This window comes from Lutjanus erythropterus, chromosome 5 (assembly GCF_056507025.1).
Source record: "Lutjanus erythropterus isolate fLutEry1 chromosome 5, fLutEry1.hap2, whole genome shotgun sequence".
NCBI classification, from domain to species: domain Eukaryota; kingdom Metazoa; phylum Chordata; class Actinopteri; order Lutjaniformes; family Lutjanidae; genus Lutjanus; species Lutjanus erythropterus.
The window spans coordinates 12,614,987-12,903,344 of record NC_139321.1 but is presented as its reverse complement, the minus strand read 5'-3'; the positions used below and the strand labels follow the sequence as shown (position 1 = coordinate 12,903,344).

The following is a 288,358-nucleotide window of genomic DNA, read 5'->3' as shown; positions in this document are numbered from 1 at the left end:
ATAAATGGAAATTATGAGCTGTTTATGCGCTAGATGAAAAGTGATCAAGACACATCATCTGGGGCCCTTATCTGTAACAAATTTCACAGCAATCCAGCCATATTTGTGAAGACATCTCACAGTTTGATAGTAATTACTGAGCGTACCTAAATAGGCCCTTAATTTGAGATTAGTCATACAATTTAATGAGCCAAGGCAAACGTAAATTAGAGGAACTGATTATCAGCTTTGAAAAAAGTCACAAAGTTTAAAAAACAAAAATGATGTAAATATCAGGTTTATTGGTTTGATCTGCATGGAAGCGTGGGAAAAGTAGTTCTTACATTGTAACCCTCATGCTGATTTCTATTGAAGCCATGTAAACAAGGGTATTAAAATCTTGTTTAATATTGTACCCCTAAATAATTTATATTATAATTTAATAAAAGACAAAAGATGCTCATCAGAGGAACTTATTTTATGCATGCTTGAATAATTTGAGGAGCATTTCAGCAACATTAGGTGTGCTTGACTTGTCCGGCTAGACATTCAAAGAGTGAGGAGCTTAAAAATCAGAAAGAAGATGTCTGTTTTTTTTGTTTTTTTTGTAAGCTTCTGGATAAAAGCAAGAGTAGCTGAAATGTCAGTGCAAAGTGGAAGAGCAGAACAACGGGGACAAAATGGAGGAGGAAAAAAAAGTCAAGGCTGGAGACTTTAGGACAAATGGGAAGGAAGGACGACAAAAACACTGGAAGAGTTTGAAAGATTTTGATGCAGACGAGGAAGAGCAGTGAATTCAGGTACTATGAAGAGGGCAACTAAAGGTGAAGGGCAGAATGGGGAGAAAGGACAGTATAGATAGATAGATAGATAGATAGATAGATAGATAGATAGATAGATAGATAGATAGATAGATAGATAGATAGATAGATAGATTGCACGATATCAGGAAATACAGGAAAGAATAAAGCTGACTGAGGTTCTGCTGGATACCAAGCTGTTATTGGAGAAAAAGGGGCGGGTGAATTAAGTTCCCTAAATACATCTGTGTTTATTAAAAAATAAATGCATGTGTGCAATGCACTGTATACATCATACATTTTGCAGTGGCAGTGCCTGACTCTAGCTAACTCCCTGATAAATCCAAAAATGAGCAAAGAGGTGGAGCATGGGTAGAGCTGAGTGGGCTGAATGAAGCAGTTACCTAGCAGCTAGCGACCTGTGGCGGCACCCACCTGTCACTAAAAGGGGCCATGCCCTTAATTATGCAGAACTTTAAGCCTGAATAACTTAAACAGGTGAGTTATAGAAAGGTTCACCCCCTCTGCAGTTGTCACTAAAGGGAAAATTAGTTATAGAGACCAAAACCATTTTTTGTACTAGGCTGTTAACATTTTTATTTCTGCTGTAAAAACTGAGCATTTTAATTTTCTTTTTTGGCACGTCTGCTTTGGCTTTATTTTTCAACCTCAGAGGTTACAGCTCGATATAAATATATGTGTCTTTTTCCACACACACAAACCCAATCTTGGTTTGTTATGCTTTGATTGTTTTCCATTTCAGCACGAAATCTCAAATTCATACTAATAGAAATTACCCTGAATTTCAGAGCTGCTGCTTTTCTCCTCAGTATCATAAGTGCTGCATTACAATTTGCTTTAGAAGGCGTGTGTTGCATGTGTGATGAAAACATGTCTATACATCATACAAACTTTATTTAAATCTTTTCTACTGCACTACCAGCACATCTTCATCCCTAAACCACAGAATAGGTTGATTTCCAAAATTACATATTACCAGTGCAGAGTATGGTCAGACTTACCGGACCTTAACTACATTAAGTTAGACATGTGACATAACAGGTTTATGTTGTAAAACAGTCACAGTTTGGTTAGATTTGTACAATAAAACCACCTGGTTAGGGTTAGGAAAAGATCTTGGTATGGGTTAGCACTATGTCATGTAATGGAATTGGTGTCATTCACACATTCACACTCATACTTACTACATCCAGTAGAGGACGCTGCCTAAAAATAAACACGCATATCAGTCTGAATAAGCTGCTTGCACTTGCAACCAGCACAGGCACTTTTCTGGCAAGGACAGGCTGGCAATACTGCAGTTCTTCTATGATGCACTGCATTTCCTATTCAACATGCAAACGTACTGCACTGTGATACAGTGAGTGCTTGTTCCTTTCATTCCATGTAAAAATGTTGACTTGAAAATATCGAATCATCAAGAGGAGAGGAGCAACTGAAGCACGAGACGAGTGAAGGCTTTGAAGAGCACCTGATTAAATAATCCTTTCATCATTCTCAATGTGCGGTGGGGATGAACATTAGTTAAGGAGACATATGACAGCATCAACAGAGAAAACACTGAGCTGCTGGCAAATTACTCAGGTTGCTGTTGTGTGACTTGCTGCTTGGATAAAATGTCCATTTTGTTCTGCTCAAATACTGATACTGACACACAACAGACATTCAGCTCACAAACACTTTATTAAACACTTTATTTTTCTCTGTGCTTCTCTAATGGGTGCTGCTTTGTGACACAAAGAAAAAGATTCCTTTTATGTTTCTGGTTTGTTCAAAATAAGAAAAACAGGGTCGATAGCATCATGGCTGAACAAAAGAAGATAATGATCACAATAAAATGACTAAATCTGAAAATATTAAGCATCCACATCAGTGTTTTTTTATAATTCCAAATGTCTCGGTCTTTGCTGAAACTTCAAAACAGTTCAGTAGCATCTTCCTCCTCCTCTTTGACACGAACTGTGGATGAAAGCCATCATCTGGAAATAAGTGGGACAGAAACAGCTCAGTTACTTGTCTCAGTTCTCACCTCTGTTGTGTCCCCTTCTGCTGTCCATCATAGTTTCCATAATATTATTCACATGTCAGCCTGGTTTCGTTAATCTATGTACAAAAAACATGACTTTACCATGTTGACTTTTTGTTTTACACTGGACAAAAAACCCTGATGGAATTCCTGTTTTTGTTTGACCCATCAATCCATCCATCCATCCATCCATCCATCCATAACACAGAGTCCATCTCCATGTGTGGGCTTTTTGGCTCTTAATACTAAGTTACCTGACAATTGAAAGGATTGGTGTATGCACTGCACAGAATTTCAAAGTCTGAAGTTGTGTTATTTGTATGCAGATTGAAGAGAATGGGCTGAAAAGGGCATTTTTACGCTTTTAGAAGAGAATCTGACAGTAGAGAGATGAGAGGAAATGAGGTGATAGAGAGGGGGAATGACATGCAACAAAGGTCCACAAAGTTCAGCGTCTTCACACCTAAGCCTCAAAAATGCCTCTCACTTGAATATTTTTGTTTCTGTTAAATGAATATAAAAATAGTGATTTAATTGCAACAAAACAATTTTTTGAAACTCAACCTCATTTGTATGTTCAAAGTGCTTTTACATTTTGCCTCTCACACACACTGCTGGCAGCAAGTTACCATGCAAGACACTGGCTTAATCAGCAAGAGAAAACTTGTAAATTGTAAGCACTTTCCATCGAACATTGGTTACGTTGACAATGAATGAATCAATTAAAATAATCGTTCCGAAGTCTGGAGGTTGATATATAGGTCTTTTATTATAAAAAAATGTTCTGGAAACAAGCAATCTTCCATGTTAAATGTGTTGAACATGATGTCAACAACGTGTGGTACGATCGATCAGATGTGTAGTTACATCTTAGAAGCAAAACCTCAGAAAAATCCAGCTTGGTCTGAAAAATAAAAGCTGCAGTATCGCTCCGTGAAATCCTGTCATTTATGTGAAAGCTTGCATTAGCTGGGTATAGATTAGAGAAATATTAAAATGCAAATAAATCATACAAAAAACATATGGTGAGCAAAGGTGTTAACTGGGAGCAACTGAGATTCAGTGTTAACATGAGTATCCAAGGATCAAACCAGTTACCTCACAGTTAATGGATAAACTCTATGCGCAGATCCACAGCCATCATGCTGCTGCTGCATGTGAGCATCCCTTATTCATTAACCTTACTGCCACACAGCATCAACCAAGTCTGAGGTGGCATGCATTATCACTTTTGCAAAACTCTTCCCTCCCACATTTAAACAGGTTGACATTCTCTGATTTATCAGCTCTCTAAACCATTGTAGGCTCACTTTAGTACAAGCAGAGCAACACCTGCAGAAACTCCTGTAGGAAGAGAAAGACACTGCTGGACGTGCTGTTTGATTGACAGGTGACTTCTGGAAAGCACAAAAACAATAAAGCAACCAGTGCTAAGCACCAAAGACGAAACAGGATGTCACATAGAGCTCCATGGGTTAGCCTACTGTAGAGACTCATCTTTATTCTAATGTTTTCAATGCCTGGACCTTTGCTTTTTCCCTCCACGTCTCTTGTTTCTTCTCCATCTCTCATCCATCGCTTTCTTTGTATCTTATTTCACAGGCTGCGGTTGCCAAGGTAACTGACATTAATTCATACGGCCATCAACTCAGTGCTCTACTTATTACTACTTAGCTCTGCAAGCCTCACTGTGTTTGTGTGTCAAAAGATTATCTATGTGTGTTTTTAACCTGTGTCAACCTGCATTAAGAGGTACTACAGGCTAAAACATGTTTTTGAGCAAGAAACTAAAATATATCATTGTGAATACATCAATGCTGGTGTTAATATTAACATTTCTTGCATTTTACTGGCTCAAAACAGCCAGTGCTGACATCCAGGTTGACAGTTTTGGACTGCTCATGAGATTCGTATTAAAAAAAGCCAATGCAGAGGTAACTTAAACCTGCATTCCTTCATGTAAGTCATATGAGAAAATGACCCTTCGTCTCACTTGATTTATGACCTCAGTAAACAGTTTCGCACCGCCTTATTATTTGCATTTTACATGTTGTTAGCATGTACTGTGGGCACTTGACTGGAGCTTCTGAGGTAGACCCTTGAACTTTATAGTCATTGTTTTACAAGCTGCTGTTTGGAGCCATGATTGCAGTGCTTTTGAAGCATTCTCATTCACAGTTTGGCTCCTAAGTACAAGTTACCATGGATGACATATGTGCACGCTACTTGCATGATCATGACCGGGTAGCAGGGTGATTCCAAAAAGAGAAAACTTACTTTAAATGACATTTCAGTTTCCTCATTTCCTTCCAAGTGGATCAGTGAGCCAACAGTGGCCAGACACTGATTACACTGAATTACCAGGTAGCATTACGCTAAGTGTTATCTGTAAATAAGAAAACCTGTTAACAGACAACTTTTGATCTACGCTAAACTGAGATTTAGTCAGACAATAGTCTGCTGTACTGTAACGTCATGACTGAACTCCAGCAGCTTCCTGTTCAAGCTAAGATTATCAGTAGTAACTGTCACCAGCATCATTTAGCTATTTTATGCCCGGACAGTGAATATTCATGTATCTTATGTGCCTCAAATCACAGTGTGAAAGCCATTAAGATGGTTACTGTCATCAAAAATGAATTAATACTGCTGTCAAAATTTTAAAAATGACTGTTCTCTGGAGACTCACATATACTCATTGCTCTTCTTTTGGGATCCTCTCCAGGAAACAGAGAACCAGAGATCATGATAGATTTGTATGTTTATTTGTTTTAGAATCTGCTACACAGCAGCTTTTCAGTGTGTTTCTGTCCCTCCCTTTGTATGAAACCGGGATCCTTCCCCCTAGGGTGCTCGATTACATATTGCCGCACTGATGTATAGTGACGAGGCCACGCCCCCTTCAGCAGTTCTCCTGTCCCTCCCCCCTCCTCAACAGCCCACTTTTTAGCATTTTTCAAAGTGATGCAGTGGGTGGAGTTAGGCACAGACCTGGAGGTGCAGTTATACTTTAGTGTCTGGAGTTGGGATTTTTCCCTCTAGTTTTTCTATGCAGACGTTCAAAGCCAGTGTAGGTGCTATAACTGTTCAACTTGTGTGTGTGTGTGTGTGTGTGTGTGTGCGTGCATGCAGGTGTGTGTGTGTGTCCGTTTGAGATCTAGAAGTTTCATTGTTTCTGCAGACAAAAAAGAAAGTGGGAGAAAGTGAGAGATGAAAAGAGGAATAGAGTAGGACACACACAAGACTCAGCACCAGGCAGTCACAAACACACACACACGTGCATGCGCACACACAAGCCACAGCACTTCACTGCACAATGTACATACTGTATGTAGAGCGATATGATACAGCACACACACATATGTGCAGAGTGAAGTCCCCTCATTTGCTCACCTCTCCTCCACACACAAGCACACACACACACACACACACCTGACTTCATTATCTGCTCTGTGCGATCAGGATGTCAGCAGCAGCAACCATGGTAACAAGTGGAGAGAGGGAGAGTGTTGAGATTCGCAGCCACTTCACACCAACGCATCATTAATGTCATTTAACTCGCCCCTCTGTGACACTTTCTATCTCTCCGTCTGTTTTCCTCTTTCGCTCCCCGTCTCTCCCACTTTCTTCTCACCCCTCCCCTCCTTCCACCCCACTCCTCCTCCTCGTCCTCCTCCCATGCTTCGCTTTTCTCTCACCCATCTGTCTCTCTCTTGGTCAGGTTTTTATACGGCGCTTTGCGGATGACTCACAATACCTGGTTACTTTCCAATTTGTGCATGTGTGTGTGTATGTGTGTGCCATCTTGCTGCCTCGCTGCATTGCAACACAGCTGCAGTGTGCAGCTGGAGTGGAGTCACTGAGAGGGCTCATCACTGACATTTATACATTTATTTGACTTTGTGCATGGATTGTCCAGTGCAACACCTTCGCTGCAACACACTGGTGTTGGAAATTTGGAGCAGGAGAAGATCCCCTTGTTAGAAATAAATGAGCTCCCAGTGCTGTACGTGGAATCTCTGATTCACATATTTTATGTACCCAACCACATTCCTGCTGAGCTTCTGCACTTCTCTGAGTGAATAATTTCTTAATTCTTCAAACATCGATTTCTGCAATATGATATTTCATTAATGGATGAGATGGGAGAGGGGTGAGATCCAAAGTGTGAGAGTGTAATTAATGCATTAGAATATTAATGATGGCCTATACAAGAAATCTGACCAAACTAAGGATTTTTTGGCTTAAATCATGGGTTTAATATCAGCCATTTTAAATTAAAAACATCCATTTTTACAGGATAAATTATTGACTGCCATTAAGGGTTTTGAAAATTCCATCAGTTTGAGGGTTTACCAACATAATAAGGCCAGTAGACACATGTTTCTATAGAATACTACAGAAGTGTGTCCTGTGGGAGAGGAAGAGAACACAGAAAAGCAGAAAAGAGCTGATAGACTGAGGTGATAAATGGTGTTACAGTGCCATCTGCTGTTAAAATGTACTACAGTAGAAGGTACCCACTGTAGCAGAAATTTAGTTCTGAGGAGAATATCACTAACGCCATGTTTGTGTGCTATATGAGAGGTGCACAGTGAAACAAGTATACTGCTCTTAATACAGCAGGATACATGCCAGGTGTAGTTCTAAAAAAGGATTTAAACCATCCGACATATATTAATCAGGTCCTATAACAAAGGAGTTCAATTTGTGCCTGCTCCATTTCTGTTTCCTTCAGATCTCCAACTAACAATCAGCTCCAACTGACCAATTAATGGCACCTCCTTTCCAAAGCAGTGTATGGCTCGGCTCAATTTGACACATTTGGGACCGTTCTTCTTTGGTTTTCCATAGGCAAAAGCTGTGAATAGCACCTGTACCAGTATCAGCTTGCCCGAGGTTCCAAGTGAGCTGAGCCAATACGAAAAGGTGAAGTGAGAAGACTGCAGACAAGTGATTGGTCAGAAAGAATAGACACGTGTGACGGGGCAGCCAGTGTCATCTTGTCGTCGGCCCTCTGAGTAGAGTATTCCAGATTTTCATGTTTTTTTTCATTGTCTTTTGTCTTGCTACCTTCAGCCTTTTTGGTCCCTTTGCTTTGATAAACAGAACCATGTCAAGAAGGGAACTATAGACTCACGAAAGATCTCGCAAGAATGATCATTTTAACCCAAACCATGATCTTTCCCTCGCCCTAAACCAGGTGTTCTTTGTCCCTTAAAGGTACCCAGATCTTAACCACAACATTGCCGCATCATAAATATAATTAGCTTGTACAACATGCACAATGAAGAGACAACACATACATGAAGATGATGTCACCTGGTACCTGTACCTGCACCTGGTACCAAAAGTGAGTTGAGTCGAGCAGTCATACTGTGCAGTGGAAAAAAAGGCTTTTGAAAGGCCGTTCTTTCAACACTATTCTACGTATTTACTGAGTGCTGTGGACATGTTGCATTGGCATTCATTTTCCAAACAACCCCTAAGCTTGACAAAGTATCATGATCTTTCCCTAAACCTAACAAAGTGTTTTTGTGCCAAAACCAAACCAAACCTCAACCAGATCATCGTCATGTCGTAAGACTGATTTATTTTCTTAACAGTGACTTGTTTTTGAAAGGCACAGAAAATGACGGGGCATTCATTCAGAAATGATTTACACAGTATGTGGCTTAATAAAGGGCAGATGCAAACAAAATATTGCTCATTAATGTTGAGGACGAGCTGGTATTGGAGTGGAGCAGTGGGGTCAATTATTTGTACATGGGTGCCAAATAATAATTTACTTCATCCATGACTACTCTGTATGTCATAAAGCAATAAAAAATCTATTCAGTTTTCATTTATCCAATCAACTAAGTTTTGCTCTGCAGTATTCACATACGTTTGGAAACTACTTGGTCTGCAGCTCTGAACCTGGAGAGGAAGCACAGAGCACTTTTTGCTAAGGTCAAAATGTGTTTAACTTCCAGCAGGAGCTCTGAATGCCCCGGTGTTTCTTTAAAAAGAGGTACACAGTCTAAGGCCAGCCAGGTCCCTGTTGGACATAAAACTGAAAGGGTTTGCGCCACTTAATTCTGAAGTCTCTACAAAGCTATTTTTCTGCTAGAAATCCAAAACCATAAGAGGCTTTCTCTATTATACAACAACATATCAGAGCAGCACCGAAATGCATTGTACCTGTGATTCAAGGAAAGGAACCTGGTGTTATTTATTACTTGCAGGGGAATCATGCAGTTCCATGGACAAATCTGGACCCTAAGGAAACAGAATAAAGGAGATTATTTGACTCTTAAATGCATAATACAATCCCCTGTTGCACGTCCATATAAATCTGTACCTCTCCATTACCACTTTATAGAACAGAAAGGGAAATCAGCCTGTGGAAGTTGACTGTTGTCCTGAAAACAGTGACACAAAAGTTTTCAATATATAGTGACACATACAATATGATCTTTATTTTATGTCAGCATATTTATTAGATATAGAGGACTCATGACAAATCTCAGGCTGTTAGGTAGATTGAAGTAATAATGTCTTTCCTCGACTCAACTCATCCAACCTAAAGTCACCTCTCCTGCTGTATCTCCCACTAAACTTGTCTAACTCCTACTCCTTCCCCTCTCCCTCACCTCTTCTTCTGCTTCATTTGGCACAATATCCGAGCAGACACTCATCTAAGCAGCTGAACATATCACCTCATTTTTTTCCAGGTTGAGTTGAGCCTGTAAAAAGAGCTAGAGGACAGAAAGGACACATTAAAACACACATTTAGCCTAACATGGTGGCAAACAAACAGGAGACTAAAATAAATGAATGAATGTACTATTATATAGCACATTATACAGCTCAAAGTGCTTAACCATTCATTAGCGAATAAAAACACAACTAAAAACAATCACAAAACATTTTGCATTCAAGTACACACATAAGGAGGAGTAAACATCTAGTCTATAGCTGAGTTTTTTGTTCTAACCAATCAACAGCACACCTGATTCGACTCATCAGCTGTTTGAAGACTGAAATCAGTTGATTAATTGAGTCAAGCTTTGGCTGCTCTGGCTTGGTAGGAATGAAACCTGCAGCCAAATGGCCCTTGAATGAAATGGTTGGGGAATACCTGGTCTACTGAGTCAGGAAACCTAATGTTTAAAGGCAGAGTGCTCCAAATTTTGGAGGCATGATGTCTAAAAGCAGCATCAGCAAAGGTTTTAGTGGTAACCCTGGGGGTAGCTGATGGTTAATGCTGTTATAAGTGAAAACATCTCAGCATGTATGTGTGTATCAACCTGTGACTCCTATTACATCAAATACAGCAGCTTGGTCAGTGCCCCTGTGCTTCTGGTGTCATAGGGACACCCCTTTAGCATTATCTTTTGATGTGCCATCAAAGTCAGGTGATGTACAAAAAGTGAAGTCTTTGTATGGAGGAGCAACTCAAGATCTACTGTAACATCACCGACACGTATTCCTATGCAATGACAGACAGTAATGTGGAAGCGAGGAGAAGGAGGAGGGAAAGAAGTGAGAAGGAAAGTCAGCATCCAGACACAGCATGATTTCCTTGTCTCTTGTGTATTGTTGTTGCAACTCCTTCCTCTGAAGTCTTGTATTCCCCTGGAGGCCTGGGATCAAATCTCCCTCAAGCCTTTAGCTATTCTATCTTCATATCTGTGCTCTCAGTAATAAATAAAACACAATCTGAATTCATGTTGTTCCTGCAAGCTTAGGAACATCGATTTTGATTTGTCATATAAGACTGCTGTATATTTAGAAACATAGGAAAGCATGAGGAGTTTTTTGGTTTTATTTTGTTTTTGTTCAGAGGAGTGTAGTGGTATCCCAGCAACAAAGGCATTTTCTACTGCTAAAGTTTGTGTAAAGCAATGATAAATGTGTGGTCTGAGTTTGTCACACCACAGAAACACCCTGCCAAATTTGAATAATTAAAAAAGTATATACAATTAGGTCTCAAAATTATGAAAAAATAGGCAGTTCACTCTGCTCCAAAACACTGGGGGCATGTCTGCTCTGCTGTCTCAGCGTCAAACACCACCGCAACCTGAAGACGACCTGAAACATGGACGCTCTGTCTAGCAGCTTTATTGGAAATGTCCAGACATGTTAGCCACCAAAGCCAGAGGACGGTGATAGGATGTTTTTTTTTTCTTCTGTGTCAGGTTGTTGGAACAACAACAAATATAACCTGCTTAGAAAACTGAAAGTGGACAGAACTAAATGCAAGTACACAATTAAAGCTGCAGTAGATAGAAAGACTAAAAATAATTGACTCTTGAGTCACATCTGAGTTAGGTTTCACACACACACACGAACGCAGTATCATAACAATCTCTTGTTCCAGGAGGAGAAAGGAGGCTCGACACGGTTTGGCCGCAGTCAGCGTGATGCGACTGCAGCCTGCTTGGAGGTGAATTGGGCTCACTTTGTCACCACTCCAGAGTGTGTCTATCTTGGTCACAGCGCCGCTTAGCGCAATAAAAGCAGTTATGGAAATGCAAATCAGCCTCGGCGCAGCCAAAAATGTCAGAAACACCATGTGTGTATTTGTATGTCAGACCAGACTACTCACCAATCAAAGAAGTTGATTCTTTCCTTTAATGTTACATGCCTCCTCTCTTTACTCTCACTCCATGACATTCAAATACATTTTTACACCAGTCAGCAGTGAACATGGACAGACAGACTAATTATCTTACTGTAAACATTGCGGTCGACTCCTCCGTGGTCCCTGCTGCATGCAGGTTTACAGGCAAACATGAAGACTTTTAATCTCAAAAGTTGCAAAAAAAAAAAAAGCTGAGCCCGCGGCTTTGCGATTTGGAACATACATTTTCATGCAGGAGTTTCAGCCATTGATTCAGGGTCTCACTGGGTGCACGTGCACGTGCAGCTGCACTAGTAGAACAGCCAATGGTAACGCCTGGCTGAGAGGACATGTAATTAGTTTGAGTCTACCATCATGGGCCAGATTCTCTGAATGCTGAAAACATTTGGAGAATCTGGCCTGAAGGAGACCAAAAAAGCACGTATATGGGTGCATCCTATTCTGCAAAAGCATGCACAAGGAATTTCATCAGCTCATCCAGGAGTCCACAGAGGACAAAGACAGATTCCAGACATACTTTTGGCTGAAGCTTTCTCAGTTCAGCCACTCACTCCATCTAATTGCTCCCCATCTCCATGGATCAATATATCAAACCATTTAATCTACAGTAGATCAGAATGATCCAAATTTTGTTGCTTCTTTTTTGCTATCCTAGATGAAATGGATCTTGTAGGTTTTGTCACAGTTTTTCAAGCGATTTTCAGATAGGATCATTCTGATCCAGATACCACAAGATCAGAATTATTTAACCTCATCCAGATCATTCTGATCTTGATTAAGTTCAGTCAATCAATTTCAGGAAACCATCTTTCTTAGGTAACCTATTCATGTTTCAGATCATACCTCTGACTGTTACTGAGTAGGCTAAAGGTCAACCAGCTGCAGAAAGACCTATTACATAAAAAACTACATATAGTGATTATGTAGGTCAACACAGTTTTGTGGAAGTTACAGGATATCCACTATAATACATACATGGTCAACACAATCGATATATAAACTTTGTGAAACATGAAACGTCTGTCTTCTTTTATTTCTTACATTGTTAAGTCCCCTCGAAATATTAACCTTAAAAGCTCATTAAGTATTTAAAACATAATTCATGGGCCTTAATTACAACATCCATTAATTTCATTCATCCATCTATTTTTATCACTAATTTCTCCCCCCAAAAAAGATATATTTTGCATATTGTGGTCAGAAAACAATGGTTAAAATCATTAAAGTTATTTCTGTATGCTGAGAATGCTGTAAACCTGTTACTAAACCCTTGTGTAAAATAAACTGATGCTCAAAACTCTTACCTTAATGTATGAACCACGTACATCCAGCAGGGGGCTCTCTGTCCCCAGCCATGTCACAGCTGTATGGTTGCTCGGTCAAGATGCTGCTCAGTTCCACAGTGGATTTCACAGCTCTGTAAGTAGGACATACGTACATTTGACATACTAAAGGTTTCCTGCTCGTCACTCATTCTGGGACATTTGCATCACATTAGGGAAATGGCAAATAATATAAATGCCAGGATTTTGTTTTCCGTTTGTTTGTTTTGTTGTACTGTAAACTGTTTATATGTTGAAAAAAAGTTCAGTTCAGCCTTTCAAAAAGGTCAACACAAAGATGTGTTATTTTGACACAAAACATATTTCAATGGATTATAATGTGCAATTACAAGTTTATGGTTTAAAACGTGCGTAAAATTTGTGGTAGACATTTGTGGAAACAAGACAGAAACATGTACATCCGATAATGTAAATTTATTACATTTACATTTCCACTTTCACGATTCATGTTATTTAGGGATGTTAACGGTTACTGAGTTAACAGTTTAACAAAACAAACAACAAAACAGGTTAAATCATAAAACTGTGAACTCCAGTGTTTTCTTACACAGTGCAGCTAAACACAAGGCTAAAAAAAATACAGACGTTCAGGTGTGGTCGACTATTCCATTGAAATTAATTGACACAATAGAGGGAGCAAAGGTGAGTTCATGTCTTTACTTGTTTAGCTGCTATTCAACAATGAAGACCACATTTGGAACTACTTGTGTTTATTTAATGAATACACCCAGCTTTATGCATTATAGCAGCACAACACCAACACATTAGTGAGGATTAAACTTTGCTGTCCAACAGGTAGATCCTGCTGCTGGAGCACAGAGGCTGTCAGAGCGCACTGCTTCTCCCTCATGCACAGTGATGAGAAGATTTAAATGAAATAAACACAAATATTTCCAAATGTGCTCTTTATTGGTGAGTGTTTATATAGGGAAAATATTTACACACAACACATTTAGGGGGCAATTCAATTTAGCATATCTATTCTGAAATACTCATATCCAGACAGAACAGAATCAAAAACATAAAATTGAACGTAAAACTGCAGCTATACAATTTCGCACCTGGGGTTCAAATTCAACGTGTTATGTCATTGCTTGACCTAATACCTAAAGGTATCAGAAGTATAAGCCAATGAACTCATTTACTGCCTGTGGCAACACATGGATGACTTAACCAAACAAAAGCTTTTCTCTTTGGTCTGTTCTCAGTGGCAGTATATAATCAGTCTGGCACATCAAAATAAATATGAGACACTAATATGATACTAGTCAAAGAAAGATCAGTTTCATGGCTGAACATCCCAGCAATACAATTTTGTACCTTGGGTTCAAATACAGCTCACTGATGTCGTGTGTGGGGCAATGTGGGGCATTGCAGACCTCTGCCAGCACAAAGTTCCAGAGGGTGGGGGCTGCACACTGTCTGAAAAAAGCAGGTGGAGGGGACCATGGAGGACTTGTAGGCGATGAGGAGGATTTTGTTTGTTTGTTTGTTGTTTGAAGTGGGTGAAAACCCTGGCAGCTGAGTTCTGCACATACTGGAGCCTGACCAGGGCCTTGCCGTGTACCCCAGACAGGATGCAGTAATCCAGACAGGAAGTGATCAAGGTATGAATAAGGGTCTTGCCGTGTACCCCAGACAGGATGCAGTAATCCAGACAGGAAGTGATCAAGGTATGAACCAGGGCCTTCCGTGTACCCCAGACAGGATGCAGTAATCCAAACAGGAAGTGATGAAGGTATGAATGAGGGTCGCTGCGAGTCAGAGAGTGAAGACCGGAGTCTGGAAATGTACTCTATATATTTTTTTGGTTTTTTGAACAGCATAGGCATAAAAAATGGTCATGAAAGTACTTGGCTTTTAGGACCTTCCCAAACACAAGAGTGAACTCATTCTCTTCTCTATGGCCTGTTCTCAATGGCAGAAGAGAACCAGTTCTGTAAGTCTGGCTATACACATCAACACGGTGAGACTCAAAAATGCTATTAGCTACAGGCGTTGGTTACAGATTACCACAGTGATTACAGAGTTACATTTGTCCTGAATCTCATGTTGGCAAACTTGCCAAGGAAGTCAAAGACCTTTAGTTGCACAGCTGAGAACAGGAATCCTTCCTCTGAACATTGAAGCTTGCAGACTTAAAAACATCCAGGGAGACGACTTGTTATGTGAATTGCATGATTTAGGAGAAGTTGAGAATAAATCACATTTTATTTTATATTGTCTGTCTTATGATTTACCAGCGTGTCTTCTAGATCCAGAAATGTTCTGGTGGTGTGATGATGACAGAAAGGAATGTTTTTCTAACTTTAATGTTTATAAGTTGGCTAACTTTGTTTCTAAAGCTTGGAAAAAGCATCAGGATGGTTTATGTGTTTAACATTAATTGTAAATTTATGATGCTACTCTGGTTTTGGGTCTGTTTTCTACATGATGGTGTCTTGTTAGTCTGTTTGGGCTGGAAAATTTATTCCAATAAACATAATTGGCGATCTAGATGAAAGTTCTCCATGAAAGTTTTCCTCTGGTAAGCTTACACCTAATACTGCTAATGTTCTTTATGTCTCTCTGTCACATAACGCTTAGTTTTTATGCAGTAACTCTCTAAGCACATGGTCTGTTTACATTTGTCTGTACAGGTACATGTGTGAGAGGTGACCTGCAGAACCCACTGAAGTAGAACGTTATGTTGTGTGGAGCTAACTACAGAGCTAACATGGTAGCATGTAGATTTAGCACAGTGATGTAAACAGTTAATCGCCAACGTTACTGTAACTGCCGGGACATGCTAATGAAAAGTATTATGTAAAACACTCAACAAGCAAGCATTTATTTCTGGTAAAATAACAAATAAACCTGCTAAAGCAATCAATAGTATATTAAGTACATTAGCCGCTAACGGGTCATCATGTCTCCATATTAGTTTCATCAGACCAGTGACACCATAATGAGGCAGAAACCTGTGTGGAACAGACTTTACACTGTAAGTTACCATCTCAGCATATTGAATTTATAAAACAACTTGTTACTGAAAAGCTGTATGATGCATTATAACATGTTTGTCAATACTGCTGATTATATGTGTGATAAAACATTTTTTTAAATGCTGAAGAGAATATTGTATAACTTGCATTGTAATCTGTCAACACTAATAAAGTTTGACTGTGAAACAGAAATGCTGCCTGCTATGAGGAAGTCACAACTTAATGAGCAGTGAGGCTCAACAGCGAGGCTTCACAACAGCTAATGTTAGTATAAGAGACCTTTCAGGATGAAAATGTCAGTCTTGGTTTCTGACAGTGTTCTGTCTTGATTTAAGAAAAACCCCTTTCTCTTCCTCATTATGAGTCATCTCATAGAGTAAGTTGGCTAAACTAGGAGCGTCATGTTATAACCTTGATTCTGTTTTACAGCAGAGGTAGTATACTGTGTATTGCGTATCCAGCTTTATCACACTTTACCGGCTAAATAATTTAATCACGGATAACACAGTGAAAAGGTTCCAACCTCTACCATCGAAAACCTAATACCGAAGGCCGGAAATGGGAATGGCACCAGCAGATGGCTGTCCTTGACCTGTTCCCCTAGGTGTCAAAGGGGTTTCCAAAATCTAAACACAGAACCACTGTAGCCTGCTTCCATAGACCAAAATCCAGCTTAGTTTAAAACACCAAGTGTCATTTTATCACATATTTCGGCCTCCCTGATCGCGTGGGTGCAATAGGTGTTGGCAGACTGCCTTTACTCCTTTATGACCCTTTGGGGACAGTATCTGGAGGCCAACTGTGGCAGTTCTTTTATCAATCCACCCATGTTGACTTCCAGATATGATAAAAACATATAATAAAACATTTTCATTGTATAGCTTGTGAGCAAATTAGCTAGAATTGTATTTTTGTATGTTTACTCTTCAAACAGAACATCTCATAAAAAAAAAAAAAAAATCTTTCTGCCAAGGAAGTCAAGGAACAAGGAAGTCACAGGTGGCAGACACAGACAGCATCTATAGTTTATAGTTTTTGGTCTCAGATAACCCAGCATGTGCAGAGTAACAGACGACAAAAGGTCATTTCCCCATCGCTGCGGTGAAGAGCAGGTGGCTGCTAATCTGGAAGAACTCATACAGCTGGGGTTGATGTCTGACCTCTTCTTCTTCTTCTTCTTGTAGTTTTAATGGCAGGCTATAAACCAATATTAAAGGTGCATGTCGCCACATACTGCATCAGGGTGTGTAACTTTACAATGAATTCATCTCATGGATTAAAGAAAAAAAATAAAACGTCTTTGCTTGGGCACGATGGCAGAAACCAACGTTAAATAAACACATCTTATTCTTATTTGTATCAAAACCTGTTCCTCTACCGTTAATACATTACATTATTCCTAGTGTCTATCATTGTCTGTCTATCATGATGGCTTCCCCATAAACCTTTGTGTGGTCAAATCACCAGAACAAACTTCTCTGTGAATTTCCTCACTCATTACTTCCTTAAACACTGCTGCAGTTAGAGTATAGCAGGTGCGACTGTTGTTATACAAATGTGACAACATCCAAATGTGTTTTTGATGAAAATTTCAAATACTTTTAAATACAAATATTTTTGTGAATCTACATTACATATATTTTAAACAAGAAATATCTGTGTGCATATCAGAAATACATTTGTGAACCAAATTTTATTTATATGTGGATTTTTTGTCTACATTTATCTCGAACAACAAATATCTTTGTGTGCATGATGAGACTGATCTGACTCCATACATGTGCTAGCCTTTTAAACAGATTTTGCTTGGTTTCAAATGCCATGCTCCAAAGTTTAGACAGAGGACCAAACAGTGAGATTTGTGTTACACAGCTGTGTGCAAAGAGTATAGTGCTCTATTATGAGCTCTTTTAGAATAGAGCAAGCCCACTTGTGATAACTAGTGCAAACATGACACTGCACATTTCCCTCAGTAAAATCAAGAGGAAATGTTGACTTTTCTTTCTACAAAACTTCCTGATAAAAAGGACAAGAACAGTAAAAGACACCACATTTGAGATGCTGCCTGTTTCACTGCACTTTTACTGGACCTCAAGATTTTTATGGCACTCTGATACATGGAAATACTAAAGCTTATTCAGGCAAGAGTCCTCTTTCATGCCTGTTTTGTTTGGTTCCTTTAAACTGACATGGTGCTGGTAGTTGTCTGTGGTGCTCAATGGACATTATTTGACAATTATTCGAAGATCCACCCCACCACATGTACAACCACAGACTGAGATACCCCATTTACGACACATTTACATACAGCAGCAACACAAACACATACACATCACATACATGCCGTAGCCAAGGGCCACACCGGCTTCTTTACATAAACAAAACTAAGTGCTACCGCAGCTCGTACTGCAGTGTAAACCTCGTCAAAAACCAACATGAAAAACCTGCTGCATCATCTGACCACATACTCGCGTTATTTAATTTATTTCAAATGAGGCTAAACATTCACACAGTATCTCTTAACTGTTGCTAAATTTTACTCAATTAGTCCAACAACACAAAGCACAAGAAAACTTACAGCTTTCCACTTTAAGGTCAGGTCACAACAGCTTGTATTTATCCATCACTGCGCTTGAACTGACAGCGGAAGCCACTTGTCAGGTGGAGTAAAATTCACGCTCATGTTGTCTTCAAAATTAAACTTTTTGTCCACTCAGCTCTCAATTTGAACATGAACTATTTGATTTTTTGTTTTTTTAAATTTAATGACTAATAACATTTAAACAATCATGACCCGTCCCTACGCAACTCAGCTTCATCTTTATTATTTGTAAACTGTGCATCTGTTTTGTCGATTATGTAAAAAGAATTTATTTGCAGAAAAACTTTCAAGGGACACACAAAGTGAAGTGAAGGCTCTATACCATACAGCTGATGGCTGTTTGACCTTTTAACTCCACAGTGAACCAGCATGCACAATGGCAGTACCTCCTCTAAGTGGAATGCAGCAATCATTAATACACTTGTGAGTTTATTGTTACGACATGTAAAATGTATGCCGTGCAACTAGTCCATTAAACATTTTTCCTTTCAGCCAGCTCACTATGTCACGATGAATGTTCCAATAAAAAACTCTGCACTGTCAGCCAGTCCACGCCACTCAATGACGGTTTGTTCTTGTGCCACACATCATGCTCTGAACATAGTTTATCGGGCCAGTCTATTTACTTTGCCAGCTTATTTGTCCACCTGTATGTCATTAAACAGACAGGTGGTCAGTTTACAAAGAGTCCTTTTTCTGTGTTGCATTTGAATAGGCCTATATCAAATGCCCATTTACAATTTATGTAAAGAGAAATGAGTCTTATGGTCATAGTTAATAATTAAACTTAAGATAACTGACGGGTGTCTTCATAGTGTTTCTCCAATTGGAGCATTTTTACAAACAATTTGACGACTGATGGATTTTAAATCAGCAAAATATGCTGGATGGGTGATAAACAGGTGTAACAGGTTACCATGTACTGTGTGCAACTACAGTGCAGCAGACAAATAAAACATAACGTTAACAGCAGCAGAACAACATGTCGTGGTTTTACGAGTAGTAGAGTAGAAAACACTGAAAGCTTCAGTTTAGTTTATATTAAGGGTGGGAGAAAAAAACAATTCTCTTGAGTATCATGATTCTGTTTTTTAAGATTTCTGAAACATATAATGGGAATTTTCTATTGATGTGCTAATAGAAATTAGCAGTGTGGTAATGTTATCTCAACAAATGGATCCATTTTACTTCACATGCTTAACAGAAGGCTCAAAACTCAAACTCATATTTTCAGAGTTCAATTTCATGTGAGAATGATGCTAATTTAAAGGCTCTTTGTGTCATGTGCAGTTTTTAAACTGCATCTTGGCCCAAAATCTTGTTTTATTTATTATTTTTATCACATTAGCTTAATGAGCAGGAGAAAATAAAGTTTACTTCAAAAAATATTGTATTTACTACTTTCATATGCAGTATAACAATGATGCCTGTGAAATAAAACTCAGAAAGACTGACGTGATATGATAATCAGTACAATACTCATGCTGAATGTCAGAGAACATGACTTAGTCATCCTGAGGAGGAGAAAAAAGCTGTACGGGATGCTATTGGTGTACAGACTTGAATACTCGCTGATAACAATACCAGCAGTATTGGTGGCTGAGATACCGATACTTGTATCAGTATCGGAACAACCCTATTCTTAGTTGTATGCATACTGCACGCAACAGCGGAGCTGGAACTTCAGCCACAGCTAATCTTGCATATTGGACCCATCAGCCTAAAAGCCTTTAATGGATTCACGACTTAAAAAAAGAACTTTTATAAAACCCATATATAACCCCTGCTGATTGCTGACTTCTCACTTCTCTTCCAGCTGCAATTCATCAATAACCGCCAGGCTAAAACAAGGCTTACCTAGTACCAGTGTTGGGCAGTAGAAAGTTATGTGTAATTAAAGTACAAACTATGTTTAATTTGAATCCATTACAGTTACTGAGAATCAAATGTAATTAAATTCAAGCTATTAATCAAAATGTTTGTGATTTCAAAGGGACATCATCTGAATATGCGGGTCACCGGGCAGAGGTCTGCACTCTACTGACTGCACTCTTATAGGTTTTTTTGTTTGTTTGAATGTTTTTTGTTTTAAGCCAATATAACGATTAAGGGAAAACAATTCAACTTTTTGAGTGCATTGCTTTTCCACTTATATGACTAAATTTGTTGTGCTTTCCCATGTCAACCTTGTTCCCATTCTTGTGTTGGTTTCATGTCATTTATTTCCCTTGAAAAGCTTTCATTAAATAAATAATTAAATTAATTGATCAAATTATTGATTAAATTTAACTTAGTTAAACACTTTACTACTTGCAATGAAGCAATAATTAAGAAGTGTGAGAAATAGTCTTTTCTGAGAAGAAAAAGAACCATACGGGTTCTTGACTATTTACATATTATCATATGTGTATTATTATTAAAGGAGGACTATGGAGCAATTGCACATCCAAAAACGAGTACTGCAGTTATGGTAGAGTCAAGGTGTGTCACATAAATACATCATATAATACTGTCACATGGTATCAGATGGCATAGTCGTGGTTCTTTTTGTGTACACATGAACGTTCTGTGACTTTAAGCAGTTGTTAATGCCAACACAGGCTGTGATGCAGTGTGTTCTTAAGAACAGCAAAACAATGACGCATCATTAGGGTTTCTTAGAACCAGCCATAGAACAAAGCATCTGGGTTGAATCAAGGAAACACTCACATACACACACACTGTCAAGACTTTATTAAAGGAGATTCACACCTATATTTGTCAGCTCTTTATTTGTCAAATACCCTGCTTCTCTTATGCACCAAGTTCTCTGCCTCATCTCTGCATCGGCTCTCAGTCGCCACAACACCTAATAGTGAGTTGGAGCCATACGCAATATATTAAATAAGTTAAATCCCTATTTAAAGTACGACCAACAGCTGAAGTGAGTTGTGACCCCCCTGACACTCTGGAGGTGGAGTTCAGTGATTATTAGATTATTAAAAGATTATTAATGATTTCTTGTGACTCATTAACAGATGCTGACTCATTTGGCAAACATTGTGCATTAACTGAACTCTAATTAATGTGAAATGGAGGACACCACAGCTGTTTCCTTAATCTCAGAGGGCATATCATGGTCATTTATGACTTATTAAAGTAAAGATACAGAAAGTAATATCAATATTTAATTTTAAAACATCACACTTTTCATCAGTACTGTTGCGTTTAAATATTAATTCTGATTTTTTTTCGATGGAATATTTTTGACATTTCTTGAGATTACAGAATCTGTGTGTGAAACAGGCAAGAATACCCTCAAGAATGTTGTGAAGAATGAGTGTTCATGTGTTTTTAAAGAGGTGTGGCGACCGTGAGTGACAAGAAAATCCCAGAAAACCAGATGAGCCACCCCACCCGACCTGGGTGTCAATAAAAATACCAAACTAGTTGAAATATCCCAGATCAAGTGAAAACTGGAAGGGGTGAAGAGGAGTTTTTTATATACTTATACATTATATTAACTGAAAAACAATAATAATTATAATGTCCTGATGCAATACACACCAGATAAGAGGGCAGTTGTGGAGTTTCAGGGTAAAAAGTCAGCCCTCTTTAGGGTCTATTTGTGCCAGTTTATAGTCGTGCCTTAGCTCATGTTTAAAGCCCAAACCAGTAACACCTGTTGTTACAACCCAAAAGTTGTCTAGGGAATGGGGAAGTAACAATGAATAGTAAAAGCAGGAAAAAAGTAATGGAAACAAGTGACTGCAGCAATCAAAGTATTTATTTAACAAAATAAAGTTAAAGTTGAATGGCTAAAACTAACTAAAGTAAAAAGTGGGCTTACTGAAACTATGGATACATTGAATGAAGCTACTATAGAAACTTAAACAAGTTATGTATAAACTAATAAATAAACACCCTCCCCTTGCGAAGAGTAAGAATGCAGCTCGAGATGTCGACATACACAGCGAAAACTGACAAACAGCCCACTGGATCCACTATACAGCCCCCTACAGATCAGAGCAGTCACATGTCACATCCCTTAACAACACTGCATTTTGGTTGAAAGCATGCACTGTAAAAGCAGCCAGTCAGTATGTGTGTCTGTGGCAAACTCTTCATCACAGGTTAGTTAATGGTGATATAATAATGTTTAGTTAGTGAGTAAATTACTGTACATGTGCTGCTGATTGTGTCTATAGATCAAAGTGAATAGTGAGTACCAAAACAGCAAAATAAAGTGTGTTGAAAAAATAAAAAGTGACATGAAACACATGACCTGAAGGTAGTTGTATGTCAGGTTTGTCCACTTTGAAGGAGGCAGACTGGAAGGACCCCTATGTCTTTCATTTTTTTCTATGTAATGACGCTGATCGTTGATCCGCAAAAGCACAACAGAACTGCTCACCTGACAAGCCAGACGATCGGGGCTCCTAAAAGCTAAACATCAGTACAGTTTATTTCATGCGTTTAATCTGTCAAGGACCTCAGAATTTAATCGGTCAAATTCGGCTGTTTTCACCCAAAAAGGGGCAGGGGCATGACGCAGGAGTGAAGTACCCGGATGGGTTGCTCTCATCCATATGTTCCAGCCTGACTGCAAAGTGAGTTCAGCCCCCCGCAGGAGAGGGAGGAGAGTATCACCTTGAAGAAGACACACAGATACAGAGGACAGGATCATCTTACAAGCATGTAAATACCTGTATTCAGAACCTTTCTATTCATACGGATGTTTTGTTATTACTGATGTGATGAAGTGACCTACATTTTTCCAGATTGTATCTTCCCTCATTGTTAATGATAAACTTAAGATAGTAATGCAGCAGCCCACTGGACAAAGTTCAAACCATTAAAGGCATTCTTGCAAGCAAATTAATGGAGGGTGACCAGATTTGTGTGGGACAATATGGAACACATTACCAATGCTGAGAGCTGGTCTAAAAATTTTTGTTATTCTAAAATAAACATTTCTATCATGTCCCTATGCTGGAAACATCGCTGTACTCGCACAGTTGATTTGTATAGCATCTTTCACAGATACAAAATCACCAAAGTGCTTTACATGAGTAAGAACCTATTATAAACTATTACGCAATAGCATAGTGGGACAGGGTTGAAAACAGACAACCGAGAACAGAGACACAAAAGCAAATACCAACCACAGATGAGGGAAAACTCCCATAGAAGCAACTCATTAGACAAAAGACTATTTAAGGCGTATGCCAAAAACTCAGGCAGGGTTCCCATTGCAGGTGGGGGAAAAAAATAAAGCGTTGCCACCACCAAATGAAAAATGCTCAAAGGTTGGCCGACAACCTTTGGAGAAGCTCTATGAGTCCTATGTGTCCTGAACAATGAATACACGCTGTACAATCTAATCAGTTGGGTGTGCTCAAAAAATTAAACAAACTCACTACCTCAAAAAAATTAAGTAAACTCATTTTGAAATGAGTCCAGAGTATTTAGACTAACTTGTTTACTTTGAGTCCACAGTACTTAAACTAATTTGTTTGTTGTGAGTGTATACAAGTTAGACTAACTTGTTTACTTGAGTTTGCAAAAGTAATATCAACACTTTATGTATCTATAAACACACTGGACTCTTTGTTGGTGGTGCTGGCTAGATAACTAGCTACATAAGGTAATACTGTGAACTGAACACCCTTCATCACCAACCATAACACTATTGCCTATATATAGGCCTACTTAAAAATGAAATTTTCCAATGAAATGTGGTGTAGCAGGCTACTAGTAGACATTGACAAACAGATCATAGGTTACTCGTGTAAAATGCCTCTAAATTGTGGGAGTAATGTACTTAGTTACATTTCACCACTGAAAAAATCATAACATCTAAGTACGTAATTTGTTTAAGTGAACCCAACTCAGCTACAGTGAGTTTGGCAGCTTTTTCAACCCCAGAGTACAAGTAACTTATTTAAAAGTGAGTGTTAATAACAAGTTGATAACAACTGAGTTAGGTGACTTCAGTATTTGTAGTTAAACTTGATGTTAGTGTTTACAGTGCAGATTGTTACCATCCAACCAGAGATAAGGTCAGTCTGAAAAACTCTTTTGTGCATCAGTCAATCCTAAAAGTAAATATGTTCAATCCCAGATCCGGTGTATGTCAAAAGGCCTTGAATGTCATCTTCTGTTAAATGTAGTTGGTCAGAGTCCGACCCAGTAATAATGATTTTGCCATTAATGACCGACTTTTATCTAAAACTTGTGCTCAACAGCATTCGACAAGTGTAAATTAAAATTTAAAATTTCCACATGAAATGCTTTAAATACACATTAAAACAAATGCACCATATATTTAAAAAGAAACTTTTAAACTACATTCAGACTGGTTTTAGAATTTTAAAGTGGTTTCAGCTCTATCAGAATCACTCAGAAATGTTCATATCGTCTCCAACACAATGTAATAACTATAATAGGAGTGTTCGGTCAGTGTGATTAGTCACAATATGACAAATGATTGATCACTGATCAGTGACTTATACAGATTAAACAATGATTACTACAGCAACGTGCAGTTAAAGTTTCTGTGCAGGGGTACTGGTTGACAGCCTGACAGCTGCCTTCATGTCCACACAGTCACGGTGTTATAAATCTATAGATTTTATTCTGAGCTGAGGATGAATCCACAACATCACAGATCCTTATATTGATGACTGATTGATCAAAAAAGTCTTCATGTTCAAGTCGTGGCGTAACAAGCCAACATCTAACCGGGATTTAATGTTTTCAAAAACTTAACCTTCTGCATAATTAATAAATTCCAATATGCATTTTGATATACTGAAATGTTTTAATGTGACTCAGAGTTTGTTGGAGAAACCCTGCGAGTGAGTGGGTTAGCTTTACAGAGTCAGTTACTGTAGTAACTTACCCAGAGTTCGAGTTTTTTCTCTTTCTGAAATGGAAAATCCAGGATTTATTTTTGTTTTTATGTTTTGTTCTTCTGTCTTCTCCTGTAGTTGCTTGTTTAGGGCTGATCAGTACATGGTCATTTGTGATTATATGCAGTTACTTCATTGGTGATCTATCAACTTGTAACCCAAACTTGTAATTATCCTTAAATACCAATGATAAAAAAAAAAATCACAAAAAGATGAGTGAGGTTTTTTAGTACATTTCAGAGCCTGTGTTTTTTCACTTTTACTTGATTAAAGAAATTGAACCTGTACTTTTACCAGAGCATTTTTACACAAGTATCTGTACTTCTGCTTAAGTAAAGAACGTGTATACTTTTGCTTAATAGACATGGACCTGCATCCGTGCCTTGGGACACTGTTTGAGAGCTGCCGCATTGGACAATAGATCCCAGTATTTGCTGTGGTTGTATTTCCTGTTCTTTGTGGTAGTTTCAGGGTAAACACCTGAGCCACGTGTGTGTGTGGTTTGACTTACACCTGACGTGACATTGATGACAGCATTCCCTGTTTTCCTCACTGCCACTGGATGAAAGCCAAATTTTAGAAAAGCGACTGCTCTTTAGTGGTTTGGCTCTTGAAAAGAAACACTCAAAATGCTGGGCACAGTCTCGTCATCTGGGACAAAGGATAAAAATACTGTGTACCTGGTAAGGAAAAAAACTCTCAAGGAAATGTTAGTAGATGTGGCAGGTACCTGTTCCAGGTAACTCCCAAGACAAAGGTTGATGGGTGTTGCTCATGTCCACTCCTCCCTCTAACTTCACAGTGAGTGTTGTCAACTAGCAAGAGACACAAAGTGTTTCAGGTAGCAGATTTCAAAATAAACTGCCCAGCTGCAAACATGTTGGCAGGTGTACTATAGTGTACCAAACTATGATTAGTATTTGACTATTTATCAGTAGCCTATTACGCAGCAGTCTAATCACTGCTAGGTGAGTGTTTATTTTTCATCGTTGTGCCACACATGCTTTTACTTTGAAGGCGCAGGTAGGTGTGATCCTATCTTTTTATGGCATCTTCAGTCTGTCTTCATGAAGCTGTGTGGTGACAGCTTGCTCTGTATGAAGAGGGCGTGAGATATCACTGCTCACTTTGTGCTGCTTCGTGTGGACTTAATGGAGGACTAGCTGGAGCCGAGGTCAAAGGTCAGGACGAAAACACTCCACGACAAGGACCGACAGGAAACCGTCTTGAAACTTTCAGATCATTGAGAGTCTTCGGGTCATGATGGGATTTTTCATGGGATGAGAGCCGCCACGGCCTGAAGGCACTGGGGATATCCATAGTGCTGGAAGTCCACACCCACTCTGTGACAGGTGGACGGGCTCACGGACGGTTCATCCCGTCCTGATGATAAAGCCGGTGACCCGACTGTTGGATAACTCATTAGGAGGTTTTTACATATAGCCAAGATGGTAATAACTTTCATCCTCTCGAAGAAACTGCGGCACAACAACATAGTTGTTCTGCTTGGACTGGTTATGCTGGTTGGACTTGTGGTCGTCCTGTATGAGATGGATGCTGTAAAAACATGGAGCAGAGATTACAGTAAGTTTATGATTTCTGTTCTGTTCTGTTGTGGCAGGTCTTGCCCAACAAATGTCCGGTTAAATATTTATTAAAGAAATCTATCAGTTAGAATGCACAACCTGTGACTGATACAACAGCCTGATGATGGAAAGGGAGAAAAAACAAGAAATAAATTACAAGTAGGAGCTACAGTGAAATCTAAGGTGACAAGCAACTATACTTGACTGTTGAATCTTCTGAGGCTGCACTGTTCTATTTGGTTTGCATAGGACCGTGTTATCTTGTGTTCTGTCTGCTTCGTTTATCAATAAGGAGCAATGCAAACATCTTACAATAAAACGTAGTCCATTGCCACACAAGAAAGTGCAGCTTCAGCATGCTTTAAAGGTGGAGTATGAGATTCTGGAGAGAGAGTGAAGCTTGATTGTTCAGTTTTGCAGCCACGTTGTTAATTACAGACACTTGATTTGGAATCACAGTCTGTCTCCATGCCCAAAAATATTATTTATTGGAGGAATGTTGTATTGGATTATTATCTACAAGGGTTTACTATTGTTCTGTTCACTTATTGAATAAAATAGAATTTAAAAAAAAGCAGAATATAAGAATGTCTTTATTGTCCTAGGAGGTAAAAGAAAGAAGAAGTAATAAACAGAGGTACATGGTGATAAAGTAATAAAAGGGATGTTATTGCATGTTGTTTGCAGTTTTAAACATCCATGGTCCGGTTTTAGACACTTACTGTACGGTAGTAGACAGTTTTATTGGCTGTCTGTTTTAACTGTACTCTTGTGCAAGTTCATACGTCAGAAGAACAGGATCAAAGTTCAGATTAAAATGAAACTATGTGACAATTTACAGTTTTGAGCTACACTCACATTTCTACAGCACGTAATGGAAATTCATCCTCCTCATCCCCGCCCCTGACTGCCCACATTGTTCTTGTTCTGGTTTAAAGTCAAAACATACAAATGACCGGCGATGGTGAACTGAACTGTCAGGTTAGACCCGACGGTGTTGATGGTGGTATGCAAATGTGTGTGTAGAAGTGGCCAAGGAGACATTTCAACAACATGATGTATCTGAAACTGTTTCACTAGTTTATACTGGTTTTGTTTTGCTGTTGAAAGTCTTTAAAATCAGTAGCCTAAACACTTGAGTTTTATAATATCAGTTTTGACTCAGTCTGCTATTGCACAGCATAGCAAAATTATTAAAAAATAAACATAATGCAGTGAAAGTAAAGACAAAAGAAATGTATTTCTTTGCCAAGGCAATGTAACATGGAGAATAACTGTCCCTGAGAGGAAAGACTCCAGAAACGTACAATAAAAACACAGAGAGGAATGACGCATATCTAAAATCAACAAAGAAACAGATGGAGTTATAAAGCAGGGCAGGGAAAAACATGCTGTGTTTGTGAGATAGTTCACCCCACATCAATATCAAAAGACTGACAAAAAAACAAGTTTGTCAACAGAGAAATATGTAATATGTTTACTGTGTTAAATCATAAAATTACCATGATATGTCATTATAGATTAAGGAAACATGTTATGTCGAAATACTGCTTTCTATGACAACAACACTACAGCCGTCCTACTTTGAAATGTCTATTCCTCTCCATAACTTGTGTTTTTGTATGTTCATTAAACATTAATTAGAGTTCAAATTCATACAGAATGAGTTTCTGTTTATGAGTCGATACAAATACTTAATAATATTTCAGTAGAACTTGATGTTCAGAATTGTTAAACGGAGCAATTTGGTGATGGAGTCTGGCAGGCAGTAAGGCAGGAATTCACCGCACCCCAACTCACAATACTGCCTGTCGGAGCTTTCTTGACCCTGAGGAGGAGGGGGCAGGGAAAACAACTCGCTACAACCATATATATATATATATATATATATATATATATATATATATATATATATATATATATATATATATATATATGTATATATATTAAATACACCTATTAAACCTATTTTATGAACAGTCTTTGGCTGCTGTACTCATTTTTGGACACACAATTATCACAGAGGCCTACTGCACCTTTAATTGATTCACTACTTTAATGTATGATATATGAAACCTTTTTATGTCTATGTAAATGTAGTGGGGGGTTTTTTTGTGGCGTTCACAGTAGATTGTTCCAGGACACTGGTTTGGTGATTAGACAAAATCAGACTTGTGAATACAATGACTGAATTATTATCTCATTTCCTGAAGACGACATCCCATGTGGTTCAAAGGTGTGACATTAGTTTGGTATGTCAGACGTACTCTGCTTCGCAATAGTCTTACCGCAATTTGTACCACACCTTTAGCATATTGAAAACATAAAAAGGACGTCTGTCTATCACTTCAAACAGACTCCAGTGTCAACTAAGGTGTCCACACTGATAAACCAAAGAACTGCAAAGTAAACATCAGGCTTCACGACTATATTCATGTCTATAAAAGACATCAGTTTGACACTTCTGTCCATATTCACACACTCTCTCTCTCACATGCCACATGAGCTCTCTCTGTTAATTCAGTTCAATTCAATTCAGGTTTTATTGGCATGACATTTCACGTGTTGCCAAAGCAGAATTACATTGACAAAGACAATTAACAATAACAAGGAAAAAAGCAACAGTTCATAAAATAAAATAGCTGTCCTGTCCAATAAAGGCAAAAGCCACAAAATAACCCCCAAATAATAATAATAATGATAACACAAAGGATAATACTGTACATTACAATAATGAAGTATCCCAGTAAGCACCAATCGGGATTTCAACGTCGATTTCACGTTGAAAACAGGCTAAAAGTTACATCAGTGTGTCACAAAGCACTAAATTGTTGAATCATTCTGATCTTTTGTTCAGCTGTATGTTGAAAGAGAGTTGATACTGACTGGAGTGAAGGCATTTCTCCAAAGTCCTATTTCACTGGTTGGCAAAATGTGGCATACACCAAGATACAATGTCAACGCATGCAACATTTCATATAAAATGTCATAAATATGACTGCTTAGCTGATTTATATGGTCTGCTCCTCCATCTCTGCACACCCTCCCGGCTCACTCTGTGGGTTAACTGATTTTCATATTCCACCAAAGAAGCAGATCAGGCCAAACAATATTTTGGGATTGGAATATATTTTGTTTGGATGCAAAGTCAGTACAACAAAAGCGACATTTTCCACCTCTAAGCAAATTTCTGACACAGAGAACAAGCATGGAAACTATACAATGGACTAGTTGCACAGCAGACATTTTGATATGTCATCTCAGAGGACTTACAGGTGTAGTGATGATTGTTGCATTCCATTCAGGGGAAGTCCTTCTATCGTGCATGCTGGTTCATTGCCATTGTTATTGGGACACGTAGTGGAACTGAGCCATAATTTCTGTCCACCTGTGTTTTTCCTGCTCTGACAAGTCTGAATGTCTGCTGGGCAACCAGTCCCTTGTTTAGGGCCAAAACCCTTGCAGGGGGCCACATGATCACGCACAGGTCAGATTCCATTCTGATGAAAAGCATCTCAGCTAAAATTTATCATACTTTTTAGACAGAATTAATTCAAAATCAAAACACAACTTTAATGTTGCAGGAAAATATTGGTGGGTAACACAGCAAACAAGCAAAGTGTGTGTGTGTGTTAATTCAGTTATGAACAGTGTATGCGATTTGTTGGTTGCATTGGAAATGTTCTGGGGTCACAAACAGAATCCTGTTATAGTCCCTGCACTGTCCTATAGTCCTATAACCCTGCACTGCTCTGATTGTTTTCACCTGCTTCCTCAGGTATGATTCCTGACGCTGACATCAGAAGCTGGTGGAGATCTATTTTCAATGAAATGGTAAGGACGGTGCATGAAAAATCAAGTGGCAAAAGAAAATACGGTGTCGTGTGAGGGGTGTGTGTTTGCACGGGTGGAGGAAAACAAGCTGAATTAGTGATGTGTGTTTTCCAGGAGAAGAGGAGTGCACCAGCAGTCTTGGAGGAGGATTCGGGTACTTGGAACTCCAGTAACGTTCCCTTCAGTCCACAAACCTGGAAACCAGAGGTGTGTGTGTGTGTGTGTGTGTGTGTGTGTGTGTGTGTGTGTGTGTGTGTGTGTGTGTGTGTGTGTACAATACTCATCAGTTGGTTTACACACTCACATTGTGGGGACTTGCCTTCCTTCAGTTTTGGGGTGAAAACGTCTATTTCATGGTAACACTGAATGTACTTGGTATTAGTATTTCATTCATTTATTTACCCAGAAACACGTATTTCCATCTGGTCATTTCATCCATGAAAACTATTTTTTTTTTTTTCAATTTAATTTCCAGAAAAGTTACCAAATCAAAATGTTCTCAGTCCCAACTTGTGAACATTCAGGGAGACGTTCAACATAAAAGCACAAAAGCTCCCTCGTTAGGTTTAAGAAAAGATTGTGGTTTGGGTTCAAATAAGTTCCTTTACATAACTTTGTGTACATTACATTACCTTATGTTACCTTATGTTACCTTACATTACCTTACGTTATGTTGTATCTTTATACTATGTCATGTCACACTATGTCACTATGTCCCAGTGTGTCAAGTATGGCTACTGTCCAAGCACACTGGGAGTGAGAAGGGAGCTGATCAAATCAAGTTTTTAGGGCTGCATTATTTTCATTTTTGATTCTTTGGCTAAAATTTTCTCATTTCATTGATCAATTTTGTGGTCTAAATAATAATAAAAAAAATAAAAATAAAAACTGAGGTAAAATTATAGCACAATCAAAAGACACAATAACATAGAAGAAATAAAACAAAACAATAAAAGAGACAAGAAATATTTTTTTTAAAAAATTGTCAAAAAGTAGTGAAAAATACCCTTCACAGTTTACTAAAGTCTTCAAATTCTTGTTTTGTCCAAATTGCTCCCAACTGTAAAGCTCTTACTTGGAGATCAAACTTGCCAAAAACAAAAGTTTATCAAGATCAAAAAAGTTGCCTCTTGATTTCAACTGACTAACTGTTATAGCTCTACAAGATTTAGATCAATATTATAATGAAGAATTACTAATATTATAGTAATTATCCATATTGGCCACTTCAAAAAATGAATAATTTGTTTGTGAGTTACGATTGTAAATGCTGTAGTCAGTTCCGGTTGTTTTATGAGGTGCAATAAATTAACTTTTTTTTTTTTTTTTAAGCCCATAAAATGTCACAGCTATCACAGAATTAGCACTCTACTGACTGGAAGGTAAAGAAAAAAGTGCAGCAGAGACATGACTCAAATAAAGTGTGATACTGAAAAACATAGGAAGAGATGCTGATAAAAAAAAACAGTCTTTGATTATTATTGTCATGGTACTGCCTTTGTCTGAACCTCAGAATGGGCCATGCTAATATTTAACTGGCTTTACTGGTAAGTGTTTAGCTTGGCTACTAATAAAATAGTTGAACAACTGCAACTGTGCCCTTGTGGTGCAATCAGCACACAGATGAGATAAGGCAGCCTGTTTGGCAGGTCACACAAGTCACATGGGTGTTTAAAGGACATTAAGGGCTCTGCTGAAACTCAACTGCTTCCTCTTTGTGTGTAAAATATACTTTAAGGATCAACAAAATAACATCCAGCCATCCAGTTGTTGTAGTTCCAATTGACAGAGATACCTGACTTATGCCTCCACCCTAATTCAGCAGTGGTGAATAGAATTTTATTTGTGAAGATAAAGTTACATTAAAACTTTTCAGTAACACCTTCTTTAAGAAAAAGTGCCCTGGCTACTCCCAGTATTCCTCATAATTCACTGTCAACAGTTAAAGGGGTTCAAAATGAAAAATTTCTCAGAGGAGTATGGGTTTCTGTAAAAAAAAAAAAAAAAAAAAAAAAAAAAAAAAGTTGTTTTTTAATGTAATTTTTCAGTGTTTGAACACCACATACAAAATTCCACTGAATGCTTCATGTAAAAAGATAATGCATTATAAGCTGTGCCAGTGGTATGAACTGGTAGACACTTCCTGTCTCAGGGTCATGGGCAGAAGTGTTGGAGGTGCTGTAAACATTGTGTGGATAGATGACAGTAGATACAAAATACTAAATACAGTACAAATTTAACGTTTGCACCCAGTGGCACACTCAGACTGTCTGAAGGGAAGGGGCAAAAAAAATAAAAAAGGGCACCAGCTGTATGTGATGGGGCATCACTGTGAGGAAAGCGATGCATGTATGGTGAAACAGTTCAAATCCCTGGTTTAGTTTCAAATTGTTTGATTATCTGAAGTAAAACTACGGAACCTCTGTAATAAAAACACACAGAGAACTATTAACTATCAGACCATTTACAAGCACATATAGAGGCCAACATATTTTCTAGCATGTACAGCAGCCAAAATGGCACTGGATTTCATTTTATCCACTCTAAGGGCACTCTGGAGGGCATTTTACCACGTTTTATCCAATAGAAGGCCACCCTATAGAGCACTGTGCCACATTTTGTCTTCCGAAGGGCCATCAAGAGGACATTTTATCATGTTTTATCCACTGGAGGGGCAGTCGACAGGGCAATTTGCCACGTTTTTTGTCCACTGGAAGTGTACTCTAGAGCATTGGTTCCCAAACTGGGGTCAGGGCGCCGCTAAAGGGGGCAGCAAAGGTCACAGGTGGGCCCCCAGGGCTTTGTCTGCTCTCAGGTAGCCAAAATTAGATTTTCACATGCATTTCAAAATCTGAATGTTTTTTGTTCTCACTCAAAAATAGTCCGCTACTAATTACAACTCTGTTACATCTTAAACTCTGTGATAATGAATAATAGAAATGAGATTCACCAACGGAAAGGAATGGAAAGTTATCATTAATTTATTCATTTATTTATTTGTTTGTTTTTACAATAAAACTGGAATTAATCACTTATTCTTTCTGTGTCTAGCGTTGTGTGAGCGCTCGGGGCTTTTCTTAGATAAAAGGCTGCATTTTGTCGCGTTTTATCCCCTGGAAGGGTACCCTATAGGTCACGTTATGTCCACTGCAGGAGCATCCTAGAGGGCACTTTATCATGTTTAACTACTTTAGGGGCAACAAAGAGGACACTTTTGTGGCATCTTATTGAACACAGAGTCACTGTAGGGGGCAATCAAGCTTAATACAATTGATATTATTGTTATAGCCCATATCTTTGTTGCCAGGTCTTGCAAGTGTGTGTTGCTGAGACAGACACAGGTCTTGAACAAAGTCCATTTCCTCCTGATTGGTCGGTCTGATAAATGCTATTTTAGTGTCAGTGTTCGGAAGATATGTGGCTTGTGAGAAATGGATTCAATACTTACTTTGGTGACTAGAGGGCAAAAAAAAAAAAGGTCATAATCTGTGCTCTGACTCACTTCTCTCATTGGTTTGAATAGACTGAGGGCCTGTTGCTAGACTCCTAAAGAGGCAGTGCAGTGGAGAGCCCCATGTGACACAGATACAGGAAGTGACTCTAACATAGTAAAGTCTCTGTCCTTATTTAAGGCCAGCGTTTGATTTGGTGTTGTAAGCACTTAGGTCAGGTGGTTGATTGTTCCCTCTGCTGACTAACTGCACCACAAACACCAGTGTGTTCTTATTATCATCCTCACTTGTCTTTTCTTCCTGCAGTATATGGGGAAGGCCAATATGCACGTGTTCGAGGACTGGTGTGGCAGTTCTACAGCTGCCCTCTGGAAGAACGAACACTACCCACTGTATCCTCATGTGAGTCAAACCCTTGTCTTCTGAGCTTGTTCACAGTTTTAGCCATGCTCACAATATGTCTCAAATGGGATGACATTGTCAATCAGTCCATGGGACCTGGCCAAAGGATGAAACCCACTGATTGTTCACCCAAAAATGAAAATTCAGCCATTATCTTGCATGCATGTAACTTATGGGTCAGTATATAGAAACAGAGGATAACATCCAAGAACAACATTATCAAGGCTACGCTATCACATACAGTTGTCATTCATCCCCACCGAGATAATGCTGTAACTGCTCGGCTGATGAAGACGCAACTGTGTGTCTGCACACACTGTGAAACAAGCATAGGCAAACACACATACACACACACACACACACACCCTAGATTAAAGATACAGTGTCACTTTGACTAATTCTCTGTTTCCCTTTTTTCACTCTTTCAGTCTAGGACTACAGTGAAGAAGCTGGCCATCTCTCCTCAGTTTACCAACTACGGGCTGAGGATATTTGGCTATCTACATCCATACACTGATGGTACAATATAATACCCATCTCACTCCTGTCTGTTACCACACTGAGTGCATGTGTGCAATACACCTCCGTCTATTTCTCCCTCAATCTATGTCTCTATCTCTTGTTTTCTCACTGTCTTGCAGGTGAGTTTGTGTTTGCTTTGAGCTCTGAGGACAACTCCGAGTTTTGGCTCAGCACAGATGACTCTCCCTTCAACGTACAGTTACTGGCTTACGTTGGAAAGGTATTCAAACCTTTTATTTCCTCAAAAGGCGGAGGACTGTTTGCTCATATTACCTGTACTATTCATCATCATATCATATGATAACATTATGTTTGTTTGCACGAACTGTTTAAAACATATATAGACTGGCGCAGAGTGGACAGCCCCGGGCGAGTTTGACAAGTATGCCAGTCAAACCTCCAAAACGCTTCAGTGAGTCGACGCAACACAACATTTTACTATCAAATGAACACCCAACAATGTGGCTAGATGAATGCACAGGCTGAGTTGCACCAACAAGGAATAATTGCTAAACATGATTAAATCATATTTTAACATTACATTACGTTGTCCCAGTCATTTAAACTAGTTTTAAATGAAGAAAGATTAAATTTAAACCTTTCTTTAAACCTCTTTAAGTGCTTTAAAGGAGAAATGAGAGCTTCTCTGCCAGGTTATCATGAGCAGGCTTTTTAACTAACTAACTTTCTAACAAGCTAACAAAATATGCAGCTTGAAAGAACAGAGAGCTGCTGAAAGTTAACAGTTTGCCCGACTTTTATGCTTATTCAGGCCTAACAGCATTTGAACTATTTCTTTTTTTTTATTTCAATAAGCAATCATCTCCATATTGATTAAACCTTGGTTTACATCACTAAACTTGCATTTTCTAAATTGAGATTGAGTTTTTAATTGTGCAGCAGAACTCTGCTTAATTTTAAATCTGGACTTATTTGCTTTATACCTAGTTTTGCTAAACTCTGATTAGAAATAATCTTAGACTAAATTAATCTTTATTGCTGCAACCCAGCACAACAATACAATTGGCATGTGTTTGTAAAACTGTATATATCCTATTGGAAATGCAACACAGAATTGTTAATAAAAGTTAACATTACTGTGATGACGTAAGTGATGGAAAAAGTTTGATCCACCTTTCAAACTGCAACTGTATTTCCTTGTATTGAGGCTGGAAGGTGTGTCACAATGTGTGGGTTTAGTTTATTGGATCTTGGCAGGATATCTTGCGTGTTAAACAATGAGACAAACCAGTGTAACCACCAACAGCAGAAAATATAAATATTAGCATTTTAAATCAATACTGAGTTTATGTACATGCTCACTGGCCTTATTATTTATATTTTAAAAAGTGTGTTTGAGTAGCAAGATGTATTTCTAGAGAAACACCGAGAGGCAAGTGAGGAAAGAAATTCTGCTGATCCATTTTATAAGTCTGATTTAAATTAAATCTTTGCAAGTTTCACCTGTGATAATAGGTGGGAAAAAAAGTTTAGGCAGGTGAAAAAAATGGTCTGTATTGTATTGTGTATTTCTAATGCAAACAGAAGATTAGCGCTGGTTAAAATAACCTACATTTCTATCCAAAAGAAAGACATGACAGTAATCTTACATAAGTTAACACACAATATATAGTAGTGATAGATGGACTGCATTTACAACTTCGACCACTGTTAATTTACTGATCTGGCAGACCACGTCATAAAAATTAACATTCTGATTAATAGTGATTGGGAAATAGGTTGCGTATCCCTGTTTCAGGGAGCTATCAGAGAGACGCTGTGTGTGCATTTACGCATGAGGCACAGCAGTGCAACTTCACTGATTATTTAATTCTGTTTTCTCATGAGAGTTTCATCTGTCCTGTCAAGTTTAGAACTTCAGCTTTTAGTTTTGCTGCTTAACTGCCCCCAGTCAACTGTTAGAGAAACACTCAAACATCGGTACAAGACAAAATAAAGAAATCACCTGGGAAGCGTGCACTGCTTTAACTAATTAGGCAATGTAGCCTTCAGTACAGTGTCTCAACGGGAGTGGCACCACTTCTCAGGGCTGGCAAGTGTTTTTGTGGAGCAATTCTGGCGAGATGACTTGAAACTTGAAACTGTGCCTACATGGTGGTCTGCAACACTCAAAAATCTGTCAGTTTACTGGAATGTTCAAAGTTTAAAGGGACAGTACACCCAAAAATCAGTCATTATCTACCCATCTTTATGCCGCTTAAAGGTTGGTAACTGAATAGTGACCATTTTTCAAATGGAAAAAAACAACCAAAATAACAAGAAAACATAAAATGCCTTCATACTGTTCAACTGGTGTAATCCAAGTCAGTTGGTAAACTTTTATACTCACATTTTCATGTAGTAAGTAATGGTGCTTTTACGTGATCCCAGCTTTTGGCTACTCTACCCAACTCTGAATTGGATAGCCTACATATCATTTTGCTGTAAGAGACAGATAATGGATAGGGAGGCGCAGGCGCAAATAGATGTTGAGAACCACTGGTCTACAGGGACGGGTAGAGGGACAGGTCTCTACGTCAGAGAAGGTAACATGTTAGGGTTGGTGGCAGGTGGATGATTTATGCGTGCATGCAGAACTTAGATCCTGTCCGCACATAATTTATACACAGGTGTGTACCTCGGGTTTAGAGTGCATGGAGTCTTTAGTCACGAGCGCAGGAGAGAAAACTATTTAGATCAGACTTTGAAACTGGATCATGTGTTACACAAGAAAATGTTAATTCAAAGTGACTGCTTTGGGATTCTTAATGTGGACAAACCTGTAAGACCTATTTTGAAGTTATTACATTTTTTTTCTCTGTGATGCTAAAATCCCCTGAAACTGGTAAAGGGACTGACACACACACACACACACACATGTGTAGGGAAATCAGACAAATGCATTGAGGAAACAAAAGGAACCTAAAATAATTCAAATCAGGTGGCACTGAGATGAGCCAACATTTGCAGGAAAATATGATACAGAAATATAGAAAACAAAGAGTGCAGTGGATTGTTTCTGAATTTGTGCAGCAAAAATTATAATAAAATTAACTTGATTAATAGAGAAAAAGTGTACATAAGTTTGATTAGATTCAAGAAAGTCAGAGGATAGAGAATAATACACAGAATTTTATTTGCTTTTCTTTATCTTCATTAGACCAGCAAGGCCAGCCAAAACCTAAAGTATTTCTTTGAAGATCAGTTTAGTGGTTTAGTGTCTGATTTCAGCATAATGTCGAATTTAAAATGAACTTTTATTGTCTAACAGGCTGTCTGCTCAGAAGAAGTACTTTTTTGAACTCATACACAAGCAAGATGACAAAGGGACTGACCATGTGGAGGTGGCAGTAAGTAGTTGCACTCATAAGTCATAGAAAATGTCCTCTCCGCCTTTCTCTGTCTCACTTCTGTGGTTTCAACTCTCACGTCAGGTCTGTGTTCATTTTCATTTCACGTTGCGTTGTGAGTAATAAAGTAGAGGAGACATGCCGTTCTTTGTGTTTGTTTTCACAGTGGCAGCTCCTGGACAAAGTCTCTAAGTTAATGGTCATTGAATCCAATCACATCTCACTCTATGTTGGTAAGTACACAAAACAAAAGAGGGAGAGTAATTATAGGCACATTATGTCATAGCAAGGTTATCAGAAACCAGGTCAAAGACAAAAAAAGGTGTGCTTCATTCACTCAATTTAAATTTACATAGGTATACCACATCAGCCACCTAATAACAAGTAAATCTTTGAGAATAAGAGGCATAACAGCTTTTTCCACAAGAAATGTGATCTATCTCATCAAATACCAGTGGTGGGAAATAACTAAGTATAAATATTTGGTTCTTGTGCTTAAGTAGATTTTTGAGGTATTTGTAATTTACTTGAGCATTTCTTTTTTTGAAAACTTTTTAGTTTTACTGCCTACATTTGAATACAAATATCTTTAATTTCAATTCATTTGAGTGGAATTTTTTACTTTTTTTTAATTTGTATCACTGCACACCATGTTCCTGATATCAAAAATGATTTAATCCAAGGTGGAAGTGACAATAACACATAGAAAAGATGATTTGTCGGTGTATCCATGAGTGCATATATCAATTAGACAGATGTAACAAGATGAAAAAGATGTAACAAGGTGAAAAATAATGCACCTTATGTGATTTGAGGGGTTAACCACACATATTTACTGTAATAGATTAGGTCAGCATGTTTTCCATTTTTCAGTTATTCAGACCCAGTGAAGATCCAAGTAGGATCAACATGTCATTTTTGTGGTGTGGAGTAAAGGTGCAAGAGTGCAAGTACACAAAAAGGCGTCACAGTGTCTCATAATCCTGCCTGCCTTAATTATTCTGCACAGAAGCTCAGACCTGCAAATCATCTTGGTGGTTCTGTTGTACAGTGATGTCTTCTTCCTACAGATGAGTCCAACATATTACTGGGTGATGTTGCCCACGTACCACAGACGACTGCAAGCCACCAACGCATCCTCACAAAGCTGCACGGTCCCGCAGCAGACATGCTGCGGGAAGATCTGCGTGACAGTTTGTACGAAGGTGAGAGACGTCTCTCTTTCTCTGCCATGCAGCAGATCATTCACTCCTCTTCCACCATCACAGAAGCCGCTATTGTTCTGTTTATTTCCTCATACTTAAGTGAGCTTGTCTTGTCTCTTGTTTGCCTGCAGTGCCCTTGGTAAACAGCACACTCCTAGAAGGGGTTCTGCCTGACTGCACATACCAACCCAGCTACACAATCAAAGGCCACCATGTGGGCCGCTACCAAGGACTGAACTATGTATGTATTTATATACAAATACAGTGTTTGAATTAACAGACAATGTTAAAGGTCAAGTGTGTAAGATTTGTAGAGATTTATTAGCAGAATATGGCAGAAATTGAATATGATAACCATGAGGATGTTTTCATTAGTGTATAATCACCTTACTTTGGCTTAGAATGAGCCGTTTATACATACAGAGGGCTCTTCCACAGAGGCCACCATGTTGCAACATGTTTCTACAGTAACCTTGAACAGACACAGAAAACACAGGCTCTAGATATGACCTTTCACCTTTTGCCCAAGTTGTCCAAGCACCAAAGGTTCTCCTACACCCATGGAAGGGGAGAGTGAGGCGAGGTGTTTCCAATGTGTAAGCTTACCATTAGATGCCACTAAATCCTACACACTGGTCCTTTAATTGATCTGTGTAATGGCAGAAAATTGTCTTTTTTTTTAAAGCATTCAAGTCATTTTCTTTTAAGTAGAAATGCCAAATGTGTAATGCTTCAGTTTCTTAAATGCATCTCCTTTTAATAGTTTAATTTATTTTCAAAAATTTTTAATTTTGGACTATAGTGTGTGGGACAGTGTGAAGTTTGTTTTATGCCAAATATTCACAAAGACACAGCTGGATTATCCTGTTCTATATCCAACTTAAAACTAACTTCACCGCAGTGCCCGTTACAGCCTGTCGTTTCATCTCACCTCCTCAGATCTACATGTCCTACGTCTACCCCAATGACTACACTCGACTCACACACTTGGAGGGCCTTGACAGCTGCTTCTACCCTAACAAGATGTGAGACCTAACATTTTATACTAAATGAAAAACATACAGTGGGACAGAGAAGGATTAAAGGAAGGTTTACAGTGTCACCTTCTTCTGAATCTTTGCATAATTGTGTTTTGTTCTCTTGTCTTCAGGGATACATACATGACCATAGATGCAGGTAAAAAATGAATACAAAATAAAAAAAATGAGGTGACTTGTTGTGTCAGTCCGTTACACTCTCCTGTTCTGTCCCTTCTTCTGGTGAATGATTCATCAGATTCAGGAGGACAAGGCGATGTCAAATGGAGCCAGACTTTCCAGTTCAACCACCTAGATCTTCAGTCACAGCGATCAGACAAGGCCAACCTGCACTGCACCGTCTTAGGCAACATGCTGCTCCCTCCCAGCGATGCGCTGCTCATAGTCAAGGCTTTCATGGACCAACTCAACGAAAAGCACCCCGGGTGAATAGAACAGTGATTGCATCTGCACCCGTGCCTGTGGATCAGCAAGAAAGCAAGAAAATCCCATGTGAATTAGCCAAGAAATCATTTCAATCAAGTTTTTTTTTTTTTCATTATAAGAGATCCCATATGGGTAAAAAGTAGACCCACCCATTAAAATTAAGTTATATCTATATGTACCCACAACCTGTCTAAGAGGTTGCATATATCCAGAGCTACAATGATAAATCAATTTTACCATTAAATTTTCAGAAAATTAAAGGGCAACTTTGTGAATAATCAACTCATTCAAGTTTTTTTATACTTCTGTGATAATAAACTGAATACTGACTTTGACATCACCATGGATGGACATCGATAGATTAATCATCAGCTGAGATAATCGTCATGAACTGGCCAGTGAAAAACAAATATAAAAAGTGCATTAGCTGGTTATGGTGGCGCAACAAAAATTATATCAGCATTACTACAGTATGGAATGAAGATTTGAAAAATTATGGACAGATGGAGAAAATTTGGAGCAAGATTTTTCTAATATCGCATAACTGTAATCACCAACTGAAACAATGTGAAATGATACACAGATATAATCATGCAACTGAGAGACATTGTCAATATGCTCTCTATGCTCATTGTTTAACCAGGAGACTATTGGTGGCTATGTACACATTTTATTGTGCTTTGGAGCCAAGTGATTGACATCTCACTGTGATTCAGGTGCCGTGCCTGACAGACACGACATCTATTAAACCATCTGAGAGTAGTTCTTTTCGCCGGCTTAATGGCAGCCAAAAACATCCTTATCACACGGTGGAACCCCCCTATTCCTACCATAATGTATTAGTCTTAGAATTGTCAATTACATGCAAATATAGTACTGAAGCAGGAAACTTTTTGAATGAACATGTCACATCTTGCAGTCAGCCACACTTCCATTATAAATATATAACAAGTACGATCATGTGCAGACGCTGCATAATTGTTTTGCAGCTCATTTCAACCTGTTTTATTGTTTCTCTCTGTTCTTGCAGACACTTCACATTGGTCCGTGTGATTAACGTAGTGAAGCGTGTGGACAAGGCCCAGGGCAGCCGCTACCTCCTGGAGCTGGAGGTGAAAAATGAGAAGGACCAGCTGCTGCGCCTGTCGCACTACATCTTCAATCAGCTTCACAGCAGAGAGCCAGAAAACAAGAACTCCACTTCCCATAAGCTACCGCTCTGTAACCCGGTGGGCTTCCGCTGGAATCCTGATGCTACCGTCCACTTCATAATACCAGGTACGCTCACCTTTATCCGTGCTCGCTTCTTCCTTGTCCTTGGCTGTGCCTCTCTTTGTGTGTTGGCTTCTGTTTCAACTTTTTCCATTCACAAAAGCGTTCATCATCAAGGTACTCAGGTGGATACAGTCAGACACATGACAATTCTAGTCAAGGTTACTGGATGTTGCAGTGATAAAAGCCATTTTTTAAAATACATAAACACCAGCTTGATTGGTATTCCCTCAAAGGCACCCAAAAAACAGTCCTGATAATAACCAGCAAATGGCTATTATTTCCAGGATATTAGCCCTTTAAATGCCAGTTTGTGATGCAGAAGGGTGCATTAATATGCATGTCCCAACCACAGAATCCTTAAGGCCTCTATTATGTGATTTTGTCCTTTTATTTAGCCTTTAACCCCAGATTCAAAGCTGTGCAAAGACTTAGATCTGAGTGGACCTTTTGAAAAGAGTGATTGATCCATTGCAGACAGTATGAAACATGCACAGGAATAAGAACAGTTTCCTTAGGATGAGATCTTAAAGGTAAAATGTTAAAAATAAAGGCCTACTGGTTGGCTTCCTGAAGAGTACATCTGATGGCACAACTGTTGAATTCAAGCTAATAGGCTGTAGTTATTTTCAGCACACATGCCTCATTATACCATTCATCTATCTATGCATTACATGCATTTTGATCATTTGTCTGTCTCTCTGTCAGTCAAAAATCAGGCTCGATGGGTGCATATGCTGATCGCTGACATGGAACAGCTGTTCACAGAAACTCAAGACACCAACTTCAATCTCATCATCATTGACTACGACAGCACCGACATGGACATAAGGACGGCTCTACAGAAGTCCTCACTCCACAGGTATGTTTGTGTTTCACTTTTCACACTAAATCTTAACTTGTCAAGTGGATACGCACGTACTATAACGACACTTCTGGGACTGATCAGGTACGACTACATCAAGCAGACTGGAAACTTTCAGCGCTCTGCTGGTCTGCAGGCAGGGATTGACCTTATAAAAGTGAGTATCACGACACCGCTCAGCAATAAAGCATAAAGATGAAGTGATAGATGTATGAACGGGGAATCTCTTTCCCTCCCAATTCTCCCTCAGGATGACCACAGCATTGCATTTCTTTGTGACCTCCACATCCGCTTCCCTTCCTCCATCGTCGATTCTATCAGGAAGCACTGCGTGGAGGGATACATGACCTTTGCTCCAATAGTCATGAGACTGGACTGTGGGGCTACTCGATTAGATGCCAGAGGTAGATACATCATCTTTATTTTATTTTCATGTCACCATACCTCCTTGTGATTAGTGACTAAAAAATATGATGTTAAGAAAAACTTGCTCAAACCAATTGGAAAAACTGCCATGGATTTGTGCTTAGTTCAGCTAATACTGTAAGTGCTGTATAGGATATTATAAAACCCCACTGTGGACATTAATGGGGAAAAAGAATATGTTAAATCAGTGAGAGGTTCTTGAATGTTTTTCTTCAAACAAGTGTAGGCCACTTGTTGTTCAACAAAGATGGACACAGACAGTTAAGACAACAGGGGAGACGACGATGCTGAGATTTAGTCTGTAAAATGTGATTGGTTTGGTACAACCAGTTTAGTCAGCGGTTTAAGCCTCTTCATTCCTTTTCACCTTCCCACGCTGGCATATGTGCACTTACTTAGCAAACTACTACCCGTTTTCTCCTTTTGAGAAAGTCTATACTGTCCAGTTGATTCGCAGATCAGCGTTAGACTAGCAGGTGTGTGACTCCAGAGATGAAGGGAAATCTTCACAGCAACCTCCTGGCGCATGTCTTCTGATTGTCAACTGTTAATCTTGCATTGACATCTTGGATAGACAGGTTGTTTCCTACAGGTGCACACACGCTTACATACAAGCTCTTCTGGCTGTACCTGTTCTCATGAACCTTGGCATCCATTCAGTCTATTCATGAGACACGTCAGACTGTATATGTCATGGTGCCCGAGGGGAAATTCCTTTCCACTGTGCGGTGGCCTGCACATCGAATAATAACTGCAGACAGTAATAACATGTAATGACAGATAAAACCAGAGCTGCCACCTCTCGTGCATGAAACTGACATATCTCACACTCTAACCCCACACACGCCTTTCCTCGTGCCAACTATTTGTCTTTGCTATAACAACAGCAGCATTTTGCTGTTGGGGGTTGAGGTGGATCTTCTCTTAACGTCTTAACGTCTTACAATATGGCAGATTTGTTCCAGCCTAGGGGTGGGACCCTCTTTGACGGCTCACTAGACAAATCTGAGCGATTGTGAGATGATTAAGGGGAGAGGAAACAAGTAAAAGAAAGTTCAGCTCCACAAATCTGTTTTCATTTGGACTTCTCTCTAATCTTTCTGTCTTTTTGTGAAATATTGGATAATTTGATCTCTTTCACTAGAAAGAATTATTGAACTGAAACCATGTGAAAATTTTAGAGGGGAAATGTCTTTTTGATGGAAGTGACATGTGAAACATGACAAATGGCCTCAACTGATAGTAAACAGGGATGCAACGATTACTGGTTTCATGATAAATAAATCAATAAAAAAACAATGAAAAACAATAAAATGTGATATGGTTAGTAGGCTATTATTTTAATTTTAAATTGCTAGAACTGTGTTTGATCGCCCTCCATACTGTCCAGCATCAGTCAAAGTCAGCAACGTCAATGAAAACATGGACATAATAATAACAACAGATAGTGACAACTGTAATAATTTTGGTCACTATAAATTGTTTCATGTCTAATGAGAAGTCAAAAGCCAAAAATGTTGAGACCACTGGTTTAATCTTTTTTTTATTAGCTTACCAGATGTTTTTGTTGTTGTTGTTAATAATGACTACTGCTGTTAAACAAATAAAAAGTACAATAATATTTTTTTTTTACATTGATAAAAAATCTATAAACAAAGGCAGTGGTCGTGGTAAAACATGCATTGTATGACCCGGTCACTCTGTTAGGAAAGAATGAGTAACATATAGAGATGCAGAACAAAACTAGTAAAAACAAGAGGAGGTCACTCAGTAGAGTGCAGATCCTCGCCAGGCAATAGATGGTGAAGCACCTACTGCAATGTCACCACAACTATCAGATGCAACCAGCAGAGATTTGCAAAGTTCCGCCAACATTAGCGTGACCTCCACAAACGCTGTCCCGTGCTGAAACAAGATTTCAAACTTAAGTTAAAGAAGAGTGAGAAATTTCCTGTTTCAGTATCCACCAACCAGTCAAGTTACAGTTTACACCCATGACTCATTTAAGGTGTGTTGTGAAGACTCTAAAGGACTTGACTTTAAATGGAATTTACCACTATATTGACCTGTAACTTTCATGGAATTTAATGAAAGGTATTAAGTGTATTCAATGTATTTTATAAATGGAAGTTCTTACTATACATGTGTGATTCCAGTGAATAATTTCCAGTGAGAGACGTGCTGTCTTCACTTCGAGACTATTCTTACAGAAAAAGAGAGAGGACTGATAGAGAGCTGAACATTATGATGTCACAGTGAAGATAACCTTTGACCTTTTGGATATAGAATGGCATCATTTCATCCTATTGGACATTGCTTTTTAATAATGACAACACTGTGACCACCTGTGTTGCAGGTTTCTGGGAGGTCAATGGCTTTGGTCTGCTGGGAATCTATAAGTCAGATATGAAGAAAGTGGGAGGAATGAACACCTGGGAATTCAAAGACCGCTGGGGAGGAGAAGACTGGGAGCTCCTGGACAGGTGCGTCCCTCACACAAAGTCACAAAATGTCACTTAAACTCTGCTGCCAGCCCTCTTGTTTTTGCCTCTTTTGTTCTTTTTCTTTCACCTCTTCTTCCTCTTCTTGCTATAAGTCCTGACGGTGACACTGCAGCTGTGCATGCTCTCACTTTGCAGCTTTCACAGAAATGTTGGCCCAGTGAGCAGAAATCACGAAATCTTCAGACTGTCCTCCACAAATGATCCAGCCAGAATATTGAATGATTGAAAAGCTTCATAGAGCTTTGAAGAGTTTGCACAGCTGCAGTGTCACCACTGAAGAGCTTCATAACTGAATTCTTAGATTCTATTTTTTTTAAATTGTGCCTTTACATACTCGGGTGATCGTTAAAGTCAACATTTGCAAGAATTGTTGCTCAATTCTGATTTATTGTTCAGCTCAGGTTTTTTTGTTTTGGTCGAGTGAAAATCCTGTTTCTGGGGTGGGGTTGTGGGCGGGGAGTATTTGCATGTTCATGAATCATTGGATACTAAATGAAGGCAAGGTGTAGAGCAATATGTAAACCTTTTTCAACAAGGCTTTTGAATTTATTTTGAAAAAAAACATATCAGACAATTAATCATTTCTTGCAGAGTTTTTTTGTATTGTTTAAAACATGAGTGGTCTTCAAACTATTTATTAAAATGCATGAATGAGTGATGTAACTGATATAACTGTTCACACACTGCCAAAAACTCTGACCTGTTTCTGATTTAGGGCCACACATGGATCAGAATTGAAAAGATCAGATTCCATGTGTGACCCTTGATGCGATTTGTGTCGTTCACACTACGGTCTCAAAGTAGTGTCACACTGGTGTATAGTTTCTCACTGGCTGGCAGCTCAACAGCATCATGACTTGCCCTCTGTTTTTTTTTGTTTTTTTTTTTCAGTTTGAGCAATGGATTATGCAGAATGGAAAATCTGACATGTAATTATAGGGCAAACATTCAAGTCAAACAAAAGTCAGGTTGCTGCCATTGTAAATGTTGGCTCTGCTACACAACACGGAACCGGACCTTAATTAGTATCATTGGTCACACCTGTGTTTATCCTACTATTTCGTGCGTAAAATGTCTAGAAACATGCTGATGCCTAAGTTTTAAATAATTATGTTCGAGGCAGTTGTGCTGATGGACCTTCATGCACAGTATTTATCATTTGTCTTCCTTGTCTTCCCTTTATCCTCTTCCTCGTTTTCCTCCTTCTTCTTCATCTTCTTCCTCCTCAAAATGCCCACCCTGACTCACTGCTACACAGCAACTATAATTTAGTGTTTAACTCCGTCTATTTGCAATTTTTGTTTTTATTACTTTCTTTCTTTTCTTTCTACTTAACTTTATATGGGAAAAAAGTTTTTTAAATTTTTGTTTTTCAAACTTTAGTTGGAAATGTTTTGCATCTACCAAAAAACAAGGATGCACCAGCAGTAGCAGATACATTCTGAAAGAAAAGGTTTAACTTAAGTGGGGAAAACCTCATTCATGCATGTTTCTTAATAGAGCTGTTTAAGATAATGCAGGGAAGAGTGGGTGAAGCAGATGAAGATGAAGAAGTCGAGACATTACAAAATAACTGCTTAAAGGCATTGAAAATGGCAGCCTGATGATACATTAACAATGTGAGAGTATAGTTGAGCTGTTTTAACTTACCAGGGACAGGAGGATGACGCTGTGTGATTTATTTTACACAAGAAGACTGGCAATTTTGGTATAGTTATTCTTAATGGCTGCCACCAGGTCAGATTCACCATTAAATCACATAAATCGAGCCTGAGTTTACATTTTCCCAGACAAAGATACAGTGACGTAGTATGTTAGCCAGCTAAAATGAAGCAGGAGGAGATTTTTATTTAGAATATTTTATTTTTGATGTTATATTTTCTGGCTACGGTGGTTGAAACATCACTGTTTTTGTCCACAGGAGGATCTAAAATCAACAAAATATGGTTCAGTTCATTGTAGCATTGTACATTTAATGAAGTAGCATACGTATGTTTTGTTTATTGACCTTTTCCACAGCAGCTATATTGATAAGAAATAGTAGGGCAAACACAGGTGATACCGATTAAGGTCCCATTCCATTTAGTGTAGCAGAGTCTTTACAGGCTTTAGTACCATTGATAAAACCTGTGCTTATCTCACTATTTCATGTCAAAAAGGTCTGTGAAAAAGGTCCAGTTTATGTTCACAACATCAAAGAATATTTAACGTTACATCAACACTGTGGTTTGAAAAGTTTGGCCACTGCTGTCTTAAAGGCTGACATAATGAAAAGTAAGTAAACAAACCACTCCTTTCCTCTGTTCCTCTGATCTAGGATCCTCAAGGCAGGACTAGAAGTGGACAGGATCCATTTGAGGAACTTTTACCACCACTTTCACTCCAAACGTGGCATGTGGACCCGAGGATGAAGCCCAGCCACAGGTGACAAAGTCACCGGCTGCTGCACCATGATCACAGTGGTGTGTAGACTTCACAAGACTTAAAAAAAAAAACTTTATATTTATAAATTAGTTTTATACGGTTTATAGAGAAGATCTCCAAAAGGAATGTGAATATATCAGGGACAGGAATGTATCTTCGGTGACTGGCGGTGACGAGTTGCCTGGCAGTGGATGCTGTCTGTGTCAGAGGGCCTCAGAAATTGACACACCTGGAGTGGCATCACTGTCGAGTGGAGCGTCTGCCTGCCTGACTGACTGTCTGTGCCACCTCTCCACTTCTTTCTTATGTTCTCAGGTCTTCTTGTGATACCACCTCCAGTTGTCATCATGGAAGCTCTTGCTTGGACAATGCGTCATTTGGCATCCATTTTCATGTCAAACACTTTTCCCTCTGCTGACATGGCATTTACAGCATCGCAAATGTGCCACTGCAGGGTTGTTGATTTTTCTGTTAGACCAGTGATGACACTCTGGAAAATCATGATTATGTAACAGTACATCAGTACCATTGTCCTGGAGACAATTAAAAAAAATCTGGGACAGCAAAGGAATTTTACCATCACAAAGGGAATGAGTATGTTTATGTGTCATGGAATATATATCATTTTAATTGTTAGGTTTTCACAATGAAAAACTGTGAGGTAGCAACTCTATAACATGTTATACGTGCATTTGCACATTGTCATAATGTTTAAAATAAAATGAAGTGTTTACTATGGGGTATGTTAAAATGTGTGTATGTGTGTGTACCAATCACAAACAGCACCTGCCCTTATGTGGTGTTTAGCAGGTGTTACCTAAGCTGATGACGAGAGAGTTGACTTCTCTTATTTTTTTTTTTCTAAACAGAAAATTAAGAGAAAATTTAAGAGAATGTTGTTCTGTGAGGCCAGTCTGTCATATGCAGAAAGTGAAAAAAGATGTGTAGCAAAGCCTGCTGGGTGCTGTAAACCACAGTGCATGAGCACTGTTCACTCAGGAGTGAACAACATGAGCACGCTCTTTTAGCGCATTCATGCACAGCACTGGTCGCTAGGGATGTCACAAGAACCGATGCCAAAGTTCTGAAAAGGTGAGAGTACTTGTTTTTTTGCACTAATATAGGCAGCTGGGATACAATTCGTGGAGACATGATGTCAGCATATAGGTGTATAAGTGTTTTAGTCTGCCATTAAATGTTAAAGGAGGAACAAGAATATATTGTAGACTTGTCAAAAAGGAAAACGGAACAAAAATCCGTTTCCATTCTCCAATATAATGTCTGTTGTAAAAAAAATATTTCCAGACTAATAATCTCCCACAATGTCAGTAAATTTAAACTACTGTTGCACTCCAAGTTCAACTTCTACTCAAAGTTCAGCAGCAGAAATCGCTGTCGCACTCCTTCACTCATCACTTTCCAGACATGGCAACATGCTCCCCTGGCAGTGATTTGGCTCAGACTTCGTAAATGTCACTCTTTTGTCCGAGAACCTTTGAAAGGGTTTAATTTAAAAAAAAAAAAAAAAAAAAAAAAGATTGAATTTTAGTACTGTTTTTGTTTCATACAATGGTATTGAACTGGGTACACAGGTACAGAGAATTGCAGAATTTCTTTGGTATTGGGACGACTATTAAATTTCTGGCATTGTGACATCCCTACTGGTCGCCATGGTTACAGCCACGACAACCAGCGCACTTTAAGACCAGAGTGTGATTCTGCCTGTTCTCCCTACACTGATGTTTTCTTACTAAAGATAATATTTCTTTCTAACTTTTCTCCTGTGCAGAAAAGTCAAAAAGCAGGGTATGCTTTTCAGCATGAAGGCTAGTAAAAATGTTTAGATAGCATTAATAATAAAGAAGAGTAATTTTAGCCAGTAACTAGTTTTACTGTAATTTGTTCATGTTCTTTGTATTGTGTTGTCTGATGAATTTGATACTTAATTTTCAAAGGAATAATTGCTTTGATGAACTACAAAAGCATTTTTTTTTTTTTTGGCTCAGTGTAAGAAACTTCCCATTGTCCCACTGGGCTTGATTGGTGATTTTGGTTCTGGATCTGTTACTTTGTCATTTTTAGACATATTTAGTCCCTCTGTTTGTGCTCGGAGTTAACCTCATTGTACGGCTCTGGAGTTTATGTCCATGTTACATCGCCTTTACAAATCTGAGGAATAAATTTACTGTGTCTACATTTTCATTGCATCATGTGTACTTTTTAATAGTTGTGCTATGCAAATAGTGGCTTGAGACAAAGTTCACACTTCTGACTGATATTACAAAACTGAAGTACTCTGGCTTTTGGGGACTTTTAAGGGACAGTTCACCCAAAAATCAAAAATACATATTTTTCCCCTGGCTGTGGTGCTGTTAATCCATCTTTTTTTTTTTGGTGTGAGTTGCACCAGGAGCTACTTTCTGCAGTAGACTCTACCATGAAACTGGTCACAACACGGTCTGCGGATTATCTTGAATAACCAGAAATGTGTGGAGGTGGGTGTCATTAACAGTCAGCTGCAGGACAGAGAGAGGTGCAGGGCTGATAATGTCAGGTGATTTGACTATCACAGCTGCTGCTGGTTTCCTAATTACACTCTCCCCTTAGTGTGCTGGCCTTCAGATGACTTCTGCTCCCACAATAACAGGAACTCTGCCAGGGTTTTTGGTTATGTTCGAGGTGACTAGAGGACACGTGCTGCAGGAGTCAAAAAATAAAGTATACTGAGAGCTGGATCTGTGTGTATGTGCCGTTTTGTCCCATTATAGTGGAGAGAAGGCTGACATCTCTACGGCCAATATCTCCAAAACTCTGCAGCTCACACCAAAAAAATCTAGCTGGACAAGCAAGTGTTTTTTTATTTTGGAGTGAACTGTCCCCTTAAATAACAAAATAAAAACTTGTAGTGGTTATCACAATATGTGAAGTAAGTTTTTCCAGATGCGTCATGCTGTTGAAATGCCTCCTTGTTGCTGCTTCTCATATCACCATTGTTGGGTTTAAAAGCTCATTATGCAGCATTTTCCTTCAAAAAAAAAATGTATGTTTATTTTTGTTCTCTTTTTCACTGAAAACTAAGGGAAAAAAACCCACAGATTTTATTTGGGTCTACTTGTGACCAGGGTTGGGTGGGTAACTTTAAAAATGTAATCCAATACAGGTACTTATTACTTGTTTTTTCTTTTTTTTGTGTGTTTGTTTGTTTGTTTGTTTGTTTGCTTGTTTTTTAAAAAAGTAATCAGTATTCTAATCTAAGTATTGCAATATTAAAATAATGTAATGTTACTATTCAGATTTAATAATCTGAAATCAGATTTTTTTTCACAAAAAATGGCTCAAAATTATTAATTGATTGTCAAAATAGATGTGTTTATTACTGTTTATTTTCATTGTTAGGTTTATTAGTTTGTGAATCATGTTTGTTCCTAAAATTAATTAAAGTACATCCCAATATTAACTATATTACTATTCTGTGAAGAACATAAAAATATTTTGGATCAAATAATTTTTGCATGTTAAAATTCCTGCTGGTAGATATTATATATATTAGATAAGTAGATATATTGTTTGCAAAATATGTTAAGTATTATTGATATGTGAAAAATTAAATTAGTAGGAGACAAAGCTCAAGAAAACTGACAAATGCATGCTTTTATTTTGAAGGTGTGATGAAAATGCTGGCACCTGTCTTCCTGACTGACTGTCCTCTCGTCTCCTCTCGTCTCCACAGAGGCCCTGTTCTCACAACATGGGTGTCTTAAGGATTCATCCACGGCTAACAAACATATGACCAGAGTTTATTCAGGGATCAAGCTCTCTTTCTGTCTCACAGGGGCAGCATGCATGGTTGGAAATGTCATAATCCAGGGATTTGAAATCTCGACAAAAAGATGTTTAGTAATGGCTCTATAGTGACATCTAGTGTCCTCGTTTCATGAAACCTTCAAAAAAAATGTTTATGTTCTCCTAAAAATTCTGATTCACTTCAATTTGGTCCTAATTCCAGTGCAACACACCACAGTTGAAAAGTGCTCAGTTCACTTCAGTGTTTTGGTAAAACAGCTTTAATGGAACATCAGACTAAATATTAATGAGAAATCTGAACACACTGCAAGTCTCAGTCCAAATGCATTTATTAAACATGGGAAAAAATGCCTTGAGGACAATGACTTTGTTATTCAGTTGAATGTATGCTTTGTCTCTGTGTTGAACGGACTAAATAATAAACAAAATTTCTATTGAAGATTTCTGGAGCGATGCCATTCAGTTCTTTTAGGAATTTAAAGGGTCAGTTCTGTAGTTCTACTTATCCATCCAGATTTTTTGTGTGAGTTGCAGAGTTTTGGAGATATTGGCCAGAGAGATGTCTGCCTTCTGTCCAATATAACAGGAAAGAAAGAAAGATGTAAGATGAAAGATGTATTTCCAAAAATCATGACTCGGGTACGTCAAGATAATTCACAGACGTTGTCAGCAGTTTCATGTAGGAGCTACTTTCTTTCTGCAGTTAAGTTTATTGGTACTACTTCACTTTTTATCCTTTACACTTTTTTCTAACCCCCTTTTTTAGCGTAGTCTTTTAGCACAGCCTTAGAAGCATGCAACATTGTATTTACTGCACATTTTACTTTTGCATGTGACAGAGGAACATTTGAAATGTTATGATTAGACTTCAGCAACGTCAAAGAACCAAGAGACTGAAGACTGAAACCAAACTAAATGTTTCAAACAAAATATTAAATAATTTCAAACAGTATCTAACAATATTCATATTTAAAATTCTTACTTCTATGTACTCATTGCACCTTATTTTATATTTAAAACTATTTTTCTGCTGCCTCTAGACTAGTATTTTTAAAATATTTCTTACTTCTTCTGCAAAAGTAAGCATAGTAATACAACTGAAAGTTCCATATCAGGATCATTGTAAGCAAGACAAATTAATAATATCCTAATTCAGACGGAAGTTGTGACAATACCCCTGTAAACTTTTTTTTTTTTTTTTTTTTTTTTTTACCCCTGCATACTTAATCTATATGTTTTGGTCACGCCCTGCTGTGGCAGCATACGGGTCTGTAATCTTTAAAACGCCATCTGATGCACTTAATATTGATTTCCAACCCACTGCAGCAGCAGCAGACAAATGAACCAAATAAGTGGCTGCGTGGGGCCCCACAGCCACCAGGGGGCCCCCAAAGCCCATGCATCATGCATACCAATATTTGTCTTGTTTCACAACAGAGCCCTCTTATGCATTAATTATTGATTAATCAGTGTTTGATAAATTGTTAAAAAATTGATCAAGTAAAACTGAATCAATCTATTAAATAAATATCTTATCTAATTATTTTCAAGAGTGCATCTTATCTAATATTTAAGTATAATGTGTTTAATATGTAGGCCTTTATGTTTTTATGTTTCATATGGCAATATGTTGCCACTATGTTGCTGTTAAAATAAAAGTTTGATTTATGGGGAAAAACACACTTGGTATTGTTTAGTATTAGCAAAACATTCATCTTAATCTGTAACATATTTACTGTAATAAATAATACAACGACCACAATGTGCCATCAAAGAAACATGTTGAAATATTTGTTTCACTTGACTGCTACAGATGCAGTGTCCCTCTTTGAAATTTCCATTCCTGAGTTGTATGTCAGTTTCAAATTAATCAAAGTTCAAATGAAACCCAATTTGTTGCTGAATGAAGCTGTAAGAAATCATTAAAAATCTTGTACAGGGCGCAGATGTTTATAACCGTTAAACTGAGCAAAATGTTTATGGAGTTTGGCAGGAAGTGAGACAGGCAGCCAACTCGCTTCGACCATAGATTATATATTAAACAGGATTATAACCTATTTAATACATGGTTTATGGTTCCAACTTGCTATCTGGACTGCTGCACTCATTTTTGCACACACAGTATCAACATGTTGCTCCTTTAAGGGCCTTCTCCATTTAGTGCAGCAGAGGCTTTCCAGTCAACCAATATGCAGCACCCTGACTCTGTCTGACCTGATTGCAACAGGACCTTAATTAGTATCACTGGAAACACCTGTGTTTAATTAACCTACTATTTCATGTCAAAATGTCTGCTGTGAAAAAGGTCTATTTGCAAAAAACTATACAGTAGGTGCCACATTCATCAGAGAAATAAAAGTTTTACTTTTAAACACTAGATGGCATAAGTGGGACATCACTGCAGAGCTCTGCCTGGTAAGTTTACCTTCATGTTTTTGGCTCAATATAAACCTTTATCTCTTTCATGAATGTAGACTGTCAAAATTTGAACCATGATTATTATTATAAAAACAATTAAAACTAAGTTTGCCTTTTCGTGATATATTTTTGTTAAGATGGTGTGTGTTCTTTCCTGAAACTGACAGCAGTTGATTCACTTTCACATTGTCAAATGAGGAATGCCTGTGGACATTTTTAAAGTAGCTATTTCTTTTGTTTCCTCCTAAATTCGAAGAACTCATGTTAGAGGAAATGGAAAGTTGAGTCGGGACTTTTCGAGATTACTCTCACAGTTAGTGGTCTAGATGATTTAAGGGACAGTTCTACTACTTACCCTGTTTTACTCCCACTATGTTAGAGAGAAGACAAACACCTCTACAGCCAAAATATCTCCAGAACTCTGCAACTTGCGCCAAAAATAAAATATGCATGTTTGCTTTAATGGACAGGTCACTGTAAAATCAGAGTCATTAAGGGAGGACAAGGAAAGCTCATCAAAGAGAGCAGAATATAGCAGATATACCATATTGAAAGACAGACTGTTTACTATGACTAATGGCATGTGGTTAACAGTCGTCAAGGCAACTGGCCAGCCATGTAGTGAGGCCTCACAAACAAACAGGAAGTAGAGTGAGAACTGAGAACAGCAACTGAAACTGAAACAGCAGTTAGCGCTCTGGTTTAACTGAATGAGCCGTGTGTGCGAACAAGGACATCTGCTCTGACAAAAAGCTAAAACCACATGCACGAAAAAGTATTTTCCACTCTGCAAAATCGAAGCCCTTGATATTGTCGTGCAGCCACTACATGTACTAACCAAACCTTTCTTTCTTATCAGGCCTGAGCTCTAACCTCGTCCTCAGCACAGAGGACTTTGTTGCTGTTAAAAAGAAAAAAACAGTACACTAAAATAGATACAGAAGTTCACAGTCTTTCATAACTCATAAAACTGGACTTTGAGCTACACAAGATAAAGTGTCAGCAACACCAATTCCCTGTCATAAAGCACATTAAACACCTCAAACCACACCACACCATTAAATACAAAAACAGGTCTTTATTCAGATTTACATGTTGATTCACATGTAGTTTTCATAATGTACAGAGAATAAACAGTTGTGACAAGTTGCAGTGAAAACCTCTTTGCTGCAGTGCGAGTTGCGAAGCAATTACCTCTTTTTTTTTCTTCTTTTAAACTCCATAGCAATATTGTCCTTTATGGTATGTGCTGAGCCACTCTGAGACACACCTCAAATTTAACTGAACAGTGGTTCTGTGGAGTCACAACATAATAAACATTTGACAACTTTCACCATTGAATTCTGGCTGCAATGACGTCCCTTTTACACACATATCAAAGCAGACATGGACTTGTTATAATAACATGGACAGGTTTGGAACCTGGTGATTTCAGGTAAACCCACGAGTTAACGTTGAAAAAACATCAACCTTTATTTAATTCAATATAATTGCAGTGGTGTAAAGGCCTAATACTGTTTGCATGACAGGCAACACTTTAAGTAATTAGGCACGATTAAGATTCACAAACAATAGCTCTTTTTAACGGCTGTCATTCTACATGAAATAGTATGGTAATGACGTGTTGCCAAGTATATTAAGGGTCCATTATGTAATTAGTATCATTAGTAACACCTGTGTTTACTCTGCTATTTCATGTCAAAATGGCTGCTGTGAAAAAGGTCTATTAACACCATCTGATCTGATCATTAGAAGTACAGAGTTGTGCAAATCCCAAGTGGCAATGCACAGTGGTATAGCCTGCAATTAAATTTGTGCTGATATGACAGGCAGACAAGAGGACGCTTATAATGCGTACATTACACAAGTACGTCTGCAGTGTGGGGTTTTCTTTTTCAGTGTTTGAAACAGATAGCAAAGCTGCTATTTGCAATGATTCCTCAGCCAAATCGCATTCTTTCAACACTTCTAATTAATTGCCCATTTTAAGAGCTGTCATCCCAATTGTTACCACAAATTTGCAAAGAACAAAGAGAAGCAGGCGTTAGCATTTGGCCACGTGAACATGTACATTTTGAAAAGCACTGTAACTGTCACGTTAAGATTAGGTATGATGGTATGGAGCTGCAACAATTGATCAATTAGTCGTCAACTATTAAATTAATTGATGATAGGTTTTCATTTTAATATTTTAACCAAAAACAAATAAAGAAGTCCTCTGTTTTCAGCTCCTTAACTGTGAACACTCTCTGGTTTCTTTATTCTTTTATTCAACTCCACTCAGTTCTTTTTAGGTTTTGCAGGAAAACAAGACATTTGAGGATGACATCTTGGGCTTTGGGAAACTCATCAATTAATTAAAAAAATAATGGATAGATCAGCTGATAATGAAAATAATCATTAATTGCAATGCTATAATAGTAATATATTAATAAAGTTGATGTTCACTCCAATTAGCTGGAAGAAAAATACATGGATAAGTCGGTATCAGCAATATCATGCATCCTTACCCAGCTGTTCTTTTTCAATATCAGAGAGGATGTGACCTTTATGACACTGCTGAAGAAAATAAGGCTCATAAGAACAAATGCATGGTTAAGAAAGGCAGGTGTTTGTGACGGCTGTCAAAAATTAATAGCACACACTGCTTTAAATATAGCCTGTGAATTGCAGCCCATTGAGAACTACTGTGAAGTGTAACCACCACACAGAAATAGAAGCAGTCTTTCAGTAAGCAATGCAATAAAAGGCACGTGGAGAGAGAAACATTTGTTAAAGCGATGCCAAGTCCTCGTCCAAACCGACTTTGATTAGATGAGAATCTTAAATAAATTCACCATGATAGTAATGTGCATCCAGTGTAAAATCTCTCTAGTGCTTTGGTTCACAAAATCATGGCAGTTTCCTATCTGTCCTTTTGTTTTCCTACAGGAACTTTTTTTAGAGCTGTTCCCTCTGGAGTTTGCTGAGGGCAGGCTGGGACTTTAGCCTGTGCTTTAGCCTGCTCACTGCTAACACAAGTAGCTTTCTGATACACTCATCATGATTTATAACTGAAGAGCTGTGACTTTCAGGGGACCTAATACGCACATGACATATTGTTTTACTTTTAAGGCAAGGCTGAATGATTAAAAAACAAAAAAGAAGTTCATTGCAATTACATCGGCAGACATTGCAATTGCGATAAATTAATTCAAAAACATATTAAAATGAATATGATCTGCAGGCCAGGACATCTTTGCAGCATGCCAATATTTAATTTAAAATGATATTTTGACACTAATTTTGCCTTTAACAAATACTGCACCTCCATCAGTTTGAAAATTGCAGTTACCCTTATTGCAATTTCAATAAAATTTTGATTAATTATTCAGCCCTGTTTTAAGATAAGTTATATTATGCAAAATAATATCGAAAGCAATGAGCTTGCTCCAATAATGGCTTGTCAAACAGAAAACAAGACATTTGGTGCCATTCTGTGCATATATTTTTCTTTAACAAAGTCAAAAGAATGACTTTATATTTAAGACATCAGGATTAATGCTAGTGGCTATTAAGCTAGGAGGAATGGAGAGTAAAACAGAGTAAAGACTTCGACATGTGTGCACTCAAGTCAACTGGGAAATGGGAAGTTTTGAGCTCAGAGACTAGACTGTAAAAAACAAGTGTGAGTTAAAAACAACAGAGCTCAGCCTCTGCTGATAATGTCACAGTCCACTGGGATGTATCTCATGCAGCCCGGACTTCCCTATTCAACGTTATCATAGCAATATATTCCCTTGAAGGGGTAGTTCAGATTATTTGAAGTGGGGTTATTTGAGGTACTTCTCCATAGTCGGTGCATTACCTACATTCGAAGTCAGTCTACATGCCCTGAGTGTGTAGAAGCAAAGATCAAACCAGCACAGAAGCTAAGCAATGTCCGGCTGTGGACAGTGTCAACAGCAAAAGGTATTTTAATTACTTAAAAAAATAATAATAATATCACTTTAAGTATATACTATATTTAGAATATTTTCACTCTGATGACAGCCTTTTCCAATGGGAAACTGCTGTTACATAAGCCAAACATCGCTCTCTCTCGCCCAACCAGACTCCTTTTGCAAAATCAGTAATTTTACCTCGCAGAACACGGGAGCAGTTAGTCTACTGCTGCCTCGACCTATTAGTTTGTTTGAGTTATTGGTGAATCCAAACTTAACTTTTAAAACACAGAAGTCACACAGCAACACAATCAAACTAACAGATTGAGGCAACAGCAGCCCAGTTCCTGTCAAACGCCATCCACTGTAGGTAAATACACCGACTATGATTAAGTAGTCCATACAAGCCCACCTCAAAAAAAATCAGCACTATCCTTTTAAATGTGCAGCATTGACTGCAGATTGCACTCACTTCTAACTGCGAAAGTTAACCAGGTCAAGACTCTCTGTGCATAGAAATAAAACCACTTCTTCATTCCTCCACACTCCCCCACTAAACACTGTCTGCTGTCTCAGTCCACACGGGACCAAACACAATTCCTGAAAGCTACGTGCATGTGTCACTGGCAGACTAAAGCACAGATAGTTTGAATCCAGCCGCACTCTGTCAAAGGCACACATCTTCAATAAGGCTTTTTCTCTCCCTCTCTCACACATTCACACACACACATTCACACCAGTGCTGTCTGTAAGGTGCAGAAGCGGCTTGCAGGCACACATACATAAAAGCTGTATGTACATTATTAACACCAGGAGAGAGGAGAAGACATGAATACATTGTTCACAGTCTGTCAGTCTGTCTGTCAGTGAGTCTGTCGTTCTGTTCTGTCTGCGTGTTGGCGGGTCCTGAGGTCTCCAGACAGAAAGACAGATACGCACATGCCTGCTTTCCACTGCAGGGCAAATCAGGGCTTCATAAAGATTGTCACTCTTTATCTTGATAAAAAGACAAGCCTTTGATTCTTTTCGCAACTTGCAAGCTAGTAGCTAGTTTGCATACAGAGATTTCATTTTCCATAAAACTGTCAAAAGCCATGTGTTCCTGCATTCGGTGCGATGCTTCATGCTAACACTTGAGCTCACACAAGCACATAATTGGTTTTAGTACTTAATAGTGAATAATCTTAAATGACCTGTGGCCAACTCTGGCAATTTTATGACAGAGTTTTGAAAAATGTGTATGAAATTCAAGGTTTCAAGCTAAGGTTTAAGGTGATTTGAGACAGCATACGGCTTAAAAAATGCAGTGGATGATCATGAGGATGTAGTTTCAAACATAAAGCTAAGCAATACATTTAAAAAAGATATTCATCTATAGGTTGTGCAATAAAAAAATGGTGAGGAATTTCCACAACTAAAAGCAACATTTTCTTTCTTTAGATAAAAGTGGTAAATGTCTTTCATTTGTCATAGTGTATGCTAAAGTGTTAGCACAAAGCAGCAGAGAAGTGGACCTACCAGTGACACATGGATGATTATGGTATCTAAAAGGCCAGATTCAGTCCAAAACGGACACGGACCATGGATGGTCCACAAACAGCCATACAGATGCCAAAATAATGAACTGGGCTGAAGTGTTTACCAATTAGTAGACAAGTCATGCCAAGTTCTCCAAACAAAAGAAAAGTGAGAGAATTTGTGGCCCAGACAGAAGCTGCAATAAAATCAAAGGTTCTTTAGGCTACACGCAGCCCTGATGGAGAAAACAATCAATCACTCCTATGCCCTGGAAGCAGTGTCGATACTCCCTCATCTGGGGTCAGAGGTCAGGAGGAAGTGACATCAGAAGTTTTCATAATGACACTTGCGCGCACCTCGTGGGTGTGGCTCGTCGTCGGGGATGTGACAGAGTTCTGGCTGTAGGCTGGCGTCCAGCCGTCAGTGTGGTAGCTGATGAGTGGGGCTGGGTCCCGTGTGCTGGTCACCCTAAAGTTGGGCTTGTTTGCAGTGACAAAGGTGGCCATGCCGGGGAGAGAACACGTGGGAAGCCTGAGAACTGATGTGCTGCTCTCCCGTCTCCAGCCTGTGCCGGCACCCTGTCAGTTAAAACAATGAAAAAGGAGAAGCAGAGGAAGGTGACATATCTGCATTTACGCAAAAATACAGTCAGAATTCTTGACGTACGTTGTGGTTAAATTGTGGAGAAAGCATGCATTTGCATGCTTTGCCACCACCTTACAGTTGTGGTAAATGAGAAATTTCTATACATAATGAAAATGATTCGATCTTTTTCATCTCTTTATCACATAAAGTCAGAGGTTATTGTGCTATAAACAACCAAACTTGTGTCATGATAGAATTCTACAGAAGGGTGACAAATTAAAGGAAAACACAACAAAGTTTCACGTTTGAAAACTGTCACCTGTCTGTGGGTAAACTCAACATCTTATATAACCTGACGGAATAACAAAAAATGATCACCCAAACAATTACCAGACAATAATTTCAATTTCAGTAACTCCTTTTGTTCAATGTTTCGTTTTCAAGCACACGCTCATTAAAAACAGCAACCTCTCAGCATGCTGTTGTCTGTTAACCTCCCACTCACTGTTCCATCAGAGGACACACATCAACAAAGACCGACGATCACACCAACAGTAGCCACACGTGCAGAGTGGCAGTCGTCTTTCTTTTGTGTGAAAGGTAAAAGCAGTTGTACATGACATATTTTATTTCTTTTCTTTAAAAAAACCCAACTATTCAGAGAGCTACTTATTACGAAAGCAATGCAATTACAATTTCAAGCACTTTCAATACCTTCATCCAAATTCCAAGCACTTTTTAAAACTTGAAAACTTAAAAAAAACTTTAAAATTCAAGTGTTTACAAGGATTTCTAACCTCCGCAAGAACCCTGTACACCGTAAATCAAACACCAAAAACACCACAGTGAAAATGATCAAAGAGATGAACGTCTCTGTGATTAAGTCTTAATATTTATACATTAGTGCAACAATTAGTTGATTAATCAATCAAGAAAATTACTTGCCAACTGTTTTGATAATTGAGTAATTGTTACAGTCATTTTTCAAGCATAAATTTCAACCCTTTCCATCTTCTTAAATCTAAGGATTTACTGCTTTTTTGGTATATTGGCACAGTAAATGAAAAGTCCCTGAGTTGAGGACTGTTGAACAACAGAAGCACTCTGAAGACGTCACTTTGGAGTCTGGGAAATTTGTGACGAGTATTTTGCACAGTCTGTGACATTTAAAAGACTAAACCCAGAGGTTTTCAAAGTGGGAGGCGAGTGAGGGGGGGTTGGGGTTCAGAGAATGTGAAAAAATATTGTAAACATTATTTACTACATTAGTCATCGAAAGGATCTCACAGAACAGCCTAAACGTGTGATTTGGTGACATAGTTCAGAGATGCAGTCTTTTGGGGGAATTATACTGTTTTTCCCACTTTCCCAGAAACTAATAAATGCTTTTAGACAGAGCTTTTTAATGTATTTGGTGTAGTCTGAAGTTCCGCAAACAGCAATATCAGGCTAGTTTGGTTTAGCTGGTGACTGTTTACTAGATCAAATAACTTAATCATGATCCTACTGGCATTCAGGAATTGAGCAAAACAAAGCAAGTAAACCAAGCGAGCGGGGTTAGGGAACCTTTTTCCAAGCTCTGTCTGAGAGGAGACTTTGAAAACCCCCTGGACTAAACAAGTAATTAATTCATCACAAAAATGATCTGCAGATTAGTTAATAATGAAAATAATTAAATTGCAGCCCTACTGTGCATTACATGTGTCACGGGATGCTGCTTAGAAATAAATTGCATGTAAAAGATGCCTGTGTTGCTGTGTCCAATGCTGGCCAAAAAACTGTTTTCTTATTGACTATTATAAAAACATTTTCTATGTTCAACATAGTTAGGAATGCTGCACTCCTACCACTGATAAGGGGTAGTGTGTGTGTGTGTGTGTGTGTGTGTGTGTGTGTGTGTGTGTACACACGTGTTGACTGTGGGTACAATGTACTACAAAGGACAACCTCAGATGAAACTGTTAATGTTTGACAGCCACAGTTCCTGACAAGGTCCTCCCCTTTCTCACTCTCTCGCAACATTACAGGAAGGAAAAACACACACGCACGCACGCACGCACACACACACACACACACACACACACACACACACACACACACACACACACACACACACACACACACACACACACACACACACACACACACACACACACACACACACACCCTGTTTCAGCAGTAAGGCTGAAGCAGGTAAAAACCTGTTTATCTGAGGATCAGAGCGGTTAATAATTCATTCATTCATCTGTGTATAAGTGTTTATTATAGGAGACTCACCTCTTTGGTGTCTTCTGTGTCACTCTCTGTGTCGCTGCCTGCAGAAATAAAGACACACACAGACAGTTAATGAATTAGTATTCAGGAAATGGACATTTTGTAATAAGTCATCCTTAGATCACATACATCAGGAAGGAAGAAAGCTGACAGAGAGATACATGGAATAAAGAGGAAGAGTTCAATCAAATCTTGCTTTTAACCATAAAAACAATTTGGCAAGGCTCACGTCCAACAGAAGCAAACAGAGCAAACATCTGCACACAACAGCACATTTAAAATTACACGTTAAAGAAGGGATACATGTTAAGGTCATGGTAGAAACTAAGAAAGATGAAAACAATGCACAGAGAAGAAGAAAGAGAGATTGGATGATTGCAGCTGTAAACTGGTAGAGCCAACCCTGCCTGAATGACTGGTTGGGAGAGAAAGAAGATGGATTCACAAAGAAGCGAGATAAACTCAGGGTGGAAGCACCAGACTGCACTTGGCATTGATCCTGCATGAATCCTTTTTTCCAGAAGAACACGTTTTATATTCTTTACTTGCAAGCTTTTATCTTACATCTAATTCTAGCAAAAGTTGTTTTGCTATTCCAACTACAACCTCAAAAACAGTCTGGAAAAGTTGAATTAAATCACAGAGGAGCTGCAACAATTAATCAAATAAGAGATTACTAAATACATTGCTTACTATTTTGATAATCAATCAATCATTTGAGTAATTTCCTATGAAGAAAAGTCAAAATTCTCTGATTTCAGCTTTGTAAATAAATTGATTTGTGAATATTTTCTTTATACCTCTCTGGCAGTAAACATTATGTCTTTGGGTTGTGAGCAAAATGAGACATTTGAGGACCTCACCTTGAGTTACGGGAAACAGTCATCAACATTTTTTCACTATTTTCTGACTTTTTATAGACCAAACAACGATTAATCAAGAAAACAATTGACTATGAAAATAATCATTGCAGCCTTAGGTCACAGTCATGATCGTGATGGCGTTTTACGCTTCTTTCATCTACTGTTGGCTGCTCTCAACGTGCAGCTGCTTTGCCCATGTTGTTCCCCACTAAAGATAAGATCTAGGCACTGTAATACAGAAGATGCAGAGGCAGAGGCGGATGATGTAATAGTGACAGATATGAGCAGTTCATGGGGTCACAGTCTGAACCAGTTTTCGTACTTGCTGGCTACTTAAAATGAACGGCAATTAATCCAAACCAAATTAACAAGAACTGATGTGACAGCCAGATGAAGCCCTGTTTGAACACAGTAACCATGCCCTACAAAGTTGCTTCTTTGTGTGTGTGTGTGTGTGTGTGTGTGTGTTGTCTTTGTAATTGTGGTCAAATCTGTGGTTCTGAATAACTTCGACAGTTACTGCTTATACGGGCCTGGTCCCAAGTTACTAATCTATTTACTCCACTTTTTACCACATTTTGTTACAAGCAGTGTGTGTGTGTGTGTGTGTGTGTGTGTGTGTGTGTGTGTGTGTGTGTGTGTGTGTGTGTGTGTGTGTGTGTACGTGTGTGCGTGTGTGCGTGTGTGTGTGTCTGTGGACATGTGTTGTGGGGACATAAATCTGTTTGCACACTCACACTGTGGGGACTCCCCTTCATTATGGGGACAAAATACAAGAACTCACGATACAAATCATTATATTTTAGGGTGAAGACTTGGGTTAGGTTTTAGGCGAGCAGTTGTAACAGGCAGGATAAGGTTTAGTCATGTAAGTCAATGTAATGTCCTCTGCTGGAAATGCTACTGTGAGTGTGTGTGTGTTTGTGTGTGTGTGTGTGTGTGTGCGTGATCTCACCGCAGCACGAAGACACAGGAGAGATTTGGAGCGGGTACGAGTGGGAGGAGCTGACAGTCTGCTCTTCGTTCTCAGTGGTCACTTCGATTGTCTGACAGACGAATGGCAGCTGCTCGCTGGTGATCACATGGTCTTCTACTGAACTATGAATGGCTGTGAAAGGGCAGACAGGACATGTCACGATGAATTCACTGCAATGCAGTAAATGATTTATTGATCAAGATATATTCAATGTGTGGTAAAATCTAGTTATACATCAAACCACTTTTGCAAGATTACAAGTCATGTTTTAATCTTCCATCAGATATTTGTACACCTCAAAAATCCAAGTGTAGTAATTCATTATTTATGAACGTAAACTGATTGCATGGCAAAGCATTAAACTAAACTAATTATTTTTAAATGGTGGAAATCATAGCTCTTACTAGCATAGGCGCCCGAGCAAACGATGCAGCTGCATCCCAACTATCAGATTTGGCAGAGCACATACATGCTTTTGTATCCATACTTTTTGGTCATACAATGTTACTACTTTTAAACATTAGAGCCACAGAAAAAAATTTAAAAAATAAAAAATCACAAAACAAAGCATTCTGCAATGAATCATCTTTATCTGACTTGTCTTAAATCAGTCTTTTCTTGTCTTGTCTTGTCTTGTTTACCATCTGAAGACAGGTGTGCTCTACCTTAAAAACAAACTAGTTTCCTTGATGATGGCCAAAAAACTCTCCTCAAATACCATCACACACACGATGATGAGAGTCAGTTACTGGTGTTATGAGTCTGTGTTTAAATCGGCATATACCTGATCCACCAGCTCTTATTTTAGTGAGAAATCTTTATCAGTGAAATCTAATTTCACAGGTCACCTCTAGTTCACACGGCTTCCTCATATTAAAACAGTGCAGCTAACCAGCACAGGCTGTTGAGGGGGTCGAGGTGACAAAATCCTAATTAAATTTGATTCCATTTAATTGAAAAAGTTTGTGGAAAAAAAAGTTTGCATTTGGCATTATGGATTATATTGATGCTGAACTAACAGGAAGACTGTTGACATATTGAGCCTTTTATCTTGTATTTCTTGAGGTATGCGTTTTCACGGACGTGAGGAATTGTCGTAATTCTTAAAAGCAGTCCGGCCTAATATTTTCTCCAAAGAGCACAGAAAGCTTTAGTTTAATTCAAACTGAAAATACTGCATGTACATGTTTCCAGTGTTTTGCCACACAGACAGAAACACTACATAGCTGCTAAAGTATGATAAAGTTGTACGTATTGGTTGGATCAATGTATTGATCACTTATGGTTGCTGATCAGACTAATAACTGGATTATATTGAGTTTCTAACAGCAGTATGCAGTCAATGATTGCCCTGTGTCTATTTATCTGTCACTTACTGCTGAAAGTACAGAACACAATGAAAAACAATTACTTTTATTTAACAGTGCAATATAAACTGAGCTTTATAGTGAAAGTGCAGCTTTATTGATCATGACAGAAGCCTTTATATCACAGGAAATGGCACTTTCGGGTATTTTTAAATGAGAGTTTCCTTCCATTCTAATCTTGCACGCACACTTTTCAATATAATTACGTGGCCATGCTTACTGTTATAGGAAACCAGTCAACAACAAGAAATGGAAAAATGTAACTAGCAATATTTCTGGGATTACAATGAACCCTTTCACACTGACAACACATCCAAGCAGAAATATGAGCACACGTAGGACCAGTAATAGCCACAAACAATTAATAAATAAGAGGTGCGGTACCTGAGGCACTGTCCGTTACTGTAAATTCTACTGTTTCCTGCTTGATCATATCCTGCTTGGTCATTTCCTGTTTGGTGTAGTCAAGAGGTCCAACATGAGCATCAGGAGAAGCTACCTGATGGGAAAAACAGAAAGAAAAATGATGAAAATGAAAATGAAATGAAAAAGAAAAAAAAAGATATATTCAGCTGTGCATGCAGTGTTTGTGTGTGACGATGACTCTTATTTGCAGAAGTTCTGTTGTTGTATTTTCATCACACCGTGGTCAACAAATATTAGCAGAACAAGTAGTACAGAAAACATTGCATCCAATCTTCTAAAGCACAGAAGTCCATTTACACCAGTTATATGCACACCAATACTCTCATGCCCTTTTAAACACAGTATCCTTATTAAAATTGTTTCATTACATTCAAAATGTGTTCATAAGAAACTCTAAATTCAGTGGGGATGTGGTGACTCAGTGCAGAGACTTCCTTTGGTATTTATAAAAATCTACTTGTAACTGTAAACAACTTATTCCAACTAAGACGTAACCAGGATACAAAGCTGATATCTGGAGTTCACTCGTGTAAACACACAAATCAAACTGAGCAAAATATACTAAACTAACCTGCCAAATATTAAACAAGCACTCAACAACTTTAATGTCTTCTTATTTATTTATAGCCTGTTTAGCAGACAGAACAGTCTCAGTGTTGTTGGGATTTTAGCATTTCTGACTCCTACTACTTTTAATCCTTCATTATGTCATTAATTAAGTACTTTAGGAAAGTTAAGTCAAAATGAATGTTTAAAAAGGAAAACACAGAATAAGGGAGTACATTTATTTAGACTGTATTTATAATTAGTGACTCAATTTTTTAAGGAGTAATTGGTAACATTTTCAATGAAAAGTATGTCTGTAGTGCACTGTAAGCACATTCATAAGACATAACGCATTCATAGAACTTTAATATCTTTATATATGTTTATAATCGTGCATAACAACTTATAACAAGGTTGGTGAAGCATTATAAGTGGTGGACATAGTGCTTTACACCCCACTGCCAAAAAGACAAAGAATCCGAGTCCTGGGCTACGAAGCACATTATAACTACCATGACTTTAGCCAGTTATAAAGACACATAGAGATCTGCTCTAACATATCATAACAGATGATAAATTCTAAGTTTATGACATGGAATAATGTCTTATAAACAGCAATAAGATATACAATGACTTTGTGAGCTTTATGTAAAGTGACAGCACTCTATAATATTAGCAACTGTCTGGTGTTTATAAGACATTATTCCATTTCAGATACTGAATTTGTGAATATTCTTATAATGTATTACAGATGTTACTTTTAGAGAAAATGAATTTTTTTTTCTTCAGATTTGACTTCACGCTCAAATTTATATTTAAATACAGATTTGAGGATGGTCTGGAAAAGTTAAAAATCAGTGAATGTTTATTCTTTTCACATGTTTATTCATTTATTTACAACGGCAGCTACTGGTTTTATTTGTGCGTTGCTTAAAGAGACAGAGCCAAATTGGGGAAGAAGGCTTGGTTACTGCACCTACTCTGGCAAACATTTGTGTCATGTGGGAGCCGGTGCCTGAGTTGATTGCTCACATCAGATACTCTGCAGATTTGCCAACTCAGGAATGAGTAAGACTTCCAGAAATTGTTTGCTCTACTTTGGCACGATATTTCTCTGCAAATACTTCTGGGTTGCCTCACATGGAACCAAACTAGCCAGGAGGACAATTAATTACAAGGCTTGAGTGAGAAATAAGAAACACGCTCTTCTTTTGTGGTGTTATTATTTCCCATCATCTCCCAGTAAAATGTTGAATGTATTTAGCAGAGTTAAGTCACATGTGAACGGCCTCTTTAAGAAATGTTTGTGTTAGGTGACCACAAAAACCACCAGGCTTTCGTGGAAATGCTGTGGATTTCAGGTGTAAAAAGACTTTTACACGTTTATGTACCTCTTTATTTCCCTTGGGCCTCCCCTCCTTGTCTGTCTTCTTCTTTCCTAAATGGACACACACACAGAAACAAACATTTCCAGACACTGATTTAAAAGCCACAGTGCAACAGATCTGAAACAGTGAATGTGGGATTATAAATCCACAGACCAAACAGAGAAAAGTGACTGAGTTGTTAACCACACTGAGCTGAGGATCAGCACTCACCTTTCTTCAGGCTTCTCTCTGAGGAGGAGAGCATCTTATATACTCTGAAGGCATTTGTTCCCTTTTTGATGCTTTTATCCTTCACCTCCTCGATGTCCGGCAGGCTGTTCATTGCACAGCGGAAATTAGCCTTCCACGTCTTGGGATCTGGACGGTCAACGCCTGGCTGGTATTTACCTACAGATACAGAAAATCACAGAAGACAAAGACAAAGTAGTTATTTATTGCTGCAGATGACTGTAGTATGTAGTATGACACATCATGCAACAGTTACAACGAACAAACTATGACAAAAGACTTGAACCTATTTAAAAATGTTTAAAGACTTTTTTACCTTCTGTATAGCAGTTTTAAATTGACAGGTTCAATACAAAGATATTATTTAGTTTGATAGTTTGAAACCATTCACTTTTTTAGTCCAGATATGTTTAGTACAGTTGTGTATTGCTGCCAAGCAAGAAAAATAGACTGATCATTATTATGTTATAACACAAAATGTTTATTATTAGAAAGAAAATGTTTTTCTCATTATAAAAATATATTTTCACATTATTACGACATACAAAGTTATCATGTTAAAACAAGAAACTTCCCTTGTTATAACAATATACTATCGTCTTACATCAGGAAACTTTTCACACTATAATAAGATAAACAGTATGCTGTTATAACAAGAACAGTTTCTAGGTATAGTTATAACATGATATTGACCCAATTTTCTTTTTCTGGCATGGCAGTAATACGTTTTCAGTCACTCACAATGAAAAATAAGCCATAAATACACATGATACTGCAAAAAATGTTCATTTATTGGTCACTGAACTAGGTCATGGTTTCGAGTGGTGATATGTCTGTCAGTTGACTTCTGCGTATTTCAGACACCTAAAGTGTAGAACTGAAAATAAAGCAGTACTTCCTGCTGACAATATAAGCATAAAAATTAATTTTAAGTATTAGAGGTGTACAAGCCATTTCATTTTTGGAATGTTTTTCTGACCGTGGGGACATCCTCCTGACAAGAAGAATCTACCTGGTTTGTGAAACATTTTCCTCTTAAATGATGCAGCAGAATTACGGGATTTCCTGCTCTTACAGAACGACTGTTTGCTTCTTTACAAGGGCAGGTGGGAATGGGACACTCCAACACCTCAATTGTTTTGATTTCTTACCTAAAAATACTACGCAAATTGAAAGTGTCTTTGATTTTAGACAGAGAACTGCTGCAGGGTCTGGTAGGCATGAAAATGAAAACCACCGAAAAGGAGAAGCAGTGAGTTTATTGTCTGCTTGGATCTGTGCATTGTTACCAGTGTGTATGGCCCATCTCATGAAGAGCGGAGCATCTTTCTCCAGATCCCAGCCATGACGTGCAGCATGCATCCACGGGATTTGGAAGATCCTCTTTTCCTACACACAGAAACATTTTGTCAGCAGTTGAACTATAATATTAGTGTGTGCAGCATGCATGTATGTGTGCAGCCACTAGTGTGGACTTACTTTGTTAACCCATTTGAGCCCTGGTATCTGACAGGAGTTAATCTGCTCCTCCAGCCAGGGCCGCATCCTCATTCTTTCTACTGGCATTGTGTCCTGTGTGCACACAAACACACACAGTCATGTATATAATATTACAGATAGCAACATCAGTATGTATGATGATTGATTACATTTCAATTTAAAGAATTTTCTCCAAATGGATCCGCATTACAGTCATCTTCAAAAGAGTTGTAATTAGTACAGGCAACAATACAAACATCAAAACATAACAGCACGTGATCTACTCTGCCAACCAATGTGAGAGGAAGCAACTATTTAAGTTTATTCTCCCATGATCCTTTGTGAGCAAAACGAAGGAGACCGTGTAATCCATTTTGTCTGCAGTCGTAAAGATAAACCTCCTGCCCAAGTCCACTGTTTAATTTGTGTTGTAAAGAACAGGAGTCATAAAAATACTGTTCACAAATAAAACTGGTCCTGACCTTCTTTGTCTAACTAAAATCAACTTTAAAAAAAAAATATTTCTGCATAAATGACAAGTGGGAGGACAACAGAAACATCTAAAAGAAAACAGCATGTAATTTATTTATTTAAAGCGAGGGCAATCTTCTGCCACCCCACCCTGCCACATTTGATTTCTGAGCAGGGGTATGGTCCCTGACATGATCAAAGTCCGGTGGGCATGATCAGCCAGCAGGCAGCCTGACACTCCCTGTGCACGCTATAGTGAGCCAACGCACTGCCTCCTGTCCTGACATGAGAACGAGCTCCCTAACAGGTCAAACAGGGTGACATGGCACAGCATCAAATACAAAATATTGTCCCTTATGAGCCACAGCGTTGAAACTTCCAGCTGCATCCGGGTTTACTGCTCAGTGAAACACTGTATACAGTAAATACAGGTCAACTGCAGCACAATATCATAAGCTTTATATTACAGAAACAAAAAGTTTAAAAAGGTGTAAGTAAATAGTATATTGTGCAGTAGTTAAATCCTAGATATATAGAGCATACATTTTTTTTATGACTGAATTAGTGAAAAATTTGTCTTTTTTAGGGTTAAAGTACAAAAAAGGTAGAAACCTTATGTGGGTAAGTCTAAACACTGGTGGTTTTAATACTATGTGGCAATGTGTTTTTGTTTCTGATTGCACAATGAGGGACTTTTACTATCCCTGATTTTTAAAAAACAAATAAAGTGCACCAGTATCCAGGCTGTATGAATGAATAATATCAATAACGAATAATACTTACATTGTCTGCATGATAGCTAAAGCCAATCATTATAATTATAACTGACATGGTCAAAGTGTAATGGGAGGCTATATTTGTCTATATTTCAAGCAGAGCCAGACAAATATAATGGGCCTACATTGGCCTCTCGCATCTATTTCAGTATTGGCATACATGTTGTCTGATGAACATTTTTAACACTTTTTAAAAATACATTTTAAAGACTTAGAGATGTATAGATTAATCATGGAAATAATCATAGCAGTTAGCTGCAGCCCTAGCTGCTACTAAAACTTTTTGCTGATAGAACATAATGCAGATTGTTTTTATTTTTTTAGTTTTATGGGCAGCATTTAAGATACATTTGATGCTTTTTCCATTCCAGTGAAGATACACTGTTTCAGACACCTGATGTAATTTTGGACAATAAAGTTTTTTGTGACACAAGAAACAAGGGGAAAAAAATCCTCTCACAAGTGTTTGATAAGCACATTTCAGGGGGCATTGTGATATCTGCCTATATTTTGATATCAGAATTGTTTTACTTCCTAATATGGTTATAGACATAAGCCCCCAAATTCAAGTATCATTTTAAGTAAGATTCTGAAAACGGTTTTGACATGACTTGTCCTGCTTACTGGCAGCCACCCAAAAAAATGCATACAGATGTGTATTACATTTCTTAAATGTCTAAAAAAAAAAACACATTTTAAGCTAACAGGGCAACCTACCTATGATGCAGTTCAAATAACATAATTATAAGAAAACTCTGATTTACTAACATATTCACGAAGGCCTGAACACAACATGAACACTTCATAAGTCTGTCACAGTAGCACCTACATTATATTTAAAACTTTACTCACTTAACGTCAGTTTAAACTAATAACAGCCCCCCTTACATGCTGCTACATGTTATGAAATGTTATCAGACATCAAGTTCTTACCATCTTACACTGACTTTAGTGAAATGTTCGTAACAGGTCTATTTGGGATTAAAGTTTGATTTAGCCATAGAGGTCAGATGAAGTTAACCGCGTTCTGTTTGTCAGCTGTCTGCCAGCGTGCTGACCCAAAAACAATCGAGCCAAAAGTGAAAATAAATGCCACAGCTCGTCAACAAACACAGAGAAAAACTACTTTCACTTACAGAGCAGCAGCGAGCTCTGGATCCGTCATGTCGTCCTGTAGGAAGTCTGAGAGCTGTAAGTCAGCAGCGTTAATATGCGGAAATAACATGTTACCTGTTCAGTTTGGACGGCCTGGAGCTTCACAGTCCCGCTGTAGGAATCAACAAAATCAGCTGAAGTTGGACAAGTTGCTGTATTTGTGATTTAAACTGGAAAAGGAAGAGGTTGTCCGTCGTTTATTTCTGTTTCTGTGTCCAGACCGAAAGCAAAACAACAGGCAGCTCGGGAAGTGGGGGCTCGCGCTGGAAATCCCCCTCCTGCTCTCGTGCTCTCGCTTCGGGTCGGTCTCGAGCGTCGCGGAAGTCGCTTTGGCCGCGTGCGCGCTCCCAAGGAAAAATCAGTCACGAAGAGGTCTCACTCTGATCTGATTTCTGGCTACCACGTAAAAAAGTTACGTCAAAACAGTCAGTGTGAAAGAGCTTTGACGTTTTTAAGCAAATTTTCTGTTTCATCACATTTTTAGGAATTTCTCAGTTCTTATTTTATTATATATCTTTTCCTGTGAATGTTTGCTGCTTGTATCATGCGCGACCAGTCGCTGTATCTCTTTGGAGTATTATTTTTTTTTTTTTTCTCCTAGCATAATGCTACACATCATGTCTTTATTACAATTATCCTACAATACGATTATCCTACACTATTTTTCATATATATTCATAAATCTGAAAGGTGTATGTAGTTTGTGTGTATAGTTTGTATGTGTTAGTATGTGTTTCTTCATGTCTTATATTTTTATCTTATTTCTAGTTTATTTTATTTTATGTGATTTGTGTTTTTTTGTCTTTCCTGTTGTTTTTTCATCGTTCTGACTCTTTTGTGTGATGTTGCGGATGTTGTCTTTTGCCACTGCCCCATGTATTGACAGTCTGAAATAAAAGAAGAAAAAATCTCAGTACCACAAAGGTTAAATAACCAGAGTCATCTATAGTTTTGTTTTTTCATTAATTTTTTTTTCCAATTCAGTTTCATTTTGATTAGTTTAGTGCTTGTTTCAGTTTAGTTTTTAGTTTTACAGAAATACATCAAATGGGGGTGTTTGTCAGGGGCGAGAATTGAGAAGTGCAGAATAGGTATTAGGCCACGGTACAAACAACACTCAGTCATACTGATATGAATTGAGTATGATAATACAGTTAACTAAAATGTCTTCTCACACCTAGATGTAGTTTTTAGTTTAATTTTAATTTACCATAATGACCTTGTTTAGCACACTAATAAACATATATGTCAATGTAAATGCACCAGTGTTCAGTAGTCCCTGGACAGATGTAACACTGTCACCCTAAAAACATATCAAACAAAATTAAATTACCCAGTGTACCTGTATGTGTAAATATACAATATATACATAGTTAGAGATTTTAAATATTATTTCAGTTACATTTCTTATGTAGCTTTTGGAGTGTTGTTTGTTTTGTGATTGTATGTGGCTGAATGGCTTTAATGACACAGATTTCCATCATGATTAATCAATTACCTCATAACCTGAATGTGGATAAAGATAAAGGGTGGTTTCCCTCTCTTTCTGTCTTCCCCCTTCACTGGCAGACTCTATCTACAGCAGTTGGAAAAAAAAAGTTGTTGTTTCACCTACCCACAACTAAAATACCATGGCTAAAATACTGCAAATACTAAAAAATCACAGTGGTGTAAATTAACTAGTACATTTATTCAAGTACCTTACTTCAGCTCAGATTCAGCACTTGTACTATATTTGAGTATTTCCATTTTCTGTACTTCCAACTTATACATATACTTAACTATATTTAGAGGCTAATATTGTACTCTTTATTCCACTACATTCAGTTGATAACTTTAGTTACAATTTACTTTGCAGACTGAGATTAAGAAACAAGTAGCATGATGTTGTACTATTATATAAAAAACTAAAATGTAAAATAAAATTGTAGATTAAGATAAAACTGGGGAAGTTCATGAGCTATACCCAGCAGATAATAAATATAAAATAGCCAAGTTGAAAGTAGTTCCACTTTTACCAGCGACGACACTGAAGTACACATTAATGCAAATTATGCATAATAAGAGCATCTCTGCTAAATAGCTACCATTAAAAAGTAAGACAAAAAAAAAAAAAAAAAAAAAAAGTCCCGAATCGTTGTATTGAAAACGCATAGACGATCTTTGAGCTGGATTTCATTTTCACTTCCTCTATCACCTCCTCCCCTCCTCCTCTACAGTCCACGGTTTATTGAGCGGTTAATGCTGGAAACGAAACCAGAAACTTAAAGCAAGTGTATGTGTGTAAGTGTAACATAGCACCTGCAGTAATTTCGAAAATGTAACTAAATTTTCACTTTATTTGCCTAAAGTTCAAGTCGTCCTAAAAATCTGACCAAAGTGCATTATACAACATACTCAACACAGATGTTAATTAAATTTTTATAGGCTCCCCTATAATTGCACTGTTTCGGTTTCTGATGAAAATGTATAGTTAATTAAAATGGAGCTGTATCTTAATAGTAAATTATCACGTGGCTTTGTTAAATAAGTTAATTCTGATTGGTCAATTACAACATGCTACGGGCAAACCGTTGCTACGTTTAAAGGCTGTTGCTATGAAGAGCAAGCTGTTGCTATGGATGCTGTCCTAATCAACCATGTAATAAGCAGGATAATGTACAGTGAGCAGGTCAATATTGTGAAATAAACCCCCTCAGGGTGATTCAAGACCCCCTTCGCTTTGGGATCCTGTATCAACCTGTCAGGGTTTATTTTGCAATAATAACCTGGTCACTGTACTTTATGATATTGGTACTATACTACTAATAATGTGATTGCATTCATTGTGGTATTCTCATGTTGTTAAAGCCAAAGTTATATTAGATTTGTATTTATTTGTATTTACACATTCATAATGTATATACTGACTAATTTTTGAATTATTTTCACATCAGTTCATTTGTGTCTGCTTTATGTTAAATAGAAATACATACCAGTTAATTACCATCTATAAAAGTTTTAAAGGTCGAATCACATTTTGGTTTGATAAAGCGTCCCAAGCACTGCAAAATATTGAGGGGGGATAATGTTTCCATGAGTATATACGTTGTTTTTACAGAAAATGTTGTGTATCATACCTTTAAGATACATGCTACGTACATTTTCAGGTGTAGATACAGTTTGATCATGAAATGTGTGTACTTTCTGCTGCCGTTTGCCCTCTACATTGCCCTTTCTCTTTACACCAAAGTGAAAATAGCTTTTGCAAAATACAGGAACAGAAAGTGGGATGTTTGAAAAGAACTGATGCTTACTACCAACAAACAAGAGACACAAACTGTGTCAGGAGACAGTTTTGAACAGTCATAGGTCTGGGTTATCTCTTTCTGACACACTGCAGCTAACACTGGGGAGGGGCCTGATAAACTAATCAAGAAATATGGAATTTAACAGCAAGACAGATGGTCCAAAAACAAATGCAGACATATAAACAGAAGGAAAAAGGACAAAATCATGTTCTGCATCACACATACAGTACAGTGTGTACTATAGCCTACATATAGGGTGTTTTTTTAACCCAAGCATTATTCAGATCATTGAGATACAAAAAAAGAAGTGTCAGCTGGAATCAAACAACCAAACTCTATTTATCAGTATTTTAACAGTTATTGGTCTGATCTGTGCATCAAGGGTTAAATTAAGCTTAAATTCAGTTCCTGGTCGAGTGTTTACTTGAAAGACTGCTGATTCATTAAAGGCCTAAACAGCAACACTAAATGTTTCTCTGGCCTCCTCTAGTGGCGGCATGTTCGCATGGCTCCACTAAAAGCAACCCTAATAAGCTGTTAAAGTGTTTTCCAAAGAAATGCACATAACAGCCTCAATAATGGCATTCATCAGTCCTGATCAGAACAAAAACTCTCGAGTAACTCTAGAACAGAGATGATAGTTCAGTCCTGATCTCAGAATTAAACAATCTCATTTTCTTCTTTAAAAGGAGACTGGGTCAAAAGTAGGACATGTCAAATATTTTACGCACGCTATCAACTATTTTAATAACTTTTTGCTGAATACTGAAATTTCTCTGAGTTGGCTGGGGGGTTATTCAGACTGACTGGGACTTATTGTGTAGGTAGGAACTGAATAACGGGCCTTCACTTTTCAGGACACTGACAAGCAAGATTACCAATCAATCACTGCACTAAAAAGCAAACAGTAGAGCTAACAGAAGAGTTTTATATCTCAGATAATTTTATTTATTTATCATCAATGTTACCATACATAAATATCAAGGACAACATTATAAATATTACTCAATAATAGTAAAAAAAAAATAGTCAGCATATTAGATAATAATCTGTAAATCTGCAAAGGCACTGTATATTTTGTAAATTAATCAAATCACATTTATTAATAAGTAACATACATTTCAATAGAATAAGTTTTGTGATGACGTCGGTTTTTGTTTCGTTTCATTCAGTATTTTATTTCAATGGTGTAACACTTCCACAGTTGCAGCAAAAGGTGTCCAGGTGCTTTACGTCAACAGGTGAACGACTGGAGGGATGATGTCTGCGTGTGTGACCCTGCAGGGTGCAGCCTTATTTATATGAAAAAGTAGAGTAAAAACAGGTGTTACTAATGATAGTAATTAAGGTCTTGCTCCTCCAGAGATTTTCCAGTGTGCCAACATGTACAATAGCAGCACCTTGACTCTGTTTTGCCTGAATGGAATTAGTATCAGTGGTGGGTTGGTGAAGCTTGCTCTCTAATTAGTATCGTTTAACACCTGCGTTTACCTGATCGTTTCAGGTATGTTGAGAGCGGTTTGGTGTGTTCCCCTCTTAGCCAGTCAGGGTGTGATGTCACCCTTTCTCTTAAGACAGATGAGGAATTGCTCCGCCGGGGGACTTCCCTTAACTCTTTTGAGTCTTCTTTGTTGTTTTGTTTCCTGATTGAGGATTCTGAAACCTAGTTTGAGCGAGTATTCAGAAACACTTTTTCACAATGTTACCTGCATCAGGGTGGATCTTACAATAATAATATGTAGTAAAGTATGTGATGACAGGGTGACAAGAAGCAATACCATTTTTATTGTTGTTTTTTTAGCAGACCTCATTGCCATCAGTTTCATGTAGGAACTACTTCTTTCTAGTAGAAAAAAAGTAGTTCTGGTGGTTTCTACTGCAGAAAGAAAGCAGTTCCTTCATGAAACTGCTCAAAACAAAGTGTGTGGATTATCTTAAGTAACAGGGGCAAGACTGGTTTTAAATTTTTCAAATGTATTGTTTTGGTGCTTTGAGCAGGCTTTGAGAAGGCTGACATCTCCAAAACTCTGCAACTAACACCAGAAAACATTTAGATGGATAAACAGCACTAGAGGCCAGAGAAAACACATGTATTTCTGATTTTGGAACGAAGTGTCCCTAATAATCTGAAAGGACACAGTCACAGTCACTATTTGTGATTGTACATTTTTATTTCATTCACAATTTAAAAAACAGACAATGTGTATGTGGTAAAGTGTTTATCTCACAGATATATAATGTTATGGTGTATATAGTTAAGTCCAGTTTCACATTGTTGCTAATGTAGAGTTGTGTAATCCCTGAAACAGAAAAAACATCCCCGAAAATTGTACCATCACCATTTTGTACATTTTCTGTAATGCATTATGATTAAGAACAAACATAAAAATTCTTTAGGTTTTCCTAAAAAGACCCAACAATAAAATCCTATCATTAAAAAATCATCAGGCTCAACATAAACCTCACTGATCTGATACTGACCCTGTGTTTTGGTCCTTATCTTTCAGATGAACTATGTAATGATGCCAATTTCCACCAATTTTAAGAAAAAAAAATCTTCTAAGTCTAAACTTTCTAAAAATAATATCTTCATACCTTAACATAATGACTTAAAATCTCAAAATAATGACATAGTATAATGAGAAACTCTCAAACAGCTTCACTTTGAGACATTCAGTCATCATTAAGTTTGTGATTATTTTGAGATATTGAACCATATTTTGAGAAAGTTTCTCAATATTTTGAGATACTAAGTAGTTATTTTTAATTCTGAGATATTACATCATTATTTTGAGATCTCACAATGACTTAAGGGATCTATTTTTTTCATCAAATTGGCACAAACGGGCTTCCATAACTGTGCAACGCACCACAAGACTTTAGTGTTTGGCCAAAGAGAGCAGAAATCAGGCAAATACCTTTGGAGGTAAAATGGAGAGCTATGAAATGACAGCAGAGTCACTTTTGAAGGTTGGTTCTTGCAGGTAAAAATGTTAATCTATGAAGGAAAGTAGAAGTCTTTGGTCAACATTGAGACGATGCAGGGGATCTGCTTCTTGCCACTAAATCCAGGCAGGTTGGAAGCAGACTCGAACTCTAGCGCCACCTTGCGGTTGACTCGGGTCATGATCTGCATCAGCTCCAGCTCTCCGCGGTAGCGTTCCAACATCTCGCACAACGACTGCATGAACCAGGAGCCGTTGGATGTGTTTCTCCACGAGTAGTAGCCTGCCGGACAATGCACTGCGTTAATGCTCCAACAAAACAGTGGACACACTGACACAGTGTATGGACATAAATAATGCATGTCAAATTTATAGCCAGTTATCTGTGTCATTTAATGAACATAATGCAGTTTTGTGAAATATTAACAAGATATGAAGTCTTTTCTACCACTGTTGTTTACCTGGAGCAGTGGAATAAGCATAGAGGAAATCTGCCTCCACAGGGATCCTCTCTGCTGTTTGATCCTCTACACTGTCTGTCTCGATTCCACTGTCCAGGGCTGAACCACGACACGCCTAAAGAGGACAGGAAATCAAGGAGTATGTACGTTAACTGTGATATAAAATATACAGAAGACACTTATTCTTGAGAATTGGGACAAACACGTTTTTTAAAGGATTTTCGATTTCTTGCTCTTCAATTATGCTGAAACAATATATTTTAAAAGATCAAACTCTTGGCTATTAAAACTTGTAATGGCCAAACTGTTGATTAATTTTTTTTTTTTATTAAATGTAGACTCATATGACAAAATGCCACTTAATTTCATTTCACAGCATTTTTTAAAACTTTTAAAAGACTTCTCTTAATGTTAATCAAAATAGACATTTTTAAAGCATGATTCTCATTTATCTTTGATTTACAAAGGCTACGCAGTTGACTTGTTATGGCTGAGACACATATGCTAGCAATATTAAAAACAGAAAGTTTATCAGCACTTGAGCAGTATTCCCATCTTTTTTTTAAAACAGGAAGTGAGATGGGGTCCTTAGGGTATAGTTAACCCTGATTAAATTATGTTTTTGTAAAAAAATAAATAAATAAATAAATGTGACTGATAATCTTATTATGAAAACTTGTTTTTTCTACATGAAGGTCCAGCTGTTTCAAACCCCTCTTCTAAAAAAAAAAAAAAAGAAGAAGGTGCTGGCCCAAATTGAAATATATTCAGTAAAACTGAAATAAGTCTATAAAATACCTGTCATGTGTCAGTTTTCAGTTGTATAATATAAACTCCTTGCAGGCTGCTCAACACTAAGCATCCCAAGACACACACTGCAAGTGATTTCACAAGAGGAACAGGTTTCCGTCCACTGACACAAGTATGTGTGTGTGTGTGTGTGATAATGTAATGTGGCTATATTAGACTAACCTGTATGAAGAAGAGTTTCGGTTTCCCCACCAGACTCGTGCAGCTATTTCCTTTGAAGTATTTTGTCAGGTTTTCAAACTTTTCTGCTCCGTCGGTTCCATATATCAACCCCTCGTCTCCATGACTTAGCAACACACACGCAAATGAGGCACTTTTACTGTGGTCCTCCCGGGATACTACAAACACAAGAATAGGCAGAAAGACAGAATTACATGAGCAGACGAGGCACATTTTCCTCCCTCATTTTAATCACTGGGTGACACAGCATGTTGAGGACAGTGCTGATTATTACACTATGAGCATCAACCAGTTTTATTTTCACAATGCAAGAACCTACAAGTCCAGAATGGAAGAAATAAAACTCATTTAAAAATTTGAGTGTGAATTAAAGAGACACTCAGACGCTGCCATCTAGTGGTTGCTGCGTGATCATGTGGTGATGCAGTTTGTGGCTGAATCCAAATGTCCACCCTCTGGACATGCAGACGTCAGTCGTACGCACTGTGACATGTTCACCGTCAATAAATCAAGTCTGTGAACTGTCCCTTAAAACACTACCTGACTGTGAAGATATTTACTGCATTATTACATGGTTAATTATTTTATTAAAGGACTGATAGTAACTGTTGCTTTCTTTGTCTTGCAATTATACATACACAATTCAAACTTTAACTGCCAATGACAATACATGTCTCTTTCTTTTGCACATGCTTAAGTAATGTTTGGCTACTTTTATATTTGAAAATATCATATTGTGGAATTTGTATGGTGGTACTGGTATTGTTACACCCCTACCTTCTTTTGTTGTTTTTCGGACAGTTTTCCTAGCTTTTATAGCTTTTGTAGGCTACCATAACTAAATGGTCAGTTCCCAAAATCAAAAATCCATATTTTACCCCTGGCCTGTAGTGCTACTTGTCTGTCTAGATTTATTTTGTGTGAGAGAAGAGAAGAGAAGAGAAGAGAAGAGAAGAGAAGAGAAGAGAAGAGAAGAGAAGAGAAGAGAAGAGAAGAGAAGAGAAGAGAAAATGGCACTCACCCTGTGGTGCTCAAAGCACCAAAAAAAAAAAAGACACATTTAAAAAATTAAAAATCAGTGTCTCTTTCCAAAAACCATGACCTGGTTACTAAAGATAATCCACAAACTTTGTTGTGAGAAGATGTAGGAACTAATTTCTCTCAAGAAGAAAAGACAGTAGTTCCAGTAGATTCTACTGCAAAAAATAAGTACGTAAGTGTATTTTTGTATTTTGGGGTAAACTGTGCCTTTTAAGGACTACAATAAAATGTATTATGATTATCTCTATAGGCTATATTTCTACATATTTCTATAAGTTAAATTTTAATAAATCTTTTTGTATTTAGTAAAAAATTAGAAAAACAGTGTTACATCCGTATTGCAAAGAATTGTGGGTAACTAAATCAGTAGTGGGGCGACGTCTGTGCCCCAAGCAGACTCTCTGGAAGTCTGCAGAGAGTCTGCTTGAGGCCCCTTGTGCACTGGCTGAATCGTGCATTTGGACAGACCTCAGCACTTGCAGACTTCGGGGGGAATGCGCTCGCAAAGTCCGCCAGTCTGCAAGACCGCTTACGTCCGGACATTTGGATTCAGCCTTTCTAACTGCAGCAAATGTCACATGATAACTGATTACCAGCACTGGACCATTTTAATAAAGTGTTAATAAAAGTGAATGAATGAAAAACTGTAGTTCGCATTACCACTTAACATCAGGTCGTTGATCTGTCTCACTGTCTGATCATTGAAAAATTTAATCTTATAACCCAGTTCAGAGAAGAGCTTCACTGCAGCGTTAGCATCAACATCCGTCCCATTACGAGCATTCATCCCTAGAGAGACACACAAACACACAAGTGCATTAGACAGCATCTACGGTCAGCATATACAATTTAGTCCAAAGATGAGTGATGTGATTCTAAAATTCATGCAACAACAAACTGAACTTACACTTCCTGATTATGAAACTTTGGACAGCCAATGTTGGAGCTTTATTTTGTAGACTAGGCTAAAGGGCCATCCACACCATGAACCATAACTATAATGATAATGATATGAGCTTCCACAGTGATAAATGATACCATTCTATAGGTAAACAGCAGCGCTGAGCATCCGCTGAATGCTCCACTTGTGTTGGCGGCTTAGGAAAATGGATATTGATCGCCGATTAAAAAGGAATCCAGACAGATATGGTTTCATGAAATTCTTCAAAGATGAGAGGAGTTAAGAGAATCCAACAATCTGTCATGACTCATACTGTCATATGTGTCGGCACGGTATTGAACTGGTTAGCACTTTGGCCATCATAAACATGTACGCAGAGTCATTTGTCCAGACCAACGTGCTGGCTTACAACTGGATTCAGGCCCTGGGTGCTGTACAGCGGCTACTCACTGCTCCTCATAACGGGATGGCTTAAATGCAGAGATTGAATTGAATTTTACTCTGTATGTATGATTTTTATGAGTCAACCTTAACTCAATGGTGCATGTATCACAAAATCAAAATATAGTGTTTTGAAAGTCATTACAGTATCACAAAATATAATATTGCGATACTCAATATTTTCATTATTTTTTTTTGCACCCCTACTTCAGAGACCCTATCACCTCCAAAGACAGCATCTCTCAGATATAATTGCAAATTATTTTATAGAAATGTTTAAGAAGTTGTAGGCTATACCTTAAAATCTGATGCATTTTGATTGGCTGTGTTTCTATCATTCAACAAATCACTCAGAAAGTCATCCCAACAATCTCAAGCTACTTTTATTGTCATTATAACTGAGGTGTAGACTCTGTTATCCACTTAAGTTAGAATGATTTTTAAAAAAGACATTTATAGTTATTGTTATAGTTCTTGGTGTGGATGGCCTTTAATTGTCCATAAACAGAGGAGACAGAGGTGGCATGGCTGATGCTTTAATAATTAATGCTTTAATGCTTTAGTTTGCGCACTTCTTTACTTACACTTCCTGTTATCAGTGCATGAGTGCATTAACTCTGACATTTACGGCAAAATGAAGTGCACTGCAAGTACCTGGCTATTGTACTCAAAAAGGCCAAAAAGTTAAGTGTGGAATGCTGGAAACTTCTTGTCCTCGACAGTCACCATTTTGTCTACGTAGTGGAAGAGGTGGGGCTTCCAGACTTGTGAACATGGCGACGGACGAAGTAGCCGCAGTGACTACAGTGGCTGCGGTTTTACAGATATAAGTCATGCTGTACCACTATACTGTTGTCAGATTGAAGCCACCGATACATTTATTTGGTTAAGTTTGTAAAGATCTGGTACGACAAATCAAATATAAATCAACATATTGGTGCATTTTCAGCCAGTAGTAGGAGGGAAGGCAAACAAAAGCAGATGAAATCAAAAGGATGTTCATGCTGAATGAAGTAAAACTGAACACAGCTGAATAAACATGCTGATAGATGTTTTGGTGGGTGGCAGTAAAGCTCTGCTCGGCCTCAGTTCGCCCACAAAGAAGAGGAAGCTGCAGTCAGCATTTCCGGTTAACGGCCATCCTCCATTTGAGACAGCACCACCTGTCGAAATCTGTGCACTACACAAGTGATTACATAGTGTGCAAAATGCACTAGATAACAGTGTACTAACGGAAGTACCCGAACTGAGACACAGCATATATCTACCAGAGAGGCCTTTTCTTAGCTTAACATTTTGACCTGTTGGAGAAGGAAAAGCACAGGTGTTCCTAATAACATTAATGTGTGTGTTCCATTCAAATGTCCCCGTGAGGCAGCCTGCACAATACCAAGAGTCTGAGACTGAAGCAGCTAAATGGAATCAGAACATGATTTAAGTCACAATCTTCTATGTAAGCATACAGCCTCTCCACTGGTTCGACTTAACTCTAACCATACAAATGGTGGAAGCAGGAATGTAAGAAATGTGTGTTTTTCATTGAGTGGGTGTATTTACCTGTTCCAGGGTGGAAGTTCTTATTGTTGATGATCAGACAGGTTCCGAGGCTGGGGTAGTCCATCTTGTACCGGAAAGGGTCAGAATCTGCTGCTTTTCTGCTGCTGATGGGCTGAGAGTCCGTTTCCTCAGACGTTTTACGTTTGGGTTCTGCATCCTGCCTGAATTAGCACACACGCATGTGAAGACACTTGTAAATGATTTGAAATCAGTTAAATTAATATAAACTTGTTTGGCACCGCAACACTTAAACAGATTTTTTTTTTTCATGTTTTGACACCTCAGTATCTAAACTTGAGTGGCATGTTTAACCAGTCTGTACCATCTGATTGAAAACATGTCACCCAGAAGTCATAATGATTTTTGGATGATGTTATTGAAAGATTAGAACTGAATCAAACTGTGTGGTGGATTCTTTCTTTCCTTTGACAATTTCCTTTTGTGGGCAATTATAAGAGGATTAACATGATTATTTACTTAATGAATTGCAGTTTTTCACAATTGCTAAAATACATTTCTTAATACATTCCATCTTTTTCTCAAAACTGTAAAAACAAAACCAAATCTTCAAACTAAATTCACAAAAACCTCTGACTCTTCTGCCGAAATCAAACTAACTTTCATTTTATTTTAAAATCAAACAGTGCTTTGAGATCATACACAAAGTCAGTCAGTATACGAACATAAATAAATAAACAGACAAACAAATAAATAAGTAAGTAAATATACTGGACAACATATATACTGATACCAATATAGACAAATATCTGCCGACTGATGTATCTGATGGACTAATTTAAGAGATTATATAAAAATGATACACATAACAACTCCAAAGGCTTTGTAAACCTGCACAGCTGATTTAATCTAATTTGTGTGGGTGTATGCAGACTTTCTGATTGACATCTTCCTCACTCTCCCATGTGCTTCGTTGTACCTGTCCAGGAATAAGGACCTACACTTTATCTTTCTTATTGGTGCAGAGTCCAGTGATCTGATGTAATGCCCAGCAAAGCTCTGAGCATACAGGTCTTATCAGCCAGGTAAGTGAAAACACCTTTGAAGTGAGCAACTGCTACCTGTATGAAAATAATGACCCTATTTTTTCAGAACATACAGGTTTAGGTACATAACATCTAGGCAGACAGACAGTCATCAGTGGACAATAATTACCTCTTTGTGAACAATTTGAAGGCGTCCACTGTGTCCCCTCCACTCTGCACGTCTCCATTATCGTGACGCTCGGCCATCTTCCTACTGACACGGACGCACAAGAGGCCATGTAGTGGACAGAAAACAACACATGTGAGTTTATCATTTTTCTCCATTTCGTGGTATTCAGTACCTTTACTTTCTGTCAAAGCATCTGCAGGGGTCGTCAGATTGCTTTCAATTCCTCATCCAGTTTAATATGAACACTTTGTTCACTCTGTACGAATAAAACTCTTTATATCTTTGAAGGGAATAACAATGAAAACTGTGCAAGCATGACCATTACTGGGTTTCTGAGACTGATACAGATAACATCTTTGTGTAAGGTGAGGCTGCTTTAAAACATGGTGCTATGTTTATTACCTTGTTACGTTTATTGGGACTCCTTGAACAATTTGTTCACTTAACCACTGAAACATTTTTTCCACTTACCACTACTGGTATTTTAGCCCAAACCGTCACTGTCATCAGATTTCCTCCCACACAGGGACTATTTCTTTGATAGAAGGACAGTATTTCCAATGAAATCTTTTGACAGTTGGGTAGGTGGTTTATCCAGAATGAGTTGTTTCATTTTCAGTTTTTTGAGCAGCTGAAACCAAATCTCATTCACCCCCAAGGGGCAGCGGGAGGCCCAAGGACACGCTATCCTGAGAAATGTTTAATTTTTGGTGTGATATTTGAAAACATGTGAATTTATCACCTAATTCTAATTCCTTATTGGAAAGCAGACACTCTGACTCAATAAGTTAGGGGATTTTTTCTCAAGATTTGATAAAGGTAATCTGACATAACGAAACCGTTGTGTGTCGCACAAAAACAGTTTTGGTATGACACAGGATCCTTACTCACACAGCCGTTGTACGCGGAACCACAAAACCACAATGGTTTCAAACTGACCACACAAACCAGACCAGTTTCCTCCTGGCAGCTGGTTGCGTTATGTTAAGTAAAGTTAACATCATGACTGGATTAACAAAGCTGTTATTGGATGTATCCCATACATCATAATGATACTGGCCTATTTAAATCATTATTATAAATCTTGTAATAAAAAGAGCGAGGCAAATCTGTATTCATTTAGCAGTGGTGCATCAACCCAACAAGAACATTGCTGCCACTGTTAACACATTTATAAACACTGTAATTTAGCCTTAACATTACAAGAGGACTATTCAACTGGTGGCCCATGGGCCGGATCTGGCCCTTTAATGGCCTCAATCTTGGCCCTAAAGTTTATAAGTGTTGATACTGTTCTTTAGAAGATCATAATTTTATTAGTAGGCTTGGCCCTTTTAGTGGTTATGTTTATTGTTACACACAGAGGCAATTATTTCATTAAAAAGTTTGAACTATGTCTGTTTAAGCAGAGGGAATTTAGGAGAGTCAAACCACATGAAAAAAAACCAGCTGCAACTAATGATTATTTTCATGGTCATAATTGGTCAGTTATTTTTTTCAATTAATAGATTAAACGTTTTTTGTTTTAAAATGGTGTAAAATGTTGACCAGTGTTTCCCAAAACCTAATATGGCGTCTTCAAATGTCTTGTTTTATGCACAACCCAAAAATATTCAGTCAAAGAGGAGAGAAACGGGAAAATATTCACATTTAAGAAGCTAAGATATGAGAGTTTAGACTTTTTTCTTAAAATATTATTCACACTGATTAATCAATTATCAGAATAGTTGGCGAGTAATTTAATAATCACTTAATAATTGATTAATCTTTACAGATCTAAACAAAGATGTATTTTTCTACATAATATTTCTTTCCAACTGTCAAAACTAATAATTTGAGAAAAAAAAAAGGGTGCGCATATTTAAATTCCTAACCTTACAGGTCAGACAGGAAAACTGTTGGAAAATGTAATTTTTTTTCAAATCTGTCCCTTCTAAAAAAAAATAACTGGCCTGCTTTAGAAATAATGATTATATAATAATTAAAAAATATATATTTTTAACATTAGAAGCTCAACTTTAGACCCAAACAGCAACAGAAATGAGAGTAAACTAGATTACTCAAAACACCACAGCTGTATTAAAATGGCAACAGCCAACACTGTTTTAACCGCACGCTGAGAAAAGTCCATTAAAAAACAGGAAATTACTTCCCGCTACTTTGATCGGCAACAGTGAGGTCAGTGAAAAGCGAAAACGATTCCTGTTTTCTAGATAATCATAAGCCACTGTTCATAACCATGTTATTAACCCAAACCAGGGAATAACGTTAACAAATCACTCTTAACAGAGAAAAGAAAAAATGGGACTATTTGTTCACAGCTTGGTGTAATGCATTTTATTATTATTATTAACACGTCTGTCATCGCGCTTCCATCCATTCAATACTGTGTGAAACTGTCTCCCTCAGAAAGCAGCGTCACGTCACGTTACAACAGGAATACGTTACGAGCTAACGTTAACTTACCCCAAAAATGTCATAAAATACTAGGTAACACACTTTGGCAACCTTCAATAAGTTTTAAACACCGATGGAGTTCACAACTGTCTCCACCTTACTATCTAAAACCGCGTTTGTCGGGTGCTAAAAAGCCGCTTTAAAGTTAATTAGCAATGCTAGAAAAACATCGACTAATATAACAACCGGTTTAACCAGTCCTGTTACCTTCTTAAACTGACAACTGACAGAAACTCATGCTTCGTCCAACTCCTGCGTAAATGTTAATGATAAATAAATAAATAAATAATAATAATAACTGCAAAATAAACGTACCTTTTCGTAACACAGCCGTGTGTCTGTATTGACGGGCGGCAGTCAAGTTTTTCAATACACGGAAATGTCAAGTTGTTCAAAGTGCAGGCCTGAAACCTTCAGCCAATCAGGAGCGCCGCTCTCCGTGGGCGGAGCAAAGCGCAGAAAGTCGGGCGCACCTTGGATCAACAGAAGCAGCTGATTGGCTTTAAAAAAAACAAAAAAAAACGTCCTAGATCGACATGACCAATTCTTCGGCGTGTCAGGACATGTTACGAGAATTCGGTATTTCAAATACATGGCATGCATATTTAATTCAGCTGTCAGTGAAAATGATTTATTATTACATCAGAATTCATACCAGGCAAACAAATCTAATTGCAAGCTTTCAACATCATCTCAAAATACAACTTCTTACTGATACCCTGGGACACCTTACCCATGAATTATGTTTCCAATCTTAGGTTTATTTTGACTTTTATTTATTTAGTATGTACACATTTATTTTATCTTCATATTTTTTTTAATTTACTTTGAGAATTCCTCCTTTCCTTTCTAAATACTGTCCTTATGCATTCATATAAACTTATTCTCATGCAGGAAAATGAAAATTGATACAATATACGGCATGTATAATTTTCTTTGGCTCAAAAACTATTTTAAACTGAAGTAGACCTCTTCATATTTTTATCTAAAGAAATACACACAAAGAGAAGACACTTTTTATTATAATTTATTATAATTACAGTACTGCATTTATCACGCAGTGATCTAGGATGGTCAGGATTTGTGCAGTATAAAACAATGAAACCTGCTTCTTTCTGTATTAACACCTTACAAATTTTCCAGCAGCCTCAGTATTGGTCATATTATTTACTCTGAGAATATTTAACCTCTGTGTATGGCATAATGTATTATTTCCCGTTCTCCTTCAGTCTTTCCTCCAGTCGGTTATTGATTCCTCTCAGCTGATGTTCTGCTGTCCGAATATTCTTGGCCTCCAATAGCAGAGCTGGCAAGCTGGACGCCCCATACTGGACAGGAGGAGGAGAGGAAAAGGAGAGAGTATGTCATCATGAGTACTCTTGAAACTCTTGTAAAGATCAGCTGTGCATTAGAACTCCAGCAAGATAAAAGTAAAAAGTCTTTTTTGCTTAAAATGGACATATGTCCAAGAAACACAACTAACCAGACAGTATTCAGGTCATCATTTTTACTATTTCAGTCAGTATCAACATCAGCTGCATGTTTATACCGTCTCTTTCTCGCTGGGGTGTTTGTGCCGGTAGTCCAGGTATTGTCTGTTGAGCTCTCTGATGTTATTCAGGAAGGTCTGTCCTCGTCTCAGATCTGCAAGTCTGAGTTCAAGCTCTGCTTTATTCTTCTGCAGCAGCCACACCTGCCTCTCTGCCCTGACCAAACAAACAAGAACACACACACACAAGCAGTATAAAGGTCATTGTGAGTACATGTGTGTAAACATAAAACATTTATAGGAAGTTCGAAAGTTATCAGAAGTAATACTAATGTTTTTAAACAATGAAAAGACATTTTTGTGCATTAATTATGCTTCTACCTGCAAAGGCCATGGATGCTATATGGACTAAATATTTAAAAAATACTTGTAGTTTATAGCCAGTCAAACTTTAGGTGAGAATGGGGTAATATGAGCCAGTGGGTAAAATGAGCCACGCCTCATAGACTGCCTAAGCCATGCTTCTTCTGGTTTGCCCCATGGGAACTAAATTGGCAGTCACAGTGTTTCACTTGTATTGCTAATCCTGAATTATCCTGTGTAAGTTGTTCGTTGTCTGTTCGTTGAGTGAACCATTCATCAGAATTTCCACTACAGTAACAACTATTTTTAAACAAACATACTTTTATTTTGCAGTAAAAGTGAATGTTACCCCATTCTCCCCCACACCAACCCTACTTTGTGGAAATCAAAAAACTGCATGTTTGTGTCTCTGACCTGCTTCTCACCTCATCAGCTCATGTTTGGCATCCAACATTCTCCGTCTCTTTTTATGGATCAAAGAACCCACCTGACAGACACAAACAGGACAGACGGCGCAGTAAATACACATAACCATTAATACATTTTTATCCACAACAAGAGTCTACGGCCATGCCACCATCTCTGTGAGGGTCATTAGCAATATAGCACGCTAGCATTTGCTGGTATAAAAATAAAGTATTGGACAAATTTTGACCTGATGATGGCACTAAATGAAAAGTCAGAGGTTCACCAAAGTCATGATGATTGATCCTGAGGAAGATAAAAATGTCTGCACCAAATTTTAGGGCAATACATCCACAGCTGTTGAGACATTTCACTCTAAACATTAACTGTTGACCTCATGGTGATGTTAGAAGAAAAGTCAGGGATCTCTAAAATCAGGAGGCTTCATGCTCTGGGAATTGTGAACAACCTGTCAAAATTTAATCACAATTTGTCTAACATTTAAAAATCACAAAAAAAATCCAAGGCACTCTCTTTTAAAACAATTAAAATGCCTTTATTGTCATGGGATGGTCATGTTAGGCTTTGAAACACAAATTCTGACGTGTTTTGGCATCAAGCCTTCATCAGGAAGTAAAGGTCCTTTTTATAGCAGTCTTCCACAAACAGGAATCTTCCACTTGGAGTTGTGACCTGGAGAGGTTGTGGGTTTGTTTTAAGGTCTAACATAACCAAACTGTGACAATAAAGGCATTTTAATTGTTTTAAAAGAGAGTGCCTTGGAGTTTTTTGTGATTTTTGTGTCCCTATCCAAAGAGCATCTTAAACAAACGAGACCAGGAAGCGCTCCTATGCAAACATTTTTTTTTTGTCTAACAGATGTTGAGATATTTTAGCCTGGACCAAGCGGTAGACTAACCAACTGACATTGCCTTCCCATGACCCATGTGGCTAAAACCTGGTTGTCATAGTTACCTTGGCGTTTTCTCTTTTTAGAGCCTTGAGCTCCTTGTAAGAAGAGATCTGGAAGACAAAATACACCAGAAAATATACATGATCACATTTGTAGATGAATTGATTTATACAACTTTGGTGTCTAGAGGCTTTATTTTTTTTTAGGAAAAACACTTAACAACCATAATTTCAGTGTCACATTATCCAGTATAGTCAAACCCTGATTGGCACTTTAGATCAAAAACACAATGATGGCATGGTTGTAACTATGTCTTAGAATAGACCACTATCTTATGAGTCTAAACTTCTAAATGTCAACCGAAAACTTCAGTTTCTGGTTCCTTTTTTTGTCAAGTCTCCTGTAATTTGTAAAGTCTGACCTTTTCCAAGAGTTGCTCTTTCACATTGGAGGAGAAAGAATCAATGGACTGTTTAACTGCTTTAGACTCCACAGACTCTCTGAAAAACAAAAACACGTACACAAAAAGTATTTAACCACCTTCAACAGCAACGTTTGCAATAAAAATGACTTGAAGATGTGAATGTAAGTAGTTACTGTGTGGTGACATGAATGAAAGGGTTAGATTACAGGCTACAGACATCAGCTAGAGGTCTTTGTAAACAGTGATTGTTTAAACGTCTTTCATTAGGATATAAGACTAGATATCGTGATAGCTTTTGGATATCGTTATATCGTGAAATACCTTTTCCTGTTTTTAAAGGCTGCATTACAATAAAGTGATGGAATTTTCTAAACTTAACAGACTCTTCTATCTGTTCTATTATTTGCTTTTACCCACTTAAGTCATCATTATTGCAAAACTGCAAAACTTATGTAACTATCAGGGTGTATTGCTGCCACACAGAAAGAAGAAAAACAAAACAGTATCATGTTATAACAAACTTGTCACATTATATTCTAATACTGAACTTTTTTTTCCCTGTGTGGCAGCAAAATGCTACTGTATGTAGCTGTGTTTATCTTTTCATGTTCATTATGCTAATATTTGCATGTGATTACCAGTTTGATTAAAAAATAGCGAAATAGAGAACAGGTAATGTTCTGCTGTCAGAAAGTAAATACATGGGTCTGAAATAAAGATTTATGTAACTGGAGTCCCATTTACTTGATTGCAGGTGATTTAATTATGAACTGACATTTTTAACTGATCTATTATTATGATTAGGTCGGTACTTGACGATATGATGTGTAGTCGTATTCTACAGAGTAGGAGTAGACGCGTTTTGCTGGAGCTCTGTGTTGTCTCCTCCACTTTATTAATGACCTACTGCCCTACAGTGTTACCGTCTTGGTTTACCTGTACTGCTCACAGAAGTCAAGGAAGGCATCCAGAACCACATCGAACTCTGTTGCTCCCTGACCGCCGTGTCTCTTCCTCCTCTGTTTATCTCTGCTGGCCTGTTCTGCTTCTGTAGATGCACTGCCTTCAGGTGGAAGAATCAGATTTTCATGGTTCAACATTCAAGAAGAACAGCAGAACGAGAACTTCTGAACAACATTTCACAGTTCAGATGGAGAAAAGACTATTAACCCATTACAAGATTTTCAAGAGTTCCAAAACAACAGTATTTTGTACTGTATAATGAAGCAGTAAAGATAAAACAATCTCACTGGTTCAGGAGGTAGAGCCAGGAGATGGTTTGCTTAGCTTAACAGAAAGTCTTCGACCTACACGCCCTGTAAAACAACAACACTTTTATATGGATGAAATAAATGAGATATAGTCAGTAAATTAGCTTTAGAGGTGTTGTAGCAGATTTTTTTTCCCCCAGTCTTTATGCTAAGCTAAGCTAACTGTCTCCTGGTTTCATACTGAATGCATAGACATGAGAGTGGTACACTGCTGCCCTAACTCTCCACAAGAAAGTGAATAAGCATATTGGATTTTTAAGTATAAAGTGATGTTTAATTTTGCAGCTTCGCTAGAAATGTTGACTGATGCTAACCTCTTGTCCTCTCTTCTCTTACCTGATGAAGACGTTCTAGATTGAGACCTACTGGACAAAGACTTTCTGGTTCTGCCCAAACTGTTCAGTCTGGCTGTCTTTGGACTCGGGTTCTGAATAAATGACATAAAGAGAAAGAAATAAGTGAAAAGTCACAATCTGGGCCTCATTCTTGTGGATGTTGGGCTCCTGGCTACAACTGTCTGCTGAAGTCAACCCCTACCCAACTCGTGTCCTCGTCCACCACCTCCTCATCAGATGACAGGACTCTTTTACGTCTCTGCTTGGTTGTGTCGGTGTCAGATTTGTCCTGCACAAAAAAAAGGTAGCATAAAGTTGTTGTAACACTGCTTTTATTATGATCCTATTATCACAATTGTGGTAAACTACCCTTCTTACTGAAGACATCATCATTCACTTTCTCACCTGTGACTGAGGGTCACTGGAGTTCCCACTTCCTAATTCACTCTCCCTTTTCTTGCCTTTCTTCATTGGCTGATTTTTCATTGGCCTTGTTGACAGAGACAGAGAAATTATGTGATAGAAGACAGAAAGATCAATATCGGATACCGGACATGGATGCATTTCATCACAAGTCTTATAGCAGAAGCTGTATTACATTATTTAGTATCTGATAGAGAACACTCCTGTTGATGGATTACAGTGCAACTGTTTTCTTCAAAACTTTTCATATGACTCCCAAAATGTACAAAATGAAGAAATTGACTCTACAAGACTCAATGGAGATATTAAAGACTTAAGTGAGATAAGGTGTAACATTTTCAGCAGTATCATCAGTAGGTCTTTTTATGGCATCATGTCTTCATAGAGAAAATGCATAATGAACTCAGTGAATGGTATATCATCTCAGACTGCACAATAAGCTCTCTATGTGACCTCACCTCCCTGCAGATGTCTGTCCAGCCCTCCTAGCCTTGGCGGGCCTCTTCCCAACCAACTTTTTGAGCTTGTTGGTTGTTGGGGTCGGCTGGTTGGCGCTTGGGTCTGACTCTGTCCTCTTCACATCCAACTCTGCTCTTTCCCCCTGACGTGCGCCCTTCTTTTTCTTCGTTTGTCCTTCGTTCTCAGGCCTGTTCAATGCACACAGAGCAGTTTGAGACCAACTTTCCTTCAGCTGCAATAAGCTGCGTTCACATCATATTACTCTGACCGTACCTGGCTTTGACCTTCCCTCCACTACTTTTCCTACTCCTCTTCTTTTTCTCCTCATCCTCTTCTTCCCTCTGATTCTCTTCATCCCTCACTGCCTCCTTCCTCTTCACAGCAGCTCCATGCTGTCTACCAGTAGTCTTCAGCATCTGAGGAATTTCCCCTCTCCGAGCTTTTCCTTTGTTCACCTGTCCATCCTCTAAGACGTTTAAATCTTCCTCCACGGCAGTGCTGTGCAGGGGGTTACCTAGGCAACACAGGAGTTCTCTAGTCAGCACAAGATTGGTGGTTTGACATTATAAAAGACTCAGAAACAAGGTGGGCTAAATAAACAATAAAAAGGACAAAATGTAGGAAGATGGAAAGGCAAACATGAGGAGTTCTGTTTACAATACATTACTGACACACTTGTAATAGTATCACAGTACTTCACTGATTGAGTTATATGAAGAACAGCTCTACCCTTCATTTACAATATGAACAAATAACCATATTGGATATTGTGATTGGAATCATCTGGTGCTTGGGATAATTCACAAAGGGATAGAGATGTAGCAGTACAGTGTAATGACTCACCATAATTTGCCTGCAGTCCCTCCAGGAAGCTAGCTCTCTCTATAGCAGACAGGTCTGGAGAATCCACATTTTCTAAAGATGAACCTTTCTGGATTTGAACACAATAGACAGTAATGAAATTACAATTCCATAAGTCATAAACACACATACAGCTAGCTTTACATTAACACAAATACAGACATAATGCTAGCCATCAAAATGTTGCATGAAAATTCCCTCCCTCTTGTGTTTTCCTGAGAGAAAAAAAAATCATCAGGAGGTAGTGCCAAAAAAATCATACAGTTCATAGTTCATACAGTTGACAAGGGCACAATCCACTGTTAATCACTTTTAAAAATAAATTATTAGTACTGATTTTGATATTCATCAAATTATGAATGGATCTACCTATAAATGTTAATTCATGGTGTTTTTTAAAGTCTTTACTTTCTGTTTTATGCTGGTACAATTCAAAGGGTGTCTTTTTATACAATTCATACTGTTTGTGCTTATAAAGGTGTACAAAAGTGTCCAAATTCCCTGATTTCAGCTTTTCAAATGTGCATATTTTGTGGTTTCTTCAGAGTAAACTGAATATATTTGGGTTGTGGGTAAAACAAGACATTTCAGGATGTCATCTTGGGCTTTGGGAAACACGTCCACATTTTTCAGCATTTTCTTACATTTTATGGACCAAACAACTAATCGATTAATTGAGAAAATGATCGACAGATGATTTAATTGCAGCCCTAAGGACATGCCTAAGAATTTCAATGAGTCTGTACTGTCTTGTACCTGTGCAAATGCCAATAAATCTCTTGCATCATCAATCGTAGTGCAAATACTTAAGTGACCATAGAGCAACTCACTTGAGCCTCATCTTGCAGCTTTTTGGCTCCTCTGCGCTTTTTGGCACTGCAGAAACAGAGAAGACAGGAAGCACTTCACGTCAATCAGTCTCGATATTTGTGCCACCGTCAAGTGACAGAGAGCTCCTGGGTCGTTTTTTGGGCAGCCTCCCTGCTGAAGAGACCCTGAGCCCTACCTTTATCCCCATGTAGCACATTAATATGTTTACTGCAACGCTACCTGTCTCACACAAATGTGACCGATTTTTGAATTGTTAATAGCATTTCGACTTTTGGGTGTGCTTATATCACCAACAAACGACACTTAAAACAAACAGCCCTTATCTTTCAGCTAGTTTGACCACTTTTCCTCACACATATTCATATTACAATAACGTTAGTCAGTCAGCCAGTAGACAAGCAGAGTAATGTTAGCTTGTAGCATCCGATTCTTTTAATGAATTATGTGATTTCACCAACATAAGACGGAGCGGTGTATGTAGAATAAATACTGCTTCGGGCGTTGGCCAAATTATAATTCATAATTGATATTTCTCACCTCATTTGGAACAACAGTTGCTCGTAGCGTTTAATTTGTTTTGTTAACACTCTGTACTTCGAGCTAAAACAATTTCCCGCAAAACGCTTTGTTTTGAATTGTCGGGCTGCACCATTCCTGACACGGAGGGGTGGGACGTGATACGTATTCACAAAAAAAAAAAGGTTACCGCTCAAAGTGAGACTTTTCATGTGTAAAATTACAACACTTTAGGCTTAATTTTACGGTGATATGGCATGGATACGGTTTACCTATACTTAACAAATGTATTGGATATTTGTAAAAGATATTTACCCTGAATGGTTTCACTTAAATCGCTCCTACGGGAAGCGAAAGGGTTCAATACTCGCAATGATGCGTTTGACAGTGAAAGAAAGTATACAAAATAGTGTGAATGCTTAGCAGAGCAGTGAAATAAACAAGTTAAAAATACATAAACACAAAAAACATTTTTTTTTTTTTGTTTTAGTCCTGTGTATATAAACAATAATATACAAGTTTGATTTAGCGATTTAACTGGGTTGTACAATGAGATGCCATTTGTAGTTCCCTTTATGCTACTCAACAACAAAAAATAAATAAATCAATAAATAGGTGAATAAATAAGATAAGTAAAATTAAAACAAAATTTCAGTGGAATGCTGAGGATGAAAGTAGTCTAACAGCCTGACAAAAGAATATACTAAAATAACTTTAGGATAAAAAATTGTCTTTACCTCATGAATATGAAATAAACACTCCCTTGGAATAAAGATGATATAATTCCGTTTTCATGTACACACAGCCTCAATGAAGCAAAAGACATGAAAACACATGGCTCTTTTGATGATTTTTAATTAAAATTTGTACAAAACAAATCTGAGATGACAGTAAAAACAATTATGGCAAGATCATAGTCAAAAGTACTTCCATGAAATTAAAACCATAAACATTCAAGATGATTTAATTCTGGCTGTATTGCCTCATCTTACTATGCTATAATAATTTAATAAAACTGATTTGAACAAATCTCTTCCCTTCCTGCTAGCATCATAAATAAATTAAAAGACTAACACAGTCCTGATTGGTCTTCGGTACCTGCATTCCCTGTGTACAGCTAGCTTTGTTTAGAGTACATTTCATATGGCTCAATCTGTTGGACCCAAGCTTATTTATGAAAAGATTTAAGAATCCAACAGAAACAATCCTTTTTTCCATGGTGGATTAAACGTTATACAGAACAAACTCAAAAACAAAGTAAAATAAAACATGACAACTGCCCAAAAAAAAAAAAAAAAAACAATCATCAAAGACAGTGAAATGTTGAGGTTGTGGTGTGTGAAGCTGTGTGGGGTCATCAATATGGCTCCTGATCCAAATATAGCTCTCAGTGAACCTGTTTCAGCAGCATGACTCTTCCCTCTTTGTCCTTAAAAGTTAAAAAAGTGTGTCCCTTTAAAATGCCCTTCATTAAGCTAATATCACAAAAATAGCTGATTAGAATCATTACATGATCGCTGAATTTGTACTGCACATAACATAGGTAAAACCCCATCAACAGACATATTGATTTTGAATAGAAATCTACTCTGAAAGCTCAGAGGTCTTGTTCTAAATGCTCTTAATCAAGTTCCATTAAAAGCATGATTGTTTCTAGTGTTACGGTTCACGAGGACTAAACAGGTTGATGACCTTTTTCATTTGCTTCCCTTTGTTTGCTTTAGCTTGCGCCTCCTCCTCTGCCTCTTCCTTTCATCTTCATCTAAAAACTCCTTTGGTAGAGCTTTTGTGTCTTTCCTTCCATTTTGCTCTCCCCCTACATTTTGATCCCGGCGTACAGCTCGTCTATCTGGGACCTGAAGTGTTGCCGCATCTCGTTCCTCTTGGCCTTCAGCGTCGGAGTGAGCAGGCCGTTCTCGATTGAGAACAGCTCGGTGTGGATGCAGATGGCCTTCACCTGAAGGACACACACATGTTGGCAGGTTGTGTTAACAGAGGATAACAGCATCTCATGCCTGAACAGTTTGTAAGAACACTACAAAGACTACAGAGCCACCTAGTGGTACACAGAAAAAAAAACTTCAAATCTCTTTATGAACTATGAGCGAGTTTTGGACCTGTTCAAAGGACTTGAGGCCTCCTTCCTTGCCCAGTCGCACCATGTCTTCGAAGATGGCTGCCTTGACTTCCTGTACAGACAGAAAAAAGGGAGATACCTCAGAATACTGATGTCACAGGCGGTGCATCTGCTATGGTTTTACAAAGCAATGTTAAACGGGTGTTTGGCTCAACTTCTAGTCTAACGTCTAGTTCTATGACTCTTTGCATTATGAACTTTGGATCCGTGGAGTTTTTATATTTGTGAAAATTTCTTTCTACTTGTTGCCAGGGTCCTATGTTCCCCAGCTCTCTATGGCAGAGGTTCTAATTTTTTTCTCAGACAAGGATCACTTACAACATAGAAAATATACTGGGGACACACTCATGTATGTCCCTTAGAATAGTATGACATAGCCTTTATTTCCCCACCTCTACTTATCTGTGTGAAAGAACAACATAAGAGAAATGTATTAGAAAGAGATTAATATTAGAAAGGTATTAAAAAGATTGGCACCATGTCAACACAGAATACCCATGTAGAGAGAGCTGGATTACACCATTAATGGGTGATGTGTGGGTGAAACATGCATGACTAGTGGGAGGAAGATTTATATTTATTAAGAGTTATAGTTTGATGTTTTAGAACAAAATCTATGGACTATTTTAGATTTACAGATTTATTTGTTAAACTATGAAGCCTCTGTAAAATAAAAAAAAAACATTCTTTATATCATGATAATTTAAATGAATGAATCTGACACTTTTCACGGACCGGACCCTCTTACAGAATAGCAGCTCTATATAATACATCACAGGTTAGCATAAGACATAGGATGCTGTAAACATAGATATGCTCCTGTTTCTATTAGTCATCAGCACCACCTGTCATGTTCCAAATATGTTCTTTTGAATTAATTTTTTTAATGGATGCTATTTAACTATATTCATTACATAATTAAATGTTAGTTACAACAATTTCTCTCACAAAAGTCTAGTTACTTTTTATTTTATCCTGCATCAAGCCAATATGTGAAACAGAAAGAAATAGATGAAGATCATTTCTGACATCATCAGTTTTATTCCTGGTATTAAAGGGAACGAAACTGACTGTTGGCATGGGAAACAGTACCTATGCAGTCTGAAATCATTACATACTGTAATTAAACTCTGAAAAGTATTACTTCTCTGCCACATAGTTCCTGGTAGCTGCCATCCAGTCCCAGTGTCCTCTTGGTCCAGCCAGACAGGAAGTCAGGGTCGGGAACCACAACTGCTACCAGACATGCCTTGCGATCAACACGGTACAAACAATAATGTCAGTGAAGATTCATCAAAGGGAACCGAGTCAGAGGAATTGTGAACAGGAAACAGTTTTCTTACACCTACCTGCAGACTGTCTCCATGCACATAGATTTGTGCCACTGCATCACTCCTCACGTAGACATTCTCTATCTTTTCAGGAGCGATGTACTCGCCCTGTGCCAGCTTAAAGATGTGCTTCTTCCTGTCCACGATCTTCAGCGTGCCATTCTGTGAACGCACATCCACACAAAATACATTTTTTTGTTCACATATTGATGAAACGTCTCCAGACTGACAGATGCAGAATTGAACTAACTGTCATGAACTTTGGGATGTAATGTAACATAACCTACCGGAAGCCATTTTCCAATGTCTCCGGTGTGAAGCCATCCATCTGCGTCAATAGCCTCCTCAGTCTTCTCCGGGTCCTTCAGATAACCCTGAAACACGTTAGGGCCCTTCACACACACCTAGAAACCAAAACACGTACAAAGTTATTACTGAAATACATGATCATAAATACAAAACATGACGTCTGTTTGTCTTCGTGTTTCACCTCTCCCTCGCCGTTTGCAGCCAGGTAGTTCATCTCAGGCACGTCCACCAGTTTAACTGAGTTACAGGGGAGAGGAGCTCCAACGTGACCTGATGACATCAAGTCCAGTTTAGTTCAGTCAGTCCATCACTTAAACAAGACTGCATGTCTCATAAATTACAACTCAAGTCAAGCAGATTTGGTAATTATTACCTGCAGTCCAGTCCCCAGGCACGGTCAAGGTGCATCCAGCAGTACACTCTGTTTGTCCATAACCTTCATAGAACTGAGACAGAGGAAATGATTATCATCATTATCATCAATATTACAAACACGATTACGCAAAGAGCAGTGAAGGAATGTGGATGATTATCCACTGCAGTGCACTGCAGAATTACAGTTAAAGGTGGCCGAAAAGAAACAGGGCTGAATTCAGCTCGAGTGCGTTTGTGTTACCTGACAGCCGATTGCAGCTCTGAGGAAGGTGAGAACAGTAGGAGAGATGGGAGCAGCTCCCGTTATCATGAGACGCACACGACCTCCGAGACTGGCCTGTAGAGGGCAGCACACTACATTAATACTTGACAGTTCTGTCAGTTGAACCTCCAACAAATTATGTAATATGTATAATATGTAATGATGTAAAAAACAGAAAAAAAATCATCCACTTGCTGCTAAAACCCTCGTATTCACTTCCAATATGATAATAATCTATATCTTTTACTGTTAGATAGGAACCCTGTGTGAGTTAAGCCTGTAACTATAAGAGTTCCCAACTTTTGGAGGTATCAACCATAGATGTCTGCCTTCAAATATAACAGAAATAAGTGGCACTCAGCTTGTGTTGCTCAAAGCACAAAAAATCCATTTTAAAAATTCAACAGCAGAAAAAAAAAAAATAAATAAAAAAAAAATAGAAAAAAATAAATGACAGCAGAAACATGTAATTGGCTTTTATGTTTTGTAAATCTCAAATGGGCCGTTGCTCTCTCAACTTTCATCTCAGATGGCCCAAAATCACACATGACACAGAGCCTTTAGTAGACAACACACATACACTTTAGAAATCAGTTTCAGCGCATATGGAACAGAAACAGCCGCACACCAATTCATCTGCTCCTGCTGTTTGTGCTTCTTGATAAAAAAATATCAGCCCGATATCTGCTGGCAGCCGCTAACTGCTTAACTCAGCTGCCCAGCTGGTAGAGACAGATTGAATAGCACTTCACCTCTCTACCACAGATGATACCTTGTCAACAAATGGAGATTACAGATTAGTGTGTGTCTTTATTCAGATTCTGGTGCATGGAGACACCACAAATGGCCTTTGTGTGCAATATAATAACATAAAGCGTAATAACTAAATTCTGACAATGAAGACATTTTACACATCATGCAAAAACAGATAAATCTGACATATTGCCCAGCCCTAGTAAACAACAATCCTGGACAAATAGCACTCAGCTGTACAGTGACATAACAGGAGTTGTAACTGTGCTGGCTCTGTGTACCTGGACCTTCCGGAAGATGAGTCGATCCCAGATGCTGTCTCTCCTCACGATGCCTTTCATCATCTCTGCCTCCTTCCTCCTGTACGCAAATTGCAGCAGCCATCGCTTCAGAGAGCTGTTGGCCTGCCCAAAGATCTACAAACACACACACACACACATCAAGGCTCACCATAAGTATTACAAACAGCATCATCTGTAATGTTTATGCTGCATTCATGAAAAATGAAAGCTGTCTTGAACATGACACAGCTTGAAATGACACTGGTTTACAATGTTCATATGAGCAGGGTCAGACATTCAGAAGCACGCACAGACACCTGTCGACACGAACCCAGTTTGGAGAAGCAGTTGGAGTACTGGTGTAGATTTTTTTAAGCAGCCAAAATACATTTTGCTGCTGATCCCGCCCACAGCAGTTCACTGCTTAGCTTGCGTACTGATAGTCCTCTCTGCTTCTCCACACTGGGGGCATGTTGACTGCCACCTGCTGTAGGAAATACAAGTATCTCCTACAGCCGCTTCAAATAATCCTTCCAACTCTGAGCCAACACTTTTGTTTATAAGGCTATCATTCTTGTACCCTCCTACCTTATCATACATTCTGTTCAGGAGTCTGGGAACCACAGGGAACACAGTTGGTTTCAACGTGTTTAGGTCATCTGACAGCCAACGAATATCTCCCTGGAAAAAGCCAATCCTGGCGCCTTGCACTAACATCACTCCCTGTCAGAAGGGAAAAATTAACAGGTCATCAAAACTGCTCAGTATGTAATGAAGAGAGGTCGAGACACAGGGTTTGTAGGAATATCAATCTATCTTTAACAAAGGGTAACTATGGGAGCTAAGGGAACACATACTACCTGTACTACTCTCTCAAACATATGAGCCAAGGGCAGGAAGGAAATATGGACGTCGTTGGGACCCAATGGACAGCAAACCTAAAACACGTGTGCACACAGACAGGAATGCAAACACGCAGACAGGGACACATTGACACACGCAGATGGACACAAACACAGGAACATGCACATACACCACAGACAGGGAGGGAAAGCTGTCAGTATTAACGTCTGTACCTCCACCACCCTCTCAAACATGTGGGCCAGAGGCAGAAAAGACAGCATGACATCTTCTGGGGTGGTCTGAGCGCAAGACTAGAGAGACAAGGAAAGTCCGTGAAAGTCTATTACTGTGTCTCACTCCTCAGACAAAGTTTTATTATTAGTTCTTCCTCTTAATATATGATGGCACTTATTGATCCTGAATCAGTGGAGGGTCTGAAGTGTCAATACAACAGACTACACACACCTTCCTCATTTTCTTCTCTTTGGTCCATCATCCATAAAAAAAAAACCAAAGCTAAATCACTGTCAAGTTACTCAAACCCCAATATTATCTACCCTCTTCCTGTAATATGTTCAAATATATTTAATTCAATCACATGTGAATGTGGGTGACCAGCTAACTTCACACATCATGTAAAACCACACTTTATGGTTAGCTTGTGGGTTGTAGCAGCTAGCAGAGCTGCATCATAGCACAAGTAGTTTTTTTTTTTATTATTTCCACAAGAATGTGACTGAGGTTCATTTATTATTTGTTCCCTTGATCTACACCACCTGATCTACTATCAGAAGTGATGAAGCAGGAGAAAGGAAGAGGAGGAAGAGGGAAGAAGGAGAAGGTAGAAATACTTTAAAACTTTGCAATTTTTACGTTTTTTTTTTTAGTTGCATAATGAATGTTTTCTTGTGAAATTTTAGCTGCTGAACTATGTAAAGATTTGTAAAATATAGTAGAGGAGGAAAAGAGGAGGTTAAGAAGCAGAGCTAAAGATGCTCTGACTGACTTTAACAGCTCAAGCATCAGAACCACACCTCTGTCACTTTGATGAAGGCTGAGCAGTTGGACACAATATTCCCATGAGTCAACATAGCACCCTTTGGGTTTCCTGAAAGTACAAACACACACACATGTACACATCTTTAGAGTTAACGTATATATGTAGTATATACTTCAAATACAGATGAAACTATATGGGGTGCAGTTTACTGTGTGTGTGTCTGTGTCTCTGTGTGTGTGTGTGTGTGTGTGTGTGTGTGTGTGTGTGTGTGTGTGTGTGTGTGTGTGTGTGTGTGTGTGTGTGTTACCTGTTGTGCCGCTGGTGAAGCAGACGACAGCCATGTCCTCAGGTCGTGGAGGCTGGAGGGATCAGAGTGAAGCAACGGTCAAACAGTGCCGCAAAACACAAAAAAACATTGTCAGTTTACAACCCTCGATCCCAAACAAGTTGAGACACAGAGTAAAATGTAAATGAAAGCAGAATGCATTCCTTTACAAATGAGCTGTGCTTACTAAAAACAGTTTAACAAAATGTTCCCGATCAAATGTTGCACTATCCTTTATCTTACCTTTGTTACATCTTATACACAGCATCCCAACTTTTTAGGAATAAGCTCAGCCTACAGTTTTGCAGTCAATTTAATGGCCTACTGTAACATTTCTATATTAAATAAAATTACAAGCACTTACTAACTTTTTTCAAAAACTTAAGTATTTACTAATGAGAGGTAATTTAACAAGAGTGATTACTCACCACTGGTTCGTGATGATGGGCCTTACCGATTGCCTGTGAGAAGAAAAGTACATTACTAAAGTCATCAAAGAAACAGCAATTAAGGCAATCTAGATGAGACATCTGGAATGAAGAATGAGAATGAATGATAAAAAATAAGCTAGGGAGAAATAAAGCTAACAAGAAAGAGAGAGCCATGTAAAAATGAAGGTTAGAAGATTGAAACAAAAATAGCTGAACGTACAAAAAAAGGAAGAGAAGTGATGAAGGAATAAAAGGAAAACAGCGATGTGGACTAAAGCTGCTTGCTGACCTCCATCTCCTCCAGGCCGAGGATGTCGATTCCAGCCTGCCGCCCCCTACTGACCAGCTCGGCACTGGGGGCCTCCATCAGCACGATCCTTTTCACCGTGTGCTTCTTGTCCTTGACACAGTCCAGTACCAGGTCGACTTTATCTACGACGTCGCACACTACGGTCGAGATGGAAGCTACAGGAACAACATACAAACACGTGCAGACAGATCAGGTCAACAACTCAAACATGGGCACTGAGGTGTGTGGGTGTGTGGGTGTGTGTGTGTATTCATGTTGGTGCTGCTGTTCTTTACCTTTGTCTATGATGTAGCCAATGGCTTCTGTTCCCAGTGTGTCGTACAGAGGGACTGACACCAGAGAATATGTGTAACATGCCAGCTCAGTGATGGTCCACTACACAAAGACACACAAACACACACACATTAATAAGCATTGCATGATTATCCCTTTACAGATATATATAAAAAGCATTGTTAACATTATACATAAAGTGAATATGCACTCTTGTGGTGACCAGATTAATGTCAGTGTCATTTTTGACCACATATAGTGGTAAATATAGGTATAAATAATCTACAGCAGTGGTTCCCACCCTTTTATCGTTGGAGCACCTTACACGTATCTACAAAAAGCTGAGCCCTTCCAGCCCCACACACATTCATTACAAAGCTTTGTTGTAAAAAATGAACGACAATTATAATTGTAATTATAATCTTAGAACCTTTTACTTTGGTTAATGTTTTTTTTCTAGTATAAGCTTAACATTCTTTCTTTTAACAACCCAACGGAGCAGCTTATACACACTCATCCTTACCAAAAAAATAATAATTCATTATTACAGAACTTGAGAGGTCACAGAGGTGTTCTTCTCAGCAGCCAACTACTAATGAGTTAGCACAAAGAAAGGAAAGGGCCCAAATATGAAGACAAAAAATGGCTAAGAATACACATTAACAGTAAAAATGGTTTTAAAAAAATCCATATATCAAAGCTAAAAATTGTCTAGAACCTCATTATCAATGCTAAAAATGTTTCAGAACCTAGGTATCAATGCTGAAAGTTGTCTTTTTTATATAGAATTTATACAGACTTTTGTATAAATTGTCATTTTTGTTAATGTGCAAATCTAATTTTGGTAGCCTCAGAGTACACAAAGTCTTGGGGACCCTCTATGATTTAGGATGTTTATTTGCACTCAGCAGGGAACTGGCACAGGGTACCTCAGGTCTGTTCTGTGAGAAGATGCCAATGTGGGAGTCGGTGGACTTTGAGTGTCCCTTGTGAAGAAACGCTGAACCCAGGTTCTCTGTTCGCTCCATCACCTAAACACACAAAAACACAGGCATGGGTAGAAAGTAGAAAGTTCTTAAAGAAATATAACAGGAATATTACACAGAGCTTAAAACGATAAACTAAGTGAGCATCTGGCCCAGATTAAATACACGTTAACAGCATTTTCCACTAGTATGCTTGACTGTAGCACACAAACCGAATCAGCAGATAATAAGTTCATTAAGTAGCCTCTAGTTTGTTTGTTCAGAAACTTCTTGTTTACATCAAAACAATTGAGATATGGTGATTAAGGCTACATGTTTCTGACAATGGAGTAAAATACTACTTTTCATGCAGTCCTGTTGTGTTACAGAATGCATCCTCTGCATGGCCCAAACACCGGTACCACGTCTATGTGTCAACAGCTGTTTTCGTTGCTCTGCTGCTGTTAAATTGGAGGCCATATTGTTTTTATGAGGTGAGTTGCTCGTGGTGACTCTCACCTCTCTGTAAGACATCCATTCATAGGCCTGTTTTGGTTTCCTGGAGCCCAGACAAGGACCATTATCTTGAGGATGAAAGGAGAGAGACAGAGGGGGGAGGGGAGACAGAATAAAAGAGAAATAGAAAGAAAAGCAAAACTTTAGGTAAACTAATTAATATCTAAACGCACATTTTCATGACACATGCACCTTCCTACCCTCTTCATTCTGCTGCCATGGGATTTTGTGACAACTCTACATTAGAATTGCAATAAACAACTAAAAAGTTCTGACTGGAATTTTAATTTACTATAACATTATTTCATATGCACAAACAGTTACCGGATGCTAAGAATTATTTAAGCGTGACACATCAAAGGTCCTGACAGATTGACACCTTATGTTTTAGGTTGGTTACAGAGGCTATTTTACATGAACATGAACATACGTGTGCCTTGAGATTTTGGCTTGTCCTTTGGTGAAATGGTCAGAGAAAGTATTAAAATCGCTAGTCTAAACAGTGTTTACAGTGTTCAGTAACATACGATGTAAAAGCATACGGCCCTGTAATTTAAGCAAATGTAAATGATATTAAGTAAAGAGGATCTACCTCAGTGAAAGTATAAAAAATTCTACAACTGAAATATATAACACTCAAAATAAATGCAGTAGTTGCAACTTACTGGAGACTCGGGCCCCTCTGAGGAAGAACTCGTACATTGTTCTGGCGTCATCATAAAAATGTGTCAAGTGAGCCTCTCCATTCAGCAGAACTGAACGGCGCGCAAACTCTCCGCCCTGATAAAAGAAACAAATGTGGGTCATGAAAAGGCTATGATTGATCCTCCTGTATGTCCAGCATCAGTTTCAGTTTCTTGATTCTTTAATATTTCATTCACATACAGTTACAGTTTGGCTGATTGTGGGGCAAGCTGTCCTCTTGTGATCTTGGGGGATCCGATCACAGGGGGACAATTGTAAGTACTGAATGCACCAAAGACGTGTGGTGCGGAGGTGGAACACACTGTCTTATTTGTGTGTATGCACTGTGTCCTGGGCCAGACTGAAAGACCGTCTGCTTTGTGAAACAGTTACAGCAAGTTCCAATCCTTTATACTTTTTGTAAATTCAGCACTAAATGCAATGCATTCAGCTGCGTGTGTATTTGCATTTAGAGCCAGGAAGTGAGATCCAATATACATAAAGACACATTGTAATACCAGGTGTAAACAGTCTATTAGATACTTGACTCCGACAGACAGACTTTGCCCTTAAACTTACCGGAATCTCAACTGACTGCATGTGGAGGTCGCAGGCAGGTGGAAGGGCCTTGGGTCGTGTTGCCAGGTAGTAGGTAGTCGCAGCGGCCACTGCCCCCACGCTGACTAACATGGGGGTGGAGATGCTCCTGATGTACTGGCTGACATCATCCATGTCTGGCAACCCCAGCTTCTGCAGGAATTCCTGGCTCAGCATGGTGCTGCTGGTGAGGTAAAAGACGAGTGTGGGTTTGTGGGAAGTGAACCGGTTTGTGCGTGTGGGCGGAGTGGTAAATTTAAGTGAGTGTGAGTGTCAGATGAAAGTCGCGTTGGAATGGTGGCAGTAGGGTGTGTCTGATAATACTGAGTGCTCTCTGCTGGCCCTGAGGTGAGGTTAAGAGTGTGTGTGCGCGTTGTGGGGAGGAGTGTGTGGAGGGATGCTGGCCAGGAGGGGACCTGGAAAGAGCAAGAGAAGACAGTGTATTCATTAGTTGACTTTTCTATTAAGTATTGTTAATCTGTAACTTTTAGAACTTTGTTACATTTAACTGCCAAGCACTCACATCCCAGATTTTGTGTTTGTCTCTACTGTAATTATTACCTCGGGTTATAAAGCATACTGTGTAGATACTGGACACTCACGTCTTCAGTATCCAGACATGAGCAGAGCTTTACCTTGACACTTTGTTTTATAGTATTTCCAAATAAAAATGGAACATCTCCATCATTTTTGGCTAGAGATGTTCTGATAAATTTTTCTTTCCTAATACCAGATAACAAGAACCAATCCGATACCAGTGCATTCTTTTTTTTTTTTTTTTAAATCATTGTTGTGTGTCCTGGCTTGGTTTAAAAAAAACAGCTGGTGTACTGGACGCTGCTGGGAAGTAGCAGGGCCCAATTTCATGGTTAATACATTTCGTGGTATGAGTTGGTGTGCAGCTTCTGATGCCATGCCTCCAAGATGGAAATGTCAAAACTGGAGGTCAACTGAGTTCATTGCTCACTCAAGCCTTGTCTGAGGCAAAATACATCTGAATGTTTAGTACAGAAACTTTAGGCTGCTGCTGCAGCAGCACAACAACACTTGTTCAGCTGTGGTTCATATTGCAGTATAATTAGATCATATATCCTATATTTAACAGATTCTCTCTGGGCTAGTATAGAAGTGAGCCAGGTTCCCATGGTATGTGTGTGTGTTTGTGTTTAATAGGTGGGGTCAGGTTCTCAGTGTTGTAATGAGAAAACACACACACACACACACACACACACACACACACACAGACGAGGAGACAGAATCAAAGAGCTGTTTTAGCGTAAACAGATTATAAACTCTTCAGGTGAGAACACAGGGACAGGTTTACCTCCATGTGAACCCTGAGGATAAAGACAATGATCTTAGGCACAGAAGTAAACAAAACTGATTGAGGCTTACACTTATACCAAGACAAAGCTGTCTTGATTTAACACAAATTGCATCAGATAAAATCAATCAATCATGGCATTAGCCTGTATTAGCATCATTCCCTGCTTTGTTGAAATGAATAGTCATTGATCATGAATGTTTAGAGGGAAAAAGCATGGAGGGACCAGTTAGGCTTAGGGTTGGCCAATATGCCTTAAAAATAATATCTTAATATTTTTAGGCTCTGCTTCAATATACGATATATCCACACATTGTCTCTAAAATAACACAATGTAAATTGGGGCTGGGCAATATGGACAAAATTCATCAACTTCTTCACCAAATACCTTATTAATATTAATAATGCAACCCTACTTCCTATTTTCTAACTCCTGAGGTGTGGGAAGTGCTGCCACTCCTCTTTTAAATTTGCACATAAAAAAACACAAACCTTACATACAACTCATAGGTGCTGCACTCCAGACATCGCAGTACATTTTGTGACCTCCACAAAAGAGCCTAGATCAACTACGATTCAAGGGCGAATGTCACAAAAAAAACTGCAAGTCTACCATAAAGATGCTTTAATAGTTACTCACAAAGACCAGCGCCAACCTCCACAGATGACAAGACTCCACCCTCTATAAGCACGATGCAGAGCTTCTTCTATAAGCCGGTGTACTTTTCTATTCCTATTGAATTTCTGCCCCACTCACCTGCCAACAGAAAGCAGTCAGGTGGGACCGCGGCTTTCCCTTTTCCAGCTCAACATCCAATGACAGCGACCCCGCTGTTGTTACTGCTGCTACAGCAACCGCCACACAGGAGGACGCGCTGATGTACTACCAGCACAAAACACTCGCACAAATTCTGTTACAAGGTGATATGTAACCACAGCTAATCTACCAATCAAAGGTCAGACTGGCTCCAGGGAGGGCTCTGATTGGTTGGTTGTGGTAAGACAGTCAGTCTGATTTACTCAAAGACTTGATGTAAACAATCAATGAATTTATCCATGGACAAGATTAATGAGATAGTAAAGGCTGGGGGACCAAATTGTCGTTATACCGGGGTTTTTCTAGCTGCTGTTTCAAACTGCAATCAAATATAGCATCTTTAAAATCACAAAGCTGTACTGTGCATCAAAACACCCTGATTGTTTAACGCATCCGTATCACCTGATTTACTTAAAATTCGACGTAACACAAAGAGATGTGGCTTCACAGACTCAGTGCCTTGCAATCTACAACAGGTCCAGGCAGTTGCTCCGTCTTTTCACCTTTCACCCAGTGACCTGTCACACTGTGGTGGTCAGCAGAGATGATCAGACAGAGTGAGATAAAAGTTGATGAAATAAAAAACTACAGAATAGAGAACAAGCTGTCCTGCTGACTCACTGAGTTACTGAGTTACAAGAGTCTAGAGCTGCAACAATGAATCGAATAATCAATTATTAATTTACAATTGAATTTATTGCCAAATATTTTGAGTAATGTTTTAAGAAAAAGTCCAAAGACTCTGATTTCAGTTTCTTAAATGTGAATATTTTCTGGTTTCTTTACTCTTCTACGCAAATACACTGAATATCTTTAGGCTCTGGACAAAACAAGGCATTTGAAGACATGAATGGGAAAGACTGATAGACATTTTTCACCATTTTCTGACAAACAACTTAAAACAAACAACTATTAATCAATTAATTGAAAAAATAATCCACCGATTAATCAAATATAATTATTAGTTGCAGCCCTGCAAGGGTCCATCAATTACTTGGTTAATCCACAACATGTCCCAAATGCCCATTACAGTTCAGTTTATTGATGCAGAAAAAAAAAACCTTAGAGAAAATTCTCATGATTTAGAAGCTGGAACTAGGTAATATTCCAGAAAGATATAGAAAGATCAGTGATACTGCTACTATTGATACTATACATAATTTTTAAAGTACATTTTGCTGATAACACTTCTGAATGGAGCTGCAACAATTAATCAATTATTAGTAGATTATTAAACTAATCACCAACTACTCTGATAATTGACTAATCGGTTTGAGTACATTTTTAAGAATAAAAGTCCAACTTCTATAATAATCAACCGATAAATCGACTATGAAAATAAGTGTTAGTTGCAGCCCTATTTCTAGACTTTTACTTAAGTATTTTACATTAGTATATTGGTACTTTAAATAAAGGACTTTTCATCTGTGAAACTAAATGAGAACAAGCATATACCAGTATTCATATAACAGCATTCTGGTCAAAGTTGTTCACACAATTGTACTTGGATAACTCGTGTGTAAAAATCTTGAACTCAAGTAAACTATTGCCAAGCTACAGCAAAATTGATGTTTACAGGTATGTTTTATTAGTAGATGCATGACTTTCTTTTGTGCATGGCTGTTGTTGTTGTAAACCACGTGATCCACTATAACTCTACTGGGAACTCCCCTACGCTGGTAAAGTCTGAGCGCCACCATAAAGAGACGGGGCAGTGTGTATAGTTGGGGGGTGGGCTGCATACCAAGGAACCAATGAAAGTAGGGTGGGTTCATGGAAGCCAGCCAATCAGAAACAAGTAACCTTTCACCTCAAAACCTGCACTGTGCCACTAGATCCCCCTCAGCCGTCTTTTACAGTCCACCTGTCTGCTGTTTGCAACACACACCGACTCTGTTTCCACTGAATATCTACTTTGTTTTACTAAAGTCACTGCGTGCAATCACATGCACATGACTTAAAATACACACGCCAGCTCCCAGTGGTCAAAACTGGTCGTTCATCTGCAACATCTCACTAATATTAGACTAAATACATTATCGTCCTCAAAGCTGCAATTAAAACTTGACTGGACTTTGAACACGCTCAACCTTCTGACAGCAGTGACTGGACTTAAAAGTCATTCATGGAGAAGTTACAGCACCAAACCGCAAAGAGAGGGAAGTTAATCCCAACTCCATTCATATAAGTTCGAGTTTGCTCAGGCTTCCTTACAATTATAGACAAGTCGTATAGAATCCTTTATAATGGACTGGAGCCATTCTTTTACGTATAACTCGTCACCCCAGGCAGCACTTCTGTTAATTGAACATAATCTATTAACAACTACAACAGATTAACCGTGCAGACTCCGGGGTGTACTAAAGTGGATGAGAAACATTACCGCAGGGTCCACAGTATTTTGAGAACCAGCCGTATGATGCGGTGACTAATATTAACGCCGGATTTAGAAAGTGCGAGAGGACAAAAACATCAAAGAAATGTCGCAGGTTCTTCAGTCACGCGTGTTCATGTTTTTGCGTGAAGTTACCATTAAACTGCCAAAAGAGTTCCGCCACTTAACCTCATATTTCAACACTTTCATACGCTACACTTGTACATTTTTGTTTTGCATGTGGTACAACAACTAGCAAACAAATTATTAATTGGTTCAATATTAATAAAAAAAGAACAGTAACTAACTTGTTTAAGGTACTTCTTCCCACCTGTTAGCAGCTGAACTCCCCGGCTTCTTTCTCCGTCATGACCACGCGCACCTAAATGAGGCGTTACAAAGTACAACTTCCGGACGCCCTTTTCAAAATAAAATACGCTGTATTTACATAACTTTCTTAAGTGCTATCGCTCAATGGTAAAAGGGTATACGTGCGGGAAATACTTAGATGGGAAGGTTATAAAGTAAACAAAAATGTAACTGTAGCCTTTTAATGGTGTGACGATTTTTAGGATATTTTTGCACTTTTTGAAGAGAAGCTGCCTAATTTCCGGTCACAGTATAGCTAGTGGAGTGCAGGGTACGTAATAAGCGATACTGCAATGTTTTGAAGGCCATGTGTCTTCCAAGTGATCAAACATTGACAGCTTCTTTAAGGACTAAATTTAATTATTGCGCTATTTGAATTTATAAAGGAACTTCAGCAATCGCTGTATGTATGTCCACACGACAGGATGCAACTTTTGCTGTACAATCAGCAAACTAACTCTGACAAGGGTGTTGAAAGTCAGTGCGGAAAATACTTAACATTTTGCAGTGGAAGTGCCGTTTCCTCCAGTCTTTGGACCTGCTGAGTAGTAGATAGTAATAAGTAACCTAGGGTGCCTTTGTCTTGTGCGCACTCCTTCTTAAACTTACATTTAATTTAAGGTTTACAGAATAATCTGACTTCCGCATGTTTTTACCGTCACATCAGTTGACATATGTTAATTAAGTAATAATTTGCTTTCTCTAAATTTGTTTAAAGTGCATTATTATTCTTCATTGTAAAGTTCAACAGCTACATCTGCTGGATGGCAGCCCTAACAATTGAATTGTGAAATTATCTAGATGGTACATTAGTGGACATAAATGGAAATCCTAATTTTTGAAAACAATGACATAAGCATTATTGAACACAACTTTGTAATGATTAATGAATAAACATGTGAATGCAAATAAACCACTCAATTACTCAGTGTATTAATGTATTAATTTACATCATATGTACATTTTAATAGTAAGGTACAACAACAGTACAATAAATTAAGACTGATAAAAGCTTAAAACACATTGTTGAAAAGAAAACTGCTTCATAAAACCTCAATCTTTCTTGGAGTTTTTATTTTCTTGTATGAACACATGATAAGAGTCATGCAGGTGTGCATTCAACTCCCTCTGGTCTTGCGTAAAATGGACACTGGTCACTGGACAGTTTTTTTTAAACACTCCTTTGAGTCATCATGATTGTGAATCAGCATTACAGAGAGCCTGTCATGGACATCAGACTTCTCCATCTGGGTGAATTAAGTTCAGAAACGGTTGAATTTCTTTTTCTTTTTTTTAAACTTGAGAAAGGAAAATTCCTCTCAAAGTTCCTGTTAACTTTACAGAGCAGCAACAGAAAGGATACTGACTGAAAACTTCACAAACTGCCATGGGATGTGGGTGAAGGACTCGACAGAACATCACAGTACCTATGTACCTACCATCAGTGGATATCAGAGAGATGGGGTGCATGTCAAGAGCTTGAAGGATACTCAGAGACAATACCCAGCCACAATCTGTTTACCCTGCTGCTGTCTGGCAAGTGATACAGAAATATCTGCTGCCCTACCACCAGACTGAAGAGCAGCTTTCTCCGTCAGGCTGTGAGACTTTCAAATTCATCCTCTGTACTCCACCATAAAAAAAAAAACAAAAAACAAACAAAAAAAAACAACTGTTTTTTGATTTGCATTTCATTGTATGACCCCATGTTGTGGAATGAAAAATAAATGAACCATTGGAGGACATGGGAGACATAAAGAGTGAAACAAAGCTGAATGAATATGATTTGTGTAGCGGAAATAAACAAGTATGTAGATTCTATCCTGCTAATCTTTATTTGACCAACATTCAACTTCTGAATCCTTTGGGATTAGCTCCATCCCAAATTATTGTTAGTTATTACTAAAAATTGTGGGGTGGGGCGGGTGGTGCAAACCTTTTTCGGCTTCTGAAAGGGAGGCATGACAAAAAAAAGTTTCTGAACCAGTGTTATATGATGTATTGATGTTTTTAATCTTCACATCTGTCTTGTTTTTCCAAGTGTCCTGATGTCACTTGAGTTGGCTATTAAATATTTTAAAGAAAACAAAAGCGGACTATCTCCTTTCAAATGAAGGTTGCTGTAGGCATAAACATGTTAACATTTTCAACCTAACCACATGAGTGTGTGTACAGTTGAAATGTTAGCTACATTACAAACAATGAAAATAATACAAATGATGCATAAATAAAAAACAGTTAATAAATAACACATTTTTGCACTATTTTTCACATAAGACTAATTTAGGAAGACTGCAGATTAAATTAATTGCAGTTGTAAAAAAAAAGACCCTTGTGAAAAACCACAGACAGAACTAAAGAAGTCATTATGTTCCTAATCTACAGTGGAATGATGTGACAGATGTGCAGATGAGCATTGTAGTACGCCACAATATTCTGTATGTACCATCACTTTAGCACCTTGTAAAATCATGAAGGAATGACTTTTTCCTCTGTTTCAACTATTTGAAGCCTGCTTCAAAAATGTCCTTTAAGACATCTTGGACTGCTGTGGATTTTTCACTGCTTCTTCTTTTTTTTTTTTTTGTAATTTTCACATTCCTCTGTAACTTTACATATGGATTCATTTGTTCCAGTGTTAACAGAAATAATTAAATGTATTTCATCAAAAGGCATTGTCACATATTTATCTCCCATTTAGTTTTAAAGAGAACAAAATGTCTCCGTAACCAGTGGAAGACCAGGTTTGGCTCAGTTTAATCTGGTTATGAAGTATGTTTTGATACTACCGTTTTAACTCATAGTGCTAGTAGAAGTATCATGATACCAGCAAGACAATGTTGTGTTGCTAACTAGCCATCAATATATTAATACGATCAACATGAGGTACTGTTCTGGTTACCTAAGCGTAAAGTACCTGTAATACACTGAATAAGCGGAATAATACATGTCTGCAAGGCTGGAATGGATTAAAGAACAACAACAAAAAACATTTCATTGGTTGGTCTAAATTTCTATCGGTCAAATGAACGAAATAGCTGCTATGAAACCATTTGTTTCTAATGGAAAAAAATAATAGAATATAAATACTGAAAGACTTGCAAAGGCCAGTAGGTAGTAACATTACTTTCTTTTTGTTTTAGTGTCCTTCAAGAAGCACTTTGTGGCTAAATTTATATTAGACTAGACTTCTTTCAGTCTTTGGGTCAAGTTTTTCTCTCACCTGTTTATTCTTTTTCTTCCTTTCGTCTCCCAAGTTTGTACGTCCTTTGGTTTTACAGTTGCATGTCTGTATTTTCGTACACTGTGTAAACTATTCTTTAAAAGAACTTCATGACAAATAAGGTGAGGTGAGTCAACCGTTTCAAGGTTAGGAGGGGCAGAAGGAGCAATGAATCCCCCCTGTCAGGTCAGTGATAGCTCCCTCTCTGACTAGGTTTTGAAGGAGCTGAGTCTCTCTGTTCACATTGTGTGATGTCTGCTGCAGCATGGCACTCATGGGCAGGTGGTCATAATAGTGCAGTGGCGCCCCCTGCTGGGAGAGGTTGTAACCAAAGCCTGCCAGGCTAACCTCGTCACACAGCAGGCTGGCTAGATTCAGTGCAGTGATGCCTATGGTAGGCACATTCTGTGGAAAAAAAACAAACACCCAAGACTGTTATTGAGGAGAAAAACCATTAATGTCATAATGCCATCTCTGTAATTACTCTGGTTCCAACAGAACATTTATTAATGTGCAAGTGGGAGCTACTGTAAAAGTTAAAGAAGCATCTGTTAAAAAAAAAAACTGATTGATTGAGTACTGTGGTTCATGCCTAATCAAAGGGGAAAGGGTTTTATGCAAAAATATTGAAATGATTTTGTGCACTTTGTGACTGTTCCCTCCTCAAATAAACTGTATTTGAAACAGTGCTAACTGAATAGTGTCCATTCAGTTGTCTTCTTCTTCTTGTAGAATATACAGTCACACAGATTCAAAACGTTGTATAGGAAGTATCTATTACCTTGTCTTTGCCCCACAGGCGTCTTCTGGGTGGAGGGTAATTCAGCAGGTCCAGTGCAGTCTCTCTGATGACATGTGGGTTTAGAAGTCTGAACCTGTGAGGCTCAAGAGGGATTTGATCTGGAACTTTTTGCCAGAAGAAGAGCCAGTCCCACAGAGGCTGCAACACAAAGCACATGTCCAAACTCTGGTCTTTAACAATGCATAACTAACTCTTTGTCAAAACACAAGGACTATCATACATTCTGTGGTGGCATCAAGATGAAAAACAATAGGAGCAACAGGCCAACATGAAAGAAAACATTCATGGAGCTGCTAAGCATGGAGGCCCATTCAGTCATTACATATGCATAACCTAAAGACATGGGTAAATTACAGAGTATTTGTTGCCCAAATTGCATATTGCAGTCTCTGATGCATTCAGGGCAGACTGAAAGGAGGTGGTGAATCAGGTTTGTTAACCAAATTCAAATGTAGCTGTGTTTTTCAAAGCTATTCTCAGAACTCTGTGTGAAGATGTGCTTTGTTGATATGCAAACTACACACAGTTGCTAGGAAGTCAAACATTTCCATAACTGATGTCCCTTATTATTATGTGCAGAAAGAGTTGATGTTTTGAGCTAAACTTCTATGATTTGAGTGATTTTCTTTTCTGCTATCGACTCATTTTTACAGTTTTTATTGTCCAGTTAATCTTTAAGTGCATTCTATAGTTTCTCTTTGTTTTATCACTTTTAACATGTTTCCATATTCATATTCAATTTTAAATTGATATTCCTGAACATTATTATTTCATGAGATTGATAAAAGTCAGGTTTTGTTTTACATCTGATCAAGCAAAACCTCTTGATTTTTGACACCAATTCACAAACATTTCATTACATCCTTGAGCCTTAGGTGCAACTAAACTGTTGTAAACACTGCTACATTCAAGGGTTCGGCCAACTAAAACCCTAATCGCACTGAACTAGTATTGCAGTGATCACCTGTGCAAATCTGCCAAGGTTTTGTGATAGTAACAGTCCCATGCAAATCAGCATCTTGGTGATTTGGGATAGTTTTTGGGTTCTTTTTGCTTTTTCCTTTTCTGTCAGACAGCTGTACAAGGAGGAAATCTGATCAGGGTCAGGATATGATAAATAGTAGTCAACAGCTGTGATGTGAGATTGGCTATGTTGACATTTAAAATGAATGATAATGACAGAGAAGGTTAGGAGCAACAAAAGGTTGTTACATTCAAGTGCAGCCACAAAGCATTGGTTACTCGGATCTGAATGAGCTGCAAATGTGCAGTTGTGTTTGTTACACATGCAGAAAGTAGACAAAACAAGTCTAAACTATATTATCTATGTGATTGCTGAAGAACAGATGCTCTGCCTCTGAAGCGGTGATGTTGTGCAGAGCCTTGACACGGTAATCGTATCTGGTGGATAATGTCAGTAAATTCAAGTAACGCACTCATCCTGTGTAAATGTGCTGCATGAAACAGACATGGCAGGGGGGATTGTTACTAAATCACATCAGGTCCTGGATAAAAAGGACTGTAAGGTTTACATTACTCAACCAATTTTCAATGACACTTGTTATATCTAAGGGTTTATGATAGACAAATTCCAGGTCCAAAGTGTTGGGATGTTGTGTAAAATGAAAAAATGATTTGCAAATACTGCAACCTACAATTCAGTTGAGTACAGTACAAAGAGGATATTTTCTGGTTGTACTAGTCCTGTGCGAATAGGGCTTTAGTGTATTATTCTGATGGTCAGAATTAGTGTTGCCATTTTGTTAACATTCAAAATCTTTATGTGAATTTGAATGATTTTCATGCCACAGGTATTCAGCACTTTATATTGGACTATATGCGTGACAAGATTGACTGTTTTCTGAAAATACACAAAACCTGAAACATAATAACATAACAATGATATATCTATTTGATAACATATTTGTTCAAAGTTCAGCCTCCTATACACAAAATGTAGTATTTTAAGTTATTCAGAACTGTTTAAATAAACTGTATCATAGTTGGATCTCTCATATTTAGGAGAGAGTTTTATCACATCAATGCTACACAGATACAAACACAAATATCACTACTGACCACAGTGAGCTTGTTGACCATCGCAGAGGTCCAGCTGATGTCTACACCTTTGTACACCACAGCTACAAACAGAGTGTGTGGGTCTGTGTCGACCCACTGGAGTGGTGTTCCCTCTGGGTAACTCATTCTGATGCTGGTTCGATTTCCCACATCAACGCTGAACTCTCCCAGAGGACCACTGTTCAGCCTGGAGGAGGGAGAGACAGAGAGTCCATTATTCACTTACATGTCTTTGTGGGTTAGACACTGTGGTTGTGCTGATAATTATTACCAGCAGGTGTACCGTCAAAGTGAAACTCAAGTACAGATTCTCAACATACACTTTTTTTAGTCACGTAGGTTTCTGTGAACTCAACATATCATTTACGCTCATCTGGTCTCTATTTTTGCATCACTATTGCCAGCAGCACTGCAAAACACCATCAAGCATGACCTGGGTTACAGTCATGTCATTTAATTTGTGTTTCTAACCTGATGATGGTGTCAAAACGGTCAATGAGTGGACCCAGCTCCAGGCCTCTGAGAATTCCTCCATTTCCCATGACCACACAGCGCCGACATTTATCTGATGCGTTTCCTGGCTGGGCTGCGGCATCAGAGTCTGGCAGCTTTAAAGGAAAATTCACACATATTAGCTTAAGTAGGAAAGTACCATACTTACAAGAATATAAAGATGCACTTTTGTTTTATTTTTCCACCAGAGGAGAGAAGTTTCATGATCTTTGTTTTATGTTGAATATCGTTATTATTTAAAGGTTTTAGTTAATTAAACTAAATAAGCTTAAGCTACAGGTACATGCTCTCAGTCTGTCAGGGCTGGGGGTGTTATGTTGCTCTAACGCCACACTTCAATTTGACGTTTGATTTTAAGTTCATGATTTGATTCAATTTTTAGATTTAAACATGTCTTTAGCGCTGATGGCTATGCCATTGTTAGACGAGATCAAGATTGAGTCTTCATTAGTAAAGATAAAAGGATCTTTGGTTTTGTGTCTTGTAAACTATCATTTACATTTGTTTCTTGTTTTTTTTTTACACACACACCAGGTGCTGCAAGTAAGCAAGGGTGGAGAGAAAAAAATATTGGGACAATCACTGACTCTGCCTTTGATTTCAACTGCTGAAATTGAAATCTCATTCCGATTGATTTTTGATTCAATATTGAAATTATGTCATCCCTAATCAGTGCTCTAATTTTTGCAGGTTGAAAATAGAAGACTGAATCCATATAATATTATTGGAGTCCAAGAAAACTATTAAATACTTGAGACTGGATTCACTTTGAGTATTTCGGTCTAGTTTGAATGAAGCGTGTTTTACAATGAGTTAACGACAACAAAGCTTGTTTTAGTTCAATAAAAGAGAGAAACTTGGAATCAGAAAATGTATAGTTAAATACTTCTGTTTAATAATCACTTTGTACGTTTATTCTGTTCATGTTTTGGATGTAGCAAACTCGCTGTTTGCACAGATCTCCCAGCTGAAACTTTGGAGCAAACAAAAACACAACTGTGCGATACACAGTATACACAGCAATTGCTGGTGGCCAATTGGAAAATTTTAACATACTGCCCAACCATAAGTTTCAATTTGTGCAGACAAAAACAATGAAGAAATAAATTTAAAAAATTGAAATCCTGCAAAATCCTTTTTCAAATGCTTGGATGATGTAGAAAAGTTGATGTTTCATTTAAACAAAACACTGTGAAATAGAAACAGACTTCTGACAGATCTGTGTGGAGCAATGAGGGAATTATAATATTTCTCCTCAAATTAATTAATAAAACAAACAGAGGCCATATTTCCATCATGCTTTGTAACGGCTTTCAAATCGTTCGTTCTTTCTGAGAGAAGTGAGCTTCATTCTGGATCTTCTTCTTGCCAGGATAAATTCACAGATCATTCTATCAGTTGATTTAAAAAATATCAGCAGGTATGTTTGAGTGTTTGAGTTGTTTAAACAGGTTACACTTGTGGCCAAAAGCCAGATGGTGACATCAAAGCAGGTAATTTGCCTTCAGGTGTGTATTGTTACCAGAACCTGCTCAGTGAATGATGTTATCAGATGCAGGATGAAGTTTTTATGGTAAATTAAGTTTTCCTGTCTACACCATATTAACAACTGGAAGCCATGTGTAGCGAGCCATAAAAGCCAGGTGAAGCCAGATTAAGCGAGGTGAGCATGACTCAAACAAAACTGATTTGCAACACCATAATGATACCGTACTTGAGTGATTATGACCACACTTCTCACTGACATGGCCCTGTGACCAGAGGGCTTGAGCAGTAAAACAACAGCGATGTGTATCATAAACAGATACTTCTTTAATAGTATTAAATGCAACCACCATGAAAGAATATAACAAATTTGCAAGTATGGCAGATTTTGTTTTGTTTTTTTGTCATACATGCACATTATTGCCGTTTACACTTGCACACACAGATACCAAAAAAAATATGACTGCACTTAGATTAGATCTTTAAAAGTAAGAAATTTAAAGAATTTTTAATTAAAATATGACTTGTCAAAACTACAGTGAAATAATCCTTCATTTAAGGTTTAAGATTAGCCAGTCTGTAGATATGTACTAGTAAAGGTAAATTGTGTGCTATTAGTTTTCTGCAATTCTTATTTTTTTAATTTGACTAGTCATAAATAAAAGTATCTGCAATGTGAATCCAGTCCAGCTATTGCATCAGTGTATTATGAAATGTTTTCACAATATGTCTAATGTCATAACAGGAACTTGGTGTAGTAAAAGCATTAGTAGATATCTTGAATTATCACTTGTACTAGTTTAATTGCTTCATGCTTTGTAAATAACATCATTATTCTTATCAAATATCTTGCATCATCATCATGATTGGTCTGATTGCATTTGATTTGATTTCAAGTCAAACTATATTTGTAGATTTTTAAAAATACATGTTTTGTACCCCAGGAGTCTTTTTCTTTACAATCAACAGTTGTACCAACTGTTGTGGTGTATGTAAATCAATTGTATTTGCATGTGATGTGTGGCAGGGGCAGCTTTCGATCAAGACTGGGCTCTACATTTAACAGGCAAAACGTTTGCTGTGCTTTGGCATTTACATTTGTCACACTGTTTACTGTTAATCGAGATCCCCATTAGTTGTTTCCTCTACAACAGCTACTCATCCTGGGGTCCATCTTCAAAAAAAATACACTGGTCAACATTGTACCTAAACTTCAAAAAGTAAAAAATAAAATAAAATAGCCCAGAACATACCAAGTGCCATTAAAGGAACATGGCTACACTATAAATGAAAGAAATGGAGGGTATGCACATGATGTGGGCAGGGTCAATGCAGTTACACCTACTGAGGGGCAAAAAGACTAGTTTAATTTTTCTAACAAATCCTCCTAACCCACCAAATCAGGTCCATATAAATGTCAACAAACCCGATTCTTGACCACAGTTGATATGCATAAACCACTGTGTCTTTGCTAAGCTGTAAGGATCACTGCTGAGTCCAACTGCCTTTACTCAGTTGTCTTACTTCTGATTTTGCAGTTTTCCCTGCTAAAGGCAGCCATGGGAGAGTGACATCAATTCACAGTACCCCCTACTATCAAACACTAACTAAATTAGATAGAAACAACACAATGAAAGAGAGAAGAAGTTGTGTAATTCACCTGCTTCAGCAAGTCTTTTACTTTTTCCTGAAGGCCTTCAAACCCAAATGGCGGTGGATACAGAAAGAGGCCATCAGGCAGTGGAAGGTCTTTCCATAAGAAGGGCTGGGTCATGTTACCAGAAACAGGGAGTTGAGCTAACAAGCTCTGCCTGGTGCTGCCGGGACGACACTGACCCCCAAGAACTCTGTGCACGTGCTCGTGCACCTTCTGCAAGTCAAACAGGTAGTGAAAACAAGATGTCAGCTCTGAGGTGGTGACATTAAAATGACAAGGTGAACACTGACATGATCTACATGATCCATGGTATCCTGCATAGTTGCATCAGCAGGCAAACAGGCAGTTACTGTATAAACATTTGGCCTATTTTGGCAGCATTCACTAAAACTAATTACATCACAAAGCTGTCCCTTTTGCCTTTGAATTATATCTTTAATAGCTCTTGTAGAGTTTCTAAGTTTATTTATATTCTTAATTTATTTTATATTGCAATTGTTATTTATTTTTTTACTTAATTTTACCTGTACTTCTGTCAATAAAAGCGAAAAAGGGTGGGAACAAGAGACTTTCTGAGGGTGGTTATTCATTGTAATTTGCACCATATCACAACTATCACAAAATAGTTTAACAGTTACAGCTTAAAATGTGTTTAAAAACCACTGTCCTTGGACACCTATCCATGTCGTAGTGGTTTTTCACAGAAAGGGAAGCTGAGTCAAAAAAGGAAAAGGTGTGTGCCCATATAAAGCATGCTGTACATACACAAAGCATGCTGTACATAGCTTGGGATGTTTCTCCACCTCACCAACTAGTCTCCTCTATTGTTCTACACACGTAAGAGACAGAGGCGAGGAGAGGAAGTCCAGCTGTCATGGGAGCAGAGGAGAAGAGCTGCTAGAGGAGCCAGGATGTTGACTACAGGCAATCAATTAACAAAATTCACAACCCCAATATAAGATATAATTTTGGTGGTAGGTTTGCACAATCAATTGCAATCACAATGAAATCGCAATATGGCCCAGTGCAACATTCAAATCGCAGAACCAAACTGCAATTTTTTGAAAAAGGAAAAACATGCAAACAAACGAGCAAACAGTATTAAACAGAGGTACCGTAGTGCTGCACTGATAACCTGACCTAAAAATCTTGTTCTCCAGATAAAAGAAAACATGTTTGTTTGGTACAGACCTCAATATCACACCATCACGACTTTTTTTACCAAATCGTGCAGCCCTATTATGTGGGCCTTTTTTAGGTGGTTAAAATAGGCTTTGCTGCTGTCCTTGTCCACAACAGTTCATTGCTTAGCTTCGTACATCAGTACTACAGCTGCTTCTCCAAACTGGGAGTGTGCTGATCATCATCTACTGTAAGTAATACACTGACTATGGATAAATATCTCACGCAACATCAGGATACATGCTCTGGAAGTCATGGATATCTGTACCAAACAGACGTGCTTGTGCTGCAGGTATAAAATCACAACCAACTCAGTTGATGGTCCTGCTGGAAGGAAATGATTCATTTGTGTACAATGCTGCATTGTTGTGCTGCATTGAAAAAAAATCATACATTCTTCATGATGGTGACTGAGTTCATTTGCATCCTTCTCCATTCTCAATTCTCTACTCTGTTCTGCTTCCTTTTTTTGTGTTGCACTGTCAGCATCTGTTTCAACATGTTGGTTTTACTCCATCACATCTGAACACTGAATAACTTTCAGCATACAGTAAATGTGAAAGCCTGAACACTCTGCTCTATTTCACTCTCACCTTTTTATGTGCAGGGTTGACGTGCCAGGCCGGAGGTTTTCTTGTCTCTGTTTTATTCAGCGGTAGAGACATCCTCACAAAACACAGCAAACCTAGAAGCACACACAGCCCCAACACACGCCTGGAGACACATGCACACAGCAAGGCGGAGAGAGGGAGGGAGGAAGGGAGAGACAATGATATGTTAGATTACATAACATTGTGTTTAAAACTACATCAGCATAAGAGTTGACTAAGATATTTAAGAAGACATGTTGATTAACGGAAGTGATAACATCGGCATGATTAAGAACAAATTTACAACAAATTGTATGACTTATGTGTATAATTGGGGTGGGGATCAGTGGTCCTAATGTTTCCTTTAGCTTTATGCTTGCAGCATCTGGTGTGGGTAACCGCCAGGCAGGGGAAAGCACCACCTATTGTATGTTCAGCTGAACGAGCCACTGCTCACAAGGCTTTGTGGTCTTGTTGGCACCGTTTCTGTACCAGGCAGTGATGTACAGGAGTACCGGGGAATTCCTGATACCTGGAATTTCCTTGACCGTAGGTGTGTTGGAGCAGGGAAAAATCTAAAACATGCAGGGCAGCGGGTCCCTGAGGACGAGGGTTGGGAAACACTGCTTTAAACTGTATTACCCGGATATACTTCACCTAGTAGAGACATATTTTAGGAACATTTAATGTGCAAAACCGAAATAATAAATAGAAAAAAAGACTTTTCTCAAGTATATCAACCCCTTGTAATTACTGTTGTCTGCCATGATCTGCAGATTATTGCTTTAGTGTTTGTTGTCCAACTTCTTTGTCCCAAACTACGTCCACATAACGGCAGATGCACTGATCATTTTTCCAAACTTCTTCCTCTTCGGTGTGTGCACTGTAGCGAGTTGTTACAAACAAGCTAAAACCAGAGCTGTCCGTTTAGCTTGGCTTGCCACGTATCTTCAGATTTGGCAAAGGTCTGGCATTATTGGTTCTTTTATCTGTGCTTTTAACATATTATCTTATCATCATGCTGCCTACCGGTTCATTACTTTCTGCAGTTCGCTTGTGGGAAGCATTCTACATGTGCAGTAAACCTGTGTCTGTTGTGGCAACGTGGGAAAGTCTGTCTGGTCACAACAAACTGGAGGTACTCAGACATCCGCCGAGATATTTTTTGTACACCCTGTGATGACAAAATTTGTGTCAGGTGGACTCAAGCTGATCCTCCCACGCTCGCAGACACAGAAAGTATAATAACGGCTTTAGTCTTGCTGATGTTCAGGAGTAAGTTGTGGTGACACTAGCAGGTCAGGTCTTCTACTTCAGTGTTTCCCAAATGTTTTTTTTCACCCACTTTTAAAAAAAAAAAAGACCCTTTTTAAAAGTGACCCAGATCACAATAGGCCTTGTTAATAAATCTCAAGAGAGTTAATTTGTGCATTAATGAAAATTCCCGACCATTTTTACAGACATTTCCATATCACCATATATTCTGCTTGATTTATAAATAAATAAATGCATGTAGCCTGAATTAACAGGCCATCTCAATCTTTTACTTCCTCTCCTTAAGAAAACAAACGTACAAAAAGGTTGAGATAACTGAAAACTTCAACAACTTTACTCAGTTTTTGGGGGTTTCTAAAACTCTAAAAAGTAAATTATCTCAACAAAACATTATTAGTTGGTAATACTTTTTTTAACAGTTTGAGTTGGGCTCAAAACTCAAACATCTATTGAAGTACGTTTTGAATTTTCTCAGTTTTTAAATTTTTGCATTATAGAACATTACAGCATTATAAAAGCTGTACTGCAGTTAGGAATCTTAAATTTTGCAGAATTTCTTCCCTAGGCTTTTATTTTTAAGAGGACACACAAAAAATTTCCCGTGACCCAACATTTTCAATGATCAGTTTTGTCCACCACAGCTGTGAACATGAATAAATGCTGCTGGAGCTAAAAGCACCTACACAGTTGTGTGCGTTCAGAAAGTACAGCAGGGGGATCCAAACACAGCCCTGTGGTGCTCCGTTGTTAAGGAGGTTGGAAAATGCTTCTGGGATTTCTTTCTTGGAATTGCAGTTCCACTTTCTTCCTATGGTCCCTTTTAGGCTTTTTGGGCCTCCTCCTTTACCGCTCCTCTTATTTTGGAGGCTGCTGTTTTATGACTGTTAATGCTTCCAGTTCACATGGCATGTAAAGCATCCCATCTGCAGTATGTAATGCAAGCAGTATGTATAGATATATATATTTCTTAATTTGAGAATATGATCAGTCTGTCTTCATAAAATGGCTGAATTATGACGATAAAGATAAAGATTCTTGATTCAGAAAATTCTGAATTATTATGTTTCTGCATGAGAAACATTCAAGTCAACAATAAGTACTACTAAATATTGCAGAGACATGCAATAACTCCTGATTTCAAGTCATGTGGAAAGAGGTTTATTTGTCTAGCAGATCAATGAAGAGGCACCAAAGCTATTACAGGCCTACTAAAGTCTGCACCACAAGGTGAAATACCGTCTGAACACACCCTAACCCAACCAAACTGCATTCTTGGCAACTGGGCAATTCTAGTTTATTTATAGTGCCATGGGACATTTCTCTGTTTGTTATATGTATGCTGTAATAGTTAGATTTATCAAAAAAAATGTTTAACTATGATCCATTATAATAAATTAAGTTGGCTTTTTGGGAAAAATCTTGAGCTTGTCCCCAGGACAACAGCAACAACATCCAACCTGGCAACCCACACTCTGAAAATGTGAAATTAGCACCTGGTCGCTAACGATACGAATATAAACAAGCTAGAAGCTGTTAGCTTTTCTTTCGCTGTGATTCAGACACTTTAATACCAGGGCTGGCCTCCTAATGAGCACATGTTCCACCAAAACAAGCTCCTCCAGATACTGTTTTGCTGGGACTCTCTGCACCCTGGGCTTGGAATGGCCCTAGACAATTGTGATTGGTTTGGAGGAATATAAACAAACCTGTGTGTTTTTCCTCTATAGCAGAATGATTATGTGGAGCCAGAGCTTCCTCCAGCACTGGGCGCTGTGGAGAGAGATCTGGCTCTGCAAGACTAAGGTCACTTTACCTTGTAATTATTGTGTCAAAATGCTCGTTGTAGTTTCTATTTTTTCACTCTGTTCTTCTGATAACTCTTCTCACATACTACTGGGCTCATCATCTTAAAATTAACAATTCACAAATTCTGAAAAACCTATATGCTGACCTGTCACTCCTCTTATCCGGCCAGTCAGGGTCAGATAGAGGAAATAATCAACAAATGTCAGGTGAAAACAAGGCTTACTTACTAGTAATGTTGGGGAGTAACTGGTTACATATAATTAAATATCAAAGTAAATGTAATCTCTTTATTAATGAGAAAGAAAATATGCAATTTAATATAACAAAATAAATGTAATTGCAATGAGTTACAGGTACTGAGAAAAAAATGCTTTACTGACTCCACTCTTCTAGTTTCTTTTACCTTCTCTATTTATGTGTATATCTTGCTGTCCTTGTGCTTCTGCAACAATGGAATTACTCCACTGGGAATAAATAGTTGGATCTTATCTGCAGGACATAACATTAACACAGTTGGAAAGCTCAGCCCTATTATCTTTGTAATCCAAAATATTTCTTTCCTTACTGTCATTATTTTTGCACTTGTCAAAGTCTCAACAGTTAACACTCAAAGCTCTACAATTTAAAAGTTACATGCTCGTGGATTCTTGTTAAGTCTACTTGTGTCCTCTAATAACAAATCAGGCACGTACTCAATTTAAGAGAACCTTGCTCAGTCAAAAACAGCACCTGCTACTAGCCAAACTGTAGTACAGTATGAAAGTGGCTGGTAGATTTCAGACACAAAATAATGATTTACTCTAGACCTTTTTCACAGCAGTCATTTTGACATGAAATAGTTGAGTAGACACAGGTGTTAACATTGGTGCATTTGAACAATTATCTGTCAATGACTAGTAAATTATTAAACATTTCAAAAAGTTAATTTCCCACCCTGACTCTCTGCCATGCTTGTTCTGCAAGACCTATAGTAGCTTTAACTGGACAAAATATAGCCTACAGAGGCAAGGGATGAGCAATGAGAAAAACTTTTTTTCCCACTCATGGTTAGTGGTTGGGTGAAGCCATTTATTGTCAGACAACTGTGTTTACTCTTTTTAATTCACAATGACAACAGAAACTACCCAAATGACCCTGATCAAAAGTTTACATACCCCAGTTCTTAATACCATGTATTGGCCCATTTAACATCAATGACGGCTTTAAGTGTTTTGTGGTAGTTGTGGATGAGGCTCTTTATTTTCTCAGACGGTAAAGCTGCCCATTCTTCTCGTCAAAAAACCTCCAGTTCCTGTAAAGTCTTGGGCTGTCTTGCATGAACTGCACGTCTGAGATCTCCCCAAAGTGGCTCAATGATATTGAGGTCAGGAAAGTGAGCATTACAGGGCCAAGTAGATTTCTCATGAACTTGCCTGAGAAATATAGTGGGAAAATTAAGTGATAAGTAAAGCTTCCTCTAGCATAAACCATTTGTTTTCATCAGCCAGCAGACAAAAACAGAGCTCTTAATTTCAGGCTGGTTATTCACCACATCCATCTCCACATCACCATTATTTATTCATCTGCTGCTGTCTTCCCATCTCTCTCTGATAAGTTATTCTCTTAAAAACTTTCTTACTAAACCTTGACAGAAGCAAGCACATATTCTCTCACACAGCAAAATTAACATACAAATAAGCTAATTAGTAGGCTAAAATGAGAATAGAGCTTCATATGGTTTTAGTTCAGTGAAGAATTTGATAAATCGACAAGAGACCAGAAAAAAAATTGTGTCTGCATCACTTCAGCTACAGATACAAGGCTTTGGTTGTCCTGTCCTCATTCTTGCTGTTGTTGTGTGGGCGCAGTCTGCAAGGTGTCAGGGGAGGGGGCCTTTCATAATCAGGCGTTATTTGATAATCATTCCTGTCAATTGTGACGAACAGGTTCCACAGAAATAATTCACCAGCACAAAACTGTTCCCTTGGATACTGTTGCTGGCCACAGGTAGAAAAGGTAACTTTTGAATAAGTGTTTCCCAAGGCTCACAAGATGATGCCCTCAATTTTCTTTGTTTTGTAAAAAGTAAAGAAACCAGAAAGTAGTCACATTTAGGAAGTTCAAATCAGAGAATTTTGACTTTTTTGTCTTGAAAATGACTCAAACTTATAAATCAATTATCATTATAGCTGGCAATTCATTTAATAATCAATTCATTGGTTAACTGTTGCAGCTCCAGATAAAATTGCTTTGAAATAGCAATGATAAAGTAGACATATCACAAGTAGACAATCTGGCTATGACTATAAATGATAAATGATATTGCCGTTCTAATGAAAGACTGTGAGGTTGGTGGAGAGCCAGTCAGCTGCAACTATCAAACCATCATTGTTTAAAGAGAACAGCAGGAGTCCTTGTGCCACGTTATATGAACATCACCTGTTTGCTACCCAGCGTTTAAGAGGCCTCATGTTGTCCTCATTCACACTGGATTCTGGGAACTCCTCCGGTTTCTCTGCTGATGCCTGACGACCTCTGGCTCTCAGGGGTGGTGTCCTGATCACACAGGGACGGAGAAATACAGTCTTTTAACAACATTAATGAATAATGCAAGAGGGGAAACTAAAACAACAGCAGTGAATAACTGCCATTGTCGCTACATCAAACAGCTGTTTGATGTAGTTCAGGCAGTTATGTTGCAGCAGTGGGACACAATCAACATAAAGTGGTAGAATTTTCAACAGTTTTGAAAGGATGACAGCCAAGTTCAACTTGTATTTACCATAAACAGCCAACAGGTCATGAAGAAAAAAATAGTGTTATTTATAATTTCACATGAAATAAACAAAACTGGGAAAATGTGTGTCCAACAATGAAGATAAATCTCTCTCATGTTATTTACACCTTATTCAAAAACAATTCACTTCCCAGATAGTCAATATGACCAGTGAGATTGCTAGACAACAGCCAAACTGTATGATGACGATCTTTGAGTGCCAAACAGTAAGGAAGGGACAGGCAATTATTAAAGAGGATGCACATCCCCTATTTAGTGCATATACGTTTTTACCATTAGACATACAATATAAATGCCAACCCTCCAAACCAACAAGGCTTGCACATTATTTGTGCCGACCAGTGTTTTAGTGTTGAACAAACTGTGAAACAAAATAACTAGGGGTGCACGGTATGGATTCTTTTTAGCCTATACCGACATCCACTTTCTTATCATGGCCAATACCAATAAGATAATTGATAATTTCACATTGTTGTATTTTTAAGTTCATACAACCTGCAGTTTATGCACACCTGAGGGTGAGAAGTAGTGAGCGAAGTTGCATGATGAAATACTCCACAGCTCTGAACAAACTAAACAAAACTGTTATCACTGTTACAACAAAAACACGTAGCAGTTCCGACTATTCAAATGTCCATTTTGTGTTTTTTCCTTGAAAAGGTCATCCAAAAAACCCTCATAAATACATCTGGCTTTAATATAGGGCTTAGCAATTTTGAAAAATAACCAATTATGATTATTTTTGACTGATATTGCAATTGCAGTGTTACAGGTGATGATAATTTCTACATCATTATTCTTATTTTGATTAAAAAACATGTTAAAATGACTATGGTATGACTTTTTTTTTTTTTTTTTTGCAGGAATCTATACCAAGTGAAGAAGAAGAAATGAAGATCCTGCAATATCAAAATTACAGAAATCCATATTGCAATTTCGCTAAGATTTCGATTAATTGTGCTTTAACTTTAATAGAGCATTTGTATATAAATAGCTATTAGCTAACGATAGTGGAGAAGAAGTAAAACGCAGCATAAAATAAAAATACTCACCTACGCCACACTTTATCTAAAACGCTCTCAAATACTGCGCCGTCCCGTTACTTTAGTGACTGAACTTTCGCCACTGTCATTAACGAACCTCTCACGAACGTCAACTCCAGTAACGTAACTAATTTGGTGAATAATGAAAACAACTAAAACACATCCGAACCCCACATTCCTTTACATTCAAAACCATAACGCTAGCTTCTAGCTTTTTACGGGGTTAACGACAGTTAACAGAAGTTTTCGGCATGTTTTTGGTAGTCCGGCACAGAAGTGTTCCACTTAGATAACGTTTTAACGATAATTTATTAATTAGCGTAATATAACTGTCACGCCTCGCGACTGTCCCGCACAGCGTTCACAAAGCGGCGTTTCTGACATGTTTATACTCCGGTCGATTAGCAAGGCGTCATGCAAGCTGAGACCCATATATTTTTTTTAATAAACCGGCCCGTGCGATCAAAGCACGTAGAGCATCGCGTCTCGGCTGCTGCGGTTCTTTTTTACTCAAATAACGTTTCCGAACCAGACCAAACCGGTCCAAAGCGAGGCCGACCGAAACGTTAGGCAGTAGAAGGCAAAAACGACTAGCAAAAATGCAGCTCAGGCAGCGTTAGTGTAAAACTTAGGTTATTCATAAGGCGGAGGGGTGACTGTTAGCTGTTTCGTTGTTTTACACCAAACGGTGAGCTATGGTAACCACAGCGGTGCGCGTGCTTACCCCGCTTTGCACCCAAATAAATCCTCTGAATTGCATTTTTTTTCTTGAACAAGCGTTGACTTATTTACTTACGCTTCCATGGATTCCACAGTTTCGCCATGATGTTTCCTACGGACAGTAGTTATGAATGCTCAGCTCTTTATCCAGCAGCTATTCATCCAAGCCGCACTCCTCCAGCCACCGCTCAGGTGACCAGCCAATCAGCGGCCACAACACACCGCATCATTTCCGCCGCCCTTTCGTAATAAGCGTCTCGGCCCATGGATACTTGAACGGTGGGGGTTCGGGCCTCCCCAGAGAGGCGCTAGTTTCAGGGAAGGCTCAGTAAATGGAAGGGGTAAAAAATATTACATTACATGTGTAAAGGAGATCACATGTTTTGCACGTTATTCCTGATAGACTTTTATTTTTATGCTGCTTCATTTCTTACAACGATGCTTCTTAGCACAGTCTCTGATACCCGTTCATGTATACTGGACATTGTATATAAAATATGTTTTCTACTTTTATCTATTTATATCTTTTTATTTGATACTTTACATTGCAATTGTACATAGTGCTCCTCAGTTACTGATTTATGTTCTTATCTCTCCTGATATCTTTATTTATGGCTCTCGTATTTCTATAATTCATACTGGTACATTCACTTTTTATACTACAGTTTTGAATGTTACTGTTTTTCCCACTTTGCCAAAGTCAAACTTAAAAATGTCTTTGCACAGATCTTTTTTTATGCATTTAGTGTAGACTGAAGTTATTTTGAACAGCAATATCAGTCTATCCTGGCTTAATTTTGGAGTGTCTCTGGAATCAAATAACATAATGATCCCATAAACATTCAGGAATTGAAGGGTAGGGTTATAGGAGCTGTTCATGATACCAGTGTGCTCACTGAAGGTTTATTATAGGTTAATTACTGCATTTATAATACTCTTGCATCCTGTCACACTTATCCCCCATCTTCAGCATCATTGTTTTATGCTGTTTGTGTACCACTGCTGTATATATTATTGACATATTAATACACATTTCTATTTTTCCTATATTGTTGTATATGGTGGCATAATGCATTTTATATACTTCTGTTCTTGAATGGGATAAACTGTAAAACAAACAATACTCCCCTGGGCATCAATAAGTATTTCTGCTTCTGATTAAGGGACCAAGAAAAAAAAAAACAAGGGAACAAGACACCTTTTTCATACACATCTTTTCACATTTTTTAATTTTATTATTAAATACAATAAGAAAAATAAATGTGTAGGGCACCGTGTGTGGATTTGGGTTGAATATTTGTTGTGTTAACACCCACTATGAATCTTTGAATATTATGACAGTGACAACTCAATGTTTTAATTAATCCCCAATAAACAACCTACTTAGTTGTTTCAGTGGCTGTGTTACATTCATTTTTAAACTGTTACTTGAGGAACAAGTCTGTTATATTTATCTGTCAGAAAAGATTAGGTGTGTCACAGAACTGAATGCAAACCCACCCTGGCTCTGCGTTCATATCAGTTCATGTGTGGAGATATCATTATGTCACATTGAACCACTTGAACCAGTAAACTGACTGCAGCTCTTCCTCTCCTACTGCAGGGGTTGTTTCAGTTCAAACAGTCCCGTTCCACCTTTGACTACTTTCCCAACCACCAGGCAGGCAGAGGGTGACACCAGCTTGTCACATGACCCTGCAAAGGGAAGGAAAAACAGTGGTGAGCAAAACGACACAAATAAGGTCAGCGGTCACTCTGAGGTTAAAGGATGTCGTCTGTGACAGAAAAAGCAAAAAGGCTCCAACTTCCCTGAAGCACTGCAATGAAGCTTAAGCAAATATACAATTGAACAGTAACAAGAGAACATGTGACAATGACTACAGCCTAAATTATGAGCTGCTGAGTTACTGCAGTGAAAATGAAGCTACACAAACCAAATTCAATCTTGTCCTGCTGGAGCCGGTTTCACAAAGATAAACTTCAACTATGACTTAGATTTAACAGATAGTCAGACTTCAGATAGACATCTAACTCATCCGTCGCCAAAAGCAGTTTAGTTTTTGACTATCTGAAGTAGGACTATGGCACAATGCATTTTGAGAAAATTAAGACTTTTTTCAAAAAGAAATAAAAATGTCAGACTGAGTAACCGCATCCAACTGCTCAGCTCCGTTTACCCCAACAGAAAATGTGTTGGAGGAATTTAACACATACAAGGACATCTTACTTGAAAAGTTCAGCGAAGAGTGTAACAATCCCCCAAAAAAATGTGGCAAAGAAAGAAATTGTAGTTGAAAGGAGCATCAAAGATGTTTGAAAAATAAAAATCAAATAGAAAAAATATGGTACTAGATGCAAATAAATCATTGCACTCTCCATAGCAATGTTAACAAGACACAAAATATGAGTCATGTTTTCCCCTTGTTTTGTTGTTGGGTGCTACCGATCAGCTGTTACCATGGCAGCCTGCTGACAATGCGTCTAAGGTTCACCACTCTATTTTTGTGAAATAGTCTAACTTGCAATACACTACACTGTGAGCAAAAGACTGGTCTAAGACTACAGACTAGTCCAAAATATCTTTGTGGAACAGGCCTTAAGCGTAACTCAGTCATCAAACGTGAATAACAAAAGAATCCACCAAGGCACCAACAGAAATCAGACGCACTTTCTTTAATCCCCAGAGGAAATTTGAGGAATTGATAAGGAAATTCATTGTAGATATTTCTAATTGCTATTTTTACAAGCAGTTACTGATATCTATACATATAGATATCTGTAAATCAGTTCTGACTAGGTGAAATGCCCTTTCTACATGTGAAAGTATGTATTGTATGATGTCAGAACTGTTTTACAGATATCTTAAATTAAGTCAAATTATCAAATTAATTTATTAATCAAATTATGTCAAAATGACATTTTTTCCACCAGTGAAAACAAAATCACTACAAAAAACATCCCTAATGATAAAATGCTAAAAGGGTTTGCCAACCAATATGTGAGGAGATGGCTTTGCGAATGAATTTTCTTTGTATTGATATAATTTTCATCAGTTCCTCACCCAGCATGGTAGCCTGTTTGAGGAATTTGTAGCTTGTCTCGAAGGTCATCTGCTGCAGAGGGGAGGAGTTGGAGCAGATGGCGTGCCGGTTCAATGGCTTATATACACCTTCAAAACACATGTAGTCTGCTACCAGTGACAGATGTCTAGGGTCCACCTCGATACCTGGAGACGGACAGAGGGAGAAATACAGACAGAACTTCAGTGTTTCTGACAGCCTTGTGGTCTGCTGTGTGGGGTTATAATGTGAGTGAGTGAGTGAGTGAGTGTGAGTGTGAGTACCATAGACAGCAAAGACATCTTTGATCTCCTTCTCTATGACCTTTAGAGCCACTTCAATCCCGTAGGTCTTAGCCATGGCATGGACCTCATTACAGTACAGTCTGCTGACGTCTAAGATCTGGAGGGAAAAAAAAAAAAACAGATGAAAAAGTGCAGTCTCATAATATACAATATAATTTGAGAAATTTACCCTAATCAAACGCTTTATTGAAATCACAACATTTTTTTCAGTTTTAAATTTACAGCAGCCTCTGATTTGAATCCACTACAAAGATTTTCAATAGATTTGAGTGAAAATCAAAGTCAGAAATCAGTAAATATAATATCAAAACTGAATTACATATGACAGATGTTTGTCTGTCATTCTGTACTTATAGATATCTCCACAAGCATATTTGGCAGTAACCTGAATCCTCAATTTGATGATCGTTTCAAAGCCTCACATTGTAAATATACCTCCTAACAGTGTGTTCGTAGCTACGTATATATTAAAAATGTTTCAATGTCATGTCTTGCTTTGAAATACCGATTCAAATCTCTGAATTCTGTAGTACTGATCCATTCAAATTAATATTTTTTGAACCGGTGTATACTGCTAACCCTGAATTGATGTGATATGATTTATCTTTCGAATATCCAAAAGATAAATCTTTATACAAGCATCCTTAAATATATACTGAATTTACAACAGTTCAACCCATATATGTGGAATTCACATTTTAAAAATGGACAGTTCACCCCAAAATCAAAAATACATCTCTTTCCCCTGGCCTGTAGTGCTGTGTATCCACCTAGATTTTTTGCTGTGAGTTCTGGAAATATAATCCGTAAAGATATCCACCTTCTCTCCAATACAGTGGGACTAAATGGCACTCAGCTTGTGGTGCACAAAGCACAAAAAAAAAAAAAAAAAAAAGTGAAAAATTCAAAACAAGCGACTCTTTCTAGAAGGTAGTTCCAGTAAATTCTACCGTAGAAAGAAAGTAGTTCCTACATGAAAACACTCACAACAAGGTTGTGGATTATCTTGATTAACCAGGTCATGATGTCTGGAAAGAGACGCTGAGCACCACAAGTGCCATTTAGTCCCAGTGGACTAGTGGAGAGAAGGCAGACATTTCTGCGGCCGATATCTGCAACTCTCACCAAAAAAAATCTAGATGATAAATAGCAGTACAGGCCAGGGAAAAAACATGTCTCTTTGATTTTGGGGTGAACTGTCGCTTTAATTTGAGCCACAAGTAACTTAAGGGCATCTTAAAACAATATTGTGACAAAAAGGGTGTCTTGCCCATATATGGACTGAAGTCTTACAAATAGCTACAACCACATATTGTTATTTACAGTCAATAAAGCAAAAATCAACCCACTATCAATAAATTACTGTGTTCACTGACAAAATTACAAGACAGATTTACTCTACGTTAATGCAGGCTTGTTGTATCATGCATGCCCTTTATTTAAAGCATGAATTCATGTTTTAAATATTAACAGTCAGTAAATTTACCGATTGATTCCCTGTTAATATTTAATAGGTTGGAGCATGAGATAGTACATCGGCTGGAGGCTTTATCAGCTGAGCTGAGGCTGAGTCCTCTGCAGTGGACATGGGTTTGATTCCAGCCTGTGGCCTTTGGCTGCATGTCAACCCCCCCACTCTCTCCCCTGCTTTCCTGTCCTAACTGAAACTGCACTATCTGATTACAAAAAGGCCTGAAAAGACAGGCCGATTGACACAGATAAAAACCAGAGTGGAGTGTCTCTTGTTTAGAATGATGCATGCAAACCAAAACCAACATGTCTCTCAGTCTAACCAACACTGCCTACATACGTCACTGTGCTTGAACATTTCGTGCATGTTGATGCCCTCTGTGTTGAGAACCGTCTCCTTCTCGCCGCTCTTTGTCGTCGTTTCGCTCAGCAGGCAGCGTGTCAAGCCTCTTGTCTCCATGATGACGGCATTCTGGGCCAGCGTTGACAGGACAGAAGTCAGGTCGAAGTGCACCTTGTTCACCGGCAAGGCCAGGTCAATCTGCGGATGGGAAGAAGGGATCAGTGTTATTGATTCATTAATATCCGATTTATTTTTACTGTACTATAAATATTTAATCATAAATAACTATAATTATAATATTAAGCCCGAGTTGTTTTTAAATCAATGAACCAGTAAGGACAGCAACACGCTATGATCATGCAACTTGTGTAACCAGTTCAGTAAGAGATAATGTACAATGAATGTGTAATCAGAAATAAACCGACATGTTGATGCAGAATCACCCCGAATGCATTTATTTCTGCAGCTAACTGCTTAAAAAAATAACAGAAAACATTGAATCTAAAATGATTTTACTGCTTCTGTTATTCAGAAATAACAGATCAGACCAATCATATATATACCGTGTATAATACCGTGCTGTGATTGGCTGTGAAGACAAGTGGAGATATATTGGCAGTTGGAGGAGAAGGGACTAGTTGCACAGCAGACATTTTGACCTGTCATACCAGCATATTAATGACTGATGAATTCCACTTAGAGTAATGCAGCAGTCTATTGTGCATGCTGGTTCACTATCTCTGTTACAAGTACACTTAATGGAAGGGAGCCTTAATTACTGTCGTTAAGTCCACCTGTGGTTTTCCTGTCCTGACAAGTCAAAACGTCTGCTGTGCAACCAGTCCATTTAGCAAGGAGGTTGTTGCAAATGAATGGGTCAAACACATAACTCTCACCCATGAGACGGCACTTCTGTGTTTTTTTTATGGTTATTGGACGATAGTGGGGTTGTATGGCACAGAGGAACAAGCAGACAGTACTTCTTAGTTGGATGAATCCATTCCTGTCAGAGCTTTTGTGAAAAAGCTAAAGCATTTTTTAATCTACTTGTGCAACATAGACACACTCACCTCACACCAGAGTTCTTGCTGGACGTCGTAGCAGTAGCTCTCTATCGCCGAGTTCACCTGCAGAACAGCGTTCACTCTCATCGCATTCATCTCTGCTCCATTTCCACTGCTTCTTTTTGGCTGTTTAGTCTTCTTCAGCATTCTCCCTCCTGTAGACTCTGGCTGCCGCTCGTCGTCAGTGTGCTCGGCATTCTCCACCACCTGCTCTTCCTCCCCCTGATCTTCTTTGTCCTCGCCGTCATCACCGTTGTCCTCCTCGCTCTCATAATCCACCTGCAGAGGAAAGCAGAGATCAGCATTAATCAGCATTAATTGTTTTGTACAGGATTAGGATTCTTTTTTGTCAAAATGTCAAAATATTTTCTTTGCAAACTAAATAAACTCAAATCTGAGTAAGTGAAACCATTTAACATGTAGGTAGATGAAGACGAGGTCTGGTCTGGTTGAAATAAACTGAGTCGGAAATTAAAATATTCTGTTCGTATACGCCGTTTATCCCCACTGCTTCTCTGATGTCCCACCTCCTTCCCACTCCTTTCCTGATATTTTCACATCTAAAATGGTGAATAAAGGGTTTATTTCTATCAAACCAGAGTTGGTGATTATTTGAACAGTGGAAAGACAAGCCAAGACATTTTGGTGAGTTTTATTTTGTTTATTTCTAGAGTTTGGATAGAGAAGATGATAAAATGACTGTTTCTGTAATGGAGTCTGGTGGCTTTGGTGAGAGTGATAAATCAGCCGGTGAAACAAAAAGTATCTTGATTTAAACAAAAAGGTCGGTCTCTTCAGGATTAATTTCCATAATGTTGTTAGACAGACACAACAACCTGAGACTGTCAGTGGCTGTACTTTGGCGGTGGATGTACCAACGGTCTGGTCTCGGTCACGGTCTGGTTAAACGTCTTCAATGAAATTATGGGATGAGATCAATAGCTAACTGCGCTGACATAACTAAACCTTTAATCCAGGAGAGGATTATCTGAGGTAAAAACCATTTGTAGATCTCAGACTTTCAGAAATATACACCCCAGGACACACAGACATCTGACAAAACCGCTGTCTAAGAGGAGTGGCGACGTTTTCTAGACCAAACTTGTCAGCCGTTATGTTTTAAAGCAACCATCTCCTAATGCAGATCAGCTGACACTGTTCAAACCATTCCACCCACAACATACAGGAGATACATTTCCAAGCTTTCCGTTCCCAGGAAAGAACAAGGGATTCAGTTTCATTCATCATTTCATACCTCCTCTTCCTGTTTGCCTTTTAGCTTGACGTCTGTAGCATCAGTGTCTCCTTCATTACCCTGGTCATCAACAATCTCTTGCTCCTCGTCACCCCCCGCGTCATCTCCCTGACAACATGACAAAGACACTTCAGATTTTTCTTTGGTTTTTTTTGGTATTCGAGGAAAAGACATAAAAACATGCACAGATAACACCGATCCTAAAAATTCTGTAGGGAAGACTGAAACGAAGACAAATAAAATAAATAAAAACAGACCACTGCTGTGCCAGCTATTCCATTGCCATCATTGTCCTTATCACTGAGAGTGGCCTTCCTCGTTTCCACGGCGATGGAAGCAAGCTTGGCGCTCCGCTTCTTAATGGCTTCCAAGAGAAGACGGAAAAACCTGAAGAGAAAAAAAAAAAAAACAGATGAGAGATTAAAATCAGGTTATTTCTGAATGGATTCTGTATTCAAACAGCTTTTCATGTATCGTCAATGTACCAAAGCTATTCAGACTCTTGAAGCCTTTGTCATCACATCTTAATTGTTACTATAAATGCAATTGCCATTTCCATAATGTATCCGAAGAACAATGAAAACATAACGGTTAAAATGAAGCATTTTCCAAACTTTTAAGCAAAACTTTGTATGAACCCTGGGTACAGGAGGAACTCAGAGCACACTCACACTCTCAACTCTTACACACACACACACACACACGAACAGAAACACACCTAGTTTCCATGTAGTGGAGGATCTGTTGGGGTGAAAGCAGCTTATCGTCACTGTAACGTTCATAAGGCAGGAAGTGGAAGGTGACTTTAAACGTCCGCATTTTGAGGTGATTTTCAATCCGCAATGTCTCTACCACGTCCACCTTCTGCAGCACCTGCTCACACATACACACACACACAAACACACACAGGTGTGGTGACTTATTAGTTTTTAATGAGTTAATCACACAGGTCAGGAGACTTTCTGCACAAACACAGCTAAAAGCACAACTACAGACCTATGCATACTGAGAAATAAACAAGGAAATGAAAGAAGTGAAAAAAAAAAAGAGGAAGATAGGAACAAGTACTGGAAGGATAAAAACAGACACCAAAAAAAGCCACACAGAAAAAGAAAGATCAGGGCAGATGAGGTGAGAAATAGAGATAACACAAGATAAAAAGTACGAAGACATGTTCAGGCCATTATCATCCTCACCTCAGCGAGACAGACTCTGGTGAGTTTCTTACGGAGCGTCTTGGCTCTCTTCAAGGCTTTCTTGTTGTTCAGCACTGGAACGCTCATCATGGGAGTTTTAATGTTGGAGCTGGCCACCATCAGGATCTCCCTCAGTCTGTCAGACAGGGAGACGTATACAGAGAGGGCGAGGGTGGGGGGGAAAAGTGTGGTGCACAGCAGAGAAGAGAAAGTGGTCAAAAGTAAGAAGTGCTGATGTAGGAAAAGCAACTCAGTAGAGCCGAACTGTAGAGCCTTTCAAAAACTTCTTCACTGCAGTGAAAAATCTGCTTGGTTGCATCTGTCAGTAATGTTTATGAAACTGCAGAGTTAAGTCATTAAAGACAGTTGATTTAATTTTAAAAAAGATAACCTCATTAAATCTGATGAAGCACTTAATTCACATTAAGGACTCTGCTCAGCGATTTTAGTGGGCAACGACTCGACACGTTAATGTGTAATTATCAATCAATTACTGATTAAAAATTCATTACCATTTGTCCAGAGCTCAAAGGTTTTCTCATGGTTTTGTTTAGTCTGTGCCACATTTGACAGGTTTTGACCCATTTGTTGAATAAAGGCAAGTGAACAAGAGCAGCCGCTTCGAGCAAGAGCCTTATTGTTTTATTATTCAGTTTGTTGCAATTCCTCTTAAGATGTGACGAATAAAATCAAATAATTTTATATTTAAACCCGGCAAGACATGTCAAAGAAAGCTAACTGCATATAAGACACAAAGTACTAGAAGGCAGATAATGTCATATATGCTACAATGATTTGTATCAGCAGCTTTTAATGATCTGATTTCACAAAAAAAAAAACTGTCACATGTCGTACACACTGGTGAAATGTCAGGAATAAACAAACAAACAAAAACACCGCCCAAGCCTAATGGACATAGCAGCCTTCCCCTGTTGGTATCAAAAATATTAAGTACTAAAATTACCAGCATGGTAAATAAACAAATAACTAACTAATATAAATGTGACAACCATCAGCATTAAAAAAGGTTAATGTGCAAGTATGACAGTGTTTCACTTCCCTTGTAGTGTCCAGAAAAAGACAGAGTTATATTACAAGGTCACAACAAGGTCTGTGGATGATCTTGAGGAACCAGGTCATGATTTCTAAAGAAGAGACACTGGTTTTCAGTTTTTCAAATGTATGTTTTTGGTGCTTTGAGTGCCTTTTAGTCCCATTATATTAGAGAGAAGGCAGACATTTCTACGGCTGATATCTCAAACTCTGCAACTCACACTAAAACAATCTGAATGCATAAATAGCACTACAGGCCAGGGGGAAAAAACATGCAGTTTTGAATTGGAAGTGACCCTTTCAGTTCACTTTTTTTTTATTATTAGAAAGGTAGCTGTTGTGCATATTTTATCACTTCTCAAGAGGAAACAAATGAAACTGATGGCAAAATGAAGTGAACTGAACAAAACTGATGCAAACTAAGCTAACTAGCCTCCATCTTGACAATTGAAGCTAACAATTTCTAACTCAAAACAATCGGAACTTATATATTTACAATACATGGTTATTTGTAAAAAAAAAAAAACAAACAAAAAAAAACAAATGAACCCCAAACACTGCAGAGAGAGGTTAAAAACTCAGCATTCATCTTGCTGTAATAGTATGTTTATGCTACATTGTACATGCTAGGTTATGCTAGCCAAAAAGGTAAACAGTTTGAAATATGGTCTGCGTTTGAATTGTTACTTAACAGTGACTTATCTGTAGAATATATCTGTAAAGGACACACAGGCTGAAGTAAAAAAAATGAGTTGGAAATTTAAGAAAACTTTCCCAGGCTGTTCAAGGACCTTGAGAAATGTGCTCATGTGTACCAACAAGGTGAACAATGAGTTGTTAGGTGCAGAGGTGACGTTACCGAGGGATTCCCAAAGTGACGTTCATCTCTCCTCTGCCAGCAAAGTGGAAGGTGTTGAGGGTCATCTGGGTGGAGGGCTCGCCTATGGACTGAGCTGCCAGCAGACCCACTGCTTCACCCGGATCACACAGCGAACGCTGCCACTTGTAGTGCAACAGCTGTCGAAGGCTGAAGACACAAACGGGGAGAGAGAGAGAGAGAGAGACATGAGGCTTATTTGACACCCCAAAAACAGAGACAATACTGAAGACAGAATAAAATGATAAATTTTATTACATTAAGATGTTGTGTCATTATTTAATTTGTGGTTATGCTTTCAAAATTACCAAAAACTCTGACATGACAGATATACCATCCTTAAATGAGTGGGTTTTTTTGTGTAACTTGGGAAGATTTACCCTGAATATTGGAAGGTATTCTTCTCTATTATCACCATTACATCGTTGCTTATTAGCATGCATTTTAGCTCTTTATTAATCTTTATAAAGCAATTATTAATTCCTTATTCTGCATGACTATATTCTACAACCACGTAAATGCTATCAGCGACAGCAAGGAACCTTTCCAATTAATCCAAGCTGTTTAAATGTAAAATGTTGTTTCAGTTTGTCAGATTTTTTTTTGTCTTCATGACGTTGTTTACATTAGTGTAGACAGTATTTTACCTGTCTTCGTCCAGGCTCTCTTGTCTCAGCTGGCCTCTGTTCTGCAGGTATTTGTCTGTGATGCTGTGAAAGTTTTCGGACACTGATCCAAAGCAGACGTCAGGCCTGAACAAGCCCAGAGAGGGCTCGGGGCAGCGGGTCGACTTCTTGCTGTATTTTGATCTGCTGGACTCATCCAGAGACTGCCACTGCTCCACGAGCTGTGGACGGAGCAGAGTCGGTTAGGGTTCAGAGGTCAACTTGATACTCTACAGTCTGAGGCTGAATGAACACTCTGTGTCAGATCTTTTGTATATTTTCATTTTGCAGAAATACCTTCTGTACAGCTGCACTTCTGCCATTCATATCTGGTGCCGTTATTTGTTCAGTTTGTTTCAGTTTTGCCAACTTCTTCTGAGAAAACAGCAAGAACGCTCCTGACACAGATTAAGACACACACACAAACATTACATGACAGACATTCACATAAGTAATGTACAAATATGACATTCAACACTTCACTATTCATTTCCTGGGTTCTCCTGTTCAAATCAATATTCTTCTACTGATCTAGAATAGCACAAATTGAGATTTCAGACTCCTGTTCTGAATTAAATACATTATCAAACATAAAGTATAACTAAACTGCTTTAAACTGAGCTGCTCTAACAACAATCATCATTTTCATTGTTGATTATTTTTTTCAATTAATCAATTAGTTTTTTAGTCTATAAAATGTCAGAAAATGGTCAAGAATGTCAATCATTTTGTTGACAACCCAAAGATATTCAGTTTACTGTCATACAGGACTTAGGAAATCAAAAAATATTTACATTTAATGTAGTTTTTTTTTTTTTTAACATACATTTTGCCCTTTTTCTCTAACAAAAAAAAAAAAAAAAAAAAAGACGAAGACCAATTAAGTGATTATCAAAATATTTGACAATTACTTTAATAGTTGACAAATAAGTTGATTAACTCATCAATAGTTGCAGCCATAGTCAACAGCTAAATCAATAAAATCCAGACTATTCCTTTAAAGCCAGAGAAACTATCCACACCTTTGCTTTGGAGCAAAGAACGTGACCTGTGGTAACTTAACTGTTGTGGTAATTGTGATGGACAAAGTATAACAAATACATTTTAGTCATGTTAAAATCTGATCATAAATTAGATGTCTGAGCAGCAAAGACATGAGATCATTTTACTCTCCAAGCCAAACTTTGTTATCTACCTGTCCTTGGACAGGCCATCTCTTTCTTTTCTTTCCAGCGCTTGATGGCCGCAAAGTGTCGACTGGCAGTCTGAGGGTCCAGACGTGACAAAATCTCGTCCAGGCCCTGGGATCTCTTGATGACCTAACAGAATGGGGAAATGCATGACACTCGTTGCTTCGGGCTGCTCAGGTCAATAATCTATATTTTATTCAAACAATGGAGACGGCGACATTGTTCAACATCCCCATTCCGTGCTGAATGAAAAGACTGGACCAACTGAGCAGTTCTCAGTGTCGTCAGGAAGGAAGTTTGGGTGTAGGGCACCATAAAAGTGGCACATCCTTCTACACAAACAGAAATTCATTGATTTGTTCTACCACTATCACACACAAATAGTTCTGTAGTCATATGCTACTGTGGGCTTGTCTGGGTAGAAAGACAAAACGTGCTTTAACAGAGGGGAAAATTCAGCGAACAGCAGAGCGGTGGCTGGACATTGTAGAGGAAATATACTCCATGGAAAAACTGAGTCACTATCTCAGGACTAAAGCAGGGACCCATGAAAAAAATGGACTGCACACAAGACGAAAGATGGGTTGTGGTCTTAGCTGATTGATAAGATTGTAAAGAGAGAGTAGAGCCCCCAAGCTTTATTTATATTTCTATTCTTTTTTTCTCATGAATCTTGTTTGCTGTATACGTTTCATTTTTACACAAACATAAATGTATAAACATCAATTTGTAGATTTAGAAGAGGGTACTTGCTGAAACTATTTCAAGATACACTATTTTAATTAGTGAGCTTCAGGATTTTTGTGCCTTTGTATATATTTTTCAGGCCTTTAATTGATAAGTTTAGCTTTATGGTAAGCTATTAGCCATCATACTTGAAGCACCGATGCAAGAATGGTATCAAGATTCTCATCAAACTATTGCATATGTAGTGGTAAAATATATGCGGAACTATATTTTATTCCTTATAGTCAGTTCTCAGTTCTCATGATTTGTCAGACACTAATTGGTTACTTGTCCTTGAACACGCAGCTGCTTCTTCGGAAGAACAACACCTGATATCACGAGCACATCCTGACCCTTTTGATAAGCACTTCATAATCATCCTGTCTCAACCCTTCTTTGTTTTCCTTATTCCATAAGACAGAGGTACACTTGTGATTCTTTGTCAGTTCCTTTCACACTCTGTGTGACTGTGTACTGATCCTTTGCAAAGCTCTATTAAAACACCACAAAGACAATCCTGGTCTTCGTGCCTGTTTTCATTTTCAGATTTTCCACCACACATATTTTCCAATTCACTTATTTATCTGAGAATAATTAAATTAATATCTTTGACATCATTACTTGGTAGTTACGACCTATTTACCAAGAAATTATGGGGCCGGGAAAGTGAAGCGTTACTAGAATAACTTACATTGATTATCAAAATAGTTGGCAATTAATTATTGCAGTCAACTGTAGATTACATTAGGTAAATGGCAAACAATAACTGCAATAGCTCATATTAGCATAATTAACTGAAAGCATATTTTTAACAGTGATAATTTGCACTGTTCCCAAACTTAAGAGCATGTTTGTCACCCAAATCAAAGCAAATCAAAAAGGCTAAAAGTATTATTATTAAAACTAATAAAAATCAGAGCGTTGCAGTTCTTTAGGTTTTATTATTTACTCAGATATTTCTGTAAAATCAGAAATGAGAAAGCCGACACCAGCATTATTCTGCAGCGCTCTCTATGTGGGGCTCGCCTCATGCTCACCAATTACCTGTAATTCAAGACACGCCACAGGGTGAAAAACCTCTGAAACTTTCTAAACCACAGCTAAGCTAATCAGATGCCAAGTGACCCAGTTGCAGTCCACATGTTCTCCATCTCACCAAGTGTCTGAACAACATGTGCTGCAGTTGTCAGGGTGTTGTCAACACAGCCAACAACAGATACCGCAAAGTTACATCAACATTATTATTGTACATGTAATTATTTATGACATGTTAGCAACAACAGCATGTTTGTGTTGTGCTCTGTTTTACCTCATAGTTGTCCTCTATGAAGGGGAACTGTTTCGGATGCAGGAACTGAGTCTTGGGGATATCCAACCCGTCTTCACCGTACAGGAACTGGACCACAGATCCATCGCTGTCCCGCACCGTCAGGTCGTACTGCACCACCAAACCCTCCAGATGTTTTATGACACATCTGTAAAGGAGTAGAGGCGAGGGAGGGCAGAAGGAAAGAAAGACAAGATTGGTAGAAGGAGAGGACTAGGGATGAGTTTCTTCGCTCTGGGGTGTTTTCGCTTTGGTTCACATGATGGACAACATTACTTTGCCACACTGGTTCAGACGTAGCTCACATAAACAAATGTTCATGTACAAGACCCATGTGGGAGCACCATTTCCCTCCCAAACAATCTGCCATTTGATGCAAAATATTATTTAAAATTGTGAAACTCATCCTTTAAACCCTATTTGTTAAAGCCAAAACTACCTGAGTGGGATTATGGCTGGATCATGCTTCAAAGAAAACTTAAATGTTGGTCTAGAAACTCAAATTCCCACCAAAGACAAAAACTTCTGTGATCTCAGTTAGACAAAAGCCCACAAAAATTAAACAGCTCAAAGTAACTGCTGAAAAGCAGCATTGTGGTGTTTAACATGCCTTTGCTCGATTCCATTTCCTTCCTAACTTAATTATCTTGCAAAACATCTGACAGAACAGATTTGGCTGTCTGTACACATCTCACGTATTCCAGGCAGGATTTTCATATTTTCCTCTTACTGCTTTGTTTAAGAACATGCATAAGAGAAAAGTTAAAAAAAAAAAAAAATTCACGCAGAAGTGTATACAAGTGAACTGGGCCTGTAGAAATAAATGCAAAAAAACGGTTTTGAATGAGCTGCAGAGAGCAACTGAAAACATGCATAACAGAAAATGCGGATGTAATGCCACTGTACACTCATGTGGCAAGTTCACCACTTTTCACATGGCTGCTCAGTCATGTTGATGGTAAATGTGGTCAATGAAGCAATACATTCTAGTGTGTGCTATACTGACAGCTGAGTTCTTACGAGGCAAAAATGTGCCGTTCTTCCTGCACCCAGTAAATTCACAGTGATGCAGTTGGTGTTGAGGGAGAACTACAGGCTATTTCAACTTGGATTTCTAGACCCAATCCCAGTGTTCACCCTCATAGACTTTTATGAGCATTCCCAGTAAGTCTGCGAGGACATACAGCTGTCCTACTGTCAAATCATTACATCCATTCGGGCCTCTCGCAGACTTTTTGAATCCTTTCTGCACACTTATGCACACAAAGACACATTTGTGATTTGATTACCCACAGGTCATCGTGTTGTAACATTAAACATGAGAAGCTCTGAGGGATTAAAAAAAGGGAAGTTCACGTGCAAGTGTATGATGTTCTGAAAAAAATGAGTAAAGTGATTATTTAACTGTTTTATCAGGTTGTCCAGAAATAAAACATTTTCGCGCTGAGGCAAATAAATCAGACAATTACAATAACACAAAGAGAGATGGAACCGATCCAACATCTGTATTGGCCCCAATATTGATATAAGCCATTCATCAGGTATCCAACTCATGACACTGACCCACATTCACGTTTGCTCTTGTAGGGTTGTGTTTACAAAGAGAAACCATGTGGAAAACTGAACTAAGCAGCATCTTTTACTGATACTATGTTTTTATACGTAACATTCAAAATTTTATGGTACATTACAGCTGGAGTGAAGAAATATACTAGCTGCCTCACTCATGGTGCAACAGTAAACCAGCACAAACATGACAATTACCATAATAACCCACAATCTGAACAAACACATTACAGACACCTTACAAACACAACAAACATTGACATTTGCATTTAATATGGTGCATTTAAATTCTCAATCATGCTTCAATTTATGCAAATCAGCTGCAAATGCCAGTGTACATAGAGATGGGTACATCTCTGAATACAAACATAAAATGAAGAAAAACTTAAACAATGAAGATAAATACTACTAAGTTGGCAATAAAAGGATTTTTTTGAAATATGGTTTGAGAAGCGTTCTAAAAGATGTCACTGATAAGTCTCAGTCCTGTTTATGCCACTTTAGCTTTTGCAGCCTCTTGCACTCAAACACTACCAGGTGACATCAGATTAAGAACTGTGAGGGTTTAGGGCTCAAAGCTTTAGGGGGACATTGGGACTGGGCCCTAGTCTCCTCCTCTGAGTGGCCAGCGAGCGCAATCGCTAAATTTATTATTAATTTAATAATAGCTAAAGGCTAGGGTGGTGATACACAGCAATAGCTGCATGGGAACAATGCATCTTGATAGACGTAGGCACTGCCAGCACGCAGGACAACACTTGGTCAATACTTAGGGGTTTATGATTACATTTACCATCAACACTGCTTGGACAGGCATATGAAAAGGGTTGAATTTTTGCTTTAAGACAGCTGCAGCCTTCTCTGAACTATTAAGCTGTAAGTTAAACTTTACCTCTGCAGGTATCCTGATCTGGATGTTTTCACAGCTGTGTCGACCAGTCCCTCTCTGCCAGCCATACAGTGGAAGAAAAACTCCTAAACACAACAAGACACACAGATAAGGACAGAAATGTATCACGAAGTAACAAGAATCTGTAAGGGCCAAAAAGTCACATCAGCAGTATTCATACAAAGTACTTGTAAGAGTGAGAGAGCGCTCCGATTTGTGACATTTGAAATCTCAAGTCCTCATGACGAGTGAGAGTACAAAAGCAGCTTTTAAAATGAGTCGCTTACACGACATGCACAACTGTCTTCATGTACCTGTGGCTTGATGCCTGTGAGGAACCTTCCCGAAACAAAGCCCCCAGCACCGGGTGCAGGGTCGTATGGCTGGAAGCACGGCAGGGATTTCCCAGAAGGCATCAGTGGAGGCCTGCGGCCCTCCAACTCAATCTGGCCTAGTAGACACGAAATCTGAAACGAACACAGATCAGCATATTTCTAGGTTAACAGCCTAAAATTCACGAGGTATTACTTAAGATGGATGCGGAATCAATACAGTCTGATGTGGGGAAAATGTTAAGAGTCTGTGTGCGTACCTGCATGGTGTTCACAGTAGATCCCTTGGCTCCTGATTGGACCATCAGCTGGAGGTTGTTGTCTGGGAAAGAGGTGTGGAGTCCAATTGGCATGCACACCTATGGTATGAACACACACAACAGTATTTCATCACCTGTGAGGACTATGAGATGCATCCCTTAAAAAAAAAAGATTTCTGGAGCATTTTGTCAATTTTCTGGATAGACTATGGTAGACAGCCAAGAGTAGATGAGGGGAAATTAAACCAAGCTGCCAGACTCAAAAAGGAAGCAAACAAAGAACTAAATATCACTGTGTTGCAGGTTACCTTGTTAATGTCATTGTTCACTTGGTTGGCCACCTCTTTGAACTTGTGGTCAGCCATGCTGAAGTCTCTCTGGTCTGTGTTGAGGTGAGCGTCCTGCCAGCGGCTCTGAGCCTCAGCTTGATCCACACTGGAGGGCAGGTTGAAGGCTGCTTGCAGAGCCTTCGAGATAAAAAAGGGAAAAAATGGATAAGAACCACTGGCACCCATTTTCACCAAGAAGCATTTCATTTAAAGTGGCTGTATTCAATATTGTTATAGTATTATATGACAATGTGAAAAAATATAAGGAGTCGCTCATAGTGATGGAGACTCTGCAGCTCCCATCTGCTTTAGTAAGCCGTTTTTGTTCACTTGTGGTTATCGGCCGCAGACAGCAGTTTCCGTCAAAAAAAAAAAAAAAAAACTCACTGTACACCACCTGTTTACAGCTGACACAGTCAGCAACTAGCTGGTGAACATAACGGAGCATTTAGCATCTAAAGAACCAGATGATTGCAGGTTTAAGGTTATATTTTATATTCAATGTGTAGAATTAGAAAGATTCTCCAGATTATACAAAAGCTTTCAGGACTCCTTACAGTTGTGATGTTTTGGTACTAGACCTTCATCAGGCAAACAGTTCATGAGAAGATGGCTTTGTTACTAGACCTTCATGGTCTAGTACCAAAAACATCCTGCAACATTTGCAACTTTTTGGTCTACTCTCTCCAATGCATCTGTCTTGTCCAATAGATGTGCAAAGTGTTTCCTTTGTTTCCTTTGACTCCATAAAGGCAAACATTAAATATGTTAATGGTTACATCTGAAGATGAGTAGGGAAAGATATGCAAATCACAGTGGATAACTACAGGTTCACACTGTTGAAAAATGTCACAAGATTTTTCATTAATCCTGCCCAGAAGAGATATTAAGGTGCCAGAATGAATTGTTGGAGGTTATGTGGAGTAAATATAGGCAAGCATCCTTTATTTTGAGACTGCCCAGATTAAACTTTCCTATAAAAATATAAATGGGAAAATTTGGGGGAATGTGGTCAAAATAGATTAGGTACATCATTTCACAGAGACCCGACCTGCTTCAGTGGAAACTGCCATCTGCAATGGCCTACTGCAGAGTGGATTTTCATGGATGAATGAGTGTATGTGACATTGTTTGTCCAAATATTCATAATGACTTGCAGAGAAAGGGAGAACAGCAGAAGGGAGACGAGCCTCAGATAAGGCTTAATGCAAATATTTGAGTCATGCCTACACTATTATGTGGTCATGTAAATATGAGTGATGTACTCAAATGTCTTGCAAACTTGGACTGTGCATGACCTCCCTAATAAAAATAAAATAATAATAAAAAAAAAACGAACTGGGGAAAAAAAAAATCTGGTGCCCCCAGATGGCAGCAAGAATAAAGACACTGACATGAAGAGCTAACATGCAGCTGTCGACTGAAGAGGTTGAGATTTTCAGTTTCAGTGATGGAAGCCCTGGACGGGGCTGTAGCTGATACGAGTTCAGGCACTCAACATTATTTGTGGCAGCTGGTCGGGTTGGGCACTTGGATGAATACAATGGAGTCTGAGGTTGTAGTTTTCTTTGGGCGAGGGGCGATCTTTGTCACTTCATTTTGCTAATTTAACGGTCTGCCTCTGAAGAGCGAGCGAGGGACGCTGCTCAGCTACAGACTCTCGTTCAGCGGCTAAGTACATCCACAGTGGAACAGTGGAAAGACCAAGAAGTTTCCAAAAGTTTTATTTTGCTTTTCTGAAAATGTTAACATAATGTCCTAGTAGTGCTTCAGTTCACTAAAAGTTTGTGTTTGTGTGTAATACATATTTATCCCCAGTGGCCATGATGGAGCACAATGGGGCCCATGAACTACACCTTCACTGTGGCAGCCATTTTGGCCAGTGGCATCCACTGAGGAGGAGGCACTGAATTCGACAAGGCTGCAGTCTTCCTAAATCAGTATTTTCTGTGGGCCAGTGCCTTACATGTTTTCCTTTTATTTGATTAAGGCAAAATGTAGCCCATGTATGAAGGAGCTCTTCAGTGTAAACCATGTTTGATTTTACATTAATAATATAAACACTATGAGAAAGTTAATTCCCCAAGAATACACTGGTGCTTTAACTCACTTTGGTCCCAATCTTTAGCGATTCTTGGATGATTTTTTTCCTCTGCCTGTTGGCATGGGGTTTCACCAGGATGTCTTCCACCCCTAGACACAAACACAAAAACAGTTTTAACACAATACTCCTTTTATATCTTCAGTAATTATACACAAAAACTGACAAACACAAACCAATGGCAACAAATAATTTGGAGAGCGCGTGATTCATTTACTGTATGTGGCTTCTTACCCAGAGTAAAGCCTCTGTACAGCTGCAGGTAGGCAGTGAAGAGTCGAGCCAGACAGCTGAGCAGTTTGCCGCTGGTCTCCCCTCCGTACAGCTCGTAGCAGCAGTGGACCAGGCCGTAGGCCGAGGAGCCGTAGTGAGCTTTGTCCAGAACCCCCACCAGCAGCTCCCCCTCTCGAATGATCACCTGGGCAACAGAGACAAAGGTGAGGAAGAGGGATGAATACATTAAACAAAAAATTAAAAGGTCAAATATTCACTCACTTAAGACTTCACCCAGCTCTACCCACAGTACTTTGTATTTTTAACATCGCATGAGTTATTTATAAAATCTCCTGAAGGCAACTCAAAGATGAAGTGACACAAAGTTTGGCTCAAGACTGAAGGTGAATTCTTTCTACCGTGTGTGTGTGTTTGTGTGTGAGAGTTAACCTGTGAGTCACACATGCTGTCAGGGTGGTAGCCTGGAGTGGCTCGCTGTGGGACTTTGATCCAGGCCTTGCTGGGGATTTTTGATCTGCCAATCAGGTTTAGCGGCACGGCGTTCTGTGGGATTACATTCAGCAGGAGCGTCGACACCACCTACAACAACCAACAAACTCAATGACACAAAAGCACAACTGAAATCATGCATTATGGACACAGACATGTCCCTTAAGCTCAGGTACCTGTTTTCCTGTCCAGAGCGGCTGCGGTTTGAGGATGGCGGGCGGCAGCAGCTTGACTCTGCCTGGTTTGTCGGTCAGTCCTCTGTACACCAGCTCAGTGTACTCGACCCTGGTGAAGAAACAGCCTCGTATCGTCATCCTCGTCCCCGACACCATGTGGTCCTGAATCAGACCTGCTAAAGGTTTACCATCCTGAAGACAGGGACAAAAAAAAACATTATGTGAAATGCTGTTTGAGTTCTGGCACATTTTACAGTTGCTCTAACTAAGTAGAAATAGACTGAAATAACCCGACTTGTATCCACTGTTCTCCATCTCTTTGTTCTGTTTATATACAGAGGAAAATATGGGCATAATAATAAAAAGCATAAAATCAATCTGTTGATGTGTTGTCAATCAAAACTAGTCTAACAATGAATGAGCTGTCAGTGTAAAAAAATAAATCAGAATCAGATTGTTCTTTCTCTCCTGATAAGATCGGTGCTCAAACCTAACAGCACTGTCCACTGGTTCAGTTCATTAAATCTTTGTGTGTAATACATATTTATCCCCAGCGGCCATGATGGAGCACAACGGGGCCCATGAACTACACCTTCACTGTGGCAGCCATTTTGGCCAGTGGCATCCACTGAGGAGGAGGCACTGAATTTGACAAGGCTGCAGTCTTTAGAAACACTTATTTACTGTGGGTTAGATCCTCTACACATGTTCATCCGGGCGTTTCAGTGTAAACCAAGTTGGATTTTACATTTTATATTAGTAAAACATTAATAAACAAGCAACAACCACCTATCACTGGTTACTGGCTATGTAATGTTATAGTATTTACAAGTTAGTTAGGCAGTTGAACAGCCCACATTCCTGAGTTTAGGACGTACCACATCTTACTCCACATACTTATCAAGATATATATAGTCTTGCTTTCTGAAAAAGGCCTCAGGACTAATCAACCCAGACGAACAGGCTTTGGTTAGATTATCTAATAGCTAAAACACTCAGTAGCCATTCCATCAAACTGTCAAGTGAAGTTGAAACCAACTTTTGGAATGACGCCATGAACTGTTTATCAAATATAGCCAACTTCTAACGAAACTACATAGTAAAAAAAAAAAGTAGATATCACAAACAAAAAACAAAAACAGTTGCTTGCCAACCTCAAAGAAGAAAGAAAACAACACACAAAACAATTTGCCTTGGCCATCTATGAGAGAAAAATGAAAGAAAGTTCTAAGTGATTTTTTTGGCAAATGGGCAAAATGTAATTATTCTTTCACGGGTCAGTTGACACTGACAGCAGACAACTTCTTCTTTCAGAGTGGAAACAGCTGATCAGCCATGTGACTTAAATGTTTGCCATGCCAGAATTTATTCAGACAAGGTTTTTTTTTCATCTCCCATTAAGCACTATAACTTTTTTGAAGAGGGCAAAAATCATCTGAAGTGAGTGTAAAAAATTCTTTGGCACATTTCTTTCAAAACGTGCATAAAAATATGCTGATGGAAACAGAGCAATTGATAGGTCTCAAATTGTCTCATTTTAAGAAACAATCAGGTTTGCAGTTATGGTTGCCTGAGAGTTTAACTGTGTTACACTCTGAGAATATTTTGTTTGCAGAGTGTGTGTGTGTGTGTGTGTGTGTGTGTGTGTGTGTGTGTGTGTGTGTGTGTGTGTGAGTGTGTATACACACCTTGGGGACGAGGTACTGTTTGTCAGTACTGACTAACGTGTACGCCTCTGCTCTGGCCAGCTCACTTTGAGGGAAGTGTGCGTTCATTTCGTCTCCATCAAAGTCAGCGTTGTAGGCCTTGCAGTTGGCATAGTGGAGCCTCAGTACCTGCGACATCCGATCAAGATCAAGGACAATTTGTTAGGTCACATGTTTATTTCCACCCTGCCTCTATAATACACATCATATTTAAACAAATAAGTCTGGACCACTCGGATCGCACCTTTTCTCCAGGTAAAATGCGTGCACAGTGGGCCTGTATGGAGGGTCTGTGCAGAGTGGGCTGTCTGTTCAGTAACAAAACATCTCCATTCTTTATGTGGCGATTCACCTGGAAAGACACACAGGAATATAAAGGTTAACACACACACACACACACTGCAGGCTGTACAGGGGTTTAACTCTGGGAATATCTGGCTTACTATCTTCATCGGCATCTTATGTGGAAGGGGACAGGGCGTCAGCAGTTGCTTGGCAACAGCTTCTCTCTGAGCGAGGTTGGTAGCTGACAGGATGGTTCTCCTGCCGTCCTCGTTTATCACCATGGAAGCACCGGGGTGGACGTTGGGCCCGTTGAGAACAGCCTGACGGAGCTCCTTCACGTTCCACGGAGTGACGGGCTGGGGGTACGTCAGCTTGGTGGCAAACACCTACACAAACATAAAAGATGATCCTGATATTATCTCTTTCTCATGAATGTTTGGTATTCTCTCTTTGGTGGAGAAATAATTCAGAAACGAGGTCAGATGTACCATAGGTATTCCTATCTCATTGGTCCCTATGTACATGTCTGGACAGATGACAGATCGTGCAGCGTAGTCCACTCGTTTTCCCATCATGTGTTTCCGGAACAATCCGTCCTTCTTCTCCAAGATCTGGCAGGGGAGAGGAGACAATAAGACAACTGAGAAAGTCTATTAGCAAACAAAGAAAATGGAAGTAGCTGGTATATACAGTTAGTGTTGTGGATATATATGCAGAGGTTTTGCAAGTTTTGACAAGTTAAATTTAAGACTTTTTAAGACCATTAGGACTACAGTTTCAGGCATATTTCACAAACAAAATTACAAAAAAGCACGCAAGATATGATCCCTCTTGGTTTGGTAGCTGTCTAGTGTGGTAAATATATATAAATAATAGTTTGTTTTTTTTCCAAAAACACATTTAAAAGTGAAACTGAACCTTACAAGAAGTAGTCAAATTCATATTGAATATCTTTTAAGTCCAGTACATTGAGTTGCTCTTTATAATTTTGTAGCCTAAAATTCAACATCAGGTAGATCAAACTAATTTTCTTTCAAAAACGCCAAAATAAAAAATGATGAAACTCCCTTAAATGTAATTTTGTTACTTCTGTTATAGAAACCTTTTGTTTTTATTTATTATTTTTGAGGGTGCAGTATGTTTGTAACAATTTTTGTTTTCATTACAGGTTACTGTTATGTATCATTTGCTGTAACTTAATTTCTGTTTGTTTTATTGATACTGCGTGGTTTTAAATTGTTGCCTTTTTATTAGTATTGTTTTTTCTGTAGAATCCAAGCCAATAGGGATCCAAATAAAGAATAAAAAACAAAGAATGGCTTATTTAATTGTAGTATCTGTGCACTCGATACCTGTCTGATTCCAGGGTATTTCTCAGTCATCATTTTGTCCATGTCACTGTCAAAGACGATGTTAACGTGGGTCTGTAGTCGGATCCAGATGTTGTAGAGTTTATCCGTTAATGTCTGTCCGCTGATCCCCGACAGAAACGTCTGGTCTGTCTGTTCAGGAGTCTGAGGAGGACAAGAGAGGACGGGTTGACATGTCCCGCAACACACAAACAGAGATGTTTTTATGCCTTTTTAGAGATGTTCATGATTTTTCTTTAAGGTGTAGAGAACAACTCTGAGAACAGACACACACTGATGCCTTCTTACCTCGTCCTCTGGAGCAGTTTTCTCTCCGGCTATGAGAGCCAGAAGTTTCCTTATGATTCCACAGTCCTTCATGACAGCCTGCATGTTGACTGTCTGACCATTAGTAAACATCTGATCACCCAGGCGATTGATTGGACGATACCTGACAGAGCGATTGAGAAAACACTGTTAGTATTTAGCTTCATTATCACATAAAAGTAGTCGGTGGCAAATTTATTGATTAAAAAGGCATTAGGTACAGTAAATCATAAGGTTCTCTTCTCAAAACTATCAAAACATAACATGTCTGACAATGCGTGTATTGGATGTTATCCAACATAGATAAAAGACAAAACAGCACTAGAACAAATGGTGTCTTATTATTTATTTATGAGCTGCAACTTGAGAAGATAACACAGGCTAATGTCTCGTATGTTAAATGGAAACTCTCTACAAATTAAGTGTTAAAAGAAAGAATAAATGGTGTCAGTCTACCTGGCTAAACCGCACTGTTGGGGCACAACAAGGGTTCACTTTCACCTCCTCTGTTGTTCAATATCTGTATCAATGATTTGATCATTTGTGCCAATGTCCAGATACAAATATGCACACATGACACAACAGCTGACCAGCTATTTCACTAATGTCTGCATGTAAATGTGTCCAAGACCGTTGCTGTGGTTTCATAGGAAAATAAAAAAAAATCCACACACCTAATTCTGAGATCTCAGGGAAAATTAAAAGTGTTTAGGCTTGATTATCAATTTTAACTTGAAATTTTAAACATGCCAAGGATATTTCCTGGAAAAACAACCATACTTTGTAGTTACTTAAACACAGGTGCAGCTACAGTATGACACACACGCACTCTATGATATTATCACATATATTATCTTACTGTGCCACCTACTGGTCACAGACATGAATAACAACAATACAACCACTTGAAAACGGGGGGAAAAAGCCAAAATAATCTATTGCAAGATTATTAAAAATACAACTTTATGAGCTTTGAAACTTTTTTATTACAAATGTTTTTTACTTATAAAATACTACACATTTAGCTCACGGGGAAATAAGACAAGAGCATCAGCACTCATAAAACAAACTGCTTTTTAAACTACTCAGCAGGAGAATACCTCTACAAATATAGTATCAGTTTGAAGTTAATGTTAAAAATAACAAAGACAGACAATCCTGTTGTCATTAAGGTCTGATAATGTCTCTCTGAATATAAATGCACTGCTCTGTCCCACAGGTTTACTTATTAGTGTTATGTGGAATTATTATTTTCATATTGTTATATGTGCATCGTATACATGCCCAGAGACAACAGATGGAAATTAGCAATGTATTCTATCTGGTGCAATACATTTATCTTACAGTATCCCTGTTTTTAATAAGAATGTAAAGCACGTGAGTGTGTTTGTTCACGCTGTACCTGCATGGTGGGACCACCAGCAGCTCCACGAAGAAGAGGTCTGGATAGAAACCTCTCTCACCCTTCTTCGACACCATCATGTCCTCCAGCCCAGAGAACAAGCACTTCAAGAAGAAACCTGGAAGCAAACGAGGAGGTTATATTATATATTGGGATATATTATATTTTGACTCCTTTTTACATTTCTGATTCCTAGGACTTAGTGTTTAAAATCATTCATATCACAAAGAGAAAAGGCTAGGATCCAAAAGCAAATCAATGAAAACAATGAGACACAAAAATAAGTTATAAAAAGGGTGATTAAAAACAAGAAGCAATAGTAAACATTTCATCCATTACAAATGATTCTTTAGACATTTAGAACGTATAACTGTCTTATATTTCATGTATATCATTCAAGTAACATGGTCCCTGCAGTACTTTATTCTAATGTTCACCTTTAAATGCTTAAAATATAATGTAATCTGGCATTTAAACAATCCATTTTTATTCACATTGAAGTGTTTTTTTAATCTACCTTCTTCCTCCCACAATTTGTTGACGTGTTCTCTGGCTGTATTAGCTGTCAGGTAGACTCTCTTTCCAGCCATCAGATCCTCTAAAAGAAGACAAAAACAAAAGCCAGATAACATTTGTTTACTGTATGAACATATGCATAGGCGAGGTTTGCTCATAATAAACAACTGGCACAATGTTGGTGCACAGTCATAGGTTACACACCCCTTACACAAAAACATTTTACAGTTGCTGTAATTGAGTAGAAATAGACTGAAATAACCCATTTAACATGTTTAAATCAAAAATCTAGGTCAAATCAAATCATGTATTTGGAGAATCATGATAACCCTATTATATATCATATGTTTATTTCTCTCCTGATAAGATCAGTGCTCAAACCTAACAGCACTGTCCACTGGTTCAGTTCATTAAATCTTTGTGTGTAGTACATATTTATCCCCAGTGGCCACAATGGAGCACAACGGGGCCCATGAACTACACCTTCACTGTGGCAGCCATTTTGGCCAGTGGCATCCACTGAGGAGGAGGCACTGAATTTGACAAGGCTGCAGTCTTTAGAAACACTTATTTACTGTGAGTTAGATCCTCTACACATGTTCATCCAGGAGTTTCAGTGTAAACCATGTTGGATTTTACATTTTATATTAGTAAAATGTTAATAAACAACAAGCATTTATCACTGGTTACTGGCTATGTAATGTTATAATATTTACAAGTTAGTAAGACAGTTGAACAGCCCACATTCCTGATTTTAGGATGTTCCACATCTTACTCCACATGCTTATCAAGATATATATAGTCTTGCTTTCTGAAACAGGACTAATCAAACAGCCACAAATCACTCCATCACTCAGAGGTTAACACTGTCTTTTGTCTGTTTGAACAATAATAACACAGCATATATAGGAAACAATCTAATTTCTTTAAAATATTACTCACCATCAGTTTTCTCAGTGGTCTGTCCTTTTGATGGCATTGTGATAGTCAGTTTACTGTTGTGTTCACGACGAACTGTAAACCGGCCACTCCTACACACACACACGAAACATGATTACAATATAAAACGCACCATCAGGAATCTGGCTATTATTTACATCATATCAAAGAGGAACTAGATCATCATGCCACCTACACTTTTAGCTTCTTAGTCTGATTTTTCAGTAAATAACATTTGCATCAGTACGGCTGATTTCATTATAATCATGATAAAACAAATGGAGTGGGCAATTTCAGATGGTGTGTTGACTTGGCAAATGCAGAAAACAAAGCCTAAAAATCAGAACTGTTCCCCGTGATCATAAACCACGTTTCCATCAATGTATTTTATCTGCATTTTGAAGTATTGCATTGGAAAAGGGACAGAGGTGAAGTACAAATATTTCATTACTGTGTTCAGATACCTGTACTTTACTTAAGTATTTATTTTTCTGACTTTATTTTCAATGCATCTGAGGGGAATTATTGATTATTTTTCTTCTGTACCATTTTGCGTCACCTTCCCAACATCAAGACCACCAAATAGAAAAGATGATTCCTTGGTGTATCCATCACAGCAAGACAAAAACAATGCAAAAGACATTACAAAACAAAATAGACAAGAGAAGGAGACTTGGCCACAGAGAAAAACGCGAGGTTCAGTTGGCTTTGCAAAGAAACGGCTGGTAGAAAATCAATGTCCTTCACGGGGTTACTTCTTACTTTTATACTTTGAGTACATTTTAGAACCTCTACTTCACTTTTACTTGAATAAAGAAGTTGAATGTAGTTCTTCTTTTACACGAGTATCTGCACTTCTGCTTGAGTAAAGAATGTGTGCACTTTTGCCACCTCTGGAAAATGAAATAGCAAACTTGTTTTGTTTCCAGTTTGGTTCATTGTACAACACATCTTTAAAGAACAGTCAGTATGGAGTACTGACTGTTCTTTAAAGATGTTCAGAATATACCTCTGTACATGTGGCTTATTCTACGTGACTAATAATAAGGTGACAGATGGGTTAAGCTCTGATACAGAAAGCAATCTGAAGCAACACTGATTGAGCTTTAAAGTTCACTGTGTCATCATTTTAATCCATTTACCTGCAGTGAGGACACTTCCGAGTTTTCATGTGGATCCTCCAGAAGTCATTTATCAGACTGTTTTTCTTTTCAACAAGGTGTTTAATCTGAAGAAACACACACAAACACAAAATCAGACCTTTGTGCCTCCATGGATGGTTCAAATTAATGTATGGTTTCCAGATTTTTCAATATAAGTCATATTAAAAAGTTCCTGTGTGATTTTGTTTGTGTATATGATTATATTTCACTGCTATGCGTCTGCTCTCTTTGTACGTGTGTGTGTGCGTGTGCGTGTGCGTGTGTGTACTCACTGGTCTGGTGTTCTCTGAACTTTCAGCGCTCACTCCAATTGCCGTGTCTGTGAACTCCTTCAGCACCTGCTCGATCTCATCTCCAGTGGCTTTGGGGTTCTCCTCCAGATACTAACACACACAACCACAAAACACAAAGTTCACACAAATTAATACACAAAGTAGAAACAGAGGACTGTTGATCTATGATAATTAAAAAACATCATGAAGCCACATTACTTAGTAGAGCAACCTATAATCAGATGAAAGAGAACTGCTTTAACATTCACAAATAATAAAAACCTATAAACACATCCACACAACACCCAAAATAATTACATCAAACTCTCTCCTCCATATCAGTGGATAAGTATTATCATGATAAATCATCAGTGGGCTGTAGTCTGCCATAACTGCTGGTAGTTTCCACAGCAAGTTTAAATCTACCTGGTTGAGAATTTGCTCTATCAGATAGACATCCTGCATGGCTCCATGGTCCACCAACTTCAGCTGGTTCAGCAGTAGGTGGATTGCAGCTCGGGGACATGTTAACATGTGACATGACAGACAGGAACCACGAATCAGCAGGTAGAGTTTCTGATGAAGGAGAGTAGGAGGAGGAGAACAATTCATAAAAGCAAGTAGACTGGAAAAGTCTTCGAAAGAGATGAAAAGTCAGTACTGCTTTGTCTGATCTTAAACCGTCAGGCTGGTTAGAACCCCAGCTAACAGGAGGAAGGAGGTGGGGGAGCTGTGCGTGTTGGCTGGACCAACGAGAGAGGTGTGGGTGTGTCGGCTTACAGGGTGGCGACGATCCACTCGGCCTTTCAGGATTCCTGCGTGTTGCCAAAGCTGTTGCTTCCTGGGTGAGCCCAAGCCCGATGGTTGCTTCACCACTCCGGTTCCACGCTCAAGTTTTGTTTTTTAAAAAGTCTTTCTTCAGTGTAGGTGATGAACTCAAAAGATAACGTTACGGAGGGGATGCACAACGGCATCCTTACCCGTCTAACCACTTCCCAAAGGGCTCCTGCGCAGGTGTTTTCAGTTCTCCTAATCACCCGTTCACCCACACAAACCCAACCCCTCCTCATCCAGTCCAGCCAATGAATGAGCAGCATATGAGAAAAGTGTGAGCAGGGATCTATGACTGTGAAACGACTCCCTCCTATATTAATTAACAGGAAGCGCTACTTAATCATAACATTAGCAGTATCAGAGCCAGTGATATTGAGTTGGAAATGTGTGTACATGTACATGTATGGATGAGGACATGCTTACATCAAAGAACAGTGGATTGTATACAGGTAGAGGCAGCTCTACATGTCCCAGGTGTCCTGGACAGTTGTTGAAGTCCTGACAGCAGGTTGAACAAACCTGGTAAAAACAATAACAGACAAAACATGAAAGAAAATGTAAACACTTCCTGAAAACTTAATGATCAAATCTAAAACATTAATAGACCAGTAAAACTACAGAAGCACGCCCACAGGTCGGGAACATACTGATTTATGGTACGTTACAGTTGTGTCATTACTGTACTGTAATATGATTTGAGCAGGAATGTACCTCTTTGTTGTCTGCTGGTCCCAGAGCCAGATCATACAGGCTGTTCGGGGCCACATTCCCAACAGCATCGAGGAACCTGGAGTTAGTGATCGTCTTCACACTCAACTTCCTGGACAGGAGATAAGAAGGAAGGATTATTATTAGGACGCGACCACTACCCCGATTTTTCCATTACCAATATATTGGCCAATATCGCAAAGATCCCTCAAATGTTGTAATTGAACACTTGTGACAAAAATATGTGAATTAAAAAGAACACTAATAAAAAAAATAAACTTAGATTACAAAAATATCAAATATACCTAAAAAGTTGCCTGTAAAACAAAAAAGAAAAATATGTATTATGTTCTGTCAACAAAAAAAAGTTTTCATATTGAATAACATATACACCGATACCGATATAAATTTTTATTATACTAACTGCTTCCACAGTACTACTGCAGTAAATAACTGGTAGGTTTATTATGTAGCAATAAAAAGTATTTAGTCTGTGTAGTGTCACCTCTATAGGTCCCTACAGGGGTGTACCTCAGATTACAGTTCACCCTCATCCTCAGACAAATGAGTCACACCTCAGGCCAGTTGTTGAGGAATAATAAATATGATGCGGAAATGACTTCTAACTTTCCCTAAAGAATATTCCCATATCATGGCATGCTCATATCGCGGGATTATAAAGTATGATGAGAACAAACAGCAAGAGGGCAGGATATACACTTGACGTTATTTTAACTGTTTGTCATTAAAAGGTTCTGTAAGCAAATTAGGTTTGGTCCAAGACAACTATTATGAACAGAAACCGTAGCTAAAATATATGTAAAGTATGTTACCATTACCAGGCGTGTTGTTTTGAACTCATGTTTAGCATTTAAGCCAAAAGCTAACAAGTTGTCTCTCACCTTATCTCTTCGGCAGAGTACATGCCGAACGACATGCCCTCCAAACGCCGCCATGGCACCTCTTTTCCGAACAACATTGTGGAGAATTATCCAGACTTTGGGGTATTTATTGCTATAAATTCATTGCGCACAGTAACACCACATGCGAAGCAAAGCTGCTCCTGTTTCACACGTGGGACCGTCAGACCAATGCTGAGATTAGAGGGGGGACGCAAATACGGATAAATGGGCATTCCTACAAACTCAGTGGATTTTTCACTGTTACAGAAACCAATCCAATATATAAATGTGAGCTAATTCGATGTGAAATGTGAATAAAGTATAGTATTATTTTAAAATGCAAACTGTTTTTATTTTTCTCCCCCTATTACCGAGCCGACATGGTTTCCTCCTCCCAGAAGCCCTCAGTGTGTATCAACATGGCGGCGCCCGGTAGGCACGTAGGGCATTATATCCAGAGAAACAGCAGATTTTTGATAAATAACTTCGAGCAGTTGTGGAGTCACAGGTAAGAAAAGTTGTACAGCTGTGTTTTAAATCTGAATATTATTTAGTTTACTTTATTTTAATTTAATTTTGGCTGCTATACGATTTGACAGCTGCAGCTAGCATCATTTGACAGGAGGTCATGTCTTCATGAGGCTAACTTACATCACTGCAGCAAATGTTTTGTATGACTGTTTGATATTTGAGCAGATGTAAATTAGTGTTCGGCATGTAGGAATATTAACTAAAAGATTTCATAATCTTTATCTTTACCAATTGAAAGACCTCGGGGCCTTTGCAGAAGTCTGTCTGTCAGCCATCTTCATTAACACTGTGTTTGTGGACTGATATTGACCTCAAACACTGTAAAATATTGTTTGATGTTATCTAGTCCACGTCCTCCTTTAACGGGTTAAATCTTGTTAGATAGCAGATATTGTATGTGCAGCAAGGGGCTCTGTGAATGAATACACCCTACCAGATGACTAAAGTAATCTTGCAAGAATATAAACTTATTTTTTTCAGGAGTTTTGGTTGGACTCCAGCTCTACGCCAACAAGCCGCAGAAGCTAATAAAGGTAATTTGGAATACGATTTTTGTTCAGAAACACTGGTCAGCACAGGCAATATCATTTGGTTGAAAACCTTTCAAAATGTAAGCTAATCCCAAGAAAACTTGCATCTTGCTTCTGTTTACAACTACACTTAAAGGATAAGGTGATTATATTTTATATTGTTAAATCCCCAAATGAATCTGATCCTATTAACAACTGTTGCCATTGTAATTGAATAGGAGGATGTAGTCTGTTTCTGTTTCTCAATTTAATAATTGGAATAATACCCAATATTGTGTATGGTGTATATTTCCCATTATTGGACAGTTATTTATAGGCCGTTATATTTATCATGCATCCCTACCAAAAACATCAGTGAGCCACACTGTTGCACAGGATGACATGTTCCTAGTATATTAAGATCAACATTGACACTGTAGTTTGAGTGTAGTCCTGCAGCCATGTGTGTTAATCCACAACTGAAATTAGTCCCTAACAATTTATTGTCTACTATACACTTCAATTTGAGTAATGTTTTCTTAAAACTCCAGCTGTTTTAGGAAATAATTCAGGCTTTAAAACAACATCAGAATATCTAAGTAAATCCATGACCTGTCTTTCAAGATTCACAATTTCAGCAGTGAACCAGTGCCACAGACAGGGTTGGGAAGTAGGAAAGTATTGCGAGGTGATTTGATTTCATGTTAATGAGGGATTTGTTGACAATAATAAGCTGTTCTTTCAAATAATAGGATAAATTGGGGTATATATTGGAAAATGTCTACATCTGCCAATCCCATTAGATTTGACCAAATCACCTTTTACCAACAGGGGAAATGAAAATGCTGTAATATATGGGTGGCATTGAAATAACTTTTCTTCTCAACATTGTTGCAGAATCTACAGAGAGTATTGTCATTCCCAGGAAGAAAACATGGTATGTCTCCATATCCACTGTTACATGAAGTGCTGGACATGTCATACACTGCAGTCAAATCTGATAGAAATGGAGCTTAATTATTTAAATGCCAAGTATTTAAGTTTGTATAAACAAGGCTGTTAATTAATTTACCTCGTTATTTTACAGGAGCAAGGAGGCAGTGCTGGAGGCTCTGGCTTCAACTATCAGCAGGGTGAGAACTCTAGTTCTCTGCTAGTGTGGATCTTTCTGTGTGAATGTTTACATTTTATCTCTGTGTGTGTGTGTTACCCTTTTTTTGATTTCCTCCCTCTAGGATCCAACATCATATCCCTACCAGTTCCAGGATGATCCGTACCTCTCTCCCAGAACCTCTGCCGAGTTTGTACGTTTACGTTACTCAGCTGTCTGATTGAGTTTGTTATGATCATTTGAAAGGTTTTGTTTGGTTTTTATTTTGTTTCAGTAATTTTCAAATGGCAGTTAATTTTGATAAGGTAATATGTGTATATGTTACAGCTATTGTATCAAAATTTGATATAGATGTTGATGAATAGTTCAGATCACTGTTGTGTCCATAATTTAAGTAAAATAATCTCTGCTGTAGTATACAGTTCAACCACTATTCACTATTCAACACAGCATCAGTAGCTGATGCATCATTTTCCCCCTCACTGTCTCTGCAGAAGCTGTACTCTCTCTCCCAGGAGTCAGGCAGATCTGCAGCCAAATACTTTGTCAACAGCAATCCCAAGTTCTTCACCAAAGACTTTGCTGAACCACATATACCAGTAAGAAACATACATACATGTACATAGAGGTCACTGGAGAATATGTAGTCACGAGTGTCTTTAATGAACAGGGATAAATTTCAAATATAGTAACATATCAGGCTTGAAAAGTTCAGTCCAAGAGATTTGTGGCAGTTAAACTGTAGCTTTATATCACTTAGAGGTTTTAATATCATTCCGTTGCTTCCCAGTAGTGTTTCCTGTGTATTCATATTTGAACAGTCAAATTTCTTTGAGTACATTAAAACTGTGCCATTAATCCAATATAAATCTCGATCACACCCGTTTAAGTTTAGACTATTTCATGTTTTGGGTGTTGGACAACAATATTGTTTGATTCTCAGTGCGTTGGCTGATTTGTTGTCTTATCACATGTGTAGTGTCTGATGCCAGAGACTGTGTCACTGCGTCTTGAAGAGGTGAGCGAGGAGGCTCTGAAGGAGCGAATCAACTTGAGGAAAGTCACAGCTGCTGTTGACATGTACGATCAACTGCTGCAAGCTGGTGAGAACACACACACACACACACACACACACACACTCAGTGTTTTAGGTACATTGCTTTAGTCCCTCTACATCAACTATGTCTTTCAATTAAATTCTTCCAGGCACAAACGTCTCTGTGGAAACGACCCATGACCTGTTGGACCTGATCTGCCTCTATTGTGACAAAGACCCTGTTGAGGACGGAGGACCACAGACGGAGGACATGGTGTGTCATCCCTGACCCAAACGTCACAACTATGATCATAGAGGAGAAAAGAGTGGCACACTTAGGACTGCAGCTAACCATTACTTTATCAATTATCAGCTACTTGTTTTCTCACTTAATCATTTGTCTGTGTTAGAGTTTTCAAGAGCAGAGAATCAAATCATGTTAATACCACAGTACATTATGAGTGTGGTTACAATCCGTGTGTGTATTCAGGAGGTGTCAGGAGAGGACGTGAAGAGGAGGAAAGGGAGGGTCCGCCGGGCGTCAGACTTCATGAAGTCCACCTGGAAAGAAAACAATAACGCAGAAAGAATCTTTAACCTTCTGCCAGAGAGAGACACACGGTGTTACTCTGCTCTGATCAGAGGCATGGTCATGGTACGAACACATCCATTACTGATCCTGCTCTTTTACTATGTTATTGTTATTTTGGTTCATTTAAAACAAGTGTGTGTGTGTGTGTGTGTGTGTGTGTGTGTCTCTCCAGCATGAAGCCTATGCAAAGGCCTTCAGCATGTACACAGACCTGCTGAATAACAGACTGACTGGTGAGTTGAAAGACACAATAGCTCATCAGTTGTGGTGTACAAACACCAGTTTAAAGGCAGTACTTGTCACAGTTAGACATCTTGCGCCTTCACTACTAGTTTACTATGTTCTTTTGTTCTTCCCACAGCTAAGTCTGTTCAGTTAAAATTTCAGCATGTTAGTTTTGACCTTGTCATTGTGTTATCTGTGATAGTACCATTAGGTGGTGCTAAAGAATTACATTTTCAAATCTTACACAAGTTGCCTTTTCAGTGTGACCCTCTAAAAACCATAGATATCCCATCTATCTAAACTATAATTGGCTTGATTTTATTATTTACATTCTCTGTTGAAATATGACTGACAATTCAACCTTGTGTTTCCAGCTGACGTCCACATCTTCAACGCTCTGATCTCAGCAGCTCCAAATGTCAGAGATAAATACAACGAAAGATGGGACGTCATCGCTGTAAGATCCTTTTTCACTGATTCACTCGGTGTTACTAAGCTGAGGAAAAAAAACACCAGTAAAAAGACCTTTTCATGTCATTAGAAATGACACTGTGTATTTTTATTTAATATATCAGTTGCATTTTTTCAGATCAGTTGATGAGCTGAATAGCTGATTTAAAATTATTTCTTCAACTCTTTCACAGTTATATATATTGTGCACCATTTAGTGATATAATGATATCATTTGGAAAGGAAAAATGGTCTTTTTCTTCTGAATAAATGCAATATGCTCACACAGTATTCAAAAAATAACTGATATAAGGCATTAAAAATCAATAATTAGGTATTGGCTGTGGTTCCGTCTCTGCCTGCAGGACCTGTTGAAACAGATGAATCAACAGAAAGTTCAACCCAACCTGCTGACGTTCAACAGTGTCCTCAGAGCTCTGAAACGCTGCGGCTCTTTGGCCAAATCGCAAGCTCTACACACTCTGAACGAGATGAAAGCCGTGGGAATAGGTGACTACAAACGCACACACCCCCACACACCAGGGTACAGTAGTTAGATCAGTTTGATACAATGGATGATAATTGTCTTATTAAAAAAATATTTGTGTTCAGCTCCCAGCCTGGCCTCCTTCAACCACCTCCTAGCAGTCTTTTACAAAGCAGGTAAGCAGTTTGTCTCGTATTACACTTGAACATCAGCTGCACAGGCTCTGGTGCCGTCGTCTGTATGCTGAGTTGTATTAAGTGCTTTTGTTTCCTCTCCAGCCTCTTCTGGTCAGGGCAACACCGACCTTTTACAGGAAGTTATGTCAGAGCTGGCGGGAACCAGCTTCACCTGCCAGGACCCCGATGATGGTATGTTGTGGTCTACGTGTGTATAATGAGACAGTGGTGCAAATTTAGGCCACAATTTATTTTTTATTTTGTTTGAAATGGATATAAAAGACACGAACAATCTATCAGAATGTGGCTTTTAATACTGACGTCATATTTTCTCTTTTTCTTTCCAGTTCTATTCTTCTCAAGTGCAATAAGAATAGTAAGTATTTTATTACTTGTTTTGTGCAAATATTTATCACAAATGGGTTCCTGCTAAGTGCAAGTCCTTTTTTTAGAACTATGTAAGAGTCTTAAAGGAGTGGCTTGGTTTTTTTGAAGTGGGGTTATATGAGGTACTTACCCATAGTCAGTGTATCACCTACAGTAGATGGAGGTCAATACGTCCCCAGTTTGGAGAAGCAGCAGGAGTACTGGCGTAGGAAGCTAAGTAGTGCTGTGGACAGGGTCAGCAGCAGCAACTAAAGAAGGGTGCACCTAAAATCAAACCAGTTGTAACATCAGTAAGTGTACGCTACATTTAGAATATTTTCAGTGATTTATCTTGCTGTCAGACAGCTCTTACTGATGGGAAACCATCGTTAAATAAGATAAATATATCTCAGACCACACCAACCAGACTTCCTTTGCAAAAACAGTAATTTTGCACCTTGCAGAATACGGCAGATGCCGGTCTACAGCTGGCTCACTTGTTTAGTTTGTTTGTGTTATTGTGTGACTTTGGTGAATCCAAACTCAGTGTTTAAAATACAGAAGTCACACAATAACACAAACAAGCTAACTAATCAAAGCTGCAGTAGACCGGGAACTCCTGTGCTCTGTGAGGTAAAATTACTTACTTTGCCAAAAGAGTTTGGTTGCTTTGGAGATGCAATATTTGACTCTTCTAAATGTGATTTCCCATTGGAAAAACTCTGGCTGACAGCAAAGGTGAGTGACAGGTACCTGCTGTAGGTAATTCACTGATTATTAAGTACCTCATACAACCCCACTTAAAAAAATCTGAGCTATCCCTTTAAAAGATTTTCATCATGCACTTTAGGCAATTTCTTTGCCTACTTTTAGATTTATACAGGTATCACTTAAAATATGAATCACACATTCCATTCAATCAATCCTGGCATCATATTTAATTGCACATATTTTTTAAACTATATTCAGCTGTTTTTTAATCAGATATATCTGTTTTTGTTTATTACAGTGATAGGGTTGTTAAATAATCTTAAATTAGCTGTAGTTGTCCACCTAACCTGTTTTTCTCTCTGTCTGTTTGTGTCCTAACAGTGTCTGGATAATAAAGATCTGGAGCTGGGTTATAAAGTCCATAGTCTAGTGGAAGTCGGGGAGAACTGGAGGCTTCTGGGAGATTCCTACCAACAGAGTATTTACTAGTAAGTAAAAACCTTTCATCAGCCTAAAACACATCCCCTGAACCTCCTGTATAAAAACCGCAGAGTGACAGGAAACAACTGGGAGGTTCTGGGAGACTTTGGTTAATTAACTGATTAACTGATTGGTTAATTAACTGAATTGACCCACTTCTGCAGAAGAATTTCCACGTTTGTGTTATGTAAGTGAGCCTCTCCTCTGTTCTCTCCAGTGGTCGCTTCTTCAACCTGCTGTGTATGATGGAGCACATTGACGTGGTGCTGAAGTGGTACAGACAGCTCATTCCCTCGGTCAGTACATCTCTGCATATCTCTCTCTCTCTGCTCAGTTCTGCTACTTAGAGGCATATCATGTTATATGAAGAATCAATAATACCTTTTGAGGTATTGTGAGCAGCAGCTGGTACCTCACTGCATCACACACACAGTAAAGTATTTTCTTAAGATTTTCTCAGTGGTGGAAGGAAGTGTCCAAATCCTTCACTTAAATAAAAGTACTAAATACTGAGTAATCCTACAGTAAAGTGTTTTCTGTCAGTGTTTTACTATTATATCCAGTATTTTTGGACTAATATTACTGCTGCATTAATGTGTATGTTTCATTTTACTGTTAGGTAGTGTTATCTACAGCCAGTGCATCATATTCTGTAAGATCATCACGTTTGTGGTGCTGCTGTCCTGTGAGAACCATTTATCTCTAAAAAGCCCACTTTTCATGGTGTCAGAAAAACAGGCCTGTTTTCACCTTTATGACAGTAAGAGTCTCAGTCCATAAAGCAACATTGGGTTACACTGGATGGGAAGGGTATGAAAAATTGTAATCTGAAAATTAAATCAGTAAGATTAATTTAAGAGGGTTTTGTTTATAGTTTAAAGTCATGCTTTTAACTCTTGGACTTGACCTGATCCTGACTTGACCTGAGGACTCATTTATAAAATGAGTGAGGTGGATTTTATCTAACTTAAAAAAGACCCTTTCTTTTTGGCTGTGGTTCTCAAACTGTGGGACATACAGAAATAAAGAGTACTTCTGTTTATGGTCTGTGTTTCCAGTTGTACTACCCGAACTCTCAGGGAATGAGGGACCTGCTGCAGGCTCTGGACACAGACAGTCGCCTGGATTTGCTGCCCACTATATGGAAAGGTGAGTTTTCAGTTAATGTTGTAGTATCAGTAATCCAGATGTCTTGAGTGGTTGAAGACCTCCAGTTTATGACATAGATAATTTTTGTATAATTAGAAACCCTGCATGATTACGTTTCAATGCAAAGACAGTTCTACTGAAGTGGATGAGTTGTAAAAAAAATATCAGCCATAGACTCAAATATTGTTCATTTGACATCTTATTTTATACATATTTTGTGCTCCACCTTGTTTTCCAGATATCCGCTCTCTGGGTCATGATAATAAGTCTGATCTGGTGGAGGAGCTGCTCGGCCTGATGGCCAGAGACACACACAGTCCTGAGGTCAGTAAGACAGGGACATGATGACTTGCTGTCACAGTTCTTCATCTAGGAGTCAGTGATGTTAATCAGTGTGTGTGTGTTTAGGTTCAGGAGTCTTTTGCAGCCTGTGCTCTGGATGTAAAGAGCGTGTTCGATGGAGACAGAGGGAGGCATAGTCTGGAGTGGAGCGCCTCCTCCCTGACACACATCACCTCCCTGCTGCTGCGAGCCAACAAGACCCAACAGGCCTGGTAAGAGACACAGTTATATATCTGTCTGTCTGTCTCTCTGTCCGTCCATTAACAAGAGAGCTTTTACTGCAGTCTGACTCCACTAATGCTCACTGCCAAATGATGTTAAAGTGAAATGCATCTGACTTCTCTTCCTCCTCTCTGTTTATCTCTGCAGGGACATGCTGCAGCTCTTCAAATCCAAGAACAGAGTTCCTCTGTGAGTCTCTGCACAAAATACCAACACAAAGAAGGAAATAATTCAATTTGTCAGTAAAAAAAAATGTATATTTACAACACTGAAACTTGAAGTCCTCAAGTGAGATCCAGTTTACCATTTCACATTTAAGCAGAAAGCACAAGTGCTTACAGCGTCACTTGTTCATGACATCCTCCAAGTGGTAATTACTAGTAGTAAAATTGGAATTGTTTTTGTTGGCTCCAACATCTCCAACTTGTCACAACAGGAGGTTTCATTACAAACATGTCACTAGAACGAGGTAATAAAAGTGTAATCAGTCATATTCCTACAAGTAGTTGAAGGGTAGTGACAGTACTTTTCATCCTGGACACTATTTTGTTTTTGTGTCTGAGTGACCAACAACTTTTGAAATGTAATCCTTACATCAGGTCCTGCAGTGGTCTCACTCAATACTGGACCTTTTTCAAAAACTGTTATCCCTGTTACTCACTGGAAAAATAGAGTCCAGGTTGAAAAATGCCTGTTATCCTTTACATTAAGTAATGCAGGTGAGTCTGGATGTAACTGTTCCAACAGATAAATGGAATAGGAACGACACTTAAATTTTCGTCGCTCATGTTCGCTGAGCTGACTTTGTGTTTCCTGCTGTGTTTATTCTCCAGTGAGGGGCTGTTACAGGACTTCCTCTCAGTGTGTCACAGGGACGGTTTGCCACAGAAAGCAGTGGAGCTGGTTCAGCTGTCGGCAGCCTTCTGTTTGTCTGCAACACCAAAACTGGCCAAGCAAACACTGGCTGAGTTTGATCTGACTGAAGAACAAAGGTGAGGAGGAGGAGGAGGAGGAGGAGGAGGAGGAGGAGGAGAAGTGAACTGTAAGACAGCAGGAAACGTGTTCATCTTGCTATGAATTCTGGGTAAATTAAGACTCTTTCAAGCTAAAAACAAACAAACAAACAAAACAGGCTTGGCTCAAATGAAATACTGCTCAAAGCAACAATAACATACATTTGAAAAACTTTTCAAACATTTTATTGTGAAAATTAATCTGAGTGTAGCGATACATAAGAATTAACATAGCATTAAATCTCTTTATTTGTCTCATTCCTCAGCCATGTCAGCAAATTTTAGCGTTTAGCAGGGGTCACTGGTTGTTACCATGGAAACAAGGTTCAGAGTCGGCCCGGGGGCAGAGTGGCTAACTCTTCAGGCTTGAAATATTTATTTTTGTGAAACTGTCTAACTTGCCTCACATCATTCTTGGAGTGAAATGAACATCCTCACAAAGCGGTCCAAAAATATTTTTGTGAAACTGCCACCAGGCCTTCAGTGAGATGTATCATCTCCCCCAGGCTTCATCAGAATCCCATCTGTGGAGATGGCAGGTGTGATGGATGAATGAATTAACAAAAGAAAAATGGACAGGGACCAGTCCATAGCTTTTGAGCCCTCAAGGACTAAAATTAAGAAGTTTTGCTGTTAGAACCGGAACAAAGTTTCCGTCCCCAGCAGCTTTGCAAAAATGTCCTTGAGCCATAGTGTCCTTGTATTTATTGTTTCATAGTGTTTATAGCAGATACTAATTTGCAACACCAGGGGCTTTTATGAAAGTGAACGCATGAAACAGTGAGGTGAATAAATCGTAAACTGAAACCACAAGGTATCATAAAGCTAAATAAAAACTACAGCGAGCACAGCAAGCACACATTTACAAAGTAGACATGAAGTCCTTTCAAACACAGAGGAGACGCCTCTTATACCCCACGTACACCTGGTTTTACACTGTGATCTGTTTAAGGAGTAAACGCTTCATGATCAGAATGTGATTGGATCTGCCAGACCACATCTGGAGATAGTCTGGCTTATACTGGAAAAATTATCTGGATACAGATCACATTTTAATACCAGGAATAAATGAGGTGTTGTATTAGTGCAGTAGATGTGTAGTTTTGAGTTAGTTACACTGCTGGAAACTACAGAGGAAAAAGATTTGAATATCGTGTGTTTACAATTCTGAAAAATCTTGTTTTTCTGTCCCATCCAGAGCTGTATTATCTGAACTGGAGTCTGCAGGGGAGCCCTCTGACTGAAGGAGACAGTAGTGGGGGGGCCACGTGATACTGATCCATTGATACAAAAATCTTCCAAACCCATAGAAAGTCTGTTTCTTTTGTTATCTGTGTAATAAAAATGTATGTCACATAAATAAAATCTAAACCTTCCTCAGTGCTTCCTTTTGTGTGTCAGCCAGAGGCCGCTGTTTCTCCTTCAGGGAATTGTCAAGTAGCTCACTTCACAGAATTACACCACAGTGTGTCAGTTTCTCTCCCATGTTTTTGTCATTAGATGATTCTTTTCAGCTCAAATTTTGTTGAAAACAGGCTGTTCATTCCTTCAGTGGAGCACGGTTTAAAAAATTCAGGAAACAAGAACATCTCAAAGGGACAGTTTACCCCAAAATCAAAAATACATATTTTTCCTCTGGCCTGTCTGAGTAAAAAACAACAAGAAATAAAATAAAACAGATCAGAGGGCATTATGCCAAAACACTGAGTCATGAGCTAAAACTTAAGGTAAATGCAATCAAAAAAAAGAGAACAAGTGGATTAAAAATAAACAAGCAAGGAAGCCTTGAAGTCATGAAAGGAAAAAATCAATCTGAGTAAAATAGGCAAATCATTCTAGTCTAATGGTGCTTTAAACTTAAAAGCTAGTATCCCAATTTGTCTGGCTTCTCTTAAAAGTAATTGAATTGCTTAACCAATTGCTGCATTATAAAAGTAGTTAGAAGGGAAAGTTACTTTTTTTTAAAGCTAGAGTAGAGTTATTGATACTCCTGACCACCAGAGGGCAGCAGTGACCAGTGTTCCCCACCTGTAAGCTACATTTTTATTTCTTTTGTGTGTTTGGTAGAAGAAGACCACGGACGACGCTGCATACACACATAAACCAAGCGTTTCTATAGTAGTTAATAAATAATTATACGTAGTTGTCTTTTATTTTCAGGTAAGATAAAAGTCACAAGTCCGACAAGCCCATTTAAATTTCCGTGATTGTAATTGCCCCATTAATTTCAAAAAGGTAAGCAGTAACATGTCTAGTTGCTGCCAAAAGCAGCAGAATTAAAATAATGTGACATGGATCACTGCACAGAAGCATTTACTCATTCACTCAGCATCTTCGGTGGCTTAGCTGTAACCTCTCATCCGTGAGTAGATTCACAAGTGCCATCCAGATCCATTATGATATCTCCAAAACTTGTCAACTCACACACAAAAAATGACCAATCTAGATGGATAAATAGCACAAAAGTTTATTTTTTATTGTGAATACACAAATGTTAAAGTAATTATCGTAACCACAGATTTGCTCCACAGTCGATGACTGTAAAACACGTAGATGCAAATTTCTCATGTTGATAAGTGACCAGCATCCTCAAATGACTGATAAGCTACTTCCTCAAAATGCATCATGATGTGTGGTGCATTTAAAGGGTCAGGAGCGCTGGTTTGGACATTTCAGTGTCCCATTTAATCCTTGTAGACCTCCAGCTGGGTAAGAGGAAACCTATGGATAATAAGACGGTGCTGCAGATGCAGGTATGCAATATGTATTTTTACAGACTCTGAGAGTTTTACAGCCAACATGTCTGGACAAGTTATGCAGCCTACCTGAGGCGTGCGGAATTTGTTTTAAATTAAACACATAATGGAAAATAATAATTGTCTTCATTGTATTAGTTTGAAGGCATTTTTAACAGCGATCACGTTCAATATATGCAGAGGAAGCATTAGTTTTGTGTGTACCTGAGTGTACAGATGGGAGATGCTGATAACTAGACTGGGTGTGTGTGTGTGTGTGTGTGTGTGTGTGTGTGTGTGTGTGTGTGTGTGTGTGTGTGTGTGTGTGTGCAAGCCTGTACAGGTGTGTGTGTCTCAATCAAAATGTTTTTTCCTTCGACCAATCATCAGTCGAGCTGCTGGCACAGCCAAATAAGGAGAAGTGGGCTAGCGTGAGCAAAGTGTTGGGGGGCGGTACTGTGAGACGGGTGTGGTCAGGGGACGGAGTGTGTTGTTTTCCAGAGGACCTGCTGCCTGAAGCCACACACACACTCCCACACACAAATATACTTCCTGATGAACACACAAGTGTCGCCTTTCACCACCACTGCTCAAGACCATGGGAAAACGGACATTCACACCTTCCCTTGTACATTCATAAACTGTCTTACACACACCGATTTTGAGTATTGTTAGACTCTTCAAAATCAGCAGAAAGGTAGTTTTTAGGAGGAGGAAGGGAATATTGGATGGAATAGAGAGAGGAGGATTTTTTTTTATTTTGTCTTTTGAGAATAAAGTCAAACTTCCAGTATTAGTACCAGACATAACACAAAATAAATATTTTAATAGTCATAATGGTACTTTAACTTCTACTTTATTCTCTCTATTTCAACTTAATACTCTATATTTTATAACTTCAACTTTATTCTCGACTTCATGCTTTATTTTTGACATTTCAAATGTATTCTTGATATTTCAACTTGAGTCTTGACAATAAACTTTATTTTGACTTTATTCTTGACATTTTGGCTTTATTCTCAATATTTCAACTTTATTCTTGACATTTCGATTTTATTCTTAAAATGCTAAAATAAAGATTTATTAAAGATAAACATTTTCCCCTGTGTTGATTTTTTTTTTCTTGTGGCAGTTTGACTTTATTCTCAACATTTTGACTTCATTCTTGAAATGGAAAATTAAAAAAAAAAAAAATCTTCAAGGTTTTTCCCTGACTCTAATACTCTTCTGCACATGTCCAAAATTTGTTCAACTATTCATACTTATTTTTTCTCTTCAGCCAAACTTGCAGGTTTCTCATGTGTTGTGTGCTTTGGGTGATGATACACCCCTCTAGCCCTGCAGGTGTAGTTAAAGATTAGAAATGCTCTGAACGGACAGCTCAAGAGACCTGGAATAATGGGAGAAGTGTAACATTACCGACAACAATGGGGAGTTTGATTCGCCTGGATGAAAGGAAAACACGTCACAAAATACTTTGTGCTCCGCAAGCTTGCAAAAACCAACAGTAGAAGTGGCCGGTCACAAGCATTCCTCTCTCCCACTCCTTTGAGCAGCGTGAATGTACTGCACTGGAGTGGAGGTCAGCGGGTCAAACCTGTCCACAAACACAGGATGTGATGGAACATCCTCTCATGCTTTTAATACCTCTCCCACATGTTGCTTTTTAACATTTCTTACTTGATGTCAGCATAAAATGAACTCAAGTTTTCTGGGTTTTTAAAGTAAGAAAGTGATTGTTTTCTTCTATTGAAAGTTATTTCCTGAAAGAAGAAGAACAAAGGGAAGATGAAGGAAGAGGATAAACAAGTGGGAGGAAGGAGCAGAAAGAGAAGCCAATGAAAGATGAGGGTATTAATGAAACCTGAACTCTAGCAAGGGAACTGCATATCTCTGCTTAACTTCAGTTATTTTAGACAAAGTGTGCTGAGAAAAAAAAAGAGGTCAACAACTGCATGTAATAGCACAATCTACCCACAACAAGATTTCATGGTGATTGACGCTATAATTGGCAGCCGGCACCGCCAATCCCACACACTGGAAACAGCAAAAGATGAAAATTCCCCAGACCTCAAGTCATACTGGCTTTTGGTCTGGCCTCACCACATCATTTCATCTCTTAACTGGTGCTTTTAGGCTCAATAACCACTTAAATTCCACTGTTTTTAACCTTTAATGCCACAGACCTTCCACACCTACCAACAGCGTGCTGCATCCACTGCCATGTAAAACTCTTATCCAGTATGTATGAGTGACTGGTTAGGGTAAAGGGGATGACTTCACTAACCACCAGGCCATCTTACTGTCACTTCATGAGTTCAGCTAAGAAAAATGTCCAAATATATGCACAGTCAGCAAGCATGGGATGAGATCTGATTCAGGAATTCACCCGTGTTAGCTTCCTAAATCACGGCTCGGGGCTGAAGAAGAGGGGAAGAGTCCAATTTTCCATAAATGAGATGGATAAAACTGGAGTCAGCAAAACAACTAAACAACAAGAAACCCACATTTAAAAGTGGTGTGAGAAAAATGTGCATCTCATATTGAGATGTAATGTAACTGCTCCTGTCAGAGTGCCACAGCACAGAAAAATGTTAACTTGACCCTGATAATAAAATAGCTCTTGACTGCTTTTGTTATTTGTATGTGTATCCAAAGCCTGGTTTATTCTTCTGTGCCACAGAGCTCCATTGTTGTCCAAAAATCTATTAAAAACACATCAATGAGCCACACATCTTCCGTTATTACCATGTACACACACACTATTGTTCATTCCACTCTGTCCAGCTGCTGGAAATACTCACGAGAGTACCAAATATACATTCATCCACATCAATTCATTGTCTAGTTCTTTTTGACTCCTACTAAAAACTACAGTGCCCAGTTGTGGTTTGTAATGAAAGTGTATATTTGTGACTCATTTTTTAAATATTTACGTCTTTACTCGGAACCATGTGGCTGACTGCCAGTAACAGGACGAAGAAATCTTAAATTATTCAGGTGGTGTGATTTGTTGATAAAATCAAAAGATACAGAATACTGCCAGCTGTAACCTTTAAGTTTAGTCACAATATAGATATAAATTTCAGTTTAAAAAGCCCTCTGATATATCCAATTCAATCTTACAGTCTGAAGGAGGATCAACCGGCGCATCAGTGTACTAATAGAAATTATCATTTGGTCATGTTTGTTTGTATCCTCACAGCATCTGCTTTTTGACAGTTGTTTTAAATTATAACCAGGAAAAATGTTAACACAGGTAAGTTGTAAAATATTAAAGACATGGTCATCTCTGCTTGTCGACACAGGTGCAACTGACCCTTTTGAAGTCCCGCCCTTTTTCACTCTGTGCTCCAGTAAGAGTTGAGCAACCTTAGTACCTTGGTCAACGTTCTTCCTTTTCTGTATAAGCAACACATACAGCTGAACTAAATGGATCTGAGTCATCATTATGCATAATTAATTGCACCTGTGCTTTTCCTGCCGCAACAATAGAAAATTTCCTCCTGTGGCAGGAGTGTCTGTGTTAAGACATTGTTGGAAACATTCGGGGTAATAACTACTCAAAATATATAGCATATGTTTTGGGACATTTTCATGCAAAAATGTTAGATATATTTGTTTTAATAGACCTTTTTCACAGCGGCCATATTGATATGAAATAATCAGATAATACTAATACAAATTAAAGGTCTGCTTCATTTAGGTCAAACAGAGTCATGGTGCTGCTATAGTGCATGTTGGCTCACTGGAAAGGCTCTACTACACTAAATGGAATGGGTCCTTAATTAGTATCATTGGTAACACGTGTTTACCCTTCTGTTTCATGTCAATATGGCCGCTGTGAGAAAGGTCTATTGTCAGATCAGACAGAGTGATAAATTATTATGTTGGCAGTGTTACCGCAGTGTGTCATGGAAGTATAGTTTAATAGTTAACAAATATTTACCTGAGTAAACACACACCACAAACAAATGTGTGTATTTATGCAGTTCTATATAATATTAAAATATGTGCGAGTCTCACAGTATCAGCCTCTGTTCTGCGCTTCTGCGTTTGGTTTATGAGTCACAGAAGCATGTGTTTAAAGCATTCACCGCATCCTGCCAAAACTGCACAACGACCAGTCTTTCAGTCCGCCTGTCTGTCTTACTCTCCGTCTGTCCTGTCTGTGGCTCTTTCTCCTTCCATTTCCTCCTCTCCATGTGTCTCTCACACACATTGCTGCGGGGCAGAGGAGCAGCCAACAATAGTGAATTGACCACCAGTTTGTCTGGCTTGTTGACATACTATCAGCGTTATCACATGAGCCAGTTGTCAGCTTCCAGCCCTGGTTAAGCACCAAGCAGACAAAATCCAAGGTCCTTCTGTTGATGTATTCACATGGGAACACAAATCATCAACTGTAGCCTTTGTTTCAATTTAACATTTCACTGCATTGCATCAGCTATTAAATTATACAGGTGGGTTATTTTAACAGTTTTATTTGAAGCAATTTAATATAAATTATTCTCTTATTACACCAACGCTGTAATTAGCCAAACAATTTGAAAAAGTTTTAAAAATGCAATGCAAGAGGAAGTGATATTGGTCACATTCCTGGACTTACGTACTTTCTTGTTTACATTTTATTCTGCCATTTTTAAGTTATTTTTCACTGAATGGAAAACACAGAAAAACAACAGTGATGAAAAAACATATATAAATATATTAAGGGGGATATCTATTGATCTATTCTTATCATATCTGCTAAGAACACAACTCATCTTTTGTCTCGTAGTCCATTTAGCCCAGCGTTTCATTCTTCGTTTCGTCCTTAGAGTCAGTAGTATTTTTGCTTTTAATTGCATTATTTCTATTTATTTTTATTTATTCCTGTTGCAACCCCTGCTGTCCAAGGAGGACTGCCTCCTCTGACCAAAATGCTTTTTTTTCTCATGCTCTAACTTGACTTGACAAGACACTGCACACAACGGTCCACCCACACAGGTGTATTCACTTGTAGCCTGAATAAATGTCTTCTCAGGACCGTGTGGGCAGGCTGTCCCAATTGTTCTTCCTTCCCCAAGCAACTGATTTTGGCCTCAAATTTCACTGTAATAAATGCAGATGTGATAAGAGATTTTGTGACCCTAATGTTATGCACTGTTGTGGCACTAAACCTGAGCAGTCTAATCTGATTAAACTCAATGGAGACTTCCTGCACTGCGCTGCATGCTTTGTGATGATGAAAGATAAAAGATGAAAAGCGTGTGACAGGTCTCACCCCTGTTTAAAGCAGAATTAAAATAGCTGAAGTGACTTTGCTCGGCTTTGTGAAGCCTGAAACCCACTTGTCGCTGCTGTAATTTTGGCAGATTGAGCTGCTTCCTTCTGTTGAGTGCAAAAAAGCCACTTACGGCTTTAATTCTATTTCTGTTTCTTGACTATCAACAGTTGTGGAAAAGACTTCGAGTCCCCTGCTTGTCTGTCAACACTGAAGTCATGACATCATTGTCTAGTCCTCTATTTAATAGTTAAAGGGAAATCCACAACTTGACAGGAGGAGGATTTTCATTTGTTTAGAGGAAAACTTGATATACTCAGGGTATGTTAACACGTTTACCATCAAGCTCAACATAATACAACCACAGCATTATTCTGTTTAAACTGATGAAGCAAGGGTAAAACAGATGGAAAACACACACTTGAACCTCAGATATGAAGTCAGGCATTTAGATAGCCATAAAAACAGGAGGAGCTGACAATTTTCAGACATTCCAGTGCCAAGTTATGTAAAACATGACTTCCCTGACTAGATGAAGAAGATTTATTCAAATTATGACACAGCTTTTAAAGGGTGTAGTTGATTTCCTTCTTCATATGATCTATATCGTACTTATCATTTACTGCACACTGTACCAACCTTTTAATTTACTGCTGCATCACTGAGGATGACTAACGTTTCAATGTCAGCGATGAAGCGGTGTGGCAAGTTAAAACAACCGGACCACTGTGAGAAAGTTTGTGCGCTGACTATGACGGTTTTCTCCAGGCAAAAAAAAAGAAGGGTGTCAAACAAAAAAGTCAAGGCCTTCTGGAAGGATGGTCCTGGGTTTCTGCCACAGAGGAGGAATTTTTGCTCTGACAAGATTCAGCACATCACCCCAGACACAGAGAAAGACATGAGAGGAGAGGGGCGAGAAGGCGGAGGGATAGGAAGGAAAGGTATGAGAAGAGTAGGAATGAGAGAGAGAGGAGGGAGGGAGGAGGAATTCCTGCATGTAGAGACTGGTAGCAGCACCCCGCCACAAAGCTGTTACACACACTGATAAAGCATGTTTGCAGAGTGAATAATCACTAATCTGCTGCTGATTACTATTAGAACACAATCTAACTAACCTGGCCTCGTCTTAATACATTTTTAAATCTTAGACTGACATGATGTGTTCAACTGCTCACTGTAAAGATGGGCTTTTTTGTGTAAAATGTATAAGAAATACATGATTATGTTGCATCTGAGCTGGTCATCACTACAGTGGCACGTATGACTCTACAGTGTGTCAGCAGATGTGTTCCAGATCTGAGATTGACTTCTACAGGATTATCTGCAGATGTGAGTCAAATAGGATTTACCAATAAAGTTAATTATGCTATGGATGGGTGAGGCTGTCTGAGGGACAATGAAACACTGAACTGAATGAGACATTGCTCAAAGTGTTGCTAATGTTTTTGCAACATTGCAAAGAACAAAACAAAAAAACTAAACAGTAGCGAAGGATTTTTTGACCTCCTTCTGGGTGTCATCCCTTTAGATTGGTGTCATCTCAGTTACAGTGAGTGTTAGCTTTCTTTTATTTCTTTTAAAGGCATATAGTTTGTGAGCGTAAAAGCAAAATGTATTTTTCCTCAATACTTGAGGAATGTTACGAAAGAGACTTAGAGCCAGTTGTAAGGGGAAAAAACAGAGGAGAGCGAAAAAAAAGTTGAAATACCTTTCCCAGAATGAAGTCAAAATGATTTTTAAACTCTGTTCTTACCATTTCAGCTTTATTCTCAACATCTGGTAACCTTACACGCCAGATGGTTTGTTGCACAGAACCATCTGGGAAGTCATCCTTAGAAACTCCTTGGAAAAGGGCAGGCACTTACAAAAAACAATTGCAAGCGATTGGATGAACCATATGTCTAGCACATGAAACACAGTACGATATCAGCCAATAAGATCAACGCATCATGCAGTTGTCACGCCACTTTTGGTCCAGACACAAGTGGATAACCTGAAACCTGGCCAGATGGATTCTTGTGTGATCTTGTGAATCTAAAACATCTGGACTTTATTCTCAAAATACAAAACAAATAAAATTTTTTTTTTTCTTATGCCTGAAAGTTTGACTTTATCCTCAACATTTTAACTTTATTCTTAATAATAAAAAATAAAAAGAAATCCCTCTCCTCTCATTTTTACCATGGCCCTAATACTGTTCTGTAAAACATTCATATCTGCAAGTGGTAATTATTATAATAGTTCAAACTGTTGACATCAATAAATTTGAAAACATATCTGAACCCTTCTGTAGGATTTAGTGGCATATTATCCCCAGACTGCAAACACCTCGCCTCAACCTCTGCTTCCGAACATGTTGGAGAACATCTGATGACTGCAAATCTCATGAAAAACATAAAAGGCCCTCTCTAGAGCCAGTCCTTGGTTTGTCTTTTCTGGGCAACTGTAGAAACATTGCAGCCTCTGTGGAGGAGTACCTGCACCCTCTAATATAAAGGGCTCATTCTAAGGTAACAAAAACACAACATTTTTTATTCTCAGGTGATTATCCACTAATGAAAGGCATGCTTATGAATAATATATTCCATTGTCTGCTTATTAATTCCTGTAAATATAACGCACTGGACCTTTAAACAATATATACTTTGTATTAACCATGTAAATTGTTATTTTTCATTATATCAATTTTCAAATACTGTATTACATTCATAACTTTACATGTTTAAGAACCATTAATCCTCCTTCCAACAGTGCATGTTTTAACCAATACAATAATTATACACCTAAGTATCTGGCTTATTAACCTAGCAAGCCAAAGTATATATATTCATTATTATTTTTGCATTGGTGTAGACCTTTCCACAGTAGACATATTGATATGAAATAGGTATAGCAGGGTAAACACAGGTGTTACCAAAAAAGGTCCTGTTCCATTTAGTGTAGCAAAGCTTTTCCAGTGAGCCAACATGCACAGTAGCAGCACCCTGACTCTGATTGACCTGAATGGAACTGGACCTTGATTAGTATCACTGGTAACACCTGAGCTTACTCTGCTATTTCATGTCAAAATGTCTGCTGTGAAAAAAAAAGGTTTAATCACTTAGCATCAGCATAATAATTTGCTATAAAGTGAGCAATTTTAGAGCTGATTCTATTTTTTTGTTGTTGTTTTCTTAATGAATATATTTTTGAAAATCTTGACAAACATAAGCTATTTTTCCCCCTACGTCAATACAACAATATTAAATGTTAATTTCCTGCAGAAATGTTGATGCTGTTCTTGCTAAGCGCTCAGACATAACGGCAGACTGCTGAGGGCGGAGGAGGGTTGGTTCGGGAAGGGGGTGGCGCGGAGGGGCGGAGCGGTTCTCCTCACCGGGCGGTGTCAGCCGAAGAAAACGGGACAGAGGAGCGGTGAGAGGCCGACACTGGGATTCATTTCCCCCGGGTGGTTTTTACTGAATTGCACCAGCGGACTTCAGGTAAGAGGAAGGAGCGTTTTAGGGCGTTTTCTCCCGGATGAGCAGGGGGTCGTGTTGTGTTAATGTGGAGCAGAAAACAGGATTTATAAGTCACTGCGGCACAGCTGGTGTTCTTCCATTCAGCTAGAAATATATTTCACAGCTTTTCTCAGGATATGTTAAAGAAAAAATATACCAACAGTAGCTAAAATTGCACAGTATTACAGTGGCTCATGTAGCATAAGGCATGCAGTCAAATGCTAGTTTGGAAATTCAGATTTCTTCCTACAAGAAATTAAATCAATCAGTTACATTTATTTTATATTAGTCACATGTACAAATGTGATTTTTAACAAATTTCTAAACATATCTCATTATGTTATGAGTACCATTTGACCTTTTGATTTGCAGTATGCTAGCTGATTTATTATGTACAACCACATGCAGGCTAATGTTAGCTAGCTAATGAACCCTTTAAAAGTTTAAAAATGAGGTTTGTTGTGTCAAAACAGTGCATGCAGCCCGTGAAATAAAATACTGCCTGGCAAACCTCAGGTTTAATAACACGTTTTACGGTTGTTTCTAAATACATCCAGCTGAAGGTTGCTTTTATAATACTGAATAATTGTGGAGTGTGACTGACAGACAGTGCAGCAGCAGCAGCAGCAGTCATGTTTCAGTTTGAATGACACGAACTGCATCGTCATTTGTGTGTGTGTGTGTGTGTGTGTGTGTGGGTGTGTGTGTGTGAGGGTCCAGGACTCCTGTAGGTTATAAAGACACTCCTTCAGTCATGTGCATCACTGGATGAATGGATCCTCAGAATCCTAATGTGGAGGACAAATACCATCCAGACAATGCAGTGTAATTGAGTCACTGTTAGATCAACCAGGAATTATTGGACTTGAACCAGACTTGGTGTGATGGATGACTGTAGACGTGCAATGATTAATCAATTAACTGATTAGTTGTCGACTATTAAATTAATTGCAGGCTAATTTTACGATAAGCGTCCAAGTTTTCAGATTCCAGCTTCTTAAATGTGAATATTTCCTGGTTTCTTTACTGCTCTGTGACAGCAAACTGAATGTCACTGCGTTGTGGAAAAAAACACTTTAGGACATCATCTAGGACTTTGACCAACAAAGATCGACACTGGATTTGATTAATCAAGAAAATAAGATTAATAAACAATAAAAATAATGGGTGGTCCCTTGATGACTGATTGATGTTTTTTTTAATTAGTATTATTAGTATTAGTATGATCATGTCTTGTTACTTAATCACACATTTCTGTGATTTTATGAACAATATTAAATTAATCAATCTAATCTACCTCTCCTTTAAGAAACCTGCTCAGAAAACAAAGCAAGGACAAACCTCAAAATCCCTCAATATGAAGGTCTGTTCCTCCTGCAGTAGTGACATCTGGTGGCAGGAAAAATATGTTTTCTGTAACAATGTTATTTCACACTGAAGGAATTTTAGAAGTTATAATGATATATGCAAAAACACCAATACAACAGGATTATGTCTTAAATATTACAAACATGGCTTGAACTTAATGCATTTGTTTAATGCTTTTTACTGTTTGTGTTGTGTACAGGTCTGTTTTGCATTAAGAAGAATACATCTCCATTCATTATTCAAATAGCCTTGGGAATAGATAACTGACCACACCATCATCTGACCACTGGTGTTATTTTCTCGTGAAAGTCAAACAAACTGTTTGTTTCTATAGTGTTTTTTGGAGACACTGGTGGCCCTGTGATTGCCTGCCAGTATCTGTGTGTTTGTGCGTGTCTTGCAGGCCATGCAACCACTATGTTTGCATGTTGGTCCCTGACCATGGCCCATTTGTTTATGTACCGAAGCTGTAATATGATCATGGCACGTGTGAAACATTTTCAAAGACACCTTGAGATGAAACCTGATTGTAATGGAGTGAACTGTGATGTGGAAACAGGTAAAAACTGAATCAATTTAAAGATCCTGCGTATAAGATTTACACAGATTTATTGGCAGAATATGGAAGAAATTCTAATATAATATCTACAGAGGGTGCAGAACTTCTTCCACGGAGTCCACCGTGTTCTCTTGTTGTTGGATAATCTTTTGCATTTGGCCCAAGTTTCATGGCCACCATTGGTTCTCCTACAAGCTTGCAAGGAGATAGTGACGTGAGAGCTTGCAGCCTTCACACTGGTCCTTTAAGTGGCTAAGAGCTGACTCCTAGCCAAAGTCTTTTTAGTTTGATCAAGTCATTTCAACGTCACAGGTGGATGACTGAAGTTTGAGCTGTATTTCTCATCATATCGGATCGGAATAGCTTTGGCTTCTTAGGCTTGTATTGATTGTCTGTGGATGTAATACATCAAGTTGCCATATGGTCTTGTCTTGGCCAGCAGGGTTCTGCTCTCTGCAGCAGAAAGCTCTCTCTCAGACTAAATCATATAAACTCATATACAGGCTAATCTAACTATCTCATATTACTGGGGCTGTATATTTAGGCCAGTGCTTTCTATAACATTATCTGACACATTGTGTGATACATTAAGCTACCAAGCTACAACACAGCTCTGCTTTTTGTGACTGAAAGCATCATCCTAGCCTACCTAAGATCTAATGGGATCTGTTTGTCTGTTACTGAAGAGATCTGCATGCTAAAAGATTCATCAGTTCATCAATGCAAAAGTGCCTTAAACCTACATTATTTCTAATAGCCATCAGGGGGTGACTGCTCTGGTTGCACAAAGTCTGACAGTATAGAAGTCTCTAAGAAAATAACCTTGCTTCCTACTTGATTTATTGCCTCAGTAAACAGCTTCCTAATGAGTTTATGGACTCAATCACTTGTTTCAGCTCTCTCCTCTTCTTCTACTACACAGCAGGATGTTCATTCTGTAAATTATGGTCCAATTTTAAAGCAGAGTACGCTTTAGGGCAGGGCTACCTTGTGACTGACAAGTTGCTACCATGGCAACCTGTCAGTCAGGATAGAAATGTAGTGATCCACATCCATGGCACTTTGTACATTTAAACAGACGTAAGCTTGTTTGGGTGTTGTCTATATAACTTTGATAGAGAGTGCTGCACAGGGTCAAAATAGTAGTATTGGCAAAGCAAAAGAATAAAAAAAAGAAATGAGATCTTCAAGGATGTGGCCAATAATTAGACAAAAATAAAACAAGCACTGACTGCCCAACTTAGAGACAATAAAAGTGTCAGGGCTTGACGCCTTCTTGAAGGCTAGGTTGAATCAAAATGTGCAGGTTATCGATGATTGAATAAAGAATTTTTTAAAAATTTATTATCAGAGTGTTCAGTGTATTCCAGACTACCATCTGTCTCTTTACACTTTCATTGTCAGTAAGTCGGACAGTCATTATTTGTTTTATTTTTATCATATCTGTCTTTGTTGTAGAGAGATATATTAAATATCTATACATAGTCACTGTAATATAAATAGTTATCTACATGAGCTTTAAGCTATAATTCACACCTTTTACTCTCCATCACATAAGGCTAACTAATGTTAAATGGCTCTCTGTATAATAGATTGAGCTACTATCTGTTTTCCTGGCTGAGTTAATAGAGCTGTGCTGTTTGAGAGCTGCAGTGTGGCTCCAGGCTGAACATTAACAGAGGAATGATGAACACACCACGCTATCGTATCTCATAGACCAGGCTGATAGAGCCTTGAGCCATCCTATTTAACAAACCAGTGTCTGTTAGTGTTCTAAGACGCTCATGCTATGAATATGAGTCAATATGCCCAGCTTCCCTCTGCTGGCAGATACTCAAGAAATTATCAGTTGGACTTAGATGAAAAGATTTATTAAAGTGAGACTATGTGACAATTGAAAGGAGAGCTAAAAGTCTGGTTCTTCCTCCTAGTCATTAACATTAAAATGCTGTATTTTCTCAGTACAATCAGGCTTACTTGGTTTGATTTGACCAGTAGATTATGGTGGCTAAAGTCATCAAATATAGCCAACTTTCTCTGACTTTTTTTTGCTGTTACTGTTACTAAGTTTGAGCATTTTTAGTAATCCAGTTACTGTCACACGTGGCCACAGTGGCTGCCGGTCAGCTGAGGTTGCACAGAGTCACCTTCAATGCACTGATATTTCAGGCAGATGCTTTTCCTCAGCATGCAAAGCAGCAAATGTTATAGGATTATGGAAAGCAGCAGTGTAGCTTAACAACCAGCATGACGACAAAGAAGCTCATAACATCAAACCATTTTGTCTCGATGACTGAGGTTAATCTACACAGACAAAGATAAAACCTTCAGCAGACCATTTACAAGAAATTCTGACTTATGTATTTTAGAAGCACTAACTAACTAATAATTCTAGCAAACACGCTACCAATCATCTCAACTATGGTTTCATTTAATATAGATCATTTCATGGTAAAGTATCAATATTTTAAAATGGTATATGTTTAGAAACGAATCATTTCTTATTATGTGCATAATATTATAAAGAGTTCATCACTTCATTTGTATTTCCCACAGCTAAAGAGATATTGTTTTACATTGCTGACATTGTATCACTGTCCCTGAATGCAGCTTTTTCTTATGTTCTATTGTATAGGTGTCAATATGTCGTCACAGGTCAGCGCTGAGGAGATGGAGGAGATCAGGGAGGGCTTCCAGAAAGTGGGTGAGTACAGCTGTGTGTGTGTCTGCGGATGTTTCTGACACCTATCAGAAATGATATATTAGTCAATCATGTTTGAAGTGAGGAACAGCAGCTGACAGACACATGTTCTTATACAGGGTGTGTTTCATCTGACACACAGATGTTTTTCTTGGGTTAAAAAAAATCCACTTAACTGCCCATAAACCTGCAAAATTACACTTTATACTTTCGATGTTGTACAGTTTAAACAAGCGAGATATAATGTGTTTGTGAGTTTTAATTAGAGATTTGGAGGTGCTGGTCAGCAGACTTTGTTACCTTTAGACCAAGCCCAACTAGCTGCTTCTCCCAGTTCCAGTCTTTATGCTAAGCTAAGCTAACTGTCTCTTCGTTTTTTTTTTGTTTTTTTTTTTAATTTGTAATGCAAACTTTGAGTTAAAGTGTCAGAGCCCAAGTTGAGATAGCCCCGCTGACAACCCCAGTGTTATTTCTTAGACTTGACAAAGCTCCTCTAGATGACGGAGTGAAACACAAGCCTTTTACTTAGGAGATCTGGGTTTCCCAAATGAAACCAAAAGTCAAAGTTGACTCATTATTTATTTTAGACTTAGTTGACATAGCATTTTCATGTTTATTTTTGTCAGTTGCAAATTTGGTTGGTTTAAGGCAACAACACTACTTGGTTAGGTTTAGAAAAAGGTCTTGGTTTGTGTTAAAATAATAAGTTAACACTGACTTAGGATTTCACATGAGACACAAACAGCGGCTCTCTGACAGACAGGCCTGAAGGTAAACTTCTCACACCTACCAGCTGCCTCAAAATATGAAGGAACTGCAAATCTAGGGTTTAGACCCATGACATTATACAACCGTTTTCACAACTAAGTAGTATTTCTCGCTAACTGAGCAGTCAGTAAACTGACTTTTGTGTGTGTGATTTTAGCTGTAAGTACTTATTTCGCTATTGTAAGCAAATATAAACACATGTAAATTTGACAAGCAGAGAGGCAAATGTTGAATGTAGTCCTACCACACTCCTGTGTTTAACTAATGTAAAACTTGCCATGAAGATAGTGACTGAATCCTGATAATGTTGTGTCAGTCAGAAAACAGAGAGGAGCTACAATCCAAATAAAATATTGCTAAACTTTGCTGTTTTCCCTCCCTCCCACTTCCACCCTGCTCCTCAAGATGTGGATGGCAATGGATACATCTGTGCCTCTGAACTCACTAATCTCTTCCATGAAGTGCGTTGTTCTTTGCCTGGATACAAGATCAGAGAGCTCCTTCAGAAGCTGGACAAAGACAACGACAGCCACATCAACCTCGAAGAGTTCACGGCTGTAGGTAACACTAACTAACCAACCAACTAACTAACTAACTGTTATTGGGTGAATAAATGATGGTTGACTGATATCCAACTAAATAATTGGTGGACTAACTGACTAAATTATATTAAAATAAATAGATTGTTAATGTACAGTCTGAGGTGAGTGGCTGACTATCTGTGAAAAAGGCTAACTAATGAACTGACCATAGATATTTATCAGTATCTTAACAAATGTAATCATACTTTGACTGACTCTTAGCCTTGCTGTGTGTTTTTGTGCACGCTCAGATTTACGGGGATTTAAAAGATGACAAAATGGCCCAGGGTTTCCGGAAGGCGCTCAACAAGAAAGAAGGCATCGTAGCCATCGGGGGAACCAGCGAGATCTCGAGTGAAGGAACTCAACATTCAATCTCTGGTAAGTAAAGCTACATAATTTGTCTAATCACTGAGGAACAGACGGTAATTGACACTTGACTCGTCTGTATTTCAGAGCAGGAGCGCTTCGCCTTCGCCAACTACATCAACTCTTCTCTGGAGAAGGATCCAGACTGTCAACACGTCCTGCCCATCAACCCCAACACTGAAGCGCTGTTTAAAGCGGTGGCAGACGGCATCGTGCTTTGGTAAATATTAAAATAAGTCATACGTTATACAGCATATTGATCACTCACTATGTGACCTTGTGTACTAAAATATTCATAACATTTTACTTTAAATTCTATTGCTCCTAATTTATTAACTTTAACTAGTTTTCAGTCTGTTTTTAGGCATCGTATCAGGTCATGTGTTTCTCCTTTGTGTTTTTGCAGTAAACTCATCAACCTCTCTGTTCCTGACACCATTGATGAGCGAACCATCAATAAAAAGAAACTTACAGCTTTCACCACACAGGTTAGATCTTTGCTTAATCTATTGTATATGTCATTTTTTTATATTACAAGTTATAAATATGGATTTCTTTTAAAGAAATACACATCAGTGAAAGTCATTTAACAATCAATAAACAGCTTCTATTTGAAGTAGTATCACTTTCCTATCCAAAACATCACTGATCATACATATATGTACATTATATTGCATCAATCTGATCTTTATTTTGGTCGCTGTTATCACCTCCTGACTTTGTGTGTCAACTTTTCCCAACAAAAGGAGAATCTGAACTTGGCTCTAAATTCAGCCTCGGCCATCGGCTGCCAAGTCGTCAACATCGGAGCTCAAGATCTGAAGGAGGGAAAACCTCACCTGGTGCTGGGACTCCTCTGGCAGATTATCAAGATAGGACTGTTTGCTGATATAGAGCTGAGCCGCAATGAAGGTATGTGTGCACACACACACACAGTCAGACCTGTCTGTAGATATATAACTAAATATACCCACACGGCCAAACATCGCATGAAAGTATAACACTTATCAGATCATGAACAAAGAATTGTAACACATGCAGACAACCTCTCTCATACAAACATATTTGGTTTTATTAACCATCATCACTTCACCCACACAAAGTCGAGTCATGCTTGTGTTTCTGTGTACAGCTATAGCAGCGTTGCTGGAGGAAGGAGAGAGCCTGGAAGAGTTGATGAAACTCAGTCCTGAGGAGCTGCTGCTGCGCTGGGCCAATTTCCATTTAAAGAAAGTTGGCATGTCCATATCAAACTTTTCTGGAGATATTAAGGTAAAGAAATGTGATGTTAAAACCTTTTACTCTATAACCACTGAAACAATATTTTCACTGTTAAAGTCTTACAGGGTCTTACCTATTTCAGACAGCTTAGTTCTGTAATTATTTAGGTTAGGGAGCTGCCATCTACCTATATTCAGTATATCTAATGAACTATTTATTATGAAAAAGTTATATATTGGGATCCTTGGTGTGATAGTTTGACTCCCACAAAAACCACAACACATTGCTTGTGAAATTAACCCACAAGAGAATAAATCTGACACTTGTGGTGTGGTTGGTATTTCAACATATTTCACTAAATGCAGAATTTTCACGGTCATTGCTGCTCCATCCAATGGGAACCCCTGCCCCCTTGATAGAAAGAAAAGGTTTAATTTAATTTTTTTATCTAATGTGTGTGCACTCATTTCATTTGAGCTCAGTGTGAGAGCCTTTACTCCGTTTCATTTAAGGCCACACTAGTTTCCCTCCTCTGCTCAGCTCTGCTCAGCCGCTCCACACAGGGAGGAGCGTGAACATAGTGAACATAAGAGTACTCAAGTAGTTTATTAATGTAATCCACCTAAAACCGAAAACGGACGTTGACCCCAAAAATCTGAAAGTCACACCAAAATATCTGCATTTTTTTAAATGCACCCATGAAACTGGCAAGGACACTAGAAACTCTGCCGCTGGGCTTTATCGTGACACGTAAAGGCAAAATGCCATATTTTGACCTTTTCACTTTCACTCAAACACAACTGCAACAGTACCTGAAACAGCCTGTTCTAAGTGAAAAAGGAGAAAGATTGCTTTGTTGTTGAATTTGTTTTTTTTTAAAAAATGTTCTGAGTGGATCATTGGGAAATAAAATAAAATATGGGAAGTCTTGTAAAACATGACTCTCTTAATTGTCGTATTTTCTGGTCCAAATGTTCTGTCATGTAGTAATTAAAGCGGTCACTTAGGAGGAAAACTGATATGTCTATCTGTTTCTGTGCAGGACTCCAAGGCTTACTTCCATCTGCTTGAGCAGATTGCTCCAGACGGCAGCAAAGAGGACGTTCCACGGGTTGATGTTGACATGACTGGTGTTTATGTAAGCTGACAAAATAACAATTATTGCATATGCAGTGTTTTAACTGAATACTACTGAGTGTAATGTACTTACTAACAGTTGTCTCTCTTCCATGTTGTTAACTTTTTATATTCTATTTATTTAGAGTTGTAATATACTTTTAATTGGATATTACCACTCAAATCAGTAATTTAGACCTCACTGGATCCACAGGTGACCACACTGAGAATTAGTTAAAAGTTTTAAAGTCTCACATACACACACACACTGGCACAACTGTGCACTGGTGGATTTGCCATCCAGTCTAAACTCAGTTGATGATTTCCTTTTGGCTATCAGGGGCAGACTTCCTGTTTCTTGCTGTATCCTGTAGGAGTATATTAAGATCATGATATCATCCTGACTCTGAATAACAACAGAGAAAGTCTGTCTTTTTACCTCAACAGAGTTCAGATCTCTCCTCTCTTTCTCCCTCTAGTATTTTTCATATGACGGGTACAGGTTGTACACTGTGCCTGCAAAATAGCATCAAATGTGATAGCTTGGTAATTCTAATATTACAGAGTAATTACTTCTACGTATATCATTATTTTATCATCATGTAGTCTTTTCATTTCATTAACATCCTTGTGAAAGTCAGCCAGTCACATGCCTATATAGTGTTTGGATATTTTAAATATAGAATTGGATTTTCTGTAGGTTTTGATCTCTGCCCCTACAATTTTGGATCCAGATCTGTAGTCACACATGTTTTGCAATGTAAATTAGTGTGTGGGGTGCTTTAAGGATCTTGGTTTTCCCAACACAGTGTAATTCTGTATGTGTGTCTCTGTGTGCCACCAGGAGAAGGATCTTACAAAGAGAGCAGAGTGTATGCTCGTACAGGCCGACCGCCTCGGCTGCCGACAGTTTGTAACTGCTACTGATGTCGTGAGTGGAAACGCAAAGCTCAACATGGCCTTCGTAGCCACGCTGTTCAACAAACACCCGGCTCTCACCAAACCAGAGAACCAAGAATGGAATCTGGAGAGTAAGAGTGGATGAATAATCAGTCCCTCACAAATACTTTGACAAATGTCTGGTAAAACCCTGGCTGCGTAGTCCTGTGTCTGTCAGGGTGACCTGTCTTTCTGTCTCATTGTCTCTATCAAGGTGAGACCAGAGAGGAGAGAACTTTCAGGAACTGGATGAACTCTCTTGGAGTCAGTCCACACGTTCACCATATCTATGGGTCAGTAGTATCTCTTGCTTCCTGTAGTTGTCATTTATATTGTTTGTTTGTTGCCACACTGATAAACGATTCACTGTTTCATTACGTGCATGTTTGTATATTTGTGTTCATGCAGCGATCTCATGGATGCCATGGTGATTCTCCAGCTTTATGAAAAGATTAAGGTGCCAGTGGACTGGGACAACAGAGTCAACCTCCCTCCATTCAAGGGAGGAGGAGGGCATTTAAAAAAGGTAAATGCGCAGTACATACTGTAGGAAATGTGAGGGATAATACAAACATGCAATCATTTGGAGTATCAATGTTTTCCTCAGAAATATTATAAAATTACAAAATAAAACTCTATATGACTAAATTTCCAATATATTACTTACCATCTACTGAAAAAATAACTACCATGGCCACCATTTCTTATTTTTTAAAACATTATTTTTCAGGATTTTTAGCCTTTATTTTATAGGACAACTCTTGATAGACAGGAAATGGGGGAGAGAGTGGGAGGACAGCAAACTCATGAACAAACTCAAACTCATGTCTGCTGCTGAGGACTCAGCCTCTGTACATGAAGCACACGCTCCAAGAAATGAGCTACCAGGGCGCCCAAAAAAGCCTCAAAAAGGCAGCCGACTTGGGAACTCTGAGGTTTCAGAAGATTTCCACATCAGAGGTTGTAAATACCACAAGAGGGGGCATTCATATGGACTCATCAAGTTTTCTCAGTCAAGGTTTTTTCTTTATTTTTATAAGAAGCTGCTCAGATTATACCAACAGTGTGCAGTGCTGTCATCAAAGCAGAAGGCAACTTAAATGTTTGCACACTTGTGGATCAACAGATGCATATGAGAAGATCATGGGTCGACAAAAAAAAAAAAAATCCCAAAAAGACTCTTGCATAGTGTCTTGCAATCACACATTTTTATTTAACAATATTATTAAAAGACAATTGTGCTTTTTAAGAATCCAAATTTATTTTTCCTTGTTTTCACATTTTTTGCTCACTATATAATTCCATATTTCATAGTTTTGATGTCTTTGGTATATAAACAAAAACAGTTTATAGAAACATGAATAACCTGTATATCTCTCATCTCATTCTGAACAACCTTAAAATATACTAACTTTGTGTGTGTGTGTGTGTGTGTGTGTGTGTGTGTGTGTGTGTGTGTGTGTGTGTGTGTGTTTATGACAGATTGAAAACTGTAACTACGCTGTGGAGCTGGGTAAGAATAAAGCTGGTTTCTCCCTGGTGGGAATTGGTGGACAGGATCTCTTCGATGGAAATCCAACTCTGACACTGGCCCTGGTGTGGCAGCTGATGAGGAGGTGACTGACACTTTGTAAACTTAACAGGGAATTTTTTTTTTTATTGTCGTTCTGAGATGTTAAGAAATTTGCCATAAACAACCAGCGACACCTCTGATAAGAACTACAGCATCTTTGGACCTTCAGACCTTCAGGATGTTTTGAGTTGCTACAGACCAGGACAGGGAGAGGGCGCTGTTCTGTCAGCACACAGTTAAAACTTGTCACATAGTGGAAGGAATGACAGGCAGACCTAAAATCACTTAGAGATAATAAGCACACCCATATAGCAAAATATTACTCTTTCTCTTTTCTCTCTCACATGGCATCAGTTATTAGTTTCAGTTATATAGTAATTAATTAATTCTACTGCACCTTTAAATAATCTCTCTAACCATCTAACACACTGATATTACCCCAAGCTCCATGCTGTATCTAGAATATGATGCGATTTAATTGTCGATATTCATACATTTGTTCTTATAATCTACATGCAGGTACACATTAAATGTCCTGGAATACCTCGGGGAAGGAGAAGTTGCAGGAGATGATTTGATCATTTCATGGGTCAACAAGACTTTGTCTGAGGCTGGCAAGAGTTCATCTATCAAAAGCTTCAAGGTGAGTTTCAGTTTAGTTTTCATTTTATTAATCATCCCGTGTGTGTCGCTGTAAGAGAAAGTATGCATTTTAATGGCAAAGAAGGTCAGTTATGGAATTATTTTATGTTATGTTGCATACATAAGTATGAGTATAAGTGTAATGTGTGTATCTTTCTGTTCAGGACAAAGCGATCGGTACCAGTATTCCAGTTCTGGACCTGATTGATGCCATTCAGCCACAGAGTGTGAACTTTGAGCTGGTGAAAACAGGAAGTCTGTCAGACGAAGACAAACTGGACAACGCCAAGTAATCACCTTCCTGCTCTTCTCTGAATTTGCATATATATTTGCATATAATAGCAAACACAGAAATGAATTTATTGAGCAAAATTAATGTGCTTGTTTGCTCAAATTAAATTGGTCTTTGAATGATAACAGTATCTCTACAAAATATAATTTATGTGTATGCAAAACAATTTCTGCTGTTCAAACTGTCACATTTCTATGGAAACGGAGAACGGCCGCACTTGCAAGTCAATATTTTGAATGCTGTTTCTTGACATCATGAGTTAATTATTTTGTTATCTTAAGATAATAAAGCTTGTTTTCTCATGATAATGGGTTAAGTCATCTAAAGAAAAGGCCAAATTCTTGCGAAAACAAGATAATTTAAAGAAAAGAAAACAATCACTGAAGTGCACTCACCGATGATGTTGCAGCTGGGATATTTCTCTCCCTCTGATAAAAATATAAGAGGGAACACTTTTTTTGTTTGCTTGTGAACAGTCTGATTATCTTGTTATCCCAAACAGAGCTGTAATGATTAATCAACTATTAAATTAATCGGCAACTATTTTAATAATTGATTAATCCATAATTTTTAATGAAAAAAAAAAGTCTAAATTTGCTGATTCCAGCTTCTTAAATGTGAATATTTTCTGGTTTCTTTACTCCTTTATGACATTAAACTCAATATCTTTGGGTTGTGAACAAAACAAGAAATTTGAGGACGTCATCCTGTGCTTTGGGAAAAACAGATTTTCCACCATTTTCTGACATTTTAGAGATCAAACAACTATTAGTGGATTAATCGAGAAAATAATCGATTAATCGAATAAGATAATAATTGTTTGTTGCAGCCCTAATATCAAGACAACCAAGCTTGTTTTCTTAAGTTAACAAAATAATCTCAAAATAATCACAAACTTTGTTATCTGAAAGACAATTAAATAATTAACTTTTGATTTATAGATAACATCTCTAAAAAACATGAATTGCAAGCATGGCCATTCTTGGCTTCCATATATTGCAAATTTGTGATTTTGACATAAATATAAATACAAGTCAGTGAAAAATGCACAGTCTTCACAGATCTGATATGTTGCTATAGTGATCCTAACGGTGACAATTTCCCGCACCAGGTACGCCATTTCCATGTCGAGGAAGATCGGAGCGAAAGTCTACGCCCTGCCTGAGGACTTAGTGGAGGTCAACCAAAAAATGGTGATGACCATCTTCGCCTGCCTGATGGGGAGAGGCATGAAGAGGGCCTAAAGGAGACATGCACACACTGATACACACACACACGCGCGTACACACACACACACACACACACTGACTGTCATCTTCTTTTTGATTGGATGAGACATGAAGAGAATGAACATAACTGTATTGTTTTGTTCTTTAAGTTTGTTCAGCGTTAGCATTAATAGAAGCGTCACTTTATTCATCTCCTCTGCATTCGACTGTTAGAAAAATAAATTAACATAACATGACGCAAACACTCGTGATCTCCTTTAGCCTCACACAGTTTGCAGTGAAGTGAGACTTCTGTAACAACTACACGATGAAAATATTTGGTTGTGGGTCATTTTCTGAATCTCAGTTTTGCATTGGGTCGCCACGGTGGTTGAGTGACCAGCAGTGTCATGTCAAAAACTTTAGATACTGCCCACGGATATGAATGCAAGTGTGAATGGGTTTGTCTAGACTGGCAATGAGTCCAGGGTCTGCCCGGTGCATGCTGGGATAGACTGCCTGTGACCCTGATGAGGGGAAAGCTTATAAAAGTAAAGGCTGTGATACATGGGAGACGTGTGAAGATAATGAGCGGGCTTTACATCAACATCAACATCAAGGTGGTGATTTTTTTTTAGTTTTTCCTTTTAACATTTCAGTTTGTATTAAATCTCTAATAAGAATCTTACCTCTGCATTCCTGCTTTTTTTTTTTCACCAGTGACATACTTCACATTTTCCCACCTGCATCACCTCAGAGTTTCCCATGTGTCACTGCCTCATGATATACCGACTAAGTTCTGCTGTATCTTCCAATGTGCCAGCCAATTCACAGCGTGAGCATTTATTGTACCTAAGCCATAATATAATATTCTTTACTGAATACCGTTTGGCCTTTTTTTATATATGACCAAAGCTGCGCTAGATCATAGGCAGTTTATGTCTTCACACTAGAAACTAAATACCTTAATTTGTTTGTTTAACTTACCCATAAAGGTACTTTTAATGGGATTTTAAGGGGATAGATTAATGGATGTAATACATGTGTACCTTTTATATTGAACAATTTTAGATATTTTTTAATGTATTACCTTAAAAAACCTTAATTTATGCAGAAAGCCCATTATAATCGTTCAATATATTACAATCCATTAATGTATCCATTACGAAACCACAGATCTGGGGTTTAAGATACCTCAATATTGCATAAGAATCCCTTAAAATGTCATTTATTTGCACCTGAAAATGTTCCAGACTCCTAAATGTTGTCTGGAGATGATTCATTCAGAAACACTGTACTGTTGTTAAAAAAAACAAACAAAAAAACATCCAATTTCTTGTCCTGTATTAGTGAAAATATTACTAGAATTAGTCTTAATGCTGCAGTTTAATATGTGGGTAAGTTATCCAGTTTTGTAGCTGCTGGTGTTAACTTTCCACCGTTGTTTTCCCTCTTTTACCCCGGTGTTTCCCAGTAAAACATTTTCCAGTCAGCTGTTTGTCTTTATCAGCTCTTTGGAATGTTTTCAAAATTATTGCTTTACATGATGGCAATACTTCCAAAATGAAAAAAGTGTGTACAATCAGATTAATAATGTTAAATAAAAGCATTTTTCCACATATTGTTTGAATTCTGTTTTCTGTCGCTTGTCTGTTATTTTTATGTCCCATATAAAATCTTGAGTGTGCCACTGGGATAAAGATTTGGTCAGTAATTAATTGAAAATCAATGAAAGGACTAGAATTTGCTTGAAACTGAATTAATTAATTGGAAAAACGTTTAGAAAAATAAAAAAAGAATAAAATTTGCCAATTAAGAATTTTATTTGAGTATTCTGTTTTATTTTATTTTTCGCTGTTCTATGTATTTCTGTCTGCCTCATTTAAAATAAATACATATAAATGGTCTTGAAAAATTTAATGATGTCCAACACATAACAGCAAGCCACAATATAGCTAGTGTTTTGCTAACATTTGCTAGCTAATTAGTGAGAATTTTGTTAACATTAGCTAACTTTTGATGTGACCCTATATGTTGCTATTACAGGAAAAAAAAAAGGGGGAAAAAAGTTGGCTGAGGAGCCAAGTTTGCTCAACTTTTATGGGAACACCTTGAGCAAAAACAGGCAGGACTTAGAAATTTGTCAGCTGGGTGGTTTTTGGTGTCCACAGACATTTTTCCTGGCAGCCATATTGTTATGAAACAATATGAAATTATACTTATTAACGTCCCATTCCATTTAGTGTAGCAACACGCACAATACTGGCACCCTGACACTGTTTGACCTAAATGGAACAAAAAATTAGTGTTGTTGTTCACACCTGTGTTTACCCTACTATTTCCTGTCAAATAGACAAATAATAATAAATAAAAATGACATAAAAACATCACTATGTGTTCCTGACTGTGAGTGCAATATTTCACATTACACGTTGTCATTTTTTGCCTACAAATATTTGATTAGAGCATTAGTCCATTGTGTAACAGCTTTTCCTCAATTATATTTTTGTACTTAAGCGAGGACAAAATGACAGGGCACTTGTGTTAATGCAGTGCTGTTGCCAGGTTGTTACCATGTCAACAATGTGGTTGATAGTATGGATAATTGTAATCAGTGCTGAGCGCAGAGGCAGCTGTTCAGCTTGCTGGATGTGTCTAATTCAACCAACCAGGAGTGACAATCAGTCCTAAAGAAACAGAATTTTTAAGGTTTCTTGTGTGTTTCCATCTCATGTATTTTTTCATCTTTCATTCCGAGTGCTTTTTTTAAAAAATTAAAATCCAGTTGTCTGAAAAAAAAAAAAAAAAAATGTCTCAGTTCACGTGTGCAGGTGTGTGCTTCAAAACACTTCTCGCTCAGTAATCAGGAGAACATACGCACACAAAGACACACTTGTAGTTCAGAGGCCACTTCAAACGAGGTTCTTGAATTCAGATGAGCTTAGTGGTGAAAAGGAACACACACTCACACGCACACACACACGATTTGCAATTTAAACGATGCTTTTGTCAAGTAACCATGTGATCATCCCTTTGATCGGTTACATTTGTTCACTCTGTGCATCTCATATGTCTTGAGTGCGTGATTAACGTCCTGCGAATCTAACAGAGTAGACAGATGAACTGAGATGTGAGCTGAACTGATGGATTGATGAACTAACGTTGGATCAGGAAATTTATCAGGTTCGTTGACTCTGAGTAATTTTTCTGCCTCTCCCTCTTATGACGTGTTGTCAAAACTACTATACAGCTTGTTGCTATGCCATCTGGTTTCCGTGGCAATGTCTCATCCAGGATGACCTCGTACAGCATGACCTTCCTTTTCTAACTGATAGTCCATCATTGCATGTGTTGCGTGCCGGTTAGTGAGTTGTGTAAGTCTTTGGCAGTCTGCGTGAGCCAGTCTGTGTTTGCATGTCTCTATAATGTGAGTATGTGTTGTAGCTTGCATTTTATTCTTTGTATATGTGTGTGTTACGACAGCGTGTGTATAATAAGTTAGGTATGTTGGTATGTGTCCATTTGTCTGACTTTGTGGTCCATGTATTGATAATAAGTCTTGTCATGGTGTCTGTGCAGTATGACAGGTACAGTGCAGGATTCACACAGACTGTCTGTGAAAACATGGACAGAGGAGGAGAGTGACCGAGCTGACAGCACACTTAGCAGGTACACACACACACACGTACACATTTTCATGATTTTATGTGTAGTGCGAGTATCTTTACATATTACAGTAATTCAGTCATATAACTTTGATTTTAGTTTTTGAGATACATACTTGCTATATCATTTATAATACTGATATGTTTTATTTAAAGTCACTTAAATCACTATTTTTATATTTTAACAATGCAGAAAATGAATTTGAGAGATTTTGCTGGTGATGCAGAAAAATCACTGGACTCTGGAACTTTACAAGTCTTTTGCCGATACATTAAAAGGAGCAAGTACACAGAAGTCTGATATGCCTTACGCTGAAACTGGTTTAATGAAATTTTGAGAGTTTTGGAGTTGTGTTCGTTGTAGGTTTGTCATACTTTAGTTTTGTGTGAAACTGCTCAGTGAAGAACATCTCTTGTCTTGCACAATTTACGTCATCACCATGAACATCACTGTTACATTATCGTACCTTGAGTATTTTATCCAGTGACTCCTTTTATTAGGGAGAAAGTGAAAGAACAAGCTAGAAATGATGCTTGTGTGACTACATTGTGGAACAAAAATAGCTTTAGTGGCTAACAGGAAAGTCATGATGTCACTTTAATGACTTCTGGGTGTGTGGTCTTTCTAATTATGAATCAGCGAATCAGTATATCAGCAAAATGAGACTACAGAAGTTGTCAGGGACATCAAACAATAGGTCTGCACACCAGAAACTGCTCCTCGAGACTTTTTTAATAGTATCACCACATGTGACGTTTCAGGCACCAGCCCTTCAGACGCCAATCACGTGGTCACATGAAGTCATGCAGTTGTGCCGTGGTTCACCTATAGCTTTTACTTCTGGTGATTGCATTTATGCTTTTAAAATCACAAAAGTGGTTCTCATTTGTGAAGATTATCTTGCCGAACAAAACAAGTGAGTATCATGAACTTTTGTTTGCCACAGAGCTTATTTTCTGTATTAATCCAAAATCCAAAGGAAAAAGCCTGTAAAAAGCTATATATTTTAGTGGTTTTTAGAGTTGGTGGAGACCAAAGCAGAGCAAAGAGTGAGTGTTCATCAGGTGGACCGAAAACTTCTTGCTCTGTGTCTGCTGCATGTATAGGCTATGCAGCTGTTTGCTAACAGGTTCACTACATCAACTTTATAAGATCATCTGTCAATGTTTACAGCTTGTTTTGCTGCCCCCAAGTGGACAAATACATTAATAATGAATATGCATTTCTTTTGTAATATTCAGAGTTGCAGGTCTTAACTATTCCCCCCCAGTTAAATTTTATATATGATCTTTAAAGATTATTATTGCTCTCCTATGTGAATGTATGTATTTGTGATGTGTTTGTGTACGTAGAGCACAGTCGATGTGTGATGACACTTCTTCCGAGCTTCAGAGAATGGCGGCCATTGACAGAAGGGATATTAACTCCCAGAATTCCCTTCGTGGACGAGGTGCTCTGTCCAGGTAGGATAGTTGATGAGTGGGCTGACCTACGGAAGCCAAGAATGGCCACTCATGTTAATGCTGTTATCTTGAGATGACAAATTAATTATATCATTATCTTGAGGTATCTTGAGATGAATTACTTTGTGATCTCGAGAGAGCTGCTGATACTATTTTTTCTTTTTAAATATTCAAACACGTGTATACCTGGAGAAAATTAATTGTTGGACTGGTTCCCTGTATTATGAAGTTTTTACGTTTGTCTGAATCTGTCACCAGGATAGTTAATATGGTGATGACTCTGAGAGAATGGGCGCAGAAGAGTTTGACTGAGGAGTCGGAGCGGCCGGACTCTTTTCTGGAACGTTTCAGAGGCCCCGCAGATGCAAACGTGCAAGCCCCACCCAGCAGGTTCAGCCACAGCCACACTGGCTCGGATGCAGATAATGAAGTCAGACGCTCCAGACGCACGTAAGAACAAAAGGGAAAAAAAAAAACTAAATCAGTACACATTAAAAAACAACTAACACGTAAATCTGCCTTTTTTTTTTTTCCGTGTCTGTCAGGAGGAGGAAGTGTAATATTGTCGTCTTATCACCATCTGATGATGCATACTACCACTGGCTGCTGGTGATTGGTGCTGCTGTTTTTTATAACTGGACCCTACTGGTTGTCAGGTTGGGACCAGTTACTGTTTAAAACAATACGAGTGGGTGTCCTAATACTTCTTGCACTACAATGAATCAACTACTACTTCTCCATTACTTACCTTGCTCTTGATTATTTAAATAATGTTAAACCTATGTAATAGCCTATATTTTGTTTAGTGATGTACTTACAATGATCAAACCCAGAGAAAACCATAATTTATTCAAGGTAATTGCATTTTCTACTAACTACAAGTCGCTATAACTTTCTGGAAAACACAGGAAGTGTCTGAGAGTGGATCAACGAACATGACCAAAATGAGAATACAACTTTAATAGATTACTTTGTCTGTAAACATGATTCTTGCTGTGTCATATCAGACTTTCATCAGTGATGGTAGTGGTTTAACAAAACAAAAACTACCAGCCTCATAAAACTACATCTGGGGGTTGGGTGGGTGGGAGTTGGAGTTGAGTCTATCCCTGCTGACACTGGGCGAGAGGCGGCGTATACACTGTACAAGTCACCAGTTCATCGCAGTGCCCGTGTATGTGTCCATTTGGGAGTGTATTCAGGCTTAATATTATTGTTACTACCACAACTATTATTTCAGGAATTAAAATGAGGCACTGATATTCCTGTTCAAAATAATATGTCTTAATTAATTAATTATGCATAATTATTTCTTTAGTTCAGCATGTTTTTGTGGTTTTCTTCATGTGTTAGTGTTTCAGTCAATCTGTTTCTGTAGGGCCTGTTTCGATGAGCTCCAGATGAGGAGTGTGTTGGTGTGGCTGGTACTGGACTACATCTGTGATGGAATCTACATCCTGGATATAGCTGTTCGTCTCCACACAGGTACTGAAAAATAAGTCGACCAGTTGAGATTCAAATTTCCATTGCTACATGAAACTGTTTGATTTGATCTTGGTTTTCAACTGATACCTTTGTCATCTGAGAAACAACAACAGTCATTAATTCATCATTGAATTTACGTTTCTTGTGTACGTGAAGGTTTCTTGGATCAAGGCTTGATGGTGAAAGACGTGCAGCGTCTGAGAGAAACCTACATCCGAACCTTACAGTGTAAGCTTGACATTTGCTCCATCCTTCCAACTGACCTCCTGTACCTGACCGTTGGGATCAGCTACACTCCTCTTCTTCGATTCAACCGGCTGCTGCGCCTGATGCGTCTATTCGAGCTGTTTGAACGTACAGAGACACGAACGAGCTACCCCAACGCTTTTCGCATCTGTAAACTAGTTCTGTACATCCTGGTGATCATCCACTGGAACGCATGTGGATACTACAGCTTCTCTAAGATCCTGGGACTGGGCTCTGATTCCTGGGTTTATCCCAATGCTTCAGATCCTGAGTTTGGCTCCCTGACCAGAAGTTACATCTATTGTCTGTACTGGTCCACTCTGACACTGACCACCATTGGAGAGACACCTCCTCCTGTTAGAGATGAGGAATATTTGTTCCTGATATTTGACTTTCTGGTGAGTCCATGGCAAAGATGAAACCTTAGCTGATATGATAAACTCCTTACACCATGTGGATCCCAGTTATTCCAGTTTATCAAAAGGGCTAATACTGGTATTTCTCTCCTAGGTGGGTGTTCTGATCTTTGCCTCCATTGTGGGTAATGTTGGAGCCATGATCTCCAACATGAATGCCACAAGAGCAGCCTTTCAGAGCCGCGTAGACACCCTGAAACACTACATGCACTTCAGACATGTCAGCAAGGTGCTGGAGCAGCGCGTCATCCGCTGGTTTGACTACCTCTGGACCAATCAGAAGACAATAGATGAACAAGAAGTACTGAGGAGCCTCCCCAATAAACTAAGAGCAGAGATCGCTATTAATGTTCACCTGGACACACTGAAGAAGGTAAAGACACACTTTCATCTCTTAAAATTCAATGTATTTATTCAGAGGTTATCATCAAAAGGTGAAAATTAATTGTGAGTGTGTATGTGTGTGTGTGTGAATGGACATAGGTGCGTATTTTCCAGGACTGTGAGGCAGGCCTCCTTGTAGAATTGGTGTTAAAACTTCGGCCGCAGGTTTTCAGTCCTGGAGACTACATCTGTAGAAAGGTTAGTATTACCTCTCCTGGTACTGTCAAAGGACATACGGTAGTCTCAACTGCTACTGCTGTGACAGTGTAATGGATGTATTTAACTATGAATGGGGTGTCCAAACATAGCAGTCCATTTATTCCAATAAAAGCTGGTCACCTAGCATAAACACAGATGGTCCAACAAGAAATAGATGGTCTTAAAAATTAACCATGGTTTGGTTCATTTCTGTTGTGAAAACATGTTTTTGGATGGTTTAGATTTTTGGACCAATCACATGATGTTTTGGGACGCTATTGTCAGCACTAGAAAAAGGAAAAACAATGCAACAAAACAAACTGAGTTGCAGTAGGACATGGAGAGAGGAAAAGACCAAATGTTTAACAGACAAATGGTACGACGACTTTATGAAAAGTCAGAAAATATTCTGAAACTTTTCCAAGACGACGAGAGATACGTCCCTGTGCAAACATAGACTCACTCATAAAAACATTGTCCATAATACTGCTGGTATTCAGAACCTTCACATCATACCTTTAATTTCTCAAAGGCAGTTTTATAATTGTTAACTGTACATTTACTGCTGTTTCTAGCCTACATTACTACTATAGCTATACCTACAGTAGTATTAGGTGAGCCCTAGTAGCTAACACAAGGCTAGTAGGCTAGTTTTCAGTTCTCGTGCCTATTTGCTGAAAGGATAGTATTGTTGTTAAAAGTACTGACTTATATTACCTTTCCCAGGGAGATGTGGGTAAGGAGATGTATATAATTAAAGATGGCCAGCTGGCAGTGGTTGGGGAGGATGGAGTCACTCAGTTCGCAGTCCTGACCTCAGGAAGCTGCTTCGGAGAAATCAGCATTCTGAACATCAGCGGCAGTAAGATGGGTAACAGACGTACGGCTAACATTCGCAGTCTGGGATACTCAGACCTGTTCTGCCTTTCCAAACAAGACCTGATGGAGGCGCTTCAGGAGTTCCCCGACGCCAGGGCTCAGCTGGAGCAGAGGGGGCGGGACATCCTACAGAAGGAGGGGCTTCTGGAGGAAGTAAACGTGTCTGCAGGGGAGGAACTTGAGGAGAAGGTGGAGAGGCTGGAAACCAGTCTGGACCGGTTACAGGTCAGTACTATTATTCAGAGGTGGGGACTTAAGTCACATGACTTGGACTTGAGTCACAAATTTGGTTAGTTTAGAGTCATATTGTCTTAACAGCAACTTGAGTTGAACTGTAACACCAATCACACATAACTTCACTTCAGCCACAACTTAGTGTTCTTTGTGCATCTTCAAATGTTGAACAAAGCTGGAAGTTGCTGCATCTGTCTATAATTTTTGATCAGCACATTTTCCATACAGCAATTTGTTTTTTTGTTGACGAACTTGTAGTTTTGTATGTAAACCAAATTATCTTTGGTACCATTTTCTCCAACTTGTGCCTGGTTAATTAACATTAGCTCTTCATGGTTCTCCCCTATAACTTGATTGGATGCTTTTGGTTCAAACAAAATGGATCTGAGGAATTAAGTTGATGGAAATAAATAGCATGAATGTTAATTGGTTCAGAAAATGAACTGATTCGTGACACAGTTTTTAAATAACATGCATTCTTTAGGCTTGGTATCATTTTCAAGTCAAAAGTCCAAGTTAAGTCACGAGTCATTGGTGTTAAAGTCCAAAGTCAAATCTGTACAAAAGTTTTATTTGTGATTGGAGTCTGGGCTACAGACAGAGGTATGGACTCAAGTCACAGATCAAAAAGTAAGTTTTAGCTTAGCTTAACTGCTAAATAAGTTTGTAAATCAATGAAGCTGGAAACTTACTGTTAAATAATGTCTCATTTTGGACTCAAAAAGTTTGGGGCTTTGGGATTGCTGTTGATAGCCTTCTCTTCCTACATTCACGTTATTACAATAATGATAATAACCAGTGATATCCTTATTTTCAGACATGTTTGGCCCGTCTGCAGAGTGAGTTCAACTCTTCTCAGCTTCGACTGAAACAGCGACTTACAACCCTTGAACACAACGCCACCATAGCAGCCACGGGCAGTGGCTTCCTGTCAGACGCTGATGGCAATGAGAGCGTTTCTGGTGGTGACGGCGTGCGGAGTGAAATCAACATCCGGCTCTAAAGCACATATTCTGACTATGGAAATATATGGAAACAGCACACAGCATCACCACGGTACAAAATATTTGCTGTGTTTCTTTTATTTATTCACAAAAAACTACTGTACATTTGAAAACACAGCAAACCGCACATTTTGATTGATGTTCCCCGATCAATATTTAAAATACATTTGGTTTTATAACTGTCTTAACTGAACTGTCTTGTCCATTTGTTTCTTACCTTCTAAACTTCTCTTTTTAAATTAATATTTTTTGCCAGAAATTTGCAATGAAATAACACTTATATTATTACAATGACATGAATGACATGTCTTCTTTCAGGGTTTGTCAAGCCTTGTTCTTTTTTTAACAACTGAAAGAAAAAAGTGTACAGTCCCTTTTCTTAGATTTTGACACATTTTTAACAAACATTTATATATAACTTTATATAAGATGGCTTTGAAAAAAATATTTAAAACAACACACTAATTCAAAGGTTGCAGACACTCACTTTGGAATATAATGAAAAATACAATAACACAATAACCCCAATTTCTAATACATTGACTGAAGAGTTTATGTCTGAATTCTTCATTTTCTAACACAGATCTTAACTAATACACAGCTAAGGGAGCATTATAGGGTCAAAAAACTGTCCACTTGTGTCTCAACAGGTGTCTTTAATTATGTTTTGTTCCACTAGGGGGCGTAAACTCTCTATGAATGCCGGTGATGGCCTGCTGTTTTAACTCAATATGACACTTCTTTAACTTCACAACGCAGGTCCAGTGGATTGTTCCATTTATCTTTAGGAACATCTCACGCTACTTGAATAAAATAAAAGTCTATGAATAGTTCATTTTCAGAACTCACTGAAAAACTTGAAAATAAAAAAGTAGTGGCTGTTTTGTTAATGTTGACTAGAGTATTGACTGGTGGTTACATGTTGCATATAACCTTAATGGATGCAGATGAAACAACAAAAGCAATTTCATTTTATTTGCATATAATTCAATAATATTTTACTTCAGATAAGTTGACTTTACATGAACTAAAATAGGAAAGCTTTTCTTTTTCTATCTTGTCTTTGAATCTGTTTCATAGATTGTTTTAATGCTTTTTAATCTTTGTCATACGTTTAAAAATATCTTTACTTCATTTCATGTCAGCAGCTTTATTATTAAAATATTGTTAATTACTAACCGAACACTGACTGATTTATTTTGAGCATGTTTATCATGCCGTGACACACTTTGAGTGCAACTACTTTATAACCATGAAAGGCCATGTGAGTGTGTCTGTGTGTGTACGTATGTATGTATGTTAATAACCATGTCATAGTCCACTAATGTGGCCACTGCATGCTCCAATCTGCAGCCATGTCAGTGAGTAACTTAGGACCAAAGTCCAACATCACATGACTGCAAGATTTCAGGAAGTGACTTTTAAGGAACGCGTGGAAACTGTGAAAAATCACTGTGTTAAAAAGGTAGAAACACTCTGATGGCTCCTCTTTGGGTTCCTCTGTACTTTCCACCTTTAACTCTCACTTCTTTCTCTTTCTTCTTTTGAATCTTCTTTGTGCTTTGTGTTCTGTGCATGTTTCTGTCTTTCCTTTCCTTTGTCAGAAGTCCCCTTCTCTGTCTCTCTCTTTTTTGTCCTTTATCTTTCTGTCCCTTGTTCTCATAGACCTAGAATGATAGATTTCAGTGGAAACCATGTTTTTTTCTTGCTCTTCAGTGAGAGTCATCTTATCTGATTGTGTTTCATATTGTGTGTACACGTACAGTATATTGATTGAAACTCTGTGCACATACAGTACATGTATATATGTGTGTGTGCATGTAGGTGTGTGTGTGGAGATCATGGAGATCAACTTTGTGTTGCTGTGCATGACACTGGTGGCCACTGTGACACCAGCGTCTGCTGCAGCTCAGGTAAGACCTGCATTTTACATATTTTGTCTATTAATCACTGTTCCTTTTTAAAGCTGCAGTATGCAACATTATTTCATTATCATTCTGGTTGAAATAAAAAAAAGTGTGAGCACTGCCTGCCTCTTTGAATTTAGTTTTAAGTGTTTTTTTTTTGTTCTTTTTGTTTTTTGGTAACTTGACCTGATCTGAATCAAACAACCAGTCAGGGTTAGCTAGCATATAACTAGCCAATCATAATGACACTGCATGAACAGTTGCTTAAATAGATTTGAGGCAATCAGCTAGACAGAGGACAGCTGTACGTGCTGTTACATCCCTCACAAAGGATCACTTCATTGCCTCAGAGTCAGTCTAACTAGCCGAGTAGAACAGACGGTGGTTTGCCAGTTAGTTACAGCATCTGACAACCTTGATGTTCTGCTTCAAGCCCAGTAAAACGCGGGTGCGTATTTGGTGCGTCATTTCACGGGCGGGGCTCAGCAGAGTGATACAAGGCAACAAAGAGAGGGGAGATGGGTTTTTCATAGTGTATGTTCAAATAGAGTGCTGGAAGGTAGCAGCGCTCTGCAACAAATGTTTACGATACTTAAGTACTTAAAAGGAAAAATCAATCAAAAATACATATTCTGCAGTTCTATTTATCCATCTAGTTTGAGCATGAGTTGCCAAGTTTTGGAGATACCAGCTGTTGAGATGTCTGCACTGCATCTGGCACTTGGATTGTGATGCTTAAAGCACCAAACTAATACATTTGAAAAATTCAACACCAGTCCATAAAGATAATCCACAGACCTTGCTTTGATGTAGGAAAGATTTTCTTTCAAGCATAAAGAAAATAGTTCCAGTGGATTTTACCATTCAAAGAAAGTAGTTCCTATGAGACTGCTCACATGTGAATCATCATGAGTAAACGGGTCATGATTTCTGGAAAGAGACATTGTTGCTGAGTTTTTCAAACATATGTTTTTGGTTCTTTGAGCACCAAAACCTGAGCACCATCTTGTTCCATTATATTGGAGAGAAGGCAGACGTTTCTAGAGCCGATATCTCCAAACTCTGCAACTGACACCAAAATGACCCAGACGGATAAACAGCATTAGATTAAAATCTTGTTCAGCAAGATAATCTCCACAAATGAACATCTATAGCCAAAAATCAAAACTGAGCATGCTGACATATTGTATGTCATTATTTCACAGATATTTACAAAACATGTAAATCTCGTGATATTATCTTAACCACAGGCCTTATTCCGGGCAGAATAACAAAAAAGACATTAAAAAACCCACTTGACTGGAAATGCTAATGTGCTAACTCATTTTCATGTTATAGGACCCATTCCTACAGCACTGTATTGCCTACTTCAGCTTTAAAATCATTGTTGATGTCAATGCAATGAATTTATCAGTCATCTTAAAACAGTATTAACAGTAGTACTCCATGCACTGGCAATACTCATACACCACATCATGCTCAGATATATAAATACATAGAAATAAATTATGTTCTCTTCTGCCTACTTTATGTTTCTATAGAATAGGTTGGATATACAGTAGATATTATAGTAACAGTTGACCTACAGTATTTGTATATGTGTATTCTAGCCAGGTATCATAGAGAGTCTCCTACTGGCCACCCACCAGCGTCCCTGGCTCTGGGGTGTCTATGTCTTCACTGTTGGACTTCCCATCATTCTCTTCATTAGCTTCATGTGGCCTGACAAGGTACAGTATGCCTGTTTATATACATACTGTATGTGAGCATTTGGTCCTTAATAAAATAGTGCAGCTGCAGTACAAGAAGTCAAATCATGTGTGTGTGTTTGCTTGTAGAGGTTTGGGCCCCCTGATCAACAGTATTACTATAAGAAGTCTGATGATGCTCAGCCAGATGATCCCGAGTTCTCACTGCAGACAGGATCAGTGGATATCAAAGGTAATGTCTTATTCTTTAGATTATTAAATATTATTAGAAAGAAAGAAGTGGTGCTATACATCCGTAGCTGTAGTGATGATAGTAATGGCAGTGGTGGCTCAGTCAGTGATGGTTAGAGCCGGGTATTGGTACTCGGTACCTTTAAGGCATTGATTGAAATAACTCCGCACCAAGTGGTATTGAAACGTCTCCAGTCAAACAATAGCTTCTTTCTGTACCCAGATCTAAAAAAATTAGGGTTTGCTCACAGCCAATCACTGCAAATGTTCTTCATAAATAAGAACTTTAAAAAAAAAGGTATCAAATGTAGTTCTCCGTTGGTATTGGTACTGGTATTGGTACTGCTATTGTAATTATTTTAAAACATACCCAGCCCTGCTAATGGTATTACAGATTTGGCAGTAGTAGTTTCAGCATTGCTCATCTCTTCTCCTCCTCTCTGTTTAGGAAAGGCCGGCAGAGCTGCAACAAGGAGGAGAGACGCTCACGGTAACCAGAGGAAGTCTGACTTAGACCTGAAGGTGAGATTCAGCAGACGATGTGGGGGTGATAATGACAGATAATGGCGGATAATGTTATTATTCTGAAGGTGTGAAAGCACATTTGAAAGTACTGATGTATCACAGGGAACCTTACAGTACCTGACATCAAATGAAATGTAATTTGTGTGCTGGGGTGGGTATTATGTAGGTACCAACTGGTCTCTAATCATAATGTGCTCAATAATCATGACAAACAAAATCATACATTATATAACTGAAATCAGCGTGTTTAAGAAGGGCAGCTCATTTTACAAATAAACCATGACCACATTTTTATGTTCTGTTACTGTGCTATTGAGCAAAACCCAACCACAAAACAGCAGAGTCCAGGAAATATCTGTTAATAATGTCATACATCATCTCGCAAAAACTTTGATTACTAAAACAACTGATTTGTAACATTCGCTCTGTTTGCTACAGTGGGTTTTAGTATTTTTTAGCTTAAAGGGGCTGTAACCATTTCTGCATATTTTACTTTTCTACTCTTTTTATAGTGCCCTTGAGCAGGTCCTTGAAACTGTGGTTAACAAAAACTGCAAATTTGTGCGTGTGTGTGTTTTGTAGGATCACTGATAGGTTCAACAAACGCAGGAGAGGAGAACACCACCAACACAGAGAGGACACATCTGTGGCCAGTTGTTTTTGAGTGGAACACAATGTCTGAGCACTGACTCTGTGATGGTTTTACCTCATAAACAATGCCTTATTAGTGTATTTTTAATTATTTTTACATATTAAATGTTTTTCACGTACTAATTAATTCATGTCAGGTCTGTCAGTTGTTTGGGTATGAAACTAGTGTCACCACCTGGTGGCTTTTGAAGGCAGGTGGAAACATAACTCTGACTTCGGTCATTTATGGTGAATAAAAAGTTTACTTTGACACAAAATTGTTTGGAAACTTGTTTTTACACAATACACTACAGCTGTGACATATTTAAGTAGGATTTACTACCTGATTTGGATGTTATCTTGGCATATTTGAAAAAACACCCAGAGATAGTTTTGACATTTCCTGATTTGGGAAGTTGTTCTTCCAACTTAAGTGTGTTCATCAGCTTTAAAGTTGTAAGGTGGAAACAACACGGACGATCAAAGGGGAGGGTAGAGTTGTTGTTGTTTTACTTCTTGTACAGTCTGATGGATTGGCAAAAACTTTCCCCAGTCTTGTTTCTGCACCAGTACTTTCCCTAAAACGACTAAAATATTGCTTTGTCTGACTTGTTATCAGGGTTGACAACTTTCTACCTAATCTAAGTCACTTTACGTGGACAGTAGCTAATGGTTACAAGCTCACACCATTAATACAAATTACATGTGAACAAAATTGATATACAACACAGAAATTAGGCTACTAAAAAGTTTCCTAACACCAATGTACTTTTCTCTGCCATGTTTCTGCGTATAACGTCAACAGAAAGCTCAGTGAAACTCCAACAGTGTTTTGTTGACTAAAAACTACGAGGGGAAGTAGATATTGGCTGAATTTTAATTTTTGGGTGAACTGCCCCTTTAATTTCTCAGCATCTGCATCACACGTTATATTTTGTTTGTATAATAATCTGTTTAATACGTACAAGAGCTGAAATGTACAAATGACAGGGGGTTATGAGCAGGATTATGTCTTGGCAGGAGCAATGGCATTCTCAAGTCCTGTCTTCATGCTAAGCTAAGCTACCCGGACGCTGGCTGCAGCTATTTATCAACAGTATGAATTTTATCATCCAAATCTTGGCAACAAAGAGAATAAGCTGACATACACATGCTGTGAGTGCAACTTCACTATCATGGCATAGCTATTAAAACCTCCTTCTCTTAGACATAATTTATATCTGTCCTTCATTTTGAATCATTATTCAGCCAGTCTCATATGCGATCCTTTGAGATAAAATGTCTCCCTCTGCTCGGCCTCTTCCTGCCTTGTTCAGATCTGACCTTCAGTGGCATTTAGCAGCTCACAACATTTATTTGAAATGGCACAATGCTGCTCATCAACAGAATGACCACTTGAGCCCTTTAATGACACTCACAGAGAACACTTGCCGTCGGATAAGTGGCCATGAGAGAATAGGAAAAATCAAAGAGCTGCAGAGTGGAGAACGGGAAAGAGAGGACGAGACAGATGGCAGATCACAAACAAAAGGAGAGAGATTTGGGGGTATTGAGCAACACTTGATGACGCACTGCTGGCACCCTGTGCTCTAATCAAATGCATATGTTTGTGGAGAATTATTGTTATAGCCTTTTCACACTACCTTCTGCTAATATAATGATGCTGTACTCTGTTTTTGTTCTACTACATAACACTAAAAATGAACATTTCCCGAAAGTGCGATTACTTTTTGGCAAGCGTGCATCTGTTCTAGACACTCCCTGCATACTTTGTATATTTTATGCCCGTAGAGAATCAGGTATTTTATCGGTTTCTCCCCCTCCTTGGGCACAGCTCTCTTTGGATCCAGGTGTGGGAAACATTTGAAAAGCGCTCACAGTGAAAATCAACTAAACTCTGAGAAGCAGTAATCTCTTCTTAGTTCTCTGCTGTCTAAACAAGAAGAGGATGGAGGGCCAGCTGTTGCTGTTCACAGGACTGATGGTGATCATAGTTTGCTCTCAGTCCCTCAGTGTAAGTACTAATCACTCTGGCTGTTTTGCTGCTTTATATCTAATTTGGAAATATTTAAATTCTAAGCCACACATCTTCTTCTTGACTTCAGTTTTGTGCACTAATGTGTTTTGTGTGTATGTTTTATATCCTGAAATGTGTTATCATTCACCAAGTTTGTATGGCTGTCACTGTTGTTGACCACATAAAAATGTGTACCGTGTTGATGAATTTAGGTGAGATGCTAATTAAGGTATAATTAGCACTTTGAGTGCAACTCAAAAGATTTGGTTGAGAGATAAAGTAATTCACTTCATGAATCTGTTTTTTCAGAGTTGCATGACTAATTCCAGTGAAAGTGATAGACTGAATGATGTTACTTTTCTCACTAGCTAACGTCCAAACCTCCTGTTTTAATTGCAGCTGGGATAGTTAACCATATTCATGTGTTTGTCAAAGCGTTCTTGAATTTTTGTACCTGTGAGTACAAGTAATGCAAGTAATGAAAAACTTGATGGGTTTGCCTGGTTGTTGTGTTTTTGAAGAAATAGCTTAACATTTCTGGAGATACACATATTTTTACTATTTTACCCTTGAGAGTTAGAAGACAAAATTACCAGTCTCATATTTATACACTAAATATGAAGCTATAGAGCCAGCAGCTGGTTAGCTTAGCTTAGCATATCATATACACTGCCTTTAAGTGGAAATACTGAGCTTATGGTTATGACATTGGCATTCAAGTGGTTAAGCTGTGATAACACTGCTGCTAGGCAGCGGCAGCATGGATGCCAAAACTGTTGGCATCAAGAAGCCAGCAAGGTGAACAATTTAGCAAGCTGAGCTGGTAACTTTCCTTAGAAATATTTTTTTTGATACAGAGAAAAAAAACTATACTACTAAAATTACAATAAATTACTATCTACCAAGAAAATAACTTCTACAGCCTCCACCATTTCCAAAATCATCAGCAAAAACATCACAACTCGTTTACTCTTTCAGAAAATTTCCACTTCAGAGGTCATAAATACCACAAGACAGGGATGTTTACATGGACTTTTCTTATGAACGCGGTAAAATGCAGCAAAAGACTAAAGGCTGGGGGAAACAGCTGGCCTGGCTCACTAATTAACATGCAAATTTTGAAATATTTTACATTTCTTGTTCTTAAAATGTGAGGGGATGCACCTCTCCTTGGAAAATGCATCAGTATATCACATATCTGATATTAGGGATTTGAATGAAACACATATAAGAGAGTAGGAGAAATACTGTTGTGTCCATAGCATCTGTGACATTATCTGTCTTTAATCCAAATGTTTTACTATGTATACTTTGTCTCAGAGTGAGGGAAAGAATGTAAGTGAAGATTCTCACAAATATAGCAATCCAAATGTGTGCGTAGGCATCAGACAGATGCCACGACGAGGTCGTTCGTCTGCGGGAACGGGAGAAGCTTCTGAAAGGCCAGCTTCAGAAACAGGAATTCCTCCTACGCAGATTACAATCGCTGGACCAACCTGTCAACACGGACAGAGCCCAGTCCGATCAGACCCAGGACACGGAGCACTCAGGTCAGGGCCACGGCCTCAGGACTGGAAACCAACATTAGAAAATAAGCTTAAAATGTGTTCTGTCAGGTCTCATATTACACAAACAGGAACCAAGACAATGCAGGGAATTCAAAGTGTGTGTCTTTGTGTGTGTGTTTGTGTGTGTGTGTCAGACTGCTCCCAGCTCTTCAGTTCTGGCTCCAAGGCCAGCGGTTTCTACAGAATCAAACCGCATGGCAGCCCTTCTCCTGTCAGAGTCTACTGCGATATGAGTGATGGAGGTGGTTGGATCATCATTCAGAGACGGATCAATGGAGCAGAGAAGTTTAACAGGTGTGTCTGTAACGTGATAACTATCATTATAATAAAATGAAATCATATGAAAAGTGAAAAGCAATCTATCTATCTATCTATCTATCTATCTATCTATCTATCTATCTATCTATCTATCTATCTATCTATCAGGTCGTGGGCAGAATATAAGGATGGTTTCGGAGACATGGATGGAGAATTGGGAGAGTTTTGGCTCGGAAATGACAACCTACATTACATCACTACACAAGGTCAATACTGCTTCTAAAACCACTTACTAAATTTTGTAATTTAAAGGTGCACTAATCAATATTCATATATTGCCAATGGATCAAATCTTAGCTCATAGTGACAAACCCACCGATAATTATCATTCAACTCTTCAAATCTTCTCAGCTCTGCAGAGTGCTGAAGCATCTTTTAACTCATTGTTTCTTGAGTTTTTCCAGCCTGTAGCTTTAATGTTTCACTCTAACCGCTCTCATTATCTAATTTCCAGCAACAGCAGAAAGTTTTCTGTAAAAAATGGTGGATGAACCTGCTCTATGCTACCTCTTAAGCACCAAACAACAAGCAGATAAAGTTAACGACTAATGCCAGCTTGTGAACATGGTGGAGTATATTAATTTTCTGAGAAGAGATAAAACTTCAGGTGGCCCCAAACACGACTCCAAATGAATATCAATGTGGCGCCAGATTGGCTGGATGTGAAACTGTTTGTTTCAGTGAAGTGTGTAGCAATATTGTTTTGCCAAGTGGCCAAAAAACACCTTACAACCACAACAAAAAACATTATTATTCTTGTGTTGACAGGATATGGGTGTTTTTTTTTCTGTTACAGGGAATTATTCTCTGAGGATTAACCTGGAAGACTTTGATGGTAACCAGCGCTATGCTGAGTATAAGAACTTCAAAGTGGCCAATGAACAGGTGTCGATGCTAACTTTGATATTTCACTTGATATTTGAAAAATATACAAGTATTTGATAATGTTGAGGGAAGTAAACTTTCTTTTCCTTTCTTGCAGAGGGTTAGATGAGACAATTGATACTGCTTAAATGTCTGTACTCTAAACATGAGGCTATTGCCAGCATCCTGGTTAGTTTAGCTTAACATAAAGACTGGAAACATTGTTCAAAGATAATACTGCACACCGTAGCCAGAATTGGGAATGATGTTGCAACTAAGTGTACAGTTCCAGCTGGAAATCCAAGATGGACGCCTCCAGGAAAACCTTTGTTGTGCTTGCTCTTTTGCTCTTACGCTGTAATTTGCTCACACAAACACAGTAGCAACATGTCCACCGATACAGTTGGACAGTGTCTACTGTGTGTACGACTGATTTGATGAGGCACCAAAAAAGACAGAAGTGCTAATAAACAGTAGTCCTGCACTGCCAGACAAAGTTCGCAAATGTGAATTAGTCTGGCAGTGTTAGAGCAAATGTCAACATGAGCTCGGCAGATTCGTCTGATTCTTAGGCCAGATAAACAGCAAATTAGTGCAGCGTTCACCTACTGATGATGCACAGCCATGTGGGATTTTGCGGTTGGAGCTGGTGAGGTTCTTCCAAGTTGTAGTTTGTTGTGGTTTACTGAGCCAAAACTATCTTGGCAAGCCCAGTCTTCCTGAAGCAGAATGATCTTGATTTTCTCATCTAACACGCACAGAAAGTAAATAAGCATATTTTCTAAATGTCAAACTATTCCTTTTAAATTTTAAGGTCATGCAAGTTGAGCAGCTCTTCCTGTATCTCTCTCTACAGGATCACTACCGACTTACCTTTGGAAGCTATGTAGGCACAGCAGGAGATGCTCTGTCTGGAACTTATGAGGTCGGTGTGTCAGACTGGGCCAGTCACCAGGGGATCAAATTCAGCACCTACGACCGGGACAACGATAACTACAAAGGAAACTGCGCCGAGGAAGACAAAGGAGGCTGGTGGTTCAACAAGTATGGGTTTTGTGAATAGATAGCGTGGTGATCCCCAAGAAGAAGATGCTCACAGTCATTCATTACAGCAGAAAATGACTAAATATCTTTCTCTCTCCAGGTGCCACTCGGCCAATCTTAACGGCATGTACTACCCCAGCGGGCACTACAGTGCGGTGACAGATGATGGGATAGTTTGGTACACTTGGAGAGGCTGGTGGTACTCCCTGAAGACCAGCATCATGAAGCTGCGGACCGCTGACTTCAAAATTGACCCCATTGACGACCCCAATACTGTTCGTCGCACACCACCCTCCTAGATCAGACTTGAGCAGACATCAAATGTTCTTAGTTTGACTATTTTGGGAAGAGACAGCTTGGCACACATGTATTAAACATATTTTTGAAAACATATTTAAACATAAATCTCATCTTGTAATACTCTCCAGTCCCATGTGCACCTGTTCAGACAGTCAGCACTAATCAATCTTACACCTGATACCAGATATACTTCCTGTGCTATCAGATTGAGTCTGGATGGAGCAAAGTAGCTGCAGAGAAAATGTATTTGAGACAGAGGTGTGGACTTGACAAAATCAAAACAGACTTGCAACACGACTTGGACTTTAACACCAATGACTTGGGACTTCACTTTGGCCTTTTGAAAATATATCTTCCTCCAAGTCCAAAGATGAAAAATTATGTTTAATTATGAAAATGCACACCACAAATCAATTCATTAACCATTTTGTGAATCAACTAATGTTCACATTATTCATTCTTCAAAAGTCAACACTTAATTCCCTGGTTCCACTTTGACTGAACCAATCTCACCACATCAATTAAAGCTGCAGGAAAGAACCATGGAGAACTCATGCTATTTTATTGTGATCCAGTTAGAAAAAATGATACCAAAGATAATTTTGTTCAAGTACAAAACTAGGTTGTGGTCTTGCTTGTGATTTCCAAAACAATGACTTTGTCCCACCTCTGGGTTCAGAGGAATCAAAGAGTCAGTCACCCAGATTTCTGCAGTGGTCTTAAATGAAACTGTACACTTAAACAATATAGTGAAATCCTTAAAATCAGTAGTTCATAGCTGTAGCTCATATAGCATCATACTTGTTAGAGGACTTGTGAAACTCGCTGCTTGTTTTAGATACATGAATGTTGAAAGGGGAAGTAGCCTGCACACACAGCTGTCTGTTTTACTGAAGAAAAGGGAAATCTGATGTCAGTGTGTGTCAGACACAGGCAGAAACACTGGACTGAAGGCGGTGAAAGGAGCCATTATCGTGTCATTGGAAATGGCTTTAACAAGATCTGGAAATGTTTCTTTCAAATGATAATACATGGTAAAAGGAGCAGCAGAGAGTTTGCTCACATCTTATGAAGGTTACCATAAAGTGCCTGTATATCACAAACAGCTGGAATAAAAGAACACAAATTACATGAATGAAACAAAGAGCAGTACACAACAATAGTTATTTCTTGTTTGAATTATGATTATAAAGGATTCCTTTTAGGCTTTTACTATACGCTGTACTTCATCTCACACTGACAGCCCTGTCTCTCTTCCATTTGCATTATACCCATGATTTATGAAATAAAACAAAGGAACACTACCTCTTGTGCGTTGAATTATTTCATATTCTTGCATGATGACCTTAACTGAAACCTTTTGCACACTTTGTGTATTACTGTCACCATTTCTGGAAGCTCATGTAGAGACTGGATACACAGATGAATTAATTTAGCAGCAGAGCCTCACCATTCATAATTTGTTTTTGATAGAACAGATTGTCTGTAAAATAAAATAAGACTCTCATTATCCACATATTGGAAAAGGTTGATTTATGCTCTGCTGTCATTCGTTTATTTGATTATATATCCACAGATATAAATGGCTAAATTACTCTCTGGAAGTCTAGGAGAAACACTGTTTTTTCATTTAATCCCACTTAGCTTCTATAGGCTGCATATTTTGTTATCTTGTATTAACTTATGCTCTCTATAAATGGGATTTGATGAACGCTTAAAAGATTGCTTCTTAAGCATTAAGAATGTTAGCTACCATGTTATATCATGTTGTATTTATTATTGCACAATATAACATTTTGTATAACATCTCAATAAGAAAGTCTCAATACTGTACCACACTGTGACAATGTATACCATGTTAATTATATTATTTTATATTGTGAAACTGCTGCTACTGACCTCTGCATTATTATTCATTTAATGATCACTTGATTTAATTATTTGACAAAAAATATGGATAAGGAGAACAATAATTGATATACAGTAGAATATATGTGAAATTATCTGAGGTGGATGTAAGGCTGAAATATATTAATTATGTTTAAATTAAATATATTTTTGTATTTACGCCTCATGAAAAAGATTTTTGATCATCTCAGACCGCGCTACCATGTCGGAAAAAAAAAACAAATCAATCGTCAGAAACGAGGCATGATCCTTTATCTCGTTGTGCGCTTGCTTACATTTCGAAGCTGCCCAGTTGGTTGTTGTTTGTTTCCCGCTACATCTACAGCAACGTTCAAACACCACCCCCCGCCCAATCGGACTGTCCTGATTATCAAAACAGGCGCACCGTCTGCTGTTAACACGGCCACTGATTGGCTGACACCCTTTCACGTTCAGAGAGAGAGCGAGAGCTTGTCAGTCAGCTGGAGCTCGAGGAAAATAACAGTTGGTTGTTTTTATCTGTCGGCGATTTTGGACTATATTTTGTCGTTGCGTTTAAAATACTTTTAATTTACCGTCGCAACGCCTCATATACATACACGCCATAAAAGAGAGGAAAGGGAGAATGTAGCGCTGTTACCGTTCACCTTTTTAAGCGATAGGTAAGTGAGCTAACATTAGCTGATGTTGAATTACTTAGCATGCAAGCTAGTTAGCTAGCTGTCGTTAGTGTGGTTGGTAGTAGCTAGACCGTACAGTGGTACGAGGTGATTTTCTGGCTCTTACTTGTGTTTTTTGTTTTAAAGCAGCAAGTAACAGTAACTTATTTTGGCTTCCTAATTTAGTTTTCTGCTAGCCTAGATGGTTAGCAACAGTCACTAAGCTACCCCTCCACCTATTTGTCTCCAAGGTGACGGTGGATGTTGCTACACCAATCCCATCACCCCGCCGGGTCTCTCTCCATCTGCGCTCCGGGCGACTGTCAGCTCCTGTCGCCTGTTCCCAGACCAGCCTGGGGCCCTGTTCTGCCGTCTGGAGCACCGTGTTGTGGATGACTAAGCTGACGGGGCTCCGTGCCTGTGGCCGCGGGGCGGGCCGATGCTAGGAGCGGGGAAAACATAGCGGTGTGGGTCGGTGAGGAGATGTCAGAGCGGGAATGCCTCGTCTTGGAGACAGTGTTGTAGTCGAGGGTATACACCGGTCTGACTCGGCATACAGACTAGAGGACCAACTTTTCAGCCTAACAAGCAGTGACACATATATGGATGGTGGGGTCGCAGTATGCCCACCCCCTCAACTACCATTACACCACAGGCTGGAGGGAGTAGCAGCACCGGAGGAGGAGGAGAAGAAGAGGGGCCCATGTCTGCCTCCTCCACCGCTTCCATCGGCTCCTCGTTCCGGTTCGTCCCGGCTTTCTGTCTGGGCGTGGTGGCAGCAGTAGTATTTCAGCTGGCCTGGGGAGGCCTGAGTCTCACCTCTTTCTTCTTGAAGTTGTTCATCTATGTGTCGTTCGCCCTGCTGTGTTTCCTGGCTGGGAGCTTTGTCCTGCTAGTCAGGAAGAGTCCCCTCAAAGTCAGTTGCTTTGACAGAAACAGGAGGCAGTCAGCTGTACGGCTGGAGTTCTTCAACAAGCTCATGGTATGATACCACTATCATTACTCACATACAGTACAAGGCACACATTCTGTCCAAGCTCCCATATGATATTACATTGGCATTAAGGATGCATGATATTAGATCTCTGTTGATATCTGATATGCCAATATTTTTCAAATCATTTTGGCCATCTCTGATGCTGATATACTCAGAGCTGCAACAATTTGTTGATTAATTGTTTAATTTTAAACTGTTAAATTAATCTGCAACTATTTTGATAATTAATTAATTGTTTTGAGAAAAAAAAGAAAAATTGGTCCAAAATCTCTAGGGCTCCAGTTAATGATTGTTTTCATAGTCAATAAATCAGTCAATTATTTTCTTGATTAATCTGTCAATAGTAGTTTGTTTTAAAATCTCAGAAAAAGGTGACAAATGTCGATTAGTGTTTACCAAAGATCAAGATAGCATCCTCAAATGTCTTGTTTTACTAACAACCCAAAGATATTGAGTTTACTGTCATTGTGATTAATTAATTTAGATTAATTGTCCCATGAAGCTAATTGCAGAGATCATCAAGTCTCTCTTGCGATGGAATTAACTTATGATAATGTTAAATCTTAGAGACTGGACACTTAAATTTGTAGTTTTGATAGAATGTAATTTGACTGATTCTGAGCAATCATTGCAAATAGCAACTTTGCTATCCCTTTCAGACACTTAAAACAAACCTCCACAGCACAGACATTACTCACTTTGCATGCGTATAATTAAAAAATCATCTTTATCAGCCTGTCATACCCGCAGAAATGCTCATTTCAGGCTGATACAATGTTTAATTTTAAAGCCTTTTAGTGGCGACATGCTGATATTATCGTGCATGCCTGATTGGCATTATATGATGAGTTAGAGCCAACTGCTCAATTTATCGATTGAGAGGAAAAACTGACAAATTCTACTGTTACCTAACGTTACCTCTGTCACATCTAAGCTTTCCTCCAACAGACTGATTACATAGAATACTTAAATCTCAAGTAAATGTTGAGCAGACAGTTTGATATTTTTCATTTTTGCATGTAACTGTCCTGACCTGTTTTTTCTCCTCTCAACTCCGTCCCGTCAATTATTTCCCTCCCCTCCCTCATCTTCTCTCCCTGCCCCCGGATTTTCACTGCGTTGATCTATAATAGATGAGGCAGAGTCATGCTGCTGGATTTAGACACACTTAAACACACAGACAACCATGCACACACGCATATAGGGTGATTTATTCTTCAAGGAAAGTGATCGTGCCCTTGTAGCCTGCTGGTGGTTTCCCTCAACAGGCGGCCACAGCCCAGCAGCTGCCTTTCAGCAATGTTTGTTTGCTGCTCTGTACTGATGACTTATTGATGTTGACAGTGGAGGAAGATTGTCACAAGCATTTGTCTGGTGGACATGTTGTATGAGCCATGACAAATTTGGGTTGCCTTTGTTTGTTAGAATTTTAGACTTATTGGACACACAGTTCTCAATCTTCTTTCCCTTCCCTTCCTGTTGTTGCCCAATATTTCCTGATTTTGTGCTGTCTTCTCCCTTTGTGAAGTATAGAGATGTGATCTGATACTCTTGTTGTTTTTCAGGCCCGTTTTTTGGTGCCAGTTCCGGAGTCGAGCCAGAGCAGGAGGGTGGTGGTGTCACACAATGTGGACAAAGCACTGAAGGAAGGTAAAGGATGATATTTGCCTAAAAGATTTTCAAAGGTGTTTTATGACCCACGTATGTCCACATTCACGCAAATGCATTTAAAAACTCTGTTAGTGTGTGGTCAGCACTGCAGGTGTTTATTCATTGTGTAGAAGTTAGCTGAAGATAAAAAAGTGCACCTAAAGATCCTTTAAAAGTCTGGAAATGTCTTAAATTAACATTTATTAAGAAATACCCTGAAAATACACTAATTTATATGGATTTATTTCTATCTAATTTTAACCCTTTCTCCATTGTGGCACCTTGTACATTCCCTATTCAGAATATAAATACAAGGAGTGGTACAGGCTAAATAATATACAGAAACATTCCAGGGTAAATAATTGTACACCTCCTCCAATATTTGGGCAGTACAGGCTAAATCTATAGGCTAAATGGGGTAAGATGGAATTTAACAACGTGTTTAAACACCATGTATAAACTGTAAAACAGAACCACAAAAATAATATGGGGGTCTAAATGACTCTCAGCATATAAACTGGAAGTTCTGCCTTTCATATCAGACTGTCTGAACTCAGTCATTTATTGCAAATAAGCTAAATACTAAAGCTAAATGTTGGCATTAAAAAGTCTTAATTTACCTTTTTTGATAGTATCAATTTAGATGTGATGATTAAGATTGGGAGAGTCTGGAAAATTCTGGTTTAGGTACCTTGAAAGTGCTTGAAAAGTGCTAGAATTACTCTTAAAAAGCTGTATGAACATTAAGCATGTGATGTGAACGATATGCTGTGGCACGCTCTCACTACTTTTCTAAAAATCCCACAATGCAATGCTTGCCTTAAGTAAACAAATGTGTAAACAGTTGAAAAGCATTACATTTGACAGTGTTGATGCAAAACAATGACACTTAGGTGCCGAAAGTCTCAACCTACACCTCACTATAGAGTACCCAATATAGAGAATAATGTTTTCTTCTTCTTGTTCTTCTTTTCTTATTTCAAAATTCAAAATGGAGTCTGTATTTCACTGAGTGACTTGGCTGACTGACTAGTTTGTAGCATTAGGAGACTCTTCATGAAATGTTTCTGTCACTGTTGGTAAAACTTGCAACTTCTGTTTTTGAGAAAAGTGCTGACTGATGGAGCTCTGTGTCTGTCAGTCACTACGACCTGTCAGTGATCCCTCCTACTCATAGTGGATTACAACCAACAGTTGAATGTCCTGATCATAATGTCCCCCCCTTCACACACACACACACGCATACAGAGGCACAGTCAGTGGATGTCTGGCTGCCAAGTAACAGATGGCTCCAGGATTTACACCAAGGGGTGTGTATTTGCACATGCTCCAGTGTGTGTTTTGAAAAGGTTATTTGGCCATTGTGTGGTGCAAGTTTATGAGGCAACATTATTAGAGTCAAGACCTGCTGTGTCAATAATTTTGAGCAGTGTTTCTGTATTAGTTTTGTGTTAGTGCTGAATTTGTGATTTTGAAATAAGCCCCCAGCTTCAGGACATTCACTTCACAGGGGCTTTATCATTATGTTAGTACTAATTTCAAAGAAAAACTATGAGGATTGATATTGATCTCATTTGATAGATGATATTTCAGTAACATTTAAACTAATTGGGACTGAAAATTGAGGACCCTCTCTCATCAATCCATCTTCTTTCTAAACCACTGATCCCTTTCAGGATCAAGATGGCTGGAGGCTACACACACACACTTGATAGGTCACCAGTCCATCACAGCACCAATTAATAGAGACAGATAAATGCATTCTTACCTACAGGCAGTGGAGTTACAAATTCACCCAACCTGCTTGTCTTAAGGTTAGAGAAGAAGAAGGAATAAAATCAATGCAGACAAAAGGAGACTGTGCAGAACCCTTTTGTATAGTAAAAAATGCCACCTATATAGCTGACAGAGCTGACTGTTGTGTGTGTTTTATGAGAGAAAAGAAGGTATGTCTGCTGTATGGTATGTTGCTGTCATACTGTACACAATGACAATGTGTATACACAGTTAACATGTTACAGTTTGAGTTCTGATCAGTCCCTAGACTTGCTGTAACGATCACGTGCAATACCACCGTCCACTCTTCAGTTATCCTTGTAAAGAGCAAAGATAAGATGTGTCCTTCACTTAACAACAGATTGATTTGTTTCACATGTTTTATAGAGTTTCACTTAAGTTATGACTCAAAGAGGGGGAAGTACTACACTCTTTTCTTCAAAGCACATCTGAGTTAGAAGCATCAGTTATGCAGTTAACTATGCAGTTGATGCAGCATTAATGTTAATTGAAATTTCACTGTTGAATTTCCTCTTTAATGCATACACAGTGCAGTATATATAAAGCTCTTATCAGTGAGATACAACTCGTAAGTAACATCTAGTTGGAGCTGTGGAAAATAACATGTTGAGAAATGTGGTTGCTTTGAATCCACCCACTCCACTGAGTTGACTGTGGAGAATGTGTTTTTTTTTCACTTGCCCAGTTGAGCAAGTGGGTCAGAAATCAATTTTTTATTGGCCCCTGTGTTATTTACCAGAGGTAATTGAATAACAACAAAGACTTCAGTTAATTGTCATGTTTAATCAACTACTGCAACTAATTATTATTTTCAGTATTGATTAATCTGTCCATTATTTTCCATATTAATCAATTAATCCGTTATTTGCACCACAAAATAGTGTTTTCATGATACTAGAATTTCTCATTTTAATATGATATATTGAAATATTGAAATAATAATATTCAATACAATTTTACCATACCATGAAAAAAAAACCACACTGAGGGCATAACATTTTTGATTTCTTTATTAAAAGATAAATATACTAGGGCTATAACATAACAACTGATGTAGCAAATAGTTGGAGATGAGTAATGAGATGAAGACAGCACTGTGAGTAAGTGAGAGGAGGTGGGACTATGTGGGCACTGCAGCGGCGTGTGTCAACTCACTGTCAGAGAGAACAGAGAGCGAGAAAGTGCGGCTAAAACAAGATTATGCATACTGCAAGAAGCAAGTATTCTAAGCATTCCAAATATTCAGTGTTGATATTTATTGATATATCAATATTTTTTGACAACACTACTTGACATGCATGTCCATCCCAGTTTTTCAAAGCCCAAGATTTCTTTAAATGTCTTGTAGTGTCAGTCCAAAAGTCAAAGATATTCAAGTTAATGTGATAATAAAGAGAGAAAAGTGGCAAATCTCCATATTTGAGAGGCTGAAAACAGCATTTCCTGCTCTTTTTTCATGAACTTAAATGATTAACCTACAATCAAAATAGTTTGTGTTTAATTATTTTTTTTTCTGTTTGTGAGGTGCTAGATTTACTTGCCCAACATGGTCTTTTACTTGCCCCAGGCAAGCAGGCAATCCTTACTGTTGAGCCCTGAGTAGCCAGTTTTACAAGAGAGGACCAGAGATTAGAGAACAATTTGAAAAACAAACAATTTTGTGTTGCACAATTTAGTTTTTTGTTATACTGGTAATCATCTCATGATCTCTTGATGGGATCTTGACCCCCAATTTGGAAACAGCTAATCTGCAGTATGTATTTAATTACATGTGAACAGAAATGAAAGAGTGTCACTTCACAGTAAGTGTCTTAGGTTTGAATCCACCATCCGGCTGTGGTCTTTCTGTGTTATTGTTCTGCAGGTGTTGCGTAGGCTTTCTGCTGGTGCTCTGGTTTCCTCCCACAGTCTGATGAAATTCAGGTCAGGTGAATTGGTGACTTAAAATTGCCTGGTGTCACCTCATCTGAATGTGAGTGTGAGAAGCTGTCTGTCTGTGTGTATAGAAAATGAATGAATGGATGGATGATGGTTCCTCCACTTCTGAAATTCAGCACCAGTGTTCACCTGGGTTTTGGGGAAGTGAAACCAATTACAATACACACCGTGGGTAATTCAGGGAACCTGGAAGATTAGAGCATTCACAGTGATAACAGAGCAAGGAAAGCTCTTTGTGTTTATAGAGCTTCAAATCTCAGCAGCCATTTGGTAACAGAGGACCGGCTCTGATCAGTAACACTTGTTGTAATGTAAAGAGCTGTTCAGCTTTAGAAAATCTACTCTTTCTTTCGCTCTGCAGCTGTCTGTCCCTTTAGCATTCTTCCTTTGACAAAAATGCATCCCAGTTCTTCTCTCTGTGTGTTTCCCCAGTGTTTGACTACGCCTACAGAGACTACATCCTGTCCTGGTACATCCCTTTGAGTCGTGATGAGGGCCAATTGTACTCCATGCTGTCTGAGGACTGGTGGCAGATGATTGGGCAGTTGAGATCCAGGCTTGCTGACATCGACCTAGTCAATGTGGTGTGTTACGACTCCATCCGAATCCTGCACACACACTTCACTGACCTCAAGGCTGCATCTGCAAGGTACACAAAACACACACGCACACATATTTGTAAATAGCCAATGTTGCATTAGCTTAGTTGGTGTCCCAATTTGGTCTGCAACTAACAATTATTTCCATTGTCGATTAATCTGTTGATTATTTTCTTGATTAATTGATGTTGATTGTTGTTTGGTCTATAAAATGTCACAAAATGTTGACATTTGTGTTCCAGAGCCTCAGATGACGTCTTCAAATGTCTTTTTTTGCCCCAAACAAAAAGATAATTTGTTAACTGTTATAAAGGAGCAAAGAAACAAAAACATATTCACATTTAAGAAGCTGGAATGACTCTCTGTCTTTAATAAGTACTCAAACCCATTAATCAATTATCAGAATAGTTGTTATAAATTTAATAATTTATTACTTGATTAACTGTTGCTGCTCTAGTCCCAATGTCTCCATCAACTATTATATAAGGTGTATAAGTACAATATCATGCAAGGAAAACCAGTAAATAGTGTGTCCTTCACTTATGAGTCCAGCTTTTATTGCACAGTGTTCTGACTCAATGTTGTTTAACAGAAAATATGTTTCAGCTTTGACTTGTTACTGCAAAGGTTTCCCCTCCCACCAGTGTCCATGCTGAGCAGCATCATTTTGAGTACGCAGGTGGGGTGAAATTATGGCAGTTCAGCCCAGCGTAAATAACATTAAAATCCTCCACTCTCACTTCCTTCGTCTCTAGGCAGCATCTGCCAGGTGCATTTACAGACAGACGGATGATTCACACATCAGCTGGTTTCATTACCCTGGCAAGTCAGGCGAGACGTTTGATTTGATCACACTACTGAGATGTCTGGCCTCCCTTGTCTTCAATAGTTTAGGAACAATGTAGCAGCAGTGTGTCCTGTTCAAGCGAATTTTGAAGCAGGGATAGTGAGATGTGACACAGCTGAAGTATGATTAACAATTACAGCATTTGTTGTGTCTGTGAAGTTCTCATATCTCATATAATCTGACATCTAACCCTGCCATAATAACTATTCACATTCACTCTGTTTCTTTCTGTTTGTATCTCAGTTTTAATCTGCGTCTCTTTCATGTGTGTATCTAGACCAGAGGAGTGTGCTCGGCCGTTTCCTCTCCATCCCTGCTTGGTCAGTCCAGACTCGGAGCTGGCCTTCCTCCGCTGTGTAGCTAGAATACTGCTGCTATGTCTGCTGCCACAAAAGGATGCCAAGTCACATACACTACGCTGCTGCCTCACAGAAGTCATCACTACTAAAGGTAATGTGTGTGTGTGTGTGTGTGTGTGTGTGTGTGTGTGTGTGTGTGTGTGTGTGTGTGTATGCAAGTACTGGAAAATGCTAACTCTTAAGTCAGACTCCTTTGTTCTTGCCCACTATAGTCATCAGAACTTAAATTGGAAATTGACAACTTTTTTGCTTTAACTTATCATTATGAAGTATATTTTGATTGCACAGTGTAATGGCTATAGAATGACACCATCCACGTTTAGATTGGTTCCCTGTAAGCTTCGTCTTCACTATGCAAATCTGTCTGCCACCAGGCATGATTTCTCCCCAGAAAATTATGTCTCTTTTATGGACCAAATTAATGAACGAATTTACACTCTTTTTGCTAATGTTACCCACCCCCACCCTGATGCTAGTCCCTGCTGTTGTTACTTGTTTGTGCAAAGCATAAAAATATGTTATTAACTACGCAATGCACACTGTTACAATTGCTTTCAATTTACCTCTTCGGTGAACATGCCTCTTTCCTCTCTCTCTCATTTGCAAAGTGGTGTTGTTTATTCTTCTAAAGATTTAGGCTCTGAGGAAATGGAAAGTTATCTGATGCTGTGTACAGAGACTGTCTTTGCGACATTGATAAAAACAATAATACCACTTAGAAACCCTGGGGGGTAGTTTTGAAGTATGTTTCCACTTTAAGGGGATACAAGATCATGATGATAAAATAAAGAAATGAACTGAACCTGTTATTTTTTTAATAAAAAAAAATATTGAATTACTAGTCAAATTACAAGTTAGTAAACCATTTTCATGGCAGACATTTTTATGTGACAGTAAGGTAAGCACAGGGGTAATAAATAGCATTAATGATGGTCATATTCCATTTATATTTATTGTTGTACCTGCTAGGACAAGTGATTATGTAATTTTGACATGAAATAGAAGGATTAACATAGGTCCCTTCTATTCAGGTCATATAATGTCAGGTTGTTGCCAGTATTCATTACAACAGAAATAATTTAACTTTTCCCAGAGACAATTCAGTAAATCAGAGATCTAGACCCCCCAAAAATCAGTTAAATAAATCTATGACTTTTCCTGCAACAACATGGCTCCAAACTAGGAGGCAACATTACCTTCACCCTGCCCTCCATTAGCTCTGAACTACTGTATTAGTTTTTAGTAAAGATGCAGACTTGGTGCGATTGAAGTCACTGCCACTGCTTTCAGTTTCACTAGGTACAAAAACATGCGATGGGCCAAAGTCTGTTTCTCTGCCAATATGTGTTTCCCCTCATTCAAGCTCTCTTTTGAGATGTTTAACCTGACCCCAGTCTTACGTCAACCCCAACCAATTAACTCCGCTTCGCTAAGCTGTAACCCCAACTGTGGCAAGGGCATGCTACAGGAAACAGAATTCTAGCAGGGGAACACTGTTTGAAGGGGGACTTCAGCACAAGACAGGCTGCTATAGAAGTTAAAATGATGATGGAAATATCTAACCAATAAAGAGCAACACTGGAGCAACGATTTGAAAGAGTGTGAGGTGGGTGGGAATGTAAGTGATCTTAGGTTCATCTCAGCGGTGTATGGGTCCATTTCTCTGTACTTTACCTATCCAATTTAGCTTGAAAGGTAGCAGCATTTTATAGCAGTATGTGAAGTGGTCAGTGATTCAGACTAACTCTGTGTATGTGTGTGTGTGTGTGTGTCTGTGTCCTGCAGTGTTGAAGCCTTTGGTAGAAGTGCTGAGCGACCCGGACTCCATAAACAGGATGCTGTTGTCTCAGCTGGAGCAGAGGGAGCAGCAGGCCGAGCAGCAGAAGAAGGCCTACACCTATGCTGCCTCCTATGAAGACTTCATCAAACTAATATCAACTTCTGCTGATGTCAATTTCCTCAAACAACTCAGGCATGACACCAACTGCACACACAGACACACACTATACACCTGCACAACCTTGCTAAACCGAGACTGCCCTGTTCTTACATAAATGTCCTTTAATAAACCATACTGTACTGTATATACACACAAACATGTTAACCAGACAGTGTTTTGACCACCAGTCTACTTGCTGCTGTGGTGTTACCATGGGAACAGACAGATCTAAATGCAGTGAGGACATGATACTGATATATTATCTTGTTAGTTTGAGAAAAAGCTCAGCATCGACTCATTGCTGATATATTTCATCAATTCTGTAAACATAAACTCAGCAACCTCCATTCTTACATACTTGACTGTATGTTATATGTGCTTTAGAATAACAATGCATGTAAAGATTTTACCATTGTGTCACATCGCACTGTATTCACATCTTGTTTACATCAGCAGTACTCAGTTTATTCATCCTAAGGCAGCCCATTTTTCATTTTACTGATTGATTCCAACATTTGACTGAAACTGAACTTGTCGTTTTTGTAGGTATCAGATAGTGGTAGAGATTATTCATGCCACCACCATCAGCAGCCTGCCTCAGCTCAAGAAGCAGAAAGGTACTGAGACACACTACAGTTTATCATATGACAACGACAACATAAAATTGGGAAATTTAATTTCAAATCTAAACATCTAGCTCTGTGTTTCTCAAACCTCTTACACCTCATACCACTTCAGACAATATTGAGCTCTCCCAGTACCACCTTACTGTTTTGTGCTGTTTTGTGAGGCTGTTGACACCTCACATTTGCTAGTAGCCACTAGCATTGATGCTCGTCTACTGTTATGCGCTTAATTTTCAGCACGGCTTGCTCAAAATATTCTTCTCCTGATTTAACTTCTCTGTGTAATAGTTCCTGTTTGGAGCCAAGATTGCAGTGTTCTTGACACGTTCATTTTCAGTGTCCTCATTTTACCTCCGCTTACTATCTTACCATCACAGTTTTAGCTTATAACTGCCAGTAATCAGACTGATAACAAATATTCAGGAAAGACAAAACTTATTTTAAATTGTAATTTGGGGATCTCATATTTAATGTATTTTCATTCTATTTTTTGTAGTATTTTGATAGTATTAAATATTAAATCAGTTAGTTTTATAAAAAAATAAATAAATCTTATATTCCTCTGTGTAGCCGCCAATGGTACACATACCACAGTTTGAGAATCTAGGATCTAGTTGATCTAGCTGTTCATACACCACATAGGGAAGTATTCATTATAGTGACTAGGTGATCAGGTCTGACATGACCTTTGAGCTGTATCGATCACTTGCAAGGTAGCCTTTAGGCACTGAGTTCACCCTCATGTCAGATTAAAAGGTTAAATACCAAGAACTGACAATGATAACTGAATCTGAGAGTTAAAGTGACATGTTACAAGGTTCTGTGAGGCTGCTCACAGAACTAATGCAATGACAATATTAAAATGTGGACGTCTAGCAGGTTTGATATTTACCATGTTCACAAATTTAAAAATTAGCATAAAGCAGAAAGTTCATCTGAGGTTGACTACATTAACAATGGACAAAATGTGTAACAACATTTTTTTGCCAACACAAATGTCAAACAAAAGCCCGAGTCATATATCGTGTTAAGCTGGTTTGAGTTGTAAATTTGCCACTTCTAAGCAGAAAGCAGTAGATTATCTTGGATAATTACCTCAGAGCTTTATCTGACAAGGCCTGTCTTCCTCTGAGCAGCTCTTTCCATCTTAGAACTACTACTGGTCCATATTATTTTTATGGAGTCTAATTACATATACAGAAATCAACAACTTAGAACTTTGCTTTTACCTTCCCTTATACTTGCCTGAAAGTATCATTTGTACCACAAGGTTAGCAACATCTATATTCTTTATCGTGATGGTTCAGTGGGTCCACCCCAGATAATTGTGCTGTTGTGTTTTATTGTTTGATCAACACTTTTCTTTCAACCACTGCTCTCACTCTCTCTTAGAGCGAAAAGGTAAAGAGTCAGCAGCCATGAAGGCAGACCTGCTCAGGGCCAGAGATATGAAACGATATATCAATCAGCTGACTGTTGCTAAGAAACAATGTGAGAAACGGATCCGGCTACTCGGTGGACCAAACTATGAAAATAATGAGGAAGGAGGGGCCGATGACAGCGACGAGCCTCAAAGTCAGAAGGTACGACTCATAATGGGGACTGTGGTACAGCTGGTGTTTATGAAACTGTCAAGTTACAGAATGATATATAACTAGAATATTTGTTTTCTTTTTAGAATATTATGTCTGATATTGGAAGTTTTGAGCTCCACATAGCTAAAGTTTTGTCTCTCTGTGCTCCCTCTCATCCAGATTCTCCAGTTTGATGACATCATGTGTAATCCAGGTTACAGGGAGCATTTCAGAGTTTACATGGAGAGAGTTGATAAGAGGGCTCTGATAAGCTTCTGGGAACTGGTGGAAACGCTCAAAACTGCCAACAAGGTGACGTGTACACACATTCCAGAGGACTTAGCCCAACACCACTAATAGTGTATGGTATTAGGGTAAAAGTGATATAGTAACAAGTGACATGTTTTCCTACTGCTGAAGTCGTGTGCTGTGCCAGTGCTGAGCGTGGATGTTGTTTTCCCACAGTGCAAAATAATGTGTGTAATGTCAGAATAGACATTAGCCCCGCATCACATTAGAAAATGTTGATGGAACTGGAAAAATTAAAAACAAAACAAAACAAAAAAATCCTCAATTTCACAAAAAAGCTTTTCTGCTTGCTCGCAGTGTTTTTTTTTTTGCCTTTATCGAAAAAGAGTTTATGTGACTAATAGGAGATGGAAACAGCTTTTCTAAATAAGTTCTAACATGGTGAACATTTCACTCGCATGACCAGCTGTTTCTGCTCCAAGAGAAGAAGAAGCAGTTTTCATTATTGTTGTCGTCTGCCTTGTAATGTGATACCATCATGTTTTTCTTTTCTGGAATGACAACAATACGCTTACAAGGCAATTGTGTCAGCCGTCATAATTTGTACTTTCAGTACAGCCAGTGAATACTAAGTGGATGTTTCTGTACTGTGACATCAGTGGTATTGTGAAGCACATTAATGGTCTGGAAAAAATACATGGTTAACTGATTATTTGTTTGTTACTGTATGTGACAGAATGAGGTGCCCCAGATCGTTGGGGAAATCTACCAGAAGTTCTTTGTGGAGAGCAGGGAGATTCCAGTGGAAAAGTTTCTCCTGAAGGAGATCCAACAGAGTTTGGTGGGGAACAGAGGAACACAGGTCTTTGTCAGACTACAAGAACAGGTAACTGCTGCTTTTGAAACTTGAAACTGGGGGGGACTACAGTTACAGTCGTATAAGATCCTCAAAGGTGTAGTGGTATGCCTTTGTTCCACAGGGTGAAAATGTTCTACAATGACAATTTCTGTTGCTGTTATACATCCTCTAGGTGGCTGAGACGATGCGAGAGCGTTACTACCCCTCCTTCCTGGTGTCTGACCTCTACGACAGGCTGATCAAACGAGATGAGCAACGCAGCCAATCACAGTGTAGCACTGAAGAAAAGGAAGAAGGGGTCAGAGATACATAATGTTGTGAAACAAAAGTTGTATCTGTTATCATTTGTGAATGTGTAAGCCTCTGCTATATTTTATTTATTTCTTTTTATTTTATTCTGTAGTGTCAGGGTCTAGACACAGGAGAGGAGGTGGGCGATGAAGGCACTAAAGGAATCAATGAGCAGGCCAGCTATGCTGCTACAAAACTCCGCCAACTCTACGACAAACTGGAGTACAAGCGACAGGCCTTGGGCTCGATCCAGAATGCACCCAAACCAGACAAAAAGGTAACAAAATACAAGGAAATGTGACAAAACACATCCTAGGGTGAAATCAGCATTTCACAACACAAGATCAGAATTAGTGAGTGTGCACATCCAGATCCTTCCAGCATGATGCCCTGAGCCTGTGTCACGATGTTGACTCGGTGGTTGAGGTGAAAAGTGACAAAATTGTCTCATAAAGAGGCAATTATAACATCTGGTTTGTTTAAAAGCTCACATACCTGCTTTTGTGACACATTTAAGATGACATTAAAAAACATCTTTGACCTGGAAACCGCTGTACACAGTTACTCATCTTAATGTAATTTCTTTATTTAACTGATTTGCATGCTAGTTTAAATCTGTCTCTTGTGCATTTGTAGATTGTGAGCAAACTAAAGGAGGAAATAGGAGCCATGGAGAGAGAACACAGTGAACTCCAGCAACACATCACCAGGACTGACTGGTGGTGTGAAAACCTGGGGCACTGGAGGGCTACTATCACTACTGCAGAGGTAATAATTTTATATGCTTCGTTTTCTTTGATCACAAACAATACAGAGGTGATCCTACTAATTCATTGATAAGTATAAGTAAGTGGACAGTTTCCAGTGGAGAACTTCACAATGGTTGGTTACTGTTACTGCTACTGAGGTAATCAACTTTGCTACCATTGTGCCACTTGCTAACCCAGATGATTTTATGGCTAAATTAAGTATGCCAACACATGAAAACACACAGCTAGAGTATCACATAGCAGGAAAGCTGCAAGTCAGTAAAAGTTTAATTTTCATGCAGTTGTGAAAAAAACAGACACATGTAAATTTAATACCACCTATAGCTGCACTGATTCCTTGTTTATTGATTGTCAATCACAGTATTTCAGAATATTTTGATAAGCGATTTATTGTGTTGAGTCACTGTGTAAATGAGTATTTTCTGGTTTCTTTTAGTATTCTGTGATAGCACACTGAATATCTTTGGGACATTTGATGAAGTCACCTTGAGCTTTGGGTTATTAATTAACAACACTTTATGTGGCATTATATAGATGTGCATTAATTGTTGGTATATTAAGCTATTGTTAATTACATAGTAAATTTGGCATAGGTGTGTGAAAATGTTTGTGTGTGTGTGTTCCAGGCTACAGAGGAAGGTGGCGAGACAGTAGCTTGTTACAGTGTGTGTGTTAGCCTGGTAGAAGGAGAGGAGACGGCCAACAGCCGCTGGAGCGTGCAGAGGAAACTCACAGAGTTCCAGATGTTGCACCGCAAACTCACTGAGGTAACACCAAACCTGCATGTGTATGGATATGGCTTTTTTTCCTCAACATCAGTAAGCAATAATCAGTGTGCTTTAAGGTTGTGCTGAATTACCACTAATTTAGAAACTTATATTGCATTGCACATTCAATGATTAACCCCCCTCCACGTTAGAGCAAATTGTATATAATTGCAGCATTGAGGAAGAAACAGCACTGCAGTAGACAAACTGTTTAAAAAAGGAATAGTACAGTCTCTATTGATTTGCTGATGGATTTGCTGCAGAGCACACACCATACAAAGCAGAGACTGGAGACTGTTTGCAGCAATTCCAACCCTCCCTTTTGAGTTGACTGAATCGTCATAAATTGGTTTAGACTAAATCTGATGGCAGTGAGATCTGGATATGTGCTTTAAGTGTTGACGTCTGTAAAAATTCTGTACATTTGTTAAAACATGATACTATATTATCAGTCTGTGTGTCTGTCTCTCTTTCTCAGTGCTTTCCATCATTGAAGAAACTCCAGTTACCATCCCTCAGTAAACTTCCCTTCAAATCCATCGACCAGAAATTCTTAGACAAGAGCAAAACTCAGCTCAATGCCTTTCTCCAGGTAAACATGCAAACAGTACTCACTGAAGTGTTCTATTACACTTGACTCATATAACTTTGGTGCTTTGTGCCTTTTCCACTGTCTGCTGTTGTTAAGACTTGAAAGCGCTTCTCTTTATACTTGCAAGTAAATCCTTTTTAGCTTAAATTTGATATAAAGCCACACATTTAAATACATGTGAGCAAATGTTCAGGGGTAAATAAGTAGTGGAAATAGTTAAAGCTATTTAAGCTCCTAATATTATAATGGTTGAAATAGATGTCACAAAAAGGCTGGGACCCTGCTATGCTCACACTGCCTCTTCCTAGTTTGTCATACAAGCTAAATAATTTTGATTACTTGCTGTGTCTGTGTGTGTGCAGCGTCTGTTGACAGATGAACGATTGTGCCAGTCAGAGGCTCTTTATGCGTTCCTCAGCCCATCCCCAGAGCACCTCAAGGTAACTCATTTCTCACACTTGGATTTCAAATAAGACAGGGTTACTAATCTATTATTCTCATGTCATATAAACATGCATAATATATTAAAGTATCTTCTGCCTCAACGCTATCACATATAATTTGCTGTCATGTTTTTGTACTTATATTCATCATGAATATCTGCAATACAAAGCTTTGTTTGTTTATTCTGGTTAGTTGTAGTAGATGAAAATGTAAAGCAGCAGCTAAGGGAAATCGACCAATCTGCTTTTAACTCCATATACTGTACGATGATACATTAAAATATGAACTCTACTTACAAATACCTGTTCTACTGTAGCTGACCAACAAATATACCTTTGTGAAAAGAGTTTTTATTAGAGTTAGTTTTATGATAAAAATGTAGTGACTGAGTGGTAATTAGTCACACCAGATATAGACTGTTAGTAGTATTTTATTATGTGAGTACATTGTCTGGGTGACGTAGTGGAATAAAAATTATGATAAAATTTTTCTTTTCAGTTGAAATTGATAATTATTGATCATTTTTAATTATCTAAAAAAGACCAGAAGAAGAAAGGTTGAATTTAACCACATTATTTGTCAAGGCACGCAGTTTGTTATCTTAATGTTAACATGACACTGAATAACACACACAATAAATACATTTATTCAGTTAGATAAGGACAAATTAATGATCTTACCTTGATACACATTAAATACAGATGAGCTGTCCTGTCCTTGACTATTAGCTATTTTCTCACCATCTACACTCATGTTCAATCATGATGCAACTGAACAATATACCTGTTAAATCTCATAGCACACAATGGATATGATAGGCTGTTAAAGAGCCAGGGAGTATTTGTCATGTGCTGTAATTTAATGAATTAAAGTCAAACTGTCCCTATTGTTTTATTGCCAAGGCCTATATTGGTTTATTGTGGATTTACAGCAATAAAAAAATGTTTGAGACCCTTGAGGTGGTTGCATTTGTCCAGATGAGGTCATCCATTGCTCTGGCTGATTAGAGCATTGTATACTTCCATACAGTATATTGCATGGTGATGATATCTTGTTCATGTTTGAAGGTGATGTCAATCCAAAAGAAATCATCATTCTCTCTGGCCTCCTTCCTGGAGAGGCTGCCCGGAGATTTCTTCTCCCATACTGAGGTACATGTTCATTCATGGCTGGTAAAGCAACAGTAAACTATAGACTGTCTTAGTGCTCAAAGCTAACTCAAATCTTCATTTGACTCATGTGTGTTGTGTGTAACTGCTGTTTATAGGAAGAGGCTGATGATGACAGTGACTTGTCAGACTACGGTGATGAAGTAGATGGGAGGAAAGATGCTCTGGCTGAACCCTGCTTCATGCTCATAGGAGAGATCTTTGAACTCAGAGGAAGTAAGTAGTACACTTTGATTATTTAATCAATGTTGCATCATCCATTTTATATTAATATACAAATAACATAATAACAGAAAAGAGACAGAAGCCTGTATGAAGAAACTAGAACTTTGTCCGTGGCAAACGATGAGGGTGTTTTTGTTTTACATGCTTAGCAATATCCTGTCTTTTTGGGACCAAATGATGAATTATAAACGCATGTGGGTGAATTTATTTGATAAGTTTCCTTCTCTCACTGCCTGCCTGTCTGTGTATCTGCCTGCCTGTCTGTCTGTCTCAGTGTTTAAGTGGGTGAGGAAGACTCTAATTGCACTAGTCCAGGTGACATTTGGACGAACTATCAACAAGTAAGTTCCAGCAAGTTGGCATTTTGATTAACTATGCCTTTGGGGACTGACTGTCACATTTACAAAACGGGGGGTGGTGCCATATATGTATTTAGTGGTGATGTAGTTAGTTACTGTGATTACCTAGCAAAACAGAGGAGAAGCCTGGTGCAGCCACTAAGGGGTGTGGTGAGGGCAGGGATTATTTGCATATTCATGAATCCTTGACTACTAAATGTAAACATGTAGAGCTATATGTAAGCCATTTTAGCAAGGTTTTTGAACTTCTTAAAAAACATATTAAAGTCAATTAATTACATCTTGCAGAGCATTTTATATTGTTTAAAAAATGGCTGGAGGTGGACTTCAACCCAAAATACTCCCAAACAGAAGCAGAGGCATTTTTCCTTTCTTAGTAGTCCTGTATTTTTATCCCCACCATTTTCACTTGCCATCTTTCTCAGCTCAGCTGGATGCTCCATTCATAGACATACATAAAGATGGACAACATGATGTCTCCGAAAAGTGAAGCCAAAACATCTTGATCACCCCATAAATCCTGCTTCCTCCATGGTAATAAATAGAACATGGTCCAAACTAAAACACCAAAAAACATGTCAAATAAAATTATTTCTAACACTGGTCTCTGTCATTTTAGGTAATTTGGTTTTGATTAGTTGTTTGATTCCATAAAAAGGGGGTTTTATGTCAGGATAACAGCTGAGTCCTGCTCACTATTGAGACTGCTGGCTGTATGGTTGGGACCTCGAAAGTACAGCTCTGCACAAACTCTCACTCCAGATGATGTCACCTAGGCAAGATGGCAGAACTTGTATCCATGATATTTTGGCTTCATTTTGTACAGTGGGATAAAGTGGAGACACCATGATTACAGCCGGAGTGAAGCTGGATTTTTGAAGCCAATATCAATATTAGGCAGTAATCTGGTAGTTATAAATAACTGAACAAAAACTGAATAAAAACACAAATACAACGAGGATCTAATAAATTTAGGATGAAATATACATAAAACACTTTATAAAACTAAAATATTTTGAATAAAGTTATACACTAATAGACTAAATAGCTGTGCTAGGCTAATATTGGGCTGATAACATTGGCCTACCAGTGTATCTGGCTGGCTCTAGCTATGAAGTTAACATCCTCCGTTCTGCTTTATTTCAGACAGATCCGGGACACAGTAAACTGGATCTTCTGTGAACAGATGTTGGTATGTTACATCAGTGTGTTCAGGGACACCTTCTGGCCCAACGGGAAGTTGGCACCGCACGTCAAAGTCCGAACTGACAGTGAACGCAACGAAACTAAAGAGCGGGCTCAACAGAAACTACTTGACAATATCCCAGGTAACAACTGAAGCATAAATGTGACCTATAGATATCATGAACACCTGAAAGGTGGATCCTCTAACCTCTTTGTTCCAATCTGCTCTTTTCTATCAGATGCACTAGCAAATCTAGTCGGCCAGCAGAATGCCCGCTATGGAATCATCAAGATCTTCAATGCCCTGCAGGAGGCTAGTGCCAACAAACATCTTCTCTATGTAAGAATAATAAGAAAATAAGTCTTAAACAATATCTTTGCCATAATATGATATATAACTACAGCTGCAAAAATAATGATTCTGTCTCACTGTCTCCATTAGATATTGATGGAAATGTTATTGAAGGAAGTGTGCCCTGAACTCAGCGCGGAGGTGGACAACATCTGAGCACACACACACACACCACTCTACACACACACAGTCTGTGGATCTTTTAGGCCTCTCTGTAGCTGACCAATCATGTACTGCCAAGCTAGACATGGAGACGGCCGACTGGTTAAACCTCAGACAGAAAGCAGCTGTGTCGGTCAGAACTGAGACACGCTGATTCTGTTGGTAGAATTTTTGCTGTGAAATGATGAAAAGCTGGGCTGACACCAGACTGAGAGGGGCCAGCGTATGACTTTGTTGTGGTACATATCTGAACTTGTCTGTCTGAACAGGGAGAACATGTGAAGTCTTTCTATTTAGACAGATCACATTTGTTAACTGGAAGTCCACATTCACACAAGAACAAATTGTATTTTTGACATATTTGATCAAATGTCTGCAGTTTTTTTTCTCATTTTAATAGCACTGAAACATCAGATCTGTACCACAACAAACAGATTAAATCATGGTGGTCTATAGATTACAAGGCAGGGTAACAATTTGTGAAAGAAAATAACTTGATTGTTTGATTATCAGTTAATCTGAAGACCTCGATTAAATGCAGCAAAGATTCAGCTTTTCCTCTGAAGGCAACGAGTGTGTGTCATTGCCCACGGACCTCTGAACATTCCTCCTACACACAACCTGAGCAACAACACTTGTGTTCTGTGATTCTTGTTACGGCTTATAATTGTGCAATATAATGTCATGTAAAAGTCATTGTGATGATTTTATTTATGATTATTATTGATAGATTTTATTTTTACCAAAAATTGTTTAGAGAGCGTTTATATAAGCAATAAATTGCAAACAAAATGTTGGTGTGGCATTTTGAATTTTTTAAATGGTCTTTGAAACTATAAGATTTTACTAGAATTAAAAGGACCTGTGTGTAGTGCCATATAGCGGTGAGGTTGTAGATTAAGACCAACTGAATCCACCTCGCCTCACCCTCCCCTTCCAGGTATGTTGTGAAAGTGTCAGTGCTTGGTTTGGCCATTATGACCTGCTGTAGAAGCATCGGGGTGCAACATGGCAGCACTGTGGGAGAGTACCTGCTCCTTCTGTACATATTAAACAGCTCATTCTAAGGTAATGAAAACACAATGTGTCTAATTTTCAGGTGATTATGTACTAATGACAACACTGAATATCTGTTGAATATCATTTAATTCCTGACATATTCTCCCCACAGAGCCCCCCTTTAATCCCACATGCTGGATCTTTAAATATAATCTATTGTAAATGTAAAACATGAATATCATAAACACAGATTGTCCACTTATCTAGCATCCTGAACCTGAAAACACTGAACACTATAAAATTTAGCCAAGTTGTATTTATATGCATTAAGTACACACCACTGGCCACTACAATTGCTCATGAATAAAGGTGTTCATTCATTACCTAGATTTTTTAACTGCACCTGGAAAGGTCTGAGGCCCCATTTCTGTCCTGAACAACAGATACTGTGATTTTACAGGGTTCAGCTGTTTTCTTTCCCTGACTACGTGAATGCAACATGTGTTCTTCACAGGGTGGGTTGAGTCTCAAGGGGGAGTAGGCGTGAACGCTTCTGCGTTTACCTCCCAATAATGAGCTATGCAGCACAGCTGAGCCACGATTTGTAAAGACTGAGAGAGTAAATCCAAAGACAGGAAGTGCAATGCTTTGCTTTCAAATTAAGAGCACAAAATGTGCCGCTGATGCGTGAATTTTTTGGGCGGTAGAGAACAACGTCTGAGCCTGGAAAAAAAAAAACAAAAAAAAAAACTCCATTAACCACTTAAATTCCATTCAGCGATTATAGGCATGTGCCAAATATATTTCTGCTTTCTAAATATTTATGAATTTTGTAAATGCAACTGAATGGCTCTCAAATCTTGTCTTTGTGACCCAGGTTTGTATTTACTGTAATTGTCACAAAGTAACTGGCACACAGCAATAAAGGTCCAGCACCACAGTACTGAGCTAGGGACAGTGATGGGATTATAGGGTGATAGTATCATGACACAGCATATTGTCCATGATAATGTCACAATGAAAATAAGCCACATAATTCATACACAGTCATCTAAAATAATACATTATCAGTATTTTTGGAGATGAAGAAAAGATGAAACTAAGAGCGACGCAACGAGTAATTGATTGTTAAATTAATTTCCAACTATTTTGACAACTGATTAATCAGTTTGAGTATTTTTTTTTAAAGAAAAAAGTCCTCTGATTCTAGTTTCTTAAATGAGAATATTTTCTGGTTTCTTTACTCCTCTATGATAGTAAACAGAACATTTGGGGTTGTGGGCAAAACAACACATTTATATTGTGCTTTGGGAAACACTGATCAACATTTTTTTAAACCATTTTCTGACATTTTATAGGCAAACACCAATTAATCGACTGGACAGCGCTGAAAACTAATGCATTGTGAAATACCTTTGGTTTTCCGGATTACACAATGTCTGAGCCTTTTAACACAAAGACACATCAAATGCTTACAGGGCCGCAGAATTGTTTAACCCAAAAAAAAACAAAAAAACACTTGTCGCAGCTGGTGTTCTCAAACGGGCTCTTATTTTGACACTTGAAACCGGAAGCACAGCAGTATTTTGATGGACGTGCAGGAGTGATGTTGGGCTCAAAAAAGACCACTAAGGCGCCGCCAACATTTGCTAACTAGCAAACATTGCCTTATCCGGTAACACCATCTGCAGACATCGCTCAGTGGTACGTTTTCATACCAACCACAACAACACTAATAGTTACTGTAAAAAAAAAACAAACTAACGCTAGCTGGGCAAGGAGCTAGCCACTAGCTAACGTTAGCTTTCCTAATTTTTGTGTCATTCTTATTGGTTTTATTTTGGGTTTGCCGTTCTTTTAGTTAAAGCTAACACGCTAGCTAAGTAAAGCTATAGGCCACTTTAAACTAGCTTAAAAACATTATCCCGTCTAACGTGTTCAATTTATACTCATGATATATGTGTTGTTATAATGATAGTCGCTAAGCTAATACAGTTAAGCGGGTTAACGCTATCTGTAAGGAATGTGACGCTATCGTGTTCATTGTGGTTGCCTGACAACGGCGAATTAAAGGGACAGTAACGTTACTGACTCGGCCGTTGATCAGTATGTGTTCATATGTGCTGTAGACCTCATTTTAACGGCACTCAAGACAGTGTTAAGAGGCCTAAACTGAATTTTCTCGGATTCAAGAGTTTATGCACCGATAAAGTCAACTTCCAAGTGCCTCAAAACGGATTTAGCGTTTTCATTCCAGCTAGCAAGTGATGAAATACTTTTTTCCCACGGTAGCCACATACTGATATGACACAGCAGGCTAAACATAAGTGATACTGATGATACTAATTAAGGTTTTACTGCAGGGTCTCTCTAGTGAGCCACACGCACAATAGCAGCACCCGACTGTGTCTAACTTAAATGCAAGAGAACCTTAATTAGTATCATTGGCGACACCATAGATATTAGATTTCTGTATCTATGGGGAACACCTGTGTTTACCTTACTATTTCATGTCAAAGAGGCTGCTGTGAAAAAGATCTATTAATTAGCACACATTAGACCAGAGAGGAAGAACATAATTAGTGAGACCTCCTGCTGTAGTCTTTGGTTGTGATAAAACTTGTATACATTTGGCCTTGGTGTTGCACACAGCTGAAAACCCTTTACAAGGGGTAATTAGGCCTATTAATATTAGTTTTTCTCCAGTGAAAAGTATCAGGTTTGCAGCCTGCAGTGTTTCACCATGTTACTCTGTTTTATTTTATGCTATCTCTGCTGCAGTGATGAATATTAGCAATCAGTGCATTTTGTGCCCACAGTTTGGAGATGGATGACGAGCTGGAGAACTTCATCAGGGAGCACAAGGCGAGAGTAGCTGAGGATAAAGCCGGTCTAGAACAAGACCCTCCCTACTTGGAAATAAAGGTGTCTTGGAATGATGGATGTTTGAACTGATTCACAGTCGGGTCAGGACTCTGGAAAAAGTCATTTTGTTAAATTGGGATTAGAGGGTGACACAGAAAAGGATTTTCACTCTTGTCCCACCCCTGTCCTGGAAGAATGACTCCCATCTAGGGCTGGGCAATATATTGATATTACATTGTAATTGTGACATGAGATGAGATGTCATCTTAGATTTGGGGTATTGTTAAATGGTGATGTCGTGTAGTGTTGTCTTTTCCTGGTTTTAAAGGCTGCATTACAATAATGTGATGTAATTTTCTGAAGTTACCAGAGTGTTCTAGCTGTTTTATTATTTATCTTTACCTACTTAGTCATTATATCCACATTACTGATGATTATTTCTCAAAAATATCATTGTGTTGATAATAGCACTTGTGTCTGTATGTCACTGCCCCAACTACTTTATATAACCTACTGTCAGTCAGTTTAATCTATAGCAATGCATCCTGTTCTATAAGATCGTCATATAGTTGCACTACTAGCAACCAGCCACCAGGGCAGACAGGAGAGAATAAAAGCCATTTAAAATCACAAAAGAATGACTAGCATTATGTTCAAAATAAAGAAAATAGCCTTTATGTGTGAATTACATATTTATATATTAAAACAATGATTGACTGATTATTATGATTTCCATCCTGCTTGCTCTCGTCAACATTCCCATGTCCCATTGCAGTCATGTGATTAATAATGAAAGTGAATCCCACAGGAATTTTATATCGTCTTTAATGCATTTAGCCTAAAAGGTGTACTGCAGATATAAATCTTAAATTTGCAGAATTTCTTCCATAGTCTATTATTTATTTGGGGACCCAAAGAAAATCTCCTGTGGGTCACGACCCAGTCTTGGGGAATGACTGACCTATACTTTTAATGCATGATTTTCCTCTTTTTCTGACAGGCAAAACCCCACAGAGCCTATGGGTCCACTGTGAAGGAGAACATCCCTCCCAAGACTGTCGCACAGGGGAAAGGTACAGTACCACATTTCCCTCCCTAATTCTTGTCATTTATTTAAATGATTCTTGTGATAAGAAAAGAACAAATACCATATATCTATCATTACTATTAATCACTGTCATGTGAGAAGTGTTTGTCAGAGTAGACTCTGTTTCTTTAAAGTGGGAGTTGTCTTGTTTTGGCTTGATACTCTTCACCTTGTGTCTCTATTAAAAAATTGATGATGTGTTTTGTCAGAGGAGAGTTGCAGCGTGGGTCTACCTCTCGGTGTAGAGTATGAGAGGAAGAAACAGAGACTGCAGCATGAGCTGCGCATGGACTACAGACGCTACATGGCTCAGGTGACTGTCACAGACTTACCTGTTTACTCGTGTTTGGCTGTAGCAGACCAGCTTGAAGGTCAGTTCAGTCTTTGCTCCGTCAATATTTTATACCTCTTGTACATAATAATACTGCTTCAGTTGTCTACTGGAAATCTGCTGACTGTAATGAGAGGTGTTTGCAGTCCATTACTGAAACACAAACAAAAGCTGTGATCCAGGTCTGGATGCACTGAAGTCAGCATTTTTAGACTGAATATGTTGTATCTGGCCAGCGGCGCTGGTCTCATTTCAAAGACCCATCCAAATGAGGTCATGAAATGCAGCACCCTTTTGTCAGTATTTTAGGACACAGCTGGTGTATACTTTGCAGCTCTCAGTAATCCCATGATCCATATGGTGATCATGTATCTGCAGCAACATACACAGTCTGGAAATATCATGTAACCAAGTTGTGTTTACCAGGAAATTTGACTTCTAAAAGGGTATCAATCAAAGAAAAACTACTGCATGATGTGATATGGAAACCCAGCATGAACTCTTCCTTGTTCTGGATATGTTATGGGAAAAAAATACAATGTGCTGTATAAATATACTACATTTATATTAACCTGGTACACTTAATGTGTTCAAGTTGGAATTGTACTGTAAACGTAGGTGTTGCTCACTCATACGCTTTAGCTTGGTTCTTAGGTTAAAACTGCTTTTTTGTTGAATATGTGTTGTTGGAAGAGTGAAAGTCAGAATGTTTGAATCATGATAGTAACATTTTATTTTATATTACAGAAAAAACACTTTTCAGAGCCTGGACCATTAATTCACCTCGATAACAGAAGGTCTATCAAGGTAAATGTCTCTTTTTAATGACGTCAGTTCAAAATTATGAATTTAATTGGACACTATAATTATGTTTCCATTAAAAAATTGAGCCAATTGCACAAAAATCTAAGAACCTTTAATGAACTTCCTCATCATTACTGGATGGCTGCCAAAATCTATGGAGGAACAGAAATGAATAAGTTAAGAGAAACCCAGCACTAATCTTCTGATTATTTCTTAATGGCTAAAGATTTAAAGCTACTTTTTTTACTGATGCCTCTATATGACCTAAATAAGTTAATATAACATCTGCAAGAAGACTGGCTATTTGTCTATAGTTGTTCTAACCTGAAAGTGATGGACAAATCAGCAATATTGCTGTGGATTAACAATTAAAGTACTGAACTGAACTGAACTGAATATCTCTGGGCTGTGGGCAAAACAAAACAAAACAAAACACTAGTTTTGATTGCACCCAGCTTTATTTATGCTGAAAATGGTTTATGTAGACATGATAGCTTTCCCACTTTGACAGACATCACCTTTTACTATCATGCTTCCTCTACCAACAGCTGTTTGAAGACCAGACAGGTTTTCTCCCCAAACAGCGACCTACCTCACGGAGAGATGCAGCCACTCTAACAGAGGACAGCAGGGGGTTGCAAAGGGCTTTGCGCCTCGCTGAGGTGAAGACCCTCTGCCCCGAGGAAGACGAGGAAAAGTCTTCAGTACTTCCCAGGCATTGTGACAGGCTTGGGAGGCCAGTTTATCTGGAGTCAGAGGAGGAGGAGGAAGAGTTGAAGGAGGAGCTGGAGGAGCTGGAGCTGATGGAGGGCAGAAGGCACAGACATACAGGGGTTGAGGCCAGTTATGAGAAGAGACAGTCCAATAAGACTGCTGGCAGGTACGTGAAGGAAATTGTCTGTTGTTTTCTGTATTTATGTGTGTATTTACAAACGTGTTATAAAATGGCTAATTACTCATTTGTCCACATCTATCAGTTTGTTTCAGTCTCATTTTATTTGTTTTTTCCAGAGAGAAGAGGGAAAAACCAGCGGGTGTTGCCAGAGAAGGCAGGAGATCAAGAGCACTGACCAGAAATGAGGACACTGAGTTTGCCACTGGCCTTATAATAGGTTAAAGGATGTTTTACATTTTGTGTCTCAACATCTCATTTCTTAAAATTTAAGGGTCATCACAGGCTGGACCATTTGATTTTTAAAACAGTTGTTTTACTTCTGAAATGATAGTTCCTTCAAATCTTTGGTTGGTAAAGAATTAAGGAAAAGGTTTTCTGAAATGATGGACTACAGAACTCTTAATGACATGATAAGTTCAGATGACTTAAACTGAACTACTGCACAGACCTGATGGTCTCTTTTTTTTTTAAAAAAAATGTGTCCCATCTTTTTAGGAGCTGTTGATACAGAAGATACCTTACAGAAGAGGAAGGAGCGCTACAGACAGGAGCTGCAGGAGCAGATTGCTGAACAGCACAGGAACAAGAAGAGGTACTTAGTGACTCTCGTCTTTTCATGAACAATGTAACACCAGAATAATACTATACTAAAATATACCATAATACTTTCAGATGCTAGACACACACTACATGCAATTATCTTGTTTGAATAATTATATATGATCCAGTCATTAACTGCTGAACGTGTGTAGCTGTAAAACAACTGTATATGTGTGTCATTGTTGCAGGGAGAAAGATTTGGAGCTGAAAGTTGCTGCGACGGGGGCAAATGATCCTGAGAAACAGGTGAGCTGGTGACTGACAACCAACCCTCCAGAAGATTGTTGATTATCTTTTCTTCCTCTCAGGTCGCAGTGGTTGGACACAAGTCCCCAGATTCAGTGACTGCTTTGAGTATTTTACTCTCCATCACATTTGTAGAACATAATCTGTGAAAGACGTCTGTGTCACAGGCAACAATATTTTTGTTTATTCCAAACGTGAGTTCAAGTAACTAGAGTTAAGGGGAGCTATCAAAAGGGTTTTCAACATATGTATAGTATATTTTTTATCTCTCAATATTTTCTCTTTTTGTAAACTAGCCGGACCGAATCAGACAGTTTGGACTGTGCAGGAGGAAAGATCATCGGGTTTTGGAGCCTTCAGCAACAGGAGAGAGTGAAACATCATCCAGAGGTGCACCTAATAATCATGAGAAGATAGGTGTAAGAAACAGAGAGACGCCTCCTCCTGAGCAGCCTCATGTAGCCTTCCAGTCCCCTGTGCTGGAGTACAGCTCTGCCCTTGGTGGAGGCGGCCTGTCACCCAACAGCCAGCCTGCTGCCCCCTCCTTCCCCCGAGCCATGGACACTCCCAGGTATCCCTTAAACATAAACCTCACTGAAGTTATAATGCTCATTGTGTTAGTTCTGGTAACACAAGTGTCTTTTTATCTCCAGACTCCCCTTGTTTCCTCCTCATCCTCCTTCAACTCTCAGTGAGCCCTACAGAAGTCCTTATGGAGAGCCTCATCACTACTACAGCACCAGAAACTTGCTCGACCCAAACATGGCCTACTGTAAGCACTGCTCTCCTCCGTTAAATGAGAGCATATTTACCACATTCATTATTATCGTCATAATTTTCATACGTGTTTCATTTTTCTCTCCAGATGGTCACTTAACTGTTCCAGGTGCTGGCCCTCCCATGCCCTACTGGAGCGTGCCACCAGGGGGAGCTGTGCCCAGCCAGTTTGGTAACCACAGCCCTCACAGCCAGCACAGTGGAAGCAGCTTCCCCGATCCTCCAATACAGTAAATATCTAATTCTTTTTTTAGTATTTCAGCTTGAAAAGGGTCAGCAAATTATTAGCAGCTAACCACAAAATGTCAGTAAATGTATCTGCTTCACCAGACAAATGTTTAATCTCCTTTGAGCTGCATAACATAAATTTAATTAAAACAGAGTGGACATGGCATTACCATTTGGTTGTGGTCTGATAGCGAAGTATGCTTTTAATTTCCTGTTAAGTATGAGAATTGACTAGTTGTCATCATGGTCAGATCTAAACAGTGTGATTCTGCAGCTCTTCTGACAGACCGAGCAATGAGGCAGCTACTGTGGACTCGCAATTCAGGACTTTCCCTTCAGAGAGATCCAGATCAGCCAGAGAGAGGGTTCTGAGCTACAGGGAGGCTTTGAAAAAACAGGTAGGTTAAACTAATTTAGAATCTACTTAAGGAATCTAAAAGGACTGATAAGCCTTCTTACTTCCATCATCACTTATTATAATTCTGCAGGGAAATCAACTCCAAATGTTTGTCATATGACTGTATTTTAATACCCTGTCCAACAGTGGATTACATTATGAATTTGGTTTGATTAGGATAAATCTAAACAATAATTGGCAAGCTGAGACTAAAGGTACAAGCACAAATTATGATGTTACTGCACTACTTACTGTTTATGTCTTCACAGGATGGAGTGTTGTGAAGGAGTGTTGTAACACATACAGATACATTTAAAGATTAGGTTTTTGGATGTTAATATTTAAAGACAGTAAGGGTTTTTACAAAAAACAACATTGTTAGGGAGTATGGGAGTAAAGTGGTTGCAGGAAATTTTTAACTTTCACTGCATCCTAGTCTGTGATATGTTGGCAGGAAGCTTCCAGGAGAGGGAGCAACGAGCTTTACAACCAGGTAAAAGTGATTAAAAGATGCAGTGTAACTTAAGTTATCCCTTTATACCCTCCTTAATTTGTTGATTGAGTTGGCAGTAGACGTGTTTGTGAAATCTCTCCCGTGTCAGGTGTCACTTCACATCCCAGTAACACCTCAGTCCGATCCCAGTCCCTCACCTTGCCCTTGTAGTTGCTCTGTGTAACACTGAAACTACAGAAATCCTCTATTTCTCCCCTTAGCTTGCATTTTGTGTGATATGATCAATACAGGGAAAAACAACATTCGAAAAATCTACTTTGGTTGTTTTTTGGGTAGATGATGAACTCACTTCTGTTCCTGTTATTCAATAACTCAACCATTTTTCAGTATTTGTATATAAAAAAACTGTTGAGAAGACCAAACAGTTTGTCATGTATTAAAAAAACAAAAAAACCCCCATAGTTTTGTTCATTCCTCTTTGCAGTAAAGCATCAGAAACATTTAAACGCAAATAAATACAAAGATGAACCAACAAATTAAACCTTAAAGAGGGGAGGTTTGTTTGGTTTCCTGTGATCCACCAGACCCTCCAACACATCATTTGGGGATGTTAATATAACCTATAAAACACTGTAATGTAGATCCAGGAGCAACAGGAACGGAGACTTCTGGAGAGGGAGGAGGCAGAGCGTTACGAGGCCCAGCTGGAGATTGACATGAAGAACCACCAGCCCTGGGGCCGAGGCGGTGGAGGAGCCCCACTCAGAGACAGCACTGGAAATCTTATTGGTATGTCCCAATTATAGTGGCTGTCTTATATAATACTGTGAAAGGTTGTTTTTTTTTCCCTGCAAGATAATTACACATACTCTTGTGTCCACAGATGTTTAATTTTTTCCTCATATTTTTGTGACTAGCTGACCTCAACCAAATGCACAAGCTAAACGAGGAGGCCTACAGCAACCCGGAGCAGTGGCAGAGGAGAGCCACAGCCCGCCGAACAGAGCTGCCTGACCCCAACGAGAGGGTCTCTGGTACTGTAGCAGAGTGCAGTATCCATGACACTAGTGACAGGCCTCCCGGTACCGTAAACATCTTCATTCTCAATGTATTTAGTAGTGTTTTAGAATTAGAACATTTCTAGTATCATGGCTGGGACTGGAACAAACAAACAAAAAAACACAAACAAGGCATAAATGGCATAATTTCTATTAAAAGGTAACTGAGTAAAATATGTACAACAGGTCTTTAGGATGGAGCTTTGAAAGTACTATTTTATGGTGAATTTAAGAGAATAATTAAATTAATACAAGCACCACAGCATGGCAATAAAGATCTGGTCTACATCGTTTTAATATGGTCACAACCCTCTGATTTCTTTTGTAGGTTTCACCCATGTCCAAACCCCTCAGTTTGCCAGAGGCAATGTGTTTGCCAGCCAGCCCACCCAGCAACAGCTCCAGGAGCAGGACAAGTACAAAGCTTACCTCAAACAGCAGGTACTGCTTTTAAAAGCTGGTGCTGCTTCTACTGACTGTGTTTTATGGTAGGCCGTCTTGTCGAGCATCACTTCGGCTGGCAGCCGACCATCCTGTTCTCTGGGAAGGTAGCTAGCTGCTTTTAGTGTAGTGCAAGTGAATCAGGGTTTAGCAGCACAAACCAAAAAGAGGTTTGTTCCATGCCTTTCTAGAAATTTTCCTCAGTCTTCTAGCCTGCAAGTAGGTTTAGGTTACTTTTTTATACCCAGTGATAGATTTGGTTTGCAGTGGACGTGATTGCATCTTGACACACACTTTACAAATAACCTAGACAATAGATAGATGTGAGAAAAGAGGCAGCTGTCAATCAAACTTGAGCCCACACATTCTTGAAAAAATGGTCTAAAGAGCAAAATGAGCTGTTTACTAATAATTATGAACGTTTATTTTCATTCAAATCTTTGTGGATGCTTAATTAGCTTGAACAATAAAAACAGACCGATTAAAAAAAAAACTAGCAAAATAGATTGTAATAGAAAAGTGTGGGTTAAAATAAAAAAAAAAAAACATTTCTTCTATAGTATCTGTGCAATGTTGCTTTGATTTAGTCATCTGAGCGATGGCTGGTGGAACAAAGCTATTTTTAAACCACTTTGTTCTACACCTTGGGACTATGAACCCCGTCCAGAAGGAAGAAGCTGAAATTCACTGTGCAAAGGGTGGGAGTCGTTTAAACTCAAGCCAGTTATCCTCTGCAGCTGTCTGATGCACAGGGATGTTGGGTTAAGCTGTGACTCACCAATCAGCCTATTAGACCATTTAACAATTTCAGATTCAGAGAGTTTCTGTTTTTGAAAGATAGGGTTTAAATCCATGATGGCAAACAAGAACATAAAATCAGAAGTAGCACAGTTTCCCCAAAGAAAACAAATGCTGGTTCCCCTTTTTGCACATGACTTCAAAAGTCTTAAAAAGTCTTATGAGCAATGGGGCTTAATTTGTGTTATATGCAGAGGTAAAAGTTGTTTGGCATGTTGGGTTCGTGAAGATCGGTTTATGTTGTCTCATTACCCTTGGTTTGTTTAAAGATTGAGGAGAAGATGCGTAAAAAGGCGGAGGAGAGGGAACGGGTAAGACTGGAGGAAGAGAAAGAGGAGAAGAGGCTGGCGGAGCAGAGGGCTCGCATCCAGAGGGAGTATGAGGAAGAGCAAGAGAGGAAGAAACGGAAGGAAATGGAGGTGAGGAGCTGAAAAACAAAGTCATGCGCAGGGTCTACACTGATAATTGAAGCTAAACAAAAAGTTAAAATTGACTCAAATTCTTTCCCCTTTCGCTCTGCCTTACCCTCTTTTATCTCTCATCTATCACTGCCTTGCTCTCCTTCCATTCTGTCTCAGCAAAAAGCCAAGAATGAAGAGCTGATTCATCTGGCTGAACAGAGGAAGAAGGAAGCAGAGATGAAGAAGAAAGAAGCGGAAGAGAAGGAGAATGCACTCCTGAGGAGGCAGTATGAGAGGGAGAGGCAGGCTCGGGTAGAGGAGGTGAGTTCACTGATGGCTTCACAGCCACTTGGCAATAACATTTAAAGTAAGGAATCATTATTACATATTTTACAATAAAATCATAGACTCTAATATATTTTGGTCTGTAAATAGAAATAAGTTCATATGTATAAAACTACAAGTTCATGAACAAAAGGGGAAGATGCATGAATACTGCAGTTGAGCACAGTTGATCACAATAAAGTACCTCAAAATAATTTTTAACCTTTGAACAACACATTGTATTCAACAAGTTAAGATCAAGCAGCAGTTATCATACAGTAATAATCAGCAAACTCAGCTCAGCTTTATTTGTATGGCACTTTTAATGAAGTGTTAGAAACTAGTAAATAAAAGTCAGTAGAATAAAATGACCACCAGGGATAAAAAAAATAATAATTTAAGAGCAATAATTAAAACTTAAAAGTTTGAAACACGTTGTCTAATCTTACTTGTTAAGGAATAGCCTTGATTTGTATGGCCTCTGTCCTGGTAACATTTTATGTTGTCCAAAAAATAGTTTTATCATGATCCATTTCACATAATCACTCACATTCTCTCTCATCTTGCAAAGAGACACTACGAAGACTTAAGCTAATGGTCAGCTGATGATTGATCATGATTGAAAACCTGATAGATGAAACCAGCCTATCATTACTACCAGAGTGTGAATTTGTTTAAGCAAACTGCAAAATGTTGCATCTACCACTATAAAGCTTTTCTTTACTTGACTTTTCAGTAGCATTGCCTGTTTCTGCCTGTGGAAGAAGGTGTAAGGAGAAAATAAACAGCTTAAATGGGTGAAATCACTGCATATCCAACTGTGCTGGATATGCTGTGAAAAACTGCAGGCAATAGCTGTCCACAGTCGATCAGCAACAGAACAGCGTTGCGTCAGGACTCTTAAGAAGTGTGAAGTAGCAATATTTCTTCTGTTTTGACATTCTTTATTGATTATGTAAAGATGAAATTCTCTTTTCAACCTCTGTTTTGGATGTAGGGTCAGCCTGTGGCAGCAGGGTTGTTCCACTTGAGCAAGACAAGAGTTGAATATTTTTCTAATTTGACAGGTGTAGTCATCTGAGCTTGGACAAAGGTTTTTATTTAAATTAAAACTAAACCATGAAGAAAGAAATTAATGAAGTGAAAATTAAGTAGTGAAATCACCTTTTGCAGTAACACTTGACTTGAAATCTCCTATTTAGCGTTTAGGAGCTTTATAACACACCATAATACAGCTGAAAGCAGATAAGCATTTAATGTATTTGTCAACAATAATAACTCCTCCCTGGGGAAGCTGTTGTTTGAACATAATGAAAGACTACAGTTGGACACAGTTGTAGTAATATACTTTTTATACTTTTGTGAGCATGCAGAACTCCCAGTAGCATATCCACTGTAGCCACTCTTTTCCCTTTGATCATCCTCAGTTGCACCAGAACATGCACAGTGGGTGACATCCATCATGTTCAATTTAATTTAACCAAAGTTTTTGGAAATTCTATGCAGTGAATGGGTGGCTGTGTGTTCTTAGGTCCGCAGGGAGCCCTCGCCTCCAATCCCGACCCTGCAGAAGAAACATGGGCTACATCAGTACACCCCCAGGCCCCCCACTGTTGACAGCCAGCATTCTACTGCCCCCCTGTCTGTGAGTCACTCACACACACACACACACACACACACACACACACACACACACACACACACACACACACACACACACTTACACACATATACAGTTGAAAAAATCTTTGTATAACAGAGGTTATTTTATTCTCACCAGTGTCTTCCCTGAATAAATAAAATTCAGTAATGTGTTCTCTCCCACTCTGTGTACCTTTGTTTTCATAACTTTTGATTTTTCTGCCTCTGTCTTCAGGAGCGCTCTTTGTCTGGTCTCCAGTCCCCTCCTGTCCCCGCTCGTAGGAATCAGCTCCGAGCTGCAGGTACTATATGAGCCAGGCATTTGAAAATATAATTTGACCAGAGAAGTTAAAATAGACTCTCTCGCTGTTTGTCAGAACTGCACTGTCTTAGTGTTTCATTCAGTTTGTCCCACGGATGTTTAGATTTTTTCAACGGGCAGCTCAACTTCTTCCACAGTTCCTGGACTCAGTGGTTCATATCTTTGATTCTAAGACTGGAGATATACTTGATGTTTGTCCATGTTTGTGTGGCATTAATTTCAGAGGACACACAAAGCCATCACTCCAAATGGACACTAGATATGTGAGACAGCCATGATGCATAGGGGTGCACAGTATCAGGTGTAATCTGTATTTGTGTTTTCAGGCGACCAGCATGATGTTTTCAGTGAGCTATCAGCGTTGCGTCGGCAGCTTCGCTGTGAACAAAAACGTCTGGAGGGTCGTTTGCAGCAGGGCGAGTGGGAGGACTTCGACTCTCCTCTGAGTGACAGGTCAGACCCACACAGATGCATCATTATTATTCTACTTATCATTTGGTGTAAATACATAGGCACCTCAACTTCTGTGCTGACACATGCATCCAACTGCAAATTGGATATACAGGTAGTTGTAGATAAAAAAACAAAAGAGGGCACAAAATATGCTCATTGTGTATATATATGAATAAAGTCCATTCATTCATGAACTGGCTTATTCAATTTACCAAAAATAGGACTTGGGTTGGTCCTGTCCTGACTCGGGTAGGTCTTGTCTTTCTTTGTCCAGACATCGGGAGCGCCCTCTGGTGGATGTGTTTGATATGGCCCGGCTGCGGCTTCAGGCTCCAGTCCGAAGGCCGCACTCCAGAAACATGGAGCCCAGAAACCTGCTGCGAATCCACGACTCCCTTCAGCTCAAATACCCAGGTAAGTCTCACAGGCTTAATTGTACTCTACTGTAAACCAACATTATTACCTGCAACTGGTTTACATGTATATGTTTGTGAGTCAGATGGTGAGTCCAGGCTGGGCTTCAGTGAGGTTCCTAAACTGGAGGACGTGGGTGTGGCCAGCAGGAGGAGGCGGGACTACAGGGATCCATATCAGCAGTCCAGCAGCCAGAGGTCTACAACCCAGGATGGTGAGATCTCACTGCAGTTACTAATTCATCCCTTTGCAGTAATTGTGTTTGGAAGTTTTTGTGTGGTTGTTATTTTTATTTGCTTATATTATGTTGGAGATTAAACTGAATTGCCATTGACCTGTCAAAGTTGCTGATGTGGATGTCGGGGATGAATCCTGCTATTAAGTGTGAGTGAGTTAAGTGATCTGTTAAATTGCTGGGTGGATGTTTTGTGAAAAATGTGGTGACGCTCTATGGATTGTATTTACATGTGACTTTGATCTGAACACATGGATCACAAAGCGTGTTGTGTGATTTACATCTCTGCTGCTTTTTTCCCCTATCCAGATAAGAGATCCAGGTGCAGAGCTCATGTTAATGCCAGTTGTAAATGGAGCTTTTGATATTTCTGGTTTAGTGAAATAAATAAATAAAATAAAATGCTGTCCTCCTTGTGTTGCAGATTATTTTGACCTGTCCCCACCACAGCAAAACGATTATCTGGTGAGTTTAAAAGAAATTATGTTCTCAAGCACGTGTGCTACAACAACGAAAATCTCTTACGTGGTTTTATATGAACTGTAACAACTAACTTGTAAGTTTTGGAGTGGAACTGTGAAACGAGTTGTGTTTATGTTGCAGAGGAGTGTGATCGGGTCTGCAAGGGGTTCTCTGCTGGAGTCAGAGAGTGCTTTCATCGGTAAGACCGCAATGATGCAGATATTGTAATGAAGGCATATTTACTGTCAAACAGTTTCTGTCTTACATCATCATGGTGCAGATGTTTCACAGTGATTTGCAGTTGGGGATCTGTCAAGTTTTCACAACACATAACCACCCAAAACTGTTAGAGAGGTTACACAGCGCTGCAGTAACTCAAAGTTTGTGTAGTTGAGATGCCTAAGGCTTATATGTGTTTAGACCCCCTAGGCGATGCATTCCCAGTACCACGCACCCCGGAGCCTGAGAAAACCCCTCTGCTGTCAGCCAGGGAGCGGAGGAGGCTGGCCAAACAGTCACAATGTCCCCAGGTACCCTGCTTTACGCACCACACACACACCTCAGGCTCCATGGTTGTTTGAAGTACTCCACAGCACATTAATCAGAAAGTTCTGTTAGCTCAAAGGCTAAAATTCAGTAAGTAAGCTACAACTTAAATGATCTTTAAATCACAAAGTTTGATTTTAATGTCCTCTGGCTACTTCAGGACCGAGCTGCTTCCAGCCAGCCTTTTGGCCAACATGACAATGGCACAGGTGACAGACTGCAGCAAGAAGCAGAACACAGCGGTGATAGGAGGAGCCAGGACAGGACCGGTCGTCGTGGCAACACAGCTGGTACCATTTGAGAGATTGAGTTCTGCTGGTTATTTTATGTAATTCTTTCAGTTCTGTTGGACAGATGCCCGCATCAGCAAAGCAGTTTTTCAGGAATGAAGTAGACTATTTTTCATAAATTTCTAAATTAAAATTCTAACATTAGAGCTTTAATGGGTTTCCAAAGCCCAGGGGTCATTAAATTAAGCCAGTATTCAAATTACCATGGAAACAGCCCAAGTTGGATAAAGAATAACAGGACAATTTTTCTGCAGCAAATATTTGTTTAAAGGTGTAGTCAGTAGCACTTGACTGAGCATCAGGATGTCAAATACAAACTCGTTGGGTTGGAGAAACGTAATAAACCCTGCAAAACAATTAGAAAAACTGAGGAAATACAGGCATGCTGATACAACCACCACCACCACACAGTTCTAGACATAAGTGATGATTGAAAGGGATTATTTATACCTTGCATTGTTTTTCTTTAAGAAAATGTTGTGGATTACACCTTTTAAACAGTGAACTGTATGTCTCTACTTTTTTTTTTTTTTTAACAATTTCCACACAAACCTTTTAGCACTGTTTCAGAAGTTTGTGCTATTAACATGACTGAAAACACACTTAATACTTAACATGACTTTTCATGTACACTGAATATGTGTGTCAGGGTAAACAAGAAGCTATTCAACTCTATGGTTAGTTGCAGAAAATGCTACAAGCGAAGAACTGCAATGGCAAAAAGTAAGACTAAAGGTGTCTTTGCTTGGACTGGCGATGTAGAACTGTCATTGAATGTAGGTCAGCAACACTTGTAATTTGTTAACCATGAATTAAGTGCTGGTAGTCAAGGCTTATGTCCCTTGTTGTCTTACAGAAAAGGGTCACATGATAGAGGTATGACGAATCAGGGAAGGACAGGTTCACTTCCTGATTGGGTCAGTCACAACATGAGTGTGCGTAATTGTTTTCAAGAGAGAATCCTAAAACACAATCGTGGAATTTTCAAACTAAAACGCGGTCAGCACAGCAGCGTTTTCAAAAGTCTCAGTTCAGGGGTTCAAAAATGCTGGAGTAGAGTGGGCGCTAGGAGTAAACAGCAAAAATTAGGCTACATCCACACTAATAGGTTTTCATTTTAAACACACAAGACAAAGACAAGGTGGGCAAAGTTTGGATTTTAACTTTTAATGTTTCACTCTTGTCTTCCTGCTCCTATTCACCAGAACCGGTGGATCTGTCAGATGACGACTCCTCCCCTCCCCGGTTCTCCCGTCACAGTCTTAACCACCGAAGCTCTGTAGAAACTGTCGTCACAGATCCCTGGATGCGGCCAGGAACATCGGACACACTGAAATGTTTGGACCGACCGTTAAGGAGGGAGCGGTTGACAACATAGTATTGCGTCCCCCAAGACTGGGAGGTGCCTTTGTCTTTTGACAGCTGATCTTGAGCCAGACGTCTCTCTGTCTTTAAATCATGATATTATCGTCAGTTTGATCTCATGGCTTCTGTGACACATGACATATGAATGTCTGAATAATGATACTTATGGGTATGTAATTTGTGCTGAATCATCATTTACATCAGAGAACCTCAATATCTGATATCTCAGTGAGACCATGTGTTCTTGTTATAGGCATTTGCTATTTTATTAATGATTAAATTATGTTTTAAATAAATTATATTTTAATTATGTGAGTTGTGTATTTTGTTTGCATCCTTTGACTAAGCATCAAAACCACTAATTTGCAAACTTTTAATCAGATGCTCTCCAACATTATATTTAAGATCTTAGATAAGAAGCCATGAGGAGGAAGTCTGCCCACACTTTCTGTGCCCATGATCAAAGCTACTGGGTAAAAGTTTCATAATAACCTTTAAGCATGTACGTAATTAAAATGGTCTGAGAGAAAACTATAATTCTGCTGTTTATAACCTTGAGAAAATCTAACTCATGACTGGAGACTTTGACCAATCACAGGTCGGTAAAATAATTGAGTCTCACAAATTCCCAATTCCCAAAATTAAAAGTATTTAACGACCTGGGAACCAGATTCAACGACTGTCAACTGTCTTTCTTAACACCAATCACTGACTCCACCTTAACAAGTTAATGTATATGCCAAAACATTTGCAGAATTTATTCAGGCATTAAAAACCTTGGGAACAATGGAAATGAATGAAGATCAGGTTTCAAACAACAGAATAAACACATAAAATGTCTCCATACTGCTTGTCTTGTGTTATCCAAGTCTCCTAAAGCCTCAACATGCCAAGCTGACTAAAGAAATGGTATTTGCACCATGTTTTTTGTCTGAATCTTCACTGTAGATCCTGAGCTCAGAGCCACGTTCACGTGCACGTGAATATTATCTCGACTGGGTGTGTGTGGTGTGACAGTGTGCAAACAACATGTCAGGACTTTTGGAAAAAAAAATCTCTCCATACTGCTTGCCTGGCATAATCCAAGTTTCCTAAAGTTTTTTTCATTTGAAAAACAGGTCACCAGTTGCTTCCACTGTTTGGGAGATTCTGCAGCACTGTTTTCCTGTGAAACTCCTGTTTTGTTCTGCTGACTAACAAAATAAACGCAACCCTCAGTTGGCATGAAGGTGAGAAGATAATAATGGAATTTTCATTTTTTGGGTGAACTATCCCTTTAAAAAAAGTCAATCAACCAGAGTTTTTTTATGTTGTATTAAATAAGGAAATAGAAAGCAGCCCTTATTCACTTAAACTTGTCAAAGGGTATATTTAAACCTGGGCTTTATATACTTGTTAACCAACAAAGTCACACAACAGACCTTTTTCACACCAACCAAGAAACAGTAAACACAAGTGTTACTAATAATAATAATTAAGCGTCTGTTCCATTCAGGTCAAACAGAGTCAGGGTGCTGCTATTGTGCATTTTATAATAATTAAGGCTTAATTGGTGTCATGGTAACACCTGTTTTAACACTGCTATTTCATATAGCTGCTATGGGGAAAAAAAAGGTCAGGAACACTGTGACAGCCCACCCATGTGTCTTGTTTTGTTCACCCAGAGACTGGGTGGGTCGTCAGTGAGACTGGTTGCACCTGAGAGTTGGGAGGAGCCAGAGGGCATAAAAGGGCTGCTCTCCCTAGACTCTTTCTTTCTCTGGCTGGGCTGCTGCCACCGTTCCTCATAGTTGTCTTACCATTGTAGTTTGGGTTTGAATCCTTATTTTCAGCACTCATACATACACCCATTTACAGCCTCATCTCTTTCTCCACATTATTTATTTGGGTTTTTCAATAAAATATCCAGATCATTGATTTTTGTGTGTGTGGACTCCCTCCTTTTGTTGCAACTTTGAGCCAAGCTGTAACAAACACAAACAAACAAACCAGCTGAGGAAGTTGCAGACAAGCAACTCCTGTATTCTGCAAGGTAAAATGACTTTGTGCTAAAGGACTTTGGTGGTTTGAAGAGAGCGATACAATGGTTGTTTCGGGTTAAACAAAATGGATCTTACTCCTTAATTAAGAGGTGTTTCTCTGTAGGGATTAGTGTGGGTCACAATACTGGAATTTCTAATTTTGGTACTCGATGTTTGATACCAATTTTGATACCGCAGGAAAAAGTGACTTAACACTGAAGACATAAACATTTTAGATTAGATTTTTAGATGAAATATAGAAAATGAGACAAGTACGATGGGATAACAACACAGAGTAAGCAAGAAGAGACAGGACTGCGTGGGCACTGCAGCGATGTGCGTCTCAACTCAATGTCAGAGAGAAGAAAGAGCGAGAAATTTCAGCTGATACTGAAGTATCGATGCTGCAAAAAGTGAGCATTGACACCAACACCAGTAGGGATCCTCTCTAATAATGTTGTCACAAGCACTTATAGTGGACACGCAACTTTGGCGAGCACATTTGTCCCCAAGGACGACGCTGTAGCCGCTGCAGCTTATTTTGCAGGGGCCAGCTGAGGAGTTATCCTGCTGGATCAATTCCAAAACTTTTTATTATGAGCCTCTGCGCTCCAGACTGTTATTCAGTATGAAAATCATTTTTCCCTTAAAGCAACGAGACCTTCCCCATCCACCATTGGATTGACATTATGCCATCCTGTTTCCAAAAAATTATCCATATGAGTGATCAATTTTATGCTGCCGTCTTTATTTATTCTCCTTTCAATCAAGACACTGAGACTTGTTTCGCAAACAAAATGCTGAACCTGCAGTTATATTTCACTTTATCCACAGAGTTTTATTGAACTAAACTAAAGATCAGCATGTTAATATTGTAATATTTGGGATGTTAGTGTGCTGGTGCTGATACATTTAGCTCAAAGCTGTTTGAGATGTTTCATTCACACAAGTTTTACAGTTTTTAGGGCTTCCTGCTGTTAAATGCCCTCATATCCCAATAAAATCTTGCACAGTCGGTGTCTGAGCAGTCCTTATATTATTCACTGTCTGTGGAGCAGCTCTGGGATTAGTCTCTAAATCACAGCCTGAATAATGTCTTTCCTCTGCTGTTTGGTGAAGGCAAAGACTCACACATTAAAGCCAAGCAGTTAGAATTATTGACAGAAGATGCATGAGACCTTTCAGGGCTGGATTTTGTCTCTTGTCTGGGGAGCCTGTGGGAGCGTGTCTTCTGTCTCATTTACTGAACCTGAACAAGTGAAAACAAGAAAATGAAATGCGGTCGTTTGTTTATTATTTTGTCCTCCAGGTTTGAATTTCTGACAATAAGCCGAGCTCTTTCTGATGATGGATTCATCCACTAGAACATAAATACAGCTACAAGCAAAACTAGAGAAATGGCACAAATCCAAAATGTGGATTACCGCCTAAAACAGAGTCTTTCCGATGATCTGACCAAATCCAATCCCAAATCTTTATTCAGACAGTAGCAAACAAGTGTGAGGACCATACAGTCAGGTGTCTGAGTGTGGATTTGACGCAGTGATGGCACAGACTGAAGTGTTTGTTGTGCTTAGTGAGGCTTTAGAGCTTTGTAGTGGCTGTTGAGCTCGCAAATGACAACAGTCCTCACATATAAAACATTTTTACAGCGGCGGGGAAGCAGCTCAGAATATGAAAACTGCATTTGAAAACATGTGTGACAGACTATCATCCATCCACATATTATCACACTTTAAACCACCCATGCAAATTTAAATGATTAAACTAGCATTGATTCACACAGACTTTCATATAACTGCCTTTATGAAATGGATTCAGATTATCCAATTGATAATTTGGTCAACAATTTTTTTTAACTGAGGAGAAAATAGAGCTTCTCTGCCAAGCCATCTTGAATAGGCTAACTAGGCTAATTAACTTTCTAGCTAGCTGGTAAACAATAGTCTATAATGTTTATTGTTTTATTATTTTGTTTTATTTTTAACCTACCTAGCAAACGATTTAACACTGTGTTAACTTTTTAGCTAGCTAGCAAGCAAACAATAACCTTTAGTGTTTTATTATTATTATTATTATTATTATTATTATTATTATTATTATTTTAACCTAGCTAGCAAACAGTATAACAATTTGTTTTACTTTTTAGCTAGGTAGCAAGAAATATGACATTTTGTGGATTTTTTTTTTTAGCTAGCTAGCCGTCAATGCCATCAATTTACTCATTTTAAGCTTGGTTTAAACCTGGTTTAAACCTGATCCAAGCTCTGATCACAACTACTCTTAGAATAAGTTAATCTTTGTTTGTGCAAACCAGTCTTAGTCACACACACACACACACACACACACACACACACACACACACACACGTTTTTCACCTCTGTCTGTCTACCAATCGTTTCTCATTCTCCTTCCATCGTCTTTGTCCCTCTCAGTACCATCGCTCTGTTCTCTGTCTCATTCATGCTCTGGGTTGTGCATACACACACACACACACACACACACACACACACACACACACACACACTTGTTCACACTCTCTCTTTCCTGCCTGGATGAGCACTGTGGCTCGCTCACTCCGTCTCTCTCCCCCTCTGTCTGTATGAGTGATGACCTTCTCCAGCATTGGATAGGAAGGAGGATAGAAGCCATCTAAACTCTGCTACGCCCCCATTACTCAACCAGACACCCCAGTGTCAATACACACACTCTCACACACACACACACACACACACACACTGCATCCCACTCAGCATTACTCTGACTCAGGAAGGCCACAGCAGCATAGCGTGGCTAGCAACTTCATCCAAAAATTGATTGTCCAGGCAAAAACCCCCTCAGCTGGTTGAATTTATCGCTCCAAACTAATTTTATGGTCTTTAACTTTGCAGCAGCCGAACCCAAAACACAAGAGGGCAACAGGAAGCCTTTCGCTGCACCTTCCCTGTAAGCGAGGGTAAGTGCCCACTTTTCATGCTTGTAGCTTTTATAATGTGAAAAGGCGCCTGAAAATGTCAGATTGCACCAATTTTGACACATCAAGGCCAGTTAACTCATCAATTGGAGTAACGGGCAAATTTCGACATCTTTTAAAAATCTGCCACTTATACAAGTTGCTGCATTTTATGGAGGAACAACACTAATTTGCTAAAGTGCATGTCCCTGTAAATCAGGTTTCTTAATGGAATCCTGTTTCTCAGCCACTTAGGAGCAGTGGAGCAGCCTTTAAACACAACATTGACAGGTTATCATTTTGTAAATTTGTTATGGCCAGACATGTTCCAATACCATTTTTTCCTTCCCTATACCTGATTTCTGTATATTGGCTTATACCAAGTACCAATCAGATACCATTGCATTAAAAATATATACATATTTATTTCTTTTAACAGCTCTATATTGTGTGATAAAGACAAACTTGTACCTCTGGTCAGTCCTCACTTTGATGAACAAAAGAATAATCCTCAGTTGTTCTTACTTTAATATATGAGTTTAATACAACATATATCTGTGCACAGAGAAGCTCTTGGTTCAGCAGGTACACATGGATTCAGTTCATGCCAAAAGCTTATAGGTACAATAGAAACAGTTCATTTTATAAAGTATGTCTCATATCATGCAGAATCATGTATCATCAGGAAACACATTACATAAACAACAATGTCAATGTCACAAAAGCTGTTAGGCCTTTATCCAAGGCTCGAGATTTCTGTGTACCAGACAGAAACAAAAGATGAAACACTAACGTGAAGGGCACTGAGGCCTCTAGGGTCAACCACGTGTCACGCATAATTATACATCAGGAACTTATTAAAGTTATTAAAAGTTGTCTTTACTCTTTTTTTTTTTTTTTAGCTGCCCCTGCTGTTCTGTATTTGGCATTTTGCACTATTGTTTTTTTTCATTAATGGTTGTGCCTTGTTAGACTTGCTATCAGTGTGTATTTTTTTTTCTTCTAATTTTGAATAAATAAAAAATTTGATTACAAAAAAAGTTGTCTTTACTCATTAATTTATCAACACCCTGTACGCATTTTATTGCTATCATAGTCATACTGCCTGACTTGGGTTAAAGCCTTTCCAAAACATGAATAAATACAGTCATAGAATGATTAATAAATTATGTGATATTGGATTGGTGCATAGACCGTCAACAAATGCTCAACACAAACAAATTGCTGTATGCAAAACAAACAAAATTAACTTTGATATCATTTCTTTTCCAGCTGGAGCCAAGTAATGTTACGCTAGTTCTTAATGGTTCTCTCCTACAGCTTGACTGGATGCCGTTGGATTGGTTCAAACAAAGTGCATGTGGGGAAGTGTCGACTTCTCAGTGTTGTCTGAGAATAAATAGCGTTGATGTTAGTTGATTCGGGAAATGAAGGGAAATTAATTGACTCGTGGCACATGTTTTAAATAACAGTTTTTAATCTGTGTACTTGTTGTAAGGTGTTTAAGTTATGTGTCATTGGTGCTGAAGTCCAATTTGAGTAGCCTGAAGTCACTCGAGTCTGAGTCTGAAGAGTTCAAATCATGTGACCACACCTCAGGCTGGTAGTGCATCTTTAATTTCCCACCACTGCATGCAGAAAATTTTGGCCTGTTGTGTCTTTTGTTTCAGTTCCTAATGAACCACCATGTTAACAACAAGAGAGACATTAGGTCTTCATAGCCTGCTGTGCTGGCTCCATTTAATACTTTAGCCAAGTGTTTTGTCAACATTACGTTAATTTTGTTCAAATTTCCTCTTCATTTACCCACTGAAGGCAGCGCTGCCTTTCATTTCCTCAAATTACCACAGCATACATGTAACCACTGTACTGTGTCTGAGTGTTATGTGTGTATCAGTCTCAGTGGAGAGGAGAATACGCAGCCTATGTAAATGACTTCCTGTGCTTGTCTCGGACAGTGTGTCGAGGATCCCATTCATTTTGGTCAGCGTTATGAATCCTTGATAAGGCTAATGAACGCCATAGCTCACTTATGCTAATCAGTCTCTTGAATTAGCCTGCCACTGGAGTGGCCTATTAGTGGAGATCACAGCGTAATGGATGGCATTAGGGCTGCACTGCCCACTACAGTTTGTGTGCGAGTATATGCATGTGTATATATGAATGAGTTTGTGTATCAAAGTGTTTTTTTTAATGAGTTAAGTGTCTTTGTGCAGCCATTTGTGTGTGTTTGAGGGAAAAGTGGTGCTAATGAGGCATAAAAACTGACCGAAGATCATAGAAACTGAGCACAAAAAAATATTATATCCTTTTAATTATGTTCCATGTCAATGAGAAGTATTTTTTATTTAAAGATACTGTTTGTAATGCTACAGGAGATGAGTAATTCCATTGTCTCACCACTGGATGGCAGTAGTGTATTACACAAGTCTAGCAATTTAGCGTCTCCAAACAATAAACTTCAGACTGTGAGATAACATATTCACACACATGAGGCAGACTGGGCTCGTTTCAGTAGCCACAGTTAGTATGATTAAGAAGAGGAAGAGAAAGAATGTATTTAAATGTATTCAGATTGAGACTGTGATCTCTGCTGAAGTGTATCACACTCAGCGTCGCCTCAATACCTTCAAAACTTCTTTGTTTCTTTGCCTCTCCTCCTCTCCTCTCCCCCTCCCTGTCTCATCTCTCCCCCCCTCCCCTCCGCTCCTCTTCAAGTTCAAGCCAGGAAGCATCAAACTAAATTTTGGATCAATTGTTTGATCATTCCATACAACATCACTGCTACGCCCAATTTAGCTGACGCACACACACAGACACACACGCTGATACACACTTGTGCGGCCTATCCCTTATGTTACCTCTGGGATGCAGCTGACAAATGACAGCGCTACTCGTCTGCCAACCCTGAGTCTCTTGCTCGGCAGGGTGTGTGTGTGTGTGTGAGTGTGTGTGTGTGAGTGCGTGTTGCTGGAGAAAAAAAATCGTTGAGGGACACGGGGATATGGAAGGGAGCATTGGCAAGATTCTTGCCTTCTGATTGGTTGAAGTGAACATCCTGCAGAGTTATGGATTTTTGACAGAAAAGATAGTTTGCTTCGACCATGTTGCTCAGCAGACTATGAAAAACAGCATATTTTCTTTCAATCCAAGTACAAACCAAGTATTTGTGCTGGTAAAATTTGTTATTTGGCCATTTATGGATTTTCCCGGTGGGGTACAGGAGGAAAACAACAGCACATGAAAGGAGAAGAGGAGGAGGAGGGAGAGCTATGAATAAGAGAGGTTAAAGCTGTGAAAGGCAAGACCTTTAGCTGAAGGTATGAATCTTATCCTCAAAAAATGGCTGGTGGCTGGTTAACTTAAGACATAGAAACACACAGCAAGACTTTGAAAAGGTAAGATTTAGGGGGATCTATTAGTAGAATATGGCAGAAATGGAATATACTATTCTTAAGTATGTTTTCGTTACTGTAAAATCACCTGCAAATAAGAATCAGAACCAGACACCCCATTCACACCTCAAATTAAAACGTGATCTGTATCAGGTTATATCATCCAGATTGCTGCACAGATTGTAAACCTGGCTAAGATCTGAACACAGTGCAAGCCAGACTACGTCGGTGTGGTCTGGCAGATCTGACCACATAGCAGTTACACTTTGCATTGACATGCGTTTTTCCTTATCTGGATAATGTATGTGGATACAGATCACATTTTAATACCAGGTGTAAATGAGTCGATAATGAGTCATTTATATCTACAGATATATCTACAGCTGGTCCTCTCCCACGAAGGCCACTATGAACCACAAAGTTTCAAGTGGCTCAATATAGACAAACCAAACATTTGTTCTAGTTAGAGCTTTGTGCACGGTCCAACATGCATAAAGGCCGTGGACAATGCCAGTCAAAGACACATGTGTGCCAAAGTTTCAGCCTCAACCAATAGCAAAGTTCACCAAAGTTGAACTCTGCATGAAGTGAAGATGCAAATTTACATGTGTCCTAATGAAGACAGTGCAATTTGCCCATGGTTTATCAGCTAGGGACAAATATTTGAGCTCCTCTTCCTTTGTCTTTGTGCTTCTACCATTTATAAGCAGGCTATATGGTTAAATAGGTTAATTTTCAAAATAAAAGACCCCATGCACACTCACAAAAACATAAAGACAGAAAAGAAACTGATTCACCCCGCCTTTTCTGTGTCTGACTTCCTGCCAGTTTGATCTGCTCTTTGCTAATTGATGCGGCATCCGTCAAAAATAGACTCAGCACATATTTGAAGCGGAGTGGAGCTTCAGGGATGTGTTGAGGTGCAGCTGGTGGAATCACAAGCATTGTGTAAAATGGCTGCGATCAGCTCTGACTGATGTGAAGGAGGCGTAACGTGATGCAGCTGCACCTGGTGGAACCATTACTTGAGCTTTGGGTTCCAGGACACGTCTTGCCCATGTCATGAGAGTATAGGTGTCCTCCCAGTTGGACATGCAAGAAATACCTGCACAGGGTTAGGGTACCTGGCTCCTTTCAATGCGAAGAAGCAGCAGTGCTATTCCAACCTCCTATTGGATGTCTAAGATCCTTGTCTTTAAGGGTGAGCTCAGCCACCTGCAAAGGAAAATCATTTTGGCCACTCTTATCTACAGTCTCTTTCTTAGGGGAGGGCTGCAACATAAACCAACAGTTAAATCACCAACCACCAATCCGACTGTCGATCTTATGTTCCCCAAGAACCCAAAAAAGGCTCTAGGGCCAGGTTTTGCATGTCAGTATGTCCTGGCAGAAATCTTCACCTGCAGCCCGATTGACAACATCCTCAACCCTTAGGCCCAGCCTTGCAGGGAATTGTCCCCTGTATTTCAAACAAGTGTGACTGCATTGTAGTCAGGAGCAAGATGTGCTTGCAGCTGGAGAACATCATGTTTCATTTGCTCTGGCAGACACATCTGAGAGATTTCCACACATCCTGGATCTCCTCAGGCCAGTCACAACCCTTGAATGTAGGGCAGTTTTGATATGATAACTGACAGAGGACCGCCACTCATCAGTGACATCAAACATTTCAAAAGCAAAGCAACAGATTCACAAAACTCAGATCAAACAGTCAAACTAGGCAGCGCTGATGAAATCCAAAGATTCTGTTACAGCATTGCCTTTTTCTGACCTAAAATGTTTTCAGGAACACATTTTATTGTACTGTTGCTGCAGTTGTAATTTAAGAAAGTTTGGGTGGGGCGCCCCTGTGGCTGGGTTGGTGGGGCGTGTGTACCGTGTGTTGGGGCTGTCGGTCCTCTGCAGCGGCTGCCAGTTCAATTCCTTCCTGCAGCGCATTTGCAGTGTGTCGTCCCCTCTTTGTCTCCCATTTTCCTGTCATGTCTTCAGCTGTCCAATCTAAATAGGGGCAAGAAGCCCAAAAATAACCTTGGAAAATTTTGAGTCCACACAATGTTTCCTTGATGTGGTGTGCACTTCAGCTCCTCTGCCAGTGTCCTGGACCTACCATCACCCCCTTCATGAGCCTAGCCTGCAGAGACATTTAGGTGTACCTCTGCAGGAGTATTATTCCAGTAGAAGCATTACATATTCTCAGCAGCTGCTTAAAGATCGTGTAGAACAAAAAGGAGTATTTCTTCTAGACACATTATACATGCTAGAAAATATAATTGTGGATAAATAAATTGTTCTTCACAATTTCTGTGTTCAAGATCTTTTGGGCGGAGCTGAAACATGGACTGGTGATGTGTCAAAGCGATGGTCCCCCTACACTATATAAGCCCCACTCAAAACCACTTCCTTGCCCCCAGTCCTCATCAAAGTCAGTTATGAGCAAACCTTCAGCAACTCTCTCAGTCCAAATCAACCCTGCAGTTCACTTCAGCTTCTTTCAGTTCCAACAACCTGACAGAATAAAAAAAAACTATACCATCCTGTTACTGTCCTCTGGCTCTGGTGTCTCAAACATGTCCAGACATGTCCGATAAATCTGCTAGACGCAGCGTCTATGTTTCAGGTTATTTTCATGCCGTAGTGGTGTTTGACACTGAGACAGTGGAGCAGAAACACCTCCAGCATTTCAGAGCAGAGAAAACCTAATTTTGAGCCTAATTTTACATACTTAGCCATTTTTAATCATTCAATTTCAGCTGGGTGGTTAATAACACGTTTCTGTGGGGTGAAAAACTCAGAACACACACTTATTGTTGCTTTACACAATTTTTAAAAAAGAAGACAGCATGTGGTCCCTTTCAAAAGGCTAAGAATACTATATTAGAAATATCACACTGCTCTTTTGTCCATGTGAAAGCCACAAGAAAAAAAAAAGACATTTCTAATGTTTTTATGGATGTCAGCATTAAAATTTGACAACCTCTTTCATCCTATTGCTCCTTTGATTAGCCATGAAAAAAAACCCAGAAAAAATTCAATACCCTGGTGGATGCTTCTAAGCAGCTGGCTGTCAAGTCGCTAATGCACTCTAATGAATGCTGGGAAACATCTTCTTTTATTGTTGATCATTTAACAGGATTTACCCTTAAGTATATTTAGCAGCTTTGCCTGACATGCTCGTCACGTGTTAATGTTTCATTATAAAAACTGCTGAAATGCCTCTTCTATCATGAGAGTGGAGTTTTCTTTTCTGCTGAACCGAGGCTCACCTTACTCGCAAAAATGAAATTCTGGTCTCCAAATTCCCAAAAGCGTCTGCTAAACTGTGCCGAGGCAGCGCCGGGGTCACTAATGACGACTGGGCCTCTTCATCAACAAGGGAGGAGAGGGTGAGATGCTTGGTGAGGTGAAGGTGAGGAAAGAAGAGCAGAGGCGGAGTGGAGGATGAGAGGGAGAGGTGAAATCAGTGCATCTACAAGCCTCTAAAATCACCTTGATAAAAAAAAAAAAATAACGTAAGCAGCAAAATCAAGTGTAGTAAATGATCGAGCCATACAAGTGATGTACCAGTTCCCATCTAATTGAAGGCTGAGGTGATGGAGGGATACGGCGAAAAAGGAGAGCAGTCGAGGCCAAAGCAGCCGAGATCAGGTAGAAACAGATGCTTTAATTAGCAGACTGAGAAGTGCCCGTGGCTCTGCATCTATACATGTGCACACATGTGTGTGTGTTTGATGGTTTTAATTAGCTGAAGTGTAAGATGAAACACAGAGGAAAAATAAACAAAGTGGCATCTCTATAAAGGTTAACAACCGCCCACCCTCTTCTCTCCGCCTCTTCCCCCTCTCCTTTCTTTCCACCCTGATCCTTTCTTTTCCTGAGCGTTCAGAGCGTATCGAGAGAAAGAGGAAACGAGAAAGAGAGACTCGGAATGGGAATGAGGGAACAAAGACGCGTAAGAAGACAGAATAACTCTCTCTAATCAAACCAGTAGCTCAAAGTGCCATCAGCTTTATTAGCTCCAAACACAACACACAAGTACTGGATTCAATTTGTATGCCTTGGAACAGACATGTTGTTTCAAGGCATACAAATTGCATTCTGCCCTGCAGAAACAAGGGAGAGATTTAGTTTCAAGCCTGTGTCTCACTGTACAGATTACAGGTAGCAGCGCAGAGATTACTGTGAAACTAAAATTGAGTGTCGAGTTTCTGATGTCTCGCCCGCGGCCTGAATCACCAAAGAGATTTTTTTTCTCTTTCTACTTCACTGCGAGGGTTGCTTTAAGATTATTAAGGTAGTGGGAAAAAAAAAAAAAGATTGATGGGACAGTTATGAGGCAGGATGATGTGCGACACGTTTTAGTCTGCTGAGCCTGTAGCCCAGAGACAGGAGACGAGTGGACGAGAATTCAGAGTTTTTATGCGTCTTTGTGGTCGCTGAAAGCTGTGAGTTGTTACACTGTTTTTTACATCACACGCTATTATCCCTCCTGATAGGTGTCTGCCGCCTATTATTATGATCAGCTATCAGGATAACTTGGCTTGCTTTCCTGTGAGTAAAGAAAAAAAAACAAAAAGTCTGCTTTCCTCTAAAATGACTCGGTGTGATAAGATTTAGTTTCAGACAATTCAGGTTTAATATAACATCATTATTTACAACATCAACATTTGTTCTGAGTAAAATATTTTAACAACTATTGAAAGAATTGCCATTTAGTACAAACATTCATGGTTCCCAGAGGATGAATCCTATGACTTTGTTTATCCCTTGACTTTTCATGCAACGCCACCCGCAGGTCAAAGTTTTCCTTTCTTTTTCATCTTTAATATTTTTGAGCTTTTATGCCTTTCATTGGTAGGACAGCCGAAGATATGACAGGAAGTGGGGGTGAGGGGGTCATGCAGTAATGGACCGCAGGTGGGGGCTGAATCCACAGTCATCGCAGCGGACTCACAGCCTCTGTACTTGGGTGAACACACTACCGACTGAGCTACCAGGCCACCAAAAGCTTTCTTTTTCCTGTGAAAATTATCAACACCTCTTTGCTGCAATGGCACAAAATTTGGGTCAGATGTTCATGGTTCACAGAGGATGTACCCTATTGATTTTGATGACCACATACCTACAAAGCTAATACCAAAGTTTATCTGAAGTCATTATGAGGCTTCAGCAGTCTGAGTTAGACAAATCTCCTGCTTATCTTTCAGTCTTTCTATTTTTTACTAAACCCTCCAATGCAGTACAGTAAAGTAAAGTATGTACAGGGGGAATGATTACAGCGACCAAACCCTGCTTCAATGTTAATATAGGGATGTAAGTATTGTTTTAAGACAGACTTAAAAATATAAACCAATCCTTTCAATCCTACTTAGAATTGTAGAATGTATTATGGAATTGGGAAACAGCTTTAGCTTTGTTTCCGTATCCGTTTGACATATATTTAAGCCCAGCAGGTTTTGGGGCTGCTGACTCATTTTAAACAGGGAATCAAATTAATCTCAGTTAACTGAAGAGACTGGTTGCGAGCTTGGATTTCTTGATTGTGTGAGAAGAGGGACATCTTGAATGCAATCTGAATGAACAGTACTGTGGTCCTACAGCTCTCTTAAATCCATTTCTTTCATACAAAAACCACTGTTTGCATTTCAAATAATCTTGTTACAGGGATCATATAATTATTCAGCATATTTAAACCTGGATCTAACAACCACCTAAAGTGAGTCAAACTTTCAAATGCTTCTCTTCTCTTTATTTTAAATGTATTTCTATGCTGTTGTAAAGCGCCTTGAATTGCCTTGTGTCTGAATGGTGCTATACAAATAAACTCCCCTTGCCTTCTCTCATACCAATTTGCAAGAATGTGCACTTGTTATGAGATCAATTTGAAAAACTAATATGCATCTAAGAGACCATTTAAATGACCATCCTCACAGTGCACTTCACTGTATAAATGTGGTGGAAAAGGCAACATAAGGTAGTGTGGAGGACAGGGGAAGAAACGACCTGGGGCGATCCTCAAAACTAATCCCCAGGCTACAGCCTCAAAGACTCTTTTATCAGGGCTGGAGAGCTGTCTGCGTGTGTGTTTGTGTGTGTGTGTGTGTGTGTGTGTGTGTGTGTGCGATTGCTGTCTGCTTCAGTATCTATTTCTATTTGTATTCTTCCATTCTATTTTTCTGTATTATGGTTATTGACATTTTCCCGCAGAAAAATCACTGCTGAAATACCTTTACACACAAGGTGTTATAGAAAACAAATATAAACGGTACTCTGTAATACATTTAAGTGCAATTGTCCAGCAGCATGTTTGTAACAGTTTATTTATCATTATCGTTTGATCTACAGCAGTCAGGAGGTTTGTGGGAGATATGGCTTGTGTGTATGTGTGTTATTTGGCCTGCGAGGGTAAGTGTGTGGATTTTACTGCTGTTTTATAGTCCATTACAAGCCCATTACTGCAGCCTCATGGCCCCATTCTCTTCTTTTTATTCTGTATCTCTTTATGGCGTTAAGTAGCTAAATAATGATAGCAGAAGGGGCATCAGTATGAGCAGGGCTGCTGCACACTCAAAGACACAGGCGGCTGTTTTTGGCTGGAGAGACAGCCAACGCTACTCGAGCTGCGTTTCCACCATCAAGCTGTCCAACCTCAAACTTTCTGAAATGTCTGAATTAGGTTTGTTTCCAGCCATTTGTTTGATGCAGATAAATAAGCTGCCTGAAATGTGGTCCGACCGGCAGAAAATGGAAAACGCTTTTGAGAATTGATGTCGGTCAAGTTGTTTTCATTCCGAAGTGACAGCTAGCGTTGGTCATATTTCATGCTGTCTAAAGACGGAGAAAAAAGTCACTTTTATAATCCCATTCATCCATGATGGAAACTTATCATTGAGAGCCAGCACATGGACCATTTTTTACCTCACGAGTCTGGAATATGGAGGAAAAGAAAGGCCACAATAAATTGAACAGCATAAGTAACTACATGCCTAATTGTGAAGTTTAATCACTGCTTATTGTGAAATGTAAAGGACCAGATTGAAAACGTCTCACTCTCCCTTTCAAAGTGTGCTCCAAATTTATGAGAATCAAATATGATCCAGGAAGGCCAGTGTGGATAGTATGTCTAAGAGTTTGAAGACACTGCACAGAAGTGTATAATGCAGAGACAAAATTTCATCCATCCAGACATTTTCTTCTGCTTAGCTGGGATTGGGTCATGGTAGCAGCAGGCTAAACAGGGTATTCCAGATGTCCCACTCCCCAGCAATGCTTTCCAGCTTGTCCTGGCAGATCCCAAGGTGTTCTTAGGTGAAATGAGATATGTAATCCCTCCAGCAGTTTCTGGGTCTTCCCAGCATCTCATGGGAAATGCCCAGAAGGCTCCAAAGGGAGACGCCCAGGAGGCATCCCAGTCAGATGCCCAAACCACTGCAGTTAGTGCCTTTTGATGTGAAGTAGCAGCGGTTCTACCCTGAGCTCCTACCAGACGTCCAAGCTCCTCACACTATCTCTAAGGCTGAGCCCAGCTGGTCTACGAAGGAAACTCATTTTGGCTGCTTGTATCAGCGATCTCATTCTTTTGGTCACTACCCAAAGTTCATGACCATAGGTGAGGGTCAGAATGTAGATAAACTGCTAAATCAAAAGCTCTGCCTTTCAGGTCAACTCCTTCCTCCAATGATGGTACAACACCCATATTACTGTTGACGCTGCACCAATCTGTGTGCTCATCTCATGCTCCATTTTGCCATCACTCGTAAACAAGACCCCGCGACCCCAACTGGAAGGAGAAATCCACCGTTTTACGGCAGAGAACTATGGCCTCAAACTTGGAGGTGCTGACTCTCATCTTCCTCGCTCAGCTACAAAATGCCCCAGTGAGTGCTGAAGATCCCTGTCTGAGGGAGCCAACGGAACTACGTCATCTGCAAAAAGCAAAGATGCAATTCCAAGGTTCCTAAACTGAACACTCTCCTCACCCCAGCTGAACTTCAAGATCCCGTACATGAGTATCACAAACAGGATCAGAAATGAGGGACAACCTTGGCAGAGTCCTACACCTACTGAAAATGTGTTTGACTTTGTGCCGAGAATACAGACTCCGAATTTTAGCATTCTGGAAAATTATCACATTGCTACCAGGAATGTGGGTTTCCGTGTATTTTACTGGCCAACGCAGTGCATTGCTGGATCATGTTCCATTGTCCTAACTGAGCAAATCTTTCAGTCCTGCAGGAAGCGGATTTGATACTATGATATTATTGTGACATCACCCAACCATGAGATAAAGCGTGCTTGAAACTTTCAACTAGAGGTGACTGAAACACTAGTTTTCAGGCTAGTGTTATGTTTACCTTCAAAGAAATCTCATCGAAATAAACTATTGCATCAAGCCAATATGATTCCAGTACTACAGCCCCTTAAAAAGATGATTCACTAACTCAACTGACCTCTTTCTGCAGTCACCACCACTGACGGCACAAAATGATATCATTAAATCATGCGCACTTAACCACTTAAAACATGATACACAGCTGGAAAATGGCCTCCTGTGCAGCCCATAACCTTATGGTTATTAATTAAAAGATCTACCTCTGAGCCAATGTGCAGCCCCCAGCTTTTTATGGCCAAATGTAGCGGCCTCCGTTGAGGGGATGGAAAGAGAGCTGAGAGCCAGACAGCTGACAGGACAGAACTAATGTGTTCAAGGTTAGCAGGGTTACCTCTGGGTGTAAAAAAATATTCCATCATTCATTTGATTAGTTTCAAGAATCTCTCATTATCCTGCGATTAAAAGACTTGTCACAACAAGTCATCATTTAAGAGAACATGCATTGAATGCACAAAAGCAGTTTCCTGTTGATTTTAAATGGAGCAGCTCCAGGTTTCATCTGCGTGTCATTGTGAAGCATCTGTTCAACAAACAAGAAACAAAGGGGACAGCAGCTATACTCTGCCCGGCCTGGGTGTAATCCATCAACACGCATCATGAACTGTGCGCGTATGTGCGTGCATTTCCCGGTGATGGTTGGTGGGAGTGTGTGCCTCAGAAGTGATTAGGGAGTGTTTTCAGCTCTCAGACATGTCATGAAGGAGAGGAGTCAAACGACGCTCCTTAACACCCACACACACTCAGCGCAGCCCAGCACAGTTTGACCCTAGTCTGTTGTCATCAGGATAGCTTGCTAATTAAGAAGAGCTCCACACACGCACACTGACAGCTTGTCGCTTGTCTCTCTACCCAGGAGTCTCGTGAGGGGCCAGTGTATGTATATCTGTGTGTGTGTGTGTGTGTGTGTGTATGTGTGTGTGTGGCAGAGTGCTGTTGTGACGATTTCTGTTCCTCTGTCAAAGAGCTGTCTCCTGCTGTGAAGGGCCAGGGAGGTGATTTGTCTCCCTCAACTCTGCTCTGTGTGACAAAAGTGTGTTTGGGTGTGTGTGTGTGTGTATGTGTGTTAATTTATGGTTTTAGAGCTCTGCATGGTACAGAATCCGCTCCGCTGAACGTACATAACGATATCCTTCTCTCTTGTTGATTGTAGTTCCTGTGCCATTTCAGTCCTGCTCAATCTCAGTGCAGCATTTGACACGATCGACCATGACATTCTTCTATAACGCCTGGAGGGCGAAGTCGGTCTGCAGGGCCCTGCGTTAAATTTGGCTTGATAGAAAGAACCTTTTCAATCAAAAAAGGAAACTGTTCTTCAGCCCCTGCTCCAATTAAATGTGGCATCCCCCAAGGATCAATTTTAGGGCCTCTTTTATTCTCTTTATGCATGCTTCCCCTTTGCGCCATCTTTGAGAAATAGAATATTCTGTATCAATGTTATGCGGATGACATACAATTCTCCCTACCAGTAACAGCTGACAGCTACTGCTCACTGAAGAACCTCTAACTGTCAACACAACATCAAGTGCTGGATGGTGAAGAACTTACTTAAACTAAATTTAAACAAAACCGAAGTAATCATGTTTGGCCTGCCTGTTTTGTTGGACACTAAATCAAATTTTAACAAAAAAGTCAGTTGTTAGGGCTGGGTATCGGTACACTATACCATTACCAAAACCAAAATAACCCAGTACCAAGTAGTACTGAAAGTTCTCCAGCCAATTTATACACCTATTTGCCAAAGTAAAGCAGGTTTTTTTAAAATCTCACTATGATCTTGACATAGTTATCCATGCTTTTATCACCTCCCTCTACTGTAATTGCTTGTATATGGGCTTGACCCATTCCACCCTTTTGTCCATGAGGAAAATTCTGTTCAAAAATACAAAATGGCAAGTCTGCAAATCTCTTTTAAACACACTGGCGCATTTAGCAGCCAATGTCGGGTGCCTTGGTCCACCACTTAAAGATACACTTCCAGAATTTTGTACAGACATCTGTAGTACCCAGAGGATAATGCTTACTACCTTTGGTGATACTTTTCCTCTAGCATCACCATAAGGTTGATGATGTTGGTTTTTAGTGAAATATGTTGAAAAATATTGTATGGATTTGGTGCATTAGGTCATTAGAATTGGTCAATATCTTACAGAAGGTTTTGTGATGACGTATCTTCATCACAACTGAGCAAATTCTATCTGTTGAGATGTGGAGAAAGTTAGTATCTATGGAGCCCCTGTGGTGACATTCATTAGAAAAAGAATATTGCATGGCCACAAATAGATAATGCATGGGAACAAAATCAAAGTCGTGGCCATGCTTTAATGAGGCATATCCATGAGATCATAAAATAACCCATGGGAATGAGATCATCAAGTCATAGCCGCACTTTAATAAGTTGAGGGAACGAGTTCAGGAACTCATAGCCAAAAGAAAATTATCACTGGTCATCTCAAAGGACACTGACTGACTGGCAGAGGTGTCATCAGAAGCTGTTTGCAAACATGGAGAATTACCGAAGCGTCCCGATGCACGCTTATATTGCGGCTTCTTTCAGGTAATGTGACCACTGTTCCTATGGTGGTTGGACATAACATATATTAGCAAACTATAACTGAGCACACAATCAAATGTTAGACTGATAGTTTCGTTATGTTGACTTGAGGATATTACGCAGCAGTCAGCCCACATCAGCGCTCCCTCTCCCTGCCTGACAGTCTTGATTTTGAGTGATTATTGTGGATGCTCTGATTAATAAATGTAAATAAATAATGTCTTATTCATGATGCCAGTTTTACTTAGATTTAACAGTTAGCACTTAGATGAAGTTGCGGAAGTGCTAGACCATGCGCCTTCCAGTGAACCACCATGGAGCCTAAATTTTGAAAAAATATGAACTGTATTACTTTTTGATCCTGTTAGAACTGTAGCACAAATTACACATGTAATGTTTTGTCAATTCAAAAAATTTGTTCATATTTCAAGTTGATGTTTGTTGTAAAACGGTTGAAGTATAAGACTGTGAAGATATGTAATTAGAAACACTACAGACCCAGAAGCTGCATGACTGACATCAGGGCTTTCTCCCCCGACAAGCTCACATCAGCGGCTGAAGCTACGATACCTGTGTGTTTTCGTAAAGGGATATAGTCACACAAGCATCAAGGTCTTACTTGTTCTCTCTCTTCGCTGCTGATAAAAGCACCAGGATTCGCTGGGTAAAACGCTTCAGGCAAGATGATATTACAGGTGGTAGCAAGATTGATACTGACGACTTTTATCGTGCAAGACGAGAGCTGTAGTTCACTGAGCGGTTTCACACCAAACTAAACTATGACAAATTGTAGCTTATCTTATTATCTTTTAAATTGATAAACTCAATATGTGTAATTTGTGGCTTAGTTCAAATGGCATCAAAAAATTGCATATCATCATAGAATACATTCATGTTTTTTCCAAAGATGGCGCTCCATTGGGCATCTGGAAGGGGCGTGACTTATGAATTCTATCTTGCCTAACTGCAAGTGACTTGAGTGTCATTGTAATTTATTCCAAGGTCAAAACAAAATGAAATTAAATCAGAATTGTCCATGTTTGCAAGCAGCTACTCATGACACCTCTGACAGTTAATCAGCATCCTTTGAGATGACTAACAATTTTCTAGTGGAAAAACTGTAGTTGAAACTAGAAAAGGATGGGGTGATGAAGAGATGATGAACGAGATAATCATCACCAAAACCCCACTATCTGTCGCCCCTCCTCCTCCCCTCTTTTTCATTCTGTCTCTTTGAGCAAATTAATGTCTTCATCGTTGATATAATAAACTGTTGTACAGCTGTTCTGAGGCTCCTCGAGGGAAAACACAGAGAGAGGAAAAGGGAGGAAAATAATCTTTGAGAGGAACTGAACTGACAAAGATATGAGAGAGCCTGTTTATGTGTGTGTGTTTAAGTCCGTAAATGAGGCTGAATTAGAACTTCAGAGAGAGAACGAGCCTCATCCATATTAATAAACTGCAGGTCTCTCGCCCCACTCCTGGGACCAATACTTCCCCTCGCTCTAATAGATCACACTCCATCTTTGATCACATGGCTGTTTGTTTTCATAATTAACTCCAATTCAACTCTGCCTGTGATATTTCAGCTTTTATGACATTTGCTTGGCATTTCAACTTAATTATGGCACCGCCTGTCTCTTCTGCTGGTGGACAGTCATGATAGGCTACCAAATATCTACCTAACACAGTGTTTCTCATTTATTACCTCGACTGTGGCGGCCCACCAAAGTCTGTTTGTTGCACGAGTTTCATTATGACTTGAAAATATTTTTTTTTACAAACTGAAACATTCCTGGCTGCATCTGAGACACCAAAGAATTTTAAGGACACAATATCTTTTGAGGTAACATCAAGTAATGTTAACTAACTTCACACTATCCACTGACATTATCCTCTGATCTGGTTCTCAAATAAGGTTCCAGGGACCCTTGGGGGTCCATGGCACTCTGCCAGGGGGTCTGTGAAAAGTTTTCAGATTCATTCATTTAAATCATCATATATATTCATTACAAAAGGCTTCGCAATTCCCCCAATGATATTTTATTTTTTAAATCTGTAATAGTCTATAAAGTCTATAAAGATTTATATAAAGTCTATAAATCCCATAACTTATGGGAAGACACGCCAGACAGTGGGGAAGGAAGGTGCTGAATATGACTAAACATCACATGAATGAAACTTAAAACATTACCTTGCCAAGAACATTTCTGCCTGAGTCATGTACGATTTTCATCAGCAAAACTAAGTTCAGTAGGGTTAACATTAGCCTGCTCACCTTTGATATGCTGACTGACATATTTGGCTGCTTGTTGTGAAAAACAATGTATAATATATGGAATATTATATCTTGCCAGCTAATATTATTATTACCAGTGGCTCTGAGAATACAACTGTTTTCAGAGCAAGTTGGCTCATCCTGTAATATTTGTTTTTTGAAATATTAATCAAGCTGAAGTAATGCTACTGCTTTAAGCTTAACATTCGTACCCTTAAATTTCAGATCATGAACATTTTTGATTATTGTAAGAAGATCCACCACTAGATGAGGAAGAAATGGCTACAAAGGTAGCAAGCTGGGAAAGCTAGCATAGTTAGATGACAAGTCAATATTATACAAGGGCTTTTGTCAAAAAAAAAACGGGAACAACAGAGAAATTTTAATGTTACTTCTTTCTTTGTTGTGGAAGGCACAGCTTCTCTGGATAGCGGAAGTGACAGCAGGGGCAGAAGGAGAAATAACCTCAGCTGACTCACAGGGGGACAAACATTCAGAGAAGTGCAGCAGGACACGTAGTTCCCATAGGGAGAGCTAGGGGAGACAGCCTCCCTTGAGGGAGGGACAGGTGAATTTGACAAGAGATAAAGGGGCAGTGGGTCAGAGTAGTTTCAGTAGTTGTTGGTGTATGTGTGGGATTTCTGAAAAAAGTTGGCTTTATGTTACTCCATATAAAAAAATTAAGCAATATAAATAGCAATTTTGGGATAATTCTTAATTTGAATTATTAATTACCTTAATGGTTTGTTATACTTTCAGGGATGTTTTGTTGTGCTTGTAGGCAGCGCACCCGATAAAAGAAATGGTCCTACGGAGAAACTGTGCAGAAGGTGAGGCTGTTCATTACAGGAAGGATTATCTGTAGCACCGTATCCATAGGGAGAACCAATTAAACGCCACAAATCCATTGCATAAGGTAATATCTAAGCCTTACCAGTCACATCATCAACCCAAAATTTTCAGATGATTAATGATTGGGTTAACTCATCATTAAATCTCTGCAGAAGCCTGATAATGGCCCGATCATTTGAATCAGGTGTGTTGGAGCAGGGAAACATCTAAAACATGCAGGGTAGGGGGCCCAAGGACCAGGATTTGGAAATGCTGTTCAAATGGATCCTTCCTTATCCGCCCCCCCCCCCCTTGTTTTTGGATTACAGCATTTTGTGGACTTTGGTTTCCCTGTGTTTCTTGGACCATTTTGTTTTCACACTCTCTGGATTTATTTGCCTCTGCCTGACCTGTTCAGTAAGTTTTTTGTTTTTGCACTTTGAGTTTTTCATGAAACTGTTAAACTAAGATCTTATCGTCAGTGCTCGGTGGGCTCGGTACACAGAAGGACAATCACTGGAGGCAAACAAATCCAATAGGGACGAGGCAGTAGGAAAGAAAGAAAGAAAAGGACGCAGGGAAACAAAAGGCTAGGACACTAGACACACAAGGAGCTAAGATAAACTGGCACTGGGAGAAAACAAGACACACTAAATACTCTGGTGAGGGGAAGGATGATGAGACACAGGTAAGGCTAATCAGGGCGGGACAGACAATCAGACACAGGTGAAGCCACGAAAAAGGGATGGAAAACACAGAGGGGCAGGAAGTGAACTGATCTGTAATGAGAGGAGATGTGAGTTTCAAAGTAAAACAGGAAACAGCATGAATGAATTAAATAAAAAAAACATAACCAAAGACACTTTTGCTGTGATAACTAAGGCAATTAATGTCGCTGAATCTATAGCAGTTGGTTCAGATCAAAGTACAGGAAATGCAACAAAGAACTTTTCTTGTCACTTTTATCTACCATCAGGTCCCCGAGGCACCAGCAGCTTTTCCAGTACTACGCCTCTCATCAGCATTCATTGCAGCAGCAGTTAAGAATGATTAGAAATCATCACAGGATGTGATGCTGCAGTGGCTCAATGAAGGGGACAAAGTGATAGTAGGTGGTGACGTGAGGGCTGACTCTCCAGATATTTATATAGTATTGACATGATAAAGTGCACGTGCATGAGACTTGTAAAACAGCATAATTAATGTCCCTATAATACCATATAAGGCTAGAACTTTTCAAGTTCAGAGTTTGATGTCCTGCATTCAGAGATCCATAAATGAAGACAGTGTCAACAGCAAAACTAAGGGACCTGCAAAAGCAAAGGACAGGAAAAATGTTACCTGATGAGAGTTACACTGTTACTGAAAAAAATAAGAAATGTCTCAATATGAAAATGGCGTTTCCATCACAGAGACAGAGGACAGAATAAGTGAGGATGTTCTTCTGGACAGAGACTTCATAAACCTGCATGTGAAGAAATCCAGCCAGTAGACCTGACAGTAGGTAATAATACATCATTTAATTAATGATGATAGGCTTTATATGTAAATTTACAATTATATTATAATTTGAAATGTAGTCAAACAGGATGCTGCTGACATAACTATGAAGTGTAATTTATTTTTCAAATTCAAACGTCTTCAGACTAATGAAATATAGTCATTAGTGAAAAACTCTGGCTGTGATAACAGCAGACTAACTGTACACGACTCTATGACAGGTCTAGACCTCGTAAATTGTGTTGAAATCTGAAATAAAATTCAAAATTAAAAAAAAATATATATATTGGTGACTGCAAAAAGTGCTCCTAAATCACTCGCACACACCAATTAAAAACAAATATGTTCGTACAAGGGTTTCTTGCATGAGGCCCAATGATCATGTGCCATGATAAAACACCCAATAAATGTACTATTATGCTGCCTGCAGGCTCCACGGACACTGAACAAGACAAGCTCAACATTATATTTTAACAATGAGAAGCAACCATGAGTCCTACGCTGAGGGTTCATCACCTGTTTATAAGTCTGTCAGTGTTAAATTAATCCTGTCACCTGTGATTAATTTAAAATTTGTCTCAATGAAATTTATTAGAAATGCAACAATAACTAAACAATGAAATGAGCCATGAGCCTCATACAAGAACCACTTGTACAATCAGACTCATTCTTAAGTGGTTTCAGGAGAACTTGCCACATTCACCTCCTGTCTTGTATTTTGAATTTTATCTCAGGTATGAACACAATTTATGAGCAGTCCAGACCTGTCGTAGAAGTCAATTATTCTGCTGTTTTCCAGCAGTTTTCACTAATGTACTGTATATTTCATGAAAATCCTATGTAAATCACACTTCATAATTATGTTGACATTATCCTAATTGCCACGGCATATCGAATTATAATATAATTCTACATTTATTCATAAAGCCTAACTATATCACCATTAATTTAAATTGGCTATTATCTACTGTTAGGTGTCTTGGCTGTACCTTCTCATGCAGGTTTATGCAAATCGCTGTGCAGGGGAATATTCTCCATTGAAATGCCTGAATCACTTATCCTTGCATGCATCTCCATGATAGGGGCTTCCTCTTAAGCCCCTCCTACCGATGCAGTCATTGATCAGTCATTGCACGCCAGCCACGGGAAATTGTTTCACTGTATGCGTATTAAGTTTGACCAGGTGATAATGCAGTTGGTCATAAAAATAAAAAAAAAGTTTCCAGGTAGAATTTGTCAATTTTGGTTCTGCATTGATGCATCATGCTGACCTTTATTTCACTAAAATTAAACTTGAATTGTTTTTTATCAGTTGCTTCCCCAGTTATTGTTGATGATTGATTACAATCATGAGGTCAGGGATGCCTGGACGTTTTATGGCTTCTTAAGGAGGGAACACCAGAAGAAGTTTTTGAACCACTGCTATAACAGTTTGGCACAAATACACAAATCATTACAGCCCAATCTTCTATGTATTGATCTCTCCTCTCCCACTGGTGAAAGTGTATTAAGATTTGAACACAAATACACACATATAGGTGAAACTTTTGGTAATAGTAGCATTTCTATAAAAAAGCTTTTTTGCCATTGTTATGTACCAAGGGCCTGTTTGCTGTTTTCCCTCTTGCTTCTCTTTTCTCTCCCTCTCCCTTCTTTTGTCTCCAGGTGATAACAACTTAATTGGGAGGCCTAGACAGGCTGCTCATTGGTCCCCTCAGATTGGAGATATGTTGTTATCATATCTTGATATCAAGATTAATTTTGTGGCAAAATTAAGTTGATAAAATTATCTTAATTTTTGCCACCTCACTCTGACTCCTTCAGGTTCTTTGATTGGCGTGTTATTGTCTGTCCTTACAAGGGTATGTAACAGCCATTTTATTATCGGAAAGGTTTTTAAAGTATACATTTCTTTCTCAGCAGCTTGCTTTTTCAATAGGCTACTCAATTTCTCTTAAGCACCTTTTCTTGTCTTTTCCAGGCCCTGTCTCATGCCCTTTTTACTGTCTGCTAATGTCTCATCTAGGCCCTCACAAAAACACTGAAATACATGGGACATGGACGTGATCCTTCATGTAGGCAGGGCAGAGCGGGGTTTTTTAACATGCCACACTAAACCCCGTCTTTGTAGCATGTGGTTATGTGCCAGCTGTGTTTTCTGAGGTGATTTTAATTAGGATACTTCACGATAATGGAGTCGATTATGCAGGGTTTAGAAGTGTAACTGGTACTGAATTAATTACCGAGATCTTTTTAACTACAAGATACACATTGATTTGATTGATTTATTTTGATATGCAAAGTAAAAACGCCCACAAGGCTTTACTCCTACATTAGCACTGCCACTGGTATAATGAGGTATTTATGTTGGTTGTAATGTACTCCTCAGTGCTGGACATGTCAATCACAAAACTCTGATAACTGTCAATAACTGGTCACTGGACAATGACATTTGCTCCAGAGGACTTCAGGGTATTGACTGCAGCCAGTAGCCTACCAAGAAAATTAGCCGTGTCTTGCCGGTTCAATCCCAGACTCATGCAGTGGTGAATTTATACACATGTGATATTATATTGTGGGCGACGTAGAAGGCCATTATGGTGCATTGGCGGTACTTGGGAAAGGCGGGCCTCCTGATCTTCAGCAGCATAAAATGGACTTAATGTTTGATTTACACAACAATAGAGAGACTAACATTACAAGTTTGTCTCAAGCCTTATGCTTCCTGTATAGACTGCAACCTTCACAAGACACAGCAGGTGAGTTTAGGTGATCGTGTTAACGTGAAATTTAATACCTAGTCATACTATTCCACTGATCTACAGATGGTATTAATACTGCAAGATATACTGTAGTGAAACAGAAAATCTGTGAAGAAGACTTCTAAACATGGATGTAAGCAATGCTGGATTTAAAATACTTACAAAAAGCTTTGCAAATGTTTTATGAGGAAAGAAAATGAACTTGACATGTTTATTAGCACTCAAGGATACACACACTAATTCTAGATATACATTTAGCCCTAATTTTTAATCATAGCATTATCGACATCTCCTGCAGTGATTTCAAATACTTAATTAGAATTTGTTCCCCGCCGTGGTAATGAACCAATTTTCCTACAAGAATTATTTGTTTCACCTTAATCATTAACACTTTTAGACTCTTTCTCTCTCGTGTCTGTAATCTCTCCATCCTGGTTTCTATCCCTTGTTGCTATGGTGCTGCGTTGTCACAGCAGCAGTGCCCTGTTGACCTTACAGTGACCTTTAACACAATGATACCATTTCCTACGGGATACTGGAACTGGATATTAGCGAAGACCTGCAAAATAATTGGTCTACGAGATTTTAGAGCATGGGATGGACACACACATTCGCTGCAGTTGTATTCATTGTTCCAAACAATGTGACCGTCTAGAATAATATCAACGATTTCAAAACGATTCATCTCATTTTCTGCATTGCAAGGGCGTCCGAATGGGTGTTTTTTCATACATGGGGGCACCAGGGGGGGCGACTGTAATTAGAACAGTGGTTCAACTGTTGTCTGGAATAATATTTCAGGTGTGCTGTAACTGATTTAACAGACAAGTCGCCAATCTGAAACAATTATTTTTCTGTGGCTGTGTTGTAAAGGATGAGAAATTTTTCAATCAGTCCCACTCAGTAAGACTCTGATTGGCTCAGTCGTTACTCCCAGCTGGGGGAAACAGTCAGAGTTGGGAGTGGTGCTTCAAAATATTTCTGATACGGTTACTAATTACCTGTTAAAAAATGTAATCAGTAACCTAATCCAATTATCACAATATTAGAGTCATCTCACTTGATTACTTTCTGTGACTTTTAGATTATTCTTGCATAATCAAATCAAATAGCTGTATGTTTATGTTTTTCCTGTATGTTTTATTTTTGTTGTTAGGGTTATTGTTTGTCCAACTGTTCCTTCCTTTGTTATGCACAAATGCACGTTCATTAATTATGCACGTATAAATATACTTTGTATGTATACTATTCATACTTCAAACTTGAACTGGGACTTAATCTGGGGCTTGTAGTTTTACCCACACATCATCCAGTTTCAGTTGTAGTGGTAGTATTGACAGTACTGACTGTGATTTCTAGCAGTTGGTCGTACCTATAACGTTAACATTAAATGTTTCTTTAAATGAGATGACGAGCCCTTGAATGATGACAGCGGTTTTATTCAGAGCTGATGCAGAACTGTCCCTGTACTGTGATACTGTTCCCCTTTTCTGATTCAAATACAAAATAATGGTGAATTTTCCTCCCAGTGAAAGTATTCACTAAAGGTCATCATAATGAATTGGCATTACAGTTTCACTACACCTGGTAATATATCCTTCTTGATTTTAAAATGTATTTTAAAATTGTAATCCTGCCAATTTTTATTTTTTGCTGAATTTGTCTGTAATCTGATTAGATTTTTACTTTTGCATCTGTACTAGAATGCATTATATATTTGTGGGTTAGACAGCACCGTAAATTAAATACCATACAAGCAACATAAATCACTCATAAATCATCATACATATTTGCCACCAATATTGGAACTAATTTGATTTTTTATCTGAAACTACAGTAGGAAAAAGTATGTGTCATCAAAAATTAGACTAATACATATGTTAAAATAAATAATCAGTTTATGAGTTTAGGCTGTTTAACTTGGCTATGAGAACTTTGAACTTGAATTTGGTAAAATTGAGATATATTCATGTAATCATTGGCTTGTATAGTTTGAAAAGGAACGACCATTGCTATTTGGAAATGTTTGTCTAACCTCTGAGCCACTGACTACAAAAATCCGACACACTGATTCTGACTCACAAAATATTATACACACATTCCCACACACTGATTCAGCTTGGTCTGTTGAGGCTAAAAACAGATATTCCAAATTCACTCAAAATGCTTCCTGTTGCTTCGGCTATGTGCTGATGAACTGGGCTGAAAATATCTCTTTTATTGCTGCTGTGATTGTAATGGCAAAAATAACACACACACACACACACACACACACACACACACACACACACACACACACACACACGTGCGCTTGCATTAGGGGCCTTAAACACACAGCTTTTCTCCGACAAGTGTTAAAAAACATGTAATCACACACATGTACAAACAACAAAAAGTGCACATGCATACACCCACACATTACACACACACGGACCAACAACAGCTATGGAGACAACGCCATTATTCTCGGTTCCAAACTGACATCAACCTGAGTCATCTGCGCTCTGGGTGCATTTCATTCGCAGCGGCATACAGCGAGCATACGGGCGGGAAGACGAGGGT

The 288,358-nt window shown here is 38.8% G+C and overlaps 14 protein-coding genes and 3 non-coding genes across 20 annotated transcripts; 8 read left to right on the top strand and 9 right to left on the bottom strand.

Annotated features, from left to right (window-relative positions):
• The first annotated feature begins 26,163 nt into the window (after positions 1-26,163).
• b4galnt3a (beta-1,4-N-acetyl-galactosaminyl transferase 3a) lies at positions 26,164-49,332 on the top strand. Its single transcript, XM_084718840.1, is given in 21 exon segments — positions 26,164-26,861; positions 30,642-30,697; positions 30,812-30,904; positions 34,456-34,551; positions 34,980-35,070; positions 35,193-35,293; positions 35,418-35,485; positions 38,345-38,423; positions 38,590-38,656; positions 39,494-39,628; positions 39,760-39,869; positions 40,568-40,653; positions 40,779-40,804; positions 40,904-41,090; positions 42,122-42,369; positions 43,072-43,225; positions 43,313-43,385; positions 43,479-43,632; positions 46,011-46,137; positions 48,476-48,558; positions 48,561-49,332. Coding segments are annotated over 21 exon segments (2,196 nt in total). The 5' UTR covers positions 26,164-26,725; the 3' UTR covers positions 48,587-49,332.
• A 10,352-nt stretch (positions 49,333-59,684) lies between these two features.
• Positions 59,685-73,323, bottom strand: irf2b (interferon regulatory factor 2b). 2 transcript variants are annotated; one of them, XM_084718839.1, is made up of 9 exons: positions 72,761-73,323; positions 70,378-70,470; positions 70,188-70,287; positions 68,881-69,057; positions 68,674-68,720; positions 66,695-66,809; positions 64,923-65,075; positions 63,108-63,145; positions 59,685-60,823 (listed from the first exon to the last, which is right to left on the bottom strand). In XM_084718839.1, the coding sequence occupies exons 2-9, from the start codon at positions 70,462-70,464 to the stop codon at positions 60,554-60,556; spliced, it is 987 nt and encodes a 328-aa protein (XP_084574965.1). In that variant the 5' UTR covers positions 70,465-70,470; positions 72,761-73,323; the 3' UTR covers positions 59,685-60,553. The 2 variants fall into 2 exon arrangements, with proteins under 2 accessions (XP_084574965.1, XP_084574964.1); XM_084718838.1 differs by having other exon boundaries at positions 72,855-73,319.
• Positions 73,324-78,571: 5,248 nt separating this feature from the next.
• On the bottom strand, positions 78,572-88,456 carry LOC146326544 (caspase-3-like). The gene is made up of 7 exons (XM_084718834.1): positions 88,351-88,456; positions 85,579-85,659; positions 84,406-84,566; positions 82,167-82,295; positions 80,448-80,623; positions 79,476-79,590; positions 78,572-79,297 (listed from the first exon to the last, which is right to left on the bottom strand). Exons 2-7 carry the CDS (start codon positions 85,653-85,655, stop codon positions 79,068-79,070), a joined length of 888 nt encoding a protein of 295 aa, XP_084574960.1. The 5' UTR covers positions 85,656-85,659; positions 88,351-88,456; the 3' UTR covers positions 78,572-79,067.
• Positions 88,457-89,049: 593 nt separating this feature from the next.
• On the bottom strand, positions 89,050-96,351 carry cenpu (centromere protein U). The gene is made up of 14 exons (XM_084719831.1): positions 96,347-96,351; positions 95,809-95,854; positions 94,961-95,048; positions 94,391-94,631; positions 94,117-94,305; positions 93,641-93,725; positions 93,438-93,524; positions 93,237-93,327; positions 92,566-92,692; positions 91,627-91,705; positions 91,268-91,315; positions 90,313-90,374; positions 89,585-89,741; positions 89,050-89,363 (listed from the first exon to the last, which is right to left on the bottom strand). The coding sequence occupies exons 1-14, from the start codon at positions 96,349-96,351 to the stop codon at positions 89,244-89,246; spliced, it is 1,425 nt and encodes a 474-aa protein (XP_084575957.1). The 3' UTR covers positions 89,050-89,243.
• Positions 96,352-97,164: 813 nt separating this feature from the next.
• Positions 97,165-107,986, bottom strand: LOC146326542 (long-chain-fatty-acid--CoA ligase 1-like). Its single transcript, XM_084718833.1, has 20 exons — positions 107,700-107,986; positions 107,102-107,216; positions 106,440-106,504; positions 105,885-105,986; positions 104,940-105,057; positions 104,662-104,837; positions 104,370-104,402; positions 103,924-103,975; positions 103,651-103,724; positions 102,634-102,711; positions 102,362-102,496; positions 101,774-101,908; positions 100,719-100,814; positions 100,476-100,548; positions 100,284-100,372; positions 100,081-100,197; positions 99,812-99,955; positions 99,607-99,711; positions 98,443-98,514; positions 97,165-98,282 (listed from the first exon to the last, which is right to left on the bottom strand). Exons 1-20 carry the CDS (start codon positions 107,892-107,894, stop codon positions 98,142-98,144), a joined length of 2,115 nt encoding a protein of 704 aa, XP_084574959.1. The 5' UTR covers positions 107,895-107,986; the 3' UTR covers positions 97,165-98,141.
• Positions 107,987-114,417: 6,431 nt separating this feature from the next.
• On the bottom strand, positions 114,418-131,980 carry st3gal5 (ST3 beta-galactoside alpha-2,3-sialyltransferase 5). Of its 2 annotated transcripts, none has more exons than XM_084718829.1 (8): positions 131,829-131,980; positions 129,632-129,748; positions 124,136-124,256; positions 122,364-122,573; positions 119,177-119,313; positions 118,706-118,892; positions 116,606-116,764; positions 114,418-116,229 (listed from the first exon to the last, which is right to left on the bottom strand). In XM_084718829.1, the coding sequence occupies exons 1-8, from the start codon at positions 131,834-131,836 to the stop codon at positions 115,972-115,974; spliced, it is 1,197 nt and encodes a 398-aa protein (XP_084574955.1). In that variant the 5' UTR covers positions 131,837-131,980; the 3' UTR covers positions 114,418-115,971. The 2 variants fall into 2 exon arrangements, with proteins under 2 accessions (XP_084574955.1, XP_084574956.1); XM_084718830.1 differs by lacking the exon at positions 131,829-131,980 and adding an exon at positions 131,042-131,136.
• Positions 131,981-133,186: 1,206 nt separating this feature from the next.
• On the bottom strand, positions 133,187-163,235 carry polr1a (RNA polymerase I subunit A). Its single transcript, XM_084718831.1, has 37 exons — positions 163,062-163,235; positions 162,163-162,271; positions 161,875-161,970; positions 161,044-161,193; positions 160,618-160,728; positions 160,325-160,410; positions 159,186-159,274; positions 158,245-158,325; positions 157,728-157,845; positions 156,308-156,449; positions 156,002-156,163; positions 155,138-155,260; positions 154,808-155,035; positions 154,609-154,716; positions 154,347-154,493; positions 152,659-152,850; positions 152,423-152,572; positions 151,994-152,177; positions 151,769-151,851; positions 149,638-149,796; positions 149,330-149,428; positions 149,052-149,204; positions 148,741-148,823; positions 146,265-146,430; positions 144,235-144,358; positions 143,337-143,437; positions 143,022-143,221; positions 142,357-142,524; positions 140,445-140,580; positions 139,967-140,121; positions 139,509-139,635; positions 139,249-139,356; positions 138,000-138,272; positions 136,927-137,127; positions 135,096-135,213; positions 134,814-134,978; positions 133,187-133,447 (listed from the first exon to the last, which is right to left on the bottom strand). The coding sequence occupies exons 1-37, from the start codon at positions 163,136-163,138 to the stop codon at positions 133,347-133,349; spliced, it is 5,073 nt and encodes a 1,690-aa protein (XP_084574957.1). The 5' UTR covers positions 163,139-163,235; the 3' UTR covers positions 133,187-133,346.
• LOC146326540 (small nucleolar RNA SNORA5) lies at positions 151,448-151,584 on the bottom strand. Its single transcript, XR_014770638.1, has one exon. It is a non-coding gene; the product is annotated as a small nucleolar RNA SNORA5 (small nucleolar RNA).
• Positions 153,184-153,320, bottom strand: LOC146326539 (small nucleolar RNA SNORA5). The gene has a single exon (XR_014770637.1). It is a non-coding gene; the product is annotated as a small nucleolar RNA SNORA5 (small nucleolar RNA).
• LOC146326538 (small nucleolar RNA SNORA5) lies at positions 158,660-158,796 on the bottom strand. The gene has a single exon (XR_014770636.1). It is a non-coding gene; the product is annotated as a small nucleolar RNA SNORA5 (small nucleolar RNA).
• A 183-nt stretch (positions 163,236-163,418) lies between the features above and the next one.
• Positions 163,419-173,837, top strand: ptcd3 (pentatricopeptide repeat domain 3). Its single transcript, XM_084718832.1, has 23 exons — positions 163,419-163,569; positions 164,073-164,125; positions 164,999-165,038; positions 165,189-165,234; positions 165,337-165,405; positions 165,707-165,811; positions 166,192-166,315; positions 166,419-166,522; positions 166,739-166,903; positions 167,013-167,073; positions 167,440-167,522; positions 167,881-168,025; positions 168,128-168,178; positions 168,281-168,370; positions 168,526-168,554; positions 169,637-169,743; positions 169,953-170,031; positions 170,794-170,884; positions 171,123-171,208; positions 171,293-171,438; positions 171,596-171,637; positions 172,282-172,440; positions 173,660-173,837. Exons 1-23 carry the CDS (start codon positions 163,442-163,444, stop codon positions 173,703-173,705), a joined length of 2,049 nt encoding a protein of 682 aa, XP_084574958.1. The 5' UTR covers positions 163,419-163,441; the 3' UTR covers positions 173,706-173,837.
• A 10,026-nt stretch (positions 173,838-183,863) lies between these two features.
• On the top strand, positions 183,864-197,550 carry LOC146326535 (plastin-3-like). Its single transcript, XM_084718828.1, has 16 exons — positions 183,864-183,944; positions 188,525-188,593; positions 189,764-189,915; positions 190,191-190,320; positions 190,396-190,528; positions 190,715-190,796; positions 191,055-191,220; positions 191,441-191,580; positions 192,572-192,667; positions 193,490-193,676; positions 193,799-193,877; positions 193,993-194,110; positions 195,067-195,200; positions 195,677-195,800; positions 195,964-196,088; positions 197,203-197,550. Exons 2-16 carry the CDS (start codon positions 188,533-188,535, stop codon positions 197,333-197,335), a joined length of 1,860 nt encoding a protein of 619 aa, XP_084574954.1. The 5' UTR covers positions 183,864-183,944; positions 188,525-188,532; the 3' UTR covers positions 197,336-197,550.
• A 2,608-nt stretch (positions 197,551-200,158) lies between these two features.
• On the top strand, positions 200,159-207,749 carry LOC146326534 (cyclic nucleotide-gated cation channel-like). Its single transcript, XM_084718365.1, has 11 exons — positions 200,159-200,482; positions 200,879-200,968; positions 202,318-202,428; positions 202,687-202,878; positions 202,974-203,084; positions 203,807-203,913; positions 204,070-204,557; positions 204,670-204,948; positions 205,059-205,157; positions 205,884-206,261; positions 207,088-207,749. The coding sequence occupies exons 2-11, from the start codon at positions 200,880-200,882 to the stop codon at positions 207,271-207,273; spliced, it is 2,040 nt and encodes a 679-aa protein (XP_084574491.1). The 5' UTR covers positions 200,159-200,482; position 200,879; the 3' UTR covers positions 207,274-207,749.
• Positions 207,750-208,642: 893 nt separating this feature from the next.
• LOC146326533 (calnexin-like) lies at positions 208,643-212,329 on the top strand. The gene is made up of 6 exons (XM_084718364.1): positions 208,643-208,739; positions 209,099-209,187; positions 210,792-210,911; positions 211,020-211,122; positions 211,570-211,643; positions 212,229-212,329. The coding sequence occupies exons 2-6, from the start codon at positions 209,116-209,118 to the stop codon at positions 212,235-212,237; spliced, it is 378 nt and encodes a 125-aa protein (XP_084574490.1). The 5' UTR covers positions 208,643-208,739; positions 209,099-209,115; the 3' UTR covers positions 212,238-212,329.
• Positions 212,330-214,042: 1,713 nt separating this feature from the next.
• Positions 214,043-219,691, top strand: LOC146326532 (fibrinogen-like protein 1). The gene is made up of 8 exons (XM_084718826.1): positions 214,043-214,126; positions 214,219-214,290; positions 215,675-215,843; positions 215,996-216,155; positions 216,288-216,385; positions 216,976-217,064; positions 217,900-218,087; positions 218,188-219,691. Exons 1-8 carry the CDS (start codon positions 214,058-214,060, stop codon positions 218,384-218,386), a joined length of 1,044 nt encoding a protein of 347 aa, XP_084574952.1. The 5' UTR covers positions 214,043-214,057; the 3' UTR covers positions 218,387-219,691.
• A 1,048-nt stretch (positions 219,692-220,739) lies between these two features.
• snx25 (sorting nexin 25) lies at positions 220,740-241,475 on the top strand. 2 transcript variants are annotated; one of them, XM_084718824.1, is made up of 22 exons: positions 220,740-220,936; positions 221,185-221,915; positions 223,496-223,580; positions 227,748-227,964; positions 229,039-229,211; positions 230,906-231,092; positions 231,606-231,676; positions 233,078-233,268; positions 233,440-233,571; positions 234,245-234,394; positions 234,540-234,665; positions 234,771-234,935; positions 235,295-235,426; positions 236,055-236,195; positions 236,674-236,787; positions 237,150-237,227; positions 238,299-238,382; positions 238,499-238,616; positions 238,900-238,966; positions 240,131-240,312; positions 240,409-240,509; positions 240,612-241,475. In XM_084718824.1, exons 2-22 carry the CDS (start codon positions 221,556-221,558, stop codon positions 240,675-240,677), a joined length of 2,940 nt encoding a protein of 979 aa, XP_084574950.1. In that variant the 5' UTR covers positions 220,740-220,936; positions 221,185-221,555; the 3' UTR covers positions 240,678-241,475. The 2 variants fall into 2 exon arrangements, with proteins under 2 accessions (XP_084574950.1, XP_084574951.1); XM_084718825.1 differs by lacking the exon at positions 220,740-220,936 and having other exon boundaries at positions 220,995-221,915.
• Positions 241,476-243,348: 1,873 nt separating this feature from the next.
• On the top strand, positions 243,349-259,428 carry LOC146326530 (centrosome and spindle pole-associated protein 1-like). Its single transcript, XM_084718823.1, has 29 exons — positions 243,349-243,386; positions 244,502-244,607; positions 245,548-245,620; positions 245,844-245,947; positions 246,713-246,772; positions 247,318-247,649; positions 247,781-247,881; positions 248,160-248,256; positions 248,453-248,510; positions 248,807-249,081; positions 249,164-249,282; positions 249,376-249,517; positions 249,790-249,913; positions 250,367-250,405; positions 251,008-251,155; positions 251,284-251,448; positions 251,753-251,865; positions 252,933-253,082; positions 253,242-253,385; positions 254,920-255,033; positions 255,265-255,331; positions 255,678-255,804; positions 256,079-256,218; positions 256,304-256,432; positions 256,878-256,918; positions 257,057-257,114; positions 257,336-257,445; positions 257,622-257,751; positions 258,957-259,428. Exons 2-29 carry the CDS (start codon positions 244,509-244,511, stop codon positions 259,127-259,129), a joined length of 3,432 nt encoding a protein of 1,143 aa, XP_084574949.1. The 5' UTR covers positions 243,349-243,386; positions 244,502-244,508; the 3' UTR covers positions 259,130-259,428.
• The last annotated feature ends 28,930 nt before the right edge of the window (positions 259,429-288,358 follow it).

Coding starts and splice junctions, on each gene's coding strand:
- irf2b (XM_084718839.1), bottom strand. CDS start 70,464: ATGCCAGTAGAAAGAATGAGGATGCGGCCCTGGCTGGAGGAGCAGATT. Junction 69,058..70,187: donor GAGATGGGCCATACACACTG/GTAACAATGCAC, acceptor CTGTATCTGTAG/GTAAATACCAGCCAGGCGTT. Junction 68,721..68,880: donor AGAGAGAAGCCTGAAGAAAG/GTGAGTGCTGAT, acceptor GTGTCCATTTAG/GAAAGAAGAAGACAGACAAG.
- LOC146326544 (XM_084718834.1), bottom strand. CDS start 85,655: ATGGCCGAGCGTCACGATAATGGAGACGTGCAGAGTGGAGGGGACACA. Junction 82,296..84,405: donor GAACTTCCACCCTGGAACAG/GTAAATACACCC, acceptor GTGTCTCTCTAG/GGATGAATGCTCGTAATGGG. Junction 80,624..82,166: donor CAACGACCTGATGTTAAGTG/GTAATGCGAACT, acceptor TTGTGTTTGTAG/TATCCCGGGAGGACCACAGT.
- cenpu (XM_084719831.1), bottom strand. Junction 93,726..94,116: donor GGACAGACATCTGCAGGGAG/GTGAGGTCACAT, acceptor TCTGTCAACAAG/GCCAATGAAAAATCAGCCAA. Junction 91,316..91,626: donor AAGAGCAACTCTTGGAAAAG/GTCAGACTTTAC, acceptor TTTGTCTTCCAG/ATCTCTTCTTACAAGGAGCT.
- LOC146326542 (XM_084718833.1), bottom strand. CDS start 107,894: ATGCTGAGCCAGGAATTCCTGCAGAAGCTGGGGTTGCCAGACATGGAT. Junction 107,217..107,699: donor TGCAGTCAGTTGAGATTCCG/GTAAGTTTAAGG, acceptor TTCTTTTATCAG/GGCGGAGAGTTTGCGCGCCG. Junction 100,815..101,773: donor TCATCTTCCGGAAGGTCCAG/GTACACAGAGCC, acceptor TGCCCTCTACAG/GCCAGTCTCGGAGGTCGTGT.
- st3gal5 (XM_084718829.1), bottom strand. Junction 124,257..129,631: donor AAACGCTGGGTAGCAAACAG/GTGATGTTCATA, acceptor ATGTGTCTCCAG/GCGTGTGTTGGGGCTGTGTG. Junction 122,574..124,135: donor TCAACCCTGCACATAAAAAG/GTGAGAGTGAAA, acceptor TTTGACTTGCAG/AAGGTGCACGAGCACGTGCA.
- polr1a (XM_084718831.1), bottom strand. CDS start 163,138: ATGTTGTTCGGAAAAGAGGTGCCATGGCGGCGTTTGGAGGGCATGTCG. Junction 155,261..156,001: donor AATACCCTGGAATCAGACAG/GTATCGAGTGCA, acceptor CTCCCCTGCCAG/ATCTTGGAGAAGAAGGACGG. Junction 138,273..139,248: donor AAGGCAAACAGGAAGAGGAG/GTATGAAATGAT, acceptor TTTCCTCTGCAG/GTGGATTATGAGAGCGAGGA.
- ptcd3 (XM_084718832.1), top strand. CDS start 163,442: ATGGTTTCCTCCTCCCAGAAGCCCTCAGTGTGTATCAACATGGCGGCG. Junction 168,555..169,636: donor TCTCAAGTGCAATAAGAATA/GTAAGTATTTTA, acceptor GTGTCCTAACAG/TGTCTGGATAATAAAGATCT. Junction 169,744..169,952: donor TACCAACAGAGTATTTACTA/GTAAGTAAAAAC, acceptor TGTTCTCTCCAG/TGGTCGCTTCTTCAACCTGC.
- LOC146326535 (XM_084718828.1), top strand. CDS start 188,533: ATGTCGTCACAGGTCAGCGCTGAGGAGATGGAGGAGATCAGGGAGGGC. Junction 188,594..189,763: donor GGAGGGCTTCCAGAAAGTGG/GTGAGTACAGCT, acceptor CTGCTCCTCAAG/ATGTGGATGGCAATGGATAC. Junction 191,581..192,571: donor ACTTTTCTGGAGATATTAAG/GTAAAGAAATGT, acceptor GTTTCTGTGCAG/GACTCCAAGGCTTACTTCCA.
- LOC146326534 (XM_084718365.1), top strand. CDS start 200,880: ATGACAGGTACAGTGCAGGATTCACACAGACTGTCTGTGAAAACATGG. Junction 200,969..202,317: donor GCTGACAGCACACTTAGCAG/GTACACACACAC, acceptor TTGTGTACGTAG/AGCACAGTCGATGTGTGATG. Junction 203,085..203,806: donor TGGACCCTACTGGTTGTCAG/GTTGGGACCAGT, acceptor CTGTTTCTGTAG/GGCCTGTTTCGATGAGCTCC.
- LOC146326533 (XM_084718364.1), top strand. CDS start 209,116: ATGGAGATCAACTTTGTGTTGCTGTGCATGACACTGGTGGCCACTGTG. Junction 210,912..211,019: donor GCTTCATGTGGCCTGACAAG/GTACAGTATGCC, acceptor GTTTGCTTGTAG/AGGTTTGGGCCCCCTGATCA. Junction 211,123..211,569: donor AGGATCAGTGGATATCAAAG/GTAATGTCTTAT, acceptor CTCTCTGTTTAG/GAAAGGCCGGCAGAGCTGCA.
- LOC146326532 (XM_084718826.1), top strand. CDS start 214,058: ATGCCCGTAGAGAATCAGGTATTTTATCGGTTTCTCCCCCTCCTTGGG. Junction 216,156..216,287: donor GGAGCAGAGAAGTTTAACAG/GTGTGTCTGTAA, acceptor TCTATCTATCAG/GTCGTGGGCAGAATATAAGG. Junction 216,386..216,975: donor ACATTACATCACTACACAAG/GTCAATACTGCT, acceptor TTTCTGTTACAG/GGAATTATTCTCTGAGGATT.
- snx25 (XM_084718824.1), top strand. CDS start 221,556: ATGCCCACCCCCTCAACTACCATTACACCACAGGCTGGAGGGAGTAGC. Junction 234,666..234,770: donor CTGAAGAAAAGGAAGAAGGG/GTCAGAGATACA, acceptor TTTATTCTGTAG/TGTCAGGGTCTAGACACAGG. Junction 237,228..238,298: donor CATCCCCAGAGCACCTCAAG/GTAACTCATTTC, acceptor TCATGTTTGAAG/GTGATGTCAATCCAAAAGAA.
- LOC146326530 (XM_084718823.1), top strand. CDS start 244,509: ATGGATGACGAGCTGGAGAACTTCATCAGGGAGCACAAGGCGAGAGTA. Junction 255,805..256,078: donor GACTCTCCTCTGAGTGACAG/GTCAGACCCACA, acceptor TTCTTTGTCCAG/ACATCGGGAGCGCCCTCTGG. Junction 257,115..257,335: donor GTCAGAGAGTGCTTTCATCG/GTAAGACCGCAA, acceptor ATATGTGTTTAG/ACCCCCTAGGCGATGCATTC.